The sequence below is a fragment of the Corvus kubaryi genome, unplaced genomic scaffold, assembly GCF_017639235.1.
Source record: "Corvus kubaryi isolate FWS band 111438036 unplaced genomic scaffold, C.kubaryi_AGA036_p1.0 split3-37296, whole genome shotgun sequence".
NCBI lineage: Eukaryota > Metazoa > Chordata > Aves > Passeriformes > Corvidae > Corvus > Corvus kubaryi.
In genome coordinates, this window is record NW_024582086.1 from 31,866 (window position 1) to 270,175 (window position 238,310).

The window sequence follows — 238,310 nt, forward strand, 5'->3', positions numbered from 1 at the left end:
CCCACAACACAGTAATGCAATAGAAGAGAGTAAGAGAGAGAGAGAGAAACAAAGTAGAGAGGGGGAAAAAGAGAGGCAATAGCTACCAACGCATGAGACGAAGTCCTCGTGGTCTTCCACCAATAGATTCGTCTTCTTTCCGTGGGCAGATCTCGGACTCGGTTATTTCAGAAAGTCTCTTTATAGTTCTTTTCAGAAGCGAGGGGCAACTGGCCAAGAGGTTGGGAAATCCACAGCCATTGTTATGGGGTCCGTTGCTTTGGGAAACAGGTACAGGACAGACGTACAAGACAGGTGTACAGGAGAGGTGTACAGGACAGGTCATTCCTTTCTGCTTCAGCGCAGTCCTTCCCGCCTGGGCAGCAAGAACGGCGCAGTCCATTGTGACCTGCACTAATTTTCCTCAGGAATGCGTACCAGTTCCCAGGGGGCACACCTGCAGGCAACACTTGGCAGACAATCCCACCTCAGCCAGGCCAGGACTGCTGTGTTCAGTCTCTGTCTTCGGCGATGATCGTGAGGCAGATGAGGGATTTTCGGACCGTCTCTTACAGTAGGGTCAGAGACACAGTTACAGACACCAGCTGAAGGAACAGTGTAATTTACTATAATGCAAGAGTGCAAAAAACCCCAGAAAAGGATAAGCTAAGCTAATACACCTCATCATCATTACATAAGCTTGCCTCTAGTGATTAAAAAAGATACACCACCAGATATCGTAATACTTTGCCCTTCATCCAGATCCACATATCAGCTAGGGGAAGCTGTACCAGCAAAGCCCTGGAGAGCTGCAGCTGGGAACTGGAAAATCCTGCAGTTGCCTCCACCTTTGCTGGCCACAACGCTTCCAACTGCACTGTTTATAATGCTGAACAACCATTGTCACAGAACTTCCAGTGCAGGGACATCTGTCTTCATTTTCCTCTTGGTTTTCTCCCAAAGCCTGCCCAGGGCCCAAGGAGGAACCAAGGGAGTTGTCTTGGATCCTTCACCCTCAAATAAGGCTACATGTGGCCTTGTCCGCATTCTAAATGCTGAAAGGTAAAGACATGTTCCACCAATGAGTATATACATTTGTAATAAATGAATCAGTTTTGGGGTGTTGATCGTTACTGTGTGGATGTGAATGAATCGGTTTCAGGGTGTCGGTTGTTACTGTTTGGATAGGATATAAAAGAGGGCAGTTGAAAGTTGAATAAATGGGCATGTTAACTGAAGAGCAAGTGCGTGACTGTACGGGTGTAATACTGGAATGTAACCACTGGATGGGGGTATAACAAGGACCCAATGGGTTTAATAAAAGGAACTTTCCAGCACATTGCCTCATAGGGTACAATAGACGCCCTAGACTGTGACTGGCAAACGAGCCAACCAATGAAGTGGACTTATTTGAAAATGATTGGTGAGGAATGCATGGAGGTATAGACCAACCAGCAAACAGGAAAGGGACCAATCAGCACAAGGATTAAGAAACGCACCAATCCGGTGGTACCAAAGACTTTAAAAGCCACCAGGTGCTCTGCACCGCGTCCTCCTGCAGAACTTGGGGTCCAAGGGAGCACCCAGTGGTCTCACTGTCCTTTTTTTGTGTTTGTTGATTTATTCTGGCTTGTCGCGTGGAGCCTGGGCTTATTCCTGGGTTCCCGCTTTCAGCTGTTAATAAATAAATGAGTTGGCTTTTCTTTCCAAAAGTCTCAGCCTTGTTCACAACACATAGATCATAATGCTGATAATACTTACTTGATGAGTGGATACGTAGATCAGATACATATATCATTTGGTGGGAAGGTTACTCTAGAGGTCAACTTTGGCTCAGGGCCTGTTGAGGTCTTGGTCTGGGCCTGTTGTTGAGGCCTCAGTCCTTCAGTGTTTTGTGGTGCAAATGAATGCCCTGGAGGGCTGGAAAGGAGCAAGTCCCTCTTTAGTACATTGCAGACAGGGAACAGGATTAGCCCTGCAAGGCTAAGGCTGGGCTAGGGCCAAGAGCAGAAGGCCGGCACACAGCATTTGCCCACAGGCAGCCATCCAGACAAAGCAAGCCACTCCTGCCCGGGGGCTGAGGTGCCTGAAGCTGCCTCCCTGCTGTGCAGCTCTGCAGATCCCATGTGTGCAGGGTCCTGGCCAGCCAGGGCGGCCCACGTGCCTTGGAGCACCAGGAGTGTCCCAGAGAAGCTGCGGCCCTTTCTTTTGTAACTGTTTCTCGGAGTCTTGTCATTAATCCATAGTGTCTGAAATATTTTTCTTTCCTCTCGCAAATCTAAACACAGGTTTTTGAGAAAAGTGACTGGAGTAGCTTCTGCTGGTGGTGGTACTTTTGTCTGCAGGTCAGGGCAGGTGATTTTAACCAAGGGTGGAGTCCACAGTTAACATGCCTGTTTCACCAGGTCAATAAAACCATTTACAATTGGGCTACTGATGCTGAGCAGCTTTCCTGCTTTTTGGAAAGTTATGAACTAAAAACCAGCAGATTTTCTTCCATGAGGATAACAGCAGTAGCATGATGCCAATTCTTTGCACCTCTTTTCTGTATTTTTGGTTCTTTTGTAATTCCTCAGTCCCCAGAAGGAATGAAAGCATGTAATGTAATTTGCCACATCAGTGTTCATGACAAGCTGGACACCCCATTCATAGGTCTGTTGAGTTAAATTCATCTAATTCTGTGCAAACAGCAACCCAGAGATGCCGAGAAGAGCAAGGACAGTGGGTGGGTGTGCATGCACACACCTGTGGGCTGACTGCTGTGTGGACAGCTGTCTTGGTTTTGAAAGACAGGTGTCTGCTAAGGAAGGCGGAAGCCTCCCTTGAAATGGCAGATGCAACCCCTTTCCCTCCGAGTTATTATAATTTTGAAAATCAAGGGCCTTTAGGCAAAGATGTGGGAAATACATAGAGCAGGCATTTTCCACCCCCTTGAATTGTCCTTATAGGCTCATTGTCATCCAATGGTGGCATCCCGTTTATCCCTTTATGCTAATCTTGGAGCAAGGTGTACCGCTCACCCTATCTCCCTTCTGAGCAGAAATTTATTATAGCCAAAATGCAACAAGGTGACATATAACCCATTAATTCATTTAATAACAAACATATAACAATAAGCTCATTAACTTATTTTTAATAACAAGACATATAACAATAAATCCATCAACTTTTATGGAAGCCAATTCTACTAGCTGCGTTTATATCACCTGGCTGCTCTCAAGTTTTTCAGGACGGTCATGGCAAATGTGGAGGCTCTGGAATTGGTTCCAAGGGCTGGCAGAGCCGCAGGCCTGGACCCCTCTGTGCTCCGTGCTGGCCCCCTCCATCCCCTCAGCCCTGCCATCCCCTCAGCAAATCTGCAGCCCCCCTGGCCCTTATGAGTCCTAGCCCACTCAGCCCCATCCAGTCCCTGTAGACCCGCCACTCCCCTCAGCCTCTGCCACTTTCCTGTCCCCTCGGTCCCACCATCTCCTGCAGCTTTCCCAGACCCCTCAGTCCCACCATGCCCTTCTGCTCTCTGAGACTCAATTCCTGCAATTCCTGTCTTCTGGTTCCCTCAGCCCCATCACCCCTCTCAGCTCCCTCCAGGTTCCTCAATTCCTGCCATCCCCCTCTCCCTATGTCCCTCAGTCCCACCACCCCCTCAGCCTATGCCACTTCCCTGTCCCCTCAGCCCCCATCATCCCCAATATTTCTTCCACACTGCTCAGCCCCACCACTCCCCACAGCTTCCCCAGTTCCCTCTCCTTTATCAGAATTGAATCCCCAGTCACACCATCTCCCTCTACATCCCCACATGTCTCTGTTCCCACAACCCTTCAGCTCCCCCAGTCCCTTCAATCCCTAACATTGCCCTCTGTTCCCCCATACCCCTCAGCCCCACCATCCCCTCAGCCGTACCAGCACCTCAAGGTCACCGTCCTTTCAGTGTCACTGCCTCCTCAGCCCCCTCAGCCCCCTCTGTCTCGACGTCCTTCAGCAGCTCCTCAAGGGACAGTGCCTGCGGCCACCGGCAGCTCCCACCGCTCCAGGGACACCGGGGCTGCAGCTGCTGCTCCACCCGGCCCGGCCGCCAGCTCGGAGCCAGCACAGGAAGAGGGGACAGAGGGGGCAAGGGGCAAAAGCAAGAGGTGAGAGAGAGAAAGAGGTTAAAAAGTAGTCTATACCTATACAGATACCAATCTATGTACCTAAACATCCATGTAGCTGTAACTGTGCACATTTACAAATACAACTATATATATAAAAATGTAACTACCCACATATATAAATGTAACTCTGCATATCTATAAATATAACTACACATACATAAATATAACTATATACATCTAGAACTATATATATAAATTTAAGTATACAGATCTGTAAATACACCTATATAGACATATTAATAGAACTTTATGAATCTGTAAATATAGCTATATAGAGAGATAAATATAACAATACAGATCTATAAATGGAACCATAGAGGGATTGCACCTGCCTGATGTTCATAGGATTTCCCTCTGTCTTTTCCTTCCAGACAAGGCAGCCCTCCTGGAGAGGTCAATCAGATGAGTACCTGGGAAGCAAAGGGAACACTGGGTCATTATTGGCCCTTGTGCACATTTCTCTTGGGCAGCAATTGTCCTTCTATCAGGGATTGTTAAAGATGGCCTGAAAGGCAGACTCTCACTTGGGAATTTGAAGCCCGCTCTTTAAAGAACAGGGAGCATTCCAAGTTTTCAAAACCTCCAAATTTTTGAAGTATCCCAATAAAATCTCAGCACTCGCAGTGCAAATGGCATCCATGAGAGCCTGAAACACAGACAGTCCCAGAGCCTTGTTCTTTCTGTGCTGACAAGAGAGACCTCAGTCCTCACTGAAATGCTTGAAGGTGAAGGGTGCTGTGAGCTGAGTTATAAACCAGCTCCATTACCTTGTATCTACAAACTGCCCTTTGCAGTGAGCAACAACTCCTCCAACTTGATGATCAGCTCTGGCATGAAGAGCTGGGAGAGAAAGAGCTCCCAATGAGGCCTGCAGGCTCTACCAACTTTGCTAAGGAATGGATCCAAAGTGCTCCCTCTCTCTTCTTAGGTCTCACTAATCTGGGCTCATTCAGGCTTTTCCTTTTGTTTACAACTGAAAAATCTGTGATTTTTCAATTGGTTGGCATCTGATGTTCTGCTCCTTGTTTTTCTTGTTTCTCGGGATAGATACCAGCAGACTGGTACTACATTTATTCTGTGATTTGAGACAGAACATTCGGACTTCTACCCTGACTTTTTGCTCTTTTTTCCCCCCTGTTCCTTCAAGAATCGTTCAGCCTAGCCTTCACTGTCATCCTGCAGAAAATGTATCCATGAACTTCAGCACAAAATTGGGACACCCAGTTTGGCAACACAACTCCCACAAAGTCAGGTTTATTTGCTTCTCTCTTGCCACATCAGAGGACTTGGTGTCAGTGCCTTTGGAGAATTGTGGAGGGCAGGGCTCGGGGAGGTTTTGCCAGTGCAGTATTTGAACGAAAGGCACCAGGGAGCACCAACCCTACAAACAAGAACTCAACTCTTCTGATCTCCCTTCCTGTCAGAGGCAGGCTCAGAGCAGCCATCTCAGAGCTCTCTAAACTAATGTGGGCTCTGTCCTTACCAGGCTCCTCAGGCTTCAGGGAACTGTTCCTGCAGCTCACGGCGCCAGGCAAAGCTCCCTCTTCTGCAGCCTTGTTCACAGCCTCTCCTCCTGAAGACTCAGAGGCAACATTAATATTCCCCTTGAAAGAAAAACAGAAAGAAAGAAACCCAAAAATTACTCAATATTTTCTTGGAGTCCCATCAGGGATACAGTAATTTTTCTTCACTCCCAAAGGACATGTAACACAACGGGAACACTGCCCACATGGTTCACATGACCAAGTGTTTTAAATTCTGTTTTAAACTCAGAATTTGAGTGGCCAAAGTGAAACTGAAGCTCTTACAAAATGACCTTTGAGGCAAACCATGAGCTCAGAAAACCAGAAGACACCAAGTGAGGAGACATGTCCTCACACTCTGAGCCTGGCTTCTCCCATGAGCTGTAAGATATCAGCCAGCAGGAAGCCAGGGGCCCTCCTTGTTCCCAACACAGCCGTCGGCAGGGACAGAGCTTGCTGCCAGCACTGCCCAGGGCTGCGTGCTGCAAACCCACATGCAAAGCACACGTTTCTGGCTGGGAGTCTCATCATCCCTCACCCAGCTGCTCAGACACTCAATCACAAGGTGTTGCTTTTTGGAGCCCTCTGCTTCTCCCCCATATGGATGATCCAGGCAAACATTTATGGACCTAGGGTATTTCCAGGACCAAATTTTCCAGTGGCAAAAGTCTGTAAATCTGTAGGGTAGAAAAAAAACCAACCCAAAAGACATGAAAGCCAGACAACCCAAGCTGTGCTCCTATTCCACTGACAAAGTAAATGCCCAAGATTAAGCACCTGCAAATTACCTTTAGACAGAAAGATACTCTCATTATGACCAGTTCTAGAATATTCATCTCTTCTGCAATAGCCTGTCCATCAGAATCCTAAAGATTCTAAAGATGGTTCAGAGCTTGCAATGTTTCCTTTAATTAAGGAATAAAATGCTTTTGAAAAGTGGTATGTGTGAGTTTACAGAAGAAAAAAGACATCACACTTGAGAATAAGAAATTGATAAATCCAAAAAATCCCACTCCCCGCCTTGAGTCTGCCCTTCCTCAATCATAAATGTACTGCAGGCAGTGGGTCTGCATATTAATAGAAATAGAGGTATTCTTCCGCCAACATGTATAATAATATGCAAAAAGGCCTGTGCCAACACAAAACTCCAGGCAAGTCTGGGAAGAGGCAAGAGTTAAGAGAAACCGGATTCTGTATGCAAAGACTGGATGTGTCAAACAAAAGGACCAGAAAGCTGCAGCTCCAGCACATCTCCAAACACAGCTTTGGGAGTGCCTACATGCATGGCAGGGCTCACGCAGCAGCAGCAGCTGCAGCCCAGCCCTTGCTTTGCCTTGGGCTTCCAACCAAAAATGAGGCAAAGCCCATATTTGGTGCTGTAACAGAGGGACCTCTTGCACGTCCCTCCCTGCAAGGGAGATTTTGCCTTCAGTGGCAGTTCTCCAAATCTTCTTTTATTTCACATCAAATAAAGTCTGTTAGAACCTACAAAGCATCACCACAAATGCCCCTGCACTAGGGATTCTTCCCTGGAAAAGGAGCACCCATACTTGGCCACCACAGGCTCACACCTCTCATCCTCACTAAGGGGAGAGACTTTTTCATTCCTCTTCTTTTAGAAATCTTGCTTTACCAAAAATAATTAAATAATTAAATAATAATGAAATAAATCAAATTAAAGGAGCCTTTGCTTCTCAACCATGCAACAACATTCAAAACCTCTCAGTCCAGCCCCTTTCATTCCCATCCAATGGGGTTACCTGAACAAAGGGACACCTTTCAGGCAGGGATCTCCCGATCTCCCGAATCATTGTCTTAACAGCAAGGCTCAGATCCACCGATGTCAGTTCATCTTCCCCAGGTGCATTCCATGCCCAGCTGGAGGCCGTTGATGCTCTACAACCAGCACTGCCAGGTTGGAGTATTGGGCGCTGACCTGCCCAGTGTGGCTGCAAGAATCTAAACACATTGGTCAGGCTCCAGAATGTGGCTTTGGGATGCAGAGCTTTATTGCTGGCTTTGGATCAAACATCACAGGAAGCACACAGGAAAACCAGACAAAGAATCTTTTGGCTTTCTAGGTCCCCCTCCCTATTAGGCTTGACAATTTCTGTCTGAGAATTACAGAGCAATGTGGAAAAATGCTTCAAACAGTCACTTTCCATGACCTTTCTGAAAAGCAAGGGTAGAACTTTTTTCCTACCTGATGGGTTGTAGGCTGGGGAGTACTGCCCTGAAGATGTGCAGCTGCTGTGCTCTGAAAGGGCCATGGAACTACTTTGAAGGTCTTTGGGATACCATGGAATGATGATCTCAGACTGGTGTTCAAATATGCATGTGCCTGGTTCCTCTGATGACAGCTCGAGAAGTCCCGGAGTGACAAACACTTTCCTGGGAGGTGCTGGGAAAGCCTCACACTCTTGAGAACCTGGACTTGCCCTGGAAGGGCATGGAGGCAGCTCTAAACCCTCAAGTTAGACAGCACTGAGGTTCTGGCATGAGGGAGCTGTGCAGCAGAAAAAGAAGAAAGGAAGCAAAGGGAATACTGGGGCAGTATTTGTCCTTGGGTATGTTTCCCTTGGCAGACAGCAACTGTAATTCTATCAGGCAAGACAAAAGCTCAGATCCTCCCAAGAAGGGTTAGAAAGAAAAAACCCCAGACATGTTCTGGGGCTTTGCAACAACCAATTCCTTGTGTATTTAGCACTCCCCTACTCATTCAACAGTCTGGGAAAACAGCTACAATTCCTTGGCAGGAGGCAACTGCCAGGTCTTTTCCCCTCTGCCCCAAAGGGACAGGAGGGACCCTCCAGCTGGGCCTGACCATGACCAAGCCCTTGGCACTCACATGCACTTATGGAAAGCTCCCCAAGCATCCCCAGAGACAGGCAAAGAGCGGCGCCAGCCACCGGCCAGAGCTGGGCCAGCTGCAGGCTGAGTGAACCAGGGTGCTGTGAACACACCCCCACCATGACCGTCCCACAGCCCCCGGCAGCCCAGCACAGCCAGCACAGCTCCCAGGCCCTGCCGGCACAGCTCCCGGGCCCAAGGACAGGCCCTGTGCCAACCCGGGCAGCCGCGCTGAGCAGCCCAAGCACGGGCAGGGCCCGCTCCTCCCACCAGTGCTTCTGAGTAAAATCAAGAGCACTTGCTTCAATTCTATGGATGAAATCACGCTGTGGTAATATCCCGGAGAGTTCCCTAAATTGGAATGCCTGTCGTTTCCACCCTTTTACTGCATGGCTAAAACCAAAATCAGCAAGCAAACTGTAGGGCTTGCTGAAGGCAGAATGACTCCTAAGTGGGGAGAAAAAGCCAAGTAACAAACTTGCTGCACACACAGCACTCTGCTGCTGCTGAGCCATGGCACCTCAAAGAAGCCTTTGGGGCCCAGTGACTCACCTCTGGGAGCTTCCCTTGGCACACATCTGTGAGTCACAGAGATCTGACTCTGATGGACACACAGAAAGAAGGAAAAGAAAGTTAAAACCCAACGTGGGACAAGGTAAAAGGTGGTCGTAGGAGGAAACCAGTGGGCCAAAATGGGCAAGTCCCACCTAAAAGGGGAGTTAGGAGGCAGAGACCAAATAGCTCAGCTGGTGGGCAGACCTTAGGAAGGCAGGCTCAGGAAAACAGAGCAAGCACAACTCTTGCAAAGTTTGGAAGCTTCCTTCCCCCTCCTCTCCTGTCCCCTTGAAACCAGTTTTTTTCTCCCTCATTAAAATACTTTCCTGAGCATTAACAGCAAGTGCCTGGAAAAATCACCTGTGATTTTCTTTCTCAGTTAAAAAATGAAAAGAATGGAGAAGGATCGGGGCTTTTGCTCTTTTCCTGGTTTTACAGCCACATTAGCATTTTGGAAGGGCTCTACAAAAGTCTAGGCACTTCCCAGCCCCAGGAGCACCACTGGCATGAGCCCACCAAGTGTAGTGGAGAGAGCAGCTGGCTCCAAGTGTGACATCTGGGAGGCTGCATATTGTCCTGAGGCAAATTCCCTGCGTGTGTCAGACTGGAAGTCAGGACAATTCTCAAGAAATGCTTGATTAGATGAGGAATGTTCTTTGGATCTCCAAACACCACTTTTGCACTTTACTAGTGTCATAATAGTGAAGCTTTAAAATGTTAGTGGGTGACCCCATTTTCCTCTAGGCTAGACATCAGGAAATAGTTTCAAGCATGCGCTGCTTACAAAACAGTCCCCAGAGCCCTGCTAACCATTTTCTCTCCTCCGTTCACAAAACGCTGTTTCTTCAAAGGAAAGGAACAGAAAGCTCTAGCAGCCTGCCCCCGCCCCAAGAGTTTCCAACCAATTTTTTCCTCTACTTTCTACGTCCTACTTCTTAGCAAAAGTGGTTGCACAGTGAAGTGGAGACAGACCATCCGTTCACGTGCAACAGCACGGCTTGGTGCTCCAGCCTGACAGCTGGAACTCAGAAGCTCGGGCAACTGTGCTTTGAGATGCAACTAACAGCAGTCAGGGAATGGGGCTGGGGGGGTACTGCTGGGGGCGGAAAATGGCCCAGCAATGGTATTGCGCAGAAGCAGTAGAGGAGGCACCATTGGTATGACAGCCCTAATAATGCTAGACCAACCCCCATAGTTTTGCACATTTATTGGACGGTGTCATGGGTGCTTTGTATGTATGTCTATACTGCTGCCTTTATAACCTTTTGGAAGGAGTCAGAGCTGGCAGGATTCACCCACCAGCAGGAGCTGATGCAACCTGGGAACCTGCTGATTTACAGAGGCTTCTGGCTTCCTAGGCGAAGCCAAGGCAAGCGCTGCTGCTGCTCTCTGCCAGAGAGGCCCACCTGGGCAGGGATGGCATGCACTGTGCCACGGGCTGTTTCTCCTGCCAGAGCTGGGTGGTGCTTTTGAACCAGTAATGATAACTGGTGGGAGAATGCAGGGGGCTTTTCCAGCGGCAGCGGTTATGGACGCGCTAGGGACACCTTCAGGGGAGAGCTTTGGCCCCCACAAAGTGAAGCAGAGGGAAACAGTTGGAAAACGCTTCCTTTCAAGCCTTCTTCATACTCAGAAAAGAAGGGACCCAAGTGAAGGGACGAGCAGCCTGGCCCGATCCCTCCTCCATGCCTGCAGTGAGGGGCGGCTGCCGTTGGGGGGCACCATGGGAGGGGGGCGCACCTGTGCAAGGTGGGTGGGGCAGGCAAGCGTCTGATCTGTGCCTGGACTGACCTAACAAGAGGGGTCCGCCATTATGCCTGACAAGGGCTAACCTGGAAAAGGCTGCACAACTCCTGTCGACAGGAACAGTGGTAAGACGCATATTACCGCAGGCCTGGTTCCTACGGTATATCACCGTGTCCCACAGCTATAGGGAGGAGGAGAAGATCCAGCAGGCAGGAACTGTGCAGCAAGATTGATTTATTTAATTATTTTACAAACTCTTTTATAGACTTTTTTCTTCATAGTCTAATTGGACAAAGGGCCAGCCACCCCTTCAGGATGATTGGCCAAAATCCTAAAGCATCCATTATCAAAATATTTTCTACTATACCATAAACAAGACTTTCCAAGGTTGCAGGTGGCTTGGTTGTTTACATTCCCTGCTACCTCTTCTGGTGAGAGAAAAGTCTCTCACGGACTTAGAAAAATAAGAAGATCCTCACTAACAGCATTTTTGTACCTACAGACGCAGATGCGGTAGGACACAGATATAGAAACAGAGGTGACCCTTGATTTATTTTTACGCTTTTTAGAAAAGCGGGGAGTTAAAGAAGTAAACCTTTGTAAGGAACTAGCTGATCCAAGATCGTTCAAAAAGAAAGCTAAAGAAGCAAAAGCTCTCGGATTAACCTGGAGAGCAGTAACTGGCGCTCTCGCAGAGATGAAAACAGAGAGGACAGTGGCCGCAGCCGCCATAGAGGCTTTAGAGAGTGGCAGCGCTGGGTGTAGCAGCTCCGAGAAAGGAACAGACAGGGCTCTTACGGAGCGGCGGCCGGAGACTGGAGCAGAGTCCAGGGTAGCACGGTCCTTCAGGCTGGCTGCGAGAAAACCGATTAAAGGCACAGCAGCACGCGTCCGCTCACTGCAGGAGTTGCTGAACTCGGCAGAGCAGGATGTTATCCATCCGACGTCTGAGAGAGTAATGGCCGCTAACGTGGAAGCAGAGCCGCCCGACCCAGGTGGCGGGGCACAGGTGGGCCAAGGAGACACAGGCAGTCCTGGTGCCCGACCGAAAGCGGCAGAGCAGACGTGCGGTCCTAACTCCGGGCCAAAAGCGGCAGAGAGCAACCCCCCTCTGCCGAACAACGGAGTAATGTCTGGCTGCGAAGCGGCTTCTGCGGTTTCGTCGCCTGCAGAGTCAGAGCCAGCCAGGGCTGCCGGGGCTCAGCCTCGAAAGGGGGAGAAGCACCAAGAAATGAGCAAACATCAAGGTGACACACAAGACCCACTGTATGCACTCCAAGCTGATGTGCTAACTGGACGCGGAGCTTACAGGGCATCAGTAACACAGCTGACCATGCCTGTAGTCATTCATCAGTTGTCACAGACTTTTGCCCACAAAGCCTTGTTGTCAGCAGCCTTAAAGGATGCAACTGAGCTCTCTGAAGAGCTCCAAGAGCAAATGTTCCAAATGCTTGCCTTTGAAAATGCTAATAGGCAAACTAAGACAATTCTTGCCCCAAGAAGCAGATGTAGACGAGATGCTCATACGTGCTACCTGTGCAAAACAGTCATCTCAAAGATGCCTTTTTGTTGCCTAAAGTTGCCTTTACTGCAACTCTGCAGAATGTCCTGCAACAACAGGGACAAGTCATCGCCGCAGCACTGACCAGAGGGGTGCCCAGCAAGTGGTGCTATGCTATGCATACAAAACCCCAAAGAGAGAAGGTGCAGTCAGCATCATCTCCTGAGGAAAGTGACGCCACTACTTCAACAGCTGGAACTCTGAGACCTCTGTCCCGAGAAGCCTTGGGAGAGGCTGCAGGTGTGGCTGAGTGAAGGAGCTGAGGACTTGCCAGATTCACCACTCTCCGTAGCAGAAGAAATAGCGAGACTCTGGGGCGAATGTAACAGCTGCCCTGGGTGGTTGCTAGTGACTTGTGGTGGGTGTCGGGGAACCCTCTCCAAAGACAAAACTAAGAAGGAGAATTGCATAAATTTTTGGGTATAGCACCAGACACAGAGGTGGAGTGAGAAATTGTTTTTTGACTGTCTTAAGACAAGAGCATTAGTGGACATTTTCAATCAGCTGTTCACCCATTTAGATTGAGTGAAGGCAGTCAATTTGGCTAGCATCTATATTTTTACCTGGTGCTTCAGCAGCCAGGGCTTACGCTATTTTGCATAAACTTGCTTGCTGGGAGAGGGATAAGTTAAACATAACTTCGCAGATGCTTGGTGAGTTAAGCGTAGATGTTACTAGTGTTAGACATACAATATTCCAAAATTAAGTAGCCATTGATTTTTCACTATTAGCTCACAGCCACGGCTGTGAAGAGTTCTAAGGTATGTGCTGTATAAATCTTTCTGACCACTCTGTCCTGATTCACAAGCAGATAAGTGAGTTACATCAATTAACCACCCAGTTACAGAAAGAAGATGGTCTTGGCTTAGAAGAATAGTTAAAGTCACTAGGTTTAGGACCATGGCTAGTTTTCACTCGTGCAGCATTTGATTACTGTAGGACTAGTAATATTATTAATAATAGTGTGCTTACCTTGCCTATGCCAATGCTTGTAAAAAATGATATACAAAGTTACTACATCTGTAGCCAATCAAATATTGCTTTTACAAAAAGAAAAAAGGGGAATTGTTGGAGAATTGTTAGAGGATCAGGGACATAGATTATTGATAAAGACAAATCAATAAAAGAACTGCACAAAGCAAAAGCCTGCAAGCAAAGGCCTGCATGAGAAAAAGCCTCCATGAGAAAATGCCTGTGTGAGAAACAGGCCTGAGAACCAAAAGGGAGTTTTTAGGAGGTACAGTGCTGTTCTGATAAAGATGTGCTGACCATGAGAAGGGAGGAAGATCTTTTGATCTCTCAAGACAAAACATAAATAATAGAAGCTTGCCAAATGTAGTCTTTTATCTAACCCAATTACGTAGAAGTAAGAATGCGCTTTTGTAAGTTTAAACTAATTAAAGAACTGATAAGCATGTATACTTTCAAACTATATAAGTGCCTCTGTATTGCTAATAAACGAAGCTTGCTCTATCGATCACATTGATTGTCTGCATGTCTTCCCCTGCCGGAAAGTCAGCAGGATACCTGTCCTTCCTCCCAGATGGTTCTTGTCAGACAAAAAGCTAGTTCTGGTTTCTTACTCATGCTGCTACACAGCAGAGGTTTCACTGTATCATTTGGTGCCTTCCTTTAGTCCCTTTTTCATAGAGAGTGTCTGGAAAACAAAGTACCTCTAGGTACACTAGGAATGGCCTCAAACATTCACGAGTCAGCCAGGAGAAGGCTGAGTTCTGTCCCCCTGCAGAGTGACTTGGAAGTGCTGATGAGATCAGGGCTGTGAGCAGAGGCTGGACTTTTGCTCGTTGGCAGAGACTTTGTGGGCACAGCCACCCGTGTTTGATACGTCAGGCAACAGCAAGTTGAGCTTTGGCTGCTGAGATCAAACTCAGCTGGGCTTTCTGTGCTGGGCTAGGTCATCAGGAGAGCCCGGCCAATCACCCGGAGGGGCCTGCTTTGCTATAATTTTAGGTGGTAGAAATGTGCTTGCTGTATCCGAGTTTCCATGCAAGCTGTTTTCCATACTCAGGTGTAGGGATCTTAAGGCACATCTTACTGGAAACACTGCCCGTGGGTGCCAGGAGCAATTTCTCTTCATCTTCCTAACTTGTAGGTCAGAGAAGGAGAGCTTGCAACGCGGCCTATTGGAGGCTCAGCAGCTCGCAGCGGAGCTGGAGGTGACCAGGAACCATCTGGAAGCCCACCTTCGCACAGCCACACAGACCAAGGAGGTGCTCCAAGGTGAGAGCCTCGTGTGCTTTGTTTCTGGTGATCCCCCTGCCTAGGGCAGCTGCTCCAAAGCCAGCTCTGTCTGCAGGGCTTCTGAGGAGTGAAGGAGCTGGGGGCAGGTCCCTCCTTGCCTGAAGATGAAAGGGCTTAAGGTCAGTAGAGTCTGCTGCTTGTGTAGTTGCTGACCGCTGCCATTTGTCACAATTGCAGAGGATGTGAAGGGCCTTAGGCGTGAGCTGCAAGCTCTGAGATCTCTCACCTGTTGGGGAAGATGAAACAGGAAAGTCTTATAAATATGATTGCCTGACAAAAGATTTTGGGAATATGAAAACTACAGGCAACATCGAAATGAAAGCCACTTTTGAAATACCAAGTCTTAGTTACTGAACAACTGGAAAACAATGGTATGGCCGACTGAAGGTAATCCCCTCTTGATTGAACAATACCCTCTGCTTGCAGGCAGGTCCAAGGGTCAGAGCAGACCCTACTAGCTCAGCAGAAGGGGTCCAAAGAGTAGTTTTTAGAAGTTAAGATGTAACACTCTATGGTAATATAAGAACTCTTATAGGCTGTATGTAAATGCTATAGGATTTGTATCTTGTATTAGATTGGTTAGTGACAATTAGAATATTCAGTACAGAAGATGATTTATTGTATTGTAACCAGGACTTCAGACACTCTTGCTCTTACTCTTACTACTTCTTCTTCACTCTCTTTGCTCTTACACTCTCCCTCTCTCTCTCTCACCCGCTTACTCTCTTGCTCTCTTGGGCCTGCTCCGAGCTGAGTCTGGCAGCTCTGAGCAGTGCCCCTATACCCACGCCCTTTGCAATAAACTGCCTGTGTTCCCAGATCTGCTTATAGAGATCTCCCAACTGAGCAGTAACCTACATCACCAAGCAGCAATGCGAAGACATGGCTCAGCAGCTCCGCTGGACAGAAGAGCAGTGCAGCAGGGTGCTCAGACTCTGGCAATCTGCTCAGGAAGACCAGAAAAGGAAGCTCCTGCAAAAACTGATGGGAAACAATACACACCTGAATTTTCAAGCAAGCTTGGTGGGCTGGCTTAGCAGAATAGCAGCCTGAGTAAGTGACATGGCCACAAGCATCTGCTCTAGGCCACACGTTGCTGGGCCAGGGAGCCGAGGGCTTCAAGGGCTCATACTTGAAGGCCTGTGAAGACCCAGGGGCCGCTGCTGGGACAGTGAATGCAGCCATGCATTCATAAGCCAGGTTCCTCAGGAGGCTGTGTGGTCGCCAGCCAAAGCACAGCAGCGAAGGGACAGGATCTTCCCCGACACCCTCCTGCCATGCAGGACACTGCTGACCTTGCTGCCAGCTGCAGTCCCAGCAGCTGGGTTCCTTGCTTTGTGTCCTTCCACGGTGGACAGAGGCTGTACCTTTGGGCTCGAAGCATACGCAACAGGCCCCGTGTTCCTGGTATTTCAGTTGGTGGCCTGTCTTGTGGCTAGGGCATCGAGGTCCTGGCCTCCCCCTCATCCTGCAGTCCAGCTGCAGCTTTTCCTTGATCAGAGCGCAGGGGGACTTTGAGAGGAGAGCCTTTGAGAACAGGCAGAAATGCTGAGGAGAGAGGAGCCAGGAAACAGGCAGCCATCAGAGCAGGGAAGAAAGGTGGCATCTCCTTTCCTTCCACCTGCTGAGCCTCCTTCTATGTTTCTGGTTAGGCCGGGGTTGCTGGAGGGCACAAAGCCACTAACTGTGCACTCTTCAGGTGCGGGGTTGTGGGAGGGATGAAGCTTCCATTTTTTTATTTGGGGAGCTTGGCTGGGACTTCATCTGGAAGTGTCTTCCTCCCTCATCAGGAGAGAAATCTTGAACGACAGCGTTTGGAGGTGCAGGAGCAGCTGGTGCAACGGGAAAACTTCCTGGCAGAGGTACAGAGGGAGCAGGAGGAAAGGCTGCTTGAGATGAAGCAGGAATTTGCTGTCATGCAACCCGAACAAGAAAAGATACGAAGCAGAGCCAATCAAGAGGCAAAGAGTGGGAGAAGAGAGTTTGTGTGGTTTTGGACTGCTCTGGGCTCCATACGGGCACTGCTTGTCTGGACCCAGTCTGTCTGGGTGGGATTGAGTCTTAGGTGGCCCTTGGTAAACACAAGAGCGAGAGCAAAATGCTTTTTGGAAAGCGTGAGCACATCAGTCTTGGTGGCCACGTGGTGTGTGGGAAGTTTAAACCCGTCTTCTCTTTGTTTCTGTGCAGGTCCTGGAGGAAGAGCAGCGTCAGAAGGCTGCTGTATTGGACAGGCTGTGCCAGGTGCAGGAAAAGCTGAACCAAAGTCAGCAGCAGCTAAAGCAGCTGAGGCAGCAGCTGAAAGAGCAGAGAGAGAATGGGCAGGTGAGCCTGAGTAGCCAGGTACCAGAGGGAAGGGCAGTAACGGATCTCAGGAAGGGGGAGGCAAGGACTACTGCAGGCCCTGGAAGCACAGAGCCTGGCAGGCTGCAGAGGTGAGCACCAGAAGAAGGGTTAGGATGGAAGGCTTAGAGCTGGGTAGAGAAGCAGAAGGAAGTGGCTGAATGGAAGTGCTTTTGAGACTGCAAAAGGAGAAACGTGAGCGTGATGGCAGGTGCTGGTAAGATTTTTCTTGACAGAATATCAAGGACAAGCTGCAGGCAGAGCTGGAGGAAGCTCAGAGGAAGATGAAGGCGCTGGAGAGGAGGCACAGAGAAGAAACAGAAGCAATGCAAGAGATCCAGCTGCAGTACAGGCTGGCTGTACAGCAGCATGCGAGTGAAAGAGCAGTAGCCCCTGCGGTCATGCAACAAGTGGTCTCTCCCCTTATTGCCTTTCCCCTGCAGAGCAGCAGGTGGATGGGGGCAATGCCTCTGACTGCCATGCTATTGTGGTCTCCATCTCAGCTGGTCAGAAGGACACTTACTGGTCCACTGAATCTCAGCTGCTGGGCTGGTGGGCTAGGCAATCCTCTGAATGTACTTCTGCTGGCCTCTTAGTGCTTGCTTTGTTTTTGGAGGGGTTTGTTCAGGTGAACATGATGACCCACGCAGATTCTGAACGAGTTGTCCCTGTCCCTGCAGTCCTCAGGACGGGGTGAAATTTCAAGTTGTTCTTTCCCTCTCACAGTCTCTGATACAGCTGGCTGTGACAAGCTGTAGTCTCTGCCTGCTTTGTGGGGTTGGACTTGAGGTGGAAGAGTTGAGAGCTCAGCTTGCAGCCTAACACAAGTGGTGTTGTTAAGGGCTTGCCTTTGAATTGCGGTGTCTGGGGCATCTCTGCCAGCCACCTTGCTGACACAAATGAATTTCTTGTTCCAGATGGAGCCGGGCTGTGCCATTGAAGCTGCCGCTGCAGCAGCATCCTCCAAAGAAGCCTCCACTCCACAGCCTGAAAACTCAAGCAGCTTGCCCAGCTCATGCCAGCAGGCAGAGCAGCTGCACCTGGAGAGAGAGAAGCAGCACCTGCTGCTGCTGAGTACGTGCTGTGCATTCCTTGTCCAGTTGAGCAGGGTATTGTGTGTGTGCCTCAGCAGGAGCTGTAGCACCCATTCCTCATCACTTTGGTGTCAGAGAGACATTTTGGACTCCCTGCAGAAGCTGTTGTTGTGCTTGGAGGCAGCGAGGGAGCACTTGGGCCGTTGCTTTTGCCTTTGAAGGCAGCTGGGAGTGGGTGGGCTTTGCCTGAGCTTCCCTCTACAGTGAAAGCAGGGATTGTTTCCCGAGCAGCAGAAGGCTGCGACCTAGCAAATGACCCAGTGAAGGTGTGTGTTCTAGTGTGGCCAAATTGATCAGAGTAGTTAAGGCTTCCTAGATTCCCTTTAGGCTCGTGGCTTGTCACCAGTCATTGGAGACAAAATACTTCAGAGAAATTGATTGGCCCTGGGGCTGGTTTCCTCCTGGTGCTGTTTTTATGACCTCTATTACTTCTACTATTACTTCTACAGTTCATTTTGATAAGAATTCTACATCTTGGTTAACCCGAGGTGCTTGAAGAGAACATCAGGTGACAGCAGAAATAAGAGAGGAAGAGGTCTTTTCAGTACACCCCAGAAGTTAAAAAATGGTATTTTTGGAACAATCCCTAGGAATCAGAGAGAATGAGGTGTTTTCAAAGAGCACCAAAAGAAGAAAAGCAGGATCCTTTTTTTACAATCCCTGTTTGATATTTTAGTTGTATGCTTAGGAAGAGACACATCTGTGTGGCACAGTCAGATAAAACTGCCCTGCAGGCAACTGTCAGGAGCAAGGCTGCAGCCCCTCTGCTGCATATTCCTCCGGTACCGGGCACTTCGGCACGGCTAATGCCCAGCTGGTAAATTCTCTTGGAATGCTGAGCATTGGCCTCAATCCTTGCACAGATCATACTCTAGGAAAGCACACCTGGGCCTTGGTGATTCTGCAGTGCAACCAACCGAGCTGCTTCTTGCACATAACAGCTGCCAGTGCAGTGCTGTCAGAGAATAACCGGTCGGGTACAGAACAGAGCCCAGTTTACTCAGGGTCTGCCACCAACTGTTGGGACAAAAGGTGGACTGATCTACGCCTCCGTGGTTGTGAACTCAAAGCCAATAATGGTCTGTCTTGCGTGGGGTCAACAGCTTGTAATGGGGCTCGGTGTGGCTCTGGCTTCTTTGCAGTGGTTGTCAGTGCCCATTTGTGGGCTTTCCCAAGGTTTTTGCCATACCTGCCCTGCCACTGACGGCTGGTGTGACTGCAGAGGCTGGAGCCTTCCTTAGCTGTGAGATTTCAGCTGCCGTCCCGTTGCTGCAGCTTTGCCTGGACTCCTGAAAGGATCAGCATCTCGTTTGGGCAGCTGTCTGTGTCACAGCAGCACCTGAGGAGCGGTGCTGTCCCTGTCACCCGGCTTGGCTGTGCCGATTTGGGAAGATGGGGCACGTGGGCGGTGTTCGAGAGGCGGAGTCCAGTGCTAGTGACTGCTGCGCCTCAGGTTGAAGACAAGCAGTGTAGTTCTTCACTAAATGGAGCATGGGCAAAGTCGTCTTCAGAACTTAGCCTGGTCATAAATGAGGAGGGTCCTAATTCTTACAGCCACTGGTTTTGGTTACAGCATGAGCTGCTGTTCTCTAAAAATGTCAAGGCATTCTTTGGGCAAACTGCTGAGAGGTAGAGAAGATCCCCTCCTCTCCTGGAATTCACTTTGCAATATTCTTTCTGCTCTGCAAAAAGCAGCTGTTCACAAAAATTCATCCCAGATCCCAGGGTGCATTTAATGTGTGGAAGTAGGAAACTGTTTGTTGAATCTCGCAAGAGAGTGTTTATTCCCAAGAAAAGGAAGGGTCATGATTTGTCAGCTCTCCTTCCTGTCTGTAGATGAGAACCGCTTGCCTTGGTGCCTGTTCTTTTCTGGTGTCTGTGTGCTCTGATGCTTTCTCCATGGGCTCAGTTTCCTCTCGAGGTAACCCTTCAAAGGAGTGTGGAGAATCAGACTCTGTGCAGGCCACGTGTGCTAGAGAGCTGCCTGTCTTGCTGGGGCTGCTGTTGTTGTTGTTCTTGTTGGTGTTGTTGTTACCCGACTGACCAAAAATTGCTCAGAGCCCCGGAGAGTGGAGCTGAGTTTCAGATGTCCTGGAAGTGAGCATCTCTGTTTTGAAGTTTGCTTCTCGCATTTTGTTTCTTTCAGGGCGTGTTGTGAGCGTGGGAGATCCAGAAAGGAAATACACTGGATGGGAACGTATTGGCAGTGGGTGAGTGCAGCCACGCTTACTTCTCCAGAACCGCAGGCCAGGTATTTTGCTGGCATAATATCAAGTGGGAAGTCAGGCAAGCTGCAAGTATCTTCAGACGCTGGCTTTAGATTGTCCCTGTCTCAGTAGCGATCACAAGGCGTCACCAAAGATAACTGGATGCTGACAATGCCTTGCCTGCCTCAAGGAGCAGGACCTGGAAGCCCTCCTGTCCCTCAAGTGTTTGGCACCAGCTTGCTTCTTTTCCTAGGAGACGTGGTTTTGTATGATTCAAAGTAATATGGCCACAGCCACGAAGGAAGGAACAATGGAGAGAGTGGCTTCCCACCTGATAGCTGTCAGATAACAGCTCTCAGTAGCTTTTCTTCCCAATATTTTGCTGAAAACAATATTCAGTGGTCAGGACAATAAGAAAGGCTGCCTGAGTGGTGTGTCCTGAGTTTGGCAGATAGAATCAAAGGACAGGGGTGAGAAGGCCCGACAGGACTGTGTGTTTCATTGCCTGGAAAGACACGACACACGCAGGGACACAAAAAGGAAAAGGCAAAGAAAACCCCCACGTACACTATCTAGTGTGTACATTTGAGATTTCTTGCAGCCCTTTTTCTTCCTGTTGGACCCAGCTTTTCTCTTGGACACGCTGCACGGCAGAGGGCTGCTGGGCTGCTGCACTCTTGGCTGAAGAGCAGATGAACCCCGGTGCTTTAGAGACACTCCAGGCAGCAGAGAGCTCCTGCCTGGGCTGCCTTTCGCTGCTCAGCACCGAGCAGCTTCTCTGTTCTTGCCGCTGTTCTGTTTCTAGGGGTTTTGGAACTGTTTATAAGGCCTTCAATGCTGCCACAGGACGAGCGGTAAGTGCCCACATCCCGTGCAGATTTTGCAGCTCTTGAGTGCTTTCCCTTGTGATGTGATCTGTGGCCAGAGCTTTGGCCCGCCTGTCTTTGCTGCAAAGGCTGTCCCGCAGAAGCAGCCTGCCTAGAGGCAGGCTTCAGAATGCATTTTGGACAGACTTTGTCCTTGCTACCTACCTGAATGAATGCAAGGATGGCAGCGGTGTCTTTCAGAGAAGGACACGCTAGCTTGGACTTACTGGATACACAGGCATAGATTAGCTCATGGCAAGAGCCGTCCTTCAGGCCCAACTTCTCTTAAGCCCAGGTTCAGACACACATAGGATTTCCCATTTTTTTTCATCATGTGGTTCAGTTTGAAAACATAATGCAAGACCTAATGAAGGAGACATCTTGTCTGGAGTGCAGTTTTGCGTTTCAGCCCTAGGGATCTTGCTTCCCACAGACACAAACACACACACACACACACACACACACTGACCAGTGAGGAGAAGTTTACAAAGAGCCAAGTTCTCTCCTTAAATAATGCAGCCTTGTGTCCTGTGTTGGTGACATTCCACTACAGAGACGCTGTTTGTAATGAGCAGACATGGTGGTGTCTTAGAGAATCCCACTGCTCTTTGGGGCTAAAAGTTCAGAGTCCTGCATTCTCGTTTCTGGCTTTCAGCAAATACAACTCAATCTTCCTGCTAGTTCCTTATCCACCTGCAGTGCTGCACTCAGGAACCGCAGTTGGAGGGAGGTCTACAAGGCATCCGAAAGCCCGAAGCCCTGCTTATAACCTGGGGCGTATCCATAGTGTGCCACACTAAACCCAGGAAATAAACCATGTTCAAGAATGTTCTTCAGAGATGCAAAATCCAAACTGAAGAAGTTAGCATGTGCTAGGACTGTAACTTTATTTTGAGTTGCCTTGGAGCTGTTTTTTGGACAGCATTTTCTCCGTAATGTATGTGTGTGTTTACTTTGGCGTGCATTTAAGAATGGCAGCAGTTTTGGAAGCAGTGGTCAAAGCCCCTAGAAATGCTAACGTATTTCCAGCAGTCTGGATTTATTTTCACAGGAGCAAAATTGCTTTTGGCTTGCAAAACGTGTGCAAACAATGGCAGCGGTGAAAAAAAGGGCCGTTTGAGAAGTCTGTGTGTGCAGAGAATGTTGTCAGCGCTTTGTGGTTGATGGTTTAGAGTCCCTTTTTACCGAGGTGACAGAGCATCCTGGCCCGCGAGTGCACGCAGAAAGAGGCTCTTGTAATGCCTGTTACTAATGGCTTTCAACGTCATTGTAGGTGGCTGTAAAGCAGATTGATCTGCAGAAACAGGGCTGCAAGGAAGTGTTTAAAGAAGTCCTGGTCACAAGGGAAATGAAGCACCCCAATATTGTCACCTACCTAGAAAGGCAAGTAGTCTTGGTATTTTCTTCTGGGAATGTTTGTTTCCATACTTGCAAGGCAAAGGCTTAAAAGCTGTTTACTCACTGGCAGAAAATTGATCTTTCTATTGATTTCAATCCACTCCTGTACCATGCATGGCAGGAGATTGCATTTTGTCTGCGTTAATGGTTCCTGGCATAGATAGCTTGAAGGTTGTTTGGAGAACAATCTGGCTCTCTTACTAAGCCAGCAGCCTGTACGTTCACCCGCTGCGTGCTGTTTTGTGGTTTTGGAGCTTGATTTTTGCCGAGTGTCGGAGAAGAAGTGCTGAGAAAGCACCACAGAAATTACTTCCCTTGCGCTGTTCCCACTATTTTCCATTGCCTTGCATGCCAAAAGACTAGGCTAGGAGACACATAATTTGGCAGGTTTGAAATTGTTTTTCCTGTTTGTGACTGTCCTTTATGCAAGGTTTTCCAAAGAGTGTCTGCAGTGCTGCACACCCTCCTGCCCTGGATAAAAGTTGTGAAAACTGTGTCTCCTTCTTCCTGGAGGTAATGGTGCAATTTGTGTATGAAGATGATGAAGCAGCTGCTGAGATGTGTCCGGTTCCAGATTTATCTTTGCCATCACAAAACTGCCTTTTTCCCCTGCTTGCCAACCTAAGCCATCTCCTTTTCCGCAGATGTGCCTTCCCCATCAGACCGCAAGCACTGGACAGCCTAGGTGAAGTGTGTCTTCATTTTATTCTGTCTTCATTTACAAGTGACCTGGAAACAAAACTCAACTGTAGTCTTTCCTTCCGTGAGGCAATTTAACTATGCACATTCAGCTCCACGCTGTTGTTTTCATCTTCCAGCTACCTTGTCAGTGAGGATCTCTGGCTGGTGTTGGGTCTCTCCACATGGGTGGAGGCTCTTTAGCTGAGGTGGTCAGCAAGAAAAGGATGGCTGTAGGACACATAGCAACTGTCTGTCAGGAGGTGAGGGATGCTGCTTGTGCTTGAGGTGGCTTGGACAGGCTTGTCCCTTGAAACTGGTGCTAAGCGAGTGATTCCATGTTCAGAGTTTTCTTTCTGTGTTGCTCTTATGCTTCAGAGAAGAAAGACTGAGAAGACTGAGCTGCCTGCCAGTCTCCTTGCCCTTACTAGAGTCTGTTCTTTACTCTTACCTACCATTGTTGAACTCTTTCTTTATTTTCTCTGCTCCGCTTTGCCTCTCTACGCCTTTGCCCAGAACCCTTCTGCACTGCCTTCTTAGCCTGCAAGTGCAAAGGTGCTGGTGTGTCCGAGTTTTAAACCAACAGCAAAGCCAAAGAGAGATTCATCTCTCACAGGTCTCAGCTTCAAAGGATGGCATGGCACCCACCATGGTGCTTGCTGCAGAAAACTGACAAATGAGCTACTTCCAAGTCTGCTGTCCAGGCAGCCATATAACCCTTGTCCTCTGGTCTCCTGCCCGACAGTGATCCACTCAGTACTGAAGGCAGGGTCTTTTTCTCTTTTGGCAAACTTTTGTTTGTCCTCGAGGATGTGGAGAGCACGTGCGCTGCAGCAGCGGGCATTCCAACTAGGTTTGCGGGCGACAGCCTCGATCAACGACTGGTGTTTCCCCCTCAAAGACTAATACGCCTTCCCCTGGAAAGACGCTGCTCTCCTAGTGTTGCAGCAGCAAGCTGTTCCTCTTGCCAGCACTCACTGCTCCTCTGAGATCTGTGAATCTTCAGGAGCACTTTCCTTTTGTGCGTGATGAAATCAGATCAGGCTAACTTTTGGCCTCCTGTTTCTTTTTTCTCTCTCAGTACCTGCAAGGACTGGCTTTCCTTCATGCCAGCCAGGTGGTCCACAGAGACATCAAAAGCAACAACATCCTTCTGGGCCGGAATGGCGCTGTCAAGTTGGGTGGGTATTCTTGGTCAGGCGCAGTGCTCCGGGGAGGCGATGTGGGGCTGCTTTGGAGTGGCTGCCGGGTGCCCGGCAGTGGTGCTTGTCAGAGTGCACGGACCACTCCTGCAAGCTCAGAGCACAGCTGCAAGGTGCTGAGAGGTCTCTAGAGAGGAGCAGGGTATCAAGAGTAGCTTTGCTTTGTGCGTGTTCCTTCCAGAGGGAGGCAGTTACAGTGTAAACCTTCAGGTGAAGGAGGAAAAGCCACAGTGTGAGTCGTGGGGGGTTTGTTAGGTGGACAATTCCCAATTTCTTTGGCTGCAGCTCTGAGGAAAGAGAGCACAGCCACTTTTCCAGCTAGATTCAGCACTGCATTCTGAGACTTAGAGGGAGGGACTCTTTTCCTTGGTTTCCTGCTTGAAGCAGTGTTTGTTTTTCTCCTCAGCTGATTTTGGCCTCTGTGCTGCACTCACCTCTGAGCAGAGTAAACGGAGGACGAAGGTCGGGACTGTTCACCCGAGGTTTTGCAAGGAGAGCCATATGGCCCCAAAGTGGACACTTGGTCCCTTGGCATCGCAGGAATAGAAATGGAAAAAGGAGAGCCTCCTTATATTCGGGAAACCTGTGCCAGGGTAAGGTACAAATACACTCGGGTACCAGTGTTCTTCTGGTCTGTCTCCGCTAGACAAAATCCCATTCCCACAGCTCGAACTGGTTCCACCAAGGCCCACTTCTAAAAATGTCCCTGGGGCGCACATAAGCTTTTAAGGCAAGACCTGTTGGGTGTTGGAATAGCTGGGGCTGCACTGGGGCCTTTTTACTTTTGGTAGAGAAGGCTCATCTCTTACCTTCTGCTAGGCAAGAAATTGCTGCTGCAGACTGGAGCTTAAACTATGGGGTCTAGGTGAGCAGTTAAGGATATGGAAGAATCAGGTAGAGTCTCGTGTTTCCTTTTTTTTCTTCAGGCCAAATATCTGATAGGCACGCAAGGGACACCAGATCTGCACAAGCTGCGGCTACACTCTGGCTCGTGCGACTTTCTGGGCTGCTGCCTGCAGATGGATGTGGACATGCGAGGCTCTGCCGAGGAACTCCTGCAGGTACAATGCAAAGCAGCTGCAGGCAGAGCAGCCGTTCCCTGTCAGGGTTTGCTCCTCGGTATCAGATGGGCCCCCCCTTTTAATCTCTGTGCTGGGTGCTTTTCACGTGAAAACAAAGTAGGATCCAAGACTGGCTGAGGTTAGAAGGGACTGGTGAAGGTCATCTAGTCCAAACCCCCTGCCACTGGCAAGGACATCTTCAAGTCGATCAGGTTGCTCAGAGCCCCATCCAACCTGAGCTTGAATGTTGCCAGGGGCGGGGCACCTCCCAGCTCTCTGGGCAACCTGTGCCAGTGTTTCAGCACTCCCCTCGTAAACAGCTTCTTCCTTAGAGCCAGTCTGAACCAATTCGTTCCCCCTTGTCCTCTTGCAATTGGCCCTGCAAAAAGGTATGTCCCCATCTTTCTATAAGCCCCTTCAAATACTGAAAGGTCTCATCAGGGCTTGCCTTTCTCCAGGCTAAACAAGCCCAATTCTCAGCCGTTCCCCCGAGGCGAGCTCGCAGCTTCTGCTCATTGCTGTGGCCCTCTTTTGCTCTTGGGTGGTGTATTCAGGTTTACCTGGGAGCAAAGGAACTGAAGCAATGTTGCAATGCTGGGGACGGAGGCCTGCAGTGGGGCTTGAGAACACAATGAAAGCAGTCCCTGCCAAGCGGTTCTAGACTGGTCTTTGGAAAGGCGGGGGCTGTGGGGGGCTGACTGTGAGCATCTGAGGGCACCAAGCTTGTCCCTCCTGCCCCACGCTTAGAGGTTTCTGCCCACCAAACAGGGCCAGCTGAGCAGGATTGGTGCCAGCCCCATTTGCTGCCTGGCCCAGTCAAGTAGATGAGAACCGCTGCAGGTTTGCTGTCAGGTTTTGTGGCAGACAGGGAGCTGCTGACTGGGCCACTTCCTTGGCTGTCCCTGCGGCAAAGGAAGATGCCAGCCAGCACAGGAGGGGCAGGGGATGCCAGGGTAGACACTGCTCTCCCTGCGAGCCAGAGCTGAGTCCGTCTGCGCTCTGCCGCTTGTGTCCCTGTGTTGCAGTGGGGATCCTGCAACATGCATATATCAAACCAGGAGTCCCGTGGAAAGGAAATATATATGGACAGACAGATTCTTGCTAGATGTTTCAGAGATGTTTATTTCTCCAACCGCATGGCCGGGGCTCTGCCCAGGAACTGTTCCAGTCACGGGACCAAGGGTCCTTCTGCCCGCGCAGGGAACACAAACCAACCAATGGGAATGAGGCTGAGCAGGGGCAGGGAAACCCCGTGTCTGTGCCCTCAGGGCCCCTCTCCCAGGGCTACACAGCGGGGGAGGGACCCCAACATTCCTGCTCCCGGCTTGCTGCTGAAAACCTGTATGTCCAGTGGTCCTGAGAACAACACATGGGATCAATATTTTTCAGAGCTCTTGGGAGTCTCTTGAGGAATGGCTTATGCCCCACATCTCATTTGGACGCTCAAATAGCCCATGTCTGTAGAGAAGAGGAACTTGAATAAGTCTCTTGAGTTTCCTGAGAGGAACAAATCCTTTGGACAGCAAGCAGCAATCCTGCAGTGCTGCCGGGACAAAAATCCCAGCAAGTGCTGACACCTTGACGAATGGACTAGTGCAGTTATGGGCCGTGTTTGCCTGTGCCACCAGTGTCCTGGTCATGAAGGCAGATGTGCTGATGGTGCCCCCAGTCCTATGTCTGTGCATTTCTGGGAGCTAGAGGAATCCAGCTTGACCCCGTTAGGAACTCAGTTTGGAAAAGAATGGTTCCTCGTTTTATTGTGTCTTTTAATTTGGTCTGTTTGGTTTCTTTTTACCTTTGGGCAGCATCCATTTCTCAGATCAGCGGAGCCTCTGCTCAGCCTCTTCTGAAAGCCTGACTGCTGTCATCCCTGCAGCAAAGTACTGCAGGAAGCAGAGGAGATGACAAGGACCACCTTCAGCACTTTGAGAGGAGAGCCTCTGAGAAGAGGCAGAAATGCTGAGGAGAGAGGGGCCAGGAAACAGGCAGCCATCAGAACAGGGAAGAAAGGTGGCATCTCCTTTCCTTCCACCTGCTGAGCCTCCTTCTACGTTTCTGGTTAGGCCGGGGTTGCTGGAGGGCACAAAGCCACTAACTGTGCACTCTTCAGGTGGGGGTTTGTGCGAGGCATGAAGCCTCCACTGTTTATTTGGGAAGCTTGGCTGGGACTTTATGTTTTCTTCCACTCATCAGGCAAGTGAGCTGGAAGGGCAGCGTTGGGAGGTGCAGTGGCTGCTGGCGCAACGGGAAAACTTCTGGCAGAGGTAGCGAGGGAGCAGGATGCAAAGTCCCTCCTATGGGTGTTCTGGTGTGCTTTGGAATTGGGAACGGTCTCCTTCCTTTACCAACTCCAATCCACACTGCCTTTGGAATACCACCCACTGGCCACTTTTTGCCCAGCTGTGGGCTTCTGCATGAGGAAGAAAGTGCAATTGCCTTTTCAGCCAAAACCCAAGAGCAGAAGAGCGGGGCAGCCAAACCATCCTGTGGAGATACAGGCTTTCAGCTGTGCACATGGAGGCTTTTGGTTCCTGCCCGGTGCAGCCAGCATGTCTCCTCCGGGACTGCTCCCGCTTCGCAGGTGGCCATGGGTAATAGGTACGAGGCTCTGCAAGCAGAACCAAAGAAGGTAGGCACGTCTGCTGGCAGTCTAGGAGAGCGGACAGCAAGCAGTCTGGGAGTGTTACAGGAGTTATTCTAGTTTAGGCAGTTTGATGTGTTCTAATTGGGTTTGTACGGGTGTTAAGTAGGGTGGTTGAATGTTGTGATTTGGGTTGTATGGAGTTGTGCGGTTTGGAGTGTTGAATGGAGTTGGAAGCCCTTTCATTTTAAAGGACTGCAGTTGATACAAAGAGGCCAGGAGGTGGTGATATAGAGTATGGAAGGTCCCTAAGCCCCATGGGGATGACATCAGCCTTGGGAGAGGGAGCTGCACCCACCAATCACCAGCCTTCCTCCAAGCCAGAGCTCGCACCAATCACTTGATGCACTGTGAGGGGAGAGGGAGAGACCTAGGGGCGACCCAATCATCACCTGAGAAGCAGGAAATCTAAGCCAGTGAACTAAGTTGCTAAGCAGCAACCCCGTGGACTAACCAATTAGAAAGACTGAAAGAGAGCATAAAAGGCAGTGTTCCCCTGAGAACACGTCCTCCTGTGCCTTTGAGGCTCTCACAGGGAAGCTCTCCTGCAACTGGAGCCTGCCACAGCGAGGTCCTCCCACCTCTGGGTGAGGAGGAGAGGGCTACTCCCCCTCCCGGTTCTTCCACCTGGTCTTTTTTTTTGTTCTCTTTTCTTTTAATAAATTACCAGTTAATCATCTCTGTGGAGAACTGGCCCTCATTTATTACAGGAGGTCCCTGGACTGTGTGGCAGAGAACTTCCTGACACAGCTGGTGAGGGAGGCAATGAGGGAAGGCACCCTCTGGACCTGCTCTTTGTCAATAGAGGAAGACTGGTGGGTGACACCACGCTTGGGGGCCGTCTGGGGCTCAGCAATCATGAAAAATCTCTGTGCTTGGCTGGGTTTGTCCCTGTTTGTGTGCCTTCTGTTGTCCCTGTGCTCGGCGGCTGCTACCCAGGCCTGTGTAGCTGGCACAGCTGAAGTGGGGGAGAGCCCCATGTGTCTGCCCTTTGAGGTGGCTGCTCACGGCAGCCTTTTCAATCTGGAAGCTCAGTCTGGAGAGCGAGTTCCCCCACGTGCTTGGTCCCGGAGGCCAGGGCCTGTCATCTGCAGTCCCAGGTGGCACTGAGGGCTGCCTGGTGCCTCAGGCTGGTGTGACCCTACTGCAAACAACAGGAGACAGTGGCAGGTGGTTGTTTCCAAAGTCATGTCCTTCAGGGGCGGTGTGCCGTGTGCGTCCTTTGTCCAGCCCAGCCCCAGACTTAGGGATCCGATGCAGGCGCTGCTGCTGCTGCCACTGAAGTCAGCGAGGATTTGGTGGTTGCCTTCCATCCCAGCAGTCGTGGTCACTCATGAAGCCGGGTGCTGACGGAGCCCTGCAGATCTCTGGGCGGCATGGCTGTGAGGGAGCTGCCCCTTGTTGTTATCCTCCATCAGGGAAAGCTGTGCCAGCCAGGGGTGTGTCAAGCCAGCAAAGAGGGAGTGCGCGAGTCTCTTCCATCTGTGTCTGCTGAGAGTTTTGACCTTTGAGATCAAGTGGCACAAAGCCAATTGCTTTTGGTGCTTCTGTGTATCTCTGTGTTAGGCAATGCTGCTAAATCAGCCTGTAGCACAGCAGCAGGGGAAAAAGCCTCTCAGCTCTGCAGGTGCAATAAGCTGCCATTGATCCTGAGCAGTATCTTTTTACAAAGGAGGCAAAAACTGGTTAAAAAGTGAGATAACAGAATAATGGTTCCAAACATTGGAACAGTTGTGGTTTCTCTGTTTTTCTAAGCTTACCTTCCCATAGCCTGTCCAGCTGGTACGTCCCTCATAGCTCCCATTTTTGATGGGGCTGGCCTGTTTTGCATTAATGGTTTCCTCTCACTGCCATCTACTAAGTTCTAAGTTCCGCATGCTGTTCAAACTGTTTTTTCTTGCTTTCTTTACATCCATTACAGCCAGTTCCCTACAGCTCACCGATGTGTCCAGGGAAGAAATGTAGAAAATTATTATGTGCCACTATATTAAAGGAATATAAGAAGAATATTTATAAGGAGACTTAATTGTCTTTCAGGTAAATTTACATTGAGACTTAAGCACTTTAAATGCAGACAGTATTAAGAGCTATTGAGTTGGTGAATGACTCTCTGATGCTTTAATTATGTGACATAATGGTCAATGTAAAAATTTGCCACAGAAGGAGAGCTTCACATCAAGTAGCAGAATAGTCAGTTGTGTCTGCCTGTTAGAAATATATGAGAGTATGAGACAAGAACCTCTTTGTACCTGTGAAAAATTCTGTACAGAAAGTGGAGCAGTTCCAGCAGATGTTTTTAGCCAGCTTTGCCTGGAAGTCTAGAAAACACCCTTGGAGGTACATTCTTATTCATCTCACTGACTGGTAGGAATGTAGTTCAACTGCAAAATGCAATGCCTATGCTTCAAAAACCACTGGCAAAGTAGTCTCTTGAAAAAATATATTGGAATTTGTTTCTCCTTTTTTTTGTTTTTTTTTTTGGAGCTGTCCCTTGGTCCAGTGAATCTGTGTGCTCTTTGTAAATGTGAAAGAAGAGATCGGACCCTGGGTTCTAAGGCAGAGTCTGTTTATTTCAGTTTGAGCTGGGTGCCACCTGAGAGGGACCCTGACCAAAGAAATCCCTGGGTCTTTATACCCTTACAGTCTGTGCACCCGACTTTCACGCACTCGTCATGTGCCCTGCACATGCCTCTTAGTCCTACAGTGATTTATGGTCCGGGGTCTGCTAACACCTCATTGGATTCTCCATGTTCATGTGCCATTAACTGCTCTTATCTTCCAGCTTGGGGCAGTCTTAGGCCCCTCCAGGGTCTCAGGCCTTATCTGAAGATAATCAGTCTTTCTCCGTTTCCTCCCCTGCTTAGCCATTATGCTAACAGAGTTCATTTAAAGTTCACCTACGCTAAGTTTTGAGCAGGGCCCTCTCATGCTAAGCTGAAAGCAAGTTACAATTAAACTTAAACCTACACAATTAATTTCTAATATTCTATAAGTAAACTTATTTAAATCCCCAACAATAAACTCCTAGTTTACATCTAGCACCTGGTTTACAGTGCAAGTTCTGCCTATCTCAAGGCCACACAAGTCATCTCAGCACCCTTGTTTGTTGGCTTAATCCCTTTTAATAGGTTCTTGGTGCTTCTATTTGAGTCAGTCCGGTGTATGTCATTAATGTTACTCTATACTCTGCTGTGATACCCCCACATTGTAACCAATCACATACCCATCCACAAAGTAAGAATCAGAAGGGGAAATCTTGTACTCTCTCAAGAATCTTTCTCCAAGTCTTAGGGGATGACTTGATGCACCCAGCTGGAAAGTCACTGTGGTCTGATGGACAGTTACAAGCTGGTAAGTCAAGGGGAAGAGGGGAGCATGTGTGCAAAACATGAAGTTGGCTGATATGTGAAATTTGGATAGGGTAAATTCACCAAATCCCTTGTACCCAGCTTGACACCAGAAGTTCAAGCCAATCCTGCCTCTGTACATCTTACCTAAGGACTAGGGACCTTTCTGGCAGGTCAAAATATCGCTGTTTTGAAGCATTTGACTATGATATTTTTAAGAGGTCATACCACACTACAGACTGAATGAGAGGGTGAAGTGAACAAAAGTAAGTAAGCCCTGCTTGTATATAATAGGTAGTAATTTATAATTATGCAGTGAAATTATTAAATTAAATACAAATTGAATAAGTCTCATGTATATCCAGGCGGGTTGTAAAAATGTGGTTTACAATGCATAGTATGCTCCTCAAACCTACACTTCATGATAATTGCTGTATGGCTGCCTCTGATAGCATTAAACACTTCAAAATATATGTATATTTTGCATATGGGCAAAAACTGACCATCATACCAGGCAACGAAAGAGCAATAGCATGCCTTATATCTTACAAGTGTCAACAAAACTTTTGACTAGATTATTTCTACTAGCTGACTTTTGCATTCAAATAGGAGTCTGTCTTAATTATCCTAGTTGAGCACACTGGATTACAACTTCCATTGTTGCAACTGCCTAGCATTTTTGTTTCAGACACAATGAAATGTACATGGAATACTACAATAAGTTACCACTTTTCTATGAGTAGCTCTTGGAAAATATAAAAAAAATCTAAGATGGCAATACCTAATGCATTACAATATGTATGTAGACATTATATCTACATGACTAGGAAAAAAGAAAACCCTGTATATGAAACAACAGATTTCATTACTTCAGTCTATACCTGCTTTGGACAGTATATACACTTCTACAGCCTGTGAAGGCAGAGGTTACTGTGTGATATTCACACACATAACTGTGGTAAAACAGTATTGCTGTATTATATATAGTTAGAACTAGACACAGTTCTACACAGCACATCACATTTTGGGCTCCAGGAGATTGAATTTTGGGTTTCTGTAATACATCACTGATGAATGAAGATTTGTCCCGTCTTAAGCAGCTTCTTCAGCGGAGCAATCAATGCCTGCATAAGTAAATTTCTCGTATAGGGTAGTATTCACATAGGTCTGGGAAAGAAATAAACAGAGAAGGTGTGATGCAAGGTGCATTACCTCAAGGACCCTAAATAATACTGAAATTATTCATAGCCTAATTTCTTATATATATATAAATATAAAACAGAATTTTATTCTTACCTTCCTGTCTTCTAACATCCTGTTCAGTGACACCAGTATCTGAGCAAATGATGGTCTTTCATATGGTTTCTCTTTCCAGCACTGTCTCATCAGGTCATACCTTTAAAAATCAAACACCAGCATTTGATAGTTTAGATACATAGGTTAAAGTTAAAAATTTATGGTATTAAAGATTGTGCACATTCCACTTTCAGAGGAAAATGGATTTATACATAGCTGAAATTACAATAGTTAGTTCCTGCCTGAAAAGAAATTTTTTTACTCGAATAATCAAAAATCTCTCTTTGAGCTAAAACCCTGGCATGTTGTGTAAAGAGCAGGGTAACTGGCTAGAACAGAGAGCCTGGGAAAGTATTCATGGCAAATTAACAGTGCATGCTGTGCACAAAAGGACTTGTATACTTTTTAATTTTTTAATGTACTTTTTATATTTTGTGCTCCTTTTGAATTCTTAAATGTAGTTTTTATATCTAAAAAAAAATGTTTATTAGTTTCTTGTAGAAATCATGTATTTTCTATAGCTGATGTTATGTTATTCTGTTTCTTTTTGGTTTTTTTCTGAGGCAATACTCACACTTCATCATCACAGTTGAGAGGCTTTTCCAGTCGGTAGCCTTGAGGGAGTTTTTCATATAGTTCTGCACATGTCATTCCGCAATATGGTGTTCCACCTTAAGTTTAACCATTGTCATGAACAGAAGAGGGTTTTAATAAAATAAAGTTTAATTTCATAGTAGACATGGAAAGGTGTGACTGACATAGTAACAGCTAAATTAATCCAAAATTAGGGAATATTTTGCAGCTACATTTTTATTGTTAATCCTTCCTTACTGCTTGATGCACAATATTGAAGAGAAAAATAAAACTAATTGTCAGTATTCTCATTTGTGGGGCTGGCCTAAATTTCTCTACAAGTCTGAGGGCCTGGATCTGATTGTATTTGAAGTGTTTTATCAACAGCATTGATGTCACTAGGCAAGTCATTCCTTCATTAGCATCATAATAATATCTGGTATGGACTCATGGAGCTCTTACTATCAGCTGGTTTTGCCCCTTTCTGCAGATATTTGGTTGCTTAGAGTCTTGATTTTCCACACGGCATCCATATCTAATGCAAACCCATTTAGTAAAGAAAGCCAGGAATAAATCAGAAATCCAGAGCTCATGATCAGTCCAGTAGGCCATGTGCACCTCAGTCAGTAGCATCTCCTGGCCAGCATGGGTACATCTCCAGGGCAAATCACAAGGGAGATGTAACACAGCGATTTTGAGTGGTGAGAGGCTGTATCGCAATCATGATAGATAGAGGTGTCTGCAGAAATGAACTCTAAATTTTATTTGAAGGTTAATGTTCAAAAATTTTCTTCATGAATATTTGGAGTAGGAGCTAATTACTCCCCTACCCTGCAATATCACTAAAATGTAAGTCTTGATTTAAAATGCAGGAAAGCTGGGGAAAAGCCACCCACCAAAATCAAAACGTTGTATTCAGGCTATAATATCATATGATATCCTGGAGTTTATATTTAGGTATGGCCTCGGTTTTATAGTGTAATGAAAACATGATCATTATGGTTCTTTCTCATTTAAAATGGTACCTGAATTGAAAATCTGACAATTTTATTTCCAAGCATACTGAACCTAAATAAAATGTATTGAATAAAACAGAAAGAAAATTGAAAAAATACTGCTATTTTGAAGCAATATATTTTAAAAGACTGAGTGAATGGAGCTGCCTTGGCTCAGATTGTTTATTTGTGGAGTACAAAGTTCAGATACTTACCTAAACTAACAATTTCCCATAAGAGGACACCATATGACCATCTGCAACAGAGGGATATTATGAAGTACAACAAGAATGCAATAAGAATTAATATTTTTAAATGGTAGATAGTTTTGCTAGTATTCAGGGAACACAGAGAAGTGTGATATGTTTTTCTGTATTTTTTATAAAATTTTGTATAATGCTGGGGTTTGTAGAATCAGAAAGCAGGAAAAGTAGCAAAATTAATTCACTCTGAGTCAACCAAAGACCTTTATCAGATTTCAGCAAATACCATAGTTAGAGAATTGCTTTTCCAAATACAATTTCTAGTTTCCTAAATAAAATACCAATTTCCTCTGGGTTTCCCAAAGATTCATCAGGTCTCCTGTTTTGAAAGAGAAATACAGCTAAAGTAGTGGGGCACATCTAAGTAGGTTGAGAACACAGAACTTGATCAGACCCTGATGAAGAAATAAAAGTAACTTTTTTGTTATGGGTTTTATTTTTTGCTTCCATTGCTCACTCATGCTGACATGACTACTGAGTCTTGTGAGTTAAGAGTGGATGTCTCATGCTAGCTGCCAAACTTTCCTTGATATGGAAAAATATTTCTTTGTTTAAAAAATGCCACTTGAACACATACTTACACATCACTATTTGTGGTGTAAACACTGTAATTTAAAGATTCAATTGCCATCCATCGCACTGGAAGTCGTCCCTGGAAATTATTTAATGAAAGTTTTATTTTTCAGTTCTTGGTATAGCACTATTGCAATATCTATGCCAACAATCGTTCTGTGTTACTTTAATGAAAACTGACTTTATTCAAGTAAACTTTATCAAGTAAATAAACTTATTAAACTTGTGCATTTTTACAGAAGAAATTCTTTACTGTGAGAGTGGTGAGACACTCGAACACGTTGGCCAGAGAAGTTGTGGATGTAGGACTGTTCAAGACCAAGCTGGATGGGGCTCTGAATAACCTGGTGTAGTGAAAGGTGGGGTTGGAACTAGATAGTCTTTGAGGTCCCTTTCAAAACAAGTCATTCCATGAGCCTAAGATTATATGATTTGCTTCCCAAGGGAACAGTTCACATGAAAGCTAATAAAAAAATTATCTAATCAGCATCAAGGTGAAATGTAAATAATACTTAAGACAATGCCTCTGACCATCTTGTTGCCTTGACAACACAGTGCTATTTCTGGTCTATAGCTACAGGATGTTTGTTACATATCTTTCCATTTCAGATCTTCCAAAGCATTAACTCTGGACACATCCTGATGTACCTCTGGTTACCATATTGCTAACTTTGGCCTTGTTCAATAGAATTAGACCAGCTTGACTCATCTAGTTTACTGTCATCCATATTCATATAATTTTAAATTACATTGTATATTATAAACATGGTATAGAATTTATTTACAAGTAGATGTATTTATGTGTATATTAATAAACATGTGCATATTTTACATGTTAACTATAGCATTTAAATAATTAGTTCTGTAATACCTGTAAATTTGCATTTTTGTTCATATGAAAACACAGATTAAGAAATAAGAAAACAAAATTAAGAAAACAGACTGTATCAATTTGGTTTGGTCCTTACCATGGTCTTCTTAACATAAACTTCTTGACCTCTTGACAAGCCAAAGTCAGCTATTTTTGCAACATAATTTTCTCCAACCAAGATGTTTCTTGCTGCCAAATCTCGATGAATAAACTAAAATAATCATAATAGTAATAATAATAATAACAACCACAACAGTAATAATAATGATGTAATAAAATAAGGAAGTCAGTATAATTGAGTTTTACATGTATTACTTTACTGCTTTATTGAAAATTGCAAACATTTGGAGTAAGAACACAAAACAAAGAAAATGGTGTGGTATGTCACTACCAAGAACATCTTAAACTTTATCTGAAAATGAAAGCAGTTAACTACCATGTTGTTTTAAGTTTTAATGCCTCTTCCATGATTCCTCATGACGTAGTATTTGATAGGTTTAAGTGGAGACAACAAAATAAATCTCATTCAGTGTGTGCTATAGAAGCTAAAATTAAAAATTAATTTAATTAAAGGGCATATTCCCTGGAAAATTATTTGCCATGCTTTCAGTGGATAGAGAGTTGAAGACTGACCTGTTTTTGGCTCAAGTAGTCCATCCCTCTGGCAACATCTGCTGCAAAATGCAGAAGCTGCTGTGAGGAAAGTGTAGATGCGGTGCTGTTGGCAATAGCAAATGCTGGGTCTGTCTCTAGTACTCTGCTTTTCCGAAGGAAGTCCAGTAAATTTCCATGGGGGGCATATTCAATAGCAAGGTAAAGATATCCTAACAAAACATCAGATAGTGAGCATATCACAAAGTAAGAGATGGTCAGTAATAGTCTTTGGAAATTTACACTGAAATTTACACGGAAAGGAAATAAACACAAAACAGACTGGAGGGAAATGTCAAACAGGCTAATTTCTAGGAGTAGAGAAGAATTTAGAGCTAGTACTGAACATCATTTCTGGAGCATTAATGTGGGCTTGTAGATCCAAACACAAGTTTATCTGACCTTTTAACAAATGTTGTACACAGACCTGGTAGTGTTTCTCTGGACTGTATGGGCTATATTGTGAGAGGGGCTTTTTTTAACTAATTTTTAAAGTGCGTGTATTCAATAGTACCTTACCCCTATGTTCACATGCTCCCAAAAGATTTATGATGTTGGGATGATGACCAAGTTTACAAAGAACTTCAAGTTCTCCGGCAAAATCTCTGTGATCATCTTTTGAGGCATACTCTGAAAATCAAAACAGCACTCATTGATGTTTTCCTCTGAACTGAGTTTATAACAATATTATTTTTAAATATGAGGAGTCTGAGTTGCTTGGGCCACTACTATTTCAACCCCAGTAGAAAGAGGAAAACTATAAGGTACATTAGTGTTTACAGAAAAAGGTAGGATTTTTCAATAAGAGGGAAAAAAAGAGAGAAACAAATGTCTGCAGAAGCTATCTTCAGAGAAAGGAAGCATCTTAACACACCCTGTCACTCTCCTTCTTACTTGAGAGTGTAAAATGTTGTAGCAGATCTTATGAGAAGAAGCTGCTTAAAAATCCTTCCCTATGTTTGCTGTTGATTATTTCTGCCTGTATGCAGACCTTGGCTATTTTTAAATTAATCATCCCACTTAAAAGTGTTTTTCAATTTGCCTAAATAATGATCTAGTGAATTACAATAAAACATGTACATTCTTGCAGTATTGTACATATTGTAGCTCTCTCTGGAAGGTATCTATCATGCCCAATGAATAAAAAGAAGATTAATGATCCCCATGGTATGTGTATATACAGATGCATGGATGCAGTTGTCTCTGAATGGCTGAAGTAAACAAGATGAACAAATGCTATGCACCAAGACTAGTTCTCTACTCCTCTTTATTCAATGCATCTTGCTTTACAGATGAACTCACATGAAGCTCATACTGATCTATGAATTGAAAAATACATGATACTTAATGATATCAACTACTGAGGAGAAATAGAAACTAACTTTGCCCAGCAGAAGTACAGTCGTTGACAAATCTTGGCCTAGTGACACCTGATACAATTTAACTAGTAATTTTGAATATTTATTGTAGCTTTAGAAGAGGGTTACTAAGCATTTTGTACAACAGAGAAACACTAGAATACACAATCAAGAAAATTCTTTAGTCACAGAATCCCTGGTCTTTACTACCTTTCATCCTTTTTATTGCAGCATCCATGCGTAAGCCATCTTTCTTAATGCGTGCTTTCAGGACTTGCCCAAAGTTACCTTCCCCAATCACATCTTGAAATTTTATGTCATTCCACTCAAGAACTGGATAAATAGTAGGATCTGGACTGGTTTTTGCTTTCCTGCTCAGAGTGAGAGTACCGGAATTAAACTGCAGAGCTGGCTCTTCCCTCTGCAACAGAGTTAAGAAAATGACATTAACTGTGATTTCTACTTCACTGAGCAATGCTCTGATTACATTTCCCAAATACCTGTGCTCACTCATCTACACACACACACACAGAGAACCCAATCCATCTCTTACATACACAAGAGTACTCTAGACAGTTACACTACTTCAGACACTAATTCCAACAAGGAGTTCTGCCCAGATCCACAAAATTAATCAGGCTTCTAATTTGTGTGTAAGTACCTTTTAGATCTGGGCCTCCTGAACAGTCTTATAATCCTTTTGAAGATAAAGGACATGGGCAAAAAATAATGTGATAAAACTGATCTCAAGAGCAGTTTTAAGTCTCAGGTTTGAGATTTATCTCATATTAGGCTTAATTAAATCTTGTGTTTGTGAGGTGAGGCAAGAAGAAGCAAGGAAATAAAAAGAGAACGGAAATTATCTTCCTCCATACCTAAGGAGACATTTCTTCAGTTACACATTCTCATGAAATACTGCTATGGGAAAAGTTTTAGGACTAGGAGACAAAGCTATTCTGTGTGCCCTGCAGACTGATCATATCATTGGGTGAGCCCCTTGCCCCTGTTTATGAAACAACCTATTCAGATACATATGAAGGAACTCTTTGGGCCAGCTTCATTCTGCTCTATGGGTTCCCCTCTGAAGGCAGAGAAAAGCACCAGAAAGCAGAGTGACTAAGAGACTGCAGCAGGATACAAATATATACATGTGTATAGAGAGATACCTCCATGTAATGTTAAAACCTTCAGCAATTTCCTCACAGCCAAAACTATAATGTTGCCATTGATAGGTCCCTGATGTGCTGTCCCCAGGTTGAAAATGGATGAACATGTATTAGCTGTTGTTGATGCTCACAAGCAACATTAAATATTTGGTAGTTTTCAAAATCAGGCACGGCTTCATAGAGGCAGAACAGGCTCCTCTATTCTGTCTGGCTTGGTACTTGTCATACACAAGAGTGACAAGGCAGAAGAAGGAGCATAGCAAATGGTTTGCAACTTTTTTCAAGTCAAGCTTTCTACCTCCTAGCCTGTAACTGTGATTGCTTTAGCTTTCAGGTCACTAGTAGAGAAGCTTTACAACAGTGCTAACTGCACATAAAGAGAAGACAGTGTTTAGGAAAGCCAGGAAAAAGAAATTGGAAGAAAAACCAGGAAAAGATGAGCTAAAGTTAACAACCAAACTGACACAAGAAAGCTGGTAACCCACCACCACATTTTGGAAAGCCTGAGCCATTCGACGCTGGAAGTTGGCTCGCTTTAACTGCAGCATGATGAGAAAGGCTAGGAGAATTGTTACACAGGTCATCCCTGCAGAGCCAAGGATAGCAATAAGCAGCATTTTGCCTCCTTTTGATTCATATGGAGCTGTTGAGGAAGGACATAAGAATTCATCATTATTTTCAGCATATTCTGAGTTTAGCAATACATTAGCAATGTGTAACTGAATACTCTGGTCTTGTAAACTGTTTAAAGATGTGAGGATACATCCCTTTGTTTTCCAAAAATGTCAGAAACATTGGATGCTCTGAATTTCAGATGTATGAGCACCTGCATATTCTGTTGAATTCAGTCAGAGCAGAGATGAGGTCACATTCTGTTAGTGATCTAATAGTCTTGCTATATGCAGCTCCTTTAATTTTTGAGTCTCTGGTCCCTGTCTGGTGGATATGCACAAATGGTGCATGTTGTCACTTCATCAATACCATGCAGTGAACTAAGAATTAAATATTGGTGGTGGTGTGTTTTGTGTTAAAATTAAGAGCAAAAGAAAACTCAGATTCAAAAATTAGTATTATGACTGTGTCTTAGCTAACTAGTTTATACAGCCTGTCCTGGTTTGTGCAAATCCAGTATGGTGGATTAACTAACCTTTAGTTTCTGGAAGAGTCTTCAGTTCAAATGATGTGTTCGGGTTGCTCAAGCCAATGTTGTTCTGAGCATTAATCTGAACCTGGTACACAGTATCTGGCTCAAGGCCCTTGAGGTGATATTGAGTAATGCTGGTGTTCTTTATGATAATATCGATGTGGTTGTACTCAGCCTTGCCATAAATTTTGTAGCTGATGATGATGGAGGAGATGGAATGACCCTCAGCAGCTGTCCAAGAGATGACTGAGGATGTGTCTGTGGTATTAGAAAACCTGATGTTGTTTGGTGCAGGAGGGATTCCTGAGAACAAACACAAACACACAGGGCATTGGAGTGTACATCCACCTCTTTCTCCTCTCCACAGAGAACAAAACATTTTCCTCAGTCCTTTTGCTGTGCGAAACAGAATATGTGGATGAGCTATGGTTACTGAATGCAATAATTTTATGATCTTGATGTGCAGTATAATCCTTGTAGCAGCATTCCATACTTGCAGGAGCAGTTGGAGTGGCATGCAGTATACTGTCTTTGGATGAAGATACACATTCTCTGATCTGTAGGCAAGCACACCATATTTGCTTTCAGATTAATATTAATTTCCTTCTATACTGAATCATCATTCCCTTTTAATTCCCATATCCCACACTTTCACTGCTTCAGGGAGCAATTACCTGTCAGGCTGTTAGAGAGAAAGGAAATTGATACCAACATTTCCAAAAATCTAATCAGAAAACCACCAGAAGGGGGGAGTGCTACACTTGTGGACACAGCCATGAATACTAAGCTAAGTACCTTCTCCTGGAAAAGAGGACCCTTATGTGTTTCTCAGTGCAGTTTGGTGTCAGAGCTCAGGAAAGTGGAGAGTCCCATGACAGCCCTTAATACTTCCACTAATACGTATAGGATTTCAGTGAGGGCCTCCTTACACGACCTATAAGGAGGAAGAAGCCCATCTTTCCAGTGTGTGGTAAGGGCAGTGTCACCCATCAGCCATTCAGATGGACAGCTGTTCAGATGGTAGTTCATTCAGATAGGGCATTTGTTGTGATGTTATGAAAGCACACTGCTCACACTCAGGGAATTCAAGGGCGGTCTTCAGTGTAGCACACTTAACTACTCTTTGCTCACGGGGGTTTTACCTTGCATTGTATCTTCTCTTCTTTAAGTGCTGACAATTTCTGTATTATCATAGCCAAACTGAGTAACAAAAGAGCTTGGAGTAGTGAACTCTGATGGCTCATCATTCTGAGAAGGAAAAAAATGCTACTTGTGTCAGAAGCACGAGTTGCACTGAAAAGAAGATGTAGATTCTCAAGCTTGTTTTTCTCCATTTAAAAAAAACCCAACACATTAATAGTTCCTGACAATTTCCAGTAGAAGAATTCCTTTGGAAGCTGAGCTTTCCAAATAATAGCAATAACAACCACAAGTGATCATCAGGAACTAAATGTTACCAAAATAAAGGATTACATTTAATGTAGTCATCAAGTGACAATTAGTCTGATCACTGGGGGTAACACGAAGAATTAAACAGAAGGATGTGAATCAGCACTTACTGTCACTGAAAGTCCATGCATACAGATAGTTGCTCCATTCTCCTTGGGACCTGGTGTTCACCCGTACCCTGCACATGTACTGCTGTCTAGGCTCAAGATCTTTAATGATCAAGGTGGACATATTTCCTGGCACTTGAGTAATAACACTGCTCTCGTCACCGTTGTCATTCACGCTCTTCCTTTCCACTTCAACACGAATATCATCCTCTGTCCTCAGTGTTAAAGGATGCCATGACAAATTCAGTGATGTCATACTTTTTGGAAAGAGAGTGATACCTTCTGGTGGAGGAAGACCTTGGAAAAGCCACAGTGAAACAGGGAACAACATTTCATGTCTGGTATCTAAGCTAAAACAGGGTACCTGTTATTCCCAACCACTTGCCCCAGCTTGGGGTGACATAGGGTAATTCTCTCAGCCATCCCACATAATTTGGCAGAAGTTACATCTAAGAGGCGGTGATAGTCCCACAGTATCTTATCAACAGCTGATGTGGCAACAAAAGGGTGTCTTCAATGAGCTGGTGTTGCAGTTGCACTTCTTAGATGTGAGAAGCCAACTGGTGTTGTCTTGTTAGATAGGTCCTGGTGCAATCCTCATTTATTCTGTATGTCTGTATTCAGTTTGGGATCTATCCTCAGTGGACTAAAAACTTTCCTGCTTGTTAAAACATCTTCATTTTTAAAGTAAATTGATCTAACAGTAAAAGGAAGGACTGCAAAAAAGTGATTTTTATCTCCAAATCTGCTGCATAGCTAGCCAAAATATATAAATTTTTCTTACCCAGATCCCTCATCTCTAAATCAGGGAAAAGAATAGATCTGCCTTTTTCTGCTTCTCTTCACCTCTGTTTTATGATTTGGTTTTTTCCTTTCCTTTCCTTTCTTTTCCTTTACTTCCTTTTTTTTTTTTTTTTTTAATATCCCTTTGTCTGAGATTCTTCTGAAAGAGTCTACAAAGTTTTCAAGTGCAGCCTTCTTTGCTCAATTGAAAGTGTTCTGACAGAGATCAGGGAACAGACCACAGAGAAAAACAGCTGAAACACCCCATTTGTGAAAAGTCATGGTGGTGACTTACCAAGCGCAGCTGTTGTGAAGCTGGCCTGTGGTCCAGGATGGCCTTCCCCACCTTCCCCTTGCCGAGTCAGCTGAACACAGAACTGATACTCCGTTTTGGGTTCCAGATTGTCCAGTCTTTTAGTTGTGTCTTTTACTGACAACAAAAGTCAAAAGAAAGTAAAACCATGGCCCATGTTGAAATATGTTATGGAAGAAAATGTTTGGAAAATACAAGGTAATATATTCAGGCTCCTTTTTTTGTTGTTGTTCTTGATTCACTAGGATAAACTAATTAGATGTATAAAAAAATTATTTTTGAGTTCCAACCCAGCCCAAAGGTTGCTTCATCTGCCCTTCTTTCAAGACAGAACTATATTGGTTACTTAGTGTTCTTTCTGTACACAGATTTTGGATTATACTGATTTAGTAACAGCTGTTGTTAAAGTTCCTGTTATGTTTCCTATAGTATTTTAGGCCATGCATAAAATTTGAAAGCACAGCTGGAGGAGGTCATCTACCTCATAAGCAGGTTTCATTTTGCCCATACTATTACTGATAAATATTTTGGTAAGTTACTTCGTTCACCAGGGGCACAATGAACACAACACAAGATGTTAGATGACCCAGCATGTCTCCGTACTGCCCACTGCTTTTGAAAACCTGTTTACATGGGAGTTTAAAACAGCTGGGCCCAATACTGAGTACACTTAGTCCTAAGGAAGACGGGGAAAACCTTTTGTTCCTAAACTGAATATACACTTTTGACTGCTGTTGGTGTAATACATCCATATGAGCATTATGTGTAGTGATAAACAGTCACACATCCAGTCACAAAAGGTTTAACTTCTATGCATTGTAAAGTCTTTTGAGGCTAATCAAGAACAGAAACACATGATGTTTCAGTTGGTGGGTGAAATTTGTCTTTAAGGGAATTAAAGAATGTCCTCTTACCTTCCACAGACATCCAGGACTGATAACGTTTTGCTGGCTTGTACAGAAGTTTTGTAGACACAACAGGTCCATCTCCATTGTGTAATTCAGCATTGATATCAATTATGAGAAAATTATGTCCTCTGTCTGTCAGCCTCGGGGCAAACTGTGGCACAGGAGGAACTGAACAAGAATGCAAGTATTAACCTTTTATATAACCTTTTAGCTTCGTGTATCAGTAAGACTCTGGTTATTCCTAGATCTGTAGGAAAATGGAAGATGCTCTTCAAAACTCTCACAAAATAGATAGGTCTTTACACACTAAAGCTGACAGTTAAGATATTAAAAAAAATTTTGGGTGTTCTTCTAAACCTTATTGTCACACTTATTCTTTCAATATACATAATTAGTATGGTACTTAAAATGGGTTTTTGTTCATATTCCAACTGTAAATATTTATTCAGGAATGTCCTGGGGTGATGTTATGAAGCCGCTTTATTCCTTACCCATCCGCTCCATGCCCAAGGCGCTCTTTCTTTGAGCTGGACCCGGGGCCGGGGCCACAGGACCGAGTGCGGGGCAGGTGAACGGCCGGGCCCAGCAGCTCGGGGGCTCTGGGGGCTCGGGAGGGAGTGCACCGGGAGCGCTGTGCTGCTCTTTGGGTTTCCTTTGTGTTCCAGCTAGTGGGAAAAAGGTTCTGCTGGGCTTTTTTTCTTGTTCTTTTTCCCTTCCCTTGCCTCACTGTCTCCCTTCCCTCCTCGCCAGTCCGGGGAGCCTGCAGATGGCCCCGGCAGGCCCGCAGGGTGGCCCCAGCCAGTCCGAGCCCGTGTGTCTGTTCCCTCTCCGGGAATTTGTTGTATTTTGAGGTTTGATTTTTTTCCTGTTCTACCCTGTTTTGTTTGGTGTTAATAAACTGTTTGGTTTTCCCACTTTCACCTGCTGTGACCAACTTGTTTTATTGGTAGAGGAAAAGGGGAGGCCCTTTTCCCTTTGGAGGAGACACTCACTCTGGAGTGTTTCCTCCTGAAGTTTTGTATCCAAAACTGAGACATAAATTTGGTGCCCAACTTAAGGGGCATGTGAACGTGGAAAAAAACCCCAACATTCTGGTTTGAAGCATTTTGTACTGAAGTACAGCAGTAAGACCATGCTGTTCGATTTAATAATTTTTCTGTGGAACCTAACCATAAGTTCATGTCCACAGCTATGAGCAATCGGGTTCCTGGATCACACTTTTTATAAGTCAGGAATAAGAATCAGGACTGCCATTTTAATATGCCTGGTGTTAGTGATTTCTCGAAGTTTTACAAAAGTAATGGAAACCATTGAAAATGTGTATGTTACGTTGTTTTTCCATCCTGGCCTTGGTAGTTTTCTTTTGGAATGTATTAGTAATTACACCCAGTTTGTTAGGGGAAAAGCAGGGGATGATAATTCCCAGCCCTTCATCTCCCCCTTCAGATCTGGCACGTCACCTTTTGAAGTGTCCAGTTTCCCCTGGATGTCAAAGATACCACCTTCTTGCTATGTTATTTAGCAGGGTTCCTCTATGTGGTCTCTAGCTTATCTAAAATAAGGGCTGAGATTTCCAGAGGGGTTGCCCAGACACCTGCCCCAGTTGTGGAAAATCCTAAGTGCTGTGGCGTATGGGAGGACATAGGCCAGACCCTGAAGCAGTTTTCTGACCCAGTAGCCTGGAACTTCCCCCCTGAACAAATTCAGAATCCAGCTGAGATGGGGAAGTATCTGAAGGAAAGCTGCAATAACAACACTGATGGAAAGGAAAAGCTCATTGCCATGTGCTGGGTCCCAGCTAACGCTTACTGCACACTGCTGGATACTGTAGGGCAAAAGATGCAGCCAGAGGAGCAGGAGAATAAGCCAGCAGACACCCCAATCACTCTGGCTGCAGCTAAAGCAGATGGGGAGCCTAAACCAATAACAATTGCCCCTGTCCAGAGAAAGAAACACAAAGCCAAATCCGTTCGCCCAGTGGATAATGAAGGGCAGCCAGGACCTTCACAGCCAGCAGAGGAATTGGAACCTGAAATCATCACAGAGTCCCTGTCCATAGAGAGCCTTCGTACCCTGAGGAAGGATTACACCCGACGGCCTGATGAAACTATATTAAGTTGGATGGTCCGAATCTGGGACGCTGCAGGTGATGGTACAATTCTGGATGGCACCGAAGCGAGGCATTTGGGATCCCTGTCACATGATTTAAGTATCGACCAAGGGATGACAAGGGGCCCTGAAGCTCTCAGTCTCTGGACACGGCTCTTAAAAAGTGTGAAGGAAAGATACCTGTGCCAGGAAGATCTCCAGCTGCAGCTAAACCCCTGGAAGACATGGAACAAGGGATTCAATGCCTGAGAGAACTGGCAGTGATAGAGATCGTGTTCTCAGATGACCAAGCAATTAGGAGCCCTGACATGGTAAAATGCACAGTGGTGATGTGGCTGAAACTTGCACAACACACGCCACCAGAATATGCCCCTGCTTTAGCAGTGATGACATGGAATGATGGGGATGAGACAGTGAGTTCTATGGTGAGGAGGCTCCGGGCGTATGCAGACACTGTGCGTGGCCCAACACAAGCAAGAATCACAGCTGTGGAAAAGAGTCTGTCAGAGACCATACAGAAGATGGAAGATAGGATGGACAAGACTCATCAGAAACTTGGGAAGGAGCTGAAAGAGGGCCTGCACCAAATTGCATCAGTGCAGACCAGAGGCCCTGTTACCAGAAGCAGATGTCCCATGGCTAGGGAGAGAGGGTACACCCCAAGAGTTGTGGCTCTTCCTGTTTGGCAGTGGGGAAGACATGAGGAGGTGGGATGGAAAACCAACTTCTGTCCTGGCATCACGGGTGCGTGAATTGAAGGATGGTAATGCTGAGAGAGGGAGTTCCACCAGAAGGGAAATAGCTAGAGTTTGGAATGATAACCAGGACTAGAGGGGCCCCGCCTCTAGCCAGGTAGAGGCCAGGGAAAATCACGTCTTTTGGACAGTGTGGGTTCGATGGCCTGGCACATCAGAACCACAGAGATATGAAGCCTTGGTTGACACGGGCGCGCAGTGCACCTTGATTCCATTGAGACACATGGGGACAGAACCAGTTTCTACTTCTGGAGTAACAGGTGGATCGCAGCAGTTGACACTGCTCGAAGCCGACATGAGCCTAACTGGACAAGAGTGGAAGAAACACTCAGGGGCCCCATGCATTCTGGGCATAGACTTCCTCTGGAGGAAGGAAAGACCTGAAGGGACTCAGGTGGGCCTTTGGAATAGCTGCTGTGGAGGCAGAGGGCATTCAGCAATTGAACACCTTGCCTGGGCTGATGGAGAATCCTTCTGCAGTCACTCCTGAAGGTAGAAGAGCAGCGAGTGCCAATTGCCACCTCGACAGTGCACCGCTGGCAGTACCAGACAAATCGAGATGCTGTGATTCTCATCCACAAGATGATTTGTGAGCTGGAGAGCCAAGGGGTGGTCAGCAAGGCCCACTCACCCTTCAACAGCCCCATCTGGCCTGTGCACAAGTCAGAAGGGGAACAGAGATTGACTGTGGACTATTGTGGCTTGAATGAAGTGACTCCACCGCAGAGTGCTGCAGTGCCAGACATGTTGGGGCTCCAATATGAGCTGGAGTCCAAAGCAGCGAAGTGGTACGCCACTATTGACATTGCTAATGCATTTTTCTCCATTCCTCTGGCAGCAGAGTGCAGGCCTCAGTTTGCCTTCACCTGGAAGGGCGTGCAGTACACCTGGAACCAACTGCCCCAGGGGTGGAAACACAGTCCCACCATCTGCCATGGACTGATCCAGACTGCACTGGAAAAGAGTGCGGCTCCAGAACATCTGCAATACATTGATGACATCATTGTGTGGGGGAACATGGCATCAGAGGTATTTGGGAAAGGAAAGAAGATCATCCACATTCTCCTGGAAGCTGGCTTTGCCATCAAAAAGAACAAAGTCAAGGGACCTGTCCGAGAGATCCAATTCGTAGCTGTACATATATGTATAAATGTTTATGTTTAAAGTTGAAATGTATTAATTTGGGCATTGAGCAGACAGTATGGAATAAGGGGTGGAATGTCCTGGGGTGATGTTATGAAGCCGCTTTATTCCTTACCCATCCGCTCAATGCCCAAGGCGTTGTTTCTTTGAGCTGGACCTGGGGCCGGGGCCACAGGACCGAGTGCGGGGCAGGTGAACGGCCGGGCCCAGCAGCTCGGGAGCTCTGGGGGCTCGGGAGGGAGTGCACTGGGAGCGCTGTGCTGCTCTTTGGGTTTCCTTTGTGTTCCAGCTAGTGGGAAAAAGGTTCTATTGGGCTTTTTTTCTTGTTCTTTTCCCTTTCCTTCCCCTTGCCTCACTGTCTCCCTTCCCTCCTCGCCGGTCCGGGGAGCCTGCAGGTGGCCCCGGCAGGCCCGCAGGGTGGCCCCAGCCAGTCCGAGCCCGCATGTCTGTTCCCTCTCCGGGAATTTGTTGTATTTTGAGTTTTTTTGGTTTTTTCTGTTCTACCCTGTTTTGTTTGTGTGTTAATAAACTGTTTTCTCCATTTTAGTTTGCCGTGACCCACTTGTCTTATTGGTGGAGGAAAAGGGGCAGCCCTTTTCCCTTTGGAGGAGACACTCACTCTGGAGTGTTTCCTCCTGAAGTTCTGTCTCCAAAACTGAGACAAGGCATTTTTCGGCAGTGCAGAGAACAGAAAGCTCAGCCATGCTAGAGTATAAAGTTGTGCTTAAAATTAGAGAGACAAAGGCACTTGAAGAAATTCTTGCTTTTACCTTTGACTGTAACTTGAAATGGTTTCTCTGCCATTCCTGCTACTGTCTGTACACTGCAAACCCAAGTTCCTGTATCACCGGGCAGGATTCGATTAATTCTAAACATGGCTTCAGAACGATTACTGGTAGAAATTTCATCAGGCTGAAATGACAAAAGATGTACAGGACCTGAAAAATTTGGGCATTTTGGAGTATTCCGATGATACTTTGAGTTTAGCAATATCTATAAAAAGCATCTATAATGGTCAACACCATATTTTCATATATGCTGAGAACTTCATGGGGTATCCCAGAATACCAAAATTTCATATTATGCTTGAAAACCATAGTATGCATTCACTTCAGGTAAAGTCAATAAAAACATTGGAAACAGAAGAAAGCAATTGATCAGGAGCCTACCCTTAGGACAGTTCCATCTTGTTTCAAGAGTTTGAATTCTTCAGATTTAGGAAGTGGCATCCCAGTTGCTATACAAAATGGCTTGAACTCGACGCCAGAATTGAGTTCCACAGGATCTAGTAAATTTACTATCTGAGGCGAAAAATCTGCTGAACCTACAGAAGATATATAGTACTACATCACCCTTCAAACAGACATTTAAAAAGATGGGTTTAGGTGTGCAGGCAGTGTGGGTGTCTGGCTCTGCCTTCCCTCACGTGGGCATATGCAAGAATCATGCTTAGCAAAGTCAACATTTTTTACATCATTTTATATATAATGTGAGAAGGAATGAGCCCTGTGTTCACTCTTCTTTCTTTTTGTGAATCTTCTCCTCTCTTCCTTGCTGACATTTTAAGTACAAACAGTCTAGCCATGGCAAAATCATGCACACATTTTGTTCTGACCTACAGTACGTACTTGCTCTCTATTTAATCTGTTTGTAAGACCAGTCAGATCACAACAATATAGTTTGGCTGGTTGGATCACAGTCTTACTTCTCTATTTGTTTTTGTTCTTGTAAAGTTTTACAAATCATCAGTGGATTTATCACTTTATTTATTCAGCTAAAATAATAAATGCTGAGTGCATCTTACGGATCACCTTGCCTGAATCCAATGAGACAAGGTATGTTCAGCTTTGCAAACTTTACTTTCTCTCAGAGAGACAGAGCAGTTTCAAACTCTGGTGTTGTATTAGTGTCTCAGTCATCACTTTCAGGTCATGAAACTCATGGTATAGGAATGTACGCAGACAAATAAGAGGGAGGTAATGGTAAAATACCATGAGATTATATAAAAGGCTGGATGTGCAACTTTTGTCAGGGATTGATGTTAAGATCAGTCAAGCCCGATGGAGTAAAGCTTGAAAATCTACCTCTAATGAAAGCAAAATCAGATTAAATGCAACATATAGGTCAGAGGCTTAAAAATACTGTATTGCAATAAGGCTGTACAGAAGTGTCTGGGCCCCTGGAAAGTAGTGGGCAGAGCAAGAATACCAGCCTGGAGCAGTAATGCTGTACCAGCATTAATATCTGTTTCAGTTACACTGGAAACAACCATTTACTACTTTTCTTTACCTTTTTTTTCACATTGCAGACCATGCCATCCAAAGGAGCAGATGCAGCCCTTAAATCTGTCACATGTTCCTCGATTGTGACAATTACATTTGAGTTTGCAATCTGACCCATAAAACCCAGGTTTGCATTCTGCAAGTACAGATGTTGCAGTTAGTGCAAAGGTACTATAAAATATGTTCCATTATTTTTCAATCTCATTACTGAAAAAATCATTTTAGATGACTGTAAAAAATACCATCTATTATTCTCCTCTTTTGGTTTCCTTCTGCATTTCCTGTGTGCAGAACATTAAGGACCCCCTCCATTCTTTTTTTTTTTTTTAACTATACCTTTATCACATTCCAGTCCCATCCATCCTGTAGCACAAGAACAACCATATGGATCTGGTAGACAGAACATATAGTTTCTGCAGCCGTAATTTTCTTTACAGGTCTCTTCACATGTTTTGCCAAATGTGTTGGCTCCACAAGCTGTTGAAGGGAGAGAGGGAAAGAATAACCCAATAGCATTGTCTGCAAAAGAGCTAGTGCTTCTAATGATACAGCCTTAGACAAGAGAAAACATGAATTTAAAGTAAAAATAACACTTTGATCATTCAAATACTAGATACATTAACAACCATAGCAACTTAAGCCACAGCTGTTCTGATAGTCAAGTACAGGCAGCAGAAACAAAAAATTTTCTCACTGTGCAGATCTGTCAGCCAAGCACCCTTGCTTTAGATCTGTGGGGACAGAGATTCAGCAATAAATTCTCTTTATAAGCCTTTTTAATATAAAATGGACAAGCAGCGCCATGAAAACCAAATATTCTTCTTAGCAGTGAATGCATGCGAAACTGCTGATGACAAGGTTTCTGCTTTTATGATAAGATCAGTGCTATGCTAGAGTGGTTTGGGTGTCAACTATTCCAACAGCTTAGCTCTAGTATTTTCGCTACAATTAAATAAAGTAAAAGGATACATATTTAGCAATGAACCCAAAAGTTGCTTGGAGAAGTCAAAGCAATGTGATGCCAGCTCTAACTTTTCCAGAATCCAAGCTAATTGCCACAGATGCAGATTTGCACAAACAGACATACACTGTTGATGTCCCTACAGGGACAAAGCACCCTGTGAGCACATTAGCAGCTTCTTCAGAAGCAGCCAGGGAACCTGTGGCAATTTCCTAGTGCCAATGTATCCTTAAGATGTTCTGTACCACCACGCATTTAAGTTAGTCAGCAGCACTGAGTGTACTCATTTCAAGGGAATCATAGGACAGCACAGATTGAAAGTGACCTCAAAAGATCATCTGGTCCAGCTTTTTGTGAGAAAAGAAGCCTAGAAGATATTAGGTGGCATACTGTCCAAGTGCATATTGATCAAGAAGTGTTGGAAACATTCATCTTCCCTACCAACATAGTCTCTACTAGGAGAAGAAAGAAAGAGAGAAATTAAATCACAACTGCAAGAACAGCCAGAACAGAATTCAGGGTTCATCTCACCCAACTCTGTTCTGTCTCTACCACCAGCTGTAAATGCTGTAGCTTTCAAGAGTAAAACCGGGCTACTCCATATGATGCTTCCCTCAATAATATGCCAGTTTCTGTTACTGAGAACAAATTAATAAGGAATCACTGAAAATATTATTTACTTACCTTTCTCACATGTTTTTCCCATAAAACCTGGAGGACAGATGCATTCTCCAGTATCTTCATGACAAATGCCATTGTTCGTGCAGGAAGGGCAGTGGAAGCTACAGGAAGGGCCCCATTTCTCAGCTTCACATCCTTTTATGGAAAAATATAATGACATATTTGTTGTCTTCTTATTCAGTAACCCATCCAGTTGTAATATTCTTTTTAGGGCAAACAATAAAACACATAAAAGTACAATCTATATGGACCCCCATACTCCAGCCAACCGGACAACTGTAGTTAGTAAGGTAGCAGTAGCTTCAAAATCCATTCATTCACAAATTCTGGAAGCATCTTGTGGATATTCATGAGTGAAATGTGTGTTACCGTCATAAATATTTTCTCTACAGTGTGAGATATTTGAACAGCTATCTATTTTTTCACATGAATTTTATATTTCTACCCAAGTTAACAGAATATAATTTTCTTTGTATCTGATGGACACAGCAGCATGAGCAGCAAAGTTTGTAGAATACTTAATGGAAAATATCCTAACTCATTCTTTCATCCAGTAGGAAGTGAACCTTAAGAGCTAACTAAAGCCAAGGTAGTTTGTGAAGTTATAATAATGTATGCTAAAGAGGATGAACCTTAGGATGAATGAGGTTTGGATAGAACCCACCACAGGGAACAGGGAGACCCAGTGAAGAATTACCTTCTTCATTCATTCTTGGTGTTTGAAAAGCTGAGATACTGAGAAAAGAGCTAGCTGTCCTGGCAATAGCTAGGATGAGTTGAACTTAAATCTGATGGGTTTTTTTCTCTCTCAGCTGTTGACATCAATATCAGTTCATACCAAAGACTCTTGGGTAAAACTTTCTTGTGACATAATCTGATGGCAGCATATGTCAAGAAAGATTCTGGTTTCATTTCAGATTCATTTTGACTTTTAACATTTAATCATCACCACACACTAATGGAACTTACGTCTAACAATAAGCCTTGTGTAAGCAGAAGTAAAAAGGTTTCCTCCTATATATCTGGCAGAGTAAACCCCTGCATCCTGTGGTTGAACTTGAGGATAGGAAACTTCCAGTTCTCCTGGCACTTCATGCCTGGGCACAGAGTGGATGAAGGAACCTGAGGAAGGAGCACACAGATACCACAGACAGACGTCATTCACCCTCTAAATAAAGAAATTCGTTTGCATTGGTTACTGAATAAGTACAGGTGGGGCAAGCTAAACAGCAGAATCAATGTATTAATTATGAATTTTCTGACAACTCTTTAGCTATACTGGTTTTTCATAATTGCAGAGGTGCAAGTAGAGGAAAGATAGATCTTGAGGACATTTAGTAGATAAACAGAACAAACAACTTCACATTCAGCTTTGCTAAGAGCCTAGTGGTTAAAGGTGTTCATTTTGTTTCTTGGTCTTTTCTGAAATGAGGGATAACAATCCATAAGGATTCTAGGGTGACTGGAGTTGAAGAGCAAATGCCACCCAGGTCCAATTTAATCTGTCTAGCACAAAGATTTACTTAGGAGACCAAAGCAGGAAGAACTCAGCATAGCTTTATCTTTTCTTCCCAGACTTAACATATTTCTCTCTCTTCTAGGTTTTTTCACCAAAAAGCCTGTTAATTTTATTCTAGCTTTGCTGTACTTGGTCATACATGTTTGCTAAATAAGGCAAAAGTATTTTGTCTTCTTCCAGCCCTCTGGATCACCAAGTAACAACATCTGAACATTGGTTGCTGTCAAAGAGAAGCTGCATCCATTGAACTCCAGGACCCCTTGGAGTATTTCCACTCCAGTCTGTTAGAGGAAGGCTACTGCAGTCGGTCAATGCCAGGTTCAGCCAGCTCTCACTAAAATACTGCGCACATGCTCATCCACACTGTACAAACAAAGTCATCCGCCAACAAACCCACACAGCACAACTGTGACTTTATGAGTACTGCATGTCTGTATGGGACTCATTAAAATAGCTTGAGTTTGAAGGAACCTGAAAGATCATCTACTTTTGAACCCCCTGCCATGGGCAGGGACACCTTGCACTAGATCATGTTCCTCAGGGCCCCATCCCAACCTGGCCTTCAACACTTCCAGCGATGAAGCAACAAACACTTCTATGGGCAGCCTGTTCCAGTGACTTAGTACAGTCAGATACAAGAATTTCTTTCTTGTATCTGATCTAAACCAATCCTTTTTCAGATTAAAGCCATTCCCCATTGTCTTGTCACTGTCAAAAGTCCCTCTCTAGGTTTCCTTCAGCTCCCATCAGGTACTGGAAGGCTGCAGTAGAGGTCTCCCTGTGGACTTCTCTTCTCCAGGCTGCAAATCCCAACTTGCTCACACTAACAACCCAGACACCCTGATCCTGTTCTGACTTGCAAGCTAGAATGGCTGATTGACCATTACCAATGGTACTCTTGTGAATCAAATTGTCCTTACCTTCTACATTCCCTTACAGTTACACTGAAAATGCAACAACTTTTTTCACTTTTTAAAGATTATTTAGAAGGTAAACAGCATCAGGCAGGATGTCTGCTCTCTATGACCATACATACTACCAATTTGACTATAGCCAAATTTCAGACAGCCTAGAAATGTAAAACTTTGCTGAGGATCATAACCAAAACAGCAGAAAGACTGTGGGTCACTTCAGTCCATGACAGCACATGACAAACATTCTCCATGAAAACAGGGCCAAATTAAAAGAACAAATAATGAAAGGGAATTTTTTTGAAACTGTGGGGCATTTTCTTCATATCTTTTGAGTTACAAGCTGCATAACAAACTTGACAGCAAAGCTTTAAGAAAACCTTGTGCTTACAGTCTGCTAAGCAAGGCTCAATTCTTATGGCTTGTTTTCCAAGATGTTATGCCAATGTCTTAAAGCAACCCTGTTTAGCAGAACCATTTCATTGTCTAGACAGCCATTGTGAGGTTCTGTAAGGGGAAGTAGTACTTGAAACAACTGAAGTGAAAGACTGCAGCAGCTAAATATAGCAGGAGAAGCATTTTCTCTTCTTTTCCAGATACTGTATCAGGACTTCTCAGAAATGTTGTTTCAACATCAACCTCAGCTGAAAGACTTGACCTACTGTCCAGAGTCAATCTGAGATTTTTTTCTGAATTCCCAGATGGAACCCCAGCTAAGGGAGTACCATGACGTAAGCAGTCCTGCTCCAACATCTCATCTGGTTCTTTTCTGAGAAACTGCTGACAGGAGATCACAAAATTTTCCTAGGAACCCTGAAATGACAAGTGATGGCAAACTCGTCTGCTGTGCCCTGACATAGCTGAATCTCTGAAGAGCAAAGAAACAGGTATTTGTGTAAGTCTACTTTGCCTATTGCCTCTTTGAAAGACCCCTTTTATCTATTTTATTCTTCCAGCCAGTTGAAGTGCTCCAGGTAATCAGTAACTGTGGTTGAGACTGACTTGCTGTATGAATTGTTTTGCAGTGTGTTGACAGTTCCTTACCTCATGCTGCTCTATTTACTCTGTTTCCTGGTGGCTCACTGTAAGATGGGCTATCAAAGATGGAGCAGTACATTACGTGTGCTTCCCACAACCATAATTTCTTGTGGTTTAATGTGGCAATCTGTTTATCCGTTGCTTTTCTGATCCCATATTGTTCCCTCCCCCACTTTCCCTTGCCCCTAGCCCTGGCCATTCCCTCGGGTTCTCCCTATTGGTTCCTGTACCCCAACCCCTGAGAAAATCCCCCGCGCCAGGATCACGAGGTCTCTCTGCCTCTGGGAGTTGCCGGGACAAGATGTGACTATTAAAGGTCCTCTGAAACCCTCTTGGAGGGACCCTTCTTGCCTCCTTTGCCGTTACTGGGTTGTAGAGCTGATAGTTGGCCAGAGCAAAAGTGCAGGGCCATCCAAAAAGGACTACAGGAGGACAGAATGGCTGCCCTGCCCTAAGCAGCCCCGCTGAGCTCTCTGGGAAAGCTGCAGCTTGCTAAACTAAACCTAGCAGCTACAACAGTTTAACATTCTGACTACAAAGGCATTGTGAGTTTTAGTGACCTTTATTTTTGTATGTTTCTACAGGAGGTAGATAGCAACCTGCACATATTTCCAAGTGTCAAGCAGGAGAAACACACATCTGAACAGTGATTATATGGGATTTAGGTGCCATGCTAGATAGAAGGGTTGGTGTTATACAATTTACAACCTGACTAATTCTTGTAGTTGAATGAAATAAGGATTAGAATTTGTTTACATTTTTTTCTTTCCAATAGCAGAGTACTAGTGATGAATTTCTTAGCTTGGAGGGCATCATAGAAGGTAAGTGGCCTCAAAAAGCCTTTTGGAGAATGAAAGGCATGACTTGAAAAGCTGTAGAAATTCAGTGAAAGATATTCTAGCTGGCCCTTCACAGTGCCGCAGAAAGAAAAACAAACAAATAAACAAACAACCTAAAACCAACCAGGCAACTACATGAGGAGATGTAGACGGAAATCAAAAAGGAAAATAAAAAACAAAGCAAAGATATAAACAGAGGATTGGGAATTTTGGTGGAAGAGAAACAGGTCAGATCAACATATTGGTTATGGCAATTCACCCCTTTAGGAAACATGAAATATATGAGGAATGATGAGTGCTACAGCTGCACAGCATGGGTATCAGCAGCAGTAACTTTAAAACAGTTACTCGGCACTCAGTTAAAACAATGATAGCAGGAAGAGACAAGACAAAAACCATTGATTACCATTCTTGTAGATCACTGCATCTTCCTCTTTTGATGCCATTCTGATGAAGGAAATGTTCACATGCTCTCCCTTATTTGCTGTAACAGTTAGTGCCACTGGGTGGAACGAAGCTGAAAACAGAAGTATGTGATAAATAGCAGTTACAGTCTCTATCTGGTCTCTGGTCCTGACAGCTGAGAATGGTTTACATCATGACCCTCACTCAGATTTTGACACCTCAATTTCTTTAGAGCGTAAAATTGTTCTTTACCACCAGCAGCCTCAACCTATGTTTTGGGAAAGACAGAGGACTTGCCTATACCCTGAAACAACAGACTGCCACTAGAACCTGAGACATGAAAAGAATAATTGGCTTGTGGTTGAGTAACTGGAAACAGTTTCTAACTAGGAGCTCCAACTGGCTGTGAAATACTTTCCCAAGTTTCTTTATCCCTTGAGACATTTTTAAAGCAGACTGGATAAAGTACTCGAACTTTTATTGCAGGGAACAAGCTATCACTGGCAAACAAATACCTAGATGATTCAGTTCTTTTCTACTTAAGCTTCATGATGCAGAATCATTAAGATAGTTCAGGAGACCACAATCCTGCAGGGCTGGCAGGAGGTGAGGTAGGATGGAGTAGGTCGGTGTTTGTGTTAGTTCACATTATTCTGGAAATACAGAGAATGTTGTATTGCACTAAGAACCAAAGGGGAGAAAAAATCATATTCACAGGTGATGGTACTTTTACCAAAATATTCTCACCTGGAAATATGGCTTAATGAAATAAAAATTCTGTGTGAGGGACAGGTGTAGATCAGTCAGTTTTCCAGCAGGGAAATTGAAATTAATTTTCCTGCTTAAACAGAAAGGTATGCTTATACATTTGTTTGTAGATCTTGATTTAAACAACAAAGAAAGCAGTAGATAGAAGGATTTTCCCAACATTTCTACCTTTTTCTTATCAGTACTAGTGGAAAAATGTCATCAGAAGATAACTGGGGAAGGGACAGAAAAAACCTCAAGAAATAGTTCTTTCTAAAATGAGTTTTCAATATTTGGTGAAATAAGGAGGGGCATCAATAAAACTTTCACACTAGACTTCCAGAGGGCAGACTTTGGCCTATTAAGGAGACTTACTCGGAGAGTTCCTTGGGAAGCAGCCCTTTAAAACAAAGAAGTCCAGGAAGGGTGGGCATGCTTCAAAAAAGAGATCTTGAGGGCACAGGAACAGACTGTCCCTGTGTGCCAAAAGATGAGTCGACAAGGCAAATATCCAGACTGGATGGGCAAGGAGCTTATGAAGGAACTAAGGAATAAAAAGAGGATGTATCATCTTTGGAAGGAGGGTCAGGTACCTCAGGAAATATTTAAGGGGGTTGTTAGGGAATGTAGGAAAAGAATTAGAGAGGCCGAAGTTCAGTTAGAACTTAATTTGGCAACTTCTGTGAACGATAATCAAAAATGTTTTTACAAATATATTAATGGAAAAAGCAAGGGTTAGAACAACCTCTGTTCTCTACTGGATGAGGGAGGGAATTTAGTGACCACAGATGGGGAGAAGGTAGAGGTGTTTAACACCTTCTTTGCCTCAGTCTTTATTGGAAAGACAGTTTGTCCTCAGGACAACTGTCCTCCTGGGCTGGTAGATGGTGTCAGGGAGTAGGATGGTCCCCCTGTTATCCAGGAGGAAGCAGTCAGAGAACTGCTGAGCCACTCATCTATGGGATGAGATGGAATCCATTCCAGGGTGATGAGGGAGCTGGCAGATGAGCTTGCAAAGCCACTCTCCATTGTTTACCAACAGTCCTGGCTCACTGGTGAGGTTCCAGATGACTGGAAGCTGGCCAACAGGATGCCCATTCACAAGAAGGGTAGGAAGGAGGATCCTGGAAATTATAGGCCAGTCAGTCTCACCTTGGTACCCAGCAAGGTAATGGAGCAGTTTACTTTGAGTGCCATCACACAGCACCTACAGGATGGCCAGGGGATCAGACCCAGCCAGCACAGGTTTAGGAGGGGTATGTTGTGTTTGACCAACCTGATCTTCCTTTCATGACCAAGTGACCTGCCTGGTGGATGCAGGAAGGGCTGTGGATGTTGTCTATTTGGACTTCAGCAAAGCCTTTGACACTGTCTCCCACAGTAAGCTCCTGAAAAAGCTGACAGCCCACGGCTTGGACAGGAGCACTCTTTTCTGGGTTAAGAACTGGATGGATGGCCAGGCCCAGAGAGTGGTGGTGAATGGTGCTGCATCCAGTTGGTGGCCAGTCACCAGTGGTGTCCCTCAGGGATCTGTACTGGGACCATCAATCAATATTTTTATTGATGACATGGATGAGGGTATTGAGTCTTTCATCAGTAAATTTGCAGATGACACTAAGCTAGGAGCATGTGTCAATCTGTTGGAAGGTAGGAGGGCTCTGAAAAGAGACCTGGAATGGTTGGATAGATGGGCAGAGTCCAATAAGATGAAGTTTAACAAGTCCAAGTGCCAAGTCCTGCATTTTGGCTGCAATAACCCCCCGCAATGCTGTAGGCTGGGGACAGTGTGGCTGGACAGTGCCCAGGCGGAAAGGGACCTGGGGGTACTGGTTGACAGCCAACTGAACATGAAGCAGCAGTGTGTCCTGGTGGCCAAGAAGGCCAATGGCATCCTGGCCTGTATCAGGAATAGTGTGGCCAGCAGAAGCAGGGAGGTCATTCTTCTCCCGTACTTGGCACTGGTGAGGCCACACCTTGAGCATTGTGTCCAGTTCTGGGCCCCTCAGTTCAGGAAGGACGTTGAGGCACTTGAATCCATCCAGAGGAGGTCAACAAGCCTGGTGAGGGGCTTGGAACACAAGCCCTATGAGGAACGACTGAGGGAGCTGGGGTTGTTTAGCCTGGAGAAAAGGAGACTCAGAGGTGACCTTATTGCTCTCTACAACTTCCTGCAGGATTGTTGTAGTCAGGTGGGGGTTGGTCTCTTTCACCAGGCGGCAACTGACAAAACGAGAGGGCACAGTCTTAAGCTGTGCCAAGGGAAATTTAGGTTGAATGTTAGGAAAAAGTTTTTACTGAAAGAGTGATAAAGTTCTGGAATTGTCTACCCAGGGAGGTGGTGGAGTCACCATCCCTGGATGTGTTTAAAAAAAGATTGGATGTGGCACTCAGTGCCATGGTTTAGTTGAGGTGGTGTTAGGGCATGGGTTGGACTCGGTGGTCTTGAAGGTCTCTTCCAACCTGGTGATTTTGTGATTCTGAGTGAAATGGTAATTTTAATTGACATTCCTTTGAAACAATTTAGAAGTTAAGGATGCTTCCTTTCATTTACTTGGAAAATGCTAAGAGAAAGTTGTGAAGTGTTTTGAGGACAGATTCAGGTTCTCAGGTCATTTTTAGCTCTGAAGGTTTATGCCATACTGTCATTCATATGTTATATGGGGGGGAAAAACCTCTTCTAAAATTAGCCAAATTTGACTTCGTAATTATTCAGCTCCTTACCTGACTGAGAATTTGATACCTCTGTATTTCCCTTTTAGAACACTCGGGGGAGTGACACATTGATTTAAACCAGTCCCTTTGCTCTTTCTAGATTTGAAGTTTTTTAGCCTTAAGGTTTCCTCCTATGCAAGTTCCTCCAGGTAAGTCCATCCATCCTTGTTTTTCCTTCTGCTGCCACCTGCCTCCCAAGCAAGCTGAGTGGGACTTTTCTGATACAAGACCCACCTGCATTTCAGTTGGAAGGAATCCTTTAAGAGCCATTCATGCTCCTGGTCAGCTCTGCATTTGCACAGGTTCCATTTCTAATAAAGTTACATTTATTTCACAACAAATATTTTTTTAAGGAACATATATACAAGTTAGTGTAAACTGTTAGACAACTTATTAATCAAAAATTGCCTTTTATCTAGAACCATGCCTCCTTTTTTGGTTCATTTTTACAAACTGTTGATAAAACATCCTTTGGTTCATACCAAAAGTTGGAGAAAATAATTCGGAGCTTGTGGCTGGCTAAAATTTGGTGGGAAAGAAATACACAGAGATAGGATCAGAAAGCAGAGAAAAAAGTTATGAAGTAACTTTCTGTTATCTTTTATATGTAACAGAGCTGTAAAAAATGAGCAGACAGATGCCATATCGAAGTTTGTATGAGGCTGATAGTCTGCCAGTACCTCCACAACATAATTTTGCAAAATCTGAGGAGGTAAAAAAAGGATAATATTCTTGCAATAAAAGAAAGAACATTTTGATATTTTCATTTCAAAATAAAATTTTAAGTTAAAAATCAAAATTATATGATGTAAAATTAAAGAAAGAAAATCTGAGCAACAATGAAGACATTTTTATCAATCCAAGCCAACTTCTCTCCTAGGATATTATTTCCTTGAAAATTTTGACATTTAAATGTTTTATTTATGGTTGGAAAAAAGACAACTATTGAAAATTCACAATTCTTTGCAGATTGGAATTTCCATCCCCTGCGCAGTTCTAGTGTTTATGCTCTGAGGCTCTGCCACATGTTTTCATTCCCTTATAAGTTATATGCAATTGATTTCAGCAGGAGTCTTCCTGCTTCACATTAAGTACATGCATTTGTCATTTTGCCTAAACACTGGTATCTACACTTACATCTTAGAGAAACAGAGAATTCTAATATAGAATAATAAAATAAGATTTCATTAGAAACAAGCAAACAAAAACTGAAAGCAATTCCAACTTACTGTCAGCTCCCAAGTTAGAAGTTATTTATTAGTAACAGACGCATAGTGAAAAATCATTATCTATTTAAGAAAAAAATAATTCAACAGCTTTTGCAAAACATTAATTGTTAGCTACAAATGATCCAAAAGGGTTTAGTTGCATTGGTTTTTGGACCAAATTTAGTGAGACAATACTAATTGTTTTAACAAGATATTAAATGTTTGTATTCCCATTTACTTTTCTTTGCATGTTGTTAGGCTAAACCATAAGAATTTTCTAAAGGGTACTGTTACAATGGAAAGGAATGCACACTCCCTCTTGGGCTCAGTTCCAATGTATTTTTAGATTGTGACTTGTATTACATGATTTCACATCTCGAATGTGCCCATTCCTTATAGAGACATAATGAACTGAGCTGCAGGACAAGTGCCATAATGCTCTGTTGCTAGCATTTCTATTATTTTTTGCCAGCTCCATGGTTGAGTTTCTGTGGGGAAAACTCAATCACATATATGAAAATATATGTGTAGAGAATTTGAATAAATTATTGTGTAGAGAAATTGAATAAATTTTCTTTGACTAGAAGGAGAACACCCTGTGGTGTTCTGTTCTAGAGATGTGTACTTATACAGTATAAGGATCACTCCCCATAAGAAGATAAAGCATAAACTGTTCCCTCTCATTGCATCAATGAATATTACATGTGTAACTACAAAGTTTCAGTATAAATAATTCAGGAGAATTGACTTGTTACTTTGAGAATAGCAGATGGTAAAATAAATCAGGAAAATGAACCTGTTATCTTTCCATACAATACAGCAAAAATCCTCACTGTATCTTCATATTTGATAATAGGTATATAATCAGGCAGATGGCAGTTCCCACTGCCATCAGTCAGTGGCAGCTACCCAATCAGTCAGCCCCATCAGTCAGTGGGGCTACCCAAATGATTAATGCTTAGTGAGTGTTTCACCAGCTTCTTGCCAGGAGGATAGAAAACAGTGGCTGGGTTTCCAGAAGTGCTGCTTCTTCCCATGACTTTGGTGTCCCTAATGGGAAACTATAGATTTCAACTCAATTTTTGCTATTGAAAAACATATTCTGACTTTAAAAATTATGAAGACAACAACAGTAAAGTGGAAAAAGATCTGTTTTCCAGATACATATGTTTTGCCAAACCTCACCATCTTTCCTTAACCTCTTTCTCCTCTTTCTGTGCACTTTAAGAGCTTTGAGAATTTCTGATGCACCTCTTTCTCACCCATCTAATCTGATTAGATTATACACTTTCACTGAGGACTTGCTAGTTCGAATTTTGTTAGTGAAAACTTTTGCAGAGAAAATCTGAGAAATGGATTCAAACACAGAAATTAATTCAGGAAACCTACCAACTGCTGGTGTGAATGCTACTTCTGTTTAGAACAACATTTGTCACATAAGAAGCCTTCTTAGCAAAGTTTGATTACTTAAAAGGTTAAGTTTGATTACTTAAAATTCTCTGCTCCTAGGCCCACAGATACCAAGTGCAAAGAACTGATAGATTCAGAAGACATTCTTCCACCCATGGATGTTGCTCTACAACAGAACAGCCAGAAATGTGCTCAGCTTGCTGGCAGACTGCCACAGGCAGGGTCACATTGACATTCCATGGACTACTATCTTATCACCTCCTCACTGCAGCCTCCTTTGAAGCAATGGAGGAGTTGTCAGTCTGCATCTGCAGAGCTTTCTTGGTGACCAATCCAGCCCTTCAAAGACCACATTTGGTCAGAGAAAACGTAAGCCAAAGAAAAATGCACTTGTCCTACTAAGCTTGCTTCCAACCTATCCATGCTCAAAGAAATAATAACAGGCACTAGCTGCAGCTCTTACAAATGAAAATATCTCCTTTTATAAGTTTGTTATGTAATTTCAGGAGATACCAACAACAAAAATTGCTCTTACTGAAACCTTATAAAGAAAGATTAAAATTGTTGAGTCTCCTCACAGACCAGTTACCATGGCACAAAATACTAGCAGTAAAGTAAAATCTATTAAAAATCATCTTCAGTTTTGAAAATGTGATTTGCTGCAGAAAATTACTCAAAAATTTCTTGTGCCTTTCTGTAGTTGATGGTGATCTCTGCTTTGGAACTTGTCCCAGAAGTCTAATGAGGTCCAGAAACAAGGAAAATTTTGAAGATGTGGAAAAGCAATTTAATGGACCTTGGAAATCTCACCTTCTCATCCCACTATATCCCTGCCATATTTGCTTTTACTACTGTGCTTAGCCTAAAACCAAAATCAAATGAATAATGAAATCTGTAGTGGATTTTTGTGAATAATCTTCTCAGATTTTGGAAAATTTCTCTGTATTTCCTTTCCAGTGATGAGAGGGGATCCTTTTTTTTTTTTCACTGACATGGACTGTGCAGATCCAGTGTTGCCGATCCGTAGTTTTACTAAACTTTAAGCAAGGCAATTATTTTCTAGGCTCAGCTTGCCCATTTTCTTAAGAAAATAGAATAGTGATGTTTAGCTATCTACATCTCAGACCTGTCAAACTTTTAAAATGGAAGCCTGTTTGAAATCAAGGGTCTGGGATGTGAAAAACCCAGGGCAGGAGTTGCCATGTATTCCATGGGGAATGGAATGTTATTCTATGGGGTCAGTGAGGCCACCTTAATTGCTGACTGACTTTGTGTGCCTGGCAGTTGCCAGATGCAGGCAGAATACTTACAGATGTCTGACTAACTTCCACAAGGAAATGAGTAGCACCTAGTACCAACCAGTTTTTCTGCACTGTAGAAAAAAAAAGGGGCCTTGAACCAAGTCTATTTTTATTGACTCAGGACTGCCTTGCCTGGTCTGGAGCCATGTTTGTGCCCACTCACGTCAACCAGGGATAGCTGCCAGTCTGCAAGCAGTACCGTTTAGATCTGACCACTATACTGTACCTCCCAGTGGCATCTTCATGGTGTGTATCCTTGTCACCTCATCCTTGAGTTTCCCTTCACAGTAGTATGCACCGATAGTTTCACTGGCCTGTTCTCTCTTCCACACCACTGTTTTGGCTGCTGCTCTCTTGGAATCTTCATTAACTTCCAGTGGTTCTCGGTGCTGGTTTGCCACATCCTCCTGGTCCCGGCCTATCGTGATAGACTCACGGGAACGCCATTTGGAAGTGATACATATAAGTGATGTCTCGGAGTTGCCCACCAGAGGGAAGGAATTGATCAGTATGAGGTCCAGTGCTGCTTCTACTTTACCTGAAAAAAAAAAAAAAAGCATCAAGTTAAAAAAAAAATTACTGCAGAATTCAAATATGTGACCAATCAAATCACCAGGTAAGCTGTGTCACGCAGTGCTCAGGGTTTCTCTGGCTGGTGTCTTGCACAGCTTTTGTGCAAAATCAGATGAACACAGATTAAGTATTCTGCTACAATGACTTGAGGATTTATTTTTTATGACACAAACAGATGGAGTTTGTTCTTCTCAGAAAAGGCAGTAAGTCTTGCAAACATGTTGAATTTCTTTCAAGAGCTGTTGTAGAAGCCCAAGGAAAGCCATAGGTTGCCAAAGCAGATAGATCTGTGTATAGTTAGACATGCACATAAATGCCTCAAATGCGGTGCTTTTCTGGTGATGGGATCAGTAGATGATAAGGTTGTCAGTTTAATGGTCTTTCCTTGATGTCCCTTACATGATTTAGTACACATGAACTGATGTAAATCAGTTATGACTTTCAGTTACAGGAGCGGGTAGTACTTTGAGCACGTGGAGTATTTTTTTGCAGCTGTTTTATGAATTTGGACTAATGATTTCATAGTCAATCACATTAAATATTTGAAGCCCTAACAGACACTGGCAAGGCCCGTGGCACAAAGTAACTTATGCAAAAACAAAATGCAAGTCGGCACCACTAGTTAAGTGAGGTCAGGTTTAAATCACTCAAAATTGCTTCTTTTGATCAGTAGGACTGCCAGAAACACATAGAGATGAACGTTTCTTTGAAAATGAGAGATACAAGCCTAATTAAAATATCCTCTAGCAGAGTGCCACACTATTAGTTGTTCAAATGTGCATAGCTGGAGGGAAATTCAGCTCTCCTATAATGAACAATTGGCAAATAATAGGTGTTTCCCTTTATTTTTTAAGTTCAGGGTAAGGAGAAGGGAAACACATTTTTTCCAGCTGAAACAGGAAGAATAATTGATTTCTTTTATTCATCACATCTATTTTCCTGATTTGGATACAAGTATATTTTGTATTTACATAGAGAGACCTAATATTTAGTGCCGGTCAGCTTCCAAATGTTCTCTGATGGGAAGGAAGGGGTATAGTCTTAGATAAGGGAGGTCAAAAGGTCTTAGTGCTGACTGCAGTCTTTGCGTGTGTCTCTGCAGTGCTCTGGGCCAAGGGAGGAGGTCCTCCTCTGCTTTCAATGCAAGCAACCACTCTGGGGACTGAAGTATCTTGACAGCACATTGACACTCACCACACCCAACCAGTCTTCCACAGCCACCACCCTTTCATGTGCCAGCCCAGATAACTTGCAGTTACATAATGGAGAAATGAAACCTTCTGGAAAGGACACAACAGCCATTAAAGTAAATATAGCATAAACGTGCAGGTCAGCAAAGTCAGTTCATCCTGCTGCATACTGCAAATATAAATCCTTTGAAAAAAGTTAAAGAGGTATGTGATAGAAATGAGACCAGACTCATGCATTCATTTTACAGGGCATTTGTCGCAAGCCTCTTAGTTTTTTATGAGGAACATTTGTGCTTTTACTATGGATCTGATACATCAGCCAAAGGCAGATATAGTTCAACAGTCACCAGCACTGAAAGCAGCTTCGGTTTATATCAGCAAGGATAACATGCAGGCTAGAGATGTTCTTAAAATCACAAACTGCAAGATACTGTTTTTTGCAAACTTTGTGAAACTCAGAATCAAATCTGGATTCAAATTCTGTGACTTGATGTGACTTTCTGTGTTGAGGTCAGGCCTGGTGTTAGAGAGCAGAAATGAAATATTCTGATATTTCTGCCTGGTGTCCACAGGGCACAGAGCTGAAACTGCCTTTCCAATACAAAGGTGTGGGCCCAAGGGGCTGGTGTCCTTCAGAGGATGGCTGGTCATCCAGGGCTCCAGTTCCATTTTCCCTAGCATTTCTCTGTTCCTCTGACTTCTAACAAAGTTTTAAAGGGGAAAATAACACCTCTTTCTTCCCCTGCACCTCAACCTTTTAATACTTTGAGAAAAAGCAGTAGGAGAATCTGAATTTTGAGGACCAGCTTTCTTGCTGCCTTTGATACATATGCAAAGAAATATTCTACCAGATTTGGGGCATTTGCTGCGTATCTGGTTCCTTGTAGTAATAAAAATCATGCAATAAAGGTGTAGAATATGTAGACATATTGCTTATTTAAACTTCAGAATATTCTGGGTGAATCAAAATCTAGCCACCAGTGAATGGATAGCGTTCTGATTCATTGTCTAAAGATAGGTGGCTCTTTGTCATATTAAACACTGCAGAGTAGCCCAGACACCTCAGTGAAGCAGATGGAACACAGATGAAGTTTCTTCCCAGAGAAGCACAAAAGGGTTTTCTGCCTCTAAAAGGAATTTATATCTATGTGTAAGTATGGAATTATATGCCAAGCATGACTTTGCAGCTAAGGTTTCCCAGCTGCAAGCAGAATTTAAAACAGTGAAAGTTTTGCACTAAGAAAAGCTATGCTTTAGATATAATTTGAAAAATTAAAAAAAAGGCATCTTGGCAATTTAAGGCCTTTGAGATGATAATTGTGCTTTCTTTGACTCCACTGGGTAGGGATTCCTACAGCATCTCTTTATGGTAATGCAATTTCAAGTAATCCAACTGTTCTTGCTAAAAAGGAACTTACCTAGTCTGGCAAAATTTAGGCAAATCATATCCTAGATGTTAATGAAGGCTTTGAGTATGTAAGAACCAAACAAGGACAACAGAATTTAGCACAAAAAATAAGAGACAGGGAGCAGCCTATGTCTGCAGCAAGGACCTGTGTGCTGCCTTGAAAAAGTCCTTTCACTCCTGCCCTGGTCCTTGAAGAACAGACCTTATCAGGAAGGCAATTTGCTGTGTGTGCAAATAGATTTTGAGAAGAGAAAGCACTTGCAGAAGGCTGTTGCTGTAAATGGGAGATACCATGCAAGGAAGATCCATTGCCAAGAATTTATGACACATCACTCACAGTGATGCAGTGCTTTGAGTCTTTCCAGCACAGTGAAAATGGCATCCTCTAAACAAGTTTAAATAACAGCACACTGACTATAGCCCAGACAGCAAAATGAATGGAGGGAAACACTTGCAGTTCCTCTTGGTCCACTCCAAATTACACAGGATTGTCCTGTCTCTTGCTGGGTGATATTCAACTGTATCTTTCATAGCTTTTCTAGTACAGATTTCTGCAGCCCAGAGAGTCAGTTGTATCCTGTACTGCATCCAAAGCAGCGTGGCCAGAAGGGCAAGGGAGGCGATTCTGCCCCTCTGCTCTGGTGAGACCCCATCTGGAACACTGTATCCAGCTCTGGGGTCCCCAGCACAGGAAGGTCATGGACCTGTAGAAATGGGTCCAGAAGAGACTATGTAGATGATGGAGTGCTGGAGAACCTCTCCTCTGAGGAAAGGCTGTGAAAGGTGGGATTGTTCAGCCTGGAGAAGAGATGACTCCAGGGAGACCTTATAGCACCTTCCAGTTCCTGAAGGGGCTACAAGAAAGTTGGAGAGGGACTTTTGTCAAGGGCATGTAGTGATAGGATAAGGGGTAATGGCTTGAAACAACAGGAGGGTCAATTTAGATACAAGGAAGGAATTTTTTACAACAAGGGAGGTGAACCACTGGAACAGGTTACCCAGAGAAGTTGTGGATGCCTCCTCCCTGGAAGTGTTCAAAGCCAGGCTGGATGGAGCAGCCTGGTCTAGACGAAGGTGTCCTTGTCCATAGCAGTGAGATTGGAACTAGATGACCTTAAAAAGGTCCCTTCCAACTCAAATTATTGTATGATTCTATGACATTCACCTGGGGAAATTGTGCTAAACAGAGAATAAATTTGTCATGCTGTGTCTGTAGTCCCTGTGTGTTCTCATTCCCTACCAAAATGCCATTCACACATGCACAGAGTCATCATGTTTTCTGTCCTGCATTGCACCAGCAAAACTTGGCTAGGATCAGCTGAAAGAAACAGTTCTCAGAAATTCCGTGGAACACATCCCAGCCATAGTTCTACTCAAAGAGCAAGCAAGTCTCTGACAAAGGTTAAAATATCACTCCTCTAGACCATTATTGGTGCTAGACACTAGAGTTCATGAGTGACTGTGGCAATCTTGAGCTGAAATAGTTTAATGCCATAGATACAGTAACTCTTAGGAGAAAAGTGTTGATTTGTCCTTTCCTCTGACAGTCCCTGCCCATATACTTCCGTATTTCCACTGTTAACCCTTGTCTTGTCTCAAGGAAAACATGGGAAAATTCTAGGCATTTTCTACCTAATGTAGGACCTTTGCAAAGTTGCCTGTTATTTGGAAAAAATGTTCAACACTGGAATGCCTTATGCTCCTCTTCCATAACAGGCAGCCAGACTTGTCAGCTCCATCACAGGATAACCACACCTCACTGTCCTTCAAAGCACATATAATATGGACGCAGGTCATATTTGCAAGGGGTATTGAGAATTCAGAGTTCTGAGCAAAACATATAGGTGTTAATACTGATTGGTAGTGGAAGCAAAGAAATTGTTTAGACATGACACACCTAAAGATGTATTTATTTCCTTGTATTTGTAGAGCAATTATTGATTGCTTGAAGAAACTGTAAGCAGGAAGTCCTCTTGGCATTTGGAGTGTAACAGAAGAAGGAGAAGATCTGTTGTAAGAGGTAAGCGGAAAGATTAATACTTTTACAGTACTAATTATTTGAGAGAAGATGAAAGGGCAGAAAATTCCAGTAAATTCCACTCCATTTTTCACTAAGTGAAGCAGAGAATAGATGTAATATGTAATACCTATGTAGTTCTTTCTTTCTCTTACGCTATCGCTTGGAGCATAAATTATTCCGGCTGTTAAGAGTCTGGGAATAGGAATGTAAAACATATAGATAGTATATTAGCAGGGAAAAAGTAGAATCTGTGCTTAGTTTTGGTGTTATGCTGAAAGTGAAACAGTCAGTTGCGTATAACACTCACTGCAGCATCTGAAAATCATTTAGAGACTGGTGAAAGCGTATGTTCCAAACTGTTAAATCATCAACCCTTCTTCCTGCAAGTTTCTTAAAATGCAACAGTGAACACTCCCTCTGCTTGAAATAATAAGGTTTTGACTTAGAACAAACCCAACTTGCTAAATAGCCTAAACCTCAGTATTTCTCATTGTGTCTGTTTTGTAGTTATAACTTCAGCTGTACTCTCTCCAGTTTTACTTTTTGGTACAAAACAACATACCAGATTAAAAGAATTAAATTAAATCTATTTAGGAATACAAATGGCAATCATACAAGCAATTTTGATGAGGAAGTACGGCATTTGATTAATTCTTGGGGAAGTACTGAATAAACTATGTGATTTTTTAAAAAAATTAATTAATTAGCCAATGTGGAACATAACCAGGCTGGAAATAATGCAAGTTAAATATGAATGAATAAATAAAATAGAGACCAAATGCACATGTCTCCACTCCCAAAAAGAAAAAATAAAGTACTCCTTACTTAATATTAAAGCCAGTCAGAAACTAACCCAAAACACTAACTGTTTAGGCATATTTTTCACAGGGAGAGTGGAACATATGCCAAACCAGAACCTGGCAATTTTGGGTTTTTTTTTCTGGGCTGTCAACACTTCTCTTACATTATTTTTGGTTCATTCTCTAAAGAAGTAAGTAATTTGGGAGGCTTTGAAACCATGGATTCATTTTATGGGCTCAGTGGTCTTTAAGTGTCCTAGAAATTTCATCTGGAATGCAAAGATAGCAGTGGCTCAGGTAATTTCTCCCAGTGAGTCAGATTCTCCTCTGACAGCTCAATCCTGCACAGGAAAACAAGGCTGAAGTTATTGTTGTCCAAAGAGATTAAGATTCTCTGCCATACAATGGGAACAGCAGGGAAGAAAAAAAAGACAGAAATGCTCTGGGAAAACATCTGATAAATGAGCTAACAGACAGGTTTCCCAATAAAACCATTTTTGTTGTTCATTTAAAGAATCTTCTTGTTGTATCTTGCATGATGCTACTGTGCAGCTGTGAGATGCTTCACAGTTCAAATACCAAGACCACTTGCCCTTAGAAATAGGGTACTATTTGTGGGGGGAAAGTATCGTGAAACTAATAAGAGATGAAAAATTAGTGACAGGGTATCACTATGCTATTTAGCAGTAGCAGGAAGACCAGAGCACATGTATGAAAAATGAAATAGTTTGTCAAAGGTAAGAGGGCTGCCTATCTTGGTATCTGCTCATCTGCCTTTGGTTACTTCTGGTGCAGCTGAAGGAAATGTCACTGCCTTCTTTTTTTCTCTGCATGTCAGTTGTTTCACAACCTACCAAAACCATCTTGTAAGATGAAAAATCTAGAAGAGAAACACTGCTGCAGCTTAGTTGGAGGTTTCTGGGGGTAGGGAGCCCATGACTAAATATGTGTTTGTGTGTGTGTGTGAGTAACCAAAACATGAGAAAGAAACCAAAACATGGTTTGTCATGATTTCTCCTTATGCCTGGTTGACCACAAGTGAGTGAAGTGAAAAACAACATATCAGCAGCAATGGCTACTTGAATAACCAGATGACAGCATGCCAGGTAATGCTGAAAATGCTGGAAAAAGGTGAGAAATGTGGGAAAGCTCAAGTAGGACAGGCTTGTAATTCAGATGCATGTGGTTGGATTTGCAGCCAGCAAAATATCATCATAGCATACCATCAATAGTGTATTTGCACACCAAAATAAATATGTCTGTAACAAGGCTGGCCCTTGTCCAGTTGCATTATGAAGCTCCTATTTGTACCGCAAATGTGTACTGCCTGTTGTATGTGGGCAAATGCTAAGCCAAAGCAGGTAAAATAACACAGGTGATTAATTAGTCAGTGCATACAATAGCATAAGGTTGGCTGTCTGTGATCACTGACTGCTGGGAGAACACATTCTAATACTCTTGCCTGTACAGAAGTGCACCCTCACTTTGCCACTTACTGATTTTTCTGACTAAAGTAGCTGGGAGGTGTTTCTGGTGCTAAGCACACTTTGTGACTACGGAGGCCAAGGCCCCTGACCGGTGTCTTGTCTGTGATGAACAGCCAGGAAACAACACAAGGGAAAATCATCAGCACAATCAGAAGTGCAGTTGGAACTGCATTGTCAAGGAAAGCTTGTTATACTCCAAAGGAGAAATTAACTAAGCCACTTCATTAGTCAGGCTGACAGTGCAAAAAATAAATAGCAGGCAAAAAAACCTACCAGCCTTGAAGTAAAAAGCTTACATTTCTGAACAGAGAAATGTAATTTGTTAATGTATCTTTCAAAAATCCTTTCAGGACTTAGTAAATGCCTAATATCTTTACACCCTAAAGGGGTTAATAGTTCCAAGTGATGAATTGCAAAATGTATTTTGATAGCTTTTTAACTTCTTTAAGATATGACCCTTGTTTAACAGTTGGAGAACAGCTATCAAATCTGTAATATAAACAATCAGCATTTTAAGCTCCTTATAGGAAAGCCTCTATTTTAGACATGGGTTGTTCTTTGCTGTGTGCCTCCACTGAAACCACAGTGGAACAGCATCCTAAATATGATTTACCAGCACAGGACAGACACTGTCTTTAGAAGGCAGTTCTTCATTGCAGATTCTCTAAGATTTTCATCTCTCCAGCCCCAGATAGATCTTATATTACAGAGGGACCTGCCCATGGAACTAAATCTGTTTCACACAAGTAGTAGGTGCATCCATTTTTGGTTCATTGCTCCTGTGCCTACCCAACATCCTTCATACCACAATGACTCCTTGGTCTTCCAAGAGAGCTGGACACGTTTTTTTGTTTAAGAGATGGGTCTAGGCCAAGCACACTCAAATGTATGTGACTGATACAGAGCAGGTTTCCAGCCCAGGTAATTCTCATCATGAGCACATGAAGGACCCCTGCCCTAGGGCCATCTGCTCAGTGACAATCAATGCCTATGACTTCTATTCTCCCTCTTGTTCACTGAAGCTTTCCTGATAAAAATCTTGTGGGTATCAGACAATCTGTGCAAAATATTACAACTTCAGTTTTCCCTTAAATGAAAATTCAGCAAAAAAGTAATCTATCCATCTTAATTATGACTAAGTATGAAAACCATATAATACATGTATATTCATGTATCTATATATGAAAATTGTATCTAAAACAATAGCATATGTTGACACTTAAAAATGTAGTGTGGTTTCATTTCACCCTTTCAGATTTGATTCCTTTGGGCCTGATGTAATGCCTTTCCACTCTCAACTATTCCCAGCTGTTGAAATGACCTTTGGGAACACAGGCTTCCTGAGAGCTACTCTGCATCTCAGTAGGTGTGAACCAGGCACAGTATGGCAGGCGGATGCAACTTCAGGGTCTCACAAATCAAATACACTTCAGGAACAAAAAGTGAATTTGGTTTAAAATTCCTCTAATTCACATTAGTAGTTTGATAATTTAGGTGTCAGAAAGGTTGTGGATCAATGTAATGTCTGGTCATGTAACAAATACCTGATATTAAAACCTCACAGTTATAGTTATGAAATTCCCGACATTCAAAGGTCAGAAGTGGTATTCCTCCATTTCTTTGTGGGAGGTTCAAACTCCAGCACCCAGTCATACGACACTGAAGTTCAGGTGCCACTTGATCTGACAACAGCCTATTTGAAGATGCTCACAGAGGCCTAGTCCCTTCAATTATGGGAAGAATGACATTCCTGCTCACTGTCACAGGCATGGATTAGCCACTGGTTAATACAGGTTTTCTTTTGATTAAGTTAAGCTTCAAAAGAGAAATACAAGTCTTGAAACAGAATTGTTAGAACTTTCCAATCCAACTAAAACTTTTGACTTGTCATTTTGAAAAGCTTATAGCATTATAAAGGTGCTTGTGTCTCTGGTAATGTATGTTAAAAGCTGTTCAACTTTGTAAATATGAAAATGAGTCACATAATAATGATAATTTAGATTTTTTTTCATAACCCCTACTGATCCCAAAGAAAATGCAGCCATCAACATAGATGATAGAGAGCTATTGAATGCTACTGCACTGGTTTGCTCCACTGTTATCCTTTTCTAAAAAGGCTATTATAATATTTTGAGTCTTTTACCATATATGGGTCCAACAGCTAAGTGAGAAAAAAAAAATCTAGTATCTTTAGAAAGCCACTGGATCTAAGATTATTGGCAGAGCAAAACTGTAGCACAGAAGATTCTGTCTTGGAGAATGGAGACATTTGACAATATATTTGTTTCCTGATAGAAATAGTCAAATGTTCTTGAAGCTAATTGTAATTGTTGCTGGTTTTCACCAGTCCTTTACTGATGGTGGTCATCTTGCTAAAATAAGGCTCACACTTGAACATTTCTGAGAGTTAGCCCACTGTGAGAAACTGCAAGCAGATTTCTAGACCATTTGAGGACACCTGAGGATGTCTGAAGCACTTCTGAGGAAAAAGGCAAGTTGTGACACTCATTCCTTGCCTTTAGGGGAATAAGTAAATCTGCAGCTCTTCTTTGGTCAGAACTTAACCAACTGAACCTAGCCACAAGCTGAGCATTGGAATCCATACTTCAGGATATATGTCAGCATAATTTTGCTACTCCAAAATGTCAGGAACATAAACAACCAAAAGAAAAAACATGTGGTGATACTCAGTACAGTTTGAAGAATCCCAGCAGTATTAAATTCAACTCCTTATCAGTTTCATTGAACATTTGCCGTGGAATGTAGAGAGTGCAAAAGTGAGCATTTGTGTATACTTCGAATGCCATCTTCCACTCTGGATCATTAGTTCTAGCTGCTAATGGAGTACTGCTATTAAAAATAAAAAGACATTAAATCAAAGGCCATTTCTCCTAATGGGAGCCAAGTCAGTGCTTTTCACCTAGAAAAAGGGTGGAGTGGATTTTGTGCCTACCCAGCAACACACCCAGAGAAGACCACAATCATCGGGGACAAGGTTAAGCCAGTTCAGTGTCTGTACGGAGTGTAGACTCTCCCCTGCTCAGGGAATGTCATTCCTGCTTTCCTGAACTCCGCCTGCAGTATCTAGAGGAAAGCAGGCTCGCATTGTCTTCCACTGCTCGCCCCAGGAAACATGATATCATTCTCAAACAAAAGCGGGAAAGCTGACAGATCTATTGAGATGGGTGTGACTACAGCACACACCTCGCTGGTCAGCCCCTGTGGAAAATGCAGTGACTGGCAGCTCATTGGTGCTGGGCTGTCTGTGCTCTCCACATTTTTATAGCTAATCTCTGCAAATGACTTTTGTTTCTCCTCTACTTGTGACTTAATGAACGTTGTTGCTGTCTATGTCAAATAGGTATATGACACCATGCAGAGAAATAGGAGGGACAAGGAAAAAAGGTGGAATAACTGCACTTCTTTTCTTCTCCATCCATAGTGCGTACAGCACCAGATATTTCCAAAAAGTGTAATGCTGGAAGTGATCTGAGGGCTAAACAGGTTGAATGCATGTGCAGCTAAACAATCAAGAAACTGAAGCCACAGAAGAGGAATTGGTAATAACAACATGTAGCCTATTACAGCAATTGCTAGATAAGAATATTTCCAAACATGATTTCAACAGATTAAAAACTCTTTTTTTTTTGCCTGCATTAACCTCTAGCCTTTTATAGATGCCAAAAGTAACATCTCAAACTCGTAATTTTATTGTTAACAGCTGTTGGCATGCTGCTAATCAAGAAGATCTGTACAGAGCAATTGTGAAGAAAGTTGCAGGGAAATAAGGACTTCTGCCTTTTCGTGCTACTTTCTGGTTTTCACTGCAGGACAATTTGCAGTTCTACAGCACATTACATTTTTACTGTGAGGTGGACTTGAACAACCTGTATATATACATCTCATTGCAATGGTTAAGGGTGAGTTAAGAGTCTAAGGTTGTCATGTGACTTGTATTTTTCTTTTACAAATTTTTACAGAAGAAACTGACTAGAAAATCAAAATGAGGATTGTAAAAGTGGTCTTTACTCAAATGTGGAGTAACTTTGAATCTGATGGCAGGAGAACAGCCCTCAGGGCTCTGCATGTGATAGGTTCAGCAATGTATCTCTGAATCAACATTATCAACATTAATGCTGAAATTACTGTAAACTAAATTTGAATTAGTATAATATTTGTGTATACCTTTCTACAGATATCTCTTATGATAACTTCTGATTTGCTGAACTAATGACATTTGCTGATAATACTATATAACTGTGTTTTAAGTGGTTTTAATTGATCTTGTATTTTTTTCCCTCTTTTTTCCACTGACTCTCATCTAAATGCCACTTGTGGAATCTTGTCTAAAATCAGATACTGGAATAGCTACACATATCCAGCGTACGGCTAGTTCTTAAAGTCAGTCACAGAAGTCGACATTAATCTGTATTTAGAGCAGATTCCTTAGGGAAAGACACCAATGGTTTCAATGTTATCAGCTGTCTAAAAAAATTAGTACATTCGATAGAAAAGAAACCCTGATGCAACAAATGTATCAACAAACAACTTCAACAGTTAAAAGCTGCAGCAGTGAATCCTACATGTAGCTAAATCATCCCCAGTTGCTTGGCCCCAGTCCTGCCCTCACTTGCTGTAAGAGCTCTGCACAGAGAAGTGGACTCCCTGAAACAAACACGAGTACTTAAATCAGTAAAGGTAAGCGCTGGAGTGAAGGGTAGACAAGTCAAAGGCTAGGTGCATACTGTGTGAAAAACAAAGAAAGGCATGACAGGTCCACTACAGCTATTAGAGCCAAAGTTTACCTGAAATCAACAGGCTGAATCCATAGAGAACTAGGTGTGCTAGAGGGTCCATGCTTTCCAAAGTATATCCATCCAGTTCTTACAGCTGTTCATGGAGTATCCTTTCCTCGGGGCAGACCTTTAGCAGTTACTCTTGTCCTGCATGGTACGCCGTTTACAAGTCACAGGCAAGAAATCAGAGCACTGGCGCAGGCTGGAACAGTCTCATTGCTGTCTGAGTACAGGGAGTTTAAGTTCCTTTTTCCTGTTTCCTTTGTAGATTAGGATGGGAAAGGCAGGATCTTAAAGGCATTTTTGTATCAGCAGGACTGCAGGGGAGTCCAAATCCCATCCATCCAGCAATACATCAAAACAATTATCTGGAGCTGCTGGAGAAGCAGGGGACTGCTGTTGTTCACAGTCAGCAGAATAAGAACAATGATGGCATCCTCCAGTAGGTGTGAGAGTGGAAGTAAAACATCCTCCACCTAGGTAGAGTAGGTGGAAAGTGCTATTATCTCATTCTCAAAGTCCAGGTCTGCTAGATTCTCAGGGTGCTATAGTGTATTCCCTTATTTATTTAATCCACACATAAGCTGCTGGCTGCAATGCATTTCTGCACACAATAATGAAAATAAGAAGTAAACAGTAACAAAGCAGCCAGCTGAATCCAGTATAGACCAAAGCCATCCACAATCCAGCAAACTATTCCCTTAGTTCATGTGTTTTACTGTTAACTATTTTTCTTTACATTTGACAATTGGAAACAGACTGAAAACTTGTTGCAATAATAAATCTCATACAGAGTTATTATGACTTCAGTGGGATTAAAACGCCTGCATCACTCAGGGAGGTCTTAAAACTCGGAAGCTAAAACAAAACACAAAGAAAAAATACAAAGAAAAGCAGAAAAAAAATGAATGAAATAAATTTAAAGACAGCACTCGTATATATAAACAGAATTGAAATTAAAGAGCACTTGACAAAACATGATCCATGGCAATATAGCATTTGAAAGTTCTGTAGTTCTGCCAAGATGCCAACAGCCAGAATTACTTTTATGGAAATACAGAAAAAGGAATTTTCAGCACAATTTTGGAAATGGGGTATGGGTTTATCCTACTTTGATTTAATCTCCTTTTAGCCTTTGATTGTAGTGTAGATTTCACAGAGGAAGTCCTTCACACCCAAGATCTATTGCCACGTGGAGAGAAGGGTTACAACCACAGCAAATGGGAAGGCAGCAGCCCAGAGTTCCTTACGTGTGTCCCGCCTTTCCCTCCATATAACCAAAAGCCAAACCAAGTAGAAATTTATACTGAAAATACCCTGTGGGTGCAAAAACACAGTATGAGGTACAAACACTACTAAAATTCCTTTTTGATGCTTAAAGGAGGCAGAATATAAGATATTTACGTGGTTTGGTTTCAGACTAAAATAAACACATATATTTTGTCCATTTTAGATTTTGGAGAACATCTACTCTTCTTTTACTCTTAGATGTGAAGCAGTAGTGATCACCCCTCTCCAATTGCACCTTAGCTTTTTTAAGTCTGCAAGTAGAGATCCCTCCAATATCAGAACACTTACTATATTAGCAGATACTAAATATTGTCATATTTCCCATCTAGTGGATAACTGTTTTGTTATTCATTTAACCTGTTTATAAGTCGGCCAATCCTCAATTATTTTTGATTTGTTGAGGGATGGGGAGCAGGAAGGAAGGAGAGGGGACAGGCTTAAACAACTGCAGTCAAGGCTGTGGTTCTCCAGATTGCTGCTCTAATCTTAGAGGGGTTTTTTAAAGTTTCCACTTAAATCTCACTTTCCTGCTGTAAAGAGGTCACTAAAGAGAAATGCATCATGTCTCCATTTGAAATACACCTAAATAGAAAGTAATGCTTCTGATACTGATTTTGCAGTATGAATAATGGGCCAGGTGAGCTGTTCATTCTTTTTTGAAGAACCAACTTGTGCCTACTGATCATTTCAGCTGCCATGATGACAAGGTAGTTATTTATCTCAGAGTGGACAGCCTGCACATGAAGCATTCCACAAATACAAGGTTGCAAAGGCCTGCTGAAGCCAGAAGAGAGGAGATACATACCAACCCAAGCCAGAATTTGTTTAGGGTACCAGCATCAGCAGGATTGTGTAGTTCATTTCTGTTTCATTACAAAATTTAATTTTCGAAGAAATGAAGAATAGCATCTACAATTCAGCAAACACTAAAGTACTCCTTTATATGTAGTATGTGTTAAAAGCAGGTCTGTTTCTATTTGGAAAGCTTTTAAGTGCCACCACTTAATTAGTGCTCCCACTAAAGTCCAAATTAATCACATGATAAGCTTTTTCTACTGCAGACTTTAAAGGATTTCAATATTCTATCTTATTCTCACTCAACATTAAGTGTCTGCTAGGTCTACCTTTCATATTTTCGTCCTTATATTTCATGTGCCTAGAAGGTAAGTATTTTTTAAGGTAGGTCATATTAATTTTGTGTCCCTTGAAGTAAAAACTGTATTATCTGATCACCTTCTGATTAGTGAGCGACACAAAAGTGCAGTAGAATTGCCTGTCCCCACCAACAAACAGATAGTCCTTAGCTAATGGGGATACTGAGTCTCAGCCTGCATTCACTATTAATGACATGAAGAATTCCGAATAGCCTTTGGCAAAACCTGATGGCCAGTCAAATAAACTGGGCTAAAAGTAAGGATGGGACAAGGAGTAAAATATGGTACAGAGTTACTCTAACTTTTATTGCATATGGGGCTGTTGACTATCAGGGCGTCCAATGAGCATCCTTGCCACATCTTCAGGTAGGTATGTAGCTGTATTTTGGCCCCATAAACCACACTCTTGTCTTTTCTAAAGATACTTGGAAAGACTCCAAAAGGCAATTTCGAAAGAGTTCCCCTCAGAAACATCAGTTTTGTTGGTGGTTAACTGCTGATTCAAACATATTCACATCTTAACCCCCAACATAATGGCATGCATAAGTTTAAATTACTTGCAGCAGGGAAACAAATTGTCTTCCAACATGTAAATATAACCCTAGCATTAAACATGGCTTTTCATAACTGTCTTTGCTGAAGGCTAATTTTATGATACGTCAAGTGCCCTGAACTCCTGACACCAGGCTTTCCTCTTTAGATAAGCAGCACACTTGTCTCAAGGACAACCCATTCATACATGCTGCACCACATGGAAATATGTGAAGAGGAAAAAGAGACAATGCCACTGCACTTCTTTAGTCAGGTAGATGTGTTAGCAGAAATCACATATCCTCTTGCAGTGTCTGGTCACATTATATTTTTTGGAACCAAGCCATTACTTTGGCCTTGACATGATGTTGATACGTCTTATTAGGAGGCAGTAAAGGAACTTTAGGAATTATTACTCACCACAGTCAGCTAATGTGAAACAAAGGCTCACAAATGATGGGGTTTAAGCTTCTTCTCTCAAACAGATCCTGTTCTCCTCTGCAACATGGCCTATGCCATTGTGGCCAGCTGTAGCCCTTAAGCCATCTATCTGGGACCACATGGAAGTGAGAGGTAGCAGACAGGTGGCCAGGGAGAGGACATGTGCAGCTGCTGGTCTAAGAACTCAGGATGAGCACTGCCCCTACCACTTCAGTGGCAGTGGTAAATTGAGGGAGGTAAAGGTTTCTGGGGTACATGTCATGCAAACGTGGATAGGACAGTATGGAGGAATGGTGCTATCGAAATGGGTAGTTCTGAGAAACCTTAAGGTGAGGTAGAAAAGGTAACAGTTTTTTGCTGCACTGCTTCCCCTGGATATACATACTCAGAAGGCAATTCAGGGTTGCAAACATATGATCCACTTTTTTTGCTCAGCATTTTTGTTTTCTTTTCTAAAAAAGAGTTTCTCTTGGAGAACATAGCCTGGAAAATGGCTGAGTACCAGGCAGTCTACAGAACAGCCTTAGCCAAAGGGAGCTGTTGCTTTCCTGTCTTCCTTGATACTGAAATGAAAGGGAATTTACTGAATGGAATTAAACACAGGACCTGATGGGGATCTCAGGTTTCTTTCAAAGGGAAAGCTCAGCTGATGAAAAAACACATGAGTATTTTAGAGTTTCTGTATGAGTAAAGTCATTGTGAAGAACATTAGGCCATTTGTCTAACATCTATGCTCTGAAAACTTCTGCTTTGCAAGTCACTTGTATTCTTTTGAAAAATGCTTCATGTATATTTTAGACTAGCCTGCCCATTGTCAGCAGAAGGACAAAAAAAATGCTTCTCTGTTGTACTACTTTCATTGTAATTTTTTACAATAAATTTTGAAGGACAAATGAGTCTGTGTGTTTATGTTTAATGGCAACAATTGTATATCCAAATATCTTTAAGATATTGATATTAAATCTCCCCAAATGATGCACAGCAATAATAGTAGGGCATGAACAAGGCAAATTTCATGTTTTTGCCATCTGGAGAAATAAAGATTAATTTCATAAGCCTTGTAATACATATGATCTTTGAAGATCTGACTACTGTTTCCAAGGACCAGGAAATGGGTCATGCTGACTAGATCTCAGGGGTAGTGTTCTCAGCCATTAGGGTTACAAAAATTCATTCTTAATATCCTGTTTGCAGGACCTACTATCTTCCACTGACTTATTATCACACTGTTAGTATGATTTAATGGTGCTTTTTAATGGTGATTTTAAACAAGCACAACTTACGATAAATTTCCTGTCCACCTGCCTCTTCTTCCAAATTTGGGACTGGAAGTCTTGCAGAAGTCTTGGAAATCTGAAGGCTTTATTTAGAATTTTGTCTCTCATGCATAATTGTTAAAGTCACTGATGCAACTGATAATTTCTACTATAGTCACTATTTTATTTTTCTTCCTAATTTTAAGAGGTGCTGAGTCCCCCTTACATCACAAGTATTTGTGGGCAAACTTGAGTTTTATGTTGGAGACAGGTCTTGCACCTTATTCATCCTTGCTGCACAGCAGAAATCTTGGGGCTGATACAAAGATACCAGTGCTCAGTGAATCAAGCTCAGTCCCTTTAAATGAATGTAGCTTTCAAGGAATTCACTCTACAAGAGGAAACAAGAGTGGATAATTTAATGTTTCTGGCTCTTTTTTTCTCTCTCTTTTTTTATTTAATGTGGAACATTTCCTCCCATTTCACACATTTGGCATATTGTCCAGTTAGTCCTCCTTCCTGAAAGGAGAACCTGTAAGTGTTGGGCTCAAGTCACGGCAAGAACATTTCTTCCTCTGGTCCAAGATTTTGTCAATCCCAACAAATGATTAATCAAAGCTGGGATTTGAATTCAGATCATTTCTGTAGCTGTGAATGCTTAAAGGCTTCCTCTTTACTCAGAAAGATGACAACTATTTTGTTTGGGACTAATCCAGTTCCCTTCTGAGTGATTGACCTGCATTTCAAGGCCTTGCTCTGCACATACAAGACATGCATCATTTGGTGTTCAGCTGCTATTCACACTGTGTAGCTGTTCAAGCGAGCTCCAATTTTACCACCACTTTCAGAATCTGAAGGGTTTTCACTCTGATTGCTACATCCACCACACCCAGATGATTTAACACCATGATCTATGTTTCCAAGGAGTTCACTCAAAGCAGGTCCTTAAGAACAGTTACAAAGTAATCTTTTAATCTCTTTCTCCTCAAACTAATACATTCTAATGGCTAGCACCTCGTCTTAAGGCCTGCATTATGCCTCGTAGTTTTGTTTTATACCAGCAGCAGGAAACTGGAAGTGTACTGAAAGAATTTACAACCACTTCACCTTGGAAACATGTCCCTACAATTATGAAACAGCACATACTAACACTAAGAGCCATTAACTAAAGTTGTCAGGAGGAAAGAACTCTCAGTGTTCCACCTGTCTAGAATTGCTCAAAGGAATATTGCATTGTTGACTTCTAAGCTCACTAAGAGAAATTTAAAAAAACAAACTTATTTTGAAAGACAGACAAGATTTTTTAATCACCGTTAAAAGCAGTGAGGCAAGATGAAGCAGGAAAACCAACAAGAGGATTAACCTTTGCTTGCAGCAAAAATAAGAGTTTGCCTGGAGATATGATGACATCCCTTAATATATGGGAACAAGGTTGGTGCACTGTCATGCCATCATGAACTGGGAACACAGCAGTCGTTCCTGTGCTTGTCCTCAAGCAAAGGATAAACAACATGGCAGCAACACACCCTTTGATTGAAGGCTTTGAAATTGAAATGCTTCTTGACGTACGGTGTGCCATTGAAGTGGGATGTGGAGTGACAATAATTGTCAAACATGGTATCCTAATGCCTCAGTGGCATCTTACTGAAGGGGGACTAGGTTAGGGAACTTTTAACAAACTGGAAAACATAACTCCATGGAACTTGTTGAAATGCACCCACATGTGTACAGAGGTAGCTGACTTGTGGCATTGCAAGGTCATTCCTGAGTACCTTTTTTTTTTTATGGTGGTAAGAGAGAGGCTTCTGAATACTGAAAGACAGAGTATGTCACTCCTACCTTCAGGAGAGCAAGAAGAGTGATCCAGGGAATGACAGACTGGTCAGCCTCATCTCAATCCCTGAGAAAGCTGTGGAGCAACTAAGGCTGTATACGATTTCCAGACACATTAAGGATGGGAAGGTGATCATGAGTAGAGAGCACAGATTTATGAAGAAGAAATTATGCTTAACCAACCTGATAGCCATCCAAAATGAGGCAACTAACTCACTGAGCAAGGAGAGAGGTTAGGATGTTGTTTACCTCAACATAAGCAAGGTGTTTGCCAGAATTTTCCATTAAATCCTCATCGATAACGCTGACAAAGTATGGTTAAATAAGCAGGCTCGGGGTTCACTGTGTGGTCAGTGGCCTGAAGTCCAGCTGGAGGCCAGACAGTAGTGGAATACCACAGCCATGGATATGGCGGCAATACTGTTTAACCTTTTCACTGATGACCTGGACGATGGGTCAGAGTTCACCCTCAGGAAGCATGCAGATGACACAAAGCTGGGAGGAGGGGTTGATACACTATATGGTGTGCTGTCCAGAGGGACCTAAACAGGTGAAGTGGGCAGCCAAGAATGTCATGAAGTTCCGACACATGTAAAGTCCTGCCCCTGTGGAGGAACAATCCAGGCACCCACGCACACTGAGGGCTGAGTGGCTGGAAACCTGCTTTACTGAGAAGGTCCTTGGGGCCCTTCCTGGTGTACACCAAGCTGACCAAGAGCCAACAATGCACAGCAAAACAGGCCAGCAGTATTCAGCACATGTTAGGAAGAGCATTGCCAGGCAGGCTGAGGGAGGTGATCCTTACTCAGCCCTGGTAAGAGAGGTGAGCAGAAGAGGTTTTAAGTATCTCCACCTCGCAGATGCTGCCAGTTAATTCATGTCCTCTCAGTCTGAAGTCACAGCAGAAAATGGATAAAAGACTGCCTGGGTAGAGAGAGACCTGTGTTACTGAATTAGTGTCCTGATGTATACACAGGAGTTTCAGTGAAAAAGTATTGTGTGTCTGGTACTTAAACCATATTAAAAAAAAAAAAGATATAAAGAGTTAAAGAAAAGGTGATTTTCACTGATACTTGAGGAACTAGGTAAGGGTACAGTTTACTCAGCTGTCGCGGGTTCGGTTTGTAACCGGGCAGAAACACCAATTTAGTGTAGTGGTTTGGTCCAAAATACTCATTACTGTTTATCTGCTGTGAGATAAGAATTAGGAGAAATGCAAAACAGGCACCAAACTTGAAAGAATATAAAGAAGTTTATTAACAGACCTAAAAGAAGAAGGAAAAAAAATTATACCACCTTCAGAACTCTCCTCCTCCCCCCACCTTCCTCCCTTCTCCCACTGACAATGTGAAAAGACAACCCTTAAGATGTTCAGTCTGTTTACCACTTCCATAATAACCTTGTTCAGTCCATTTAGAAAGAGAAGTCTCTTCTTGCTCATGCTATGAAAACATTATCACAACGAGACAGCCGCCCACTTCCAAATATCGTTCAGTCCATTTAGGAAGAGGAGTCTCTCTGCCTGCGTGTGAGTCCTTTCCCCCGACTTGCAGCTTTTCCCGCAACTGCCTTCGAGGGTCCACTCTTGAAGTTTTTTGGGGTACAATTTTAAGGTTGAGCCGTTCAGAAACAAAAACAGAGGCCCTTCTCCTTCCCTGGGAGCAAAGGGTCTTCATCATCTTCATCTTTAGGACTATCTCTGGGAGCATCTCTAGGAACTGAGGTTTTCTCCTTTCCCGTTCGGAGCAAAAGTCCTCATCTGGTTCATCTCTACGGACTGAGGTTTTCTCCTTTCCCGTTTGGAGCAAAAGTCCTCATCTGGTTCATCTCTCCCTGTCCAAACTTCTCATGAAATTACAGCTGCGTCAGCATCTGCCTATCTCAGCGCAGGTGCTTTTGCTCACGAGTTGAACACTCCACCCCCCATATCTTCATGAAATTACAACAGGATACTCTGATATATCATAGCTTCACAACAGAATTTCAGCTTTAAGCATCTCCTCTCTCTCTTCCCTCAGGTTTTCAGCTCTTCACAGCAATAAAAGGGTTACTCTCACCTCGGCCTTGCAGCTTTGCAGCTGGAATGTTGAATTTTTCTTATCGCAGTGGAGAGGGGGGAGAGCCGAGCCGCTCTGGCTGCCCACGGCAAGGCAGTGGGGGGGGTTCCACGGCTGGAACAGGTCCATGGCTTCAGGATGGCCGTGGCCCGGCCCGGCCTGGCCCAGGCAGGGCCTGGCCGGGCCCGCTGGCCCCCACACGGGGCCTGCAGCCACCTGTCCCAGCGCCGGAAACGAGAGAGAGCTTGGAGGGGGAGTTTGCCTATTCTTAAATGTGGATCACAGAGGTGATCACAACTTTAAGTGGCTTAGAGAATTGTCCATATTCAAACTGGCCAGCTGATAGGTTCTGTCAGTTCCCAGAGGAAACTGTAAGCACCCCTTAGCAAGGACGTCCCTTCCGGGACTATGCTTGCTAACCTATGACATCAGCTCACTACTGGGAGTGAGTTACTCATCTTCCAGAGGAAGATGAAACACTTGCCGCATAGCTCATCACTTAGAATCCATACAGTTCTTTTCAGCCATGGGTACTATGACTGCTATCAAGGACCATAAGGATGAATTGTTAAGAGAAAGAATGAGTGATAAGATTCTCACACAGAAACAGGTTATCTGAAGATCCTTCAGTAGAACAAGAAAAAGAACAGCACGCTAGAGAAAGGGGTTTCATGACAGGCACCTCCGGGGAACACAACAAAAACCTGTAAACTTTACCATGCTGTCTTACAGAACCACTACCAAGGAATAAAACCTTCCCCTGCCCTGAGAGAAAGCAAAGTCAGAGCAGTCTGTTTATTCAGTCTGCAGCTTTTTTCCATTGTTCACTACAATATGTTATTCTAGCACAAGTGGAATTCAGGAGGCGATCTCTCTGGCTGATGGTTTGATTGGTGAGAATATTAGACTTCAACTATCTCTGCAAATAATGGGCTTTCTCTGGAATAGCTGAAACTCTGACAGGAAGGAAGAGACTTTAGTGGGAATTTCCCCTAGATAACAGTCCTTAGTTTATAGAAATCCTGTTCCATTATCTCTAAATATTATAAATATATAAAGCGACACCGTTTACTGTGCTGAATTTGCAAACACAGTGCTCTCTGCACAAATCTCAGTATTTTTAGGTTACAGATTTCTTTATATTCAAAATCGCAATCACAGATTTGAGGAAATTTAGTGATAAAAATACAGAACTATTTCAATGGACTCAGAATATTTTCTAATTGTTTCTCTACTCCAGTTTTATAAAGTGAGGTGCATAGTCTACCTCTTTTCTGGAAAACTTTTCTATGAGAGCAGAACAATTATAAAACCAGTTCCCATTGCTTTTTAGTAGTTTCTTTCCACAAGGCTAGTTTACTGTTTAGCTAAGCTTTCTACCTATAGTCAACTGTGCTTTTTCTATTTGATCAGGACTAGCTTACAATATACCAGGTGAAAGAAATTATCAATAAGCAGTTTATAAATACATTACCTGTAAAATGTGAGAGAAATATATAAATGGAATTTTTTTTAATCTAAGCATTTTCTGAAATTTCTATATCATAAAGCACATTGTTATTTTCTACACATTTTTTTGTTCTGTGTTGAAACTCTTCCTTGTCTTCTTGTCAGAGGTTCCGTATGACACTGCTTGTTGAAACTGGAGGGAAAAAAAACATTGCAGAAAATATACAAATAATTTTCTCTGCTATTTCCTTTACTGGTGAATACTACAGCAGTAAAATACTCCACACAAAATCAGTGTTAGTTATGTTTCACTGCTTTTTATCATAGTTCGCTCTTTATAATTACATCTTAAAAAATAAGGAAGTTAATTCTCCATTAGGAAATGACAATTTACTGGCATTTGCTTTTATTTTAAGATTTTACACTATGAAGCAATTTTGACTTTAAAAGACACTTGTCATCCTTAGATGCTTTCCTTACTTGGTATAAATTGCTATCTATATAGGTATGGTATGCTGGTATTACCATTTAGCTTATTACACACTTAATTTAAGATAATGCATATGACAACCTGTCAAGCAGTCCTCCTGTTCTGTTCGGAAGGGGTAGGACTACAGGGCAATTAGAAATTCAGTGTGTAAAGCAGACTAAAATTTCACATTGAGATGCAATTCAGCAACGGGCCTCAGTAACTCATTGGGCAGTATTTCCTTCTTGTTTCTAAAATTCAGATGTTTATTTCTAAAAATTTTAAACATTGCAAAAGGAGGGATAGTATTAAAACCTGTAACTTCTAAAAACCTGGTAAAATAATTTTAAGAGTATCTGTCACCCTAGTGGTGAGTGAATGATCTCAGTAGTCCAGCTTTCCATGCGGCCTTTGCACATCTCTCATTGTTGGTCCATTCGGGCAGGAAGGAAATGCCTAGGTTCAGTTCTTGGTGTTCTGCAAAGCTTCTATGAGAGCTTGGTTGTATTCTTTGACCAGCTTTTTCACATTCTTCTTTATTGGCTGGTAGTCACTCTCCTGACTTTTTGTTGCTATGACTGATTAAACGAATTAAGGAAACAAACTGCCAGTATGAATATGAGCATAATCACAAATCACAAGGGAACCGTAATACCATACACTTCCTTCTATGAAAACTGTCAAGGAGTGAAAATAGTGGAAAAAACTCAGACTGGGGCTAATTTACTAGCTGCCATCTCATGACAAGCACTGTAGAAAAAAAAAGTGATTACATGTCTGAGTCACTTTTGTTTTCATATATATTTATATATTTATATAGGCAGTAAGTCCCTCATGAAGGACTCTGCCTATTGTTACACTGTAAACCAAACCATTTCAAGGCACTCAGCTATGTACAGCCATACAGTCTGGCTACAAAAGTCCCAGTCCAAGAAAGCAGCCCCTCTCCAGTAGCCTAAGCAGACATACTCTGTTCAAGGGTCTGCACTTGGATAGGCAATATTTCATACCAAGTTAGGAGATACTTTAATATCCTGATCATCTTTTCTCTTGGTTTGTCTTAAAGTTTTTTTTTTAAGAAAAATTGTGTTTAAGAGTATTGCCTTAATAAAATATTTCTGTAGAGCCTCCTTCAAAGAGGAGGTAGCTCCAACTATATTACACTGCACAAGACTTTTTTCAGATGTTTTTCTAAGAATTAGAGCACTTACCAGATTCGAGAAATGGGATATTTGGTATCTGAAGAAAACAACACTATATGTATATGTATACATATAGCTATATGTATGCGCATCAATTATTAAATATATTATCATGATCATCAGTATTACTTCTGTGATGGCTAGGCAATCACAAAATTGCCCAAAATATATCCCTGTGCCATTTTCTGAGACATGAAGGAATGTTCACTGTCCAACACACTACGCTAGATGGTGGGGTCTAGTTTTGATGTTATCTTTACCAATTACATTTGTACTTTAATCACAAAACAGCGATTTTTTGTGTCTTAGAGATTTTTTAAACAAAAATTTATTTCTTAAATAACTTTAAAGAAGTAATTTTATTGTAGTGAATTCACTGTCCCTAGAATACAAAATGAAAGTGTACCTTGGTCCTATTCAGGTCTCTATCATAACTAAGGAGAAAAATAGAAAAATAGTACCAGATGAGAAGAACCATCAATTCTAATTAAAACAAACTTCCGTGCTTTTCCTAATTTCAAAAACTATCTTATCAAAGCCATTTGCAAATCAGCAAATAATGATTTTGTTGATATGATTACTGGAATACAACTCGTTAATTTGAATCACATAAAGAGAGAGCTACAAGACACTTCCCCCACCCCAGCATGTTTTCAAACAGTGCTACCCTGGCAGATTAATTTCAGATAAGACTGGAGAGATGTGAAGATGAACTTTGTATGAAACCTAGTGGCAAACCTGAGAAAGATGGAAAAAATCCAGACTGCAAGGCAAAGCTTACGCTTTAGGACCCTGTAAATTGTTTCAGACAACACATGCAAGTTTTGCTACGTATAATATCTGCAGGTATTTGCAAAGGATTGCCTTTCCCCTCCTCCCCTGTCTTCTGCAGCCCATTCCGTCCTGTCTCATTCTACTGGAGGAAACAGACTTCTTCCTCAATTAATACAGTGTGTGAATTTGACTCTTACTTCTTAAAGAAAAGGATACACTCCTTCATCATAAAGTTATTTTGCTCATGGTGCTGCCACTTCCTCTCCAAATTTGTAAGCTGAAAACATAAAACCACAAAAAGAGCCAAAAATCAAAATGGTAATTATTACACACATATTTTACACAAATAATCTTGTATCAGTACCTTATACTCTATAATCTGATAAGATCAAAGTTATTTCACATAAAAAACACAGAAATGATAAACAATGGCAAGATGTTTTTAAAGCTGCTGCTCATTAACCTGCATATATAATTAAGCTCTTCATAATCCATCTGTATAAAAGCACTGCATGCAACTGCAGTAACAGATGAAAAAATCTGATGAGAATTCAAGACTTGTCATATAAGGAAGTTAATGGGCAAGTTAGAAATAAAAAGGTGAACAATTCAGAGAGATACCAATTCTCATTATGCTTCATATCATTTAGATGATCTTCTTAAAATCAGTAAGATCTAAAATCACCAAAGATGCAATATTTCCTGACACTGTCTTGGACTTTGCACTACACAGAAGAAACTTCCTTACTTCCATAGTTAAGTTTCCTGTCCAATGCCAGAAGCTGCGATAAGAACAGAGCTGCAGCAAGAAGATTGTAGGAATGTGGGTTCAGTGCTGGCACTTCTTCAATACTTTCAGCATCAACAGGAAACTAATGTGGACATTATATTGATGGCTGCTTCCTTACAATACAATTTTATATTTGTTTTTCTGATGCTACTGTTCAAGGTTCTGCATTTCAAGATACGAAGCTGTTATTTTTAAATGTAAAACTGAAAATCATTCTGGGACTAAACTTTCAGTGGAAACTAAGACAATAAATAAGGAAAATATCACAGTATTTTACTTAAAAGCTTATTATTAAGCCGGAAGAGACGAAAATAATTGCTGTACAACTCAAACCTTAACAGTAAAGAATCAGTTTTATATTGTACTGGTTTGCATCAAACAAGGCAATCATTTGTCTCCAAGACTAGGTATTTCTGACCAATTAAAATTGTTATTGTCCTCTTCGTAGATGTTCCTGCACACAACACAGCCAGTAAAGGAACCTGGAACTGAAATACTTACTGTCTTGCACACAGAAAAGGAAAGATCCAGTGTATTTTTATAGAAACTGCTTGAAGACCAGTTGACCTCTTGCAAAATTGCCCAAGTCCTCCACATTTATGAACACTATTTGAACTTCAAAATGCTTGATGAATGTCAAATAATCAGTTACTATAAGACATACCTTAATTCACACTGAGGATATTTACACTTAGGACATAAAAAGTAAAGAAACAAATCCTTTTCAAACACATTAAAATAGAACTGCCACAGCTTAATGAACTGAAGAAATGCTGTACAACTACTAATTTATAGAAAATGTTAAGCCTAATTATGCAAGTATCTTAACACTGTCTGAGTATGCATTTCTGATTTACGTAAACTCTAGAATCTGGTCTTGGCAAAAAAAGATACACAGCATCTGAAGTCTTGCACACTTTGGCATGTGGCTTTGAGGATTTAGATCATCACCCTAGAATGATTATAATAATCCTATGCTACAAATGGACACAGATGCCTCAGTCAGAGCTATGCCTTCTCATCTGCTCCACAACATTCATTCCACAAGAAAGTCAACTTAAAAATGTACAATATGACCTTCAGCTTTTAACCATATTAGAAAAAAAGTAACAGTCCTAAAGGACAAATATCTCAACAACCTCAAGCAATAAAAAACAGTGAAATGCATTACAAAAAAATCAATTTCCCTTTCCACCTTATTTTAAGGTTATCCATTTTCCTTCTGTGCATTCAAAACTTTATTCCAGTAAAGTTCTGCTGCCAAAATGACAGCAATTTATGTGTGTTTATAATGAAAGAATAAAAGCTGCTCAAGAGGTTATAAACATCTTCTTTCCTGATTCACTTTTGAAATGTAAACGTATATGTATACCAAAGTTGTTTAAAGAAGTGTGAACAGATCCTAAAACTTCAGTGGCCTGCAAGGAGTAGAAGAATTGGAAAAAGGAAAATGGAATTAATAGCACAGATTTAAAGAAAAAAAATTATCACCATGACTTTAAAAGCAAAAGGGAACTTAGCTACTAGTAGTGACTTTTTTTTCCCCTGCAGTTTCTTTCTAAGTTCATCCTCAAACTACTTAAGCAAAGGAAGGGCAGAAGGTAGAGAGTTCTGAGCAAGATTAACAGAAAAACTTAAACAAAGGATTCGCATACTTTCTCTACTAGTAATCCAAAGCTTACAAGCCATTTGTTGTCAGAATATTAACTTTTGTTTGAAAACAGCAAATACAGCTACACACTTACAACATATGATTTAGAAAACTCACTAAGAAGGAATAAACAGATTCTGTCTTACAATGCTTCATGTAAGTGAGAAAACCAAAACTGAGAAAGTAACAACTGAAAGGATAATATGTGACTTGACCTATACCTGAGAATGCGTCTCATTTTCTTGCAGCTCCTTCTTTAGTGTCTCATACTGTGCATTCAAATGCTCCATTATTTTCTTAAAAGCATGGCTGCATTTTGTTAACTTTTCTTTGTCATCCTGGAGTTTCTAGTTAGAAAAAAACCCAACACAAACTGATTAATGGATGAATTAATTTGCTGCAGGCTTCAGGCACATTACTTCAATTTACCTTTCAAGATGCTACTTTTTTTCCTTTTAGAACAAAGCCATATGCATATGCATAAAGAACTCATAGGCTTTTCACTAGCACTGCATACTCTATCCCAAAAATAATACTCAATGATTATGAGCAAGTTGTATGCTTAGACAATACTGTATGAGCACCAGTGGGAATGCTGATATTAAGAATTTGTAGGAAATTCACTTTTGCTTGTGTTCTGTGTTAGATTGCTAAATTCAAAGCCATGGGTAGTCATAAATTACATCAGAATAGTTTAGCTGAATCACTAAAATAAAATGGGGAGATTTTGTGGAAGAAGGTTATCAGAAGATACCCAGCTGAATACCTGCTACATGTACCCAGTTAGTAAGTCACACATAATATAGCAAAATAGTATTTGGATTCATTTGCACTGATATGCAATCCTGTTTTTCAGCTGTCAGGAAGGACTCTCAATCACAAAACTGGATTCCCCTCCACTAGCTGCTCAAAAGCACACACTCTGTTTCATCCCTTTCATTACCTTTTTCTTTTCTTCTCCTGATGCTTTCAGAGCTGGCAAATTATTGTAGATCTCCAACTCTGCTTTTGTCTGTTCAATTTTGTCTTTAAGAGAAGCCAGTTCACCAACCATCTTGCCCTCCAGAAGTTCCATCTTCTGTAAGTCCATCTGCAGTTTTTGACTCTCTAGATCACCAGACACACAATCACTAATTAACAGTACTTTTTGTTTCATAATACACAGCCCATTACATACAGATTTATGCTATATTTAACCAATATAAACAGCTCCTAAATACACTTCTGATTTTGATATTTATGGGACTGTTAATGTGAAAGAAATAAAAAATTTGATCTTCACAACCACCCCACAAGTCAGACTCATACACTACAATTACTGTATTATAATCCGTAAGTGAAGAGTAATGGAAGTGTGATGATCTTCTGTATCACAGTGTTTCTATTTTTAATGTTTATAGCACCACACCATTAATTATAGCACCACAATCTTAAAGCAGTGGTGAAACTTACAAAAAAATTATTGCAATGATGCAGAAAAATTGAAGAAATATTTTTATTAGTTTTTTAGCATCTTGTTATTTTTATTTGTGCTGCTTGAATACGGATAAAGCTTAGTTTTAAGAGAACAAATAGCGAAACTTATTTTAAACATTTGCTTTGTACAGGAAAACACTTTCATACATCCGCCGAAAAGAAGTGTCACAGCTTACAACATCAACATGGGCTACAATAAACAGCATTTACTTCTGAGGCTCCATTAAAAAAGTAACAGTTACAGGTAATTAAAGGAATTAGAACTATGGGTGGATTCTGACAAAGGTAACTGTGGAGACTGAAACTGTCCAGGCATGAGACATGTGTGAGAAGAAACAATAAAGATATACCAAGTAATAAAAATACTTTGACTCAGTCTTGAGGGTAAGTTACCTACCCAGAGTGGGGAAGGACTAGAGGTTGGTTAGTCTTAGTTTGTATGGTTTTGTGACCTGTCATTGTATTTCACTCATGTTCCTGAATATTAAACACATGGGTACATCCTCTTATGTTTCAGATCTGTGTCTAACTCAGAAGAATGATATAGATAATGGAGTTTTTTTCCTATATTTCAAAGTATCAGGCAACATGGGCTATTGGGAGGGATGAGACTGCACAAAGAAACTTTTCTTGGCATAGGTTTGTATTTTGAGATTTGTGCTGATCTGATGAAAAAAGGACAGAAAATTGCCTCCCCAACTTAACCAAGGCAGTATAAATCTTTAAGGCAGAAGAAAATAGATGTCTCTATGTGATAGAAGGACAGTTCACCTTTCCACAAACTGTGGATATAGTTTTGTCAGTGGACTTCTATGGGAAAATCTCACTTGATCAAAACACTCAGAGCAAGGTACTCATCTCTCTTCTTGTGTATTTATGCCATATACTTATTTTTTAGAGTGAAACATTTGTTTTTATCAACACTTCTGGCTTATTACAGAGCACGTTCATGATTTCTTTAGGAACGTCAGAATGAAAAAAAAGACAAACCAAGATTTTTGTGTGCCATTTGCAATTCTCCTGAGGAATACGGATCCATAAGGTAAGATTGAAAGTGTCCTCTATGTGCAAAGAGCATTTATATAAATATGAAAATTTCCCTTGCAAATTAAAAGAAGGATTTTAAATTAAAATATTTTGCATTGCTTTGCATGTAAGTAATTCACAGTCTGCCTTCCACTGCAAAGGGCTTAAGAAAACACTTTCTCTCTGTCTACAATATTTTATAACGGCTCAGAGTTTCTCACTGAAGTTAACATTGAATTGGTTAATGACAGATTATAAACCACAACTGAACAGATCACAGCTTTACTTCTCTTGTTCCCACAGCACTGTGGTTTAAAGACAAATGCTTAAGGACATCAATAAATGAGAATCTTAGATCAGAAATAGTAAAAAGTAGAATTATTAAATAAATTCAGATAAGAAAGAAATAGCAGAAAACAACTATAGATGTTCATGAGGATTTACTTAGGTCTTATCAGAGCATTTTCACTTTTTATATAGTTGTTCTGTATATCTGTATTTTGTTATTTTAAAATTATACATAGTTGACCAGTTGGAATTTATTTTACATGTAAAGAGTAGTACCAACCTAAATGCCAAAAAGGAAAAAAAAATTTTCTTGTTCTGTTCTGTCTAATACAACTATGATGAGACTGCAATGGGTATTCCTATCCATTCACACTTTCTGGAGAATGGGAAAGAAACTGGAAGGGGCAAATTTTATCCTTATCCAGCAGCAGACTCAGTGAAAAAACCTCAAAACTGAAAAAACCTCAGAATTTCTCTAGGGGAAGAGACAGGAAGAGGATGCAGCCCAGTTCCTTCTGATAGGCCATGAAGTTGCAGTGTCTAGCATGCAGTGTGTACATAGTGGCAAATTCTCAGAACAAACTACAGTGACCCAAGGAAATGTTTTTGGGAAACCATGCCATCAGCACTTTTGTTTACCCTTCACGGTTTCCTTTTCTTTTTTATTGTTTTTAAGGGTTCTGCTGGTGGACTTTTTATATCTTTGTTATGGCAAGAAAATATGGAAATTCAGATTTTAATCATAACAAAAGAATCCTGAAGACGACTGTGCTATAATTCAAAGGTTAGAAGGAACTTCAACAGTGCAAACTGAGCATTCACTGTATTTCTGAAAGAATCTTAAGTAGTTCATTATACTATCTGTGAATCCTAGCTGTCAGACATTTACTTAGGAATAATTTAAATTGTCTGCTGAAAATTATGTACTGTAACTTCCTTCTCTTCCCTTGCAGAGAAAGAAGTATGTCTTTCAATAATGCCTCTACAGCACTATGTGCTTCCAAAACATCCTTATATTGTAAAATAGTCAGAAATGATACCTATATGAAAGAACAAAAAGTCATATTTGAACTTCTGATATATGGCCCAGAAATTTAAATTAGACTACAACTTCAAAATGAGTCTTTGCAGACAAGCAAACAGTAAGTGTTCAAACACACACCAGAAAATCAATTTCTCTAACATTTTGTGCCAAACAACTTCTAATTTGCTCATATCTACTTTGAAGTCACAATACCGGCTGCTCTTTTGAAAATTACTACGAAGTACATCATGTAAGAGACTTCTAACAAAATGATTTATAGTTCTTAATTCCTGCCCCTTCCTTTACGCCAAACAAACAAGGAAAGGTTTGCTGAACCAATAACGATACTGGCAAAGACATAGAATTGTGAAAACAATTCTACCATAAGCGGTGCAAATAAAGAACTAAAGAGATACTTGTTACGGGAATGAACGAAAACTACTGTCCGCTTTTTGAAATTACAGAGAACATCCTGAAGATGCTAGTAAGTATTTGAGTATTTTGAAAATGAAGTCAAAATGAGTATTCACTTTGCAGAACCAAAGCCTCGGGATTTGAGAGCTACTCACTGTTGTTGTCAGTTAATTGCCTGAGGTACATATCCCTTTGGAAAAGCATAAACCATAAATAAGTGATACTAAGAATTAAATTTACAAATAATACATGGTGAGATAACTATGGAAAACTCCGCTTCAGTTTATTAAATACACTTTCAAGGTCGTGAAAGATCTTATTTTGAGGTAAGTATTAGTAAAATCAAATACTAGCTTAATTCAACCCCTGTATTAAAATACCCCTGTTTGACATGTATCTGTGCAAGGAAAATGATTATTTAGTGATAATAGTAAGGTAAGTATAAATAAGTATACACTCTTACTATAAATGTATAATATACAATATCTAATAGATTATAATAGATATAAATAAATTGAGAAAAATAAATAACTTGTTACCCACAAGCACTTCAATTTGTGAACTTGCCACTGTATTTTAATATGTGGAGATCACTTGATATCTAATATTTGGGGATCTTCTACATGTTATCAGTGTAACAATGCAGGTAGTCTTTTATTATTTTAAGGAATTAATTAGAAAGTCTGTTGCTGATCTCACCTGTAATCAGACTCTTAGCAGTGCTCTGTGATTTCTGCATTTCATTTGATTTGAAAGTGAGGTCTTCCTGCATAATCTTCAGCTCTTGATTGGTAACAGATGAAATTTGTTTCATATGATTCAGATTCTGTGTATTACCAACAACAATAACAACATGCTGTATTTTTGAAACAACAAGTGGTAACTGGACAAGTAAGAAAATCTCCTGTCCTATGACATTGTTATTTGCCTTTTCTACTACAAAGACTTAGAATACTGGAAATAATCTGAAGTGATTTAAATGTGAATGATTTTCATTCTGCTAACTTCTGATAAAAGATGTATTGACAGACCAGCACAGATGAAAACAAAACGCAGCAAATATAAACTGTGCTGCCATATAGGTCTATTGTAAAGTAAGTGATGGTGCCTAAAATATATCTTATGGTGTACTGTATTGAAGTAGGAAGAAGACAATTAAAATAATCATAGAATCAAAATATTACTCAGATGAAAGTTTTCCATAACATAAAAAAATCCATGGGAGTTAAGAACATAAAAAGAAGTCTTGAAAGTGAAAAAAAGGGCAGACTGTAAATGGGAACAGTTTCTGAACTGTTGCATTATTAATATATAATATTTACATTAAATATTATACAGCAGGGCATTTCAGACATACCTTTAGTATATCAGAGACACAACTGGAATATTTTTTTAGTTACATAACACTAGTGACAGAATACCCATGAGCTGAGATTTGCAAACTTTGGATAAACAAAATATTGCAGTAGTTTTATCTGCAGTATTTGGAAATGTTTATCATTATTGATGTTAGTTACAACAGAGATGAAGAATTATAGAAATTATGCAAATATTTCTTTGTTCTTGTCACAATATTACATACTATTCAAAACTCTTCCCCCAGAAAAAAAAGAGAAATTAAACAAATCCTTTTTTTAACTACAGCTGCACATGGTTTAATGTTTGATCATTTTAAGAGACTATTATGTAGATAAATATAAACATATAAAACCAATCATCCTTCTTTATCCAGCCACTCTCCTGTTCTGTGTGTCTAAACTCCTAGCTTGCCAAAGGTGGATGGAAATGCTTACCCTGCTGGTAAGCTCCAGGAGCGCAACAACGTTGGCTTCTATTTGGGCCTTTCGTTCCAATTCCTGACTCTTCACATCCTCAAACGTCTCAAGAAAATCTAGAGATTAACAAACACAAAAAAGAAAGCTCTTACTTGAGTGGTTGAAATGTTGTTTCCAGTCAAAACTTCGTATTAAATTGCTAAGCAGTACAGTTTCAGATAAGAGACCTTGAAACTTGTCAACTTACGGGCTGGAATGAAAATGAGAAGAATTATTCCAGTTACACATTGGACACAAGGCCACCACCTTCTTGTGTTTAGGTGAGGGTTGCCACCCAATAGGAAAGAAATTTCATCCCCACTATTTCTGATGCTTTTCTAAATGCTAGTCCCAGCAGTTGTTGGTCCTCATTTTTCTGCAAGCTATCAACATGGGCTAAACAAAGGAAACAGGTAACTTTATTATCTCCAATGGCCTGGACTAAATGCCAAACACTGCTGAAGACTTGAGACCTGGTATCACCTCTTCCCTTCTGTATTATTTCCCTTAGCTACAAGTCTAATTTATGTTCATTTTAGTAATTGTCCAACTGAATCTGACAACACAGTTGTAATGGTGGTAGGCACTCTGTATCTGTGTTCTAGGAATACCACATTGTATTTCTGGTGACAGAGATATTCTAAAATGAAACATCCTGGACACATCACATGGAAGTTAGAAGCCAGCAAGATGCTGCCCAGAGCTCTAAGTTACGATAATTTCTTTCTTGCTGGGTCTCCTCTTGAAACATGGCTTATACACACAAGAGCACTTGGGAACCATAAGAGTTTGCACACTTTTTATCTGGATAAAAACTGGAGAAGTCCTTGTTTGGGCAAGAAGGATTTGACAGTGATTGAAAAGCATTTTCACACATTTATAAATATGAAACAATAAAACTAATATACATAATATCCACAGATATGAATGTAATTCTGTAAAAGTGAGTCTGCAACAGTGAAATTAGGACCTCAGAACTGTAGCTGTATAATTTGACTAGTGTTTTTCTCCTTTGGCATTCTGGACTTTTTATGTGCTTTTTGTTTCAAACCTTTGAATTTATTTAGAAACATTAAGCAAGGTCCATATTTACATCTCATGGCACTGCTTTTTTGCAAGCAACTTATTTTTTCATTACACTTGTCTGATTGATCTTGTTTCATTTGAATGCTGTGTATTTCACAGACTCATAAAAACTCTTGAATGCAAGAGACTGCAAGAGCTCATCTAATTAATTCACTTGCTCCAGGACAAAACCAGTTATATGTCAGTAATTCAGATAGTTGTCCATATTCTTCACGCACACAGCTCCTGATAGATACTCTACAATTCTGGACAATCTATTTCAACACTTGGTAAATGTTATTGTTACGAAGTTTTTACTAATATCCAACCAGAAATCTTTCTGCAGCTAGTGGTATATTACTCCTTTTCTATCCTCCTCATATATACAGAAATAAATTATTCAGTTACTATTTGAAACAGCCTTTTTACACATTTGACAACTGTCATAAATTTTCTAAAATAAAAGACTCATTCTTTCATATTTCCTTGCAGGTCATGCTTTCTGCATATCCCCATCAGTTTTCTTCAGGACTGACAGCCCCTTTCTTTATGTGCAGAACTAGAGACAATACAACCATCTGAAGTATTTGATGCACAGGAAAAAACATTACTTCGGATGTCTAACAACTGACATTCCAATGTATACCTACTGTTGTGGCATTTTCCATGTTAGTCTGATACTGCTCAGCTTTGTCTTTCACTCTCTGAGCCACACCACAGAGCTGTACCTAATGAACTGCTCCCTACTCTGCATTTTTGCTGTTGATTACTCTTGAGTGCAGAAACTTACACTCAGTCCTTTTCAAACTTTTTTGTAATTAATTTCTAACATAAGAAAATTACACTAAATTCTAACCATGTCTCCAACATGATTTCAGCTTTTCCGATGGAACATTTTCTGTGAAACTGTTCTCTAAGATGCTTTCTCCCATCATCCAACTGATTAAGAAAAATACTGACTAACCTGAACATCCAGCACACTGCAAAACTCTACACAATACATCCTTTCATTTTGGCATTGAATCTTTCACAATTAATAATTTTTTAACTGAATGCACAATATAGGTTAAAAATGGACAATATTGGCCTAGCTTGCTTCTAGAAACACCACAAGACAGCAGAAGATGTACTGAAGTTAAAGTACACATCATCTGCTACACCTTCCTTATTCTGCAGTGTTTTTCTGTCAAAAAAAGGAAAAAAGATGTTTGTATTCGACACATCAGTACTAGTGTTATTCATACTCCTGTTCCTGTAACATTTACATATTGTTTGCTTGCTTAGTTTTTCCAAATTATTTCTGCAAATTGATACTAATCCGACTGGTATGTATTTAATTGTCCCCTCTTCTTCTACACAGGCACCATATTTGCTCTTTTCCCATCCTTAAGACTCCTGTATGTTCCCCCAAATCTCTCAGCTCTCAGGTCCCCCAAATTACTAACTGGTCCAGAACTGTATCAATAACCTTTGATGAAGGGTAGAAGCAGAACCAAAACCCAAAAAGTGAAGCCCTGCTGACATCATCTGTATCAATACTGAAAACCCAGATCAAGGGAGCTTTTGTCTTTTTGCTTCTCAGGAAACCTGGAATTTGAAAACACAAAAACTCCCTGAGTTTTGTCTTATTCATCTTCTCTTATTGTCAGCTGAGACCTTTCTTTCAGTATCATGCTAGCCATAAGTTATATAGAACATTTTTAGAGAACACTTAAAAAAAGGTGTTATATCCCTTGAACCTCTATGGCATGTTTACTGACCATTTTCCCTTTTGCTGACCAACTTTTTTTTGTAAGCTGTCTCCTACAGTACTATGTATAAGGTATACTTGAACCCAGTTGTTTTCATCCTCGGTTAGTTTCTACCAAAATCTCTACAACATTGTAACTTTTTAATATGTAACAAGGATTTAGCAACATTCATCTTGAGTAAATAGATATGAGAAGCCTTAATTTTAAAGAATTACATGATATCTATAGTCGTCCATTTTGAAGTTCTGCTTTTAATCACTTAAGCAATTAATTACAGCCTTGCTTTCATGAAATAAAGTTGTGTTCCTAGATCTTTAATGCTTGATGAAAAGCCTTGAAAGACGCTCCAAATGTTTGTGACTGTCCCGTAAGACTTCAATTATCTTGTCCACAGAACAAGACCATAGAACTTTATGCAAAGATCAGCACATCAGTTCTTTGCAGCTATAAATTAACTGTTTTAACAACAAAATGAAACCTGTATTTTAGTGAACTTAGGCCTAATAATATTTATATATATATGTAATATTAAGCTAAATAATATTAGACAACTTACTGTCCATGCTTTCTTCCCTCTTCTTCAATTCCTTGTATTTCCAATTTTCTTCTCCTACAAGAGATGTAACATTAATTTAACTTTATATTGTCTCAGGCCTGGATTCCTTCAGGAAGCAAAATGACTGTTTCAAAAATAAAATTTGTACATGCCTAGGAACCACAGGATACATCCTATTTAATTTAATGTAGTCAGGTCAACTATGTCATATACCTTTTAATATTAAAAAAGAAGATACCTTAATAAATCAGCCTCAATGCAATTTTTAGAACCTTTCAGGTGTTACAATTTCTGATAGATAGGAGTGGGATAAATACTTGGTATGGACAAAGGAAGTTCACAGGGTTTTTCTGAAGTCAAGTGAATTTAAACAATAGAGAACAAATGCTTCTGCGTATTTGGGCACCATGATGAGTTAAAACTTTCTGCAGCCCTGTTTAATATATAAGCCATTTCAACTGCACTTTCACCTATTGCAATGGACTTTCACAGGGATACATGGCTTCAAAGAAACTGATAATCTCAGGGAAATAAACAGGAGAACTGTACAAGCAATGGACTAGGAAAATAAAACACACAGAAAGCTTTCTACAATTAAGTTTGAAAGAACATTTCCATACACCTTCAATATAGTGGTATTAGAAATAAGGAATAATATACATATTCACTCTATCTTTAAATTCGACTACTGATCATAAATAACTCATAATTTATATGTATTAGTAAAGTGGGACACCTGATATATTTGTCACAAGAAGATGAGACAATTCATTTCCTAAAAATAATTTTAAGTTTCAAACATCTAAATTTTTAATTGTCTGCTTTATATTTAACATAATCTTTTAATTTTAAAGAATACAAAGTAAAATAATCAGACAGATACAGATAAAACTGAGCAAGCAAATTTCTCTCTGACTTTTTATTTGTACACCCCTATGCTTTCCTTTTTATCTAGTATATACAAACAATAAGAACACCTGAGGGGCCCTAAGAGACTTTGATTCTGCTTCAGCTTCCTTGCAGCTGTGGCTTTGTTCCTTATTGGACTCTCTCTTTCATTTTGCAAGGCAAGGCTCCAATAGTTAATAACTTAGCCTGTTCTACTCTTAAAAATTCTGGTAATCGTGAGCCATGAAACAGTTACATGATCTGTCAAAGTGTTTAAAGAAAAAAATATTTGAAGACCACAACTTTGAGATGTCTTTATAATAAGTTTTCTTTAAAATATGCCATTAATGCACATATATCTTAACCTCTCCTGCAATTTATGAAGGATTAAGTCTGTTGCATTTGAATTAATGTTGACTTTGACTGATCATTAAAGTTAACTGCTAATATATAAACCATGTAATAAGTGAGTGAACTATTTACTTATTTAGATTTTTTCAGGCAAAACCTAAAAACAGTTATTTCAACATGGTCTGTTTGACTTTTCCCCGCTCAAAAATATTTCTAGCACTGAAATATTTATCCTGAAACATTAAAAAATCCTTAGTTAAAGTTTCTTTTTTTTTTTTTTTGTACTTTCTATTTCACCTGATATTTACATAAAAAAAACTTTAGAGCTGAATTTTGGGAATGCTATGTAATAATGTTTAAATACTGATCCAGAAGTAAAGTGACTAGGGAAGGGGAAAGCACAAGAATTTCAAGGACACACCAAGATGCTGATTTAGAGCTGAGGTATGAATTGCCCTCTGCGATTCTCTCCCCATTCACTAGAGAAGGTGGCATTGGGAGTTTACATTTTTGTGCCTTAAAGAGACTCCTTATTAATATATCTATTCCCTCTGTGTTACACCAATAGGTGTAATTCCCTCTACATTATACCACAAGGTAACTTGATTCTCAGTATTCTGACTGGTTCCGATACGCTGACAGAGAGCATGTGCTTTCTCCTACATATGCTTCAAACTCTCTTCTTCAACAGACTTTTCTAAAGCAGTGAAAGACACAGTCCAGCAAGGAATGACTGTGTGTGTAAACTGAACTATAAAATGTGAAAAGCAACTTGCTTCTTACCTTCTGCATTTCTCCAAAGTTAAAATAAAAAACGGTTGCAAGCCAAACAGAAAGGAAAAATTAAAGGACAATAAAGTTTGCAATGATATTATCTGGAAACACAAAAGCTAATAAAACAGTCTTAATAAATATTTGCACAAAAATAATGAACTATCCATAGAAATATGAAGTATTTTGCCATGCAAAAGATGATAAACAGATTAATGTAGAAATATTCTGTCATGCAGAAGATGATAAACAGATGTCTGAAACATTTGTTTAGAGGCAGATTTTTAGATACTTATTCACCTGGAAGACACTTACAGCCAGATTTTACACTGATTGCCCAAGAAAAGGCATAAAATAAGAAGAACATCAATTCGTTAATTCTATAGAAGTTAAATAACTTCTTATAGAGACTTTCAGAATGCAGGCATATACTTATGAAATTCCTATCTGAACAAGATTTCTTACAATCAAAAGAAGGTTTTTCATTGCATGAATCTTCATTTTATGGAGAACCTTTTACAGCTATTAAGGACTGATGCTCAAACTAAAGTTACTTCCTCCAGAACTGTAACTTCCAGTGCTAGGATAAATTCCCATCCTAAGCACTAGCAGCACGTGTTTGCTGGAAGTCAGTATAAGCTAAGGCCATTCCTGGGCAGCTTACAAACTCTTCTTGCAAAGATCAACCTAAGAAGTTTCAAAGACAGGTAAAAATAATACTGAATTCTGTCTGCTTTACACATTGCTATTAAATATTCTCAATTCCACATTTGCCGACAGTGTAACAGATCATGTAAAATTAATGAAAGCGTTTCTAAATATGAACTTGTTCCGCAGTGCTTCCAGTAAGATACACTTCTATTCTTCAAGCAATATTAAAAATCAAATTGGATGGAAAACCAGACAGCTGTCCTATTATTTTATACGGTAATTTTCAATACGAATTTGTTTAATGTTCCACTAAAGGTGGGTACTCCCCATTTCTTATGTCTGAAAAGAACAGGCTGTACTTGGAGACACAGAACTTCTCATGCTGGTGAGTACTGAACGTTTGCATAAGCCTAAAAGTTTTAAGCAACTAATAGGTATAACAGTTTGTTATAGAACAAAGTGATGCAGCTCTGCCTAGTCTGCTACGCCTCTAAACATATTACCTCGATGGTTCTCCAGATCCATATCAAGTCGTTGAATGACCTTTTTAAAATGGTCTATTTTTCCTTTTACTTCTGCCAACCTGACAAATAGATAATGAAAGTCAAGGTTAAAACTGTATTGTAAAATACTTTATTTTAGACAAAACTGCAGAGAGAAGTCAGAATAAAAATAGAAAATCTCTATTTACCAAAACCAAAAGAGTATCAGAATGATTCTTGTTATTATAAAAGGTATGTGTAAATCATCTGTCACTTTAGTCCTCTGTCTATTAAATAGAAGTACTGTAGCTCCTTTTTATTAAAAAGCATTTTTTGTTGAGTCATCAGTAATTCTTAACTTACTCAACTAGTCCCTCTGCTGGCTGCTATTCAACTTTGCAGAGGTACAACATGATTGTTAAACTGCAACAAGTAACTGTATTCCTTAAACTGTATTCACTAAAATCCACTAAGAAATTTCCAAATAAAACACTCTGCTACATAATCAATCAAAGTGTGAAATGAAATTACCTTTAATACATTTCTACATAAAATCTCAAATATAAATCTTTGTTATTTTTATCTATTAAAAAATTCTGTCAAGCAATTTATTATCCAATTAAAATGCATTAAAAATTGACCAACAATTTTAGTTGGGAATATTGTTCAAAAGAATTTAAAACTGTTTCTAGGAGATTTTATGAATTATCTCAATTTTTCTTTAAAGAAAGAGAAATCAAAAGGCTCAAAATCAGAAAATACTGTACTGTTTTATCTACTCCTCGATACATACTATTTATTATAAAATTTACTTGACTTCCTGGCAAGTGTTCTGAAAGACCCAATACCCAAGGATCAAGAAGCAATGCCCTTCTACTCTTTAGAATGGAACTTTTGTGACTCTTAGGTTTTAAGAACACATAAACAAACTTCAAAATGTGGCTGCAGCGTAATGCAGGTTCAATTTCACAGCTGTCCCAAAGGAGCAGCTCTTACAAAATCAATGTCTTCTTCAGCCTTAAGCAAGTTTATGTCAGTGCTACTACCAATTCATATTCTCAAGGTGTGTTCATAAGGGATGGAAGTATCTTATTATGCAGACCTAAAGGTTTTACCACTATAAAACTTGTTTACTGGAAACAGAAAAACATCTTCTATTCTTTGTGGAAGGTTAACACTAGTACAGGTTTGAAGATGTGGTGATGTTCTAAAAGTCTATAGAAAGACATGATGGAACACAACTATGTGTCTTTAGGGTGTACATGTAATTTATAGCAACAGCATAATGGGGTTACTCACTGTCTTTCCATGCTTGCAATTTTTTGACTATCATCTTTAACCTATAAAAAAGTTAAACAACTTTAACATATGAAATTAAATCTACAAATGAAAAAAGGAAAATTAAAAAAAATCTAAATTCAAAATACATGGAATCGAAACTTGGCATTTGAAATCACAAATTTGTGACACTGTCCAACAAGAAGTGATATGATTTAAGTGTTATGTCTTCCAAATGTTTAAAAATCATACTTTTAAAAATGAAATACACTTACCATTAGTCATTCAGACCAATAGTCCATAAAGTAGAAATGGGTAGTTACAGTGTAGGCTATTGTAAACTGATCCAATTACTCCTGGACTGGTATACCTGTTCAGCACCCTACAAAGATACTCTCTGGAGTTAATTACAAGAGCTGTTCAACTGGACCAGTTTTCCCAACCAACATGTCTCATGAATTGGAACAAAACCAGCTAAAAAGCTCACTGTGCCAATTTAGTTTTCTTAAAATAATAGAATGGTTTGGGTTAGAAGGGATGTTAAAGATCATCTGTTTCCAACTCACCCTTCCCCCTGCTCCCCAGCCCTGCCATGGGAAGGGATGCCACCCACTAGATCAGGTTGCTCAGGACCCCATCCAACGTGGCCTTGAACATGTCCAGGGATGGAGCATTCACATGTTCCAGTGCCGCACCACCCCAACAGTAAAGAAAGTCTTCCTAACATCTAATCTAAACCTCTTATCTTTTACTTTAAAATTCCCCCCCATCTTATCACTTTCTGCCTGTGTAAAAAAGTCACTCGGCCTATTTTTTTATAAAGGTAAATATATCTCTTTAGGTACTGGATGTGGCTATAAGGTCCCTCCAGAGCTTTCTCTTTTCCAGGATGAACAGCTCCAACTCTCTCATCCTGTCTTCACAGAAGAGGTGCTCCAGCCCTGGGATTATCTTCACAGCCCTCCTCTGAACCTGCTTCAAAAGGTCTCCAGGTTTTGGCTGAACCAGAAATACCCCAAACTTCCAATTCATTAACTATTCTTAATTTCAGATTATTTGAGCTGCCTAGAGCATAAATATAGGCAAGATTCAAACTTAAGTATTTTCAATTATTACCACCCCTAAAAACACTGACTTGGAGAATCTTTTACATAACAACATTTTCTGTTCTTGCCTGGTTTAGTAATCTCTCTCTTTCCTCCTGTGGAGACTCCACGTTCTTATCCTCAGCAATCATTTTATCTCGATGTTCCTTGAGCTCGTGGAGCTTTTCATACATCTGTACAGCTTTCTGTTTCACCCCAGAGTGTGCTATTTCCTGTTGGGAAAAGCAAACACCTACTAGCTATTTTCAGATGGCAAGAGAGCATTGCGGCAATCATGCTTTAGTTAAGCAACACCTACCTATACAAGTGAAGCTTATTTCTTACAAAAAGCACAGAGAAAGTAAAAAGTATTTTATAAAGGACTTTATAAAAAGTAAAATTTATAATCCATATTATCAATATTACATTTACTGGAATAGAATATCCCAATCAGTTACTTCTTGATTTACAAGTTCTTCCTTGGGCCAATTTTCTGAGTAGATTTACTACTTCACAGTTTCTAGGGAATTTCAAACTATATACAATATTCAAAAGGACTGAAAAATGTCTAGTAGTATTTGAAAATTATACTTTCCGACTGTATGTTTCAGCTCACAGATCCTTTTATCCATGGAAGAACCAATATGAAAAAAATCTCCTCAATAACACATTTTTACCCAAAACTGATCAGAAATTATTAGTAGAAACCAGAGAGGCAGATTTGGCATCCCATGCTACAGCATGATCCTACAGTATCTGAAAATTTAAGGAAGAGAAATTATAGGTATTTTTTCTTCTTTACAATAGCATTCAGGGAAGGTTAGTACAGAGAGCACTTGTTATCATACATACAGCTCTTAGACTCTCTTCCTCTACATTTAGTGCATCCAATTCCTGCTGTTGAACAATCAATTCCTAAAGAGGAAGCAAAACGCAAAATTCAGATAAAAATTTCTACTTGGTTTATTACTTTTTTGCTTTAACCCTCAGTATGTATAAAATGCTGTAAACTATTCCACTGCTGCTCTCAAAAATTTGAAAGACAAGACTGTGTCCAACTCCTTCACATAACTCAGATGTAATAAACACTTGATTTCAGCATCCAACTTTTCCATTACTCTTATCATTGTTACTTGCAGTTGCGCTACTAGCAAAAAAATTTTTGCCCTTTTTCCACTATTATTTTTCTTAAAATCAGTACCGCAGTTGGAACTTATTATCTGTCCTTCAGAAATTTAGAGTCAAATTTTAAAATCTGAACCAGCCACAACAGTTTATTTATAGTCCAGAAAGAGACAGGTGAACCCTGAGTATTGATTCAGCTCATCCTAAGACAGATGGGAAACACCGAAGTCATCTCTGTACAGACTATACAGAGAAACTTTCAAGACTGCACAGCCTGAACTAGATCATCCCAGAGAGCCTAGAAATGTTACCGTTGTTAACATTAGGATTAGTGAACATTTTATAAAACCCAGTTCATTTTTTGATACATTCAGACATACAACAATATAATAATAGAAAAAGCTAGTCAGATTTGCTTTTGTACACAAGAAGAAAACTTTCTACTGAACTACAGAAATTGCAGGGGTTATTTTTCCCTTTTGCTTGCTTTTTGCACATCATGAAACATCTACGTATTGCAGTGGCTTTTAAAATCTGCACGTGAATCCCTAAATTTAAACAGAAAACTGGGAACATTATTTCTTCTTAAAGTATTAGATACAAAAAGACAAAGTATTTGGTCTTAGTCAATTGCTCTATTTTCAGGTACTTCTACAATTGAGTAAGATACCAGCAAGCTTTTTTATTGTATTACTCTGTTGTCAAGCTCTTTAGTACTTAAATTTTATCTAAACCATGAAGCCAGTTTAAGAAATATTTTAGGTAAGCATAATGAAACAAGCAAACCTGGGAGAGTTTTTCATTAGCAGCTTTCATCTCCATATATTTAGCTTGATTTTCCTGCGACGTGTCTTTCATTATGTCATCTGCCACAACCTTTTCACGCTTGATATCTTCTTCTACAGCTTGAATTAACTTTTCTGTGCTGTAAAAATATAAGGGTTTTGTAACTTTCACCAGTTAATATATACTGTAAGCACTCATTTCAAACTCCAGTACTCCTTCAGCCTCACTGAAATGCTCAGTGTAACATCAAAAGCCCAGACTCTATAAAAAAGGAGTTACCAGCTTGTACCTAATCCTCTTGGAGCTGGATTAGGTATACAAACATTCACAAAATGAAATACAGGAGAATTCTCTGCCTTTACAATACCCACATCGTGTTTTTCCAGCACTCCTGCTCTGTCTATCTGCATTGGTCTCAACACTGGCAAAAGTATAGTACTCCCTCTCAGTTGCACTTAATCAGAATTTCTGGAGTAACAACAGACAGTTTGAAATAAAGAAGCTGGTATGCAATTTGTGAATGCACATTAAGAAAATATATTATATAGACATCACGACTTGGCGGTACCAGATGATGATGATGAAAAGATTACTCTTTGCAAAGAATTGCTGATTACAATGGAGAGTGGTTGCAGAAGTCTAAGCAGTGTAGTTTTTTAACTACGCAATAACTAAGAAACTAGGCTTTTTTACATTCTTGATTCAGGACTTTAATCTTTTTAGGAAATCAATAGTCTGCAAATACAAAAACTTTACCATTTCAGCTATAGTGAGCTACAAGCAACTGTCTTAGCAGATTTAAAGAATGCATAAAGAACTGTTCTCACTGTTTTATGATAAGTCTAGTAATTTCTATGAAATTCCTGAAAGCTAGAGAGTCAATCTGAGAACACAGTTAAAGGAAATTTAAACAAAACCACTCCTGAGAGTATACCTTATATACATACCCTTATATGTATACCCTTACATATATATATAGTATAACCTGAACAGTATACCTTAATTCCCTTCATTGTTCATGAAAGATTGCTGCTGAAACAGTTTGCTTGTTTCCAGAGTGATTTCTGCTGTTAAGAATGATAAAATCAGCTGAATACCTTCATCCAGGACTTTTTTTTCTCCTCTTTTTCATTAACTGTTCCCAAGTTGCAAGATGACAAGTGGTAAATTGTGTAACTGACACTATTGGATCAAAGACTGCAGACAAGAATGCCCTCAGGTTTAAGAGACGATGCAAAATATTGGAACTGCACCATGATAATTTCAGGGTAAAGAAATAATGAAAATATTGTAGAAGCAGAGTAGAGTTGCCATTGGAATGGACTTCTGAAGGTTGTCTGGTCCAACCTGTGCACTACTCAAAGCATGGTCACCTAGAGCAGGTTGTCAGCGTCTTTTTCAGGTTTTCAGTATCTTGAAGGATGGATACCCCATAACCTGTTTAGGCAATGCTTTGATGTTTGTTCACTCTTACAAACAGAAGAGTTTTTTCTGATGTTTAAATGGAGTTCCCTGTTCTCCAATATATGGCCATTGTCATTTGTCCTGCCCTTTGGCATCACTGAGAGCAGCTCCACTTTCTTAATCCCTGCCCATCAGGTATTTACTTTGACAAAATACCCCCTAAGCCTTCTCTTCTAGAGATTAAACAATGCCAGTTCCCTCAGCCTTTCCCCACAGTTTTCATCACTTACAAGGAATTCTCAAAAGAGCTTAAAAAATGTAACCACTTCCAACTAGCTTCCAAGGAGATCTATAATCTCCAGGAAACTGAGCATATTATATAGAAATTCCATCAGGTTAGCAGGCCATGCTGCAAAAATGCTTTCGACCTGATGGTGATGAAACACAACAAAGTGATGATCTCCCACTAAGTATGGCAAATTTGGCAAGCATTGGGACTGAATAAGAAATACTGGATGGCTGTAATATGACATTAAATTTAATACCCTCTTGGGACTAAAACAAATTTATTCAGACGCAGTCCAAAGAACAAGGCCCTCACTGCAAGTGCACCAGTTTATAAATGGCTAATTATGTTACATACGGTAGTGGAAATGAGCTTTTTTTTAAGCTATAAGAGTAGTTTGATCCAAGACCTTTTGGAAGGCGTGGAACTAGGAGTTGTCAGGGAGCTTTCATGTTACTTCTTTACTGAATGCTCCTCATGCCTCAATGTGGGCCTATGAAAGCTGTTGCAAGGTCTCAGCAGTGAGAGTTTCTCTCAAATCAAGCCCAGCTTCAGACACGGAAGAAAGAAAACAGAGAAAGCGCAGTAAAAAATTCAACAAAATGCTAAGGGTGTTGATTTTCAGAAGAAGCCTCCACACTACATGTAATTCTCCTGGAGACACTGCAGTATGGCTTAGAGTGAGCTTGTATTTAAACACAAACATAGTGTCTTTCCTGGATATCACTGGAACCTTCAGAAAGGGAGAGAATACAGTTTGCTCCATGTATAGCAGTACCACTCTTGAGGGTAGTGGTATCTCAAAGCTCTATGGGATTTCTCTCATCTGTGCCTGAGATTTAAAGCATGTAAAGCAGGACAAGGAATGAAACCCCCTTTTCCAGCCTCCTCTATTCAAAGTGTGTGTGGATAAATTAAAGAGTAGCCTCTTAACATGAGGCACTTCTCCTTTTCTTACATGATATGGACTCCTGGCTAAATACTTCAAGATGATCCAGCATGTCCTTGAGACCAGAAGTGTCTGACTTACTGTGATGCATCTTCTCTGGTAGAAACCTTCTGAGGGGAAGCTGCAACTTAGTGATTTTTCAAGAGGCAGTAAAAAAATCAGAAATGGCTGTCACAGAAACACAGTTTGTTACTGTGAGTAATTTGAACACTATGGATGAAGCTGAATCAGGGATGAAGCTCAGAAAAGCTGCAGAATGTTTTGAGATATTATGCAAAAACAAAGTGCCAATAACAACAAAGACACAGTGAAGCAAAACAATTTCTACAGCCACATATTGGAGAGGAATGGAGATGGAAAGGAGATGAACTCTTCTGTAGTTTGGTGGTGTGCATTGGACAGAATGAGCACTAATGCAAGTAAAAATTTATAGGACACAGTGCCTGTATATCAATATAATCCCTTTTTTTCAGCCTGTACATAGACATTCACTCCAGAGCAAGTATGATTTGTTTTTGGAACTTCTTCCTTAAATACAGTTCTTATTACAGACATCCTTATGTATCGCCCTGCAGCTCCTCTGACGATGATGCCTCCAAGACACAAGCACTTACAGAGTTAACTAGCTACTAGGAAGCTTTACTTTGGTATGCAAATATCCTGACATTTTCTTCATTTGATGACTAATCAAATTAAAAATGAAAGTCTTTTTCCGTCTCCGGAATTTCTTTAATTGATTATAACTCAACTTGCTTGTAAATTACCTGTGGCATTTAAACTCACTGCTTCCTCTACGAACTGGAACTTGACACTTCAGCATATTACAGTTAGACTTTCCTATTGGCTGATGATCCAATTAAATCCCAAGACGATTATAAGAAGTTGCTCAACTTAGTCAATCTTTTGCTAAGGATTTTCTAGGGTTATTATTTTTTTACACTGCCTGGTTATTCATCAGGTACAAAGGTTGAAGAAAAACAAAGTGCTGGTTCACCATGTTATTTCTTGTCAGTGCACTGAAAAATCTACACATAGGTACATATGATACCTGTAAGAAGCAGCAGAAAGGTAAGACACTTAGCATGTCTAATTCAAAATGCAGGCAAAGATTTATTAGTATAACTTTGTTGCTAGACTGGAAGAAAACGTATCTCAAGGTATATTAAAACTTCAGGAATTAATATGAACCTTGGACATGCTGAGTTATTAAGTAAATTCTACTTCATTAGAAAGCTGGGGAACAGACTCTGAAAATCAGACTGATTATATAAACTCAATAACCTTCCCAGAAAAACAAAAATCATTACATTGTTTTTAAATTATATGATTTTCAAAGTTCTCAGATGGAAATTTTTAAGAAAGCACTTCTAATTACAAGGAAATATCGAAGTACTACCAATGTATTGTCAATGTATTACTAGGCTGAGTTTCTTTTCAAAGCAGTTAGTTTAAACAGCGGTTTGTAAAATCTGTTTCTAGTAAAATGCTGGACTGCAACTAAAATTACAGATGCTTTCCTGTTCTTCTACTGATTATACAGGTTCACATACACAAAATGCAGGCAGTCACATTTGTAAGAAATCCCCTATCTTTTCAGTAGAAACTAAAGTAAGAGCTAGGAATTATGTTTCTGACTTAGACATATGTTCATACCTAAATTTTCAACTTGGTTGCTAGTAACTTACAGTTTAATATTAAGAACAATATTTAATATAGTTTCCGACTCTATTTAAGACAGTTCTTGTCTTGTAATCTGAAAACTACAATAATACCATTTATCTGTATTTATAAATTGCCAGGTTAAGACCTGTTCTGTTTCTGAACATCTAGGAAGCTGTATCTTTAAAGTCCAAATACACTACAAGATCCAGATTTTAAAATAGTAATTTCAGAAATTCTCAAAGTGCATCATGTTTTCCACTAACAATACACAAGCTGGCTAAAAAAATATGCAGGCCACCAGTACCACCACTGACAAGTGCAAAACCTAATACAGAACATAAAAAATTCCACATGGGCTGCTGCTGCTAGCACTCCTTGTCCCTGCCGCGGATAATGGCTAAATGGCAAAAGGTTTATGAACTCTTTTTGTATGCAATATAAGATTCTGACAGAAGTAGAAATACACAATGGATCAGAGCAGACTAAGTGGCATTTATCTTCCTCTTCTTTCCAAGAAGTTATGAAATTTCCAGGCTGATTCAGTTAGGTGAGTGAGGTCAATCCTCTGACATGCAAATATATAGAAGTTATCAAATAGACTTGACCAGTTTGTTCTATGACCTCATTTATATCATAATGATCAGCAAAGGCCTCCTGGCACTCATTTTAAGGACTGGTGGAGGTTTTGTAAATCTGATGGGCTGCCTATACTTACCATTGTTCGTGCAATTAAACTTCCTTATGTAATTTCCCCCACTCTTTTCTGTTAAATTCAGTGAATGCTCTGTACAGCTCACTTTAAACAAGTATCTTACACTTTACCTTTTGGGTTTCTTTTACTCTGGAAGATATCTGGCAAGGAGATACTAAGATTAAATGCCTATCTTTTCAGATGCTTAAGAAAAACTGGAAAAATTAAAGATTCATTGACTTTTACACAACATTTTCATTCAAGTGTGGCATAAACAGGGACTAACTTGTCACAGACATGGTGTAACATTTCTGCTCAAAATGAATAGATAGTGCAAATAGTGCCTGATTCAAAGGCAATGACTGAGAGACCCCTTCTTTGAGAGATGTTAATACCACAGTAAATACTATTTGTAGGATCTTTCCTAACTTTCAAAAAACAAGGCTCAAATCTGTACAAAAACTCCATCACTAGAGACTGAACCATGTTTACTTAGTTCCAAAGATCAGAGCAACAACTATACCTTCCTAATAGAGAAATCCAGGTTTATGTCATTTTATAGGTGATATTATGGACAATAAGAGATCGAAAGATTGATCTTCTAATTAAAAATTCACAGAAAATGCTTAGTAACTTGCATAAGAACATACAAGAAATCTGACTGGACAAACCAACAATTGTCTAGTACAGTACCTGCCTCTGTCAGAGGCAATGAGAGAAATTGTACAGGGAGAGCACGCAAGCATCAATACTTTCTGCAGTTTACTCCAGTCATAGTCTTTCAGTACCCATAATTGCTTGAACAGGGATACTAAAGAGTACAGCCCTGCCTATTTGTTTTATACATTTATGATGTTTTTCTCTATTAACTTGTCTAACCAATCCCTTTTCTATTTGCTGATACAGTCCGCACACTGGATTTTAGGTTTGGCTCAATTAAGTGAAAGCTGGTTCTGATACCCCCTGTTTCTCCACTTAATTTTACATTAGAAAGTATTTATGTAGAACAAAATTTATTAAACTATCATTGAAATAATTGTATCTATTAATACGTTAAACTACCGCTACAGAAGACACTGGTACTCTGGTCTTGATGTGCAAACATGCTTTTTACTAGGCTCCAAACATGAAACTCTATTGGCTTGTGATCTGGGCTGGAATGCTGTTTCTGAATCCAGTAACTGCTGACTGCAACATTACTTCCCAAACTGTAAGTTTTACATTGATCTGGACTACCCTTATTTTTGAAAGATAGTTTTTAAAGTGCTTTCTGCTTCAAATGTGTTTCATAAACATATGTCCTGAAGAAAGAAATACAAAAATGCAAGTAAGAAGTAGTGTAATGGACAGTTAGCTGATGGCAGTCATTGTAAGTGGGTGAACAACACTGAAACATATTTGAGATGATTTTGTACCTCAAATTCTTCCAGACAACAGGAATGCCTCTTTACATATATAAATAAATGTACTCTTCTCAGAAAATAGAAATATTTCAAGGTATTGAGAGCAAACACTCAAATCTGAAAAGACTGCAGCTACGCTAAACTTCAACACAGAAAACCAAAATGAAGTGCTATAACAAATATATATATAATAAATGTTTTGTTGAAGGTCTGCTCTAAGGATGTTATTTTAAATTAAGAGTAAACATAGGTGTTTTTAGAAAAATACATTACAGAAATCAAAAAAATTTGAATTAATTTGCAGTCTTGAATAAACTTTCTCTATGACACCTTCTTTCCAGATTATGTAGGAAAGGAGTTCATTTTTTACCCAACAAATAATTAATTCCAAATATTAATTCCAAAACAGTATGCCAAACTGGTTACATTTTGGATGACCATCACCTAAAGACCCTTGCATCTAAGCACAGAGCTCAGCACTAAGTGCTCTGGAACATCAGGTCTCTACACACAAGGAGGATTCATTCTGCTGTTATCACCAGACCATGAGTTAATTAAGAAAGATATAAATAAAACTTCATGAAGAGCAATGTAACTTTTCTTTTAAAGTGACAGCATTACAAAATAGAAGATAAGTTTTCTCTTGCCTTCAACAGTCCTCACTGAGACACCTTTATTAGTAGACTTTTCCACTGTATTTAATTGTTGTCACTCTCTTTTTTTCAACAGGTTGCTTGTGAGGACTCTGGAAAAAACCTCTTTAATATCCCCCTCAACCTTCTTCAAAATGTCACTAAATTAAGCCTCAAAAACAATAAAATCACTTTAGAAGATCATGACAAAGAGATTCTTGGACATTTTATTAACCTCACTGAACTTCATCTGAATGAAAACAACATTACTGTATTATGCAATAACAGCTTCTACAATCTGAAAAAACTCGTAACTCTGGATATTAGCAACAACTCTATTAGCACTGTTCATAAAGCAGCATTTGCAGGATTAAAGCAACTCTCAGTGTTGAATCTATCCTATAACATGATTGCTCAGCTGGATTCAGATACATTTACTTTTCTAGAAAGCCTGACAGTTTTAAATCTACAGTATAACTTTCTGAAATATTTTCATATAAAATCATCTTTTAGACTGATTAAAATTGTTTTAGCTGGAAACCCATGGATCTGCTCCTGTGACCTCCTTGACTTACAGATATGGCTAACTGCCTCCAATGTGACATTGGGTAAGTTTTGGTAAGGGCAGCATTTCATATTTTTTTACATCAAATAGCTTAACTGTGCATTTTTTTCTGATGTGGATAAAATCCACCACCAATTTACCCATATTATGCAGTAATACAATAGCTATCCATGAGATTTTTTTAGATTAGAGTGCCAAAAAATTACCACTAACTCATAGCCTCTTCCCTGCTCACATTCACAGAAAATGAAAGCAACACTACATGTACATTGCCAAACACGGAAAAAATCTCCATCAAGATGGCAGCTATCCAACCTGCTGACTGCAAAACTGAAAAGACTCTTTTAGAAAACACTGTAACTTCCACTCCTGCTGTTAGTCTTAGAAGTAGTGCCTTAATAACAGTTCTGACTCCAAACAACATCACTGGAAACAATGGAACACGAGCAGGTAATACACAGATATTTCACTTTACTGCTTATGAGCTGTTTGATTTGCTGTTCCAAGACTCTATATTGTTTTGCATTCCTAGTACACTATGACTCTTCCATAAAAGCCAGGGCTACAGAACAAGCATATTTCCAGGTTCTTGTAGACAGTCACACACATTACAAGGAATGTTAAGGTTTACTGAGTAAGTGTTCAAAACAGATAAACCCCCCCATTCTTAAATGATACTAAAAAATGATGACGAAATTTCAAAGCCCTAAAATTCAGATAAATTGTCTAGATCTCTGCCTAACAGAACTAGGGAAGTAACTTTAAAAAAAATTTGCTTTTTCCAAACTAACTGCTTTCTACATGTAGCTGTGCTCCTAAAATGTGATAGCGTGAACTTACAGATTTTTCTCCCATCCTAAATGTGTTCAGTATAAAGGACATGAATGCACATTGCACATTCTCTGGAAATTTCAGTGATAGTCTCCTCACCTTTCTTCACCTTTCAATGTTAATCTTACGTGCAAGTTAAGTCTTCAATCCTGAAAAGCTTTACTTCTTCCTTCTGGCTAACGTAGGAAATACATCTACAGATATATACACAAATTATAAGCTACCACTGTGACATGTTTCTTTAGCTGTACCACCTTACAATTTGTTTTAGGGTAGTGGCCAGCACATAAAAACAGCTTCTAAATAAAGACTATTGGCAAATATAGTTTACTGAATTTTTTATTATTAAAGAAACACAACTGAAAGGATATGTCAAAGACATCTTATTTTAGGGTTCAGACATTATTACCAGATAAAAAGTAAAGCCTCGGAAATAAAATTTGAAACCAATTACTGATTATTTTTTTCCAAAGCCTAATCTTGGAATTTAACTTTCAGAAAAAAAATCATTAATTTTTTTTTTTAAAATCTTTTATATGTCCCCAGAACTTTACCTTTGAAGTAGACTTTGAAACAATTATTTTTCATAAATATGCAAGGTAGACTTATATTGCTATGAAATGAGATGCACATATATTACCAATCTCTGTGATGTTATTGACTCCATAACACAGCAACAACATTCTACAAAAGCTCTGGAGACAGTAATTCCCCTATCAATGTTTACTTTGTGAGTTCTCAATTTAACTATGAAAAAAATCCTACAAGAGTTCTTGCTAGTATTCCTCATGAAGATAACTCTTCTTTTTTCCTGTTTTTTTTAAAGAGTTACCACTTGTTGGCAAAAGTTGGACCTTCCTAGTGGGTGTCCTAGGGTTTGTCCTAGGCACTACACTCCTGATTTTTACTGCTGTAAAATGCCCAGCATGGTATCACTACTTGATCAGCTACCGTCACCGTCGTCTGGAAGAAAATAACTCAGAGATGTTTGAACAGGAGTTCTCAGCTGACACGTGCTCTTCTCCTTCAGTATCGGGTACAAGCAGTGAAGAACCCATCGTAATATTTGAGAAAGTTCATGCATGCAGAGATGAAGAAGATGGATTTATGGAGGATAAATACATAGATATTTATGTAAATGAGGAGCATTAATGTCTTAAACAATGGATGCTGAACTGACATTTTAAAAACATTGTACTCTTATACGTCCATTTTATGCTGCCCTTGTACAAGACAGAATGAAGTTATGCAGTCTGTCTCCTTTCATCTTGCCAAATCCGCAACAAGATTTTGCTGCGTCAATCACGAAGTTAAAAAATGGGGTCATATGCATGCATTATTGACACAACAAATACTTAAAACCATGCAAAAAATACTCATAATCCACTTTTTTATAAAATCTATTTGGCTACTTATATTGGGGGGCCTAATGTATATTGTTTGACATGAACAAAGTAGCAGGTGATGTTGGCATAATCACGAATACTTTCATTGTGAGGAGGTCTAGAAGAGAAAAATAATTTCTCAAAAATGTTGAAGCTGACCACAGCCAGACTGGGGGCTGGCTTCAAATCAGTGCTGGAACAGCTCTGCAGTCTATTAGGCAAAACTAACACAATCAGAGAATGGAGCATTTGGGTATTTTTTTACCCAAATTAGCAGAGCAAGAAAGACCAACTGCTGTATTCCCAAAAACTTGTATGTACAGTGCAATGATAAATTACCATTACTGCATTGCTACTGAACCAAGTATTTTCTCTTCATATTTTCTTAACACTTAAAAATGCATTCAGGGTGCAACAGACACATTTGCAAGCTGTTGAAAACTGCAGTATTAATGCAATGTGACATTATTAACTGGTAAATTGGTTGCTTCGGATGGCTTACTGGTACATAAAGCCTCATTGCTTTCACTGGCAATGAGCAGGATCATATAGCATTCTCCTGCACCCCTCTTGTGCCTAAATTAACTATCTCAAAAACTCACCCTCTCAGCCTATCACTACACAAGCCATTCTCACAAAATTCTTACTAATTCCTATTGCAAGCATCTCACAGTCCTCATCTTTCCCTCTACACAGCCTTACCTTACCAGAAAGGCAAAGGTCTAGTTCCCACTTCTGCTTGCTTTCTTCACTCTGCTACAACACAACAAAACTCCCAAAACTTGACACCAGATTGCCAAGAGACAGGACTCTCCATTGCCATCTAACTCTTCCTGAATGACATAGTAATTATCTTCAGGGGAGTAACAGGAGTTTAACACTAGGAACTCCAGCTGCAACCTGGCACTAACATATCATCTTGAAATTGTTCAGGCATCACTTCCGATATGCATTGCACTGTTAGGCTAACAGGTAACATTTCAACTTTCCCAAGCTGAGATAGGAGAAATTGAGTTATTCAAAGATGAAAAACATACACTTAATGTACTTACACTTGTCTTTCTGTGAAAATTTTATCCATACTCTGAGTGTCTCGGTCATTCTGAACCTTTAACTTAAAAAAAAAAAAAAAAAAATTGGAGCACAACCAAGTTTGTAATAAATCATGGAACCATACAGGTTGGAAAACACCTCTAAGATCATCAGGTCCAACCCTTAATTCAGCACTGACAAGCTCACCATTAAACCATATCCCTAAATACGGCATGTACACATCTTTTGAATACTTCTAGAGAAATTGATTCACTCACTATTACTCTGGGATCTATTACTGAAACACTTAGCAAAATACCTTTAAAACTACACGGACAGGATGAAAGGCATTCTTCTCTTTATTACACAGACATTGTATCTTATTATTCAATCAAATGCAAGGGAAAAAAAGTTGTTTTGACCAAGAAATATTCAGGTAATTTTTCAAGTTATCAAAACAACCTTTACTGAAACTGGTTTCTTTTGCTTATGGACAAATTGATCATAAGAAATAAAATACGCCACTCACACCTTAACACTTAAGAGTACATGTTAGAAAATAAAGAAGGAAAGCAAAGGAAGAACAAAACTCATTAATTTTGTGATGGCTATGTCAGAGACCTATTTACTATTTTTTACACTGGAGACATTTAAAAGGCTGAAGACAAAAGAGAACTTAATGTACAGAAGACCAGGCAGCTTTACAAGGCAGCGTAGTCTACCTAAATTTACCTCTCCTAAGACTAGTGTCCTGTGCTCCCAAAAAATAAAAAAGACATTTTAACGCTCATAATTTGGGTTGGGATAACACCCCTCTTAAATTTAAATCACAGAAAACTATCATGGGGCTGTTAACACAACACTTCAGGCAATTGTCTTACTGCTAACCTGTTGCCAACATTATGAATAATTTAACTGGAAAAAAATGGCTAAGTTTTAAGTCAGTGCTATGCTTTGTTAGATATGTCAGACATTCAAAGCACCAAGAAAGTGACACACCATTTCACTGCTAAAGTATAGCAAATATCGTAATTCTTACCATATTGTAATCACGGATCACTTCTGCCATATCTGTACTGGTGTTAAGTATATCCAGAACCTGAAACAAGACAGAATTCCAACCTGTTACTGCTCTCATTTTCTTTAAAAAAAAAAAAAATCAGACAAAGGGTTCATGAAAGCACAGCAAATTTCAGCCATTGCAAATGGAAAAAACATGATTTGGGACTCTGAATAGATTACATGTCATTTTCAGGAATAATCATCATCATATGTAGCTGTTCTAAGCACTGAAATATTACACAGCACAAATTTCTTAAATCCATATGCAGATGCTTCTCCTAATGTATAGTACACTTTTTGTTTTCCTCTGTTTCCATCTCTTTCCTTTCCAATAACTGAATAAAGGTGGTGCTAACCAGTATATTTTTACATAGAAATGTAAAAAAAAAAGATTCCAAATGAGGCAAAAGCAGTACAAAGTTAAGTAAGAGAATAAACGGGATAGCATTCAGTATCAAAATTTGACAGCAGCATACCATGTTGTAGTCTGCTAGTTGACCTTGAAAATCTTTGATTTCACCAGCTAAAGCCTCTGCCCTAAATATGAAACAAAAAGTCAAACTTCAAATTATAAGATTTGTATATGTAAAAATAAAATAATAAAAAAAAAAATTATTCACTGATTCCTTGAAGCCTGCCCAATACTTGAAAATAGTCTTTTGACTTAGAAAGTTAGCACTGCATTAACTGCAATACATCTCACCGTTTTTCATAGGACAAATAGACAGATTTCTCTTGCTTGTACATTTCTACTTCTTCCTGCAGCTTGTTAATTTCTGTTGTAAGTTCATTTGTTTTACTTCTGAAAAAAAATAAACAAAAAAGAATCATCAACATTTGGATGTACAACTAAAGCACAGGCAGAACAGAAAATATATTTTACATTAGGAGATTTGAAATTAGTATCTCTCACACTGCACTTCGTTTCAACTCAGCATTTCTAAGAAGAGGCAAGTGTGGAAAAAAGCAAAATTGTTGTATCAGATAAAGTCCTAAGTAGTTGCTGGAAAACCTTGGTATGAAATAAAATGTTTTAATTAGCTTTTTGTCTCTGCTGGTAAAACAGATGTGGACAGAAAAAACCCACAGTATAAATTCACAAAATGTGGGTATCATCCATACTTAAAATGACATCTTTTAGGACTAGTTATTCAAAACTGTAATATGATCAACTGATAAAACTCCTGCATGCAATAGTTTGCACAAGGTCTTGTGTTTGTCATTGCTAGCTGAATGCATAATCCAAGTAAGCCACCTGAAATGTACAATAAAAAACCTTTAGTTTGCAATGCTACTTCTGACAAATGGAGCTATCAGACCTAACAAACATTAGAGGTGGAAGCTCAGAATCACTGACCCCCCCCTTTACTAATGCTGTGTGAGAGCATTTAATTTATCAAGCCTAACTACAAAACCTCAAGGGAATCTACTTCCTTTCTTCCTACAGAATATCTACATACAAAATAACTTTCACTCTTACAGCAGCACTCTTCTAACAGCTCACTATAAGTGAACACCACCTATTGCACGCTGTTGTCAAGCTTCAACTCTGTGTCTGAAAAGAAACAGACGTGTTGTTAAGACGTACCTCAGCACACCAAGGTAGTATGTTTTATCCATTATCTGTCTCTGAGGACCTGATAAAAGAGAACAATATGATATTTTGTTAAAAAAACCCCTAAGTTAGATGAACTGTAAATTAGGAAAACAATCTGCAAAATTTACAGTCAAAAAAATTACAACTAATATAATCTAGTGTTCTTAAATAGATATTATCTCATTAAAAAAAAGGAAGATATTTTTAGACTGCTGCGAAGAGAAACATTACTAATACAAATATATGAATCGTTAGTACATAATAGAGTGTTTCAAGTATTCTGCAGTGATGGAAGAAGACACAATAATCTTGTTCTATTCTTTTGAATTATTTTTAAAGACAGCTCAGTTACAGAAAAATGTTTATCTTCTTTGGTTGTCAAGAGCAATGACAATAAGAGGAACGCTTTAATTTTCTCTTTCTTTTTGCTGCTCTTTTTAATCACAGCTCTTCACTCTGAAATTTATACAGTGATGAAAAGCTTTCCTATAACAACCTAAATATTCTTTCAAAATGTTTGCAGACAGCTTGATGGCTATTTTCAGTACAAAATACCTTTCATTGCAGTTTTTATTCCACTTAATCCCTGCTGAGTCACTGGACGGTCTGCAACTTTAACCTGAGATGATAAGACTCCTCCAGGAGTCAAAGAACCACCACGAGAACCAGGTCTTGCTGTACTAGGAGGCATCTATTAAAAAAAAAAAAAAAATCTACCAAATCTGAGTTATTACTTTATTATCCTGAAGCAATTGCCAAAGCAATTAAAAACTTCAGTTAGTCTCTATACTCTTTCTGTAGGAATCTTTCAGCATTTACATCTCTTCAGGGAAGCAAAGCTTCAGTCGAATGTCTGTTGTAGAAAGCAAGGGATTACCTTTGAGCAACTGTTCATTGTTACATCTATCTGCAACGTTAATGCTATTCAGGTCTCCCAGGTGAACTCTGGATGCTGCACCTCCCTGACCCCCTCCAAACAAGGTTAGCAAAACTTTATATAAAATTGAAATACTAAATTCTTCCTAAAAAAGAACTTCTCCTCACTCATGGTACTAAAAAAACAAGAAAAGATTAGCAAAAAAAAAAGGACAAAAATCTAAATATATCAAAATCAATGATAATCAATGACATTTTCTAACATACCGCTGTTCCTATTCTGCCTGCTGACGGAGTCCTTGATGACGAGGCAGGCCTTGATGAAGAGGTCAGCCCTACTCCTGCTCTTGAAGAAGAACGAGCTGTGGGAGGTCTGTTACTGCTGGCCATATTCGTTTGCTTTTTAACTTCTCTCTGGCAAGAAGAGAAATCATCCTTTGATTTGCACAAGGTCCTTGAACTATGAGAAACCGACTCTTTAAAAAATAACTCTCACTAAAATAAGTTGAGGGGAGTTGGTTTTGTTTTTTTGTTATCCGCAAAGCACTTCCTTACTGGATGGTACAAGACAGCGGCAGGGCTCAGGAAGGACCACGTATCGTCCAGGAGTAAGCTGGGGCAGCAGTCTCTTTTCAGTGCTTAGTGAGCCCTCAGCTTATTCTTGTGGCACTTATTATTTCAGTATCTGAATGCAAATCTTTAATGAAACAAACTGGAAGCGAGCAACTGCTGCAAATACTCATTTCGGTTATCTACAAACGGTACGTAAGCCCTCACCCGTCACTACAACGATCCCAAACTGCGCTATCTCTGACAAACCCCGGCAGCTTTCGCCACCCCCGCAAGGAGCCCGTCCCAGCCGCAGAGGAGAGGAGAGGAGAGGAGAGGAGAGGAGAGGAGAGGAGAGGAGAGCCAGTTACCCCGACCGCCCAGCGAGCCCCGTCCCCTCACCACGGCCCTCGACCGCCATCAGCCGCCAGGCAGCGCCGCCGTATCGCGGCAACCACCCGCAGGGATATCGCGATGGCCACAAATCTCGCTGCAGACTGTCCCCGCTACCGAAGACTACGACTCCCAGAGGGCTTCGCGAGAGAAGAGCCGGAACACGACAACCTGCGGAGCGCGGTGCCTGCCGGGATAAGAAGTCTCGCGTTGGCCCGGCGGCGCGCCCTGTGACGGCACTTCCGGCGCGGCTTCCGGTGGCGGTGGGGCCCGTGCTGTGTCAGGTCGGCGCTGCTGCCATGGCGGGTGAGGGCAGCACGTTCCGGCTGCGCTGCTCCCTGCTGGGGCACGGGCAGGACGTGCGGGGCCTCACTCGTGGCCTCTTTCCTGAGGGTGGCTTCGTGTCCGTCTCGCGGGACAGAACCGCGCGGCTCTGGGCCCCTGACGGGTGAGTGCTGGGCCGCGGCGCTGGGCGGGCCGGGCCGAGCGCTCCGGCCGGCGCTCCGCAGGAAGGAGAGCGCGGAGATGCCGCCGCAGGGGCTCCGCCTGTGCCCTGCCCATGCCCCGCCGAGTTCGTCTCAGCAGCCGAGTCTTTCTCGGTGGCTGACGGCAGAATCGGCGGGGCCAGGGAAGGTGGCGAGCGGTGAGAGCCTGTTCGCAGGAGGCGTTCGTGATTGGCATTGTCACTTGCCTAGAATCGTGTTAAGGGTTTAGAAGGTACCTTCAAGATCATCTAGTCCCAGTCCCTCAGCCGTGGGTAGGGACAACTTTCACCAGAACAGTTTGCTCAGAGGCCTATCCATCCTGGTCTTGAGCACTTCCGAGGATGGGGTATCCACAATTTCTCTGGGGAACCTGTTCCAGTGCCTCATCACCCTCACAGTGAAGAATTTCTTCCTAAAGTCTAACCTAAGTTTTCCCTCTTTCAATTTGTGCCCATTAGTTCTTGTCCTGTGACTACAGTCTATGAGGAACAGTCCCCTTCCAGCTTCCCTGTAGGCTGCTTTAGATACTGGAAGGTTGCTGTGAGGTCTCCGTGCAACCTTCTCCTTTCCATGCTGAGCAGGCCCAAGTCCTGCATGCCTGCTTTTGGGAAGGTTGTATGTTTTTACGCAGTAGCTGTACACTGATGTTGTAGTGTGTTTTGGAGATGCTAACAAGGTCAGTAGTTCTAGGCATCCTTTTTTCTAGGTGGTATTAATGATGTTGTTTCCACCTCATGCTATTCAGTGCCAAAGTAATCCTGCTAGGTAACAGTACCGTGATTTTGACAGTAAGGCAGTGTGCTTTGAATGTTTAAAAAAACCCATCCTTTCTTAACCTTGCTAAACAAGCTTCTTTAAACGTAAAATGGAATGTGAACAAAAAACTACAAAAAATTAAACACATAAAGACATTAAAAAAGGAAAAAAACAGCCCAGCATTAATTTTTCTGATATTCATGTTGCACAGGGTTGTCTCGTACTGAATTTGTCTAGTTGAATTCACAAAGTGAATTTTTCAGCATATTGCCCTGACCAGAAGCAGTACTGCTAAGCAGTGGTGGAGATGCTGGTATTGCTGGAAGCCACAGGATGTATCTCCTCCTGTGACTATAGTTTCATATTGTGAACTGTGTTCTGAAGTTGCTGGGCATGAATATTCTTTCCGTTGCCTTCACGTGAAATAGAAATAATTGGTAGATTTGCTGAGTGCTTACATGTGTATTGATCTCTGTAGCTCTGTAATTGAAATGAAGAAAAACTAATCTCATTAAGTGGGTCTTATTAAGTCTCTCATCACAAGGGAAAGAACTTGTTAAATTGCACAGAAATTTGCATCACAAAAGGAATTTTAATTCTAACCCATATTTTTTGAGAACTCTATGAGCAAGAAGACATGAGTAACTTCTTTGGAGTCATAATGTTGTTATTGATTTCCTTCTCTGTTTTGAAGGCTCAGGGACTACAGTAGTCAGGGTTTCAGGCACACTGCTGTATGCTGTTTTGATTCAGCTTTTCCAAGAAGAGATGTTGCCTTATTTGTTCTAGGTACTTTAAGGGGAGAAGATGTTTTAGTATTTAAAAGAGTATCGTGATTTCCTTACATATTTCAAGCTTGCCAAACATGAGGGTGTGAAGGATAACAGTATGATATCATATGATAGGTTGTGTTTTTTGAGGGTGGGGGAACAAACACAGGAAAACAAAACAAGTGCACGTCACCACAACCTGCATGTTTATTCTGTGGGAATAAGTAGCTTTTTCCAGTTAGTGCTGTAACCATTGAGGTTGGCTCAGGGTGAAGAAATAAGGGTGCTGCTCGAGTCAGTTATAATCTGTTTAACTGTTGTTCCTCTACAATGCTCCTAATGAAGAGCCAGTGAATACATTTGGCAGGCAGTAAACTTCATTTATGTGCTCTTACTTTAGCATGTACTTGGATATACATTTGAGTTTTCAGACAGAAAAAGATGCCATAAAGACAAACTGTAGCTATTCCTGATCAAATTTGGCATAGTGTTTGCCAGTGAGCATGGAAAAACAAAGTTCTTCCAGGCCTATCATTGCACTGAAAAATAAGTGGAAAGCTTTAAGTTTTCTGTACTGGGGAGGAATTCTGGGATGTAATTTTTGTCTTAAATTTTTCATTCTTTCTAGGCTGTCCATAGTATTTATTCAGCACAAGCCAAGCATAGTTACTAATTCAGGAATTGTAATTTACTCAAATAAAGTACTGTTTTTGTCATGATTCTGAACTGATTGTCACATATGTTTAAGTCTTAACAGGGGTTTTACTGAGATGCATTGTATGAGTGGCCACTCAAATTTTGTATCTTGTGTGTGCATCATACCTCCAAGTGACCTCTATCCTCGTGGGCTGATTGCAACTGGTGGCAATGATCATAATATTTGCATTTTCACAGTTGACAACCCAGCTCCTCTTTACATCCTTAAAGGTCATAAAAACACAGGTATGTAGTAATTGTATGTTGGAGTTTTTACATAAACGTTAATGTGATTTATTAGAAAGGAAATAAAGTTGAATTTATGAAACTCAGTTTTGATTTATTTGGTATATTGATGCCATGATGACTTTTTGCCTTTTCTTTTATACCCCTTTTATACCTTTTTACAACTTCTGTATTTCTTAGTGGTTTTTTTTTAGCCTACGTTCTTGGACTTGTTTGTCAAGCTAGGAGACTAAACATTTTAGAAGCTTCATCATTAGAGATCAATATGCCCATCCAAGGGAAGGTTCCTTGGGGAGGGGGGCTCATTCAAGCCTCTCACTGGGGAATCTTCGATAGATATATTAATTAGTAAGACCTGTAATGACATACCAGATCTTTTGTGTGGTATGCATTAAGGTGCATTCGACCTGGATGTGTGCACCTAAGGATCCTTAAAATAAATACAAAGGTAAAGCCCCTTTTTCCCTTCTAACTGTGTTTGACTCTTGATTTTAAGACCAGGAAAAGGCATCAATATAATGTAGCAAGGTGTTTAATTATGGCCTCTGCACATAGGATTTTATAATCTTAATTTATGCAGTGACCATTCATTGCAAGGACTTGCAAGTTTATTCTGATGAGTATTTGAACTTTCTCTGTCCCAGCAATTCACAGAATGATTACCCTTTTGTCAAGAGTTGCATTTTTATCAAGCAGTTAGTTCAGTTCTTCATGTATTAAGCTTAATTTTTTTTGTCAAAGATGATACAAGTAGAAAAAGTCAGCTTCCTAAATGAACTTCCTCTGCCCATTTTGTTACTTAGATGGGTATTTAATATTAATTGGTGCTTTCAATATATAGCTTTACACTGTGTAACTGGAACATTTGAAGATTATCTTTTTACTAAATTTTGAATGTCACCACAGTTTTTTGGTGGTAGTATTTTGCCTTCCAAGAAGGTGAGCTAAGTATTTTTTGTATGAAATAACTTCTTGAAGACATAAATTAATACCTGTTGATAAAACTTTTCTTCTCATAAAAGCTGCACCTTTGAATTAATTGTGTGTCTTGACTAGTTGTCTAATCTGTTTGTCATTATATTCTAGTCCAAGAGAAGAGATCTGTGGCTTAAGAGGAAATTTAAAAATATGAATGGCAAAAACATTTCAAAGTTTTTAACCTAAAATTAGGAGAATTTTAAGGAGCTTCTTTCTAGTTTGCAATGCAACTACAGTTCACTTAATTCTTCTCTAGACTCCTCAACACTAAATATGCTATTAATACCAAATAAATCCCCTTAAATGAATCTCTTGAAATTGCTGGCATAAGATTTGGCTGGGTACTTGTCAGTTCTGACTTGAATGTTCATTCCAGTTTGCAGCCTTTCATCTGGGAAATTTGGCACATTATTAAGTGGATCATGGGATACAACAGCAAAAGTCTGGTTGAATGACAGGTGTATGATGACATTACAGGTAGGAAGTTCCTCTACATAATTATGATATAAGTACTCTGAATTTGATTCTGACAAGTCTTAACAATGTTGGGTTTTTTGCAGGGTCACACAGCTGCAATATGGGCAGTGAAGATACTTCCTGAACAGGGATTAATGTTGACTGGTTCCGCTGACAAAACTATAAAACTGTGGAAGGCAGGCAGATGTGAAAGAACATTCACTGGTAAATGTTGCTGCAGTTGATATCATTTCACTGGTGTGATCTGTTCTTGTCAAAAGAGAAAAAACATTAAAATCCTATAAAAGCATGGATAAACTGAACAATATTTAGGTAGGATTTTTAAAATCCTAAAGTAGTTGTGGCCCAGAAGCCACATGACTTTAAAAAAAACAAGATTTTTTTCAGAGAACTGTGAGTAATTAATTTATTTTTTCTAACTGCTCCCACAAAGTTTTGTTGCCTGGATTTAGATTTGAGCTATATAGAAGGGGTATACTACTGCTAAAGGAGACAAGAACTGCATTAATATTTTTTTTCCTCTTGTAAAGGACATGAAGATTGTGTGAGAGGTTTAGCAATTCTCAGTGAAACAGAGTTCCTTTCCTGTGCTAATGATGCTAGTGTTCGAAGATGGCAGATCTCTGGCGAGTGTCTGCAGGTGTATTATGGACATACAAATTATATATATAGCATCTCTGTCTTCCCTCGATGTAAAGGTAGGATTCCTTTTTGACTGTTAGACAACATTCTTCGAAATGAAATGTCAGGGTGCATATTCTGATGTTCTGTGGCACTGCCACAACTAAAGAACTCAGGTAGCATTTAATTTTTTTCTTACACCCAGAATAAATAGATAAAAGAAGATATTGTGATTGACTCCAGATTGCACCACTGTCAGACTTGCTCTGGCATTCTGTGGGATAAAAGGTCCTGGGTTAGAGCTAATTGAAGGCTTAAGTAAAACTTAGATGAAGCAGTAGGCAAAACTATTGTCTTAGCTGCCACCTGTATTTCAGTACTGTTGCAGAGTAGTAAAATAGTAATGTGTGGCACGCCAGTTTGAAATAACGTAAATTTAGGTATTTCCACAACGTGCATTATATGTACTTAGGTTAAGAATTTTATGTATGAGGCTTAATTACATTTGTTTTCAGAGTTACAGTTTAGAGGTTCAGAACTAACTGTTGAGCCAGTTGCAGAAGAAATTCCAAGTCAGTGACCTTTGTGTGGTGTATGGGACACTTGCGCATTTGTTCAACAGGTGAAGTGCATGTGTATGAGTTGATGCATATGTTGTAGATCTCCTATGCCTTAAAATTCCTCATTGAGGAGTTTGTAGACTTTTGAAAGTGCTTTGTGTGTGTTTTCTGAAAAAGCAGGCCTACCTTCCAAACTCAATTTAAAACAAATGTGAAAGTGTGCAAGTATAGTGCAAGATGAAACAGTGATGATTACAAAATTGTTTAAGCCCTTGAAGGGAGGAAGGGATTTTCTTCGTCTTGGGCACAGTTTCATTCACTTAATCTGCAATTCATGCACTTCGGTTTTTTTGAGAAGACAAGTGAAAAGTGGCTTTCTTTTTGCTCTCTACTTGTAATTGAGAGGAGTACTAAATTGCATAAAGGTTCTTTTACTGTTATAATTTTTAGCTACCCAGTTGCAGAATGGCATCTAGTATCATAGTATGCTAAAAAAAATACTTCGAAAGTTTTTTCTATCTTTTTATTTTCAGATTTTGTAACTACTGGAGAGGATAGATCTCTTAGAATCTGGAAACAAGGGGAATGTGCTCAAACAATCAGACTCCCAGCTCAGTCTGTATGGTGCTGCTGTGTGTTAGACAATGGTGACATCGTAGTTGGTGCAAGGTATCCAAGTTTTACTTACAATATATTTGTAGATCCGAATCTGACAATCCTTGAAGAAATTGCCAGCATAACTTTGGATGTCAATTTCATTTAAATTTAAAAATACAGCCATCAAAGTGTGTGTGTGTTAAATTTAAACATGTGCTACACTTCATCCAAAGTGATTTTTTATGTCGTTCACAGAGGTAGAGCGAATTCTTTGGAAATGTGGTAAAGCATGAATAGACTTGAGAATAAATTTAGCAAGCACGGTAAAAAGAACCCTTTCGATAGGCATATTGTATCTTGATTTTAAAATTATACTGAAGATAGGGTTACCTGCTTGATTCCTTCTCTGTGTGGTTTTAGTATGAGAATGAATTCCTTTCATAACAGTAGTTGGGAGGGGTAGTTAGACATAGTGGTGGTTTCATGTGATGTGGAAGTCACCATTAGAATTTCTGCAGTCATTGTGATGTTTAAAATAGTACTTCTGTTTGAATGTTTTCTTTCCATTCAGTGATGGAATTATAAGGGTGTTCACAGAGTCCTTGGAACGTACAGCAAGTGCTGAGGAGATTCAAGCTTTTGAAAATGAGCTTGCCCAAGCATCCATTGATCCTAAAACTGGTGATTTAGGAGATATCAATGCTGATGACCTTCCTGGGAGAGAACACCTTAAGGATCCTGGTAAGTTACTGTATTTCTGTCATGTTAGAGGTGCCTCCAAATCTTGGTTTGAGGTATTGAAACTTCTGATAGTTTCCAAACTTAAGGCTTTAATCCCTTTCAATAAGGTTACTGAAGGAAACAGTTTAATTTTGCTCTACTACCCTTTCACTGATTCTTTTGGAAGCAGGACTCTAGGTTTTTTGGTTTTGTGGATTTTTTTATTCTCTTACGAGATAATTTAGACAAAGGTGGAATCGATGCTACTGTGTGGTTGAGATGTTTTTGATCTGTTCTGCCAGGTGTACCAAGAGTACGCGAAACAGGTAATTTGCTAAAGGAATACTGAATTTGCAATTTTTTTCCTAATAAAAGTAGTAGATGCAAATTTTCTGGTTTAGCTGTTGACTTGAAAGATAGTCTTGATGGGCTCAATTCACCCTTTCTAGGTACTTGAGAAGTTCTTGAGAATGCAGTAGAAGTAGTAGTAAACATTATTCTTAAACAGACAAATACTGTTTTCCAAGGTGAAGTAACCAGTGACTTCAGCCCTTGGCTGTGATCAGGAAGTGGCATAGATCTTATATCTGTATGAAACTTTGCATCTTGTTAGACTATGGGAGAATATCACCTTTCTTAATTGTCATCTCACTGGGAAGATGATGAATTTCTGAAGTACTTGACCTAAGTGTTGGTTTGACCACTTAGTCTGTTGGCAGATACTGTTACTATAATTGTAAAATGCTCATTAAGATTGCTGCTATTCTTGTTGTGAGATGTAGTATTGTGTCTGGTTTTTGCTGGGATAGAGTCTATTTTCTCCACAGTAGCTAGTTTGGGGCTGTTTTGAATTTGTGCTGGAAACAGGGTTGATGACACAGGAATGTTTTTGTTACTGCTGAGCAGGGCTTACACAGAGCCAAGGCCTTTGCTGCTCCTCACTCACCCCACCAGTGAGGAGGCTGGGGGTGCACAAGGAGCTGGGAGGGGACACAGCTGGGACAGCTGACCACAGCTGACCCAAGGGATATCCTATACTGTATGGCATGATGCTCAGCATATATATATATAGGGGGAAGGAAAAGGAAGGGGGGGATGTTTGGAATGTTGGCGTTTGTCTTTCCAAGGAGCTGTTGAGCCTGATGGAGCCCTGCTCCTCTGGAGACAGCTGAACACCTGCCTACCTGTGGGAAGTGATGTATGAATTCCTTGCTTTGCTTTGCTTGTGCATGTAGTTTTTGATTTACGTTTTTAACTGTATCTCAATCCCCGAAGTTTTCACTTCTGTTCATCTGATTCTTTCCTGCATCCCAGCCACGGGAGCACTGAGTGTGTCTGAGTGGTGCTTAGTTGCCATCTGGGGTTAAACCATGACACGTATCTACTTAATTCCTGTGCTGTGACTTCAAGTGTTGTTGAACTATTTTTTCATTTTTAATGCTGAGCACCATTTGAATATTCTTTTCTCCTAAAGTAAATCATATCCTTGAAATTGTTCGAACTCCTGTTCTACAGGAACAAGAGATGGACAGACACGGCTTATTAAAGATAATGGGAAAGTAGAAGCATATCAATGGAGTGTTAGTGAAGGAAGATGGATAAAGATTGGCGATGTTGTTGGTTCTTCTGGAGCCACGCAACAAACATCTGGAAAAGTTTTATTTGAAGGAAAGGTATATGCAAACTTTAATTTGTTTCATTATTTCCTAAGTAATCAGTCTTTGTTCAGATAAAATACAGTTTAGAAAATACGTATTTGTACTTTTTTGTTATTTTTGATCTCAGAGGTAGAAGTATAAATAAGTATGATTTGCTTTATTGCTTACGAGCGTTTTGTAAAATGAGCAAGCCAAGAGACACAAATTATTTTGGGGAACGGTAAACTATTAGTAGAGAAATTGTCAAGTTCTATTGTATTTATTGCTAATACCTTGAGAAGTTAGTTTTAATATCCTTCCCAAAGGAATGAACTTTGTAATTTATAATGCAAGGCTTACCTAAAATGTTAGGTACCAGGCCTTCTCTACCCCTTCTCTATAGTAACTATTGAACCTAAAGACAGGTAAGCTGACCTAAAGACAGGTAAGCTGAAAAATGTTTCCTTTACTGAAATATACACAGAAAAGCCTGTCAGGGTCCTCTGAGCATACCTCTGAGAAAGAAATACCTCTGAGATACTGATTTTCACTCTCACAGATTTTGAAGAAACATTAGGAAATCATCATTTGATAGCATTAGAAGTGTGCTTTTAAGACTGAAATTTCTTGAGGCATCTGACTGCACTATAGCTTTGTAGGGAGACAGAGGTGTCCATGAGAGTGACCTGATGCATCTTTATTTTGTAATACATGTGTACACACATTATCATGATATATTGTTTTACTCTGCTCTTGTTGAGCAGAGAGTTCTGGAAAATACAGGTTTAAGTCTGCCATGGTTTTAGCTGGGACAGAGTTCATATTTTTCTTAGCAGCTGGTACAGTGCTGTGTGTTTTGGATATAGTATAACAACAGTGTTATAACACACTGATGTTTTGGCTGTTGCTAAGTAATGTTTAGTGTTTACCCTAAACCAGCAAATGTTTACTTGCAGTCTCTCAGGATAGCATTAATGATATGTTCTGTAAGTATCAGTGTTTTAAGTTTTTAGGCTTAGGTTTGGTCCCCTGTTAGACTGCATTTAATATATTTTTATGTCCAAAGTCCTGGAAGACTTCTAATTATTTTTTATTTTTATTGTGCTTAAAGGAATATGACTATGTTTTCACCATTGATGTAAATGAAAATGGGCCTTCCTACAAACTGCCGTATAACATCACTGATGATCCTTGGCTGACCGCATACAACTTCCTGCAAAAGAATGATCTAAATCCTATGTTTCTGGATCAGGTGGCCAAGTTTATTATGGACAACACTAAGGGGCAAACACTGTTGAGTACAAGTAACCAATTTTCAGATCCATTTACAGGTCAGTATTTTAAACTTAAATGATGACATTAGATACTCCTGCCAGTTTTGTGTCTTCAGCACACTTGCTGGGGATGCACTCTGACTGATGTTGACACCATCCTTAGCGAAGATGTGGAACAGGACTGGATGCAATCCTGACCCCTGGGCTACACCACCAGAGGCTGGCTTCCAACAGATGTTGTTCCACTGATCACCATCCTCTGGTCGTGGTTGTTCAGTCAGTTTTCAATCCACCTCACTATTATAGAATCATTAAAGTTGGAGAAGACCTCTAAGAATATTGAGTTCAGCCATTAACCAACCACTTCCATGTTCGCCCATCAATCATATCACCAGGTGCCATATCCACATAGTTTTTTGGGTGCTTCCAGGGATGAGGATTCAGCCACTTCCCTGGGCAGCCTATTCCAATGCCTGAGCACCCTTCCAGTATAGAATTTTTTTCTGATATCTACTCTAAGCCTCTCCTGGTGCAGCTTGAGACCATTTCTTCTCATCCTGTCACTTGTTACTGGGAGAAGAGACTGAGCCCCACCTTGATACCTTTCAGATAGTGGCAGAGAGCAGTAAGGTCCACCTGCAGCTTCCTTCAGGAACTTAAACACCCCCAGTTCCTTCAGCTGCTTCACATAAGACCTGTGCTCCAGACCCTTCACCAGTTCTGTTGCTCTTCTCTGGACTTGCTCCAGCACTTCAATGTGTTCTTTGTCGTGAGGGCCCCAGAACTGTTCACAGGATTTGAGGTATGGCCTCACCAGGCCCGAGTGTAGAGGAACAATCACTGCCCTGGTCCTGCTGGGATAAAAGCCAAGATACCATTGTCCTTCTTGGCCACCTGGGCACATTCCTGACTCATAGTCAGGCAGGTGTTGATCAGCACTGCCAGGTCCTTTTCTGCCGGGCTGCCCCCAGCCTGTAGCTCTGCATGGGGGTTGTTGTGACACAAGGGCAGGACCCAGCATTTGGCCTTATTGAACCTCATAGAATTGTCTGCCTAGGCAGACTTCAGTATTGTAGCTCTTGATCATCTTGTACATCAAGGTGTGTTTAATAGTCATTGCTTTTCTCACTCTTTGACCAGGTGCTGGACGTTATGTTCCGGGCTCTTCATCTGGATCGAGTACAATACCTGGGGCGGACCCATTTACAGGTAACCTAAAATTCCATAATCTGTCTGGCTAGCACTTAAGATATGCATTTGAGTCGTGTTCTGTTGCATGCCATGTTTATCCCCAGACAGCTGTTCCTTGCAGTTCTCTGGGGCTGTAGTGTGGAACAGCCTGGTAAGGTGGGCTCTGCCACTGGCAAAGCATACTGTTCAGTAGAGGGGAGCCATCTGCTGTCGGGTCTGGCTCATGTCACTCTGCCCTCTACAGCAGAATGGTAAGGACCTAAACCTTTTGTTTTGACAGACTTCATGTGCAAGAACAACACAAGATTATGTATATTCATAGAGATAGTTTTCTATTTTAATTTTTTACTTACATTTTACATGATCTTTATTGATACCATCCACTCTGTATTAGATTCTGATCCTCGCTGGTATAGCTATTGTAGAGTCCCCCTCACTAGTTTAGCAACCTTGTTTGCAAAGACATTCCCAGTTCCAGCCCTGTGTTGGCAGACTTATCCCATCCCTGATTAGTAACTCTTGCTCCTCAGAGAGGGTCCTGTAATCACTCAGTGCCAAAGTCTTGTCTGCAAAATAAGCCATGCAGTGAGTTGCTGACCTACTTGATGCGTCCATTTCTATTCAAGCATTTTTGCTTCGTTCAGAGTGTCAAAGATAAACCACCTGCATCCTTCATCCTTGCTCCCAGAACTCTCTAATCACTCTTGATATCCTCCAGGATGTCCTTGGCAAAACCATTGATGGCCATGTGGAAGAGTAGCAGGGTAGCAGTCTGAAGGCTAGGCAAGGCTTGGCAGTGTCTCTGTGGCATCCTGAATCCTAGCCCCCAGCAGACACCTGCCAAGTCACCAGGCCTCCCTACCCTGCAGGAAGTGACTCTGCTTCCCATCACTGCTGCTTGCCTTTATCCTTTTTGCAGACATGACGTGCAGTCTCAGCTGGCTCTTATGCATCCCTGCTGGGTGTTTGTCCTCACCAGTGCACTCACTGCCTGTTCTGCAGTTGCAGATCACAGGTAGAGCAGAAGCATTTGTGCTGTTACCAAAATTCACAGCCTTCAGTCTTCCCCATCTTGACAGTCTTTCTGTCTCCACCTGTCTCTCCTCCCTGGCTTTTGTGACTCTGTGGTCTCTGCAGACTGAGGCCTCAGTGCAAGAGAATTCACCTCCCACAGGAGAGTCCACTCATAGCCCAGGCACAGAGAGAGTCGAGGCCTGGGCTTTGCAGTGTGCCCTCCTGCTGGAGCTTGTCATGGATAAGGTATCTGCTGTGCTGAGGCCCACTTCACCTGTGGGTGCCAGAGACCATGACACAGTGTCTCCCAGCTGTGGCTCATTTCGGTTGTGAATGCCGTCATCACCACCACCCTTGCACAGGCATAGATTTAATCCTTAATGAAGTGTTGACTGCTTCTTTGTAGTTCCTTTAGTGCAGAATAATCCCTTTTAACAGTCATGTTTGAAAACTAGTAACTAAATACAGGTTACCTAATAGGTTGGGTAACCGGTATTTAGTTAGGTAACTAATAGTTACCTCTTTACTGGTGGTGGTGTTTCAAAACTTAACATCTTTCTTAGGTGCTGGTCGCTATGTTCCTGGTTCAGCATCAAATGCAGTAACTCCAGTGGGTGGGGTTGATCCGTTTACAGGTAAGAGACAATGTCTGCCAATGAAAAACGTTCCTGATCTCTTGGTTTGTTTTTTCTCTCTGACATGAATTCTGCATTGATGCAAATTCATACTTTATTAAAAATAATGGGCAGATTGAAGCTGCTTATACTCTGAAATTATTCATAAAATAGGGATAACAGAGCCTTCCTTTACATGCAGGAATCATGCACACAAGCTTTAAAATGTATGATCATAATCTGTTTGAGAGGATTATTGATCTCCTAATAGTTGTTGATCAGAGAAACTGATACAGTTAATGGGCATTATACAATATCAGCCACTAAACGACCTGTGAGTTTAAGAAATCATTATAGGTGATGATAAAAGCTTTTTGTTGCTCTTCAAAAAAAGAGATTTCAGGCTACTATTGCATGTGCCATAACTTGGTCATTTCTTCAAATCTTCTCATATACAAACACTTCCATTATGAAAATAATAAAAACATAAGATTTCAGGGACAGAAGGGATCTTTTTTCTAAAAAGACCCTTGCCATTTTCATGTCTTAACTACAATAGCTATTGCTATAAGTGACTGTGTATTTAGTTCACATAAATAAGAAATAACTCTTAATAATGTCAACTTGTAAATTTTTACATGAGGGGAGAACAATTTGTGAAGATACTGCTTTTAGTTTTAACCCTTGAATGTAAAAATAATGTAAGGAATGACAGATATTTGCATAGACATTCAATTTTTTTCAAAACATACTTTTCTGAGCAATATCCAGCAGTAGAGAGTTACTTCTAGGACATCATTCTATGTCAGACACCTTGGTACACTGTTGAATGCTCTGTATTGCCTTTCTGTAGGAATGAGTGCCTACCAGTCAGCTGCAGCTAAAGTTGAAAATATTTATTTTCCAAAGAAGGATGCTGTCACCTTTGACCAGGCCAATCCTACGCAGATACTGGGTCAGTGTTTTAATATCAAGGATATTTTCTTAAATTTTTTTGAAGTAACTTGGCTAACTGAGCTTTAAAAAAAAACTATCCTTAATGCTAGATCCATTTCAGTAATCCAATACTCGGTTTTTTAAATCACAGTGAAGTTTGAATATAGCACATGCCATAAGCAAAACATGATCACATGACTTAAGTAAAAATACAAAAATTGGGATCGCACTAAGAACATATAGACTCTTTATTGTTTCTACTGCCTAATAATAGAAAGAGCAAAAAGGAATTGTATTTCAGTTATGAAAGCTCTAATGTTCTTATGATTCTTTTCTGGATTTTTCTCTCTATGTAGGCATTTTTTGAAATTTTTCTACAAATTCTCAATCTTCGTGTTGCACTGTTTAAGGGGAATTAATAGTAGCAATCATTGTGATAATTAAAAACTTAAAATTAGAAAATTATCAAATTGGAAAGAGTGTTTAAAAATCTGACCTCCCAAAAACCCCTGAATTGCAATAGTTCTTACTTGTTTATAAAGTGCTTTTGTAGCATTTCATTTGAGATCTCAATTTATGAGGTTCTGTTTCCAGAAAGGTGTGCCTCTTCTATTGGTATTACAGGGAAATTAAAGGAACTTAACGGCAGTGCAGCTGAAGAACATAGGCTTACTGAAGATGACTTGATAATCCTAGAAAAGTTACTGTCTGCAATGTGCAACACCTCTGCTGAAACACCTACAGCACAGCAACTTCAGACTTTATGGAGAGCAGTTAACTGGCCAGAAGGTAAACACTTGCAATCATTTTATGCGTCATGTCATCAGTACTTCACCATGAAAGAAAAGTCTCGTCATGCTGTATGTTACACTGAGTCTGTCCCAAAGACTTAATAGCCCAATTAGAAAGCAGAAGATGACTAAAAGGTGCTAACAGCAGTGATCAGCTGCAGGGGCAAATTTGGTGATTGGTTGTCAGATATTATTGGCACAATAATAAACATAAAGGAGAAACTTGATATGAAAATCAGTTATGATTACTTCATTAGCAAGGCCATCCTCAAAAAGGTGGGAGACTTGTTAGGGAGTAAGGAAGTGTGAACTTGGGATCCTAAGATGTTACCAAATGAGAGATGAAATTATGGAGATAAATTAGGGGGGAAAAAAATCAAAAGTAGCTCCTATTTAATATGGTAGAGAAGAAGTTACTGATGCTAGGCTACATGATCAAAACTGCATTAGTGAAATGACATTCTGGAAGAATGCAAGTGTAGGTGATATAATTACATTTAATAATGTATTATCTGCGCTGATGGAGTGGAAAAGCTATTTTGGTTGTTACGGCACACTCTGGAAATAAACAATTGTTTGCATATACAAATATCTAAGCATGGTTAAAATGAACTGCTTTCTTAAAATCACAGTTAAAGATTTACTGACAGGAAGAACATTTTAGTATTAAAAATTCGTGCTAATTATATAATATCACATAATCAAACTGTGTTTTGCATAATGAGGAGCTGGTGATGGCCAGTGTCATACCTTTCAGGCTCTTTGTATTGTACAAAGCATTAATTCTGAAGATTCTGCACATCTGCAGGAAAAACATCAATAAGTAGTTGGGCAGGTTCAGCTTTGATTTTGTTGTAAGCATTGGATACCAGTAGTAGATCCAAGGAGCCAGATATAGTCAGAATTTGGGAAAGGAGGGACACGCTAAGCTTTCGTTTCCTTACAATGATTTCCAACTCATCAGTGGAGGACATACTTTTTATTTTATTTTCCTGTTTTGTAGATATACTGTACTGTAAATTACGGAATGAGGACAAAGGGAGATGCTGTCTATGTAGAGATGTTCAGTCACTGAACTTTTAGCTTTCAAAGACAGTTTTGGATTAGTTATCATATCTTGTGCTTGCCTTCAGTGCTATCAATAAGAGATTTTAGAAAAGATTTTAAGATTTCCTGCAAAGCGCTATGTTAATCCTAAATTAAGGATTATGGCTTTTTTTATGATAGTTGAAGCATTGCTAGAATGGATTTGTCAATATTTGTCTTTATGAATTTCAAACAATTTATGCTTCTGCTTGAAACTGTTACTGGCTGTTTGCAAAGCTGCAGGGCTAAGAAGGTCTGTGTCTGAAAGAAACTCACTGACAAATTTACATATATAATGTGGTATTAATACTAACATTTTGTTTTATTTTGTTTCTCAGATATTGTCTTTCCAGCTCTAGACATTCTTAGATTGTCTGTCAGGCATCCCACTGTGAATGAAAACTTCTGCAGTGAAAAGGAGCACGTGCAATTTATCATCCTTCTCCTTAAATTTCTGAATCCTAAAGGAAAGCAAGCAAACCAGCTGTTGGCACTTAGAGCTCTTTGCAATTGTTTTGTCAGCCATGCAGGCCAGAAGCTCATGATGGAGCAGAGGGATGAAATAATGACACAAGCAATAGAAACGAAATCAGGCAATAATAAGAACATCCACATTGCGCTGGCCACGTTGACATTGAACTATGCTGTATGTTTACATAAAGTCAACAACGTTGAGGGCAAAGCTCAATGTTTATCAGTAATCAGCACTGTTATGGAAGTTGTTCAAGATCTTGAAGCCATTTTTAGACTGCTTGTGGCTCTTGGGACGCTAATCAGTGATGATACAAATGCTGTGCAATTAGCTAAGTCTCTGGGAGTTGATTCTCAAATAAAAAAGTATGCCTCTGTATCGGAACCAGCTAAAGTAAAAGAATGCTGTAGGTTTGTTCTTAGTCTGTTATAATCATTTTTCTTAGCACTTGGAAGACAGTGTATGCAGAAAAAAGATGCTTTTGTTCATATTTTATGTCAGACTATACTTGGGAAAATACTACGGATTAATTACACTTGACTTGTTGCAAGATACAGAGAAAATAAAACTTTTTTCACTCTTTGTCATTGGCCTGCTTTTCTGAAGTGATCAGTGCACTGGAACTTTGCAAGGAGTCCTGGCATTGCTCAAATAAAAATATATCACCAAGAAGTCAAACCATATCAGTACTTACAGGTCATCCAGACAGAAAGGTAGGAAATGGCTGTTATTTAGTGACTGTCAACTCTGACACCCACCCCAATCACATTCTGTGTTTCATCATGAGTCTGTTCTTGACTGTGGGTTTTTTCAGCAGAGAAGGGGCCCTGAGATCTCTTTATAGTGCATTTCACAAGCTTATTAGTTAATGTTTGTTAATATTAACCCTTGTCAGATAGCCTGGTAAGGAAATTTTTCATCAGCCTTCTCCACTTCCTTTTGAAACTTAGCTTTCATGACTCTTACCTCTTTTAACCCTAGGACTAGATGACTTTTTGAGGGGTAGAGTCTCTACCTGCTGTATGGATGTTGTGCTTCACTCATGAATTTGTATCTTGCAGCTTGTAAAATGGCATGGACTTCTAGAGAAGCCTTTAACTGACTTTTTAATTTTTAAGGACAGGAACACCCCACCAGTATATAGCAGGTGTCTTACTCTATGTTGTAAAATCTAGATGATTAAGAAAAGGTCATTTTGAAGAGTGGGAGAGCAATCTAGATGCAGAGAAGAGATTGAGCAGCAGAATCTTGAAGAAGCTTCCTAAAGGTGGTCAGTGTACCCTCCCTGTTAGTGTCTAAGAGCCATTTGGACAATGCACTTGACAAGAGGCTCTAACTTTTGGTCAGTCCAGAAGTGGTCAGGTCCTCTACAACTGAAATACTCTATTGTAAACTGCACAAATTTAAAGTCAAGTTTTACAAAGTAGCTTTAATTTCATAATTGTGGTGACTGTGAAAAGGGAAAATAATACTTTGCAGCTTATTCCAGCAGATCTAAGATGTTCAGCTCAAAAGGGAAGTGTTATTTTCTATGGCTGCAAGTGTTACAATTTGGTTTAGAATTAAGATGAACTGAAGAGGGTCAGTGTTTATTTTTCATTAGACTAATAGAATGAAAAAAAGGAAAAAAAAAGGGCAAACTTATGGCACATGAGCTCTACACGATACCTGCCTATGATGTCTATGCCAGATGTGAAGGATTTTGTGACCAAGAGCTCTTAAATTTTGTTTTGCTTCAGCTACCTGAACTGAGTTATTACACTGCTTCCAGCAATCCTAGTCTCTCAGATCCTTAGCTGCACACTTGTACAGTTACACTTTTGATGGATTTCCAGATAAATACCCTCACAGTCCTGATCATGGTCTGAGTCACAGGTTTTCTGATTTGATCCATTGGATATGAGGCAGTCCAACAAATTATTCACGATTTACAGTGCTTAATAGATGAATCCCTTCCTGGGAAAGGATCTAAGAAGCTACCTTTAGGAAACATGTCTGTGAAATAATGTGCCTGTCTGTTGAATTTTGGTTGCCTACTATACAATTGTTCTTGAAGCTTCAGCTTTCTAATGTTGTGCTTTTCAACTGTGTTTGTACCTGTGCTATTTTAAGAAATTTTACTTGTCTTAATATTTTGGCTTTATTATTGTGGGATTGCTCTGTTACAGATTATCTCTTTACGTGAAAATTGTTATGAATTTCCCAGACCAAAAATTAATGTTTATATTAAATAAACATACTCTGGCAACTCCCAAGAAATGTTATATTAAAAGATATTACAAAATTCACTTAAATTTGCGGAGAAATTATGAGGCATAGCAAAAAATCTGCAGCACCAAGTGTTAGGCAAGATAAAGCAGGCCAGGACTGTTTGGAAGGAAAGATACGTGCTGCCACAGGGTACTGTGATACCATCCCTTCCATGATCTAGCATCATTTGAGGGAACAGGGAGTGGGAAATTGTTTGCTACTGGTTTTGTTTTAAATGGCACTGTTTAAAACTCCATTGTGGTTCATAGAGTCAGCATGCCTGTATGAAAACACACAAATGCATGTAAGGGTACTGCACAATCTGCTGCTGGGATCACCAGCAAGTAGAATGTCTTAGGGAATGTCAGCAGGATGAAGTTCCTGTTGCAGTGAAAGAACATTAAATCTATGCTGAGGAAAAGTGCCAGTCATGAGGTCCACAGTGTACAGTCTTTTGAGACTGGAGGCCATTGAAAACAAGTATGTGCCTGGCACACAGCTGGGAGCTGGCTTGCTATCTACAGCAGTAAACTTTGAATAAGTTGATCTGTATGTTAAGGGCTCCTGATTTCATTCATCAGTTGAAGTATGTTTGAGAGATTTCAAGAACTCCTCAAAAAGAAGTTGTGTCTTCTAAGAATTCAAAGTTTCCCAGTAGACACAATTCTTTTGGCATCTTTTTCTAAGATAGAAAGGAAGCTTTTAGAAAGAACAGGAAACAGCACACAGTAGCATTTCACGTTAAACCATTGTAGTTAGGCATGCCTTGGGTTTTATGAAGTGGAAAAACTTGGGATCTACTTAGACCAAAACTCAGGACACAGTATCAAATGCCTTCCTAAGGAACTAAATGAGGAGTCAAAACTGGCTTTAGGTCAGCACCAACTGCTGTGCTTTCCAAGATAAAAGGAGACTACAGTAACATAAATCGGGATAATCTATTATGAGGTTTCTGTAATATCTGTTATTATGATGCACCTTGCTCATATCAGGACCTAATTAAGTAGTGTTAATTACTTAGTCTTGTTCAGGCTACAGCCAGAAATAGACTCATTTCGGTCTGCTAGCCTACTTCATTAAAAGTACTGGACACTGAACTATACATTAATGAATCATTGGATGCAGTGACTTTTTTATAATGTAATACACTATAATAATCTATAGGAGGAGTCATACCATAGATCAGTACTACAGAGGCAACGCCAAATGCTTTAGGAAATGTTATAAACTGCTGGTTTCAATTGTGTGAAGTTTTTTGTTTAAAAATACTTAGTTAAGCTTCTTAGCTGAATGTGATTCATTACTATATACTGTGATCACTTGCCTCTTCTTGTCTCTTTCTCCTTAAACTATCAACAAATCCAAAGCCTAGGAACAGTAGATGTTTTCCATCTTTTCAAAATGTGTACTGAATAGACTGTGAAATGAAATGTTTGGCAACAAGATGCCATATGCAACTGTTGACAGCCTGAAGAGTATCTGGGTGTTTTCAGATGTCCTGTTCTTCCAGTGGTCTTTTGATGCTTATTTACTGTAGAGATTGAGGTTTCAAATTTGGTAGGAAATTTTGTTTCTAGACTTTCCAGTTGCAAAGATGAATTTGCAATGTGGACCATACTGCTGTTGGTCTGTGCAAAATGCATTAGAAAAAATAGTTTAAAGTATGAACTACCCCTTTTTGACAGCAGTATTTGAAGCCTGTGATCACATAATTTTCAATACTGTTACAAATCTTTTCATCAACAGCCTAGTTAGCTTCTGTATTCTGTGTGAGTAGATGCTGCATTCATTTAAAACACAATTTGCATGCCTAAGCATAAAGTGGTAAACTTTTAAAAGTTTCCTTATTACCCTTATATCCTTGCTCAAGGGATTCCATTTTCATCCCGAATTTAGACCCCTCCTCAGTGTTTCCTAGTTACATTACCTTTGCCACCTTCAGCCTATGATGAGGCTGTTATTTGCTGATGATAAATATGAAGATCTATTTCCACCCATCCAGGTAATCTTAACAACATAGACTAATCAGGATCAACTGAGATACTATCTGCCTCTGCAGGGACTCATGCTTGCTGAAAAAAGAACTGATGGTACTTAGTGAATTCTAACCCATTTGAAAACAGTGTCAGCCCATGCAGTATGTATGATCTTGATCTGCCCACAGCACTTTTGATCACCACTGGCTTTGTACAACTTGCATTTAGCGGACCTCTACCTAAATGGGCCAGTAACTCCCATTTGAAGATCCAATAAAATATGGACAAGCTGGAAGGCAACATGTTTGAATCTGGGAAAGAAAACAGACACAGAAGAACAGGCACACAGTTGGGTTAAATAAAGAAGAAAATTATTGCATATCTCTGCACAGAAAGGGAGATTTTTAATACAAAATTCTCTCTGCATAATGATAGACATTTTTCTACCCTGGTCTTTATTTTCAGCTAACCATCCTCTTTAGGATAATTGACTGAGTTCCCTCTATAACTAATCTTGTTGGTGGCAGAAAGCTGATCAGTGTGTTTCTGAGTTGCACAGAGCAGTCACCTGCCTTTAAGAGGCTTCTCTGCTGCAATTCCTAATTGCATCCCATGAAAAACCTACTGTCACGCTTCTCAGTACTCAGTAAGTATCATGGAAAAATTAAGTTATTGTTACTGTTGTTCCGAAGTTATTTGCAATGCCAAAGAGCTGCCAAGGGAGGAGTAAGCAGGTTCTTGCACCATTGAAACATGTTGAAAGCCAGGGAAAAAGGTCAGGATTAAAGAGTAGTTATGGAGGATAGAATCATAGAATCATCATCAATCAAGGTTGGAAGAGAACTTTAAGATCTTCAAGTTCAAACACCCACCCAGCATTATCACTTTAACCACTGAACCGTTAAACCACACAACCAGCACCAGATCCAGACACCTCCTGAACACCTCCAGGGATGGTGACTCCACCATCAGGGCAACCTGTTCCGATGCCTGACCAGCTTGACGGTGATTTTTTTTTTTCTAATATCTAATCTGAATCTCCCTGCCTCAGATTAAGGCCATTTCCTCTTGTCCTCTTACTGCAGGCACGGCAGAAGAGACTGACCCGCACCTCACTACACCCTCCTTTCAGGACTTGTAGAGAGTGATGGGGCCACCCCTGAGCCTCCTCTTCTGGAGACTATATAACCCCAGCTCCCTCAGCCGCTCATCATAAAACGTGTTTTTTATGCCCTAGATCACTGATATTTGTGTAAACGGGTGGCGTGCCCATGTGAGGCAGCAGTTTTGCTCCGGCCTCGCTAACCCCAAGGCATCCCCCCGTACATTAAGCGGCCTCCTCCGACCACGAGAGCGGCGCCGTCGGAGGCCGCAGGGCGGGGCCGGCAGGGGGCGCTGCCCGCGTGTCCCGCCGGAAGCGGCGCGCGTGTGGCGGCGCGCGGTGTGCGCGCGTGTGGCCATGCCGGGCAGGAAGTCTTCCAAGGAGAAAAAGCGGCGCCGCTCGCGTTCCTGCTGCCCGGAGGGAGCCCCGGGGCTGGACGGCAGCGACAGGAAGCGGCGGAGCACCGAGTCCAGCCACGGTGCCCTGGAGGTAGCGCGGGCGGAGTTGCGGGGTCTGGGCGGTGCCGTGCCGCGTCTGCCTTCCCGGGGGCGTCCCGATCCCGCGGCGTCCTGGCGGCAGAGGCCCGGCTGCTGTCCCTGCCCTGGCTGGCTGCGGGAAGGGCCAGGTTCAGTCACTGGTCGGTGTGTGGCTGCAGGGAGTGGCCGGGCGGGCAGCGCGGGGAGGGGCAGCACAGGCACAGACACGGGCGGGGCGGGCCGAGCCCCGGAGCGCCCCGCGCGCATCCCGGGGACGCCGCTCTGTGTTTTCCGGGTGTAAGAGATGCGGCGTACGAGCTCGGGTGGCCCCAGTCGTGGTTCTCATACGTGTGGCATTGTGAGTCTTCTCAAGGATGTGTTGGTGTGCAAAAAATGGTTGTGACATGCACGCCTAAGTGAATTTTGAGGCTGAAAGATGTTTCTGGCTGGTGGTGTTTTTGGTTGTTTTTGTTTGGTTTGGTTTCGTTTTGGTTTTGTTTCTTTGTTTGTTTTTTTAGGTTTTTTTAATTAGTTTTTTTATTCTAGAGGTCATCCACTGATGTATGGAGGATGTATTTTCTAATACGAAGCCCATTTTAATTCTCCGAAGACTCTGCCACACCGGGAATTGTATGCCAATTTCCGTCTTAGCAGGGTCGCTGTAAATGATGAACTTTATGATTTAAGTGCACAGCAAATCAGATGGATTTCTTCTGCGTTAAAGCATGCTTTCATGTGTAAGCACCAGCTAAGTATTTGCAGATAATATTTCCCAATTAATATTTATGAGTATTTTTCACTTCTTGAAGCTTTAAAACTTTTTCCTAGCACAAGAATGTTTTCAGTAATAAAGAATGTAACCTCTCTAATGCAGTTACCTTGCAATATGAAACACTGGAACCTGAAAAGTCTACATTAAGATGTACCTTGCATTTATGAAGGGAAAATTATTGTAAGCATAAGTTACAATAACCCCTTACTGTGTGTAAGTTTCTGTTTTCGCTAATTCACTAGAAAATGTGCCTTTGTTGGTTTTAGGAAACAAAATGCAATGTACTCTCTGGAGAAAAAGTGGAAGAAGCTGAACAACCCAGTGATATAGAAGAAGGAGGATTAGATCTCACTGTGTCACTCAAACCTGTCAGTTTCTACATTGGGGACAAAAAAGAAATGCTTCAACAGTGTTTCTGTGTCATAGGGGAGAAGAAACTACAGAGGATGCTGCCTGATACTTTAAAGGTACCAAGTACATTTACCATTTATATACTTAGTATGATCTTGAATGCTTGCATAACAAAGAATACTTATCTTTCAAGCTTAGTGCATTTACATTTTAAAAGTTGCCTGTATATTTCTCAACTAAAGAAGTTTCTATGAAGTCAAGTACCGTAAGTAGTATCATGTGTCTGGAAGTGAGACTTTTTAAAGACTTACTATAGTTATTCCAGGTTACTCCTTTTGCTACTGCTCAGCCATTTCTGAACTTTAGGTTTATGTTTAGACTGTCTCTTTGTACTGCTTAGTTAAATGCAAAAGGATTTTCATGATTGTGAGGAGTAAATTCAGTAGTGTTGTTCACTAATTAATATGCTGATTTGTAAATAAAGTACTGATTTCTGTTTGTGTCAACTGATTTTCTTTGTATGGTATTAAAGCAATGTCTGAGATAAAAAAAATAAAGCCCATTCTTCATAAACAGCTTCTGCTGCTGTAACTCCTGTGAACTAAAGCTGGAGTTTTACTGGCTTAGAATATATGCCTTTTGAGTCTTATGAACAATAGGACTTAGTAAAAATAAAGAGGCTGCAGGTGAAATGTCTGTGTAATGTTTGTTCGTAGTTGTAAATTTTTTTTCTTTCATTTTTATCTTAATGAGGTGTATTATTAATATAAGTGAGACAGAACTTCTTCATTTTAAACACATGGTAAATTGCACACAGGCTTATCCGTTTCTCATCTCTGGCAGAAGAAAAAGAGGTAGAGAAGCTGGAAGGAATGACATTACTGAATTTGTAGGGAAATTGCCTGATTATGTAGAACCAAACTTACAGCAGGACTGTGAGTGTTACAACCTGTTTAGCAGCTCTTAATTTTGGTACTTGTACGTGGTATCATAGCTCATTTGAAAATGTGAAATTATCACTCTATGTCACCGAGAGGTATGAGATGTGAAGGTAACTGGAATACCAATAAAATTTGTGGCAATGTATGGTATGTACCAAGCATGAGAAATCACAGTTTGCATACTTTATTTTCTGTGCTGTGGTATGCAACTGTTGGTATGTTGTCATTAGCATTATTTTCTCCAGTTTGTGAACTTGGATTCAACAGTTGCCTCTGGTCTTTGCAAGCTTGGTTACATAACCCAGCTTCCCCCAGGTGATGGAGAATTAGGAATAACCAGGTCTGCAGTTGTTTGCTGTTCCATGCTTCACACATATGGTCTGGTGTTCCTGATGCTCTGTCTTGAAGCTGCAGTAAAAACTCCAATCCATAGGTCAAGTAACTGATAGTGTGTATTGTTTAATTTTTCAGACAAAGCCCACACATATGCTATTTTTTGTAGTTGTCAAAACTGAAACACCTGGTTTTCTACAGCAGTTGCATCAATGCAGATCAGAATAGGGGATGTTTAATCCAAGTTAACTCTTCATTACAGTTGGACTACTGCTTACATTTGTAATTACTCTCTTTTCAGAAATTTTTAGTAGCTTGTGGTCTGTCTTATCTGTCTTCTTAGAACTGTTCCATGGATGAAATCAAAAGACTTTGCATGGAGCAGTTGGAGCTGTTATCTGAAAAAAAACTGTTGAAGATACTTGAAGGTATGAATGAAACTTTTAGACTCAACTGTACACCAGAGAATACCTCAACCGGATTTACACTCTTTCTAGCTACTTAAATATATATGTATATATACAGACACACTCTACTAAGTATATATTAGCGTGTACATAATCACTCAGTTCCACCAATGCACACAGTTCATGTACTTTGATTAAGGATATGACATTCCAGCTTTTCATGGCCTTATTGCACTTGATATTTAAGGGATATTTAAACTTACTTGTAAACATATTGCTGTCTTCTCAATGAAGTGAAACTCTTCGAGTCTGAGAGCTCCAGAGTATCTTGCTGTTAATTCTGTACTTTATTTTTGGCACCCATAGTATTGTAGTACGAATAGCTAATCAGATTTTTTGTAATCCAGTATAAATGTATGTGTAGCTAACAGAAGATTCACAAGTAAGTAAGTGTTTTGGTTTTGACTAAGTCTAATTTTAGAAGTTCTGTTTTAACTGGGAAAAATCCTCTTCTGCTGATTGCAATAGAGTTAATAATTAAGAGTAAACCTAATTGCGTAGTATTAATTATATCACTTTCCTAAATTTTCATGTTTGAAACTGTGTATATCTAGGCAAGATTGGAGCTGATTCTGATACTGACGAGGAGGCAGATGGAGGAGACAAGACTGGAGGTGATTCAGTCAGTCAGTGAGTAAAAGACAAAACACTTAATTTAAGGAGACTGAACAATTCAGAGATTTTTCATGAGAAATTATCAAATATATCATTGAGAGACCAAATTGCTATATCCTTAATTAATTATTCTAGTTGAATGATGATGAACTGTGACTACTAGCAAGCACTAAACTTTACAGACATGATGTCACTTAGTGACATTTAGTGTGTCTTGGGCACATAACTGGATTCATAATGACATACCACCCATCAGCTAAGCTGTGGTAATTAAACATTCACACTTGTGAATGTTTAATTCACAAGTCCTGCAACAGAAGTGGTGTGATTTAGGTTAAATGTCTTTGTGTGAGCTAAATCAGTAAACCCCTCCCACATAGGTTTGTGATTTGTTTAAGTATATTTTCAGTTCAGCTGAGATTTATCCCTTCTCTTTAATTTTTGTTCTGGTCTTTCATTCCTGCCTCAGCTGAAGCAGCACTGACACTCATTACCTGTTCAATGTACTCTGTAGAAGGGGTGCTACAGAATGTAGTGTTTCAAGAACAGAGGCTTCTGGTTTTTTGCTCTTATCTTGGCATCTGTCAGTTTTGTAAAAGACAACACTTTTTTAACCTTTTCTTAAAAGGCTTGTCTGTTTTTTGAAGACCATTTCTTTGTCAGGAGTTCACCCGTTTGATAGTTTCTATGGAAGTAATGAAGGGAAAAAGAAAGTTACACTAGTTATCACGCACAATACATCAAATTTAGTGAGGCTAACTTGTTTCTAAAAGATCTATAAGCTTTTATGTTTTCAATACTGACCTGATTACAGCTGGTCCACAGGTTCAGGGTGCACTTAATAAAACTCTGAGGCAGTACAAGACAATGCACTAAAGATGGGCAGATTAACATAACCTAGCTACTGGTTTGGTTAGTTTATATAAACCTCCTAAATAAGAACAAATGGATGGGAAAGATAGTAACAGTAATCCAACTTTCACATTCTGGTCAGTATTTTTCTTTAGCAGACACCTAGTTTCTGATCCTGTCTTTAATCCCTACCACCTGTACTGCAGAGCTACTGTCTTCATCCTTAGCCATCTGCTCCTCTGCCAGTCCTTGTTTTCCTAACCTTTGCTGAGTTTTTACCTCACTTTGCATGTTCTACTGGAGTTTGGTACCAAATCACCCTCAAACCCAGAGGTCTTTGAGAGCTGTACAAATTCCTGTAGCAAGCTGTATATAGAACCATATGTGTGAGCCCAGTTAAGCATTACACTGGTGTGGCGCATGCCAACGTGAAATGCATGCTCTACATAAAATAAGGTAAATTTAAATTTACAACATTTGTTGTCAACAAATTTTAACCGTAGTTATCTTCTTTCTGCTGAAAAGATCATACCATGGAAATGTTATTCTGTTTAGAAAAATAAATTAAAAGTGCTGAGTTTATTGTTTGGGAACTTAACTGTCATCTTGGGGGAGAAATATCTTTAAAGGCTGACAAAAAGGAGAAACTCCAAATTACTGTTGTCAGTTAGTAGTGTAGCATGAAAGAAGAGAGTATTAAATTTGTAAAATGCCCTTTAATTTTAGAATAGCTTATCTTCTTCTCCCATTGTTTGAAGACATGGCATTGTGTTACCCTTTCTTAAAGGTATATCACAGTACAGATAATTAGGGAAAAAAATGTTTTTCGCTAGCAAACGAAACAAGGCTGACAAAAGCCAGACTGAACTGTGAACTTAAAACGCATCTGTTGGGCCAGTAGATGGTGCAAAATGCCTGCCTATGAAACAAAGTCATGAAGGTTCACCAGCAACGCAGTCCAATCCAGTCAATTCTGAGAGTAAAACGTTCTATAAAAGTACTTCTGCATCCTAAAAATTCTTTTGTTGACAGTAGGTAGTTTCTAAAGGAATGTTGGCTTGCTGCAATTATTATTAAAGTCAAGGCATCAGGAGGAAACTTCACAAGTTTCAATGTGTGATTTTTTTGAAGTTGGTAATTTCTTTTTACATGGCTGTTAAAATGGTTGTGGATAATTTCACAGTCAGTATTTGAGCTGTGGGGGTCACTGAGTTTTCTCTCAAAGAGATGGTTACAATTCCTCATCAGATCTCAAGGTGATACTAGAGTTGTGAAATCTGTTGTCTGGATACTACTGATGCAAGATCAGGCTTTTTCAAGGAACACTTTGCTCTCCAGTGGAGAGATGACTAATCAGTTTAAAATGATAGAGCATGTGTGTGAAGGAGCATGGGATATGGGCAGGGACAGCCTAAGCAGCTTCTACTCTTAGTGATGATCAGGGTATATCGCAACCTAATTTTGGTAAAGAGTTAACTAACTAAATGTAACAAATTGTTAGGAGTTGCTGGAAAAAAAACCCCAAAACAAAAACAACAGCAAAACAAACAAAAAAAACCCAAACCAGGTGATTCCTTCTATATCTGCTGACCAGTAACTGGTCCAAAATCCGCATCTCTCTCCAGCTGCAGTCACACAAGCCCAAAAGGTTTGTATTCTTTCTCTAGTTGCTGTATAGACCTCCTTGTGCGCGTGGGCCTCTCTGATGGCAGGTGCAGGCCTGTGATTGTCCCCAGTAGCTGATGCTGTTAATCTCTGGGGTATCTAGTGCTCCATTATGGTCCCTCAATTTGCCTACTTGCAGAACGTGGTCTATTTTTGGAATTTGGCCTTTGATTTTACTGTCTATTTGATACATTAGTCCCAGACCTCTCATCCTGCTTGTTGTCTAGAGTAGCCTGAGGTTTGCTGGTGAATTACAAGTATTTGCTTACAGTTGCATGACACTGAAAATCCTGGAGGAAGTGTACATTTTTCATTCTGTCTGATTTCTGGCAGCACAGTCCTGCAGGTGCTTCTGACCTGTGGTCCCCTTTGCAGTTGCTGGCACACATGTGTGAGTGTATTTAGATTATTGTCATCTCATTTGGAAAAAAAGTTAGTGTAGCCATGAGGTTCAATAAATAGGTACAACAGACTGGTCCAGGGATTCACTAGCCAAGTGTATTGACCTGTTTATTCTCCTTAATTAATTATTGCATGATACTTTATGCATTTATGTTCCAATGGCTAAAAACGGTGGGAGAAAAAGGAGAGTCTGTTGATGTAGCCTTTGTCACTGAAGAAAAGGAAATAGAAATGAAAATAACTGCCTCTCAGACCACAATGTCTAGAAATGTTATGGTGTTCCCCCTCCTGTTGAAACCATTGGATACATGTTAAAAAACAACTTGCAGAGCATGGGGAAAATAGATATGTGTTCAATTTCAGGAAAACCCTAAAGGCCATTACTGAAAAACAAGTTGTTAATCATTGTATTTACATCCATGATATCAGAATACTGCTTCCTTTTTATAGTGTTGTTAAGCTCCCATGGGCAGGAGGGCTGCATTGATTCCATATTACTACAGATGAAACCAATGCCGCACCAACATTCAGTTTAGAAATTTGGCAATTCTATTGTCAAAATGCTCATCAGATGAGGTAACTGAACTCTTCTTGTGATTCTGGATCCTTCCACCTGTGTCCTTCCTGTATGTTTTACCTTATTTTCACAGTTTGTGTAACTGGTATGTGTGAAGTATGTGAAGGACGTTAACGTTTCACAGAAGTGTCTCTTCCTTACCCTTGTGTAAAGAGTTGAAACACTTCAGGTCAATGGTAGAAATCTTTAAATAGGAGAAATAGAGAAACTCAAGTACTGAATACATTGTAATAGCTGAGTTGTAAACAGTTTCAGTTTAAAAAGTATCCCTTTGTGAAACAAAATGATTGTGGTTTAGGAGAGGGTGGTGATGGGCTGGTGATAATTTCATGAAAATACCTTTTTACTTTCAAAATAAGACAATAAATAGTATTTTAGTACAGCAGAAACTACTGTTTTCCGAAAGCATTTAATTATGTGACAATTTATTTTGAGTTTTACAGAAAAGCTCCTAATATGAGGAGCCTCTTCCTTTATAACTACTTGGCTGTGGTTCCTCAGTTATAACTGTTGAGGATTGTTACTCTAAAAGGAAAGGATGTAGTGGAAATAATTGCTTTGTCCTTGTGTATCACAAGGCAAAACAAGAAAAGTTCATTTTCAAGTGCTCAGATTAGCTCTCTGTGTATTCCTTCTGTCTTTATTTTACTGTAGCTGTCTTATTGGCCTACCACCTCATAATTTTTTAGTTTCTTAAAAATGTTCTGTTAAATTGTAAATTATGGTGATTAAAATGTTCTTAATTGTTTCCAGACAGGACAACAGTATAGACTCAACTTCTTCTCTGAGAGAAGACAACAAGCTGGAAAGTCAGGAATCAAAACAAGGTATGTAGTAGAGAAAGCTGAAATTTTGTGTTCTTGATGTTGGCCAGTGACTAATTCCAGGTAGCTGACAGCTCTCTTGTGAACAGTGGCTGCAGTCATAGAGAAGCATCCTCTTAGAAATCAGCTTGCATAGGGTTGCAACATCTCCCGCAGGTACAGTTCCAGAAAAGGTGATGGGGACATTGAAGAAGACATTCTAGAAACTTTGGCTTCTTAGTTCTATAGGAATGGAGGGTTTTTTGCAGCTAGAAGCAAACTGCAGCTCTTCAGAGTTTCCTAGTTTAGCTTCTGGAACATGACTGAAGTTCTTGCAGAGCTCATGTTGCTCCTCGTATCTAGTTTTTCAGCTGAAGAGGAAGTTCATTTAAGTTTTTTGATATGCAGGTGATTGCTAATACTGCTGTTACTGTTGGTTGAAATGACCGTCAGGTTTATTTTACACTGAGGTGATCATACGAGTGTACAGTAGTCTGTTTTTGCATTCACAGAAATCCATAATAATAACTTTTCCAAAGGACTGCTTGTAATTTAGTAATTTATTTCAGTCTTGGTATATGATAACTTGCTTTGTTTGATTGTATAGAGCTGAGGTCCAATGAAATGGTGCTTGACACCCAGCACTTGTGTTAGCTGGCTTATTTTACTTGAAGTCAGTGCAAGTAGACGTACACACTCAAATTTTTGAATCATTGAGAATGAACATTTTGTCTTGTGTACTTTCTCTTTTTAAATGCAAAAATTCAGCTTGTGAGACATTCAAGTACTACAGCGATTGGCAGAATAGAAAATGCAAAGGCAAATAAGTTACTGGTGCGCATTTGTTCTTTCCACACAAGAAAACAGTATTTTTAGCCCACAGTAGTATTTGTTTTATTCCAGTCATTAAATTAGCACATATAACAATTTCCAGTGTTAGTTTGTGCATGAAGCACTAGAACTGTAGGTGTTTGTCTCGGTCTGTTTATTTTCATTTTGGCTGGCTGTATGCAGAAACATCAGAAATAGCATTTCCGGTTAAAGAATGTTGCAAATTCTTCTAAGCTACATTTCTCTTCTGCAAAGTTCTAACTTTATTTGCTTCTTGCAACTGCTATTTCACAATTCAGAATTTTGTCTTTGTCTCTTGGAATAACATTGTGAAACATGTTTGTTTTCTGAAGTAGTTAGTGAGAAGAGTTAAATGGAAAAGGAAGGAGTCATAACAGCATCAAAACTCTAAGGAGTGAGTTGCAATGACTATGAAGAATCTTTTAAATGTTGCTTGTTGTACTATATGGAGGAATTTTAGAGCCGACAGATTTCCTGCAGGTTTCTTCCACTTTTGTGTTATCAAAGGGAATTGATGGACTGTTGCAGGTGATTGCATTTTTTTTTATGACTTAATCAACCAGATTATCATGGTGGCTTTGGGCTATAACAGTGGCTCCACTCTGTGGAGATGTTAGCTTTAAAGAACTTTTGAGAATATCATATAAATTAGAAAGTATAACTCCAGTCATTCTCCTGCACTGCAGCCTGAGAAGCTGTGGGAAAAAGAAGAGAGAATGAGAGGATAAGCAGAAGTGGATAAAATAAAATTTTTAAATGTAATTAAGTGTGCTAAAATGAATTTTTCAACTGTAGATGAAGGAAAAAGTAAAAGTTACCAAAATGAAAAAGATAATGTGAAATGCCAGCCATGATCCTTATTACTGTGTAAAAACACAGGTGCAAAAGAGGGAAATAAAGCCTGTTAGCTCATTAAACATCTGTAGGCCAAAACCCTTGTATGAGCACTGAATTACACAGTCTCGGAGGTTTCAAGTTCTAAATAGAACCCAAGGTTGTTCTGCCCAGCTTCTCATCCATACAAGTCTGGGATAGATGTGAGTGACTTAATATTTTGTTTCTTCTTAATGTGACCAATTAATTCCAAAAAGAATCCTATGGTGGGCTGACCCAAGCCAGCAGTAGGCACATGCCAACACCTCAGTTACTTGTCCCCCAGTGGGGTAGAGGTGACAATCAGCAAAACAAATGAGAATAACTTACGAGTCAACATAAAGACTCTTCAGTAAGTGAAGCAAGAGCTGTGCACTGAAACAAAGCAAAATTGGAGACAATCTCCCATCGGCAGCCAGATTTTTAGCCGTTCCCTGGAAAGCAGAAACACAGCATGCATGACAGGTACTTGGGAAGACAAATGCCAGTGTTATATGGTGGAGCATATCCCTTAGGTCAGTTTGCCTCAGCTGTTCTGGTTGTCTGGCCCTCTCAGACTCTTGCAGACCCCCAATTTACTCTCTGGGAAGTCAGAGTGAGAAACAGAGAAAGCCCTGAGGCTGTGCAAGCACTCTTCAGCAGCAGCCAAACTGCTGTGTTATCAACACCATTTCAGAAACAAATACAAAAGCAGCATCATGCAGTCGGCTGTGAAGAAGATTAACTCCATCCCAGCCAGACTCAGTACAGGTCAGTTTAACTTTGGCAGTGAATTAGGATGAGCAGGCTCAGATACGAAGTTTCAGTCTTTGAACTCTGATCCACTGATGCACCTGATTTTTTGACCCATGGAAACGCTGCTTGGTTGACCAGCATGTTAGGTAAATACTGACTGATACTATGAAGTAAGACAGAAAAGTTACCATTTCTAATCCTGTTGTTTCCCATTATGATCTTTCCCATCCATTGTGGCGTGCAAGGTAAAGTTAAAAAGAGTGTTCAAAGTTGACTAAATGGTGTGGGAAATAGGGAAAACTGCATCTGAAACTGAAATATTAATCTTGAAGTTACTGTCACAGTAGGAACAGGGCAAGACTACTTAGGATCAAAGAAGACCCTTGTATGTTCATCTCATGAGTAGTTTTTATACACGCTGCTGTGAGGATGATTTTCTTTAGCTTTGTTTATATTTTAGGTTTTTAGATTTTATTATTTTAAAATTGTGATTTGTCTTGCAAAAAGAAAAGGTGAAAAGTTATCTGTAAACTCCTTTATATGTCTTAACATAACATTTTCAGGAGCTGCATCTGCTTTCCTATTAGCTTTCTTTGGAATTTTTGACGTGCCACATACCTTAGCTGTGTATGTTTCTAAACACGCTGTATTTACTAGCATTATGGCTGCTTTTTACAGTCAAGTAAACCAGTGTTAGGAGGTACTGGACTGATAACAAAGATCCTAAATCATTCTCAGCGTGAGTATGCAGAATTCTTAAATCTGAACTTAAATGCTGTGACAAATCATAGCCTGATATGGAGTGATTAGGAGTCAGTAACTGAATTATGTGTCTATAGTACAAAAAATTTTCAAAGCTGAATCCATAAACTCTAATGTTTTAAAGTGTCACTATTGTTTATAAAACCATTTTGAGATATTTTGATCCTCCTTTCCTGCCTTCCTTTGTTTTTTAAGTAGAAAAATTGCATTTATAGCTTTCTAAGTAGTGAGTATGCTACTCTTTTTTTTTTAAGGCTTGCTTTTCCTGTGCAAGTGGTAAAAATGGTATTACCAAAAGCAATTATAAAGTCTTTATAATCAGTAACTTTACCATCACCTGAATATACATTACTCATTTTAAGCAGGAGCCAATCCTGCTCTAAGTTTCCACAGATACAAAAGCTGGTGAAATAGCAATAACTTCTGAGGCCAGTGTGTCAAAGCAAGTCTTACTGTAGTCAAATTGAGAGAACAGTTAGGTTCTGACAGAGCTTTGCTTTTATTTTATTGCACCGCCTCCTCTTCTAATTATGTTTTTAAAAGTAAACTCCAACTTTCAGCCACCGTTAAAAACCAAAGTCATAAATTCCTTCATGTTTTTACATCTGAGTTAAATACATCTGGAAGACTTGTGATAAATTCAGAGTAGTTGCACTATAAGTGGAGTTTCTATTAATTTTTAGTGTTATGCCTCGCTATAGTCCCACTCCTCTTAAAATAAATAACATAGTTGAGTGTAATTTTTGAAGTTGCATTCTGAAAATTAGGTTTACTTAAAAGATAAGCAAAAATCAGTTTTACACTGCAGAAGGTTTCTTTGATATAAAATCTTATGACATTTTAATTAGGAAAATAGATCATGTAACTTTGTAGGAGAGAATAAATTTTTCTGGTACCGCTGCTTTGCTATACTGCATGTTCTTTTAGATTGGCATAAAAATGCGTTAACACTTGTATAAATAAGCTCAGTTTTAAAAGCTGGAGGAGAAAAAGAAGAAGAATTGGTTTTCTTACAGATTTCTTTTCACTCTCTTAATTTGCAGAGTAATGCTTTAAGCAGAAGTGATTTTTTAAGTTGAGGTAAAAACAGTTGTGTTAGGCAACTCTATGATTGTTATGTTTGTGTTACAGGCAAGGGAGAAGATAGTGATGTCCTCAGCATAAATGCAGATGCATATGATAGTGACATAGAAGGCCCATGCAATGAAGAGGATGGCCCAGATGTGCAAGAGAGCACTGTCAGAAGTGGAGCTGGTCAGATAGATGACCTTCAGAAGGACATTGAGAAGAGTGTGAATGAGATACTGGGCTTGGCAGAGTCCAGCCCAAAGGAGCACAAAGCAGCAACCTTAGCTGTTCCTCCATCAGAAGATGTTCAGCCATCAGCACAACAGCTGGAGCTTCTGGAGCTCGAGATGAGGGCCAGAGCTATTAAGGCTCTGATGAAAGCTGGTGATGTCAAAAAACAGCCCTAAGACCATTCAGATTTCATTTTCAGTATTTGTTTCGAAAAAGGTGGTGTCTGTTCTCTTCAGCGCTGCAGTATGTTTGGGCTGGATATGACATTCCTCATTCAGACTGTGTTGTGTTTCCTGACCTATGGTTCTGTGGTTTTGTTGCCTTTAGTGTGCTGCTTCCATGACATGCACAAACAGAGGTTGGTTCTTCCCTGAGATGAGGTGTCCTTGTGCTGGTTCACCTCCTCAAAGAGTCACACCATGTATAGAGTTGTGCCAGGAACCTGGCGCCTCCCAGAAGGGTTGTTGTAGAAACTTACAACTTAGGGTTGCTTAATTCTTCTTGGGGCCCATCTCATCATAATGTAGGTATTCTAATTAAAATGTGATGATATGTTTAAAAGCATACTCAGTTTTTTGGAATGGGAATTCCTAAAGGGAAGGTTTTTTACCTTTCAAATACACAGCTGAACGTGTTATTTTCAGAGTTATGAAAGTGCCTGAAAGAGCAGAGTTTTTTACACTATCACATAGTTTTGTCACTCTTTTCCTCTCTTATCTTTTGTATTATAACTGAAGAAAGCAGAGTTTCTTCCTAACTGTAAAGCTTTTCTTTTGAATATTTGACATAATTAGCAAATAAACATTTCAGAAGACCTTGAGCTTTTAACATAAAACTGATGTAGTCCTACTTTCATGTCCCCTGAAAGTACGAAAATCCACCTAATGTCAGTATGTTTTTTTAGAAAAGGTATTTAATTTATTTATGAGGTTTTAAAATACAAATTCTATTTTTATCCACTTCAAGGTATTCCTTTGTAAGTAAATTGAATTTTAGGATTAATTTTCATGCTGTAGTATCTTACAACAATTACAATTATTTTAATTTTTTAGAATTAGTGCTGGTTTTATATCTGGCTGCTAATCAAAGCATATTAAAATACTTATGTGTTTGTTTACACATGCAGACACCAATTTTTTTCTTTAAAGGTATGAAGTTTACAACTGTAGTCTTCGTTAAGTAAAATGATGTGTAATGTATTTTATTCATGAATTTTCCTTGGTTGTTACTTAGCCAATTACATACTTTGCAACAGTAGGAGAGATAATTTCCCTATGCTATTTTGTAATACTACTGCAAACTTTATTCTGTTCAGATATTATGTTTTGAATTCTTTTAAGGTTTATAATTTTCTTTTTATTCTTCCATTTTATCCCTTTTCTTCCTTCTCTTTATTCCCTTTCTTATTTCCTGTTTCCTTTTAAACCCTTTTCTGTAGCAAGATTCTTGTCTATTTCTTAAGTATGATTGATTTCCTCTAGAATCAACAGTATTGTAAAATGTTAGTGCAGTGTAAATTTGATAATAAACTAAAACCTTCATTAAATACAGCTGAGAAAATTACAGTGTGCATTCATTAAGTGATATCAGTGGCCTGGGTAAAGTGTACCTGATAGTAGTGTTATCCACAGCATCAACATTTTTTCTATTATTTTAGCAAATGTAGGGTGTAAGTGGTGTAAGTTAGAATATATACACACAATTCAAAAGGTAACATTACTGTCTCCAAATCTGTGTGTGTTGTCTTTGGTTAATTTCATTTAGCTGTTTGGTGAGCTTGTGTTCTGTTTGAGTCCAGAGAAACGAAAGAAGTAAACAGAGAAAGACACCTGGCAAAACCTGGATGTGCAATCTTCTCTTTTCCAAAGTCATAGGCTGGTGGAGCTGTGTTAGACTTCAAAGATACATTTTAGTGCTGCTACACTTAGATCCTTAAGGCACTAAATACCTCACCTTGCCTGCTGTGCAAGTGCAAAAGCTCACTTGCAAGGGCGTTTCCTGTGTCACCAGAAGAAGCCACACGAAGTCTATTCAGTGATGTTGCAAAACAACACATTTGTAGTTGTTTGGTAAAACAAAAATACTGCTGGAAGAAATGATAAACTAGAATGTAGTTACCTTCTACTGCCTACTTTCTGGAGGTGTGTAGCACTTATTTTCCTACTGGTTTCCCAGGTCACCCTTAAAAGTGCATTTTGTAGCATGTTGAACTGTTAAAGGTTATTATTTCAAGGTCTGTATCAAGAAGTTGCAAATGCTAACTCTAGCATGTAGTGTGACAGAGATGAAACAGGTTTACTATGCATGTGACAGAAGATTTGTAATTACAGCCTAATTAAATTTGAAATTAAAAGATGAGAAGGATTCCAAGAAAATTCAATTAAGCTGTTTACAAAAATAAAATAAAAAAAATTATATGAGGTACTTAATGTGATTGATTACACAAGTGCTAATTCATTTTTAGGATATTGTACTGTTGCTGCTTAGGTTAAAAGCAGATCAGGTAACTTATGTGTGTTCTTGCATTGATTTTTATCACTGAAGAGAGAAAAAAATCCACTATATTTAAAATATTTATTATACAGCTGTTTTGTTTTCCACTTTTAAATATGTCTGTGATTTTTCCTTGAAAAATAAATTTATTATTTCATTTGGAAGAAGAGGCAATTTGTATGTAAAATGTATTGAATTATTTATGAAACCTTAAGATAGTGTTACTGGGTTTTAATCAACCATTTTGTCAGGAAACCAAGGTTATACACTGGGTGTTGGTCAGCATGAAAAAGATCTTGATTATATTTTGGACTGCAACAAAAATATTTTCTAATGAATTTTGGCTGTTGTCATAGTGCACAGTGCTCTTTTGAGGAGGAGGAGAGTTGATTGATTGGGTACTAGATAAATAAAAAGGTATAACTCCACAGAGAGCCAACAGTATTTATTTCTGTTTGGAGGCTTTGCTGTTATGGTGATTTCATAGAGAATAATAAAAAGACTTCAAGATATCAGTTTTGAGAGGTGAATCACAAGCATTTCCTCAGAAAAGAATTAGTTCCACTTGTAACACTCTTTTCAATATAGTATTTGCTCTCAAAAATATTTTGCGTAAGAGACTTGGTGCCGTAACTGTTTTTTAAGCTGTAAAATAATGTTCTTTGCTGTTTGAAAATATTGTAATTATTGATTGTAGTAAATGAAGGTTTTGATCACTGATAACTACAGGTTTTTCCTAAGTGTATTTGAAAAAATAGGGAGTCAGATAATCTGTGCAGGCAATGTGAGATGCTGCTGTTCTAACTGGATACTGTTGAAATGCCACATGAAACAGGAGCCGTTCAGCACTGCATTGTCAGTCCTGCCAAAGGAGTCAGCTAGATAGTACTTCCCTGCAACCTTGTCTGTATATAAAGGAGCACAGTTTCAAAAACAGCAGCCACTTCAGGGGCACCTTGTAGTGGGACAAAATGACCTTTCACCAGCTGATTCCATACAATGTCAGAGCTTTAAAGAGTGTAAATGGTTGCTTGGTTATTACTATGATTTTTTAAATATCAGTTTACAAAAGCAGTTATTGTAACAAGTTACTTTTTTTCCTTCTGTGAGTAGAGCATGCCAGCCTTTTTCTAAAAACAGCAACTGAAGAAAGGCTTTATGCGCATGAGTGCATAGTAAATTATTGTATAGCATTTTACATGCCGATCTTAAAATTATAAGCACTGATTTAGCTTTATGAGATCACTGACGCTGGTAAATATGCCCTTTTCACAGAAGATAATTGAAGATTAATTGTGAAATAAGCCCTTTAGTCAGGAAGGGAGATGAGGTGGTTAATTGATCCAGAAACATAAGAACAGCATAACTTTAGGAGCATAGACACCAAATTAAAAACTGATTAAAAACTCCTGCAATTTAGTCCCAGTACTCTCAACCTTCATGTTTATTGCTAAGTCAATCTGCAACACATGTAGAGAAGAAAAAAGGTTTGTTTACCTTATTTGTGGCCAAATATAGGTGTCAAAGTACTTGATTTTGTGGGGGAGGGACTGAAATCTCATGTTTCAAGGGCCTTTTTTAGCATTAATATTGAAATATGTAAACGTAATACATAAAAGGTGGAGAAAAATCTACGGCTTGTAGGAAGGGTTAGCCACATATCACTTAAGCAACTTTGTAGTCAGGTAAGAAAAGATCCCGAAAACTTAAAACTAAATATTACATGTTTATTGCATTATACAGCACAATAAAAATATGAAAAGAAACCCCAAAACCCAAAATAACCAGAGAATGGAACATGTTCATTCATTCATTCACTGCATCATATTTTTTTTTAAACAGTGTGAAAACTTTTTGTCTATGGCATCGGTTGATTATTGTCAGTCTCAAAATTGAATTTTTCTTTTGTATCTGGTGCAAAGTTGTTCTAGATGAAAATATTACACCGTGAATTGTCTAATCTAAAGTCTTGCATCCCATCTTGTGTTTTTAGACTCCAGTCGATCTAACTGTACTTAAGAATTCTCAGCTTTACTTCACTGGAATACTGTGTGCAGTTCTGCATGCCTGTGTTGAAAGCATATCTACTGGGAGTGGAGCAGACTCAGATAAAGTCTCCTAACGGCACCAGAGGAGCACAGAACATGAGAAATGAGTAGAAAAGTGTGTTCAGTCTAAGTATGTTGACGCTAGCCTTAAAGGCAGGCAGAAACAGAGTACTGGGAATGACATTTAAGCTGAATATGAATGCTGGTGAGGAACTACGCATACATTTTGGTTAGGTTGCTTATTCCCAGGCCTGGTCTCCTCCCTGCTGTTGTGCAGCTAGTGTTTATGTGGATATGTAGAGAACCACATCAGGAAACTCATTCATGCAGGGAATCCTGCCCATCCGCTTCTAACCTGGGGCACCATTCCAATTGAATTTTCTATGTGGGCACAACAGAACGAGTAGTGAAAATCCAACTACTGAAAATGGTGCTGGATTATACTACATAAGTGATACCCCTCATTCTTCCAGTCCTTAAGATATGAGGCATCAGAATTAAAATGATTTAATTCTATCTTTTTGAAAGCCTTCACTCGAAAATGTTAGCTGAACTGCTCCAAATGTATACTATTTTAGCTATTAAATCTTTATTAAACCTACATTCTTGATTATTGGCTGGTGTAGATTTTCTATGTGTATGGTTTTGACTTTTCTTTTTTGTTGTTGTTTTGTTAGAGGTTTTTTGTTGAAGTGAAGTCTGTGTAATTGTTACTGTGTGTAGTCTAGTGAAAATTAGTGCCTGATAATTGTGTGTGAATTAAACTTTTGGATTACATCCACACTAGGGGGCTGTGTTGCTTCAACAATGTCTGTTTCAGAGAGTCATGTATTAAGAGCAGAATCCAAACTGTATAAACAACTTGTAAGCAGTACTTTTCCCTACATAATACGGTGAACAGGAGCAGAATAGTAAAGGGGAATGACTTGCAATTTAGACAAATACAGGATAGGAGCAAAGACACTTTATTATCTGTGTACTTAGATATAAAGTTGAAAAGTTGAAGGATGAAGTGATGCTCTCATTTTCATGAGATGAGTGGAAAGGCTGGGACCTGGTTACTTCAGTTGTAGTGTAGCTCTTCAGACCCGGGATGCAATAACCCAGTTTGCTGGAACTGGGGACAGGAAGTCTACTTGCCATCAAGATTTAGCAACTGTAGCATTTTTTTCTTCATAAAGGGGGATTTTCTATACAGAGCATATCCCAGTTACACTTCATATCCCAGTGCTTCTGCTTTAGTCCCCTGTTTCTTTGACTGCACCAGTTCCTGTATTACTACAGGATGTAAGACTGCTTTGCTACAAATACGGCGCTCCTTAAACTATCGTTTTAGGAAACTATTTGCTGTATATCCCAGGCAAAATTAAGATATGTTGCTTGATATCCTCTCCAACTTACTTTCCAGGCCTCATCAGGGCATTGACATAGAGGTGTACTGGAACTCGAGAGGATGTAGTACTGGAAAATTAACTGAAGGCACCTTCTGTCGCTATAAAGGCAGGTAATATCTTTTCTATCCTCAATTTCTACTAAACCTTTTAAATATTTAGTGGATCTAAACAATTCTATTAATATATTACCTTCTTTAAAAGGTATAAATAAAGGGTATTTTAAAGAAATGGGTTTCTTACGGAATTTATCTTTGTACTGAAATGCTGAAGAGCTATTGATACTGTTCCAAGGAAGTTAAAATAGGCAGCATTTACTACAGTAAGACCCTATTTAAGCAATATAAATTTCCTTTAAATTACTGAGCTTTACTCTTTTACATTGTTTGGATACCTCTGAAGAGCTAGAACCAAGATTAGGTAGTATTTAAACCATTCAAATATGTCTATTATTCAAATATTAGTCTATAATTAAAATATTAGCATTAGATCACGTAATACTGGAGTTTCTTCACTTGTTTTGCTAACTAATCTGCATATTCTTTTCAAAAATGCAAATGTTGTATCTGCTTTGCAGGAGAGCACATTGAGAAAATTTCTGTGTTTTCAGTGTTCATGGAGAATGCGTCCATACATGTCTTGGCAAAGTAAATTTCTCTCCTTTGGTGAAATAAACTGGTATAGGAATTGGGAGATGATGGTTTTACTAAATCTCTGGTTGGTGAATCTGGTTTCCTTAGCATGAATAATGAGGCTCTGCAGGCATCTGTGCCTGTTTCGCTGGGTGGGGTCCAGCCTGGTGAATCCTATTCCATGCACTTTTTCTAATTTCTAATAAAAAATTTGTTGCCTAAGAACTGAGAATGAAGTTAACTGAGATTTTTATTGAATCATGAAAAGAATGGCATGTCAAAGATGTGAACGCCTGAAACACTTCTCAGTGTATTTAAAAAAAAAAAAAAATTACTTCACTGCTACATAAATTAGCACTAAAATTTGTATTGGGAAGCCAAACAAAAAAAAAAAGAGGTGAGAACAGGGAGCCCCAGAGCCCCTAATTATGCCCCCACTTGCTGCAAAGAAAGGTAGTGTTGCCAGTATTTTTCACTAAATACCAACTGTCCAAAAGGAATGAACTTACCCGAAGTGAGAACATGGTGAACTCACCAAAAGTGAAGGCCAGTGATGAATGGTAGCCCCTAAAAATGTTGGGATATATCACATGCTTATCACTGCAAACTGGAATCAGGGTCAGGAATCAATAGGCAGTGTTTGACACAGCTGACGTGTAACCCTAGTTAGAATTGTGATTCAGTCTATCCCTTTAATCTTCTAAAAGAGTTTTGGGTGGAGTAACTTTAATTTATTGTTACTTCAGCAATGGTACTTACTAAGCACATCTCCAAATGCCAATTTTTTCCTCAGACCAGTAGGTTTTATATTTATATTATTTATTTTACCTATATTTCTATTATTAATAAGAAAGTCTTCCCATGTTAATTGCAACATTAAGCAAAGAACAGAGAATCCTCTCATGAGGAACAAAAATTCCGTTATCTGCTCTCATTATGTCTTAAACAAAGAACATGTAGGCAACAAAGAGCAGGAGGAAGGGCGGTACTGAACTGATTATGGTTGGTTTTATACATCTGTGATTATATTGTGAAATGGCACATACATTTACTACTAACGTTCTAAATGACATACATGCACATATACAAAAACTAGGAATTTTCATTTCTTACTCCTTTGTATACAAATGGGAGAAAATATTTGCTCTTTGCAGCTCCTTGTATTTTTATTGGTAAAATGTTGCAATCAACACTTTGTTTTAGTATTAATTTCTTCCTTTTGTCCTCTCTCTACTTTTATCTTTAGCTACTGGGTAAGATTAATAATCCCCATACTTTAGCTGCAGAAGTTTAATAAACAAAGCTTAATTAAAACAAGAGAATTACAATAAACCTAAAGGGTTCAGCCTTAGCACTGCAGATTCATGTCATTTTTTTCTTGTTTGTTGTGTGTTTTTAAAAATTGAGAAGGGGAGAAGGCTGGAAGAGAACTTCAATTTCTTGTATTTAATTGAACTAACAGGGTGTGCTGATAAGTAATAAATAACAGTGACACAGTGACTAAATAAATTGGTTTCCTCAAGCAGTGATTCATTCACTGTCTTTCATTGCCATCAGGTTAAGTGACAGATTTTTTTTGTCAGCCTAAAGGATAAATGTTCAATAGTGTAACAACCTTCTTTTAATTCCAACCACAGCAGCCTTTTAAATACATTGAATTAATATAAATAAAAATGCAGCAATTAAACAAAACTTGCGCTCCTCATTGACTTACAAATAAAATCCTGCAGAATCAGTTATCAAGAAAGCATCTTGCAGTGATTCAGTGCACTTTTCTGGAAGAAATATTGCTGATGATAGGCATTTGCTAATGTTGCAGCAAAAAGATCATTGGTACTGAATCTGGACATCAGGACATTAGAAGGAATTCTGGACACCAGGAGGAATTTCTTCACAGAAACATCAAAATGGGCTGCTCAGGGAGGTGGTGGAGTCACTGTCCCTGGAAGTGATCATGAAATGATTGGGCCATGGTGTCTGGGTAACAAGGGGGTGATCACTCAAAAGTTGGACTACATGATCTCAGAGATCTTTTCCAACCGAAAGCTTTTCTGACCTTTCCACCACATAGTCCAACAGCAGTGTGATAGAGTAGCCTTGGAGGGATGCTGCCAAATGGAAATTATGAGCTACTATAACTTGCACTTATAATTCAGACTGCATTTGTCAGTCACTGCATTCATTGTGCTTATACTCTGCAATTTTAAAAATTTGATTCCTTTCAAGTTTTTGATGCTGAAGAACCCAGCTGATCCCCAACCCATTTCATCAAAGATAATAGGGGTGGCTGGGAGCATACGCTTATAGAGGAGATGGCAGTTCAAGAGTTGCTCGTATGCCAGGCTCCTTGTTGCATGGCTGCTTCTTAGGAACCTTACCCTCACCATCTGCATGGCAAGGCACATGACTGACACCGTACTGCATGCCATGCAGCACTTAGGAAACAGAAAATGTTAGTGAAAAGGAGGGACTTAAAATGTAGTAGACTTTTTAGATACAATTAATCTTGCCGCTTGGCTGCTTAAGTGTTATGAAAGAGAGTTCCAAATTCCAGAAGGCATCCTCAAACTTTTTTGCACAAGAAACCATGCCTACTTTAATTTTTTTTAAGCAGTTCTGCGTTTTCCTTCATCAAAGCTCTTCACTCACCACACCAACACCCTAACTAAAGCAGCACCCAACAATGGCTGTAATACAAAGAGAAATGTTTGCTAGTTATTTTCTATGTCCTTTAAAGAGGAATGAATCTGATCACATTGAAAACTCTTTATAATATATTCCTAATGTCACTATGGTATTAGGACAGGTGCTGACTGTAGCTTCTGCTTTTAGCTCAGCACCAGACCTGCAAACAATATTGAAATTACTCATTATTTATGACATTTCTCTCAAACACCTGTGTTTTATGCCTACAAGTATTCTTACTGCATTTTCAGCTAATTATTGCTCTTTTCTGTTGTGTTTGTACTTAGAAATAAATATTAACCATGTACAGGCAGTTATTTGTGTCTGACATTTATCTAACCTTCTGATTTGCCTTTCCATCCAGTTGTTATGGAACTGTAGGGCACAGTTCTGCCCTACACAGCATTGTTTCAAGTCCAGAAGACTATAAAGGACTGCTCTGAATGTGCATCAGTGTTGGTCATGCTGTTATTATGCCCTGACAACAACTCTTAATGGTACTGGCCAGTAGCAATACAAGTGGCACACCACCTTCTCAATAGAGAAAGATGGTTCCTGCCCCACGTAATCTTCCTTCTCAATGTGTGCTGCAAAGTTATGGACATAACGCCTGATTTGCAGGTCATCTGAGTTTTTAGTAACTCTACAGAGCTGTCACAACAAAGCCAGAATGAACGGAGTTAATGCAAGTATCTCTTTTTCAATCCTCTGTATAATGTCAGCTTATAGCTGGCACCTGCACAATTCCGTACCTTTGTTTCCTTTGGACTTGGGTTTCTTTCCCTCCATAAGCTCTCTTCCTAGACTTTACTTTTGCCTCTTCTTAGCCAGTGGTTAATATATATGTTTTCTTATTTTTTTGGTCAGAAAAAAACTGCTAACCAGGGTTGATTATTTTTAAAAAAAGTTGCTCTGTGCTCGAGATTCTCAGAATAAAAGGCTGAAATATCAACTCTAACTGAGCCTACTTAAATTCTATTGAGACCAGATGATTTTCACAAATCCTGACTTAATTTCTTTCATTTTTATAAATATCCATGCTTTTTTCTTTCTGTAGCTTTTCTTTTGTCTCAGTCATTGGATCCTGTTATAACTTCTGGCAGATTAAAGAGCCCTCTGTTACCAGGTTTGTGCTTACTAAGTCGTGCTTAAGAACAGTATCAATGCATCCACTAATCTGCTTCTAATAAGGTAAAAAGATTGAGATCCTTAAAATCTTCCTCTCCACTGCACATTTTCCAGTTACTTAATTCGCCCTTAATTAGGTCTTCCAGGAATCCTCTGCAGCATTCTGATGTCCTCCTTGAATTGAGAACATTGGATCAATATAAGATACTTAAGGCCAGCAAGGATCTCAGGAGGTCTTCAGTCCAACCCCCTCCCCCCAGCTCAGCCATGGAGTCAGACAAGGTCTCAGGGCATTATCCCATGGGGGCTGGAAACCCTCTAAGGAGGGAGACAGCACTACCCCCCAAACCACACAGTCCAGCCATGGCCTCTCCTATGGAGAAAAAAATCTTACCCTTATCTCCAGGTTCTCTGTCCTTGCTCAGCTTTATGCCTAGCAGGACACAGGACCTTATCCTCAGGCCTGTCCCCAGCCCCACTGGCATTGCTGCTGGGGCTCTGCCTGATTGGAACACAGCTGAACAGTGCTTCTGCCCCAAGTGCATGGGGGGCCTGGTGGACCCTTTCTTTTGCTTCTCCTGGTCTCCGTGATGGACATGAGAACTAGAAAGATAGATTATTTTATTACCGTTAGCACACATGCCAGCTAGAGAGTACGTCTCTGTTCTCCACTCCTTGATAATTTCTTGCTTTTACCACTCAGGCATGTCCTCCTGCAGTAGTGTCCCACCTTATAAATTGCAGCTGTCCTGGGTGTGAGATCCACAGCATTTTTTGTCAACTCTTTGGTTTTATTTTTGTATGCCCGTGGTGAAAATCTCCTCACTCTTCCTGATTTCAAGCTCTACATTTAGAATGAATGAGAATTTGAATGAACTGCAATGTGCAGCAGGGCAATCCTAAGATCTCCTTTACTGAGCTGGTAAGCTAAGGCATAGAAATTTGAAGTCCAGTCCACAAAGCTACTCAAATGTTGCCATGCTGACTGTTAGAGTGACTATCCTTTTTTAGCTGCTGTTCTTTGTTAGGCTTGAGGTTCCCACCTTATTCTTTATTTCCCAGTAAATGGGCATCAAACATCCTTTTCACTGTGCCTTCATGACGTCTTGCTCTGCTCTCAGTCTACTGTTTGGTGGTTTCTCTCTTTCACACCCATGAGAGAAAACTGACACTCTCTTATGGGTAAACTGATAATCTATAAAACTTCTTGTTTTGGCACATTAATTTTGGTCCTGCAGACTTACCTCTGAGACTACAGGTGTTGTGCAGTTACAGTAAATACAAATGAGGTTTTCACAGTAAAAGAACTCATGCGCATGGGGCAGTTGCCTCTGCAGTTGTGTTCAAACTAGTTATTCTCTTTTCACTTTCCCTGCACCTGTTTCTCATGCCTCCTTGCTCCTGTCTCTCTGGTTTTGAGTTGTGGCTCAGTCTTCCCGTGAAGATTTTTGCTAGCAGTGTTTCGATCTCTAGGACAACTCTAAATGCCTTCCCAGGTAACCAGAAATTTTTCTTATATCTTTAAAGTACAGTCAGTTCTTGAGGTAATCCCAAGGCTTACATGGAGGAAACAATTAGACACAGCATCCTTCCCTGCCAGGCATTCTTCCTGACCCTGTCCCTTTCATATCTTTTTTCTCTTCCTTCTCTGTCTGAGAAGCACAATGTAGTTATAATGAGCCCAATCTCCCCCTCAGCTAATGAGAAAAGAGAGGATTTTTGTTGTTCTTAGCCAACAACTCTTTTATTGGCAGTAAGTAGGGGTTGTTAACATACTGTACGTTCTGTGGGGGAAAAGGTATTGAACGGATGCTTTATATACATAACAGAAAGAAAGAAGGAGGATATATTGTTTGTTACAGAGAATTGGTTGGATTTGTTACCTAAATTATAAATTCCAAAGAAGCTGGTAATATGATTTCTTGGTGTTTTTAAAATAATATTGTCCTTAATACAGACCTGAAAAATTCCAATATGCATGTACCTTTAGAAAAATATACTTTCATAAATTCTTAGGACAATAGAGTTTTTCTCAAAATTGGGTACAGAAAGCTGTACATACCTGACTTTACAGTGTTCAAAACAAATTTCGGTACCCAGATGGTACAAAGTTTCAAGCAGAAAGAAAGCTGATCATGAAGTGCCTAAGTAGTGAAAAACATTAAAAATAATATTAAAGGGTCTACCTTACTACTAGTTGAGAATTAAAAACTGTGGGAGAGTGTTTACAGTAGCTTGGCACCCTTTTTTGGAAGAACTGCATGTTCCTCATTAGAGTCTTTGTCGTATGTCCTCTACTGTAGCATATCCTCTTCTTCCACATAAGCCAAATTATTTCCAAATGACTAGCCTATCATTCTCCATACTGTATGTGTTACTTGCACTTATAGATTATTATATAAAAATAAAAAAATTGCCTGAGCAGTGTTGTGCTTGTTTATACAGTATGATGCTCTGACTCAATATTTTCTTTACGTTTCATGTATTTTTGTTATTGAAAATATTTATTTTGCTGACACCGCTAATGAATATGCTGCTGTCATATTTAGATATAAGTTTCAGCAGCCATCTGCAAAGAGCAGGAACAGATTTCAAAATACTTTATTAGACTGCCTGAATTTGTATGCTAGTCATACTGTGAAATTCAATTGAGGGGGGATTTCTTTTGTCAAATTTTAGGCCTGCTGTTATTTCAGGTCTGCAAGTATTTTGTGGCTCAGAAATGCAGCAAAACTGTTGGCTTGTGAAGGTTTTAACAGCTATAAAAGCCTGTTTCCATGTGGCTAAAGAGGAATAAAAGCACATTACTACTGTTTCCCATGTGTTGATATATGCTCAGCATATGTATGTTCATATGTACATAAACAAGAAGCTTCTCCTTTTACCAGCAGATGAAGGTAACAAAGGCCGCCCTTGGGAAAGGAATAACTGGGAAACAATATGGGACACTGGACAGATCACTTCGCTGCACAAAAATTCTTGAAAGAAAAATAAGAAACAACTCATGGCCAGTATTGATGAATTTAGTGGCTCTCAATGTTTTCCTCAAATAACTGTTTTCTTTCCATGAAAACCCACGGCTATAGTTTGTGGAAGCTGAGTGGTCTCATTTGGCAAATATGCCTGAACTAAACACTCTTTAGGAAATAGGATTATCTTCTGAATCCCTGCCTTTTGCTAAGAGGGTTAGGGAGAATAATAGATTCCACAACAAATACCTTTTTCTAGTAGCTGGTTAATGTGATTCTCTCTATAGCTGTAGTAGTGGGGTTGAAGGGAATAATATACAAGGCATTGCAAGGAATTTGGTGCACATTTTAATTTCTCCATTTCTATATGGAAAAATTCTAAATGAGACCAAGAATGAGGTTGGCATATGTATTTTGATGGGAGGATGTGAGAAAAGTAGGATGTATTTCTTTAGTAGTAAAATAATTTCATGTCACAGAAATTAATTCTTAACTTTTTAAGAACTAATGAAACATCAAAACATGAGTAGAACGCCTCTCCTGTTAACACAGTTTGAAAAAGCTGACACTGTTCAGCCTGGAGAAGAGAAGGTTGCCTGGACACGTCATAGCAACATTCCAGTATCCTAAGGTGGCTTACAAGGAAGCCAGAGAGGGTATCTTCATCAGGAACTGTAGAAATAGGACAAGAGGCAATGGCTTCAAACTGAGAGTAGGTTTGAATTAGATAGATTGGTAAGATATTAGAAGGAAATTCTTCACTGAACAGTTTTATCACTGTAACTATGGGACAGCACAGGGAATAACACCCCAGCGTCTGGGACAGGAACTCCTTAAACTGGAATTTCCTCTGGGACAAAAGTCTGTGACACAGTGTCTTAACATCTGCAAAGCTCTGAAATTCAATAAGGGCAAGTTCCAGATTCTGCACCTGGGATGGGGCAGCTCTGGTTGTGTGTATAGACTGGGGAATGAGAAGCTGAAGAGCAGCTCCATGGAAAGGGTCCTGGTCAGTAGCAAGTTGAACATGAGTGAGCAGTGCCCTGGCAGCCAGGAGAGCCACCCGTGTCCTGGGGTGCATCAGGCCCAGCATCACCAGCCGGGCAAGGGAGGGGATTGTCCCGCTCTGCTCTGCACTGGGGCAGGCTCACCTCGAGTGCTGGGGGCAGGTCTGGGTGCCACGACACAGAAAAGCCACTGAGCTGTTAGAGAGTGTCCAAAGGAGGGCACGAGGATGGTGAAGGGCCTTGAGGGGAAGCCGTGTGAGGAGTGGCTGAGGTCACTTGGTCTGTTCAGCCTGGAGAAGAGGAGACTGAGGGGAGACCTCACTGCAGTTACAACTTCCTTGTGAGGGGAAGAGGAGGGGCAGGCACTGATCTCTCCTCTGTGGTGACAGTGACAGGACCCAAGGGAATGGCCTGAAGCTGTGTCAGGGGAGGTTTAGGCTGGATATCAGGAAAAGGTTCTTCACCCAGAAGGTGGTTGGGCACTGGAACAGCTCCCCAGGGAAGTGGTCACAGCATCAGCCTGAGAGAGTTCAAGAACTGTTTGGACAACACTGTCAGGTACATGGTGTTACTCTTGGGGATGGTCCTATGCAGGACCAGGAGTTGGACTCGATGATCCTGATGGGTCCCTTCCAACTCAGCATATTCTATGATTCTGTGATTCTAATACACGTGTGCATCATGGAACTGTACATGCGTTATTTTTCCCAATGACAGCTTTTAATAGAGGAATTGCTTGTCCATTTCCTGCATGTACCATTTCTGTAACATATCAAGTTACTAAATCATGAATAAAGTTCCAGAAGTAATTTCTTGCTAGGTTGACCTGAGTGATAAAAGTCACAAAGTCACTTTTGTCACTACTCAGAAGTCATTGAGGTCTTTGTAAAATGACACTCCTGGACATGCATTAACCATGTTAAGTCTTTGCAAAATTTGCACAGCAGTCTGAACAGCTTTCTTGAAGGAACTGACTGAGCTTTCTCATCAAACAAAAATGGATACTACACAGCCCAGAGTCACTCCTGGCCAGAGCAGTGGAATGCAGAACTTAGAGAATTCACGATGTGTAGCTGGACAACGTGTGCATAATTTGATGGAGAGCTCATTCAGGCCTTGCAACACTGTGCCTGAGAGGCTTTTCTTTATGGTGGCAGGATGAAATGAACAACTTTGCAGGCTCTGTTTGATGCTCCTTGCACCTTAACAATCAAAACAAACTTGTATTTTTAGCAGAGATACTACAGGAATTAGCATATAAACAAATGCAGGAGAAAGGCAAGAAACTGTTCAAGCTGTTTTGCTTCTGATAGCATTTTCTCAAATGAGTTGACTTTTCTCTAGGGGAAGGCAAATGATTGCATATGAACATGAATAAGAACCAACAAACTCTTCTGTGCCTGTCACTGTCATTTGAGAAGTGTCCAGCTTCCTCTTCCCATCCTCTTTTACACCAAGAGGAAAACTTGTTGAGAGTGGGATCTGAAACCCAGAGGTTTCAAATGTCTCCTTTTGACCAATAAATCTGATATGAATCCACCCAGGATTACATTAACTGTTGTGGCTTCTTACGTCTTCGTGGTGGCACATTTGCATCTCAGGAAAGCCTCTAACCTTGAGTACACCACCTGGCAGAAATACACATAAGCAGCTTTGTAGTAAATTTTATCAATCTGTCTTTCTAATTTCCTACAAGATATTTGACCTTATTCTGGCTTATTCTGGTGTTTACAGCTCCTCTATGTTTAGTATAATTTGCAGCTTTCACTAGTATAATATGTATTCACTCTAAAATGCTATACAAGAAAGACTTCATAGAACCAAGACTGACAGAGTTCCTTTTCCTGAAAATCTGGGTGCCTTTGAAAATTTACACCACTGTCTTTCACTCTTAACTCTTCCATTCACACTCTGCAGAAGTTTGTCTTCTATCCAAACAAATTTGAGTGAGTTTTGAGGTAAGTTTTCTGAAAAATGCTGAAACCTGAAAACACAAAATGCTGTATCAGCATCCAAATATAGTTCATCTAGTCCCATGTTCCCTTTATTTCCCAATCTTAGAAGTCAAATACAAGGAAAAAACTGTTCAGTTTGGTCATATGTTATCTTTAAATCCTCGGTCTGGTGCTACAACCAAGCAGACATGGGAATAAACCTCTGTGCCAGTGCAAGCAGTTGCTTTCTGAAAGCTGAGCAAAACCAGTGTCCTCCCTCTGAAGAACTGCTAACAGAAGAAATTAAAAGTTCTAAAAATGCCCTAGTTCAGTTCATCAAGTATTTTGCATACAGAAACCTCTATACTGTGATCTGATGCTGCATCTCACCCATTAGTTCTTGAAGTTTTTGAATTTTCTGCATATTTTTGTCCTTCATTTTTTCCCCGATTGGCCAGATTTGTATCGATGAGATGGTGATTAGGAAGACAGCTTTTTATCATGGAAAAGCAGTATGGCACTTGTTAGCTTTTCTGTGCAGGAAATTTGAAAAAGGAGTGAAACTGAGCTCAAGCATGATGAAGCAAGATTTCCAAAATCTTGAAAATGACATTCTGAAAAATGTTTTAAAATGTAGGAGTTTAAACATGAAGTACTTTTTATTTGTTCTCTGCACTTTTAACCTTGGGCTGATGTCTTTAATCTTTTCTTCACAGATGGGAAGACTAAAATCTTACTTTGGAAATACAAACTCAAAACAAAAATTTCCCTGTGCCACATGGTGCAGGATCAGAGGCTTTATCAACATAACATTTTATGATATTTGTGATAAAATCACACATATTTCTGCAAGCTTGGCAGTTAGTTCCTTTAGTGCCCAAACTTGTATATCAATGTCAATAGGCTGTTACTGCAAATTATCCAGGCAGATACAATCAATTAAGATTCAGGAGAGAGGTATTTAAGGCAGTGGTTTGTCCATCTGACTCTTGCCACTATTTGGAGGACTATGTCCACTTATTTTTTTTCACAGTTTTCTTTGTTTCTGCTTACTTGAAAGTGTGTTTTACAGCGTGGAAAGCATTTCTGCTTTCCTCAGTTCAGATTTCAAGCCACTTTAAATTCTGCCACCTTACACTAGTCCTTGCTTTTCTTTTGTTGCCATTACGCTTTACCCTGCAAGCTTAAACCAACCTTTAATAGCTATGGCTCTCTCCTATGTTTGTTTTTCTTTAATTGCTAGTTTTTCTTCTTGAACTTCTGTGTCTGAGCTATTCATCCATGGCTTTTGTATTGACTGCCCCTTTCCCTCCTTAATTTCTCCTTTTTCCCTTTTTGCATTCTTATTTTTCAGAAACACTGATGTCTGATGTGTGTTAATAGTAGAGCCTTCCCCTAGCTTCCTTTTGTACACTGCCCCACCAACATCTACATAAGGTTATCCTGCTTTACTTAGAGTCACCACTCACTTGGCCAACTCCATCTCTCTCCGGACTGCTAGTCACACTCTCTGAAATCACTCCTGTAAACACAGGGGTGGTAGGGTTGTTTTGTGCTGTAACCTTTGTGGGGGACTTGACAGTCCTGGTGCCCTTCTGACAGTGACAAGCAGAACTGATGAGGGCAGGGATGGGGAGGCATGAACTGTTTTACGTTTTTGCTTGTTTGTTGTGCATTTACCTTAATCTGTCTGTGTATTGGCCTGGTTTTAGGCAGCAGGGGGGACACAAAGATGCCTCCTGTGAGGAAGCTGCTGGAAGCTTCCCACCATGGCTGGCAGAGCCAATGCTGATGGCTCTGAAGGTGGACATGCTGCTGGCCAAAACTGGGCCAGTGAGAGAGGTTGGTAACACCTCTGCGATTACATATCTAAGAAGAAAATCAAAGCAAAGTCACAAGATTTTGGATTCCAGCCAGAGAAGAGAAGGAGGTGAGAACACGTGAGGGAAACAACACGGCAACACCAGGGTCAGTGGAGAAGCAGGAGCAGGAGGTGCTCCAGGAGCCGGAGCCGAGGTTCCTCTGCAGGCCGTGGTGCAGCCCATGGTGAAGCCGCTGTGCCCCTGCAGCCCATGGATCCACGGGGGATGCAGAGATCCACCCGCAGCCCGTGGCGAGGTGCCCGTGCCGGAGCGGGTGGATGCCTGGAGGGGGCTGTGATCCAGCGGGAGACCCGGTGCAGAGAGAGGGCCCTGCTTCCAGGCGGGAGCAGCCTGGCCTTGGAGGGCTGCACCCCGTGGGAAGAGAGAGCCCCGGCGCTGCAGTTTGGGAGGGCTGTGGGCCCGTGGGAGGGGCTCAGGCTGCAGCAGGGGCGGTGGGGCTGCTGCTCCTGAGAGCGGACCCACGCCAGGGAAGTTCAGGAGAACTGTCTCCCGTGGGAGGGACCCACGGCCTCACAGGGGAAGACTCCTCTCCCGGAGCAGCGGAAGGGAATCTCGGTGATGGACTGACCAAGCCCCCATGTCCTGTCTCCCTGCATGTGGGAAGGAGGGAGGGGCCGAGGGGCGGAGGAAGGTGTTCTAAGGGCTTATTTTATCTCATTATCCTCCTCTGATTCTGTTAGTCATAAATTCACTGTACAGCTTAAGTTGAGCCTGTTTCGCCCTTGAAGTGTTTCTCCCGGTCCTTATCTCGCTCATGAAGCGTTTGTTAATTTTTTTTTTTCCTTTTCCCTCCTCTGCCCGGCTGTGGCAGGGAAGGGTGAGCGAGTGGCTCTCCTGGGTGCCTGGCGTTGGGCCAGCGTCAAACCACGACAGTCTGTCATGGCTGTTGGAGGTGGAGCAGGGTTACAAGAGGTTGTGCTAGAACAGCCAAAGGAGAGGAACAACATCTAGAGATGACCACACCTGGAGTACTGTGCCTGGCCCTGGGCTCCCCAGAGAGGTATGGAGTCCAGAGGAGCACCATAAAGATTATCAGAGGGCTGGAGCACCTCTCCTAAGAGGACAGGCTGAGAGACCTGGGACTGTTCAGCCTGAAGAAGAGAGGGCTGGGGGTGATCTTACCAAGATGTATAAATACATCATGGGGAGGTAAAGAAGATATAGGCAGACTCTCCTCAGATATGCCTGTTGACAGGACAAGAGGTAATGGGCACAAACTGTAAGACAGGAATATTCATTTATGAATGAGAAAACCCTTTTTTTTTTCCTGTGTGGGATTTTGAGAAATGGGACAGGTTTCTCAGAGTGGTTGTGGAGTCTCCATCCTAAAGATATCCAAAATGCAGCTGCACACTGTCTTCCCCAACCTGCTCTAGCTCAGCAAGGGAGCTAGGCTAGCTCTTCTTCAGAGGTGTCTCTAGTCTCAGCCTTTCTGTGATCCAGTAACTTTTCCAAGCATCCTCACAGTGGGATTTATAATGCTTTCAATTTATCACAGTGAAATTTTCAAGGGATTTTGCTTGCAAGAAAAGGGGACTCCTGGATTTCCCTTTTACCCTGATCTGCTTTTCAGATATGCTGTAAGTGATTCTTGAATATTTTTCCAGGGTATCCCAAAACCCTGTACCCACAGTAAGACATGTTTTTAGAAGAAGGGTCCACAAAGCATTTGCAGTAATGTGTGGGCCTTTGCTGCATTTTTTGAAAGCAGCTGAAGTGCTTGGTTCATTGGTGATCCTGTTTTTTATTCAGTCTTGTTATTGATAATGTTCTATGTTGCAATAACTTCGCCAAGAGATACTCAATTAACTTAAAAAAAGTTTTGAATATAAAGGTTATATTATCAAATGGTGGTTTGAAAGAACTAAATAGGATTATGAAGATTATCTTTCTTTAACAATGCCTTAAATTTTTATCTCCTTATCCCTTTCTCATTGCTTTCTCTCTCAAGAAATTATGGTTTATTGTGTCTCCACTAGGTACCTTGCCTATGATTTACACACTAAATGACTGTACTTTCAGAGCAAGGTAATGATATAATATCCCCATTTATATTCAGAGCAGTCAACACTTTCTAGCTCTCTGAATAATAAAACCACCTGCATTTAATATACATGGAAAAATGGGAAGGCAAATAGCAGATATAGCACAATCACATAAGTGTAATCAGATAAAATATCACAATATTAGAGCAGATCAGCATCTGGTAATGACTTGAATTTTAAAAGACTGACAAACAGCATGGTCTAAAGCAATCAGGCATACCTCATTCAGAGCTACTTATCCCAGATTTGATTGCTCTTCTCATATGTTTCTGGCAGATTAAACATTCAGGCTTTCTTATTTTAACTCTTCCCATGCTGTGCATCTTTTAGTGGAAGACCACTAGCTTTTTACCTCTTTTCTTCCAGAGTGAGAAAGCAACAACAAATTAAAGGAGTAGAGGAAGGAGCCTGGCTCCCCTAACTGGTTGCAGTAAACAGAGCCAAGCCTTTCTGCAGTGTGCATGCAGGCATACATCAATCTGTGTCCTCTGCCTCTGTAGCTGCTGCCAGGACTTTGGGAACCATTCTAACTAGAAGAGAACTACTAGAAACTGAAAGGAGGGGGGTTTTTTTGTTTCTGAAAATCTCTGGATGAGTGGTCTGTGCAAAATTTATTTGTGCATTCCACTACACTTAGTGGCACCCTGATCCTCTCCAGGACATCCTGCAGATACAGTAGCACAAAGAATACAAACCAAGCAACATCAGAATAAAGCTGGTGCTCTACAGAGCTGGGATATTGCCTGTCCTCTAATTATTTCTATGCATATGTCAGTTGCAAGTCTTAGATGTTAATGGAGGTGCTGGAGCAGCACTCTAAAGTCATGTTAAGAGCATGTTCTCCTCTCCCTTTCTCCCTCTCCCTCACCCTTTCCCTACGCCTATTCCTCACCCTCTCCCTCTCTTTCACAGCTTGCTTTAATGCAAGCATCAGTGATGAGGAGCTGCTCGAATTTCTTGTTTCTGATTTTGTGTCCCAGGCAATGCTACTTCCAGGAATCACATCACTTGCCTCACATCTTGGGTATGGGGAGCTCATTCCCTTCTGATTAATGAGCTTGTGATTGGACTTTGCATGGTACAAATTTAAAGACTGTGTCTCCAGAGTATATTGGGAGCCACATGCTTGCCCCTGAACAAAATGTTATGCAAACCATTCCCTCCCCTCCCCCCCACTCCCTTTTTCTTTCACATCACAGGACTCCCTGCTTAATGTGGCAGCAGAAAACGTTTTACTATGGCTAAAACCATGCAACAATAGAGCATCTGAGGAAGAAAGGGAATATTCCACAGCTATGGTTTTTCCCCATTTGACCACACCTGAGGTTACATAATATTTTGCATGTAACTATAAGAGATATTCTACAGTCAGAGATCTTTATAAATGTAAAATCTGAAAGCAAATGGTGCCATTCCTTATGGACATGGTTAATAGTAAGCTGCACCAACCCTAGAATAAAGATGTCCAAAGAGAGATGTGCACCTTGCAGAGGGACCTATGGAAGGTATTTTCCTATTAATGACAAGGCACTTTTTATATTAGCACAATTTAAGTCATCATTTTAACTCCCTGTTCTTCAATAACATTGAACCTTCTTTTCATGAGGAGCAGTCCGAACACCATTTTGTCTCCCATGAACTGGCACGTGAAATAAGAACACATGTTCCTCACTAGTAACTGCAGAACTAGAAAAGGACTGTTACTTGCCCTGTCCTCCTTTCTGGGTTAAGGGTGGAAAAAAGATTTTAGAATCTCATTTACATCTTAAAACCAACATAGCTCTTCCTGTAAAATTCTTCCCCTGTGGTTCCCTCACCTTTTTGGAGGCAGCATTTTGTTCCCTGCTGCCTCCTGAAGAGTGAACAGACGGGGAGCAGGCATGTGGCTCTACCATCTTCCTTGGCTGCTGGTGCATACATACAGCATCAGATAGAGAGGAAGGAATAACAGAATTGAACCAGTGATCAGAAAGTTCAAAGAACTAGTACTCAAAAAACTTGGTGTATCTTATACAAACCCATTTCAACTATAAGAAAGATAAAAATGCATGGAAGATATGACCAAAATGCCACCACAAACCAGTAGCAGAGCAAAGAAAAGAAGTTAAAATGTATGTATTGTTTCTTGTCATGTGTTTAAACTTTGTGTTTAAATGCAAATACAGACTTTTAAAAAATTTTTTTTAATAACACAGATTTCTTAAGTTTGGAGAAGGACACTCAATGTAGTTGTGCCAGTGAATTCACTGTCAGGACTGTATATTCTTGTACAGCTTCATTACTGCAGTGGATCAGGGACCAAATATATTAGGCATTCATTGTGTACAAGGAAAATAGATGAGGGATGATTTGTCATAAGTTCTTTCTTTGTATTAATAAGACTTGTGGCACAGAGATGAGATACAAAAGAGTTGTATCTCATAAGATGGTTGTCACTTAAAGAGCAAGTGATGACAATTACCAGCTTTTGCACATGCATACACTCTCCACACTTCTTCCCCCCAAACTTCCCTTTGCCTCTCTTTTGCTCACGTTCACTGTAAGGGAGACACTTCCTGATTTATTGCTTGAAAGGCTGCTATCTCGCTTCATTCCTTGAAAGGGAAGGGGATTTTTTAAAATTTTGGTAGATAAGATCTCAGGCAGCCCATGGGATATTGCAGCCCATTAATGAAATACCAGAATAGGAAACTTGACATCTAAATGTTAAAAGAGCTATTACTCCCTATGCTTCAAAAAACCCCCCATCCAGTGTCCTCCCAAAAGCTCAAATGCAGTAGGACCCTCCAGGATTACAAGTTTCCATATAGACTGTGGAACATGATGCATTAAATCACCACTAATATTTTTTGTGCTTCCTTGTACACACTGACACAGAGTAAAACTATCCTTTTGCAGTCTGAGGGGAATATAGAGTCGTCATTGCACGGACACATCTATGCTAGCATTAGTAGGTGTCACCTAGATACGCTGGGGGGAAAAATACACTCCCTTGCTTGCATCCCATTTTACAACTATCAGAGATATTTTGCCACAAAAGCATGATTGAACTGTTAGCACCTGTTCTACACCCAAGTCGAGAACTGCTGGTACTGAAAGCTAATTACCACTTCTGCTGAGTTCAGATAGCTAATTTTCAGTAGTGTTTGAGGTTGACAAGCTGTCGATAGTGTGTACCAACTATACATTAACTTTTATCTCTGACTGGTGATCTCTCTACAGGAATCCTCATGAAAACTATTTTTCAATTAGTAGAAAAAGTCTGGCATTTCAAAAGAATTCAGATAAAATTTTTAAAAACCTGAAATAATGTCTCATGACTTGTATTTAATAAAGTAGTATTGGCAAGTAGCTAAGTAGGCTAAATAATGAGAAAGACAATTAGCATATTTTCAAATGCATCAATGTTATGGCTTGGCATGTCCTTCTTCCTGCTTAAAATTAGCAATGACAGATACTGAGACCCTATTAATTTCTTAATAGGCTGATAGGCACAGCCAAGCATGCGGCAAAGAATAATATAAATTAGCACTTGGGTTTATAAACCTGCAACCCCAGGGGATGATGTAGTGTAGAGTAAGATGTAGAAAGAGGAAACACATAGGTTGAAGTCAAAGCTCTCTATCTCAAATTTCTGTTCTCCTTCTTCTAAATCCTAGTGAAATTGGATCAAATTCTAAAATAATTCCTTAATTTTTATTGAAAAAAGAATGCCGAGTCAAGTCCAAACCCCATGTTTTACAACTATAAACATAAATTTCTTTAATTTTCTGTTGTGAATTGAGCATAAGGAAATGTTCAAATTTAGAATTTCCTGAGTATTTTTGTATCCCTAATTCAAGATGTGTACTGTGATGTCATAGTAGGAAACTATGTGCAAATGGGGAAAAAAAAACCCCATTCACATAGTTTATAGAAATTGTGAAGTTATTTATTTTGGCTTTCATACTGCCTGTGTGCATCTGCCTCCTTCAAGCTGCTCCTCTCAACACTTAGCAATAATGTTTAGAGGGGTATAGCTATTTTAGTTAATCTTAGAGACCTGCAGTAACAGTTGAAGAAAATGAAGTTTAAAGTTTTATAATGTCTTAATTGAAAATAGGGTTCTAAAAAGGGATATATGTGTATATATATATATATTCCTGAAATTTCCATGATAAATAGAGATTAAACACGTATGCAAATAATTAGCTTTAATGAACATGTTCAAAGCAGCATCTATTTTTAACTAGATGCAAGGAGCTTGTATTTATTTCATCTGAAGATTTCAGGGAAAGTCTGAAGTTAAAGCTAATTTTAGCTTTCACTCTGAGTAGTTTAAGCAACCATGGGTGATGTGATGTATCTGTCAAATCATTCAGTTATTTAAGAAGGAAGCTTAAGTGTTCACTTTTTAGCACGTCTGTTCTGTTTTATATTGTAGGACTGGTGGACATATTTCATTGTTTTGAGAACCAATTCAACTCTAAGAATTTGCTTTCAACACATTTTTGTTGCAGGGACACAATGGGCACCTCTGTAATTTTCTTATCTTTTGTTTTTAATTTATTTCAATTTTCGGTACTACTGAACTTAAAATCAGGTATGATAGACACAACATGTATTTGAAAAGTGATTTTTTGATTTATCATCTTTCTTCTGAATCTGTCAGAAGACACTTCTAGCAGGCACAATACACATCACTGTGCTTCATCCTCAGGGATATTGCTCCTTTTCAAACCACCAGTGTAACATCTTTTTCTCTGCTGTAAGGCCTTTTTTCTCTTTTTTTGTGTTGTTGGTTTTTTGGTTTCTTGGGGGTTTTTTTGGTGGGGTTGGTTTGGTTTTTTTTTTTTTTTTTTTGGTGGGTTTTTTGTTTGCGTTTTTGTTGTTGTTTGTAGTTTTTTACAGCATGCAGCACAAAGGTCACCAGGACCACTATGCAGAATGTAAAATACAGACACTGAATAAGCAATAAATTGACCTTACCATCATTGTGAATTAGCTAGATTACAAGGTAATTCCTGTTTCTGGCGTGAGTAACTCTGTAAAAGCCTTTTCCCTTCTTTTTCTTCTTTCAGTGCTTCCTACCATGCCTTGCATGGGAAAAGCATCTGGTGCTGGATGAACATCCTATGTATTCAACCACATATTTATTTTAAATTTCATTCACTTTTTTTTTTCCTTTGGAAATGTAATAGTCAAATAAGCTGGAGCCCTGGTAGTGGTTTGGTCCAAAATACTCATTACTTATTTACCTTCTGTGAGATAAAAATTAGGAGAAAGCAAAGCAGGCACAAAACTTAAAATAATATAAAGAAGTTTATTGACAGACCTAAAAGAAAGAAAAACAAAATCAGACTACACCTTCAGAACACTTCTCCTTGCCCCACCTTTCTCCCTTCTCCCACTGACAGTGTAAAAAGACAACCCTTGAGATTTTCAGTCAGTTTACCTCTTCCATAATAACCTTGTTCAGTTCATTTAGGAAGAGGAGTCTCTCTTGCTCATGCTATGGAGACATCTCCACAAGAAACAGTTCTCTCATGGCTCAGTATCACAGCGAGATACCATGTTGGTTCTCTGCTTGCATGTGAGGTCCCTTTCCCCCCGACTTACAGCTTTTCCCACAACTGCTTTTGAGGGTCCAGTCTTGAGCTACTGGGGTACCATTTTAAGGTTGATCTGTTCAAAAACAAAAGTTCTCTTCACCCATCTCTGGGAGCATCTTCATCTCTAAGACTATCTCTGGGAGCATCTCTAGGAACAGAGGTCTTCTCCTTCTGATTGGAGCAAGAGTCCTTATCGCTTCCATCTCTCCCTGTTCAAACTTCTCATCAAATTACAGCTGCTTCAGCATTTGTTTATTCCAGCACAAGTGCTTTTTGCTCACAAGTACAGTTTGAATGCTCCACCCCCCCATGCTTTCATGAAATTACAACAGGTACTCTGATATATCATAGTCTATCACTGCCATAGCTTTACAACAGTTTGAGCTTTTAAGCATCTCTGCTTTCTCCTCCCTCAGGTTTTCAGCTCTTCTTTCTTTACTTAATGTCTGCAGGCTTCATCCATTCTGAAGGAAACTTACAGCACTAAAAGGGTTAACCTCAGCCGGGCCTTGCAGCTGGAATTTCGCTTATCGCTGTTGGTCACATGATCTTTGCCGGGCAGTGGGGCAGCATCAGCTGAATCTTTGGCCACACTGGAGAGGGGGGAGGCTGGGTCACACTGTCTGCACGTAACAGGGCAGTGGGGGGGCCGCGGATGGAACAGGGCCGCATGGCTCCAGGATGGCTGTGTCCTGGCCTGGCCCAGGCCGAGCAGGGCCCGGCCTGGCCCCGCTGGGCTGCATGGGTTGAGCCCAGTTACCTGTCCCAAGGCTGGAAGCAAGAGAGCTTCCCGAGGTTTGTCCATTCTTAAATGTGGACCACAGAGGCGGTCAAAATTTTTAAGTGGCTTAAAAAATTGTCAATATTCAAACTAGCCAGTTGATAGGTTCTCTTAGATCACAGAGGAAGCTGTAAGCACCTCTTTGCAAGAAAATCACTTATGGGACTATGCTTGCTAACCCATGACAAGGCCACATTCCTGTTCCTTATATTGCCAAGTGACTAATTCCAAGGAGGTTGTTGCTGGTCAAAACAAAGTGCCATGGAGAATATGTGCCCTAAGAATAAACTCCATAATAGACCTGTGATGCAGTCTTAGGAAGCATGAAACCATTTGTGCTTCTCCTCCTTTTCTGACCCCTCTGAGAGGTTTGGGTTCATTGTGATTTCTCTCAAGAGCCATGCCCTGTAATTCAGGGTGCGGACCCCTTGTTTTATGTAGCTTTTCTGATTTAAAGTTGTTACTAATTAGGGTGAGGGTCAGCAGTCCCATAAGTCAGTGCTTTATTTGAGCTGTGGTGAAACAGGATGGTGCTGGTGATGCCTGCCATAAAGCTTCTTAGGAGTTCGGTCATGAAACACAGTCACTCTCACCCTGCTTTGTCCATTATTTGTATCCTCTCATTCCAGGTGACAGAAGCATTTTTTAAAAGTACAGGCCATGTGAACTGGCTGAGAGGAGAACTGTGAAAGACTTTAGTAAATTATAGGTGGATTTATTAATTCTGCTCAGTGTTATGCTAACAGTACTGAATTGAAGTGAAATTGAACTTGTGCTTTTAGATGGGAGAGCACCACTGGTGGGAAAGGGGAAGGCAGGGTGGGAAAGGAAGGGAAAGGAAAGGAAGGGAAAGGAAAGGAAATGAAAGGAAAGGAAAGGAAAGGAAAAAGGAAAGGAAAAAGGAAAGGAAAAAGGAAAGGAAAAAGGAAAGGAAGGACCCCCAAAGAATGCAAAAATTAAATCCATTTCAAGGTTAGAAAACTTCATTTTCTCTTCTAGTGAACTATAATTACCCTCCCCCTCAGCAGTGGCAGCTTTTCTAGCAAACTAAAACAGCTGAGAAAGGAAAGATGTGGTGGGTCTGACTGTATGATATTAGAAAATGATGTCTTGAATATTACAATTTAAGAAACAGTTTCTTAAAACACTTGCTTCTGAAACCCTCTAAGATAATGGTCTTTTACTGAAAAAGTATTCAGAGGACACAGGTTGTGAGGGAGCAAACTGAAAAGCTCATATCCCCTCACCAAAGCGGCTGTCAGATTTGAACATTAAAGTTCATCCAAGCACTCTGCTTGGAGCAGTGAATTCGATGAGCTATATAATCTGAGGTGCTTTTCTACTGGGCATAATAAACTATTAATTTTCATTTAGATTTTCTCTACCTAAGTAAGTACAAGATTCATTAAACTGTTAAATGCAGAAAAGTCACAGCTGATTTGTTGAAAAATAGAAATGCTGGAAGAATATATATATTTATCCGTCTTTCAATGTATCTATATTCCTACCTATCTACCTGCTTTTGCACACATGTGCTTATATACAAAATATTCCACTTAACATAAATGATATTGGTATATCAAGTAATGGAATTATGTTAATGGGCCACTGGATTTTTTTGCAGCAGTCTGCAAATGTTGGAAGGTTTTTTTCAAGTGAAGAGTGATAGAATGACTGAGGTATTGGGAACTTCGGTCCTGGTCTAGGGTAATCCCATTGCAGGAATGGGAAGGCAATCAGAAAAGTCTCTTATGTTTGATTCTGAAACATATTTTACCAAAGTCAGAAAAACATAATGCTCCATTTAAAGTAGGCACTTCATTGCAATATCTGGTATATCTGTTATACTTAAACCGAATGTTACTAGGGAAGGCAGATAGGGAGCAATGTGCTGTTATACAATAAAGTAAGTAGGTGGTAAGCAGGATAGTAATGAACTCATTTTTCATGGAAAAAAAAGACTGTTAAAAAGTTTGTGTTTAAAATTATAAATAAGTTTAAGCCACAGAGATCATACCAAAAGTAAAAACTTCTCTAGGATTCAGGGTGCAAAATTTGTATTTTGGAGGTGGACTTTTCTCAGTTAAGCCACATAGCTAATTTAATTGGGTTAGAAGATACAGTCAATAATTTTTTCCCTGGTTTTATTTTTGTTCCTACTCTTGCTTAAAAAGTATCAGCAAAACTTTGAGCCACACATCAATTCCATAAATGTGCAAATTTGCAAATTGGTCCCTTCCTTTATAAGAAATAGTTAGAGGAGGTCTTTTCCAACACTATGAGTCGAAAATTAGTTATGTTTTCCATAGAAAAAATACTACTTGACATTTTCAATGCAGCAAGTATAAACTCTGTGATCATGCAAGGTTGTTCTATGTTTTGGTGGATAGTATTCTTAGTTATAATAAGTTACACTGTATTGGATACTAGTGAAGCTGTTCTGATTTATGCTTGTATAAGAATATGGCACGTACTTTTTTATTTTACTTGAAGAGGCAAGAAATACCTTTTTCTTGTTAAAGAAATGCCATGGGTTGTTCAACTCGCACCAGAAGTGAATAAAAGCAGACCTCATCTTTAATTAATGAGTTCTTCCTCAATGTGGTTATTACGGGTCGGTGTCATTCACCCAGAAGCTCTCATCTTCTAACCTAATAGCACCAGAAAGAATAAGTTGGCATGACATTCTTCTTTGCAGTCTAGGGTTTACCTATATACCTAAAACCTATAGGGTTATTTCATACATTTTCTTTTATTCTTTTAAAAAGGTAGTAGAATGTAACATTTGGGAATAAGAAAAACAGATACCAACAAGATTATTACCCTGAACTGAGTAGAAAGTGTTAGTTTCTGAAGCAGCACACAATGGTTAAAAAATTATGCTCATACTTATACTACTCAAATATACCACTCAGATACTAGCAACAGCTTATCTCGAAAACGAAAGCATTTTCTGGAAATCTTCTGGTTAGTGTGGAAACAAACTGTGTTATTTGGTTTATGTTTTGACCCACTTTATCCCCATATGCTTCAGTTGTTACAGTGTTATGATTTAATCTCATTTTATGTAGAGTTCTTTACACTGGATTGTGGAACATTTTTTTCCTAAAGTTGGTTACATTTGGAAGTGGAGATGTGAAAGAAACGATTTCCTGTTCTAGATGACGTCAGGTTGTTTGAAGTTTGGTTCATCTCCCTTTGCACTTACTGACATACACTCTCCTTGAGTCCTGCAGAAAGGTGAAACCTGTAGGGACCAGTCCTTTCATCTATCGGGTGCCTCAAACTAGTGCTAAGTGGCCTTTACCTTCATTATGGTCAATCAGAGTTAAAGATGAGTATTTTCTCAATGTAATAGTGATGTATGATGAACTGTTTTGATGATTTACAAGATACATAGATCTTCTCCTGCTCCCCTGCATCACGGAGAATATCCTCTCAGCTGTATTGTAACATGAGCATTAGAGCTGACAGACGTGTGTCAGGGGAAAAAAATGTTTCAGATGTAACCACAACAGAGATATGGGAGTAAAAATCTTACACAACATGCTGAACTGCCAAGTCAGACAGCACTGGGAGAAGTATAAAACATTGTCTTAAACCTTATTTCCTGAGGCTGTATAAATGGGCCCAGTGTTTGCAAGCTGACTCTATGCTGCTATAAATCAGCAAAGAACTGGAGTAACACATAGGGATGCACTTTGTTTTGAGGCTCAGAATCTATTAAACCTAACAACAAATCGTCACATAGTGTTAGAACAAATAATGTCTTGCCAGCTTAGTGAACATCTACTCATTGTGATAGGTGTTATGATGACTCAGAATAAAAAGTGAAAAATCTTTGATGAAGGGCTGGCAAGCCAAGCAAAAATAATACAGCAGAAGAAAGAATGTAGTACAAAAATTCACACTGGATTATAAAAGTGGGTTTGGCAGAACTTGAAAGTGTTATACTCTCAAGAAGCTATTCCCACAAGCAGTCCTCCCAGTAAGTCTTTTTTCCTGTTGTGCCAGATTTTGTAAACTACTTTTGGTACCTCTTGTGTTTTTAGATTCTGAGTGCTTCACAGTTTTTTACCCACAGTGTCAAGACCAGTCCAGCTAAATGATTTGAAAGCAATAGGCTCCCACCACTGGACCTACTAAATGTGCGCATATATGACTGATTGGTATCAGTGCACATGTGTGAATCTCTTTGAGACTCCAGTCTGCTCAGATGAACCCAGAGAACCCTGGGCCTTTATGGGATATGTCATAATGTGTAAGCTAGGACAGACTATCACAGGTACAGAAGAGCTCACAGAGTGACCACTTCTGGGCACTCTGCCTAATGTAGAGAAACCTGAAAGGGTTCATCCTCCACACCACAGTGGCAACATAGAAATGAACCAAGACTCAAAAATAATATTCTGCTGCCAATGCTGTTGAAGTTTGCAGAATTACCTCTTCAGGAAAAACTGATAAATAAGAACTTGACAGAGAGGTGAGCAGAGAGCTTTCCTGTCTTTTTAAATGGAACATGACCAATTTAAAGCAATGCCTCCTGCTCCACATGGGCATGATGCCACTGAAATGGCTGAAATTCAATGTGCATTGGAAGATTAGAATGAAGGACCTGATGATATGGGAGTAGAGGTGTGCAGATCAAGGATGCACATTTGAGTGCCCAAGAGTGTAGCATGAGCGCATGTGAATTTTGAATCTTTGAGCTCTCCATGCAGTTCTTGTGAAGCTGTGAAGTACTTCTAAATTTCTAAATATTCTGAGTAATTTACTCACATGTATATAGAGAGAATTGCAGTCAAAACTGTTCCTGTGTCAGGGCAAGAAATTTTGACTTCCCATATATTTAAGCTACTGCCTGAGCCACACCTACAGAAAATTTAAATGGGAAACAACTACAAAAGTAGAGGAGGCAGCATAAAATAGTACAGAGTTTCGGGAGCTTGCTACCTACCATTAATGTCCTTCTGTATCACCTTTTCTGAAATTTGTTAATTTATTTTGTCTCTTCTTGACCTTATAATTGTTTTAAGAGAAGTGGGCAGAATGCACATTGTTCTTGTCTCTATCTCCTTGATCCACTTTGAATTAGGGGTAGAGGAACTTAAGGCTATTTATAAAAGATGGTGGTAAGCCAAATTTTCCAATTGTCTCCTCTAATGTTCCAGACACCTAAAAGCTTTTGGTTGAAAAAGAGGGATCTGAATGCAGTGAAAAGATTCTCACTGATAATCACTGGAATGCACATGGTGTGGAAGATTGATGCCCGCCCCACTGGCTTGTCTAAAGTCAGTTTCAAACCTGAAGGTGAATGTGTGCTTGCTAAGAGGGCCTGGAAGTTGCAGTCTTGTACTCTCTCTGTAGTTACTTTCAAAGCCAAGTAATGGGAGCAAACACCAGTTTGAAAACCATGTTAGTTCATTATCCCGACATGGTGTCCTCGGCAGCGTTCTCTTCATTACCTTAAACATGATATTTTCATAACCTAACAATATTAGAGCATAATGAGTGCAAATGTCAGTGAAAAATGTAATTGCAGGCTTGTCTGCAAGGGTTGTGTAAATATATTAGATATTCAACGTTTGTGGGGAAGCCTGGCTGCTCACCATGCACTGATACTTTCAACATTTTTGCTGCAAGTGGGTGGAAAAATCAAGGTTGTAACCCTTATGTGAAGGCAGCTGTAGCTGGATCAAATGCAATATTTACAGCTTTCTGTGTTATTACTTGTTTTACAGTACCAGTTGTCAACCTGATCAGAGTGACCTTCTGTTCAAGGCTAGCACTGAAAAACACCTGTCTCATTAACCAGGGAGGAAAAGGTCACTCTCTTAAAAGTCATGTGTACTCTGCTTAGCTGCACCTGAATGGCTGTGAATATGGGAAATTCCAGAATCAAATATAATCTTGAAATACCTGAACTCAGCTGGGAAATTCAGGTCTCACTGAAATGTTGACAGTTTCACATTGTTTTAGTAGCGCTAGGATTCACTGTGGCCATGGTACATTTTTGTAGAGACTTGCTGCTGGCTAATTTGGGAGATCCAAGATTCTTGTCTAGCAGGACTGGAAAACTCCTTTGTTATGTCTTAATTGATGTTGGCTCTAAGTTTAATTTTAACAACAATCAGCCAAGAGTGTTCTCTAAACAAACCTTGACCATTTTTTTCTCTATTCTGAGACAGAAAATCTAGTTAGGTGTTCTGGAGCCTGCTCAGCTAACCTGAAAAGAAGGTAGAATATTTTCATTTGGTTAATATGTACAGGAATGTTGGGGAAAGACCCTGAGTTCAACTTGCTACTCCTGATTGAAATTGGATAAGTTTTCCCACTAATAAGCAAGAAAAAGGTACTTTTATGGTTTTAAGGCTGCATCCCAGATTAAATAGTTGGGGGTGGGGGGGAGTGGGGCTTTTACTCAGGGATAAAAAAGATTAGGATGTTCAGCTGCTGAAATATCACTGTATGCAAATTTTACATTAAGAATTCTTATGGTGTAAATACTTACTCATGACTTCTTGGGCGTCCTTGCAGGCATCTGCTTGAATCACAAGTTTCCGTTTTTCAAGGAGGCCAAGGTCATGCCAAGTGTGCTTTCGCACAACCACCAAGGAAACATGGCTTATGTGTGTAGTGTGGAAGATGCTGAGGTGTGGTGATGCGATGTTTTTATTGTGTTTTTATATGTTCTTTGTATATTCTCTGTACCCCAATGGTTCATCCCTACCTTCCCTACCTCCATTCCCAGTTGGTTTGTCCCAGATCCAAGCCGCTCCCCTGGTGTTCCCTATATGGTTGTTCTCCTCCCCTTGGTCTAGTCGGTTCCCCATCAATCACCCAAACCCCTCCCATTATTCCCGAAAGTTCAGTGTCCATCACCTAAGCCCTCCCTGTTTATCCTTATGTGGTCCTTGTCAATCCCCTGAGATCTTGCCCCTTCTGATACCTCCCTTCTGGAAATCCCCTAAACCTCGAGGCCCCATTGGGGCATGTGATCCCTTTCCCTCCACTCCTCGAGGCTATTGGCCTATGTGAATGTCTATCCCTGGCCATATCCCTCCCCTGAAGATCCCTATTGGTCCCCTGTTAAGCCATCCCCATTGTAATGACTCCCCTTATAAGGTGTTGCCCGAAGCTGCTCTGGGCTTGTCCTCTGTGGATATCTTCTAATGCCCTTGGATTACCTTCTGTGGCAAGGCTCCTCGCTACTTTTTATGTCTCCCTTCGTTGAGGGCTGCTGGCTGCTACAGTGTCTGGAGCCTGTGCTCCGCTCCCTGCCTCCGGCTGCTCCCCACTCCTGCCGCGCATGGCTGGAGCTAGCTTGGGCAGTGGACAGTAGTGGTCACTGCAACACTGAGGGAAACCCATCGATGGAAATAATCTTTGTGGTGGTGCTAGCACCAGTTCCAACATGCTCTCTTACACTACAGTTCATCTCTTGACTCTTGAAGTAATACCTCTATGGCCAAAACAAGCTCTTAAGAAGTTATGCCAAAGGGGCTTGCTTTAATTGTAATCCCACTTGGAAAACTATGTGGACCTCTGGCAGTACTAAGGGGTATGTTAGAATTCGAGTCTGCCTGTCGGCAGCTAACACTGAATGCAGAGTTATCTCCCCAGCCAGACACAACAGCAGAACTGCTTCCAGAGGGTGTTGACTGTTTCTTACTTTAAAAAATATACATAAATTCAGTAAAAAATATTTGAGAAGGATATTGAAAATGCCAAGCAGAAAGAAGGAGAAAAGAAGCAGAGAGAACTTGAAGAACAAGTTCTTGAAGAGCACATCTGCATTAGAGAAAAACAAGGCTTGTAATTCATTAAATTTCCTTCTTGTAGTTATACTGGAAAATGTTGAACAGAGAAGAGAAAGACTTAATTGCCACCTTACCTAGAGGCATGCTGATATTGACACTTCTTTGTCACAGATAGTGTGCATCAAAGGTGAATTAAATCCTGACTTTTACTAGAGTAAAGGACTGCTCAATCTATTAATTCTGATGACAGAATGAGAGGGACTCAACTTCAAAAAATGATCCAAGTTAATCAACAAAATATGTCCCAGGCCTTTTTACCTCTCTGCTGCCTCCTGCTCCCTGCACTTGCACTAGTCTAAACCTAAGACTTAATAATCTTTCAAATACATGGACACCAAAGTGTCTGCTTTTCAGCACTCCAAACTGCCAGTTACATGTTAAGACACTAACTTGCAGATGTTGTTCAAATCTCTTTCTACCTACTTTGGGCCTGCAGTTTTTAATTTTTTCCCTTTCCCTTTCTTTTTTTCCCCCTCCCCTCCTGAAATAGCAACTTCCTTTCATTATGCCAGATTTCTTCCCACCTGTGAGGAGAACCTGGTCCATTATAAAGTTCCTAATTAACTGTTCAAAATTACAGTACTCTACTGAAACTACTTGATAATTAGCGGGCTACCAGCAGAGAACTGGTTGTCTCTCAGTGTGTTGGCTTATTTTCACAGGTACTGAAGCCCCTCCATGTTGTTCGGATGGAAAAAAAAATTGTCATCAATTGGGCCTGAAATTATTGTGGTTGTACGCATCAGTTTTTCTCCTGGATGCTGCAGATATCTGGTACTGATTTTTTAGAAAGATTGATCTTGGATGTTTTTACATAGTAATTGATGATGTAGAAATTTAAGGAAGTTTGTATAAAAACTTATAAAAACATTGCTTCAAATGCTTCATCAATATCTTAAAGTGGCCTTGTTTATTTGAAGTATATATTAAGATAGATGGACTTCCTTAAAACATACATTTGAAGGCTATCTTTTTGTTTAGAATGTACACCATTATCTGAACTGATAAAATATTGTTTACCTCATGTGAGGAGAACATAAAATTAGAGCATTCATCAGGGATAAGAACCCCATCCAGTTTCCTTTGACTGAATGCTGACCTTTAAATCTAAAGATTGTATTTTGAATAATAAATTGTAAAGTAATTCTTGGTGAGAATCTTATGGAGGATCTGTATTTCTGTCATAACCACACAGTTTCTGCCACTTTTTGTGGGCCTGCATCTAGTTTGCAGCTGCCAAATCCTTTGACTAGTATTCAATATCTTTTAAGATGTATGCAATGAAAGCTTCTTTAGGTTCATGTGGTTGCTGCTGTTAAATGTAAGGAGAGTGTAACACCTTTTCCAGCTCTGGCTTACTGCTTCCCCTTGCTTCTTATTTCTTTATCTGCTTTTAAATTAACATCATTGTCTTTCCTTTTCTTTTTCCTTTTCCTTTTCCTTTTCCTTTTCCTTTTCCTTTTCCTTTTCCTTTTCCTTTTCCTTTTCCTTTTCCTTTTCCTTTCCTTTTCTCTTTGATTATTCGCAAGATGGGAAATTTTTTGGCTTTCAGAAAGGGCAGTTGGACTGACACTTGAGGAGTATCCTCTACAGCCAGCACAATGTGGTGACTGCCTTTTACCAGTTCCCTGGAAGCAAGGTGCCTTTAGCTCTCCAAACTGTAACCCACTAAACACAAGGATGTGACCCAAAATAAATACATATGAGTAAGTAGTTTGCAGTAGAAACACCTCTGCTGTGGCATGGAAGGAGGAAGATGGTGCAGTGCATAAGTCTGAGAGTGGGACATCTCTCAGCTCCATGTTCTCCATTGTAATTCTGTGCTTTGGTTTCCCCTGTTGTAAATCAAGCAAAGTTCTGAGGAATTTCTGCAGAAATTGTAAGTCGCGTGTAACATCTTCGTTGCATGGAGTAAGTAATGACTTAAGTGATTACTTTCCAGAACACAGTGGCTATATTATTTGTTGTTATTTTCCCATGTAGCAGAGTTTTAAGCAGCCAAGAAGTCCATCCATACAAGTGTGGGACAAAGTATCAGCTTTCATTCCAGAGGCCATGCAAAGAGCATGATTATTTAGTGGAATGACTTCACTCTTTAATGGAAAGTAATCCGTGTCAGGGAAACTATCACATATAATTTGGTGCAATTGAACTTTGTCTTTAACCTTTTACTATGATTTATGTGATTAGGTCACCAGAGGAAGTGGTTTTGAAAAGCATGATTAAACACTTTAAGGAAACAATTTCTATCTTCAAGCACCTTGTATAACTTCATTTTCAAGTGTTTGTCCTTCCTCATCAGCCTGGCTGCATTGAAATATTAAAAAATGACCTTCAAAATGCTATTTAGTTTCTTTAATATAAAAACAGGTGAGAACAACTGAAGTTGCAAATGAATTGCTAGTATTCTGATACAGAGTTTCTTCAGTTTTTACTCCATACAGTTGCAACATCTATTTAACAAATTGTTAGTGATTCTAAGCATAGCATAATAAATATAATTTTTGTGTTGTTGATCTGTTGCAACTTACCTTTTTAAAACTAACATATAAAATTATAGCCAGTAGATATTGCCTGGAGAAATAGACACCAGGACCCAGTTCAGAAAGAAACAATTTTTGAATCAGTTCAAATTCTTTGCTTAATACCTTTATCTCTGTAATGAGCTTACATTTCTGAAGAGGATGCTTTGCTGTCCAAACGCATCCCACCCTGCTTGGCTTCTGGCACCAATGTCAACAGATGATGATGATACTATTCCAATGGTGAGCAGGTTATGACCCATCAGAGTTCATCAGTTCATGGATACGTAATGAAAATTTAAAAGGTAGGCAAACTAGTTTGCTAGTTAAAGTTCAACAGTGTAAGGCTTTGAACCTCTTCATTGCCTTTGGAAGGAATCAAAGAAGAGAAGCAAGATGCTTATCAGCAGAAGTTATCATAAAAAGCCAAATCCAGCATGCGGCCCTTCCAAAACTTCACCATGTTGCCGGGTCATGAAAGGGCAGGCATAGTCACCAAATATGGGTGTGAACAGGGAATATACAAATTGCCCATGGTCACTGAGGCTTGTGTCCATCTGGTAACTGGAATTTGTTCCTTGCAACTGAGGGATCTGGTTGCAGCTCTGCTGTTAAGGTTCAGGTTTAAACATCAAAGCAAAGTTTATTTTCCTTTACAAAATCCATAGCCTGTCCCTGTTGAACTTCAGGGAGTTTAGCTATAAATTTTCATACATTCGCGCCATAAAGGGGGCTTTACAACTCAAGTCCAATCCCTGAGACCTCAGCTCTAACCAGGGATATCTTGCCTGCTTATCTGTACTGCCTTTATATGACTCATGCTCTCCTCTTACAATACCTTTCTATGTGCAGCCAACACCACGTAAGCTTTCCCCTACAGCTAATGTCGGGGAAGAAATATTAGTCTGGTGGAGGGAAACAGTGGAAGATGAGTGTAGTGCCTGTTCAGTAGTGCAAAATTTATATCATTATTGTCCCTTAACTTTCTTTTTCCCTGGGACATTACCAAGAACATTTCTTTTGTGCCTATGCATGTATACAAAGATAAAGGTTAGGCCCAATATCACAACCTGATGTTGAATTCTTCATATCACCAAAAAGCCCTCAAACCTCACAAGAAACTTCACTACAGAGTAAAGAGTAGAATATGATAGCCTTGCTTCGTGAAGATAAAGCAAGAGAGGAGGGAAAGAAAGGCATAAAAAGAGAAAGAGAAGAAAAAAGATCACTAGTCCTTAGGTCCTGTGTTGGTACTGATGCATGGATGGTCCCAGATCTGGGGACTACAACGAGAACAAGACAAAGAGAGAGGGAGGAAAATGAGAGCAAGGGGGACAGATTCACTTCCTTTCATAGATAAGCCAGTGCACACCTCTTATGTAACTGGACTTTTTGTGCCATATTGTTTGTGCATGCGCAGCCAGTCCTTCTGAGCCCTTCAGGAAGTGAATTGGGGTGGGGGGAGCTGGTGCAGGTGCACTGAGCATGAGTCTCAAAGTAGAAAAGGAAGTTGGCTGAGAACAGTGCTTCCCCACCTCTGTGGGACTCTCTCTTCCAGTCACACCTTTCCTGTCCCAAAAGTCAGTATGTTCCAGACAAATCCTGCTTATGCCGGGTCCTTCACAAGGCCATGACATTGTATCTGTCTGAGATGAACGACTACATGTTAGAGAAAAGTTCAACAGCAATGATGCAATATTTTTACTATTTAGACCAAATTTAATGGGAGAAAAAAATTACATTTCTTCAAATATTTTCAATTAGTTGCTGTCCTAGGGAAGAAGAAAAAAAAATTAATGCATTTCTGTGAAGTTTTAACAGGTATCACAGTCATTAGATACTTAAAGGAGGAAAACATGTAGGAGGAGTGAAAACCAGTGTAGTATTATCATTTAATTTGAAGGATGTTTTCAGAATAACGTAAGAAACAAATGCAGAGACCAGTGCTGTTCAAAGTTATGAAAAGAGGACTGGTTTGGTTTGGTTTGGTTTTTTCCTCCCGCAACAGCACATGCATCACAGAGTCATAAAATGTCTAAATTCCTACTATGTAATGCTTCCCATGCCCTGCCATCAGCTATTTACTGAAATCCAGAGCAAGATGCATTTCTTTTCTCTTGTTCATACATTTAAACAATGCCCCACAGAGTCAGCTTAGTACCAGCATCTTCCTTCATACTTGAGCCATCAAATTTTGGAACATCTGTCCCAAGAGGAAATGACTGAGGACTGCCCCTGTAGTGCGTCCATACTCAGGTAAATTGTGCTGAACATTTTTGCTGAATCTTGTGCTTTTAAAGAGAGAAATAAAAAACAGAAGGAAGGACAAAGAAAGCTCTTGAATAGACAATTACTTTTTAGCTATAAAAAAATGGAGAAAATAATGGAGACAGATCTAGTGAAAAAAACCATCACCATTAAAAACTAATCAAACATTTGCATTTCAGAGGTAAGTTTCTGTGCAAAAATTTGGGGAACAGCAGGTTGACATGAAGGTTATTGACTAATTTGCTGCATATTTCTAAATTATACTAAATATATTGAGGATTTAGTCAGTTTTGCATAGCTGTTTTATTATTCTTTTAGGGTGAGTAATTTATAACCATTCTCAGAGATATTTTGTCAGCCACTTAACTCCTTCAGCTGGACTTGTGATATGGAGAGATATAATGAATTTCTGTTTAATATGATAAGAATTAATCAGACCACAACAGTAGGAGAATAATGACTGCCTTCATGGTTAAATATTTTATGTTTGGCAAAAAATTTGCAACTGAAAATAAAAATAATTTAATCTTTATCCCTTATCTGAACACTGAAAAATGTTGATGACACAGTGAACTACAGTATATTTGTTATATGTTGTGATTTTAGTTGTTTGTAACGAAAGAGAACCGTTTATTTTAGTGGGAAAAGTTCCTTGATGTCTACTCAGTTCTCCCACCCAGATGTCCTATGGTACTGTGAAGACTTTTATCCATCAGATGAGCTATATTCTTTACAGTTTTGGTCCACTGTTACAACTTGTAGATAAATTTAAGTGTCCTTTTATGGATTTTACCTTCTAAAGGATAACTGTGTCTTTGAGATCACTATTTTAACTACAGCAGAAACAGAACAATTGTGCAAATACTACCTGTGTGCTGTTGGAATGAATTAATTATGCATGTTTTCCTGCAACATAATCAGTCTTTCTCATGTCTCCTTAACCCTGTTAGAAGAAAATATGAAAAACACAAATGTAATTCACATTTCTTACTAATTTTCCATAAATGTTGTGTATTCTTCTGCATGAGAAAATATTTATGAAAAGTGTCATAGACAGAGCAGCAAGTATACCTTCATACTGGCATCAGACTTTATTAGACTTCTAGTGAGGCTAATTTGAACTTGTGAATAACACAAATGGCTTATTCCAGAACCTCATTGAAGGCATGGATCCCAAATACGGAGATAGAAGGGCTTCTGCCTGAATCAGTGCAAGAATTATTATTCTGAGGTACTGTTTCTAACAAGGTGATTTGTCATGACTGCTTTTGAACTTCCTTGAACAATTTCTTGAACTGCTTGAAGCTGTAATTTAAACCCAGGGAGAGATTAAATATTTCCTAAAAATGTACTGACAAGTTAGCACTCATGAAGGGGCTTGAAAATTCTAAGTCTTATTTTCTTAGTTTACCTGTTGACAGTAATAGTACCCATAAGGCATTTAGCAGATGTTTGGTCATCACATCAGTATCTCAGTTTCTTCTAGGAGAAAGGTGAATATTTCTATATCCATAGATCTTCTTAGCTGCTTGAAGTATCCAAACTACAACTTAGCTCTTTCAATCCTGCTCAGTTGGTGGAGTGAGTGGTGGGCATTTTCTATCTGGATTTTTCCAAGGCCTTCCATGCAGTTTCTCACAGCTTCCTCCTAGAGAAACTGATGTGTGATGGTCTGGACAAGTGTTTTGCAGGGGCCCTGGCTCATGAGCTGCCCGCAGACAGGGGTGGTAACAGCTCCTTTCCAAGCTGGCCACCTCTCACAAGTGGGGTCCCCCAGGGATCAGTGTTGGGCCCAAAGCTGTTAATTACCTTCATAAGTGATCTGGACAGTGGGGTCAAGTGTACCGTGATGATGCCTGTGGTGGTGCCAAACTGAGGGAAATGGCTGCTTGGGAAGGGAAAGCCACCCTGCAGGAAGGCCTGGATAGGCTGGAAGAGTGGGCTGCCAAGAACCTTATGAAGTCCAGCAAAGACAAGTGTAAGGTCTTGCACCACGGAAATCATAATCCAGGAGGGCAGCCCAGGCTGGGATCTACCCAGAAGGGGAACAGCTCTGTGGAAAGGGACCCAGAGGTCCTGGTGGACATCAAACTCACACTGAGTGTACAGAGTTTGCTGTGGAAAAGAGACCCAGTGCTGGACTGCATCAAAAAGTGCATCATCTGCAGAGACAAAGGAACCCCTATTCCACCCTACTGAGTGCATGTCAGGCCACTTCTGGAATACTGTGCTTGACTGTTTTTTTACAAGGAGGCTGGAGAGAATCCAGAGAAGGGCCAAAAAGATGCTGCAAGGGCTGGGAAGCCTGCTGAGTGAGGAAAGGCTGAACCATTGGGGTTTGTTCAGCCTTGAGAAAAGAAGGCTGAGTGGAAATCTTATCACTGTGTTCCAGCAGCTAAAAAAGAAGATGGAAACTCCCTTTGTGTAAGGAGTCACATGGAAAAGACAGAATGGGACAATAGGTACAAGTTACTCCTGTGGAGGTTCCAACTGGACACAAGTGGAAAATGTTTCACAGTGAGAAAAATCTTTGTAATAATCTCATCCCCAAGGAAGCAGTGGATTCCACATTGCACATTTTTACAATCCATCTGCATAGGGTGTTGGGCCATCTTGTAGAGATCTTGCTTTTACCTGAAAAGGTTGGATCAGATGACCCTTGAGGTCCCCTCCAGCCTAGGACTCTATGATTCTGTTAATTCAGGCCAAATTCCACTCAGTTTTATTAGAGATTTTGAACATGTTAGTTATACAGGCTTAGACTCCCTAGTGCAGGGGTTTTGTTTTTTTTTAAGCAGACTGTAGTACAAAGAATATTTGTATTAGTAGTTCTTAACATCCATAGTGTTGTGTTTTCTTCTTCTGCGTTTTTAGTATGCAGCAGAATGCAATAAGATTTGTTTTTATACTTAGAGTAAAAAAGTTCTAGACTTGCCATAGCTATTATATAGTGTAAAATAAAATCATTACAAGCATCTACTAATCCTGTTGGCCTGTGATTACCATCAAGTGGTTTATAATATCACAATCTGACTGTGCTATGAATAAGTCAGGATAATTTACTTTGAACTGTAATTGCTCAGATAAGAACTTTCTTGGTTTTTGTTTTATTCTCTCATCTTCTGTTCCTCCTCTTAACTTTTAAAATTTATTTATTTATTTATTTATTTATTTATTTATTTATTTTTCTGTTTCAGGGTGTCTCGGTTTGAGACATATTAGGAGGAAACATCCTGAGATTAATATCTTCTAATAGAAGGCAGGTTTCAGCAGCCCCTCCCCCACCAGGTGCAGAAAGAAATTTCTTGGAGGAAAGTGAAAAGTTGTTTCTTTAACAAGCAGAGTGCACGCAGGCACAAGAGGGAAAAAAAAAAGAATAATGATTGATAATAAAACCTCTTGCTGTGAAGAAGACGTGGTAGACTCAGAGTCACTTCTGTAGGTGTGCCTCTGCTCTCTCAGGAGCTGGGGTGAAGCATGGGCCCCTCTGGGCCGTGGTGTGGGGCCTCCCAGTGATGGTGTTCCAGACTGGAGCAAAGCTGAACAGTTCCAGGAGAAGAAGAAAAAGCCACAGTCCTAGGAAAACTTTCTTACCTCAGCTACCAGGCTAGCTAAAAAGCAAAAGATTTTAACTCTCCATCTCCTGAGAAAGGACCTGAGAGCTGGGGAAAAGCAGGAAGCTTCTCCCTCAGCTCTGCAGAGGTGAGAGTGCAGGGTAGTGTGTGTGTCCTTGAACACAAACTGTGTTGAAGAACTCACTTGGCTTTCCCCCCTTTCTCTCGGACCCAACTTAAAGGCACAGAAGAGCACAGGATTATGTCTGGGCAATATGCAGGTGATAGGGGATACAGCATCATAGTCACCCCAAGACAGAGGGATACTTCTGCCTTTATCTGGACTCTCCAAAACCAGAATGTGTTTACAGATTCTCTCATTTCCATTTTATGAAATGTTAAAACAAACCTATGCATGAGGCCACTTCCATGTTGTAGATCATCTATAAATAAGACTTAGGTTCTGCAGCATAAGTCTCCCTGTAAAGAGTACAAGATTAACCCTGTGATAGTTCACATACAAGCAAGAAAATTCACGTAAATTATTAGTGTTGAGCCCTTTTTTTTCTGGAGATGGATTTGAAGTTGGAAGCTGTATTTTAAAAAAAATAATATCTGTGTTTTCTGTATTTCAGAGTTTTGGCCTTGCTGAGAAGGCGACAAGAAGAATATTTTCACTCTGTCATGATGATATCATCTGTGATGTGAGGATCAGAGCAGTTAAGACTGCATTCCCACAGTCTGCAGGATGAGGAGAGATCACAGCTATTCACTCAGGATGAAGACTGCATTTTCTTCTCTGGTGTTTATGTCACTTCTCATTAATTCTGAGACAACTGCTACTGTACAAACCAGGATAAACAGAGTCATATGTTGGATTAGACCTTTGTAATGAATTAATTTATTTCCCAGCAAATTGTAAAAATGAGCAAGGCCAAAATCCCTCAGGGCAGAAAAACGTCACAGTGATTGCTAATATATTATTGTGCAGAGAAATGCCTAATAAAACCCCTGCTAGGATATCATACCTGCTTACTGCTAAATTCTCCAGAAAGTTTATTTGATATGTCTAAGCTCATTACCAAACTCCTGTTGATAAGAAGCAGTTCACTGGGCCTGAGTGTGTCAGAACAGAATGACTAAATTGTGAGAATTCATGGGCCTCTGCTTTGAATAATTAATTTGACTCTTTGTAGAAAGCGCACAATTTGGAAACTAATTTTCTCTTTGCACAAAGCAATTTGTCCTTGTGTTGCCTTTGAAAAGTAAACTGTTCAAATGTGAGGCTATTATCATCTTCATTCTATTAATCTTTGAGTTTCTTCCTCTCAGTACTTAGTGCATTGCTGCTCTTGCATTAGTGCTTGCTAAAATCTCAAATGTGAGATGGTATAATTTCCCTCCAAATACAACAGGTGTATCCTTCCAGCATTGTCTTTGTGGCACAGATCCTTTTTTCTCTGAATGATGTTTAATATATACAAAGACAACAGCTTTTCACTGGACTATTAACAGAAATAAACCATAGTTTGTATGCACAGGGAGTACGACTGACTTGGCAGGAGCGAACGTGCCCTGGATGAAATCTGGACTATATTAAAGTTAACATCAAACCCCTGCCAATTGCTGTGAGACTGGGATTGCACTGTTTGGATCACCTGTATGATTCTGTCCCTGCTGTGTCACTGTTGCCAAACATATTACTCTGTCTGCTATGTGATTGCTTGGCTGAAGGGAATGGTTCCCAGTCTACTCCCCAGTGAACTCTTTATGTCTAAATGCCAGAAGTCACCATTGCATTTGGCATTTTCAGCATAACAATTAAAATATAGAGCCAAGCATTTTTTTTCATTTTCTGTCTTCCTTTCCTAGAATTGAAGAATAGTAAGCCTGCCAATGACAATGACAGCAGTTCCTACCCTCTGCATTAACAGCTCACTCAGACCACTCCTTGGGGAATAGGGGAGGACTGCACAGTATCTTGTCCTGTTGCAACCTCATTGTCAGGGACTGACCAAAATGACCTGCAGCTCCAGCCAGAGAGCACTGGACATGGCCTGTGGGCTCTTTGACATGTTGCTGACCTTAGACAAGGAAAAAATCTGTATTTTAAATAGAACTGATGGATTCAAATGGAACGAAACAATAATAATATGTCCAGGTGAGGGCTTACCTCTTCCAAGTCGAACAATCGTCCATCCCTCCAGAAAGAAGTGCTGGCGTGTTACAGCCTTTTGCTCAGACTGTTTTCCAAAATGGTAGAGTACTTCAGTATATTTTGAGCTGTCTCTAGAGGCAAATTTCCACAGTTGTATTCCTCTGCGGTATTATATTGGAAAACACACTTTCCTTCAAGTTCTGATGGAATACATTATGAATAGGAGCTTATCAGTCTCTGATGCCAGCACCATGCTTCTAGGAAATGCTTGATATGCTTGTCATTCCAAACACTTCCGCATCCCTGATTCCATTGTATTCTGTGAAATTTAACAGGCATCCATCTTTGTGATCCTACTTTCAAGATAAGGAGCATGGACCTCCAAAGCCTTTCTTAAACCAAACAATGCCTATTTTCTGCTTTAGCCTTGATTAAAAAGAGAGAAGAAACGCATAAAGTGACATTTATGCTAAATTTACGTGATCTGTTCTGGTCTTCGCCTGTGATTATCATGGTTTAAAATGTTCTCAGTTTACACTAAACTATATGAAAATTCTGAATTTACTATAGTGAAGGACAAAATGGAGTGTGTTCTGCCTGGAGCAGCAGCATAGATACAGATATAATTGTTTCCCTCAAATTTAGAAGCAGCCAGGTTGTACAACAAAACCTGCTTTGTAAGAAGAGGCATGCTCCGAATCAGATGCAGCTAAAGGAGCTGGCCAATGCAACACAAGCATCAATCATCACCTTCGGTGTGAGCAGAGAATTTTTCCACTGTTCAGAATGTGTTCCCCCCAGCTACTATTTCCATTCCATTATTTCCTACAGGCTTTAAGGACTGAAGACCATCTCCTTTTCCTATGCTGCATTTAGAAGTGCTGTTAATAATGAAACTCTGTGCTGTGGATAATTAAACTTAATAAATCTTATTCCTTCCAATCTTGAGGTTGCTTTTCTAAAATCTGTACAGAGTTGGGCTGGATCTGGCAACTTATCAGCTTAATTCTGGCTTACTATTTAGTAAGATTTACAAAAAAGTAAAAAAAAAAATCTTTCTAGAGGGAGTCAGTGATTATGGCTGCAAGTTATCTTAGAAAAATTTTGCATGACCTTCAGAGACCATTACTAAAATAAGCAGAACCAGTGTCCTTTGAGGTTTTTTTGCTGCTTTGTGTGTGAAATGAAGATCAGTGATTCAAAACACATGGTGTTTATCCATGTATCTAACCCTTGTTATGGAAATCTCTTTTCTCACATCAAGCTATAGAAAATTAATGTGTTCTGGGAAAATTTGTCTTGATGAGCTCTGATCCTCTTCCAGTCCTCTCCCTAATCATAGATCAGTAGTGCTGGGAGGTATAGGAGAAAGTTTCATGAAGGATGTCTGGACTTCAGGCGGCTCTCTTGAAAGCTGTTTATTGCATAGGCAAAGTTACAGCATTTCAGGGAGTGGGTATCCAGAGCCAGCCCTACAGCTGCCAGCTCCAGCTGTAGGCATACCTGAAGCCACTTTCTGTTCAAGTTACAAAGCATTAGATACTTTTCTTTGCAGAGTATCTTAACACATAACAACCAATAAGCACCATACACAGCACCTTTACATTTGCCTATAGCCTATCATAGCTACTACCATCACCATATTACAGTCATTATTATCCAATCACAAGAGTAAGTAAGTTACAATTTAAGCTTACAGTGGAAAATTCTCAGACCTTTCTTCTTCTTGCTACATCAACATTTCTTGTTTGCCTGCCATATCTCTCTTTTTGGTAAAGACATGTTTTCTATTTACTTATGCTCGTCTTGAGACTTACTTACTTGGTGAAAAACATGTCTTTCTTTGTAGTCACATACCTTTGTCCTACTCCTAGAAATCTCCTTCCAACTCATCTCCAACCTTTGCCTTCTCAGTTACTCAGCGATCACTGTTTCAGCAAAACATCTTTTATTCTATACCAAAACTTGCTTCCATTTCTACCTCATCCCCAGCTTCTACATTCACAGATCTTTCTGCCAAGCCTACATACCTGTGAAACTTTCTTACCAAACTTTCATCCTCCCCAACAGGGAGGCTATACTAGCAGGGCATCCCTGTTCTGTTTGTCCTACTATAAGCTTCATACCTTGTCTTCAGCTGCTGGTCAAAGTCACAGAAGAAATACTAATCCAAGCTGGCATGATGTGCTATGCCATAACACTGTGCCATATGTCTGCTGTGCAAAACACAAGCTTTGGAAAGCAGTCTTCTGGATCAGACCAGAGTGATTGCGTGTAGAAATTTCACACCACTGAAGCTGCTAGGCATTTGTTTTGTAGTGGTGGTTTCATTCGTTTCAATCAGTCAAAAGCTTCCATTTCTACCAAATGAACATATTCTTCATTTATGCATCATATCCTGAGTATGAAATAAACATGAAAAGTAGCTTAAAAAAATGAACAGAGATTTTCAAGTCAGCAATATAAAAAAACCTTATTCTAGAATTTTTCTAAGCTATGTGTTTGCTACATTGAATAGTTGTTGTAATTTTTATTGGGTTTTTTTAAGAAATATTTCAGGAAAAACAGGAAAAATTCTATCCTATTTGAACAGTGAATTTCTGATACATGACTTTATAGCAGTAGTAGTTATGTTCAAAAAACAAAACAAAAAAGCTGAAACAAATTTTGGTTCTGACATTATCTTTAATTGTGGTCAACTCAGGGAGGAGCCATGTTTTTTTGGGCACACTGAAGTTAAAACAGAATAAAATTTCCATGCTTGGATATCCTTTAGTCAGGAGTAAGTTATACTAAAATAGTTTTTTGTTATTTTAGATATTTTTGTGCTTTCTAAAACCACCTCCTTAGGATTTTTGAGAGGTTTTGGGTTAATTGAGTCCTTATTTCCATTATTTTTTAAAATTTATTTTTAAACATAGTGTTTTGAGTAGGGACACTTTCAGCACTATACGATTTTTTCTCATTTTAGGGAGAAAAAAATTTTTGACTCTTTTGTGATTGACTGTCTGACTCTTGATCTAACCCCAATGCATCACTACTCTCCTTTTCTTCTGAATAGGGCAAAAAGATGAATTTGAATAAACTGTCAGAGAGACAGTGGGAGAATATTTTTATTCAGTAATATTTTATTCAGTAAAGTTAAGTAAGAACTGCTAAGAGCAAAATGGTGAGTAAGCATTTAAAGAATATGGGCTCAGGTTCTCTGTCATCTACCTGTATTTGGGATGATGGCATGAAGTAGAAGACTGTGCTGAAAAGGAGCTTATGTGCTTGAAAGGATGTTGTAGAGTTTAAATGTTTCTTTCCTGAGGACCTCTTTGCTATTGTAGAATTGTACTGGACAAACTTTGTAAAGAATTTCAGCCTGGGGGCATGACTAAATGTTCAAGAGACAAGAGCATTGCTAATACACTTTTTATGTTCCTGTGTAAATAATTTTGTCTAAAACTCACAGGTTTCTATATCTTACAGTCTTGTCTGCCAGTGATTTAGAAGAGATAAAAAATAATAAAAGTAAAGGAGAAAGGATGTCATTGTGGCAGGTGATTGATTACAACACTATTCTTCCATTCAGGCTTTTACAGTGAGATTATAAATTATGAAGCAGAAGAACAGGGACAGGGGCAGTTTATGCAGAATTCTGATGGAACGACTCCAGATAGAACATCATAATAATACTCTATCTAATTCTCTTTCTTTTATATGAAAACATATGTGGAAGTCAAAAGGGGAGATAAATGACATGACTCCGGTCTGGTTGGTGCTTTTCCACTTTTCTGCTTTGTGCTCTTGAGCTGTTCTGTGTTCTTGCGCTATTCTCACAGGGATAACACATCAAAATAATTTGTTCATAGGACAACAAAGGAATTTGTTGCTCTTGCAAGTGTGATAGCTATTGCCAAAATTTGGGTTACCATCATGGCTTGAGTGAAACAGATCCAATATCCAAAATTTTAGCAAATATATATAGTCTAGTTTAGTTAGGCATATGTGAGTGGAAGAGGACTTACTGAAATTCCCCTGTAACAAGTGAGGAAAACTAGGAGAAAATTTTGAATATACTTCACAAAAATATAAAGAATAGAGAAATTACTAGAGAGATAGAATACCTATGTTACCAACTGGGAATGACACCCTTGCTATACATGAAAAAATAAGGCTATATTGAGGGATTACTTGTGTCACTAAGGTCTGCAAATAAACCTTGAGTTTTGTCTGTCTTACAGTGTCAACTATAGCAATATAGTCTAGTGTAATTTCAGAATTTTACTATGGTATCTTGTTTTTGATGCATTTTTGCATTTGCTTTGTGCTCTCAAGAGTGAATATTTGAATGATTATTCAAGTGAGAAGATCATAATGAGTAAAACTTCACACAACTTGAACACAGAAAATGACTCAGAAATTGCCCCCCTAAATCATCCAGTAAATTACAAAGAAGGAGAAATGTCAAGAAAGTGAGATCATTGCATATTTTGGCAAACTTTTTACTGGTTTCAGACATGCTGGGTGGGTTTTGTTTGTTTGCATGTTTGGTTTTGTTTCTTGGGTTTTTTTGCTCCTTCTGCTTCCCTCTGAAAAGGCTGGTTTTCATTGTGTGTTTTGTGGTTTTCTTTGTTTGTTTTGCTAAAACATCATATATTTTTCTTAAATAGAACTTATCTAGAACAGATTTCTGGTTCACAAAATTCAGTTCCATGCCAGGGGAAGAAAAACGCAGTCTCTGATGTATTTTGTCCAGCTCCAGTGGCTGTATGGCTCTGGGACCTTTCCACTAGGACAATACCTGGCTGAGTTCTTTGTGTCTGACTAGAGGCTGTGAGCATCCTCTGTAGCTCCATCTACCTGAATTAACCCTAAAATGTTGTACTTCAAAAGTAGTGAAAGCTACAGTTTCCCGCCTTTAAATGAATTTCAGTTTGAACAGGAAGTTGTGAATCATTTATCAAGACAAAGACAGTGGTAGCTCAGATTTTTTTACCTTTTGAAGGATCAGGGTTTTGGAAGAATTCAGTGTTTGTGACAAAATCCAGAGCCCCACAAGCTTTGCACAGTTATTATTTTTGATGCAAATGACTCCTTTAAATGACTCCAGATTGCAAACACTTTCAGACTTTTTGTCATTTTGTGCCACCAGAATAGGTACATGTGATCTAGTGAGCTGTATGTATGAGAGGCTGTCTCATCTGAGGAAAGATGGATTTAGGTTGAGGGAAGCTTATAGTTGTGCTTCTAGGTTGTAAGAGCTCTTGCTCTGAAGAGTAGTTGTAAAAAGAAGTCTTTTTCTGAATCAAGTCTGTTTTTTCTGTGATGGTAGCTGGTGACTGACCTTCCTGTCCTTATCTTAACCCACACTTTTTCATAATTTCTCTCCTCTGACCAGCTGAGGAGGGCGGTGGTAAAGCAGATTTGGTGGGCACTTGGTGTCCAGCCAGGGTAAACCCACCATGATCTTAAATCTGTTCAGGAGCTGCAGCTTGTACAGAATTTATTGACCACTTGATAAATAAAACAGGGCGTCTTTCCTGAGAACCATAAATCTGTGATATACAAAAGACCTAGGTCCCCCATACTTCAGAGAATGCCTTTTCCCCATGGTGCTTGGCCATGGTTGCCATCAGTGTGGGCAGCTGCCTGTTCATGGGGTTGGAAAAGGGGACTGTGAGGGGGGACAAGGCCTTACGGATAAGATTACACACCAGATTTTTTGTTTGGTGGAGCAACTTTCCTTCAGAATGGCATTAAAGCCACCATCCTCCTGTTCTCTTCTGTTCACCTGAGCTCAGGCTTAGCCAAAGGAAAAGGTCAAAGAATCTCTTGCTGGAGAAACACGGAGTGGGGGAACGGGGATTGCACTGACTGCATAGAAGGAATTAATTTTCTGTATTCTCTTTTAAGCCTTTAAAAAGTCAGGGGTTTTAGTCTGAAGAAACTGTTCTGGTTTAGTCAGGAGGGAAAAGCACTGACAATTTTCATTTTAAGATGCACAAAAAATAAACACATTAAGAAATGCCTTATGGGAGCTTCAAGAGTTCTCTGATGAAGCAAAGGATAGACCAAACTAAACACAGAAATGCTAGCTTCCCCTGGCTGAAGTCTACTTTCCACTGCTAATAATCTTTCTTTCCTTTTGCTTCTTCAATCTGTGTGATGTCTTTCTCTTTAAGAAATTTTAGATATTGAAAAATACGTTTATTTTCAGACTGACTAATACTCATTGTTTACTGTCATTGTCAGAGAAAGTGAAAGGGATTGAACAAGCTTGATTTCAGAAAGGACTTCTTGACCCATGAAATACTATTGGTCATGTTACTTACCCCCTTGTCAGATGGTTGGTTTGAGCTGATGTGCAGGTAATAAATTATAACTCCCAATCCCTGTGGAGATGTATGTCTGAAAGGGTATTTTTAAAGATCAATGGTTCTTGTCTCTATAATAAGCGCTGCATATAATTTCATGGTGTGTTCTAGTAAGCCGTATTTCTAATTTTATTATAAATGGACAATCCTCTTGACTACATTGCAATTAAAACAACAGAAAAAAAATTAATTTGTAGTAAAAGAATCAATAATTTCAGTAGTCAAAAAGAGGAGTAAAATTAAAGAGAGGGAAAAGATCAAATATAAACTCCAGAGTAGCACAGTTATGATATTTGAAAAGCTTTTATAAGAGAAATAAACTGAGGACCTAAGGGTTAGGATAAGATTGTATTGTGTAGAACACTTTTAAGACCTTTTTTTTTAATTTCTGGGTATAAATGCTTGTGAAGAAGCCTTTATTTTGTCAAGCAATAATGGCCTGAGCCAAAAATTAGATGGAATACAATAATAGAATCATAAAATCATTACATTGGAGAAGACATTTAAGTCATTGAGTCCACCTGTAAATGCAGCATTGCTCAGTCCACCACTAAACCACATCCCTTTGTGCTGAATCCACACATCTTTTAAATACCTCCAGGGAGGTGACTCAAATTCTTTCCTGGGAAGTTTGTTCCAGTGTTGAACCACATTTTCAGTGATAATTTTTTCCCAATTTCTAACCTAAGCCTCTCCTGATGAAACTTGAGTCTCTTTCCTCTTCTATCATTTGTTACCTGGGAGAAGAGTCTAACTCCTGCCTCTTTGCAGCTTTCTTTCAGGTAATTGTAGGGCTTGATAAGGTCTCAAGATGTTAGAAGAGAAGGACGTTTGGTGTAGTGGTATAATTTCCATGAACTTGATATATGTTAGGCAAAAAATAATACGCCAGTTTCCAAGAAGTCTAATACCTGTGGAAAGTGAAATATAAACATTTAGCAGAGCATGCTGCTTTCTGGCCATACTTGAAACTATATTTTTCCTTTGGGGACTGTAACACCAAGTTTGAGATCAAAAAAGATGTGAGGTGCCTGATAACTATAACATCTTCCACACGCACATGTTGACAGGTGCACTTGTCACTCAGGTACGGGTTTAATGGGAAGTTTATGAGACCTGTGACCTACTCACTGTCTTTGTACACCCAACTTAGGACTGTTTTATTGGAATGCACTTCCTCTGGCAGCTATCCAGTTCCCGCCACCCAGCCTACATCTGGCCCCAGTGTAACTTACGCTTGCTTTTTCATCAGGGCCAAATTTAGAAGGAGATTTCCCTGCAGGGTCTGTCAAGAGATTATCAGTTGGTTTAATGAGCAAACCTCAGCAAAAGGTGTCTGTACTGTGCTGTGTAAAGTAATTGAGAAACACCTCTGCCTCTGAATTGAAAGGGTTGCACTAAAAAAAACAGACTTCAGTCAACATCTCTGATTCCTTCATCATAATCATTAGTGATATTATTTTTGTTTTTCTTTGAACTAGAATACTGTGTGTTGGTGTATCTTGTAGATTTCAACTGGCTCATGACCACAACTAATAAGACACTTTAAAAATAGTATCAAATGTCCATTTAGAAATGGTGTCCTTCTGTGGAAACATTAATACAGGTTCTCTTTTTTGGCACTAAACTCCTTGAAGGAATTTTGGGAAAATCTGACAGGACCAGTACTTTTTTTTCTTAAGATGAATCCTGGTTTCAAAGCAGTATAGAAATTTCCATGAACATGGAATGGCTGATATGCTTCATTTTTTGTTTACATAAATACAATAGTCTAATCTTTAAATTATCTTGTTTGTCTCTGAACATGAAAGGTGTTTTATCAGCCCATCTGCTATATATATATATATTACATCTCTCTGTCTCTAACTACAGTTAAATTCTCACCTCTTTTGCTGACCTTTTCTAACTGAAATCTATTGAACCAGCTGCAGGCTAATGACACAAGATGCTATAAATTTCAGGATTGCACCTGGCCTAAATACATATCCTTCTCTCCTGCCCTCTTTCTTTTTTATAGGAAGTTCTATCTTCAGGGACCTGATTGAATTTCTCCTTCAGAGGCAATGTTAATTTTATATTCTGTAGATAACCCTTTTGTGTGCATGTCAGTGTTTGTGTATGCACATGCATGCTGAATTCAAGGCACCTCTCCTTTGCTTATGATTCTCTTCCAATCATATTGCAAAGGGTATATAAAAGATTTCTATATTAAAATACTGTTATTACCTTTTGATGTAATAGCACTGATTAAAAGCACTTGAATATAGCTGAGTTGCAATATACACAGAAAAACTTCATCACTCTTGTGCTGTCTTTAAGGGTAATGATTAATGTACCATTGCAGGATGATATATATGCCCATAGATTACTGTTTGAATTACTGTGCCTACTTTATGCCTTATTGTTTCCAGTAATGTCTGAACATTTCATATAAAGATCAGAGAAGAATTAAAGCCTGTTCTTTTTCTTCCCACAAAGGTTTTAAAAAAAAAAAAAGCAAAAGAAGTAGAAAGATGTTCTTTCTCATATTCAGAAGGAACTGCCTGTGCATCAGTTTCTGCCCATGAAGGGGGACACAAAGGAATTTCAGCCATTCGAGCAGTAAGTCAGTTTCATTGGGGGCCCAACTTAAAAGTCTCTATGCAAACCCAGACCACACAGGGAATAAACAAGAGGAGTTAGAGATGTGTGGATGCCTTCAGGGGTATGATCTTAATCTCACTGGCATCACAGAGATGTGGTGTGATGGCTTTTATGGCTAGAGTGTTGGAGTGGAAGCATACAGGCTCCTTAGGAAGGACCAACAAGGAAGATGAGGAGGCAGTGTTGCCTTCTATGTTAATGACCATCTGGAGTGCATGAAACTGCACTTCGGGATGGCTGAGGAGCTGACTGAGAGCTTATGCATTGTAAGGTCCCAAAAAACTTGCTTGATGAGACTTTAAAACGACTTCCAGTTGTTCATGTACTCTGAATTAGACTCACAGGACAAATGCCAACAAGATATTCTCAAGAGGTCAAAACAACAAAATATACTTTACTGGCAATCCTAGACCATCTGAGAACTTTGGCAAAAAGTTTAGTGCAACATTCAATCAACATAAAACACTTCCTTCTCAAAGCATTAACTTAGCCCATTCAACTTAGCAAACTCTAAGCCCATTTGATTTTAAGTTACTCAAAAATTCCAAGAAGAGGGAATTAAGAAGAAAGAGAGAAGGGCTGTGTGGTGCAGTTGACACACTGAGGGAAGGGATGCCATCCAGAGCAACTTTGACAGGCTTGAGAGGAGGGCCTGTGAGGACGTTGTGAAGTTCAACCAGGCCAAGTCCTGTATCTGGGTTGGAGCAATTCCAAGCACAGATATGGACCGGGGGAGAATGAATCAAGTGCAGCCCTGGGAAGAAAGGCTTGGGGGTGCTGGTGGACAAGAAACTCGACACATCTTGACAAGGTGCACTTGGAGCCAAGAAAGTCCCTTGTGTCCTGAGTTGCATCAAAATAAGTGTAGCAAATCTAGTGAGAGGATTCTACTGCTCTACTCTGCTCTTGTGAGACCCCACTTGGAGTACTGCATCTGGAGTTCCCAGCAAGTCCGGAGGAGAGCCACTAAAATGATCCAAGGCCTGTAGCACCTCTCCTATTATGACAGGATGGGAGAACTGGTGTTGTTCAGCCTGGAGAAGAAAAAGTTCCAGGGAGACCTCACAGCAGCTTTCCAGTATGGGAAGGGGGCCTACAGGAGAGGTGGAGAGGGATTTGTTGCATCATCAAGCAGTGACAGGCCAAAGAAAAATGGCCTTAAGCTGAAAGAGGGTAGACTTAAATTGAATTTTGGGAAGAAATTCTGTGCTGTGAGGGTGGTGAGGCGCTGGAATAGGTTGCCTGGAGAGGTTGTTGATGCCCCATCCTGGGAAGTGTTCCAGGCCAGGCCAGATGGGGGTGTGAGAAACCTGGTCCACTGTATGGTGTTGTTGCCTATAGCAGGGGGTTGAAACAAGACGTTCTTTATGGTCAGTTCCAATCCAAACCATTGTATAATTGCGTGATAAATTGCTGTGACTGGACTAAATTCAAGTGGGCCACAAGAGCTGGCACAAGTGGCTTCTATTCCTAAGGAAGTAGAGAGGTCACATAAAGAAATACCACCACCACCTCCCTCCAAGATTATTTAGAAATTGTTGTAGAGTAGAAGAGAAAAAACTATTGAACAGTTTTGTACTTAGTTTTAAGAAATTATTTCTCATGAAGCAGAGTACAGTTTAAATTTTTTTTCTTATTAATAGCTTTTAATAAGATAGCTGAAAAAATAAGTATAACAAACATTACATTGGCACAAATAAGAGAAAGCCTGTGGAAAAAAATCTGCAATATTTCACAAAAAATATTTCATGCTTTAATTTGAGGAATATTAAAACTTGTGGATATTTATTCAAGAAATAAAGAGTGAGATTTACAATTAAAATAATGATGAAATTTTACGAAGGAATTACAGGGATGTAATTTTCTATCTATGGACATAATTTTAAGATATATATTCATTATAGTCAGGGAACAAAAATTCTGCTAAGTAACATGTCTGACCAATGAAAACCAGCTCATCTTGACCTTGAGTTCTGAGCCATTAGAGACCCTTGTGGACAGTATTAATTATTAAAAATAATCATAGATGTATTGAGTGAATAATTTTCAAAACCCTTTTCTCACTAGAGCTAGTAATGAAATGAAGTTTCACCCCTGCAGTAAATTCTAGCTTATAAGAGATCATTGCCATTTTCTACTGGATCTAAAAGTCAAGAACAATGAGGGAACAGAACAGAGTTTACAAAAAGAGTGGAATAACTGTGATTTCAATGAAATATCTAATTTTATATATTTTTGTTTTCCTTATATTGTCACTTTTAGTGACGCTGTTTAGTATGATACATTAAATTAGAACACTGGAATAAAACATAGAATGTAAATTTCCAAAGACATAAGCTGCAATATGCTCTGTCTTGAATTATTTTGAACATTTTCCTTTCATCTTGATGCAATCAACACTTTTCAATGACACCATAACAACTATATACAATACAGTTTTCTGTTAAGGAAATCTTGTTTTGAAAATTCTCCAGTGGATTTAAAACTTTTTCCTGACAAAGTAGGCAATCAGCCAACAGATTCAGTGTTTTGTCTTGTTGACAGTGCTCATCATTCCATGCGACTCCAGTGCAGCATCTCTTACATGTGGTTGTTTAGTCAGTCTTATCTCAGATACAGCCATTTGTAGAAATGCTGTGTGTTATTTCATTCATTGTGTGATGTAAAAAGAACAACCAAGGACCACGACAAAAGAGATTCGTCAGTTGCCAAAACCTCTGCAAGGCTTTTCCTTTCCCTTTCCATTAGAACTTTCTTCTTCAACTTTCTCCTGAAATTTCAAGTGATTATTCAAGCATGAGAGTGGGCACACACACGGACACATGTATGCATGTATCTGCACACATGCAAACACAAACAGGCCTTTCAGAACGGGAGGGGAATGCTGGTTTAACTTTGCCAATGTAAATCTGTAGATCATTGGATACGAAGATCACAGAAAAAAAAGCCAATCTGCTTAGATCTAACTATTAGGATCATGTATGTTTTGAATGGTAGGAAAGAATTAAGACCAAAATTGTCAGACTTATTTGGCCAAGATTCACGGCAGCTTTTTCAAAAGCAAATAAAACAAGCCACAGGATTTATATCCATATGACTTTCTTTCTTCTGTTTCAATATTTTATAAATGTTACAGGCAAAGTCAACCTTTGGAGACAACAAAATTAAACAATTTTCCTCCTCAAACTTCAGTGAGATCTTCTGTGTTTTGCAGCTACCTTCATCCTTTTATGCTGATTTTTTTGGTTTTTTTTTTGTTTTGGTTTTTTTTTACTGTTTTCTGTAAGTTTTATACACATTTGCTGGTCCATTTACCAAACACGATTATGTTTTTTTCCCCCTATTTCATACTGAAAAATATTATGCTTTGGTTTAGATTGTTAGTGCTTCATTATCCATTCCATTGGGTTTTGACTCAAATTGATTTTTAAAACAAACATTTCAGTCAAATCTGCTAGACAGATGAAGAGACATAGCCAGTTTAAACACAGAAATGAAACAGTGAAATAGCAAATTTATTCTTTGGATGCATAAGAGAGAAAATTCCTTTTACTTTTTGTGTCTCTGTAAGTAAATAAGGTTCTCCCCTTTCTTTTAGATTCTTTTTTACCACTAGTAAATTTTACCACTAGAAATATGTCTCCCATTCATATAGTGGCAAGAATTTTATGTGCATAGTAATAGAGACCTATTAAAATTAATAATAATTGGGAGACCTTGGAACTATGGAACAATGTATGGTCTGCTTGAGCAAAATATGTTATGTACAATGAAAGGAAAATTACAGTATGAGATAACTCAGCCTTCATATTTATTTTCTTATGTCCATTGCTCAGATCCGAATGCCCATCTGTTGTAATCCAAGTTTAGCACTGTTTTACAATGCCTTTTTCAATGCCAGAAAGCTTTCCCAGCTGGCATAAACCAATAGAAGTGCTTACTTCCTTTTAGGCCTTTGTGTCCCCAGCTTTCAAGGAACCCGTAAGACCTACAGTGGCAAAAACCAAGTTTCTTTTGAATCCCTAGAAAGGTCTGGAACTACTTTTATGTTGACAATGAATTATCTATTGTGTCATTGCAGCTGTCACTGTTCTTGTAAGAAGGGATAGTTGTTGGTTTTTGTGAGTCAATTCTGCCTTCAGACAAGATATTAAGGTAAAATTTCATGAAGTTCAAGATAAAACAAAAAGGTAAAATATAAATGTGATTCATGGCTCATATTTAGCTAGGGAAAATCCATATTAGTAATGTGTTATGGCTCCAGTTAAATGACCTAAAAATAGCTACAATTTATCCCTAATAGACATTGCAAAAATGACTAATTTTAACATTGCCAGTTATACTCTCTGTCTTCCTAGGAATAACCATTCTTCAAGATGTGTTTCCAATCCCATTGAAGTAGGTCTTTTCAACACTGTTAGAGTTGGGTGCGTTCCCCACAGATTCATTAGATGTCAGAACATGAATGAATGGTTACAGGGAAACTTTTTGTTTTCATTTTCCTTTTAGAGTATTGTACAGTAATCCTTTGAGACAGACATTAATTAAAATAGTTTGATATTCAACTATAACAATGAATTAATAGATAACCTGTGGGGCATACCCGGGAGGGTTGGTCCTTTCAAGAGAAGATGTTAGACTTATTTTGAGGTTTGCCATATCAAATGAATAGAATTACTTAGGATTCAGAGGCTTACTCTCAAATTGCTTTTTAAACAAACCAGATAGAGCAGAAAAAAAAACCAGTTTTGTAGTTTTAAATGGGCTATCTTGGATTTTGTGAAGTCCACAAATACAGATGAATAGAAATGAACAGAAAAATCCCAACCATGACCATATCTAGTTTGCTACTTAAAAATGCTCTGTTACTACTTGCAGTTGCATTAGGAAGTTATCAAGAACCTCACATCATTCATGGATGATACATATATATATTTTTTTTTTTTTTTGGTAGTCCAAACTCATTTAGCAGCTATTGAGATTTGTCTCTTTTCCACTCATGCTAATGGATACTTTATGGGCCACTGGGGATTCACAGGGAGACTGGAGAATCACAGGGCTCAGCTAAACAACACAGAGTAGCAGATATCACTTCAAAGTCAATACTGCTTTAAGTCCAGAGTTGAATTAGATTTTTTTCCAGAGGCACTTTCAAAAATATTCCGTTATTCTTTGTGCAGAGCCCTAATGACTCTCAGCTGCCCACACACAGAGCTAATAAGTTCTTGTATTCTTTGTTAAGCCCATAAGATTGTTGACATATTATGAAGCACCAGAGCTCCTTCCAGTTTAAAATACGACATTGCTCAAAATCCCAGGGTGAATTTTTTTCCTGAATACATAGACTGCTCATTCTGAGCATACACTTACCACACTGACAAGTCAGGTCAACGCCTGAGATGATTGCAATAAAACAATTAGACTCTCCCACGAGAGCTGATTTTCTCTTCAGGACTGCATCTTTTACTGTATACTGCCACAAAGTTTGATACACATGGAAGTTGGAGCTGACAAGATCAGAATACTCCACTTGATGGCAGAATAAGTTTTTTGTGGACTTCAAATATTAGTATTACTTCAAAAATTAGGGTCATTTCTTTATTTGGTATTCTGGATTTTACATCTGTGATGGATTTAAAACTTTGGTACTTGTCCTCAGCCACCCTGAACTTGTAGAGTTTTGCAGCAAAGTGATGAAATTATACATATTCTGATGTCTCTGTCACTTCAGTTTTCACATTACAGTCTCACCTGGACAAGTGGTCCAGTGCAGAATTTTGTGCAATTCTAACAAATTCTGGTAAAGGTGGAGCAAATTTGCCTTGAGACAGCACATGTGGATATGCTATAACAAGCGTTTGGAAAAGTATATTAGTAAGTGACCAAATTATTATTACTGGGAGATATTTGTTGTCAAAAGGATAACTGTGTTCTTAGTAAGGCCTAAAAAGATATTTTCATGATTTTATTAAATAATTGTCAAAAAATTGTGCCAAAAACTAACAGGTTGGTAAGAAATTAAATACCTTTTAGGTGGATTTAGGTAAATGGCAAAGGCATGTTTATGCTAAAGCTGAAATGTTCAGTTGCCATTTCAAGAAAGGCAAAGAAGAGGAAAGCTCTGTCTTTTATATTTTTCTCAGTTCCTGTTTCAAGGCTATAAACCTTCTTAAAATAGCTGACAGGAAGATTTCTCTGTTAGTCGGTGTATCAGTTGCACATAAATCTGCAATATAAGCAGAATTTAGAAATGCCATTAGTAAAGCAAATGAGAATGGTAGAGCGAGATCAAGTTGCTTAGGAAGCTGAGTCATACTGATACTAAAACTGTGTCTGGTGTGTGGGTGGGAAATATATGGAAAAACTGGAAGTCGTGGCTAACTTTTTTGGTCTGGATGGAAAAAAGTATCCAGAAAAAATTGCAGATAGTGGAAGGAATTGAGTATCCAAGACTTTCAAGCACTAAAGCCATGGAAAATATTTGCTCAGATTTTCTTGTTTTCTATTGATAAGTTTTACACATTATTCTGCATGTTTTGAAGCTTTATAACAGACAGTAAGAATCTACAATTGATCTCAAATACATTGTCCAGTTTTACAGTGCAGAGTACATGGTTTCAGTTAACTTTCTTTACCAAGCAACTCATACACATTAGGTTTGGAGAATAAAAAAGGAAAAGGAAGATATAAGTGTAGAGACAGATGGGTGACATTATGGGGAGAACACACAATCAAAGTAAAGTAACAGAAAAGAGGTGAGAAAAACCAGAATAAAAATGGAAGTACAGAACAAAAGGTAATTCACAGTTATTATGCCAGAACCACATCTCAGCAGAACCATTAACACACGAGGGTAAAAATCCTCCTCTCTTTTCTCAACCTTGCCTTGTTTTGATAAAAAAGAGCCTTCTGACAAAACACAGGAAAGCTTTTGTTTCCTTTAGTTGGAGGTGTTAACAGAAGCCTTGTTTTGTGCTTGTTGAAAAGTGAAAGTTTTCATTGTTGGCAGCTGCAAAACCACACACTCAAAGAACAAATAAATTTGAAAAATTGTAAGCTGAAGAAATTACGAAGTACAAAAGGCAAAGTAAAATAACCATGTCCCACTCAAATCATTCCTCCTTTGAATCTGCTAGTCTTGTTGATAAGACTTGCTTCTCACCTCTTTCCTCTGAAGAAAGTGATGAAATGGCTAAACTTCATCTTTGAGCCCTAGGTAGAAGTGGCAGAAAGAGAAGGTCCAATGTTATATACAAGTTGGAGAATAATCTGAAAATACATCTCGTTTCTGATGATTGCCTGCTGTGCAAGAAAAATTGCCTAATATGCAAAAGCCAGTCTGTGCAGTAAGGTCATGGTAAAATGCTTCTTAATTCTTGCTTTGTTGGCTTCATGAGACTCTGTTTGGGTCATATGAGACCTTATATGTTTTGGCAAGGTGGATAAAGGGCAGGATGAATTCCTCTCAGTTTTCACATGTAACAAGTAAATTGAAAGTCCTTTAAGTCTTTGGGTTTAAATAAGCCCAGAACATAAGCCTATTTTTCTGGGACAGATGAACATACGCATTCCGATGTTTTCTGCTGTTATTCAGATTTCTGTGGATAAACATGTAGTTATTAATTCGCATAGTGAATCCCCTTACAACATTGTTTGGCATGTGGTGTATGCATAAATAGTGCTTTTTACAAAAGGGGCTAAGTGGTCAGAATGATCAACACTTTCACTGAATGTAAAAGTGAGAACTGATAAAAATTTGTGAGACAAGATGATTTTCTGTGAAGGTCCCTGCTTAAATTTGCAAGGCAATTGAAGGCTGTACTAGGGAATTCCTCATCAGAGGGACTCTACAAGGCAGATGGCACAAATCTTTCCATGACATGTCTAGATGTGAAATGCTCAAGAGCTGTGCTGCAATTCTTTGGTTTCAATAAGTAAAATTCCAAGAATTAATTGCAGAAAATTTTCATGGCATAACTTAAGAAACGAAATTCAAGGGTTAAAAAAATCATCAGTATTTGTAGAGATTTTCACAGAGGAAAAAAAGAGTTCAGGTTTATTGAACAAAAAAAGTCAATACAGATAATCTTTGCCACTGAAGTCTTGTATTGTCTATCCTAGTGGCACAGCAGATGAGGAGAATGGGAATTAAGAATGAAAGAGTAAGTACATCTTACTGTTTCTAACAGTCAAAGATTGTATTAAAAATAACTAGAAACTCGAGTGTATTTCTATACTCAACTGTAGAGGTTTATTAAAACATACACATAATTCCCCCATTGCGGTGGTTTCACCACATCCAGCAGCCAAGCCCCCCCCAGCTACTCACTCACCCCCCAACAGCGGGATCGAGGAGGGAATCCGAAGGGTAAAAGCCAGAAAACTTGTGGGATGAGATAAAAACACATTAGTAGGGAAAGCAAAAGCCATGCAAACAAGCAAAACAAAACAAGGAATTCATTCACCACATCCCATGGCAGGCAGGTGTTCAGCCATCTCCAGGAGAGCAGGGCCCCATCATGTAGGATGGTGACCTGGGCAGACAAACATCATCACTCCAAATGTGCACCCCTTCCTCCTTCTGCCCCCCACTGTATATACTGAGCATGGTGTCAGAATCTGGAATATCGCTTTCATCACTTGGAGTCAGCTGTCCCAGCTGTGTCTCCTCCCAACCTTCCACACACTCTCAACTTTTTTACCACCATGTTAGTATGAAAAACAGGAAAGGCCTCTGTGTAAGCCCTGCTCAGCAATAACAAAACAATCTGTATATTCTCAACCCTGTGTTCAGCACAAATCTGAAACACAGCCCCATACCAACCACTGTGAAGAAAGTTAACTTTACCCCAGTAAAAACCATCACACCCACATAAATATTTCAACCTGTGGTATCTGTGAATTCTATTTTTGATGATCTGTAACTCAGCTGATGATTCATAGTATGTTATTGTAAGCATAAATTGTCATATAAGAATTTTTGGACATCTGTAAGAGAAGCATATTCTGTGAATGATGACTAATATCTCAGTTCAAGTAAAAAACAGATTATGCCTTTTGGCTGTAATATATAATATAAATAGTTTGATATCACACTAAAGAACTAAATTATGGATGATTTATGTAGAATATATTAATCTTCTGTTACCACCCAAACCCTCAACAAATCTGTATTTAGAAACTAAGATGGAGCTCAAAATATTTATCAATTTTGATAGGAAATTATTCATTAATTATAGCTTTGTTCAGTGTACCATTTTTAGGTCTAAGCTCACCTTGAATAAATATACACATTCCAGCTGAACAGAATCCCATTATAGGTCTTCCCCCCCCTTCTTTTGAATCAGATTTTAGCTGAAGTACACAATTTCCTTCAGTCTAAGTAACAGTATTTTATGCAGAAATTGTGGATGTCTTGCAAGAAGTAAAAGTTTACTTCATTAAAAATTTTCTCCTGGTTCTTTCAGAAGCTGTCCATGTTCTCTGAAAGCCTTTGCAGGCCCTTTAGCAAAATGTCTCAAGTATATTTGTTACAGTCCTTTGATTACTTTAGATACTCAGAGAACATGAGTGCAGTGTAAATGGCATCTGCTATATTTAAGAGCCTGTCAGAGTTTCCACAGATACTGTGTGGTGTATCCACTGACATGCTGAAGTGTCACTGAAAAACACATCACTTCAGGGCATCGAAACCACCCCAGAATACAGAACGAGCAGGGTGCACAGTTCAAGAAACAGAGACAAAATGTTCACTCAGCAACAGTCGTGTGGTGCAAACTGCTTGGTGGAATTTATTTATCCAAAAATATTGAAGTGATATATGCTCATGATACCAAACTGGAATTTGTTGTAAAAAAGGTATGACATTTTAAAAATTAATTTCTTTTCTTTCACCTAACAACAGTTTTCCTAAATTAATTTAAAGGCAGAATTTCTAGGTTATATCAGGTGCAGACAAATAACCCAAAACAAGTCAATGCACAAACTTCGTTAATTCTTGACCATAATGTGACCTTTCAATGCCCCTAAGTCTAGAAAAAAGAGATTAAGCATCCCATGATTTGTGTTGTATGGGATGGAGTAACCAAAATCTAGTGAAACTGAATTAAAACACAAATAAGTATAGCTTGGTGATTTCAGTGAGAAATTTGCCTAAGAAAATATTTCAAGGGCAGATTTTTCTACCATGAATGTACAACTAGAAAGCATTTTGATTCTGGTGTACAGTATCCAAAGGAAACATAAGGGAGTTGTTCTATAAAATAATTTTAAATAAAGGTTTTTAATATTAATTGAATAATTACTTTGATAATGACATCTTTATAATTATACTTATTTACTTATAATTTTTACTTGTTTCATAAGTTTTTTACCTCCTTTTTGATGTAAATATTAAACAATCAGGATTGCTTACTGCTTGTAGAAGAATCTGACGTAAAATCAGGGTCTCCTGCAGGCCAGTCCACAAAGCTTGGCAAAATGGATAATTTGCTTTTCTTCTACTCAATCCTTATCTCCTTCATAATTTTACTATTCCTATTACCATAGTTGTAGTGGGTTGAACCTGAGTTGATGGACAGTCTTTTAGACTAATGATGCTTCTCCCAATTTATATATTTAAACCACATGAGAAGGTGGGAATTGTCTTTTGTCCCAGCTCGCCTTATGGAAGATGTCTGGGCTCTGCCAGGCTGGGCTGGGGCCCCTGCCCCCTCCCCTTTCCCCAATGCCGTGGCACAGACCCTGGGCCGCTGGGCGGGAAACTGTTCCAGAGCCTCAGGCAGCTCAGACCATCCATGGACTGCTCACAGCTCAAACCAGCCATGGACTGCCACACAGCTAAACCAGCCATGGAGTGCCACACAGCTAAACCCAGCCATGGAGTGCCACACAGCTCAAACCAGCCATGGACTGCCACACGGCTAAACCCAGCCATGGAGTGCCACACAGCTAAACCCAGCCATGGACTGCCACACAGCTAAACCCAGCCATGGAGTGCCACACAGCTCAGACCAGCCAAGGACTGCCACACAGCTCAAACCAGCCATGGACTGCCACACAGCTAAACCCAGCCATGGACTGCCACACAGCTAAACCCAGCCATGGAGTGCCACGCAGCTCAGATCAGCCGTGGACTGCCACACAGCTAAACCCAGCCATGGACTGCCACACAGCTCAAACCAGCCATGGACTGTCACACAGCTAAACCCAGCCATGGACTGCCACACAGCTAAACCCAGCCATGGAGTGCCACACAGCTCAGACCAGCCATGGACTGCCACACAGCTGAACCCAGCCATGGACTGCCGCACAGCTAAACCCAGCCATGGAGTGCCACACAGCTAAACCAGCCGTGGACTGCCACACAGCTCAAACCAGCCATGGAGTGCCACACAGCTAAACCCAGCCATGGAGTGCCACACAGCTCAAACCAGCCATGGACTGTCACACAGCTAAACCCAGCCATGGACTGCCACACAGCTCAGACCAGCCATGGACTGCCACACAGCTATAAATCCATCCGGGGCAGCTTCCTGGGACTGGCGGGTCCCTCTCCCCTCCACACGCAGCGCCGGCAGAGCCAACAGGAGCCGGCGTAGCCTCCTGTCTGCAGCCAGCACACTTTGTGCTGAACTGAAGAAGACACCACGCAGCCAGCAGCACAGAGGGAGCGAGGCTTTCTCCACCATAAAGCCTGAACAAGAACGCTCTTCAATGTGGCAGCTTCAGAGTCAGAGAGAAAGAGAAAGTGAGTCACGTGGGACGGAGCTGGAAATGGCGACGGGAGAAAAGAGGGCGGTGCCGCGATTCTCGCGCGTAGCTTAAAAAACCTTCTTGCATGCCGTGGTAAGAAACTGTAATACCACAAACTGTTTCTCTCTTTAATCCATTCGAAGTACATGGGGGGATGGAAAATTCACATGTGGCCCGTGAAAATTGTTAAGAGTGCCTATGCCCGGCTAGATAGAAGCATTGAGAGGCTTTTAGAGACTTGTGGCGAATAAAGACTTTGTGTTCAGGCCAAAATAACTCATCCTTAAAAAGATTAATAACCCCATGTGATAGCCTATGTTTGGCAGTGTGAAGGACCTGTGAGATTTTCATGGAAAAGGTGTTTTACACCACAGCAGATTGTTTCTGGGAGGGTCTGCTGTTGGTGGCGCTTTGGGAACCATGTGCAGCTGAAGAAAACCCTTTTTCCCTTAAGCATAAGAAAGAGACTTACCAAGAACTGCAACACTGACTAAAATCCCATGTTCTGTTACCCTTTGTGTGAGTTGGGTAAAAGGAGGAAAGTGCTGGAAAGGGGGAGAGGGTTTGCTTTAATTTCTTGTTATTTCTCTTTACTTTTAATTCTATTAGTAATAAAACTCTTTCTGTGTACTGCAACTGTTTAAGTTTTGTGCCTGCTTTGCTTTCTCCTAATTCTTATCTCACAGAAGGAAAGTAAGTAAGTAATAGATATTTTGAACCAAACCACTACACTTAATTGGTGTTTCTGCCTGGTTTCCGAATTGAACCTGCTACAACAGTGAATTGGTACAAAAAACAATTGTACTTTTTTTGCTTTTTAACTATAGTCTCTGTGCTTTTGAAATGACTGTAAATAAAATGACACCACAGTTTGCTTTTTGTCTTTGGCTGAGTTTAACATGGGGTCATTATGTTGCAATGTTAGGCTTCTTATTTCTTGTTTTTTCTATGCTATGTACCTATACAATGGCAAAACTGTACTGGGACAGCAAGATAAAAAAATAATGAGCTGTGTTTAAATTAAAATTTTCAATATATTTCTAATAATTTTTTTAAAATTAATATATTTTCTACCTCTTACGCATCTGTCCATTTTTCTAAAGGTCAAGACTGGTAGGATTGCTGGGAAACAAGGGAGAAAATGCTACCTCTGGGAATTTTACTGGCTTCATGGGATGCAGGATTAAATCATTGACATGAACGATCACTAAATGATGTCTGTTTAAATAAATCAAAGGTGTTAATTATTTGCACATGATCACTGCATTGGGAAAAGTAGAAAATACAGCAAAATTTCTGTTGTCCTAGGGCTCAATATAGAAGGAAGACTTTTTATGGCTATTAGAAGGATCTTCCTGTTCTAAAATCTTTATACTTTATACTCAATTCTAGAGCTTTGAGTAAGATTTTATTTCCTCATTGTAAGGAACAATTAGTTTCCCCTGACATACTGTTGAACTAAAAACCATGACTCTCTGAGGTGCCCCTTTGTGTTGGTCTGTCATGTCCCATTGGTCAATACCATATTGGAGCAGTTTTTCTGTGCAGTGGTGGGTGTGCTGTCTGTCATGAAATGATGCTGTACCCTGTTCTCTGAGTAAGCAACTTGTACTTAGTTTCATTTCCTTGCACACTGTTTTTTGAAACAGCTGTTAATCATACATTTCTACCTTATATTTGGAGCTGGCATAAATTATGCTTGGTTGGCTTATTCATATATATATATATATATATATATATATATATATATAAATTTTCCTAGTCAGGTCTGTAGACAAACCTTCAGTGGACAGACTTCATGATGTGTCAAGTCATCTCCCACTCCATGATAAAATGCAATTTTATAAGAAACATGTATTCATAGGGGCAATTTGTTTAACTGAAACTTTGACCCAAGTTTTGATGGAATTATTCCAAAACCAGGCACAAGCTTAGCTGAACACATATCTTGGTGAAATTTTTTTTACTATATGTGTCAGGTTATTCAGCTGACATGTATACGTATTGACAATAGTAACAACTTGAAAAAAACCCCAAGCATTTACTTTTCTTTAATAAAAATACAGCATTGGGACTCCAGAATATTTAATATTTCTGAACTGGAAAGAAATAGATTTAATCAGTTTTTCTGTCTTTTCTTGTAAAATAATTCTTTTGCTTTTAAACAATATGAAAGCTGAGTGAATATTAAGTGAAAGGGCCAGAACAGACAAGTATTTTGCTCTAGCTGTCCAAATGAGGAAGTTTGTACTGTTATTGTTCATAGTCTGTGAGGAAATTCTGTAAATTCATCAAGAGGTAGTAAGTCAGTACATAAGGATGGTATCATGACTGAGCTTTATGAAACAAACTCTTTCTTGTGTCACATGTGCTGGAACTATGGAAGCTAGAGGTTATGGTTTCAGTATTGTGTCCTGCATTTCCTGCAATGGGCTGAAGAAATTATAAAGCTAATAAACTCCAAAAAGACTGTGTATATTAATTCTATTGTGTGTTTCTGCTTGAATTGCTCACAGGTAGTCATGTTTTTATTTCATTTACATATTGCTCATAAAATAATTCCTTTAAATACTTCATCTATGTACAGCTTTTTTTTTTTTCTGATGAGCTCAGATGGAAAATCTCACAGTCCATGTTTATACTGATTTTTGTGTAAATACTCCAGAGACTCTCACAGGTATTTTTCATGGATATCGGTGGAGAAGAAGACTGTTCTCAACTGAAACACATTTGATTTACTCAGAGCACCCCTGATCTAGGGAGTCGTTTATAGTAATTTTTTTGGATGCTTAGTAAGGCATAGATACTGCTGTTAAAATCAGCTATTTACTTTGTAAATAACTATTTTCTTCGTAAGTAGCTGATTTTAACTTTTCCTCAGAAATCTTTATTTGAAACAAAATATTTCAGCTAATAAACTCTTCAGAACATTTTTTGAGCTAGGAAAATTGCATAGGAGCAACAGAAAAAGGTTATGAAAGTTTGATTAAACATGGCACTGTCATTTCATTTCCGTCAAGGTCATGCTTTTTTTATTCCAGCATGAGACAAGTCATATTTGGCGTGGCTCTGCAAACATAAGGCACAGCAGTACACACTAGGCAGTGTTACTATTAATATGGTAATTCATATACCTTTGCTTTTGGGTACAATTTTGTGTATAGAGGGAAAATCCTAACTTCAGAAGAAAAGCACTTAAAATTTTTTCATTGATATTGAGCTTGAGGAAGAAATCAGAATATTTACTTACTTAGGAAAAAGAATCGGAATGACTTTTCAGTGGAGAAGTTAGTACTTGGACAAGATTTGGCTTGATATAGACATCTCTAAATTCTGACCTAGAAATTTCCCCAGACGCCCAGAACCTTTGTGGACAACAGTCCTTGGAATAAAGAGAGGGAAAAGCTGCCTATTAAGCAGCCTATGTACTACAGTGGCTGCATCAATCAGAGCACATAGACCATGCCCCTACCTGTAGTGATATAATAATTGCTATACTTGATCTGACAGCTTCGGTTCACGATGACTGCCAGGGAGATGTGCATCCAATGCTGTGGTGCCATATTGTGTTTAAAAAAAGCTAAAGGTCATGGAAATTAGATAGAGATGAGTATAAAGTCTTAATTTTATGGAATGTTTGTGAGTCTTGGGGTTTTTTTCATATCCTTGAATAAGTTGGCTGTCAGTCCCGCAGTAGCCAATTTGATCTTACCTGTAGCACACTCAAGTTAGTCCAAAGACCTGAAAGTACAGGCAGGATGGAGTTTAGAATGAGCTGATAATCTGGGTCAGATTATTTCTTTTATTGACGTTCATTTTAGACCAAGTTGTGCCATCTTGCAGTATAAATTTCAATTGGATTTAGTAGTGATGTTTTAGAAACAGAAAGAAGAAAAAGGACTAAGTTTTTTGTAATATGTAAACAATGCTCTTCTCATACAGACGGTGACCCAAGCACAAACAGAGGCACACAGATCCATGCATCTGTATGCCTCCTTCTTCCCTTTGGGGATGAATGTTGTGTTTGTTCTGTTCTTTTAAATAACTTTTGACAAGAATGTACGAAAGAGACCTTTCTTTCATCTCAAAAGGCAAACTCACTCAGCAATCTTGTCAGGCAAACTTACTAAACAATCTTGGCTTTAATTGTAAGTTGTACTAGGTCACTAGGGGGTCATTGTGGCCAAACAGCATTTTATAAATGATTATATCGTATTTATAGGGAGACCTAAAGGTTTTGAGACAGCAGCCTCTCTTCTTTCTGGAATGTAAATATTCACCCCAAATGTAAAAAACTGGAATCATAAGAGAATGGGGGTATTGAATATATTTTTTATTTAGCTGAGGACATTTTTATGGAGTGATAAACTTCTTTTCAGCCAAAGGCATATTGTACAGACAGGCCCTGTTAATGACAAACACTAAACCAAGTGACCTTAGACCCATTAAACCAAGATAATTATCAACTGTAAATCAGTGTCATAATATCAAAACAGACCATTTAATGGATAAAGGACAGAGAGGACAAAAAAAGTTGCAATGGTAAGAGGCTAACATCAGGAAAAAGTCAATAAAATTAATTTAGAAACAAAAAGCTCTACCTAATGGTTATTTTGTTCCCTCCTTTCACTCTGCATACTTCTGTATCTGAAAAATGTGGCCATTCAATTGCTCTAGATTGTGCAATTTCTCTAAGCAGATTCATGTCTGTAGTCAGATTGCTTTGTTAGGTCCATTACATTCTGCACTGGTCAGTAAAAGCTCTGACTCATAACCTGTCCAGGTTACTGGAAAGGTTATACTCAACTCTAATAAGCTTTAGAGAAGTAGTTTTTCATTAGGGCTAGTACTCATTTTATTGCTTTGGAAAGTGAGGCCAAAATGGTCAGTGTCTCCCGTGCCTGAGCTGTGCAGTTGTTTTCTTTTGTTTCAGTCAGAAGCAGCAAAGGCAATGGAGAGAAAGCAGAAGGGTGCTGCCCATGTAAAGACCACACTGGTTTTTCTCTGCAGTGATGCCTCTCCTCTCTGCATGGCCATTTCTGCTCTTGGCTGCTGCTCCCTGAGATGCAGATGGCTGAGCCACCAGTGAAAGGGCAGCACAGAACCTGTTCCTTCATCTGAGTGAAAAGGGATGATGAAACAAAGTTTGGAACCATGAAGCTTGGCACTAGATGAGATGGAAAGTCCTACAACAGAAAGACATAAGACTGAAAGCCTGGATAGCAACAAGTTGATGGCAGAAACATATGAACTCTGCTGAACCTAATGGGCTTAGGGATGTGGCCCATAAAATGTGCTGGAAAACCTTGGGTTTTTTTCCTGGAAAGACACCTAGATGAAGCTCCAGATTAAAGATTAAAGATTTAATCTTCCCTGATTAACGAAATTTGGTCATGTCCTTTTCTAAAAAAGATCCTTCCCATTTATTATCTTCTCCTCTGAGATCAATGTTCCACAAAATGACACTGAAATGACATTCAGCACAGAAATACTGAGCCTTTCAGTGATTCCATCTTGCTCAGATTCATCAAAGAATTTGTAACAAGGGAGAGTATGAGTTTCCTTCACAGCTTTGTTCCACAGAAATCTTCAGGATCAGACAAGAAATAACATTTCCTTTGCTTAATCACTAAAATCAAGTAAGTATGAGCTCATTTTAAAATCAGTGAGTTTATTTGCTACTGTTAAAATATTTCTAGTTTGCCCAAACTGTTAATGAACCTCTGTTAACCTCTAAACACATTTGAAATGTTCTGTATTTTAATGATAATTTTGAGAGATTTTGTGCAGCTTCTAGTTTTTTGAACAGATCAATAGTAAAGCAGAACCTACTTTCTACATTATGCAAAGGAAAGACTTTAAAGGCGAAAAGGGTTCACAAGCAAACATTGCCATTGGTGGGAGTTGGAACTTTGCCTTCTTTGATTTTATTTATGCAAATTTTAATTCTGTATTCAAAAGGAAATATGGCAGACTGATAGTGTGAATTCTGCTTTTGAACTTTACACATTAAACTCAAGTGCCCCAAACAACAGACTAGCATGTGCTACTGCTCTCTTCCACAGTGAAAATATGCCTTCATGTCACAACTATAGAGAAGATGTCTCTGCTTTTTTGACAGCCATTGAAAAAATTGTCCTCTCTGATGAATGATTAGGAGCTTAATTTCACAGGAATCATGAAATGGCTTAGGTTGGAAAGGACATTAAAGGTCATCTACTCCAATGCCCATGAAATGACCAGAGACATCTTCCACTAGATCAGATTGTTCAGAACACCATCCAGCCTGACCCTAAATCTTTGCAGGGATGGGAACATCTCCACCTTTATGGACAACCACTTTCTTTGCGCCACCACCCTTATTGTAAAAAATTTCTTCCTTCTCTCTAGTCTGAATTTATCCTCTTTTAGTTTAAAACCATTGCCCTTTGCCCTATTGGTCCTGATAATGAGTGTGTCCCCATCTTTCTTATAAGCCCCCAATAAGTACTGAAAGGCTTTAATAAGGTGTCCCTGGAGCCTTCTCTTCTCCAGGCTAAACAATTTTAACTCTCTCAGCATGTTTTCATAAGAGAGGTGCTCCAGCCCTCTCAGAATTTTTATGGCCCTCTTCTTGACTCATTGCAATGGATTGATGTCCTTCCTGTTCTGGGACCCCAGAGTTGGATGCAGTGTTCCAGGTGGGGCCTCCCCAGGGCAGAGCAGAGCTGAGGGGCAGAATCCCCTCCCTCCCCTGCTGCCCACGCTGCTTTGGATGCAGCCCAGGACACGTTTGGCTTTCTGGGCTGTGGGTGAGTGCTCATGGCTGGGTCATGTCCAGCCTCTCACCCACCAGCACCCTCAAATCCTTCTGGGCAGGGCTGCTCTCGATGTGTTCATCCCCAGCCTGTGCTGATGCCAGGGGTTACCCTGACCCAGGTGCGGTGACCTGTACTTGGCATTGTTGTCTGTCATGAGATTCACATGGACCCACTTCTCCAGCTTGTCCAGGTCCTTCTGGATGGTATGCTATCCCTCTGGATGACATCCTGTCCCTCAGGTGTGACAGTTGCACCACTTAATTGGTATCACCTGCAATCTTGTCGAGTTTGTAGAGCACTTCCATCTGCCCCAATATTCACAGAATCACAGTATTGTGATCACAGAATCACAGAACAGACCTCTCGAGATCATCCAGTCCAGCACCCCCACCAAGGCCGGGTCACCTAGAGCAGGTTACTCAGGAACCCTGTCCACGTGGGTTTTTAAATGACTCCAGAAAGGGAGACTCCATGACCTCCCTGAGCAGGCTGTTCCAGTCCTCTGCCACTCACAGTGTAAAGAAGTTCTTCCTCATGTTGATGTGGAACTTCTTCTGGCTTAGGTTATGGCCATTATGTCTTGTCCTGATGCTGGGCACCACTAAATAGAGTTTGGCATGTTCCTCTTGACATCTCTCTTTGAGATATTTATATGCAATAATGAGATATTCTGCAGGGATCTGCTGGGATCAGCCCACCTCAGTTAGATGAGGCAGCTGACTCTGTAGTACCTGGCTGTCTCTGGTGTAGCTCATTTTTCTCTTTTATTTCCTTATCCTTTGCAATATGCTGTGTGCCTTTACAAAAAGAGCAGCTCAGTTAAGGAAGGGTGACTGCTCCTGTTAGGCAAACTCAGAAGAACTGTTGTGAGCACCTGAGATGGTTTTATTGAGAGGCAAGTAGGTGGATTTCCGGCAAGGAGATAGAAGCCTGTTGCTTCTACAGAGAGACTGCAGGGAGGAAACAGCTGTCAGCCAGGGTTTGAAGGGTGAGATAAAGACACTAATCAGGAAAGGTACAGTGCTTGATGCAAAGGGTTACACACCACTGCTCTGCCTGGGAGCAATGCTTAGAGCAAGTATCTGGGGGGGGTCAGTGGGGTGGTTTATAAACCAATACTTTGCCTCAGCACTGTTGGATTAAGTTGTTCAGGGTTTTGCTTTTTAAAAAGTAAATTTTCCTAGTTTAGAATAGAATAATGCATAGCTCTTTTGAGTCATAAAAACTTTTGCCATTCTTTAGAACTACCTCTCAAACCTGTGTGAGTGGTCTCCCAGCACGAACTCCTTGAAGAAGGGGTACATAGGTGATTACTATTATCATGATTTAGGGGTGTGTTAGATGAGTGTAGGAAAGGCCAGGTAGGGGCTGTGACTCAGGCACTCATACCAGAGTATTCTTACTCAAAGCCTGGCTGGATGCACCTCACTGCACTGTTATCTAGAGGTATCCCTGAGCTCCCCAAAGAAGCATGTTTGAGCTCAGTGGTTCTGCTCTAAGAGAATATATACTTGTTGACAGGTAGATGTGTTGGCACTCAGGATGAGCTTCTACCATCTGAAAAAAAAAGAAAATACACAAAACTTTCAGTGTCTTGTGCTCAGGAGTGTGCTGTCCTTTCAAAGGAAGTGAGGACTGGTGTCACTTCTGTTACATCAGGATGCAGGCTATTAACATTGCAGAGAGCAGTGACGATAAAGGAATCACACATTTTTAATGACTTTTGACCAGTGTTTTTCATTGCTGTTGACTTCCAACTTACCAACAAAGGTATCCCCAGCAAAAGGCTATGGAGAAGTGTGCTTGAAGTCAGACTAGACTTGTTCCCATGGGAGCCCAAAATCAAGTAGGGCCAGAAGTAACTCTGTGATGCTAACGTCTGAAATGAGTGCTGTGTAAGGACTACCATACTACCCAGTTCAGATAGAAAATGGTAGCCTAACTGGAGGAAAAACTTGTCCATTTCAAAGTCGAGGCTACTGCTGCTTGGTTGCTCCCTATGGCTGGTATAGAGGTAAGTTAAAGACAGTTTTGATGCCTTGACACAAGGGATAAATCTCTAAAAATAGAGGTGCCTAATCATAGTTACGCTCCCTTTCCTGGCCTTCTTTGGTGGCAGTGTGTGGAGGTTATGGCAAAGTGTGGAACTAGAGCTATTGATTTTATCTTTCACTGGAAAACAAGGTGAAAAAATTAGTTAGCAGGTTTCAGCTTCCCGGGGTTGCATTCGGGGCTGCACTCCACTGCCTCTGCTGCCTCTGGTCACAGCTGCGCTGCTGCTGCCTGGCGTCACGCTCATGTCTCGGCCGGGCCCCCGAGCGACGACCCCCCCGTGCCCTGCTCCAGCGCGCGTTTCAGCTGGGCGCGGCTCTGCTCCGCCGCCGCCAGCCGCCGCCCGCGCGCCGCCCCTCTCGGTCGGGCGTTCCCGGGGCTCGCTCCGCCACGCGCTGCGTGGGGCCGGGCGGGCACCGCTGGGTCCCGCCGCTCCCGCCGTGCCTCGCTCCGCCGCCGACACTGCGGCTCGCGTGGCTCCGCCCGCGCGCGGGAACTGCCTCGCTGCTGCTTGCAGAGTGCTCGGCGCACGTGGCCTGGGCCGCACGGTCCCTGCGCCAGGCTTCCCTTCGCCAGGACACAGCTGACATTGCTCAACAGTCTCGGTAACTAAATAATATTCACGAAAATATTCTTCCATCGGCATATATTTTGACTCAGAAATTAACTGTGTCCAAGCATTCTTCCAAAAGTCTTTGGTAAGAATCGAGTGCCACGAAACGTAGAAAAACTTCTTAAACAACCATGCCAGGAAGCGTTTCGGTTCCTTTTGAGCCTGAATTAAGCTAAAATTTACAAATCGTTGTTCAAGAATCTTTTCAAGTTTAAGATAAATGTCCATATGCGGCTCGGAGAGCCACGTGCTTTTCCACGGTTCCTCCATAGTTTAGAGATGGAACAGCAAAACAAAAACAAGAAGAGAAATCCAGAGTTTACTCACAAATCACAGTCACTGTCCCCAGGGATCGGTGTCTTGCCAGCATTCTCCAACCATTTGTTGCAGTGGGGATACTGCAACACGTGTATCAGACAACAAGGCCTGTGGAAAAGAACATAAGGACCGATTCTTGGTAGATATTTTCAGAGAGATGTTTATTTCCCCAGCCGCATGGCTGAAGATCTGCCGAGGAACTGCGGTAATCACGGGACCCGAGGGTCCTTTCCCGCGCAGGGGAACACAAAACAACCAATGGGGAACGAGGCTGACCAGGGAGTAGGGAAACTCCATGTCTCTCTCCCAGGGCCCCTCTCCCAGGGCTCCATGGCAGGGGGGGAGGAACCCCAACAGAGGCCCTGGTGGGAATAAGCACAGGGTGTTCTAAGATCTTATGCTTGTAAGCAGTTTGTTACATGCATTAAATTGCAGGCATCATAATAGTCCACAATGCACTTGGGGAGTCAGGGAAGGATGCTGATATAAGGGTTGAAATAGGCATGATGTCCTTTAGAAATTATAAATTATATTGCTTCTTAATAGTGTCAATGACACAGTCCTGCACAACTTGGTTTCAGGGGGGGTTGCTGTGTTTTCTTGGCTGCCTGTTGTCCTGTGGTTGTTATTTAGACGGATCACTGTTCTGATGAAGGGCACATGACAATTTTTGCAACCTCCTGATCCTTCTTTTTAACCTGTATTGGGAAGTACTTCAAGCCGAGCAGCATTATGTGATTTTGGTGTTTGAATATTGTTCTTCTAAAAGATTCTAAAATATTTTTAGTTTGCTGCTAATGTAATTATGGTTTTTCTTCTACACAGTAAAACCACTAAAATGTAGCATTATGAATCACTGCTCCTGTTAATCACTCATTTTACTGTTGTCTATAACTTATCCTCCTCCCTCATTGTCTGTTTTTATTATTTTATTTATTTTACTTTATTATATTGTGTTTATTTTATGCCATTTATATACGTCTTGAAAATGGAAATTGTCAGAAAATACTAGTGAAAAGGGACTTGATGAAAATTCTGATGATGACCGAATCCAGTAAAATGAGGTGGGTAAATGCCACACTAGACAATCTTTAAACTGTAATTTGAGAACCTGTATTAAGTCCTTTAACAGTACTGGTAACTCAGTCCTGCAGAGGCAGGCAGTTGTGGTTTCAGGGGAATAAGGGAATGACATGTAGATGCTTATGTGGATGGGGGATGAAAGAGTGCAATTGACTGAAAAGAATTAGATATTCATGTAGAGAAATAATTTAATTATATTCTATTTCTGTACCAAAAAATCCCAACCCCCAAACATTTTAAAAAAAGCAAATCAGTAATCCTAGCCTGAGTTACTGTTACACCGATCAGAAATTTCCCATACATTTCTTGCTTTTCTTTCAATGCAAAATGTATTTCTACCAAAAAGAAGAAAAGTTTGTGTTGTCATTTTAGAAAAGCTGAACATTAAGCACCATGCAGCCATTCACTCAACCCTCCCTCTATTCCCACCCTGGTGGAATTGGGAGGAGAATTAAAGCAAAGCTTGTATGCTAAGATAAGAAAATTTTAATAATTGAAAATAAAGTAAAATACAATAATAGTGGTAAATAATAATAATGATAATAAAAAGGGAAAACAAGTGATTCACAATTGTTCACTGCCCACCCACAGATGCCAGACTTTCCTTTCCCAAATGCAGATAGGCCATGCTCCCAGGTAACTCCCCCCAGTTTATATACTGGGAATGACATTGGATGGTGTGGAATATCTCTTTGGTCAGTTCGGGTCACCTGCCCCAGCTTCTTTTGTGTACCTCCTCACTGGAAGACATGAGACAAGAAAATAATGTCCTTGACTTAGGATAAACATGACTTACCAAAACCACAAAAACATCAATGTTACGAACACCATTCTAATTCCAATCCAAAACACAGCGCTGTAAAACTGAGAAGAAATTAATTCTATCCCAGCTGAAACAAGGAGAGTTTGATATTGTCAAGACTTGTAAATCAGGACAAAGTATTATAATGTTTGGGTTAACTAAGGTGCATCAAAGGTACGTCACATCTTTGAGATTTACAAACCAATCTCTGAAAGACTGAGCTGTGACAACTGTACCAGACTGCGTCCTCTAAAATATCATCAAATGCTTGCACATCTGTGAATTGTCTCTTGCCTTTGGAGGCAGGCAACAAAAGCTTTCTTATGTTCTGAGGTCCAGGTACTACCTCTGCAAAGTTTTCTGTCATTTACTTCTTTATTTTTAGTGAACTAAATCTCACCAGCTGATGGTTCAATTTCATAATGCACTCAGCAAACAATTCACTCTGTTCTTGTTCTTGTTATTTTTTCTCTTTTTCTTCTTCTTTTCTCTCTCTCTCTCTTTCCTTCCCTCCCTCCCTCTTTCTGTCTCTTCCTTTTCTTTCCCTCACTCTTTCTCACTCCTTTTAATGAAAGTCTGATTTGGGAAGTGAAGGCACTCACGCACCCACAAAAAATGTCTTGTTTACAGCAGAAGGGGTAATGCCAATCAATCACTGCCCTGTGGTAACACCAAAAAAAAAAAATAACTCTACATAGATGAAAATACCTTCATTGTATTTAAATGGTGTCAACTATGGAAATAGTAATCATCCTCCTAATTAGGGAATAAACTGTGAAGATATTTAATGGCTTAAGGTTAACTCAGGAAGCCTGTCATGAAACTGGGACTTGATGTCAAGTTTCCCTAACCCTATGGTGCACAACTTGGAGAAAAATCATGCTCTCTTTCAAAGCCACAATGGGTAGAAACAAAGTGCAAAACAAAGTTACACCATGTTATAGTTTCATCCTGCTGCCTTTCCTTGACAACTTCTTAACAACATTATGCAAATTCACGAAACATGAAGTTTTTGTTGCCGTGCCTACTTTCTTTGGAGTTTTTGATGAGTGAACATAATTTCTTAATACATTTGCTTGTTTGGGTGCAGACTGACCTTTCCTTAGGTGCAAAATATTGGAAGTGTTTGAACTGACTTTACCTACAAGGAAAGTTCTCAAAAAATTCACTGTGCCCTTGTGTGCTGCGCAGAGCCATCACATAATTCTGTCTACTGTACTCCTCTCCCTTGTCTCTGTCCATCTAGTTTTATTCACCATAGCTTACAGGATCATGTGTACTTACCAAACACAAGTTTTTAGCTAACAGGGTGTAGCAAGTGACCAGATCTTTTTCAGGGAGTTTGTTAAATGGAGGAAAAAGTTGTGTGTTGTTTCACATTACAAATACTCTTCAAGCAATAGTAATTTTTTGTACTTGAAGCCCATTCAGTTCAAGATAAACAGCTTGCATTATTTTCCTTTCCTTCACACCCACAGCCTTTGTTTATAGACTGATTGAAAAGTCTGATCGTGTAGAGTCCTGCACTCATATGTCTCTCCTGGCTGCAGAATACACAGAATCAAAGAAGATTAATCCTTTAATTTCTTAACGTTTCAGGAAGGCTCACTTCTCAGGTAAATGAGTGTAACTCTGATAGCTGAATTGCTAAGAATTTAGTGTTTGGTGTACAAATCAGCCCAATTTACCTCTTTTCTCAATGTTTAAATGTATATGGCTACCCACTACTTTGGTGAGTGGTTTTTCTTTTCTAGGCACTAAACACGAATGAGGCACATTGTGGGTAGTTCCAGTGTTTGGCTTGACAGAAACATTTTTGTTTGATAGCAAAGATGATACAGATAATGTATTTCTAAAACTGCAAAATGGACCTAGAATGTGGAGGCAATCATGCAGAAGAGGAATCTATAAGTCTGCTTCAGAAACTTGGGTAACCTTTATGGAAACCACAATCATATTGCAATTTTTCCTGTGTGTCAAAATGTAGCTATGAGTACTTTATCTTCTTGACAAAATCACCTTTTATAAGTCATTTGTCATCAAAACTGTATGAGTGGTAGTTGATCACCACAAATGACTTTGCCATTAAGACCATAACTTTGGTATTTTTCTTTCCTTTTCAGTATTAAAACTGCTTTGGGAAGCAGTGTAGAGGAAACTGGATGAATCAATAAGTGATTAAACCCGACTTTACAGAGATACGTGCATTTGCAAAAGCTCCATACATTGGTTCCTTTGTTAACTTGAATAATTTTCAACAATGAAGGAAACATTTGTCAGAGTCAGAAAGAAATTACACAACATATTCTAAAATGTGAGCCGCAATGCCTTTGGAAATAGATGCAAAAAAAGCATTATTTCCATAAAGAAATCCTTTGAGGGAATTTTGCACTATTTTTGTGCTGAGAATGTGGTGTTAAGGGGTAACATACACAAAAAAAGCACATATTTTATCAATTTCTTTTTGGCATTGTAGAAGTATCTAGTTCCATACAAAACTGAAATTGTGCCATACCCAACACCAAAACTACCTGACAGCTTTCGTTTTGTCTGGCCTAAAATTCTACAAGATAATTACACTGCTCTTTCTCTTTGCATTAAGATATATGACTACATTTAGCGTTCTGGTGAAAAGACTATTCCAAGATTTATTTAATCAACAGGAGTAGTCTACATCTAGGTATTTGGATTTGAAACCAAAAGAAACAGGTTCTTTCTCTCCGGAAGAACAAAGAACATAAATATGTTCGATAAACGGATATTGAGTTTCTGCATATTGAGGATCTCTTGGGCTTCCTCCATAAGGACAGTAATCCTAGTGGTGTGAGGATTAGGATTATTAATAGAGTAAGATTTTTTGACATAGTCTGTTTGAATATATGATGACTTCTGAGAACATGGTAATGTAAAAGAGTAAAATTTTTCTTTTCCTCCAAAGTTAGCAGGGATTTTTTAAAAAGATTTTTAATAGAGTCAAGCTCTGTCTGACTGCACATGTGAAGAACTGGGTGTTGACAGAACACCATAAACTGCATAGTTCAGGTAAATACTGTGGTGGATTTCAAAGGCAGAATGGTGAGTCTTGCTATACACTGTGATATACACAACTCTGAAAAGTTGTGTTAAAAAGGAAGCACCTGGATTACCTTCTTCACACTGATGGAAATGATGGGGAGTGGATTGCTTTGAATGCTATATCTGGATCAATTTGTCTCAATATCACACTAAAACTTTAGTTTAATTTTTAAACTGTTTCATAAAATTTCTATGTCTGCTTGATGAAAGAAGCAATTCTGGTATGCAAAAGATTTAGGCAAGATTCTAAATGCACTTTTTGAAGCTTGAATGATTAGGCAAACATTAACATTAGAAAATGCGAAATGTTATAACTCAAAATATAATCACAAATTTACCGCGTATATTCTCTATGAGGTTTTGTTTGTTTATTTGCTTTTTTCTTTTCTTTGTCTATTTCACTGTAAAGTTCATCTCAGTCTGTGTTGACTGGTCACTAAGATCAGTGGGACAATTTATGGAAAGGAATGAGTCTAGAGGTTTAGGTGTTGCAGCTGTATGAGGGAAGGTGCGGGAAGGTGCGGGAAGGTGTGGGAAGGTGTGGGAAGGTGTGGGAAGGGAAGGGAAGGTGTGGGAAGGGAAGGTGTGGGAAGGTGTGGGAAGGGAAGGTGTGGGAAGGGAAGG

At 40.2% G+C, this 238,310-nt stretch overlaps 6 protein-coding genes and 2 long non-coding RNA genes across 16 annotated transcripts in view; 4 read left to right on the top strand and 4 right to left on the bottom strand.

Annotated features, from left to right (window-relative positions):
* LOC121658413 overlaps window positions 1–7,897 on the bottom strand; it is an 18,989-nt gene extending 11,092 nt beyond the window's left edge. Inside the window, exons 1-4 of the long non-coding RNA XR_006013958.1 lie at window positions 7,857–7,897; window positions 7,414–7,602; window positions 5,614–5,734; window positions 3,880–4,540 (exon numbers count right to left, since the gene is read on the bottom strand). This is a non-coding gene — a long non-coding RNA (uncharacterized LOC121658413). The remainder of the gene's footprint in view (window positions 1–3,879; window positions 4,541–5,613; window positions 5,735–7,413; window positions 7,603–7,856) is intronic.
* Window positions 7,898–16,345: 8,448 nt separating this feature from the next.
* On the top strand, window positions 16,346–26,108 carry LOC121658389 (serine/threonine-protein kinase PAK 1-like). The gene is given in 12 exon segments (XM_042015274.1): window positions 16,346–16,489; window positions 16,815–16,868; window positions 17,204–17,342; window positions 20,208–20,271; window positions 21,074–21,122; window positions 22,408–22,517; window positions 23,351–23,387; window positions 23,390–23,473; window positions 24,292–24,391; window positions 24,953–25,005; window positions 25,339–25,473; window positions 26,028–26,108. Coding segments are annotated over 12 exon segments (1,050 nt in total).
* A 4,555-nt stretch (window positions 26,109–30,663) lies between these two features.
* On the bottom strand, window positions 30,664–85,607 carry TEK (TEK receptor tyrosine kinase). Of its 2 annotated transcripts, XM_042015296.1 has the most exons (24): window positions 85,196–85,607; window positions 76,216–83,812; window positions 64,159–64,470; window positions 56,556–56,666; window positions 52,812–52,964; window positions 51,846–51,977; window positions 50,537–50,677; window positions 50,208–50,336; window positions 49,088–49,242; window positions 48,689–48,830; window positions 43,918–44,079; window positions 42,986–43,120; window positions 41,911–42,204; window positions 40,355–40,654; window positions 39,693–39,850; window positions 38,252–38,462; window positions 37,203–37,313; window positions 36,666–36,856; window positions 36,130–36,243; window positions 35,170–35,240; window positions 34,541–34,581; window positions 33,332–33,428; window positions 32,758–32,857; window positions 30,664–32,628 (listed from the first exon to the last, which is right to left on the bottom strand). In XM_042015296.1, the coding sequence occupies exons 2-24, from the start codon at window positions 76,265–76,267 to the stop codon at window positions 32,554–32,556; spliced, it is 3,387 nt and encodes a 1,128-aa protein (XP_041871230.1). In that variant the 5' UTR covers window positions 76,268–83,812; window positions 85,196–85,607; the 3' UTR covers window positions 30,664–32,553. The 2 variants fall into 2 exon arrangements, with proteins under 2 accessions (XP_041871230.1, XP_041871231.1); XM_042015297.1 differs by lacking the exon at window positions 41,911–42,204.
* A 911-nt stretch (window positions 85,608–86,518) lies between these two features.
* On the bottom strand, window positions 86,519–123,349 carry IFT74 (intraflagellar transport 74). 3 transcript variants are annotated; one of them, XM_042015301.1, is made up of 21 exons: window positions 123,261–123,349; window positions 122,577–122,723; window positions 121,989–122,124; window positions 121,425–121,473; window positions 120,540–120,638; window positions 120,313–120,373; window positions 119,814–119,873; window positions 118,795–118,856; window positions 107,935–108,073; window positions 106,876–106,938; window positions 106,113–106,256; window positions 104,960–105,000; window positions 103,682–103,761; window positions 102,540–102,542; window positions 100,518–100,571; window positions 97,125–97,222; window positions 96,031–96,157; window positions 92,047–92,210; window positions 91,325–91,450; window positions 88,879–88,939; window positions 86,519–87,264 (listed from the first exon to the last, which is right to left on the bottom strand). In XM_042015301.1, exons 2-21 carry the CDS (start codon window positions 122,697–122,699, stop codon window positions 87,149–87,151), a joined length of 1,806 nt encoding a protein of 601 aa, XP_041871235.1. In that variant the 5' UTR covers window positions 122,700–122,723; window positions 123,261–123,349; the 3' UTR covers window positions 86,519–87,148. The 3 variants fall into 3 exon arrangements, with proteins under 3 accessions (XP_041871235.1, XP_041871236.1, XP_041871237.1); XM_042015302.1 differs by lacking the exon at window positions 123,261–123,349 and adding an exon at window positions 123,087–123,152; XM_042015303.1 differs by lacking the exon at window positions 102,540–102,542.
* On the top strand, window positions 111,492–119,982 carry LRRC19 (leucine rich repeat containing 19). Its single transcript, XM_042015304.1, has 5 exons — window positions 111,492–111,641; window positions 114,044–114,136; window positions 115,059–115,569; window positions 115,770–115,976; window positions 117,184–119,982. Exons 1-5 carry the CDS (start codon window positions 111,615–111,617, stop codon window positions 117,507–117,509), a joined length of 1,164 nt encoding a protein of 387 aa, XP_041871238.1. The 5' UTR covers window positions 111,492–111,614; the 3' UTR covers window positions 117,510–119,982.
* PLAA (phospholipase A2 activating protein) lies at window positions 122,984–139,754 on the top strand. 3 transcript variants are annotated; one of them, XM_042015298.1, is made up of 14 exons: window positions 122,984–123,699; window positions 126,011–126,204; window positions 127,559–127,659; window positions 127,743–127,863; window positions 128,190–128,357; window positions 129,374–129,509; window positions 130,009–130,178; window positions 131,673–131,830; window positions 132,906–133,125; window positions 134,209–134,277; window positions 135,837–135,908; window positions 136,741–136,842; window positions 137,448–137,612; window positions 139,039–139,754. In XM_042015298.1, exons 1-14 carry the CDS (start codon window positions 122,999–123,001, stop codon window positions 139,602–139,604), a joined length of 2,943 nt encoding a protein of 980 aa, XP_041871232.1. In that variant the 5' UTR covers window positions 122,984–122,998; the 3' UTR covers window positions 139,605–139,754. The 3 variants fall into 3 exon arrangements, with proteins under 3 accessions (XP_041871232.1, XP_041871233.1, XP_041871234.1); XM_042015299.1 differs by having other exon boundaries at window positions 126,020–126,204; XM_042015300.1 differs by lacking the exon at window positions 136,741–136,842.
* A 5,053-nt stretch (window positions 139,755–144,807) lies between these two features.
* On the top strand, window positions 144,808–158,838 carry CAAP1 (caspase activity and apoptosis inhibitor 1). Of its 3 annotated transcripts, XM_042015260.1 has the most exons (7): window positions 144,900–144,989; window positions 145,523–145,713; window positions 146,015–146,215; window positions 147,717–147,801; window positions 148,395–148,470; window positions 152,705–152,778; window positions 157,108–158,838. In XM_042015260.1, the coding sequence occupies exons 2-7, from the start codon at window positions 145,702–145,704 to the stop codon at window positions 157,449–157,451; spliced, it is 792 nt and encodes a 263-aa protein (XP_041871194.1). In that variant the 5' UTR covers window positions 144,900–144,989; window positions 145,523–145,701; the 3' UTR covers window positions 157,452–158,838. The 3 variants fall into 3 exon arrangements, with proteins under 3 accessions (XP_041871191.1, XP_041871194.1, XP_041871192.1); XM_042015257.1 differs by lacking the exon at window positions 145,523–145,713 and having other exon boundaries at window positions 144,808–144,989; XM_042015258.1 differs by lacking the exons at window positions 144,900–144,989; window positions 145,523–145,713 and adding an exon at window positions 145,232–145,334.
* Window positions 158,839–232,798: 73,960 nt separating this feature from the next.
* LOC121658407 overlaps window positions 232,799–238,310 on the bottom strand; it is an 83,294-nt gene continuing 77,782 nt past the window's right edge. Inside the window, exon 4 of one of the 2 annotated variants that reach the window (XR_006013950.1) lies at window positions 232,799–232,834. This is a non-coding gene — a long non-coding RNA (uncharacterized LOC121658407). Of the gene's footprint in view, window positions 232,835–233,024; window positions 234,550–238,310 lie in introns of those variants that run through there. The other variant, XR_006013949.1, reaches the window with a different exon arrangement.

Coding starts and splice junctions, on each gene's coding strand:
- TEK (XM_042015296.1), bottom strand. CDS start 76,267: ATGGACCCTCTAGCACACCTAGTTCTCTATGGATTCAGCCTGTTGATT. Junction 49,243..50,207: donor TCTGCAATGTGAAAAAAAAG/GTAAAGAAAAGT, acceptor TATCTTCTGTAG/GTTCAGCAGATTTTTCGCCT. Junction 32,858..33,331: donor CTCAACTGTGATGATGAAGT/GTGAGTATTGCC, acceptor TGATTTTTAAAG/GTATGACCTGATGAGACAGT.
- LRRC19 (XM_042015304.1), top strand. CDS start 111,615: ATGATACCTGTAAGAAGCAGCAGAAAG. Junction 115,570..115,769: donor TGCCTCCAATGTGACATTGG/GTAAGTTTTGGT, acceptor TCACATTCACAG/AAAATGAAAGCAACACTACA. Junction 115,977..117,183: donor AAACAATGGAACACGAGCAG/GTAATACACAGA, acceptor TTTTTTTTAAAG/AGTTACCACTTGTTGGCAAA.
- IFT74 (XM_042015301.1), bottom strand. CDS start 122,699: ATGGCCAGCAGTAACAGACCTCCCACAGCTCGTTCTTCTTCAAGAGCA. Junction 120,639..121,424: donor TACTACCTTGGTGTGCTGAG/GTACGTCTTAAC, acceptor ATTTTTTTTCAG/AAGTAAAACAAATGAACTTA. Junction 118,857..119,813: donor TGATCCGTGATTACAATATG/GTAAGAATTACG, acceptor TTTTTTTTTAAG/TTAAAGGTTCAGAATGACCG.
- PLAA (XM_042015298.1), top strand. CDS start 122,999: ATGCAAATCTTTAATGAAACAAACTGGAAGCGAGCAACTGCTGCAAAT. Junction 133,126..134,208: donor ATTTTCAGATCCATTTACAG/GTCAGTATTTTA, acceptor CTCTTTGACCAG/GTGCTGGACGTTATGTTCCG. Junction 136,843..137,447: donor CAATCCTACGCAGATACTGG/GTCAGTGTTTTA, acceptor TTGGTATTACAG/GGAAATTAAAGGAACTTAAC.
- CAAP1 (XM_042015257.1), top strand. CDS start 144,858: ATGCCGGGCAGGAAGTCTTCCAAGGAGAAAAAGCGGCGCCGCTCGCGT. Junction 144,990..146,014: donor CCAGCCACGGTGCCCTGGAG/GTAGCGCGGGCG, acceptor TGTTGGTTTTAG/GAAACAAAATGCAATGTACT. Junction 152,779..157,107: donor AAGTCAGGAATCAAAACAAG/GTATGTAGTAGA, acceptor TTTGTGTTACAG/GCAAGGGAGAAGATAGTGAT.